Source organism: Balaenoptera acutorostrata, chromosome X, assembly GCF_949987535.1.
Source record: "Balaenoptera acutorostrata chromosome X, mBalAcu1.1, whole genome shotgun sequence".
In the NCBI taxonomy this organism is placed as follows: Eukaryota; Metazoa; Chordata; class Mammalia; order Artiodactyla; family Balaenopteridae; genus Balaenoptera; species Balaenoptera acutorostrata.
In genome coordinates this window covers 43,286,188-43,569,812 of record NC_080085.1, presented here as the reverse complement: position 1 = coordinate 43,569,812, position 283,625 = coordinate 43,286,188, and the positions used below count along the sequence as shown (strand labels likewise).

General features: G+C 40.9%; 5 protein-coding genes, 1 non-coding gene and 2 pseudogenes across 11 annotated transcripts in view; 4 read left to right on the top strand and 4 right to left on the bottom strand.

The window, feature by feature from the left end:
* AKAP4 (A-kinase anchoring protein 4) overlaps positions 1–854 on the top strand; it is a 7,204-nt gene extending 6,350 nt beyond the window's left edge. The window contains exon 5 of the mRNA XM_057537636.1: positions 723–854. Within this exon, the coding sequence (XP_057393619.1) occupies positions 723–854 (132 nt within the window). The remainder of the gene's footprint in view (positions 1–722) is intronic.
* CCNB3 (cyclin B3) overlaps positions 1–21,607 on the bottom strand; it is a 113,328-nt gene extending 91,721 nt beyond the window's left edge. Inside the window, exon 1 of the mRNA XM_057539067.1 lies at positions 21,465–21,607. The gene's annotated coding sequence lies outside the window, so the exon portion shown is untranslated. The remainder of the gene's footprint in view (positions 1–21,464) is intronic.
* Positions 21,608–24,081: 2,474 nt separating this feature from the next.
* LOC103019855 (glycylpeptide N-tetradecanoyltransferase 1-like) lies at positions 24,082–25,674 on the top strand (annotated as a pseudogene).
* A 14,480-nt stretch (positions 25,675–40,154) lies between these two features.
* LOC103000935 (peroxiredoxin-1-like) lies at positions 40,155–40,816 on the top strand. The gene has a single exon (XM_057538295.1). The coding sequence runs from the start codon at positions 40,171–40,173 to the stop codon at positions 40,768–40,770; it is 600 nt and encodes a 199-aa protein (XP_057394278.1). The 5' UTR covers positions 40,155–40,170; the 3' UTR covers positions 40,771–40,816.
* Positions 40,817–72,988: 32,172 nt separating this feature from the next.
* On the bottom strand, positions 72,989–228,001 carry CLCN5 (chloride voltage-gated channel 5). 6 transcript variants are annotated; one of them, XR_451029.2, is made up of 14 exons: positions 184,092–184,204; positions 119,419–119,565; positions 99,755–99,906; positions 97,288–97,387; positions 93,354–93,541; positions 90,264–90,386; positions 88,838–89,044; positions 85,921–86,001; positions 85,148–85,690; positions 83,179–83,365; positions 81,784–82,182; positions 81,110–81,326; positions 77,261–79,764; positions 72,989–73,993 (listed from the first exon to the last, which is right to left on the bottom strand). XR_451029.2 is itself a non-coding variant. In XM_057538113.1 (14 exons), the coding sequence occupies exons 2-14, from the start codon at positions 225,575–225,577 to the stop codon at positions 79,674–79,676; spliced, it is 2,451 nt and encodes an 816-aa protein (XP_057394096.1). In that variant the 5' UTR covers positions 225,578–225,718; positions 227,804–228,001; the 3' UTR covers positions 72,989–79,673. The 6 variants fall into 6 exon arrangements, 5 of the variants coding, with proteins under 5 accessions (XP_057394096.1, XP_057394097.1, XP_007182707.2 ...); XM_057538113.1 differs by lacking the exon at positions 184,092–184,204 and adding exons at positions 225,562–225,718; positions 227,804–228,001 and having other exon boundaries at positions 72,989–79,764; XM_057538114.1 differs by lacking the exon at positions 184,092–184,204 and adding exons at positions 225,562–225,718; positions 227,075–227,092 and having other exon boundaries at positions 72,989–79,764.
* TRNAD-GUC (transfer RNA aspartic acid (anticodon GUC)) lies at positions 118,172–118,244 on the bottom strand. Its single transcript has one exon. It is a non-coding gene; the product is annotated as a tRNA-Asp (tRNA).
* Positions 228,002–238,367: 10,366 nt separating the features above from the next.
* On the top strand, positions 238,368–238,993 carry LOC114238011 (cleavage and polyadenylation specificity factor subunit 1-like; annotated as a pseudogene).
* Positions 238,994–275,500: 36,507 nt separating this feature from the next.
* USP27X (ubiquitin specific peptidase 27 X-linked) lies at positions 275,501–282,654 on the bottom strand. The gene is made up of 4 exons (XM_057537635.1): positions 282,522–282,654; positions 279,346–281,634; positions 276,441–277,504; positions 275,501–275,713 (listed from the first exon to the last, which is right to left on the bottom strand). Exons 1-2 carry the CDS (start codon positions 282,652–282,654, stop codon positions 279,452–279,454), a joined length of 2,316 nt encoding a protein of 771 aa, XP_057393618.1. The 3' UTR covers positions 275,501–275,713; positions 276,441–277,504; positions 279,346–279,451.
* Between the last annotated feature and the right edge of the window lie 971 nt (positions 282,655–283,625).

Sequence of the window (283,625 nt, the reverse complement as noted above, 5' to 3'; positions counted from 1 at the left end):
GGGGCAGGGAGGAGGTATTGTACTTAGAGCCCAAGAAGCAGTCCATTTTTTTGAGTCTGTTCTTTATCATGTGACTCATGAATTACTCTCACCTCATAAAGACACAAAAGTGATGAACCATTAATTACGTGGGGCTCTGGACACCTCAAGGCCTGTGTACTTCCAAGAGGAGGAGAGTGAGATTAGCTCATTTTATCAGTGATCCTTTCAACAAACTATTTGGTAAAACATCAGGGAGCAATTTTTAAGTCTTATGTTTTGCACACATGCACACACACACACACCCCACGGCTGTGTTTCCTACATTAGATGGATTCCAGAGAAATAAAATACTAAACCAAATTATCCTCCCTATTTCCAATCTCATGTACTTTTTTTTAGGGAGGCAGGGGAATGGCAACCCCTAACCTTGACCTAGAAATCAGTACAGATTAACTGAAGGATCCCAGTACCTGATGAGAAGTATTAGTGAACACAACTGATTCCAGAGTTTGTTTTTTGAAGCTCAAAAAGAAAGGACCTTTGGCATTTTAATCTATGCCATTAGAGGAGGGTCCAGAAAAAAGGAAAGCCATGTCAGCAGCCTCCAGTCCTGGACCTGTGGCAGCCTTTAATCCTAGAATCATAGGCAGGAAGGTGGGTGGGGTGTAGTTGACTTTCTCCGTCTGGGCCCTGGCTCCAAAAGCATCACGTGACTCAAGCTATCTCTGCTCTCTCCACAGCTTCCTGAAGTTTCAGCTAAAGCAGCAGAGAAGGGGTACAGTGTAGGAGATCTTCCTCAAGAGGTCATGAAGTTCACCAAGGAACAACCACGGGATGAAGCCGTGGGAAACGGGCTAGAAAACAACTGCTAGACTGGCTGCTCACTAATCTGCGAGCCAACAATTCCTTCTCCTCCTCTCCGTTTACTCCCCACCCTCAGCAGCATTCTATCCCCCACCCTCAGCAGCATTCTATCCCAGCTGGAGCACCCTCTACCATCAGGCCAGTGAACTGCACGCTGCACGACTGTATTTTCCAATACATCAGAGCAGTTGGACTGCGCAAATACAGAGTGTCCAACAAACTGGGCAAGAATGTGAATAAAAACCCTTCTTTTTAATTGTGTCATTGTTTTCTTGGTCAGATATATCCGAGGCAAGGAAGGGGAATGCGTCCAATTTCAAGGACTGGTGATACAGTGTTGGACTTGTGTCCGGATCTCACCCTGGGTTATTTTCTAAGCACCCAAGACACAGGGATATAACCCATGTCCAAGTTCCTAAGTCATCTGGTTTATCCAAATCTCAGTTCACAAGCTATTTAGAGTTTTGCCACCTGTGGTCTCCCTGTTTCTCCCAGAATTGCACAGTTAACTTGATAATCCCCCTTCTAATCCCAAGGATGCAGCTTTCTTGGTCACTTTTAAGAGTTTGTAGATGGGCTAGCTTAGATGAAAAACAAACCGAAGAAAGTATATTACCCACGGACACACATACACTCCCAGTGTTCACTGCACATGGCTAAACACTATCCAAAACTACAATGGGATCTGATCCTCCCCCACACATAATAAAGCTTCCTTATAGGTCATTTCCTTCAATTGATGAGATTTCCTTGTTTTCCAGCAGTCTGAGAGAAAAATTTGCAGAGAACAGAGCTACAGAATGGTAAATTCTTCACAGCCACCTTATGTGAATCCCAATGTCTCCTTTGAGACTAGCACTGAATTCCTAGATTTGTTATATGCTTTTCAGAAGTCTATCACAATGCTATAATTCATTACAAATCAGATCAAGACAGTGGTTTCAGCCCTGTGGTCCTCTGTTAGCTAGTTTGCTGTGGCATACCTTGGCACCTTTGAGGTGCTTGTGGCTCAGTAGAACAAGCACAGGATGTGGTTTCCTTCTCGACTCAAAAGTTAAAGCTTTGGCCTCTTACTAGTTGCATGGCCTTAGAGTCACCTAGGTAGACTCTGAGCCTTTTCCTTTATCTGTAAAATGTAGACAAAAATTACCCTCCCTGTTTAGAGGTTAAACTAGAGGAATAGATGTAATGATGCTTTGCAAGGAGAATCTCGTTACAAATTAGATATGGGATTGAAGTTGCACCTCTCAAAGCCCATCCTAACACAGTTGCAAGTGCCCTTGATATATTTCCAAACTGAAAGCAAGATTCTCTGAGTGTGGGACCCAGAAAGGCACATTTTGGGGGAGGTAAGAAGCATAGAGACAAACTTTGACAACTTCTCCACAATGCCTGGACCAGTCAGATAGAAGTAAAGGTAGGCTCCTTCAAAGCCAGGATTTTAAAACTCCCCAGCCCTGATAAAGCTAATCACACCTTTTCTAGTCGCACCCCGACCGCATGAAAAGCTTTGGAGTTAAGCCGCCACAGAACCTTCTCTTTGTCCTTGAAGAAAATCCTTAATAAACAAATCCCGGGACCAGGTCTGCATTTCTGATGACTCAGGACTCCCTGAGCACAGCTGGGTCCCATAGTAGTTTACTTCCTTGATTAACTCGGCTCTTGACTTACTCCTGATTTTTATTATGAGGTGGCCTTGGGGATTCTTTGGAACGTGGAAATAGAGCAAAGGAAGTTATATGTTCTGTTAAATGAGGGCCATTGGGGCAAAATGGTCTCTAAGGGCCCTTCCAGCTCTGACATTTGAGGATTCTAAGAGTTTCTCTTCCATAATTTCTCAGGGAAACTTGTGTGGATGAGGTAAGATCAGGGTGAGGAAACTTGATTTTTGCCAGAGCTAACTGACAGACTCCAGCAGAGAAAGGAATGCTTTGGGCCAGACAGGGCCCTGACAAGGGTCTGGAGGAGCTCAACAGTCCTTGGGGTTTATTCCTGGAGGGTGAGACCCTGACCTTTCACCCCTCTAAATGGGGAAGTGATCCCAGGCATCCTATTAGCAATGTGGCCATGCTCACTGCCAGCAGCTAGGAATGGACAAGGGCTTCTGCTGAGCTGAAAGCCCCACATACAGTAGGAAAGGGACGACAGGAGCAGAAGGAGAAGGAAAACAGGATTATCTCCTGGCAGGCAGTGTCACTGGTTTGATATCGCTGACAATTTTAGTCTTTCTGAACATCAGGCCTCCATTTCACAAGAAAGTTGTGAGCAAAACTCATCTGGGAGGTTACCACAGGGCCAGGCCTAGGCTGAGGTGAGGCAAAAGAGACAGTTTCCTCAGGGGCAAAATTTAAGGGGGCAGCAGAAAAAACTTGGTAATCAAAATCAATAGTTTTTTTTTAATTGAAGTATAGTTGATTGTGTTAGATGTTGTGTTAATTTTTGCTGTACGTCAGTGACTCTGTTATACATATATACTTTTTCATATTCTTTTCCATTATGGTTTATCACAGGATAATGAATATAGTTCCCTGTGCTATACAATAGGACCTTGTTGTTTATTCATCCTATATCTATAATAGTTTGCATCTGCTAATCCCAAACTCCCCAAATCAATAGCTTTAATGTACCATTTAAGAAATCAAAATTAATGCAGAGTATCAAAATGTCAAATATTGTGATACAGAGGATTAGTAATAGTGCCAGGCCAAAACATAATGGAGCATGAGGTAAAAGGAAAAATTGGTAAGACATTTTATGGGAGGACCACTTTATGGGAGATTGCCAAGGCAGTACTTAGAGAATGTATTGCCCTGAAAGCCTTCATCAGTACAAAAAAGCAACAATGAATTAAATCCCTGCCTAGAGAACTTCGGGAAGGAACAAATAACAAATCAAACAAGGTTAGGAAAGGGGAAATAAAATTTGGAGCAAGGAAACAAAAGACAGAGAAAGCAAAGTTTCACTTAAACCTTAAAAAACAATCAGGGGTGAGGAGAGGGGTATTGCAGTGTTCTCTCTCTTGCTTAACTTAAGAGTATATCTTTCCAAAGAAAGCTCAGATTAATTCTGGTTGAAGACAGGAACCACACAAGGTTGCCCCGGTTAAAATTCTACTTTACAACAGTTCTAATAATGGAAGAAGAAAAGTAAAAAGTAGAAATCTAGGAGTAGTAAAAATAAAAATGCCACCTTTGCAAATGATATATTTGTACATCCATGAAAATCAAATCCCCAAGTATGAGAGGTAGTGAATGAGCTTTGCAAAGGTATAGGATAGAATTTACTTGTGAGCTGTAAGAATTTGCCATCAACTATAAAACAATTGCAGCTGCTTTCTCCTCACTGACTCAGAGACATGTAAAAAGTCCAGCAGTTCCACTGCACTAAGGTCTCTGTGGTATCAGAACATGAAAAAAATCTGGAAGAATTGATTGAATTTCTGTATCCTAGAGCCACCCAGCCAGAAAGAGGAGAGTCTAATTACCACAGTGACAATAATATTAAACACCTAGGTATTAAGGAAGGCAAGAAATGACATTTACAGAGAACTTACTGAGTGCCAGACACTACCAGGTGCTTTAGTTCTTTTAAAAACCTTGTGAGGTGGTTTGTTATTAGCTGCTTTTTACAGCTGTGAAATTAGAGGGTCAGGTTTAAAGGCCTTTTTTAAAAGTTATACAGCAGTAAGTGGGAGAGTTGGGATTCAAATCCAGGTTTGCCTCATGCCAAACAGTATTCTTTTTCCATTCTATCACACTGTCTTCCCATTAATTCAGAATCCGTGTTTATTAAACAACTATAATACATGAATGAGAAAAAGAAAAACAGGTAAATAGAAAAATAGACCACGCTCCTAACTAGTAAAACTAAGTAAAATAAAACACTTTCTAATTCAACATATAGGTTTCATATAAAGCCAATTTAAATCTTTATGGGGTAGTCTCAAAGTATCTCCCCCAAGATAGTAATTACTTACCAAGGGGAAAGAGTAACTTTACAATGGATGAGCCCACCAGTAACACCTTAATTATGTGATCAAGGTTAACACCATCAGTAAAGACACATTGGTATCATGTACCTCCTGATATAATGTCAACAGAAGGGCATTCTTGCCCAAAACCCATAATCCCAGTCTAATCATGAGAAACTACCAGACAAACCTAAATTGAGGGACATTCTACAAAATAGCTGACCAGAATTGATTCCAAAGGGTCATGAAGGGAACATTTTAGAGTTGTGGAAATGTGAACTATGTATCTTGATAGGGGATATGTATACATTTAACATAGGTGTATACATTTCTCAAGAGTGATCAAACTGTATACTTAAAATTAGTTAACATTATTCTATCTAAATTAGATCAATAAAGTTTACTTTTAAATGTATTTAAACTTAATACCTGTAGGAAAAAAAAATCCCCTTCCACTGTTCACAAGTTTCTTTGCTCCTCTGCCTCTTTCCAGAAAGTCTCCAATTCAGCAAGTCTTTCTGACTTCAGGCTCTCGGCCACCTTTAACTTGCAGCCCTCCCTCCTGCCCCTTCCACTTGTTTGTGGTGGCCCAGAGCAGGCCCTTGGGAGCTCCTTCTTTATGAGAACTTCCCTCCCAGATCCCGGCTACGTATCCAAGGGGAAAAGGTTTTCAGCTCACCCCCCTTCCTGTCATAAAAGTCTCCTTCTCAGAAAAAACTTCCTTCATCACCCTATCTGCCACACTTACTCTTTATTACATGACCCTGCTCTATTTTCATCACACTAACTGATACATCTTCTTTATCATAATTTACTTGCCTATTGACCGTCTCTTCCCTCTAGAATGGTAACTCCAGGAGCACAGGGACCTGCCTGTCTTGTTCACTACTGTATCCTCAGTGCCCAGCACTGTGCCTGGTACATGGTAGCCATTCAATAAATATTTATTGAATGAATAACTATCCACCTATTTCAGTGTTCCCTGACGGGGACAAATAACATTAAATGGGGAATCAGAAAATTTGTCTTTAACCATGGCCACTTAATATCACTTCATCACTTGATATAGTAGCCAAGTATGTTTCCTCACCTCAAAAATCAGGATGCTAATCAATATCTTTCAATATCTACCTCTCTGGAGGTGTTGTGCAAAGAGGCAACAAGCAAGGTGAAAATGTTTAAAAATATACCTAAATGTGCCCATTAAAGCTTCAATGCAAAATAATAATAATAAATCTCTAACATTTACTGAGCTTTTACTATATGCCAGACATTCATCTAAGTGCTTTCCACGATTTTGCCCTTTAATCCTCCCAACAACTCTATGAGGTAGGTACTCCTATTGTCCCACTTTGCAGATGAAGCAACTGAGGCCCAGAGAAGCTGAGGAACTTGCACAGTTAGAAGTGGTAGAGTTGGTATTCAAACCCAGATAATCCTGGCTCCAAAGCTCCCACTCTGTACTGCTTCATAGAATACCGGGGCCTTGTCCATAAAGTCACTTGTCAGGATAAGTCCTGGTGTAGTGCAGAATGGAGTAGACACATCTAGGAGGCGACAGGAACCTCTGGAGTGGGATGGATGGTTGGCTGGAAGGAATCCAGGCTGGTGGAAAAGCAGAGATTTCCAAAGGGTACTGCAGGCGTAGGCCAGGGCCCAGAAGAAGGCCAAAAGCTACCCCCAAAGCAGCAGTCATCTCAACAAACAAGCAGACACAGCTCCTGGGACTCATGGAACAGGGAGTATCCCCGAGTTCAAGTAGAGGTGATGCTCAGAATGCATCCTCAGGGGACAAACTGGTAATTCACATTTGCTCACACTCCCCAGGGCCACGACTGATGGAGGGTGGGTCCTGGGGGTTAGGGGGGAGGGGAACCAGCGTGAAAAAAAACCTCCGGACAAGCTGGCAGGCATGTGCCCTGGGGGGAATAAGGGTGGTCCCTGATGGTGTCCATTCAGTGTTCCCCAGAGCCAGGCTGCACGAGGCAGAGGGGAAGGAGGCATTATGGAACTCTTGGGGTACTTAGGGCCTTTGTCAATGAGTATGAAAGTTATTTCAATATTTTAACAGCCAGTAGGGTTGTACTGGTGCCTAAAGTCTGAATGCCAGCCCTAGGTTGGAAATTCTTTACTTTCTCCTATCTTTCTCAAGCCTCAGGGCCTGGCTGAAAACTGAATTTGAGGTGTCATCTGAGGTGAATCCAGCTGAGGAAAGGGTGGAAGGGAGGGAACCCACAAGTTGCTCCTTCTGGCTCACACAGCTCCATCCTCACTTTGATCACGCTGTATTATAACGTCCTGTTTACATGTCTGCCTTTCCTCTAGACTGGAAGTAGCATGTAATAAATGGATGCGACGTATCTATGGAATCTAAAAAAAAAAAATGGTTCTGATGAACCTAGGGGCAGGACAGGAATAAAGACGCAGATGTAGAGAATGGACTTAAGGACATGGGGAGGGGGAAGTGTAAGCTGGGACGAAGTGAGAGAGTGGCATGGACATATATACACTACCAAATGCAAAATAGATAGCTAGTGGGAAGCAGCCTCATAGAACAGGGAGATCAGCTAGGTGTTTTGTGACCACCTAGAGGGGTGGGATAGGGAGGGTGGGAGGGAGGCGCAAGAGGGAGGAGATATGGGGGATATATGCATACATATGGGGATATATGAATACATACAGCTGATTCACTTTGTTATACAGCAGAAACTAACACACCATTGTAAAGCAATTATACTCCAATAAAGATGTTAAATAAATAAATACATGTTTATTTATTTATTTATTTGGATGGATGGATGGATGGATGGATGGATGCGAAAGGCCTCCCACCTACTGGGCAGCCAGCCAACCGATGTTTGTTGAGCAACAGCTAACGGGGATTGTGTGCTGATTCTGTGCCATGTCTCTCATCTGATCCTCACAGCACCCCTCTTGGTAGCCCCACTTTGCAACTGAAAAAAATGAAAGCAAAAAAGGTCAGAAATTTGCCCACAACTGGGATTAAGCCCAAGCAGCCTGATTCTGGAGTCTGTACTCTTAACTACTGTGCTTGATTTAAGTGGCTGGTGGGTGGCCATACGTGTGCAAAAGTTCAGAGATGAATAAAGCGTGGCTTGCTTAGGAAGTGGGGAGACATGTGTAGCTGGAATGCAGAGTGTGTGAAGGGGAGGTGATGGGCGACAAAGCTAGAAAAGTCAGCTGGCATCTGATTGCAAAGGGCCTTGTATATCATGTTTAAAATTTTGGACTCACTTCTAAGGTCAATGAAAAACCATTTGAAAGGTTGGAAGCCCGGCAGGTTCAGGGTGAGATTTACGTTCTGGAATGTTCACTCGATCTGCTGTGAGACGGATAGATTGGAGGGAGTGCTGCTCAACTGTTATTTACTTCCTTTGTTTATTTCTGGTTTTTTCCTCCCTTTCATTTTTCATTTTTAAAATGCCAACCTCACTGGACTTTACTGACAGGTAAAAGGATTTATCCACATCAGGGCCAGCACATCTCTTGGAGGGCAGGTGGGGGAGGTAAAGGATGACTGTCAGGAAAACCCCAGCTGTGATGGAGCCAATTGGTAAAGGGGAGAGTGGTAGGTTTCCTCTTGCCTTCCCTATGGCTGCACTTTGTCTCACCGCCTGTATTTCACACTCTCACTCACCAGATGCTAAGAACAGTCGACTCCAGATTCCATGCTCCCCCCAACCCCCAAATGACAAATGGGTGTATTTTTTCTGACCCTGAAGGGGTTTCACACAACACCTCCCAGGAAATATAAATCCTTTTCCAGAACCCGGCAGGAGGCAGAAGCAAAGTCAAACAGCCTGACCTGCTAACCTTCCTCTTGGGGTTTGATAGCATCTGTCTCCCAGAAACCTTGCTTTTGAAAAAGAGGTTTCTCCTGTCTGAGATTTCAGGTGCCTGTCAGCCAGCCCTGTGGCACAGACTGTCTGCTGGAGGGAAGAGGGGGCTTGCCAGGGAAATCTCCTCTGGCAACGAAGGGCCCACTTCTGAACTGATATAGCAACTTACTTCTCATCGTGATGCAGCTTCTAGACCAGGCACACCTAGAATGATTTGTCATATGTCTTTATCTGCCTTTGAGTATACTCTTGGGGTTTCCATCCTACTTCCCTGGCCCTTCCTTCTCAGTCCCTCATGGAATCCTCTTTCTCTGCCCATCTGATAAATGTTGGAGTACCCCCAGATTCACCCTCATTCTCACCACTCCCACTCCCTAGCTGCACCTGCTTTACAAAGGAAGGCCTAGCTGCAACATTGCCAAAGAGAACTAGTGCCGAGGTTTGGGTCCTGAAGGAAACCAAGAACCAGAGGAGGTAGAGCTGGGTCTGAGACGAAGTTCCACAGTGGTGCTTCTTTACTGGGGAGGGGGGTGGCCCAGAACTTTTAAAATGCAGATCCCTAGGTCCTGCCCAGGGAAGGTCTTCGTTCGTTAGTTTGAGGGAGCAACACAGGCATGTGTATTTTGAAAAATCTTCAAGAGACGGTCTGTCACTCCTTTTTATTTTGAAAATAATTAAAACCTACAGAAAGTTATAAGATTAGCACAATGAGTACCCATATACCCTTTATCCAGTTTCACCAACTATTAATATTTTGCAATCTTGCTTTATCTATCTATCTAGCACACAACTGACTAAAATGGTGAAACATGTGGGGATATATGTTTATGTATTTTTAAAAAATGGTGAAAGTATAATTATTATTCTATAACATAATAATTATTATTTTGCTGAACCATTTGAAAGTTAGCTGCAGACATCAGGATATTCAAGTACCTCAGTGTGTATCTCCTAGGATCAAGGACATTCTTCCACATATAATTCATACTCATTTTCCTTACATATCCCAATAATGACTTCTGTAGACATTCCCCTCCATCCCATCCAAAAGCCACTTATTGCATGGAGTTATCCTTTAGTCTCCTGTCATCTAGAACAGTTCCCCGGCCTTTTTGCTGGTCTTTTATGACACTGACATTTTTCTAGTCCAGGCCAATAGTTCTGAAGAATGTCTGAGAGATTCTGATCTACAGCCAAGGTAGAGAACAACTTAGAGAATACTTTAGTTTAGAGAGATCATAACCAGTCAATGAACTGAAGGGCAGGCCTAGGGCCAAAAACAGAGACTCAGGAACTGTGTGAAAACTGGAAGGAGGTCAGGAGGGAAGTGAAGAAGTGTGGTGGCTGGGCAGATTGGGTGGCTTAAAAGTAAAAGGTCACAGCAGCTATTCTTCCCAGGGTTACAAATACTGAAATACACCCAGCAGTGATTCACCTGGTGATTTCTTCAGTCCTCTCACCTGTCTCCTGTGCCCCAAGCCCTTATGATGATCTGTCATGTCATTTATTGAACATATACTCTGTGTCAGGCACTGTTCTAAACACATTATATGTATTACCACATTGAACCTTTACCACCACAATCTCTCTAGGAGGCAAGAACCGTGATTGTCCTTATTTTTTTAAATTTTTAAAATGAAGTATAGTTGATTTACAATATTGTGTTAGTTTCAGGTGTACAGCAAAGTGATTCAGATATATATAGATATATAGATATATATCTATATAGATATATAGATATATATATCTATATAGATATATATAGATAGATAGATAGATATCAGATCCTTTTTTCCCTGACCAGGGATTGAACCCAGGCCCTGTGCAGTGAAAGAGTGGAGTCCTAACCACTGAACCACCAGGGAATTCCCACAGATCCTTTTCTGTTATAGGTTATTACAAGATATTGAATATAGTTCCCCGTGCTGTACAGTAAATCTGTTGTTTATCTACTTTATATATAGTGGTGTGGATCTGTTAATCCCAAACTCCTAATTTATTAAATTAGGAGTGATTGTCCCTATTTAATGGATGAGGGAACTGAAGCCCAGCGGGGTGGTAACTTGTTCAGGGTCACACAGCTAGTAAGTAGGGTCCCAGAATTTGAATCCAGGCAGTCCTGTCTCTAGAGCCTTCACTTTTTTTTTTCATTTTATTTTTAAAACTATTATTCAATAAAATTGACTTTTTCTTCGTTTGATTTTCAGTTCTAGGATACAGAACAGTTCCATCATGCCCCAAAACCGCCCTGGCGCTATCCCTTTATAGTCACCCCTCACCCCCTCCTATGAAGAATGTTGTCATTTTTTGTTTTGTTCCTTCTGGAGGCTGTGTTGCCAATGTCAGCGTCTTTTAAATTGTGCACCGTTAAGCAGGTCTTTCCTATGCATTCGCCAACCAGTAGTCAGTTGGGTCCTGACGAAGAACCGTTAGTTCAGTTTTCCATCTGCGTTATGCTAATTAGGAGCAGTTTAATGCGCCCAGGGGTCAAGAGGAAACAGCTCTATCGGGCGGCTTTCCTGAGCTCCTCATACTTCGTTATCTTTCCAGTACTTCCTCGTTCCCCAGGCTTCCATGTTTGGTTCTCTGGGCTAGAAAGAACCCATGTCCAGGATTGCGCTGGGACTGGGAGGGGACAAGTGGGAGGGGACAAGGAAGGGGGTGACAGAGACAAAAAGAAAGCCCCGGGTTTGGGCCTCTCCCTCTTAGAGCTTCAGGTGCATTGAAGAGAGAGGAAGGGTCTTCTCCTTCAGAGTTTTTGGCTTCTGCCATTTCCCATACCCGGCCGTGGGACTACCTGGTGACCGGGGCGTGAGGGAACAGAAAAAAGAGGAGGAAGAAGAAAGCACCCGTGTATTTTCTGCACTCTATCTGGGGCTTAGGACTTCCCTTTGCTGCTCCTCCATCCAGAACTAGAGGCTTCCTCCTGGATCTCCTTTCGCACCACTCTGCTCACTTGCAGTTTTCAGAATGTGTTGAGTTTGTGGTGGGAGATGCTGGAGGAACAAAAGTGGTAAACTTACCACCAGTTCGGTGTTACTTTTATTTCTAGTGTTCTCTGATTTGTCTGCTGATATATGCCGAGTTCTGAAAGAGTTGCTCATGCTTTCTGTACAAGTTTTAGAGTCAAGTTCCGTAGTTGATAAAGAGACGTGTGTGTTTGCTCGATCATATCCAGAATCAAAAATTAACCCTCACTTTTAAACCCCATGCCACACTGCCTCTCCACATAAATGTCCCATAGACACTATGAGCTCATCATGTGCCAACCGGATTTCATTACCCATTCATTCACCTAGTCTTACCTCTTCCAATGATCCCTATCTCAACCATCACACCATCATTTGCCCAGTTGTCCAAGCCCAAATCCCAGGCATTGTCTTTGACCCCTCCCCCTCTATACTGTCCACATCCAATCATTCATTGATCCTTGCTTCTCCCTCCTTAGTTCCACGATCTTAAATTACTCAGGTCTTTATTCTTTACCACCTGGATTATTGCTACAGTCAGCTAATTGGTGTGACAGGCTGATATTTTTATTTTTTTATTCAACTTTCTACTTTGTATTGGCTATATACACAAAAACACACAAAATTATAAGCCCAATATATTATTATTTTTATGCATTTTTATGGGAAGTATAGTTAATTTACAATGTGTTCGTTTCGAGTGTACAGCAAAGTTATAAATATATATATAAATATATATATATATATATATATATATATATATATATATATATATATTATTTTTCAGGTTCTTTTCCATTATAGTTTATTACAAGATATTGACTATAGTTCCCTATGCTATATAGTAGGTCTTTATTGTTTAACTATTTTATATATAGTAGTGTGTATATGTTAATCTCAAACTCCTGATTTATCTCTCCCCCTCCCTGCTATCCCCATTGGTAACCATAAGTTTGTTTTCTATGTCTGTGAATCTATTTCTGTTTTGTAACTAAGTTCATTTGTATCATTTTTTTTAGATTCCACATATAAGTGATATCATATGATATTTGTCTTCTCTGTCTGACTTACTTCACTTAATATATGATAATCTCTAGGTCCACCAATGTTGCTGCAAATGGCATTATTTCATTCTTTTTTATGGCTGAGTAACATTCCATTGTATATATGTACCACATCTTTATCCATTCATCTGTTGATGGACATTTAGGTTGCTTCCATGTCTTAAGCCCAATATATTATTGATAAATTACTACAAGCTGAACTTACCCTGGTCAAGAAACAGAACATTACCAGCATGCAAAAGGCCCTCTTTCGTGCTTCTTCTCAAATACTACCCCTTCCCTTCTCCCTGTAGGTGACCGCTATACTGGCTCTCAACACCACAGCTAGGCTCTGCCATTTAAAAAACTTTATGTATAAATAGAATCATACTGTATGATTTTCTTGTGCCTAATTTCCTTAGCTCAACATTATGTTTGTGAGAATCAATCATGTTGTTGTGTGTTGTTTTATTCTCACTGCTGTATAATATTCCATTGTATGTTAAATCATACATTTTATGGTTGATGGATATTTGGGTTATTTCCAGTTTGGGCCTATTAAGAATAGTGCTGCTACGAATACTCTTATACATGTCTTTTGGTGGCCATAAGCACTCATTTGTACTTGATGTATACCTATAGATTATATTTCTGACATGCATATGTTCATCTTTAACAGATACTGCTAAATTATTTTCCAGAGAGGTTGTACCAATTTATACCTCCGCTAGTGGTGTACGAGAGTTCCTGTTGCTCTATAGTTGGATAATATTTTAGGAGATTAATATGCTTATATATATATTTTTTCACCCCATATATTCCTCCTTTTATTTCCTTCCATTAAGCAGGTTCTGGCCCTCTTGGTCACCAGGAGGTTTGTAGAAGGGCAGAAAACTGACATTTCCCACAGTACTGGCTGGCTTTTGTTCACAAGAGCCTTGAGCCCCAGAGGGAGGAAAAAATCTGCAGTAAAGAAAAAACATCTTGGAATAAATAGTAAGGGAAGAGGATTTTCCCAGATTAAAAAAGAGATTTCTCCAATATAAAGGAAGGAGAGAAAGAGCTCTGTGGATTCCAGAGTGGCAGAGCCTGGCCTGGCTTCTGGGCAGCGTATGGGGAAGGCCTTAGTGAGAAGTGGTGAGGTACGGAATCTAGGAAGTTGGGACCGGAAGCAAAAGTTTTTCACAAAAGCATCACAGTGCTGCGGACCTGAAGGGCCCTGCACAGGGGTCAATGTGTATGTCAACATTTACCAGTGTGAGCAGACGGCTTGATGACTAGAGGGCCATACTGCCATGTGCTGGTGCATATAGACTTCCAGAACCTAGGCACAAATCAGAGTCAGGGGTCCCGAGAATAACTTAGGCTGAGTTTCCCTCCAGACTTATGGGATTGGGAGCTCAAAATGGAATTAACTCTGATTTATAAAGAGCAGTGATACTTCTTATCCATTGGAGTTGTGGAACGAGGTTTGTGCCTCCAACACTGGTCTGGTATTCCCCAGGGCTACTGCTAGCACATACAGCATCTTTGTGAAAATTAGGAAACAGGCCTTGCCTCTGGGCTAACCAGTTAAGGAAAGGCTCACTTTCCTCTGAGCTGGCAGTGTTGGGCCAGTACTTGGCATGATAAGTGGAATGTGGACTAGATTTCAGCCCCCTTTCATGCTTCCTGTACCATACAACCTGCGCAATTATACATAGCAATCCTGAGGAGTCCCCGTCGCGATCCACCCTTCCCATCATCACCAGAGTTCTTGCTCTGAAGCGCACGTCAGACCATGGCACTCCCTAGCTTGAAACCTGTCAGTGGCTCCCCATCACTTAGATCTGAACTGACAAATACACTAGCCACTAGTCACATGTGGCTCTTAAGCATTTGAAGTGTGGCTAGTTCAAATTGAGATGCACTATAAATGTAAAATACATGCCAGATTTCAATGATTCAGTACTAAAAAAGAATTTAAAATATGTCATTAATAATTGTTTATATTGATTACATGTTGAAATGATATTTTTATATATTTGCTTAAATAAAATATAATATTAAAGTTGATATTGTCTGTTGCTTTTTTCTTTTTTTAATGTGGTTAACAGACAATTTAAAACTGCGTATGTGGCTCACATTATTTTTTTTCCTTCTAGTTTTATTGAGATATATTGGCATACAGCACTGTATAACTTTAAGGTGACAGCATAGTGCTTTGACTTACATACAGCATGAAATGATTACCACGGTAAGTTTAGTGAACGTCCATCATCTCATATAGATGCAAAATAAAAGAAAAAGAAAAAATTTTCCCTTGTGGTGAGAACTCTTAGGATTTACTCGCTTAACATACAGCAGTGTGAATTATCTTTATCATGTTGTACATTACATCCCTAGTACTTACTCATCTTATAACTGAAAGTTCGTACATTTGACCACCTTCATCCAATTCCCCCTACCCCCACCTCCCTCCTCTGGTAACCACAAATCTGATCTCTTTTTCTCTGAGTTTGTTTGCTTGTTTGTTTTTGAAATATAATTGACCTACAACACTGTGTTAGTTCCTGGTACACAACATAGTGATTTGGTATTTCTATACATTTGAAAATGATCACCACTCACATTATATTTTTAATAGACAGTACTGGTCTAGGTAAAGTCCAAACTCCTGACTTTGACACAAAAGCACATCATATTCTTGTCTTTGCTTCCTCTATAGCCTTATATACCCTCCAGTCTTCCTCCTTTCTCCCCACCCCTCCAACACATGCATACACACACTCATTCGTCTGGCTTACAGCCACTTTAAATCCGTTTTCATTCCTTTTCCTACCTTTTGCTTTTGCACAAGCTTTTCCCTTTTCCTCAGATGCACTTGTCTCCCCTGGGTCTTAGGTTCCTCGTGTCTCAAATTTTAAAAGAGCAATAGATAATCTCTAGCATTCCTTCCAGGCCAGTGGTTCTGTAACTTGGCCTCAAAGTAGTACACAGTGGTATAGATCATTCAATAGTCATTGACATTTGCATTCAATGTAAGAAATAATAATATATACTGTGCACTAGTGGCCCACTGTGTTCCAGGCTCAGTTCCAATTGCTTTCCATACCACTTAACCTCATTAGCAATCCTATGAGATGAGTACCATCATTATTCCTGTTTTACACATGGGGAAAACCAGGTTCAGAGAAGTTAAGAGATTTGCCAAGGATACTGGAGACTTCAGAGTTTCTGCTCTTAACATCTATACTGTGTTTGAGAAGCTGGGAATCGATAGCAATTTCAGTTGAAGGAATCCACACAGTGAAAGAATGGATCAGGAAAAGATGACAAGCTGCCCAGATCTCTCATCCTGTTCTTGCTCTTTCAGCATTCAGCTGTCTCGTCCTTCTCTGACACTGGAAGACTGGTGTCTCTACCTCTGTCACTGTCTGACTTTCCTTCCAGGTTTATATTCCCATAGAACCTCAATCATGAAGGCCCAGCCTACAGCTCAGGATGGCTGCCCATGGACACCATTGGACGCTTCCTCTCTGCCCTTGCTCAGCTGTCCCAAGAGTCCAAACGGTCTGGTCAGAAGGGGATTCTCAATATTTTTCAGGCCCCTCTCTTCAGGTTCAGGGATTTCCCCAAATCCTCTGGAATTAGGTTGCCTCATCAGCAAGAAATGCATTTATCGAATAATCCCACGAAGTCATAGGTAAACACAGAGGAAATGTGCAAATAAAAGAGCAGAAGCACATTCATCTAATCGGGTCTCTCTTCAACACACACTCACACTCTTCTCACCCACACACACTTTTAAAAAAAAAATCATTCTAAAAACAACCTAACAGCAACATTAAAGAGGAGTTGTGGGAGAAATCATCTGAAGTGATTTAATAGAAAAGCTGTGGAATGTGTCAGACCTGGGTTCTGCTCCTGGCTTTGCTATGTGACCTTGAGCAAGATAACCTCTGTCTGAGTCTTCTGATAAACTGTTGAGCCCCCTCCATCCCTTCAATCCCCCACCATGTATCCAACCATCTAGCCCTCCTGCTTTGGATTCTTCCACAAACACAGGCATTCAGCTTGCTTTTCTCTCCTTCAGGAGCTGTCAGCCTTTGCCCTTTGTCTTGAGGTTCAGCTTTCGCAGGATTGACTGAGATGTGGAATCCAGGCCTGCAGTCCCCCCTTCTTTGCTGCCCCCCAGAGACAAGGGGCCATGGCCTGGCACCCGGGAAGCTTTTACTAATCTGATACTCATGATTTTCATTCAAAGGTTTTGCTGTCAGCCCCTTCAGGGAAACAGAGAGGGGTTAACAAAAATCACTAAAACTGGAATATTGACAAAATTTCCAGAATCTTAGAAAGTACGCCGGGTCCCTGTCCCTGTTGTTTAGTCCCTAGGTCTCTTGCTAGATGCTTCCTTGAAGCCCCAGAAGCCTTCTGTTCAGTTTTATCTCTCGGGGTAGAGCTCAGCGATCCTCTCATTTGTCGCTGACTAGCTGTGTGATATTGAGCAGGTCATTTACCCTGAGCCTCAGGGGATGTACTATCTCCTACTAATATTTCCCCTTATGCTTTCTTCTTCTTTTTAATCTTCCTCTCTCTCATTGCTCCCCTCACCTGGAGCACTCTCCCCAACTCCCACCCAGGCTCTGTACTGCTGGCAGCTTAATCTTTAGGTCTCAGCTGAGGTAATGCCTCCTGAGAGAGGCCTTCTCTGTATACCAAATCTAAAGCAGGCCCTCTGCTCATTACTTTCTCTTGATACTTCTTCTTCCTGTTAGCTATCACAATTTGAAATTATGTATTTACTTTTCTGCTTATTTATTATCTGTCTCATCCCTAGACTGGGAGCCTTAGGAAGGCTGGCACTGTGTGCCTTGTTCCCTGTCTGGGTACCTGTATAGAGATGGTAGTTATTCACGCAAAACTCCTGTGGCTGAACTCTGGGAGGGCACTTTCATTTTGTATTGCCTGTGCTTTCTCTGGTTCTCACAAGCAATCCAGTTGCATCAAGGCTTTTATTTTTAAAAAATTAGAGGCGGAGAACAGAATCTACTGAAGAGGCGGAGAGACTAAGGGAAGGGTCATATTTTCCTATCTCTCCCCTGCTTCTCTCCCAAGCCCTGTCCTCTGTTTTCCCCACACTCCAAATTCCTCTCTGTCTCCTATCAGAATTGCCCTCTCTCCTCCACCTTTGCCTCAGTTTGATGCCCTCAGGAGACTTGCTTTTTCTGCAGGTAATTAAATTATGTATAAAAGGACATTACTGAGAAGGTTAAACAAAGCCTCCTTTGTTGCTTCCCCCGCCCCCCATCCCATTTTTCCCAACACTCACCAGAAGCTAATGGTAGTATGAATTTAACGTGTAAAGTTTTGATTCAAGACTGTGGCCTTCCTGAGGACAATGACCACTCTTTCATCCTCCAGGTCCTCTGCCCCAAGCACAGGGCTCAGTAAGTATTTGAGGAATGAAAGGAGGAGTGGACTTTCTGTTCTGTCTTGAACACTAATTATTGACTGACTTCCCAAGGAGGGGGAAGCTGTCCTGTGAGGGACACAAGGGCAGTGCCTACCCTTCAGGTACTTATGATCTGAATGAGGAGAGAAAAGAATGCATAAGATAGCATATTCTCCAGGTCAAATGAAGGAACCAACTAGCATTGTTGGAGTTCAGAGAAAAGACTACCCTGGAGGCCTCAGAGCTAAGGTAGGATTTAAGTTGGGTGTTAAAGAAAAGAAGGTCTTAATTAATCAGAGAGTGAGTGGGGAGAACATTAGGAGAAGAAAGCAACCCAAGTGAATCTGTGGGGTAAGGAATATAAATACCTCCCTGGGCACACCAGTGTCTAGTAGGTTTCTTCCTGACATACCATCATCTACCATTAGCTGCCAGTCTGCAGCTGAAGTCCCCAAGGCAGCCTGTTATTCTAAAGCAGCTTCTCTGGTCACCTTTTGGGGATTTGTGAACGCCATCTTACAGGTTACTAGTTTCATAAATAGCCCTAAATTATATTCTGGATATGTTATATGAATCCAATGGGTGTGCACTGAGGTATAAGATGGGCTGCTGCACTGGTAGGGCCTATACAGAAGTTTTCGTAAGTATTACTTTATATTTTATTTAACAAACATTTATATAGCATTTACTAGTGCTAGGCATTGTGCTAAGCACTTTAAAATATTAACTCATCAACAGATACCAACCTCATATTGACCTATGAGGTAAGTGCTATTATTATCCTCATTTCAGAGATGAGTAAACTGAGGCACAGAGAGGTTAAGTCACTTACTCATGGTCACACAGCTGATAAGCAGCAGAGCTGGGGTTCAATCCTTTTTTTTATTTTGGTTTTTATAACAGCTTTTTTGAGATATAACTCATGTGACATACAATTCACCCCTTTCCAGTGAATAATTCAGTGGTTTTCAGTTCATTCACCAGGTTGTGCAACCACCACCTAACTTCTTCACCACCTCAAAAAGAGACCCTGTCCCCGTTAGCAATCACTCCCCATTCCCCCACCCCAGCCCCTGGTAACTGCTGATCTCTTTCTACCTCTTCTGGACATTTCACATAAGTGGAACCACACACTATTGTGGACTTTTGTGTCTGGCTTCTTTCACTCAGCATAAAGTGGTTTTTTTTTTTTTAATTGAAGTACAGTTGACTTGCAATGTTTCAGGTGTACAGCAAGGTGATTCGGTTATGTATATATGTATTCTTTTTTCAGATTTTTTTCCATTATAGGTTATTACAAGATATTGAATATAGTTCCCTGACAGTAGGGCCTTGTTGTTAGCATAAAGTTTTTAAGGTTCATCCATACTGTAGCTTGTGCCATGCAACTTCATTCCTTTTTATGGCTGAACAACAGTCCATTGTACATAGGGACTACATTGTGTTTCTCTAGTCATCATGGACATTAGATTTTTTTTTCATAATCCTTGATTTGTCTGTTTTTCTATACTAATCCACCTGTCTGTCCAATAGAACTTTCCAATGAGGGAACGTTCTAGATCTGCACTGTCTAATGTGGGAGCCACCAGCTACACGTGGCTACTGAGCACTTGAGATGTGGCTAGTGTGGCTGAAAAGCGCCTTATTTAATTATACTTGAGTTTAATTACTTCAAATGTAAATCGCTCCTGTGGGACGGACCACAGTCTATAGCTGCAGAGGAGCTATGATAGGTTGATCAGAATCAGAGGCTCGATTCACGAGTCACTCTGAGACTGTGCGGCCAAGAAAGGACACTCCAAGCAACCTGAAAAATAACCACCACCCCCCCAGCTCTAGGAGATCTGCTCCCTGCACGGTCACGATGAAATACTGCACAGGGGTCTCGGCCCCTGGTTCAGCCAATCACAAAAGGGATTCAAATTCTGGAAGAAGTCACACATTGGCCCTAACCAGAAGGCTGAAGCTACCTATCATGATGTTGCAATTGCTACAGACCCGAGTGGCTGAGGAGGAAGGGAAACAGAGGTAAAAAACTGCTGGATTACATATGCCTGACTCCCGGCCAGGCCCAGGAACAGGGGTGAGGAAGTAGGAGGGCGTTCCCTTGTGTGATGAGTTATTTACATCCACTCCCCCAACAGCAGCTGCCTGGGCTCCCACAGCACAGCAAGGGCTCCTTGGCCTGAGAACAAGGTTGGTGGAGCTGGGACTTCTTGTTCCTCAGAGACAAAGCGAACCCAGAACTGACCAAAGTGAGGCACAGATGTGCACCTGAGGCCAGCACAGGGGACAGTCACGGCTCAGAGAAGACAGAACAAGCCCCTCGGTATGAAGTGCCCAGGGAGCCTGGCAGCTCTTCAAGGGGATACTCATCTGCAATCTAAGATCCAAAGGTTTTTACGCAAGTTGGCACTCAAGTTCATTTGGAGGCAAACCTGACCCACACCAGCGTGTGTGACTGTTACCGCTCTGACGCTAAAAGTCACTGAACGCAGGCTCTGCCTCAGCCCTTGTCAACACCACATACCTAAAACCCACAGTTCTGAGTTCTGTAATGCACCCAGCCCCAAGGTTTTCAGGAAAGGGACTAGGCCAGTATCGGGTCCTCCCAGCTACATTCAAAGCTCTCCAAAAAGGGTTTATGTGTTTTCCTCAGGATAGCTCCTCCAGATACCAAGAAGGACTGCTGTTTCAATGGAAGGATTCGGGAAGGGGGTGTACTCCTAGTGTATCCTTGGCCTTCAGGGACGGCTGCAGGCAGACACCGCAGAGAAGAGCACAGGCGGAGTGCCTGCATACCAACCCTGGAAGATGCACCTGCGTGCCTCCCACAGGCCGGAGGAGGCATGGGAAGGCAATTCTTGGAACTCATAGGGTAGTGCTTCCAGGAACGTCCGCCAACGCTAGGTTTACATGCAGGGTGGCTTTCTTTTCAGGATGATATGAATGATAAGCCTTGTGTTCTAAGTCAGGCCCCAGACGCTCAATCTTCCTGAACTCCCGTAAGGTGTACAGGATAAAAAGGATTTCACCTAAACGGTATCAGTCACTAGAAACAGTTCTTCATTAAACAAAAATATAAGGTGTGTACACCATGCGCCAGGTACCAGGGCAGTCCTAGGACACGGTGAGTCCTAGACCCTGCACTCACAGGGAGAGACAGATGGCAGAGGCCAGGAGCCATCATGGGTGCAGTGAGAGCAGCAGACAGTGCGGCCCCGGGCCTGTGGCTGCAGGGTTTCCTCCCTGAGCCAAGACAGGGTGTGGAGGGGCAGCGTGGAGCCTGGCTGCGGGTTACTGGCTAGCAGTCCTCTCTCTCCGGAGCTTTACTCTGCTCACCTGTCTTCCTTGATCTCACAGAGCACACTGAAGTGAGCAGGCTTCATCCCATGGCAATTCAGAGCATGCTTTCTGGCCCGCGCCTCCTCCAGGCTCCGGTCGGTGATGGCCATGATCTGCTGCAGGACGTCGCCCGTATCGGGGCGCGGCGGGGTCCCGGGCGCGCGGCGCGGGGCGGGGTCCCGGGCGCGCGGGGCGTGGCGGCGCGGGGCGCGGCGGGCGGCGGGCGCTTAACCAGGAGCCGCCGAGCCTGGAGAGCTCGAGCGGACGTCATAGCCAACTGCCGCCATCTGTGCGGCGCGCGCGCCCTCAATCAATTCTTAACCATTATGCTCTAGTGCCTCTCTCTACAAAAATCCTGGACGGATGGTGGAATTAAGATCCTTTAAATCTTGTTAAAGGAATCTTGAGACTATTCCTTTTGTTTCTTTTTAATAAACTTTATTTTAGAATAATTTTAGATTTACAGAGAAGCTGCAAAGATAGTACCGAAAATTCACCCTGTTTCCCCTTATAGTAGCATGTTACATAACTGTGGCCCTTGTGTCAAAATTAAGAAACCAACATTGTTACATTACTGTAAACTAAACTACAGAATTTATTTGTATTATACCAGTTTTTCCACTTATGTTCTTTTCTGTTCCAGGCTTCAATCCAGGCTACCATTTTGTATTTAGTTATCATGTCCCCTTAGGCCCCTCTGGTCTGTCAGTTTGTCATTCTCCTTGGTTCTCATGACCTTGACAGTTTTGAAGAGTACTGGACAGGTATTTTTGTAGAACGTCCCTCAATTTGGGTTTGCCTGATGTTTTCCTTATAACTAGACTGGGGGTGACTGGTTTGGGGGAAGAACACACTGAGGTGAAGTGCCCTTCTCATCTCATGGTATCAGGGAGGGCATGACATCCTCATGACATCACTGGTGGTGTGAACTTTCATCACCTTTCTAAGTCAGTGTCTACCAGATTTCTCCATCAGAAAGTTACTACGTTTCCATTTCTATACACATCTCTATTCTGTACACATACTGGTTGGAAGTGAGTTATTAAGTCCAGCCCATACTCGAGGGGGAGGGTGTTAAGCTCCACCACCTAGAGGAAGGGAATACATATATTATTTGGAATCATTCTGTATGAAAGATTTTTTCCCTTCTCCTCTATTTATTTGTTTGTTCAATCATTTATTTTTATCAGTATGGACTCGTGTGTTTCATACATTGGGTTATTATTTGGATTATTATTGACTATTTTAAAAATATATATCCTTCCTGTACCTTTAAAAGGTTATTGGCTTGGAAATCCAGAATTCCTTATTGTGGATTTGTTTGAAGTAGGGACTATCCGAATTAAGTTTGAGGGAGTGTATGTGTGCATGCAGATGAGGAAATTGAAATTAAGTGATGTTACGTAAATTGACCATTCTTATATAGTATGTGATGGAATCTCATACAGGAATGGTGTCTACAGAATCCTAATAGTAGGTCTCCATCCTCTGCTTAAGCATCTCTTGTGACATGAAGCTCATTACCTCATAAGACAGCTCTTTTGATGTTGAGTCTGCTCTACTCCTAGTGGGACTGCAGTCATCCAGGTAGTGGGATTGCAAGAGAGGAAGGAAAATGGTGGCCATGGGAAGAGCAGAATATGATAGAGCAGTTGGCAAGAAAAGGGATTTGAATAGAGGAAGTGGTGACTGAGTCTAGGATGAAGCAGCTAAACACTGATGTGTCTCGGGACTTCCCTGGTGGCACAGTGGTTAAGAATCCACCTGCCAATGCAGGGGACATGGGTTTGATCCCTGGGCCAGGAGGATCCCACATGCTGTGGAGCAACTAAGCCCGTGCATCACAGCTACTGAGCCTGTGCTCTAGAGCCCGTGAGCCACAACTACTGAGCCTGCATGCCACAACTACTGAAGCCTGTGCACCTAGAGCCCGTGCTCTGCAACAAGAGAAGCCACCTCAATGAGAAGCCCACGCACCGCAACGAGAGTAGCCCCCACTTGCCGCAACTAGAGAAAGCCTGCATGCAGCAACGAGGACCCAATGCAGCCAAAAATTAATTAATTAATTAATTAATTTTTAAAAATACTGATGTGTCTCCCTGGATTTCAGGGAAGTATTGGGTTGGCAAAAAAGTTCGTTTGGGTTTTTCGATAATATCTTACTTTTTGGCCAACCAATAGTTGTCTACCAGGCTGACAAAATATATACAGAGAGAACTTGTAGTGACTACCGCCCCACACCCCATGCCCATCTAGACCCTGTTCTTCTCCCCCAGTGGACAACCTTCAGTTATTGTATTACTCCTTTGCCCATCCCCAATACATCCATTCTTAGATATAAACTAAATTCGTTAATTCAACAAATATTTCTTGAGCACCTACTATATATGCCACAAGAACTATTCTAAGTACCACAGATGAGTTGGAAGGGTAGTGTGTGTGTGCATGTGTGTAGGAGGTGAAGCAAGCCCTTCTATTGCTCTCTTTTATTTGGATTAAATTATTTCTCATTCCTTTTATCCCTGATATGTTTTTTAAAAATCTTTGAGATGTAATTCACATGTCACATATCATACAGTTCACCCATTTAAAGTGTATGTACAGGCAACTCAAGATGGCGGACAAGAGTGATACAGCAGTGAAGCCCCGGGCACCTCCAATGCATTCCGGAAATGCAGCTGGAAATGCAATGGAAATGGCCATGAGCACTGCAGCGATTGCAAGAACGAGGAGGACAACAGCTACAACCGAGGTGATTTGAGTCCAGCCAATGACACTGGAGCCAAAAAGAAGAAAAAGAAACAAAAAAAGAAGAAAGAAAAAGGCCATGAGACAGATTCAGCCCAGGATCAGCCTGTTAGGATGAACTCTTTGCCAGCAGAGAGGATCCAGGAAATACAGAAGGCCACTGAACTTTTTTCGGTGGCTCAAGGGACCTGCAAAAACCATGGAGGAGGCTAGCAAGTGAAGCTACCAGTTCTGGGACATGCAGCCCATCCCCAAACTGGGAGAAGTTGTGAACATGCACGGTCCTGTGGAGCCTGACGAAGACAATATCCGCCAGGAGCCCTACACCCTGCCCCAGGGCTTCACCTGGGACACCTTGGACCAGGGGGACCATGGTGTGCTGAAAGAACTATACATCCTCCTGAATGAGAATTATGTGGAAGATGATGACAACGTGTTCCGATTTTTCTCCAGAATTTCTTCTGTGGGCTCTCTGGCCGCCTGGCTGGCTCCCCCAGTGGCACTGTGGGGTTTTAGTGGTCTCAGGTCAGAAACTGGTTGGATTCATCATCGCCATCCCAGCAAACATCCATATCTATGACACAGAGAAGAAGATGGTAGAGATCAACTTCCTGTGTGTCCATAAGAAGCTGCACTCCAGGAGGGTGTCTCCAGTCCTGATCCGTGAGATAACCCAGAGGGTTCACCTGGAGGGCATCTTCCAAGCTGTTTACACTGCTGGGATGGTATTACCAAAGCCTGTTGGCACCTGCAGGTACTAGCATCGGTCCCTAAACCCACGGAAGTTGATTGAAGTGAAGTTCTCCCACTTGAGCAGAAATATGACCATGCAACGCACCATGAAGTTCTACCAACTGCCAGAGATTCCCAAGACAGCTGGGCCGCAACCAATGGGAAAAAAGGACATTCCAATAGTGCACCAGCTCCTCACCTGGTACCTGAAGCAGTTTCACCTCATGCCAGTCAGGAGCCAGGAGGAGGTGAACATTGGTTCTACCCCCAGGAGAATATCACCGACACTTTTGTGGTGGAGAAGGCAAACGGTGAGGTGACAGATGTGCTGAGCTTTTATACACTTCTGTCTCCCATCATAAACCACCCAACCCACAAGAGTCTAAAGGCTGCTTATTCTTTCTACAATATTCATACCCAGACCCCTCTTCTAGACCTCATGAGCAATGCCCTCGTTCTCACCAAAATGAAAGGGTTTGACATGTTCAATGCAGTGGATCTCATGGAGGACAAAACCTTCCTGAAGAAGCTCAAGTTCAGCATAGGGGACAGCAACCTACAGTATTATCTTAACAATTGGAAGTGCCCAGCATGGGCGCAGAGAAGGTTGGGCTGGTGTTACAGTAACCAGTTGCCAGTGAGATTCTGGATAAAGCCACTGAGAATTCAAACCAGGAAATAGAGCCCCACCACTTGTTGGTCCAATTTTCACAAACGTGAGAATCTCTGGCAAGGGGAGCAGAACTGAACTGGCTTTACAAACCGCCACTGAATTTGACGATTGTTTTGCAGTGGCATAGGCTGTGTGATGTCACCTCTGGCCGTATCTCTGGTCTCCCTGTTTTCCAATTAATCACATCATTATGCAGCCATGATCAAGGGAATGTAACTGCTGAAAACTAGCTCGTGATTGGCATATTATGCAGTTAATGGGTGAATAATAAAAGTATATATATATATATATATATATATATATATATATATAAAGTGTATGTATAGTTCAATGGTTTTTAGCATATTCACAGATATGTGTAAACATCACAGTTAATTTTAGAACATTTTCATCACATCAAGAAGAAACCATTTAGCTATCACCCCTCTATTTCCTCAGTCCCTCCTCCCAGCCCTAAGCGTCTACTAATCTACTTTCTGTCTCTATATGTTTCCCTTTTCTGAACTTTCATATGAGTGGAATCATATAGTATATAGTCTTTTGTGACTGGCTTCCTTTACTTAGCATAAGGTTTTCAAGATTCATCCATGTTGTAGCATATGTATTAGTACTTCATTCCTTTTTATAGCTGAATAATATTCCATTGTATGGATGCCATATTTTGTTTATCCATTTGTCTGTTGATGGACATTTGGGTTGTTTCCACCTTTTGGTTATCGTGAATAATGCTGTTGTAAATATTCACGTACAAGTTTCTGTGTGGGCATATGTTTTCATTTCTTTTGGGTAGATACCTAGAAGTGGGATTGCTGGCTCATATGGTAACTCTATGTTTAATCATTTAAGGAACCACCAGACTATTTTTCAAAGTGGCTGCACCATTTTATATGTTCCCGCCAGCAGTGTATGAGGGTTTCTACTTCTCCACATCCTCCACGTCAACACTTGTTATCTGACCTTTTTTGTTCTAGTCATCCTAGTAGATGTGAAGTAGTATCTCATTGTGATTTTGATTTGCAGCATTTCCTTGATGACTAATGATGTCTGAGCATCTTTTAATTTCCTTTTTGGCCATTCATATATCTCATTTAGAGAATTGTATATTCAAATTCTTTGCCCATGTTTTAATTGGGTTAGTTATCTTTTTATTATTGAGTTGTAAGGGTTCTTTATATACTCTAGACACAAATCCCTTATTCTTTTTCCCATCACTTGGCTGAGGTCCATGTCTGGTAGGAAAGTGCCCAAGGCAGACCTTGTAGTCAAGATGATGGTGTAATAAGGCAGGAAAGAGCCTCAAACAGAAAAAGCTGTACATGTGGAGAAAGGGCCCAGCCTGCTTCTGGATTTTCTAGAAGTCTGGCAGCCCGTGGAGGGGATCCTAGGCCAAGGGGAGCTGGCTACATCTAGCTAGCAGGCTAGCAATGCTATTCCAGGTAGTTGTTAAAAATTATTTGACCATACACAAACTTCACTAAATGATGCCCTTTCCGAGGAAAGCCTCACTCTGTGCTTGGTAATTTCAGCTCCTTGTCTTGGAACAATCATGCCAGTGTTCATAAAAAAATTATTCATGACACTTGTTAAAGACAGCAAGGCAGACTTTATTTCGGGGAGTACTACAATGGGGTTTACTATGGGGAAAGAGATGGGGTTTAACTTGGAATACAACAAGGAAGGGTAAGGATTTGTAATCAAGGAACAGGTTTAGGGCGGGTATATCCGTGTATGAAAGACTACTAAGAGGAAGCAACAGGGGTAAGGGGGGATTCTGGCTAAACTGACCTAACAGGATTCTAACTGAAGGCAGTCAGGGTGATCAGACATCACCTGGGGGATGGTAAAAGATGAGGAATTTGATCAAATATTGAGGGTGATCAGATGGGGGGCATTCTGGTTAAAGAGACTTAGGATTCTTGCTAAAATTGGACAATGCAGAGAGGAACACAGAAGCTCAAAAGTCAGGGCCTAGTTGAGAAGATAGTTGGAGCCTGACTAAAGTTTGGTCAAGGAGAGACTCTTTGATACTAGTCCCCCACCCCAACTCCCATACATTTTCCCTGTCTGCTTCCCTATGAGTAGACAGTCAAAGGAGACAAACACTCCTCAAGGCTATTGTGTGGTCTGATGGCTGCTAGGCAACCCCCAGGGCCCCTTTCAAACTGTAGCCTGCCCCACCTTATGGCGGCTGGCTGCTAGCAGTATTATGGGTCCCACAGCAAAGACTCATCTGCCTGCAGGCTGCACTGCCAAGGGCCAGGAAGAGGCAGCTCAGGCCTGGTGGGGGAGGGGGGCAAAGTCGTGTAAGTCCTTAGGATTCACCAGAGCAACCAAAGCCCATTTGGTGCTGCAGGATGCCTCCACCACTCACCTCTTTGTCTCTTTTGCCATGCCCATTTCCCAGGTGAGGGAAGCTGGGAGCCCTAGAGGGTGGACCACTGGCACCCCTGGGGAGGGTCTGGCGCCAGCAGGGGTTAATCTCCACATTCTTGGGGCTCATTAGCCCCAGCCATAACCTCACTCCCTCTGTACTTCACTCCTAAAGGACCTGGGTTTCTGAGGTTCCTTCCCTATCACCCAAATGCAAATTTGGGCAGGTCTGAGGTCCAAATCTTGGCTTAATTGTGGTCTCATGGATAGACAGTGGTGAGAGTGGGGCTAAGCTTGTTTGTTTTGCTCAGAAAGGACCAGAGCAGGCAAAGTGGGACCTTCGGGCGGTCTGTATGCTCCCATCCCTGAGGTGGGAACAGCAGGTACTGTCACATCCTGGGAATGAACTCTGCAGATATGGGCAAGAGCAGAAGGAACTTCCAGCCGGGGAGCCTCCCAGGGAACAGACACTGCAGCCAGACTACCTGGGTCCAAATAGCGACTCCATCACTTACTAGTTGTGTGACTCTAAGAAAGTTACTTCACCTCTCTGAGTCTCGAGTTCCATAAATGAGGAGAATAGTTCCTAACTCATAAGGTTGTTGGGGGGACTAACATGTGTTAATATATGTAAAGTGATGTGTTTACTGTTATTTTCATTGTGGATGGAAAGAGGGCAAATGCCTTGGCTTTCAAGGGCCTAGGCCTGGCAACTCTTGATTCCCATAGAGCTGATAGGCACTGAGAATCTGGGGTGTAGGCACTTCACCTACACTCGTGGTTAATCCTCTCAACAACCCAGTAATGTATCATCAGTCCCATTTTGCAGATATATCTCTTAGCAAGGCAAGGAAATGGGTAGGGTTGAAGTAAGAGGGAGTGAGTGAGTGCGTGAAAAGCTCAGTCTCCTGACTTCTCCTCCAGTGCCCTCTTCACTTCACAGTCTGCAACAGACAGCTGAGGAAAAAACAATTCCTGGACAGCAGGATAGAAAAGCTGTTCTATGGAATCAGGGTACAATGGCTTAGAGGGAAGAACTGCCAACAGAGAAGGGCTTCCTGCTTGGACCCTGAGCCATGTTTTGACTCCTGGTTCCTGGGGGTTGTTGGTTTCCTCTGAAGAGGGAACTTATTTCCCTCCTGTAGGCAGAACCCAGGAAACAAACCTACTTTCCTATAAGCTAACCTGAGTACTCTCCAAAGAAAGAAACTAGGTCTTCATTAATCACCAACTCCAGCTACCTCATCCCTCCCACCCCTTACAAATCAACAAACACAAACACTTGAAACACCTGGCTCCCTGCCCAATGAGAACTTTGACCTTTCTTTCTTTCTTTCTTTCTTTCTTTCTTTCTTTCTTTCTTTCTTTCTTTCTTTGGCTGTGCCGGGTCTTAGTTGAGGCATGCAGGATGTTTGTTGCTGCGTGTGGGATCTTTTAGTTGCGGCACGTGGAATCTAGTTCCCGGACTAGGGATCGAACCCAGGCCCCCTGCATTGGGAGCGTGGAGTCTTAGCCACTGGACTGCCAGGGAAGTCCCGAGAACTTTGATTTCTAAGGAGTGAAGAAACCTCTGACTCCGCTCCAGATTTGTTGAATAAATATCTAGTGATTCCCAAAGCAGAAGAAATAATTTTCAGAAGGAAGAGATCAAGAACAAGGGAGAACAGTGACCTTGTTTTCCCATCACCACATTCCTCTCCATTTCTGAGCCCTCTCTACTACTCTTAGAAGGAGGTAGGGAATCTGCCTTTGACTACTGTAAGAATGGAGTCAACCAAAGTTCAGAGGTTAGCTCAGATGGAGAGTAACAGAACCCAAGTCTATAACCACTGATTCCCATCTCCTGGTTTTTTCCCCCTCACAACTAGGACTCTCCCTAGACAGAGGTATAAACTTGCCTCCTGAGATTACCAGCCAGCCAAATTTTAGTACACACGTCACCCTCCACCCTCACACTCTAGGTCAAAGCTGAATTAAGACTTCTGGAGCATAAGGACTAAAAAAAAAATTATTTTTGGGAAATCAGCTATTTGTCAATCAAGTCTTTTGCATCTTTAAATTCATATATGGACTATTCATGTCTAACATGCCTATCATTTTTAAATCCTCTGAAACAAATTAGATGTCATAAACTTCTCTTTCTCAGGAAAAATGGTTCTAAAGCACGAGGTAATTTGAACTTGTGAAATTGAAGTTGGATTCCAGATAAGTTATAGTTTTATTAAAGAAATTGAGAAAGTCCTGTTTAATGTGGCTGCCCTTTTGGGGAACTTTTTTTAAAGTTATTTCCAAAAAATGAGTCTTTTTTTGCCATATGAATTTTTGTTGCAATGTACGCATAACATCAAACAGCTCGGGTGCAGGGAGTTTACCCTTTTCTAGGCTTCATATGACCTCTTCAAAGATCTTCAGACATTTTCAGAGAAACAGCAGATAAATTTATGTTTTATTATAATCCTTTTCTCCATTCACATTCTCAATGTCTTTCTAAATTAGAGAAGGACATAGTTCTTGTCCTACACTTTGAAATTATGATTTTATGACAGGCTGACATTTTAGCACCTTTTCTATGGCCAGCAATAATGATAGGCATCTTGTAGGCACGTGTCTAAGGATGCTGTCTCCTTCCATTTCTATAAACTAAGAAATCTCATTATGTGCTTCTGCATGTTTTGAAGAAAGTGAAAATGACCCCAAACTTTCATTATCAAAGCTCTAATTTCACAGGTAAGCAAGACACATTCCTTTTAAGCAGCGTTGTGTACAAGGTGTGCAGGACATTTAACGGGCAAAATATTTTCATTTTCTTTAGTACGTTTATAGACTGAATGGAATTTGCAAAATTTATGTGTGTACTGTCTGCTGAATATGCAGGTAGATGAGCAAAATCTAGTTTGTATTGTTCTGCTTTCTGTGGTTTCATTAACATCTTCATAGGTATCAAGAAAGCAATATGAAACGCTACCTTTTTAAAAAAAATTGAAGTACCTAATAACTAAGTTTTTTCTTGCTGAGATCAGACTCATCATTTGACATGGTAAAAAGCATGATCGGGCTTCCCTGGTGGTGCAGTGGTTAAGAATCCGCCTGCCAATGCAGGGGTCACGGGTTCGAGCCCTGGTCTGGGAAGATCCCACATGCCGCGGAGCAACTGGGCCCATGAGCCACAACTACTGAGCCTGCGCGTCTGGAGCCTGTGCTCCGCAACAAGAGCGGCCGTGATAGTGAGAGGCCCGCGCACCGCGATGAAGAGTGGCCCCCGCTTGCTGCAACTAGAGAAAGCCCTCGCACAGAAATGAAGACCCAACACAGCCAAAAATAAAAAAAAAATTAAAAAAAAAAGATAAAAAAAAGCATGATCATTGGTAAGATATGACACAATCAGATCTATGCTATAAGGGACCTACATATCTGTTATCAAAACTTCCCCCATTTGTTTGCCTAGATTTGCAACCTCTTAATCAGGATATGTAACTTTAGACAGTTTCATAGAGTAATCAAAGGAATAACATGATAATGCATGTTCATTTGTGTGGTATGCCCAAGCTAATTCAGTGGCTGTTATTTTCAACCAAGCAGTGGCGTCTTTTGTGGAGACTTTTTTTTTTTTTTTTTTTTTTTTTATTTATTTATTTATTTATTTATTTTTGGCTGTGTTGGGTCTTCGGTTCGTGCGAGGGCTTTCTCCAGTTGCGGCAAGCGGGGGCCACTCTTCATCGCGGTGCGGGGACCGCTCTTCATCGCGGTGCGCGGGCCTTTCTCTATCGCGGCCCCTCCCGTCGCGGGGCACAGGCTCCAGACGCGCAGGCTCAGCAATTGTGGCTCACGGGCCCAGCTGCTCCGTGGCATGTGGGATCTTCCCAGACCAGGGCTCGAACCCGTGTCCCCTGCATTAGCAGGCAGATTCTCAACCACTGCGCCACCAGGGAAGCCCGTGGAGACTTTTGATTGATTTAGAAGTACTTGCCAGTCTCATCCAGGACTTGTAAGATTCAGTCTCTATATGTGCTTTCACATACCGTTCTTCACCATGCCCAATCCCAAATTCTTTATATTGTGTAATAGGTCCTGTTTGGGTTATTTACCTCCCTAATCCAGTTGTATATGGTCTTCATCTGTCTAAAATAACACAGTAGTTTAGCCTTCTTTTTCGGTGATGCTAGCAGGTATTGTAATGGTTCTCATTTTCATTATCTGCATTCTTACAGAACATGGTGTTATGGGCTGAACTGTGTCCCTCCCAAGTTCATATGTTGAAGCCCCAACCCCCAGTATCAAAGAATGTGGCTCTATTTGGAGATAGGGCCTTTAAAGAGGTGATTTAAGGCTGTTAGGGTGGGCCCTGATCCAATCTGACTGTGTCCTTATAAGAAGAGGAAATTTGGACACACAGGGAAACACCAGGAGTGCACGCTACACAGTGGAAAGACCATGTGAGGACACAGGGAGAAGGCAGCAATCTACAAGCCAGGAGAGAGGGTTCCGAAGAAACTAAACTTGCCAACATCTTGATCTTGGACTTCCTAGGCTCCAGAATTGTGAGAAATAAATTTCTGTTGCTTAAGCCACCCAGTCTATGGTATTTTGTTACTGCTGCCTAAGCAGACAAAGACACATGGTGACAATATTTACAATGTTAAAGGTTAAACTAGCACTATTTCAATATGAATCACAACGAAGTACAGGCAAAGTCAAAGACTGTTAATGCTCATGATTACAATACACTTAAGTTGCACACTGAAGTGGCATCATTCAGAGCGATGCAACAATGAATCATCCATTATTCATTCGGAGTGATGCAATAATGAATGATCCATTACTGTGAACCAAAATCATGTTGTCAATATCAGTAGCCAGGGGAAAAAACAGCTACAACAACTGCAGAAGGCAGATAATCTATACCATATTTGTTTCGCACTAAAAACTGTGTTGTTTTCACCCCCTATTTTGGGGGCCACCATACAGGTTTTATACTCCCCCCCTCAACAATATTTAGCACCCACCAGTGAAAATTGAGACTTTTGATATCCCAGGAAGGGGTTTCCTGGGATTCAGGACTTTCAGTGCTAAAACTGTAATAGTTCAAGGCAAACAAAGACAGTTGGCCATTCTAAGTGGTGCTCCTGGGATGCCACTGGCTATGTTCTATTTCTTGCCTGGGTGATGGTCACATGATGTACTTTATAATAACTTTTAGCTGTACAGTTACGTTTTATGCATTTTTATGTTAGTGTATTTGTTTTTCAATATATTTTAGAAAAAGTTACGCCCCCTCGCTTCCCACCCCATATGTAATTCAAAATAAAATGATACTAAATCATAAAACAGAACAAAATCTAACCAATTTCTGATTTTTCCATGGTTTATATATAATGTAAAATTGATTCCACTTTTTGTGATGCCCTGCTTTGCTGGTGCCTTAGGTACCTGTTTATTTAAACAACCTGGTATTGCCCTCAATGAATGACATCACATTACCAGACACAACATTGGCAGGCCTTCCGACCCTAGCCCCATGTGACCTTTTGCTTTTTATCACTCTTTCAGGTAGAGTTAATGGTTCCTTTCCACTGCACTTTGTGAGTGTCAGTGCTGATCACAATGAATTGAAATTAGGTGTTTATTATGTGTCTCCCAACATTGCACTGAACTCCTTGAGAGGAGAATGGTGCCTTGTACATTTCTGCATCATCAGTGCTTTGTGATTGGTACTTGGTGACATTTTTTGAATGAATGATGGGATTTTATTAGGGCCAGCTATCAAAGTCTTCCCTCCCTGGTGTCCTTGTGCTACAACTGCATTATAAGCCTGCCTGTGTTGGCTAAATCCCAGACTGGCTCTGTCCAACTGACAGCATTTATTTTCTGAGCACCCCCATTACCCTAGAATATAGAGCTGGTAAAAAATTCATTTATATAGGATACATTTATTGACTGTATCAATAAATACAGTCAATAAATGTACCCTGCCCTGTGCCTGCAGTACAAAGAGGCAAAATCTAAATTGAAAGGATACAAAAAAAATTAAAATAAAATAAATTGAAAGCGTGATCAAATGCTGAATTATGGCAGGGAAACCCGGTCTACATGAATCATTTACTGAGCCTTCTACATTGATGGCTCCTGGAAATAACTGTTTGGCATCATCTTCTAGAGGTGCCAAACAGTTACTTCCAAAAACCCAAGGGGTTTTTGATCATTTTTCTAAGTTTTATTATTGATTTTTTTGGGGGGAGTGTGTCTTCCAAGCTCCTCACTCAGCCATTCTGAAAATCCCCACAATTACTTATTAACTGTTGTACAACATTCTCTATCCATGAGAATAGATGCTATAAATAGCCCAAGATAAAGAGGCATTGCTGTCTTGAAACATAAAGCAAAGATAGCTTCTTCATTGCCCAAAAGCACAAAACAAAGAAAAATCTGTCAAAATCATTTTTAATATTCAACTCATAAAATAACAAATATTAGGCAATTTGATGGCCCTTGACCATTATGAGGTACTTTTGTTTTCCTGTTTTGTCTTAGAGGTGTTTTGTGCTTTTGATGCAATCAAATTTATTTACCTGTATCTCTATGTTTTACGTCTACCCTACCCTATATTTCCTTCTTTAATTTTATATTTTATGTTCAGGCCTTTAATCTATATGAAATTTACTTTTATGAAAGTTGTGATGTAAAGATCTAACTTTATTCTTCCTAAGTGGATAACCAGTGTTCCTAAGACCATTTAGTGAGTACTTTATCCTTTCTCCTTTGTCAAAAACTGAATTCCCTTATACAGTTGGATCTGTTTTGGACTCTTTATTCTGATCCATTGATTCATTTGTCAGTGTTTCTTCCATTACCACGTCATTTTAATTACTCCACCTCTATGTGTGATTTGATATTTGATAGGGCAAGTAAGTCTCAACCCACTATTCTTTTTCAAAATTGTCTCAGCTATTTTTGCACTTTTTCTCTTCCAAGTGATTTTTAGAATCAATTTGTTGAGTTCTGTAAAACTTTTCACTAGGATTTTGATTGGGATTAAATTTATAGACTTTTATAGGTCATTGACATCTTTACAATATTGAGTTTTACCATAGTGAAATACAACATATCTATCACTTTACTCAGATATTCTTCCATTTCCGTCTGTAAAGTTTTGTTTTTTTTCATCTAGATTTTGTACATTTATTATAGATTTTTTTTCCCCTGGGCAATTTATAGTTCTGGGAGTTGTTGTGACTGGGATCTTTTTAAAATCTATTACAATGTCCAGTAGATTATTGTTGGTGTATAAAAATATTATTGCTTTTTGTATGTTGCTCTTGTATTTTGCCACTTTGCTAAATTATTTTTATTGGTTCTAATGGTTTCTCGATTGACTGTCTTGGATTTTTTATGTAGACAATTATATTGCTTACAAATAATGATAGTCATATTTCCCTTTTTATTATTTATATCTCTTTTGCCAAAGTTAATTCATTCATTCAATTAATATTTGGCAGCTGCTTATGTGCCAGGGCAGCTGCCATGTGCCAGGCATTGTTCTACACTTGGGGGATACAGTAATGGACAAAACAGACAAGGTTTATGCCCTCCAGTGCTTATATTCTATTCAGGAGACAATGACAATTTAGGAAAGGCATAAAAAGGTCAGTCACCTAGCTGCATGTAAATCAATGAAGTTAGAACACTCCCTAACACCATACACAAAAATAAACTCAAAATGGCTTAAAGATTTAAATATACGACATGACACCATAAAACTCCTAGAAGAGAACATAGGCAAAACATTCTTTGACATAAATCATAGCAATGTTTTCTTAGATCAGTCTCCCAAGGCAAAATAAATAAAATCAAAAATAAACAAATGAGACCTAATGAAACTTATAAGCTTTGCACAGCAAAGGAAACCATAAACAGAATGAAAAGAAAACCTACAGACTGGGAGAAAATATTCACAAATGTTGCGACCAACAAGGGCTTAATTTCCAAAATATACAAACAGCTCATACAACTCAATATTAAAAAAACAAACAACCCAATCAAAAAATGGGCAGAAGATCTAAATAGCCATTTCTCCAAAGAAGACATACAGATGGGCAATGGGCACATGAAATGATGCTCACCATTGTAATTATTAGAGAAAGGCAAATCAAAACTACAATGAGGTATCACCTCACACTGGTCAGAATGGCTATCATTAAAAAGTCTACAAATAACAAATGCTGGAGAGGGTGTGGAGAAAAGGGAACCCTCCTACACTGTTGGTAGGAATGTAAACTGGTGCAGCCACTATGGAGAAAACTAAAAAGAGAGTTGCCATACAATCCAGCAATCCCACTCCTGGGCATATATCCAGACAAAACTATAATTCAAAAAGATACATGCACCCCTATATTCATAGCAGCACTATTTACAATAGCCAAGACATGGAAACAACCTAAATGTACACTGACAGACAAATGGATAAAGAAGATGTGGTTTATGTATACAATGTATTATTACTCGGCCATAAAAAGAATGAAATAAAGCCATTTGCAGCTACATGGATTATCTAGATTATCATACTAAGCGAAGTCAGTCGGAAAGAGAAAGACAAATATCATATGATATCACTTATTTGTGGAACCTAAAAAAAGAATACAAACGAACTTATTTACAAAACAGAAACAGACTCATTGACATAGAAAACAATCTTATGGTTACCAAAGGGGAAGGGGGAGGAGGGATAAATTAAGAGTTTGGAATTAACAGATACACACTACTATATATAAAATAGATAAACAACAAGGACCTACTGTATAGCACAGGGAAGTATATTCAGTAACTTATAATAACCTATAATGGAAAATAATATGAAAAAGAATGAATATATATGTATATAAATACACATATATATATATATATATATCTGAATAACTTTGCTGCACACCTGAAACTAACACAACATTGTAAATCAACTACACTTCAATAAAAAAAAAAAGGTCAGTCATCACTGGCAAAATATCCTCAAACTTAGTGGCTTAAAATAACAATAAAGGGGGAGGGATAATTTAAGAGGTTGGAATTAGCAGATACACACTACTATATATAAAATAAATAACAACTATATATAAAATAAGATAAACAATAAGGACCTACTATATAGCACAGGGAACTATATTCAATATTTTGTAATAAACTATAAGGGAAAGGAATCTGAAAAAGAATATATATATAACTAATATTATATATATATATATATATATATATATATATGAATCACTGTGCTGTACACCTGAAACTAACACAACAATGTAAATCAACTATACTCCAATTTTTTTAAAAGAGGCATAGGCTCTGAAATCAGAAAAAAAAACAATAAATATTTATCTCACACAGTTGATACTGGTCGTGAATCTGGAAATAGCTTGTTGATGACTCGGGGTCTTTCTTGAGATTGTAGTCAAGATGTCAGCTGGGCTTGCCATCATCTGAAGACTTGGCTGGGGCTGGAGGATTCATTACCAAGATAGCTTGCTTACACGGCTGGCAAGGTTCTGGTTGTTGGCAGGAGGCCTCAGTTCCTCATCTCCATAGGGCCGCTTAAGTGTCCTCATCACGTGGCAGCAGGCTGTCCCCAGGAAGAGTGATCCAAGAGGGAGAGACAGGCAGAAGCTGTAAAGTCGTTTATGACCTAGCCTTAACAGTATTCCATCATTTTCACAATATACTATTGATTACACAGGTCAACCTTATTCAGTGTGGGAGGGGACTACACAAAGGTATGAATACCAGCAGGCAGGGATCACTGGGGGCCATCTCTTTTTTTAAATTTTTATTGGAGTATAGTTGATTTACAATATTGTGTTAGTTTCAGGTATACAGCAAAGTGAATCAGTTATACATATACATATATCAACTTTTTTTTTAGATTCTTTCCCCATATAGGTCATTACAGAATATTGATTCTTTTCCCATATAGGCCATTACAGAGTACTGAGTAGAGTTCCTTGTGCTGTACAGTAGGTCCCTATTAGTTTTCTGTTTTATATATAGTAGTGTGTACATGTCAATCCCAATCTCCCAATTCACCCCTCCCCCCCTTACCTCATCAGGGGCCATCTTGAAGGTTGGATACCACAAACTATACATGAATTCTGAGGGAATTGTAAAGCGTGAAAGCAGAGGATGTCAGCTGTGAAGCATAGACAACTTGAAGCCAGGAGACAGGCTCATGAACAAGAATTGAGGATTATTAAAAAAGGAATCTCTAAGATAGTTATTCTCAACCGTCAAACTCAATAATGACTTTATAACAAATATTTTGTAATACCCTTTTATTTTCCTGAAATGGAAACTTACCTATATACCTAATTTGAAAAGATGAGCATAATGTCCTAACTGTAATGTTAAGGACATAAAGTTATATTTTTTTAACAAAATAAAACATATTTCGATATCTAAATGCTTAATCATGATTATACTGGAAGACATAATGAAGTCAGTGGCCTCCACCTGAAAATGCTAACTGATACAGGTGTGTTGTATTGGTCACTCAAATACCACAAATGGCATTGCCATAGTGATGTTGAAATGGAGCAGGACCCTATGGTCCTCCCCACAATGTCCTCTGCCTGCCTTTTGTCTGTGGAAAAACTTTTATTAAAGAATAAATTTAATCAGAGAGTGAGAAAATTCAGAAACAAAGGAAAACAGCCCAAGACTAAATAATAATAGTCACCAAGCATAATCAAGGACCTTTAGTTCCTCTTCATGGGCCATAGATAATATTCTGAGCCATATCCTGTGAGCTATGTTGTAGATACTGAAACCCCCACCAGGTAGAAGAAGTGAACTACAGGATGACCAGACTGTAACCATGACATAAGCTGCAACAATTCTGAGAATTGGGCTCAAGGAAATGGGAGCAAACTGACCCTGGAACTGAAGATTAACTGTACTTAAAACGATCAAGATGATGCTGGTCAGACCACCGCATGACCAATTTCAAGAGGACCGCCAGAGCTGACTGTTGTTTCTGCATGTAGCCCCCTCCCTCTGTCTATAAAAGCTCTTGCGCACTGGTTGTTGGGGGTCGGGGGTAGCCGGCCTTTGGACAGGAGTTCGCCCTCCTCCCGGGTTGCCGGCATCCAAAATAAAGCAAACTTTCCTTTCCACCAACTTGCCTCTTTATTGGCTTTTGAGCGGCGAGCAGCTGGACCTTACTTTTGGTTCCAATGTGGTTTTCCAAATGATGAACAACTCTTGGTAAAATTCTGAATAAAACAACGCACAATCTTCCCTTGATTTACATGATTGCTGCATTTTTGAAAACTTCAGTGTTAAACTGTATAAAAATACTTGGTGTTTTTGTTTAATATGGAGTTGGGTTATAAGCTCGGATAATCGTAAACAGTCTTTTCACCTACATGAGCAGACATTCAAAAGTCACATGAGATAAGACTGTCATGTGCACTGCAGGACTTTAGCAACCCTGAACCCTGCCCACCCCCCTGTTATTGTGACAACCAAAAGTACCACAGTATATTTCCCAAAATGCCTTCTAGAGAGCAATATGGACCCCCACCCTCACTCCCGCCCCCACTGAAGACCACTTACCGAAGAGAGGGCACGTAAGAGTAGGCAGTGGAAGGAAATGAGAAGTGGAGGGGTATAGTTGTGAGGGGTACTTGAGAACAGGAAATGAGGCAATCTGAATCTTGGGGCTTCCATCGCCATACATATTCACTGATGGAATGAAGGTCTCAGAACCAAACACAACCTTACACCAGGGACAAGAGGGAAGATGGAGAGGCGGGTAGAAGAAAAGGCCAGGACTTGTGGACTCTGAACTAACAGGACTTAGGACTACTATTGCACTTTTGCTGAAGTCACCTTAGCATTTTAGACACTACCTCATACCTTTCTTTCTTTCATTTTCTTTGAGCCCAGACTAACTGGAGCTTCTAAAATGCTGGTTACTGCTGAAGGACATCTCTATTTTACATATGAGAAGACTGAGGCCCAGAGAGATGAAATGCCTTACAGGAGGTCCCCACAGCAAGTTGATGGCTGAGCCGGGGGAAGTGAGGATCTTTCCACTAGAGTACTTTTTTTTTTTTTTTTGAGGATACAAAGAATTTATTTTGGCATGTCTCTTTCCTGACTGTCCTCTGTGGTTTGTCTGTGAGAACTGCTGATAGCAATATGTCTTCAGGAAATGCCAAAATTGGGCACCATGCCCCCCAGTTCAAAGCAACTGCTGTAATGCCAGATGGTCAGTTCAAAGATATCAGCCTGTCTGACTACAAAGGAAAATATGTTGTGTTCTTCTTTTACCCTCTTGACTTCACCTTTGTGTGCCCCACAGAGATCATTGCTATCAGAGATAGGGCAGAAGAATTTAAGAAACTCAACTGCCAAGTGATTGGTGCTTCTGTGGATTCTCACTTCTGTCTCCTGGCATGGATCAACACACCCAAGAAACAAGGAGGACTGGGACGCATGAACATTCCCTTGATATCAGACCCCAAGTGCACATTTGCTCAGGACTGTGGGGTCTTAAAGGCCCATGAAGGCATCTCATTCATGGGCCTTTTTATTATTGATGATAAAGGTATCCTTCGACAGATCACCATAAATGACCTTCCTGTTGGCCGTTCTGTGGATGAGACACTGAGACTAGTTCAGGCCTTCCAGTTTACTGACAAACATGGGGAAGTGTGCCCAGCTGGCTGGAAGCCTGGCAGTGATACCATCGAGCCTGATGTCCAGAAGAGCAAAGAATATTTCTCTAAGCAGAGGTGAGCACTGGGCCATTTTAGGGCCAGGCTGCAGTAGGTGGCCATGAGAACAAAACTATTGTATTTTGTGCTATTGTAATGCTTAAAACACAAGACCTTACACTCAGCCGAGATGTGCTGTGGGACAGGACAGCCTTTCCTGCAGGGGTTGGGGAGGCCAGCCTTTCTTCCTCTGGAGGGAATGGCCTGAGTTGTATTATGGGGCAGGCAAACTGATGTGTACAGTAGTAGGGTATCGCTTTTGGCCTTTTGTAGTTTTATTAAACTTGAGCTGAGACCTTGTTGATTCTTCATTTTAGGGGGGCATTAGCCTTTGAGTGTAAGAGAAATTTACTTTTTGCTTTCCCTCTTTAGGGGAAAATGAGGTGTGAGAGCTGCCTCAGAATCAGGAAATTATATTGAGGGGAAATGCAAGTAGATACAGGGAATGGACCTGAAGCAAGGTGTTTCATTTCACCATATCTGGAGAAGAGCAAGACCTACTACAGTATTGGCCAAGGCACTGCAATTTATGCTATAGGCTGGGTTGCAGGTTAAGAACCCAATGAGATTACTGACATTTACTTTTACACTACTGGGAGGGCTGTATGAAAACCTGAAGCTTGGCCTCTTTTGATTAAATGCTTGGTACTGGTTCTGTAAAAGATCAGAGATATAGGCTTCAGTAGCTTTGGAACTAAAAGGGGGAGGGGGAGACAAACACAAGCGCTGGTGTTCATAGGGTAGGGCTTTCTGTGTCAAAAGCACAGTGCTCAGCACCTCGTGGCTTCCCTGGGTTTCTATCCTTGATTTAAGGGTAGTTCTTTCTTGTCCTCATATCATTGCCCTGAGGGAGGGTTGTCAGTGGGGCAAAGGTGGATTCCTCCTGGGCTTTTGAGGCTAGGGCAGATTCAGGACTCAGAATCCTTCTGTATATCATGTGGTGCCCTTCTAGACACCTTCCAGACACGGCTACCCCAGCCTACCTACCCCTCCAGTCTTCAGACAAGCAAGAGCTATGAGCAGCAGTATAGGATTCCCGGGGCCTTCAATAATAGCTTATTCTATGCCAGGCACTATTTCATATTTATTCAGTCTCCATAATAACCCTCTGAGGCAGGTACCATTATTTAGGGGACAGTTGCTTCTTAAGCCCTGTAACAAGTAGCATCTTGAAGCACTGCAGAGAAATGGTAACAGGTAATAATCCCGTATTCCAAGGCAGGTGGCAAGTCTGGATCAGCTTTGGTCTTTTGACCAAACTTCTTTGAGCTTTGTTATCTTCATTTAAGATCTCTACTATAATTCTTTATCAAAAATGATCATCTTGTACCCAATAAAAGTCTTGCCCAGCCAAATTTTAAAAAAAAAGAATTTATTTTAATAATAGGCATCTGGTCAGTTTCTAGTGCTGGACCAAGGACTCTAGGCCTGGACCTACTTCAAATTGATCTGGTTTAAATGGATCACACTCTACATTCCGGATTATAACTGCCACTTGGTGAGCAGACATAAGGTTCGCCTCAAAGCTAACAAGGAAATGTAAAAATATATTTATTTATCAGTAATAAATAAATGTTATACATATAACCTTTTTTTTCAGGTTAAAGCTTGAAATACGCCCAAGGATGTTAAGCACTGATTTTTTTTTCTCTTTCTTTTTTTAATTGAAGTAAAATTGACCTATAACACTATGCTAGTTCCAGGTACACAATATGGTGATTCAATATTTCTACATATTACAAAATGATCATCATGATGAATCTTCCACTTTTAAAAGGGAATTAGACCTGACTAGAAAGTGTAACTAGTGAACGGGCCTCTCTTTCCTCTTCAGGTTCCTTTGGAACAAGGTCAGGGACAGATAACACTGTTGTAATTCAGGCTCAGCTTCCTACCATCTGGAAGGTTAAGTCATGGGTTTGTTATGTTTTTTCTTAAAGAGCCACTTGGAAGTCCTGAAGAATTGAAATACTTACAGTTGCTCAAGGGCCTGCCAGTGTCCCCTGACTTCTGACCAGATGTGCCTCAAGCTGGCGGACAGTATTAAGAAATATGTGTCCTCAGTGAGCAAGTGACCTGAGAAAGTTGACAGGCTGTCCAGTGACGACAGCCTCCCCCTTCTAGCCTGTGTCCTCTGCCCCTAATGTGGGGATGGGTGGGGGGGCGTACCAGAAGTTGGTCTTAGAGTTGTCTAGCTTTCCTTCAAGGGACTGATAATATTCTCTAGCACAGTATCCAGAAACATGAGTTGCTTCCTGAGGCACCCAGGAAGGGCTTTTGAGAAAGATAGCTTCATATTTCCTGGGGGTCCTAATTATCTATGGCTGTGTAACAAGCCGCCCCAGAACTTAATGCCTGACATAAAAAAGAATGAAATATGGACATCCCTGGTGGCGCAGTGGTTAAGAATCCGCCTGCCAATGCAGGGGACATGGGTTTGATCCCTGGTCCAGGAAGATACCACATGCCGTGGAGCAACTAAGCCCATGCACCACAGCTACTGAGCCTGCGCTCTAGAGCCCACGAGCCACAACTACTGAGCCCGCGTGCTACAACTACTGAAGCCTGGTCGCCTAGAGCCCATGCTCCGCAACAAGAGAAGCCACCACGATGAGAAGCCCACATACCGCAGTGAAGAGTAGCCCCTGCTCACCGTAACTAGAGAAAGCCCATGCACAGCAACGAAGACCCAATGCAGCCAAAAAATTAAATACATAAATAAATAAGAAGAATGAAATAATGCCATTTGCAGCAACATGGATGGGCCTAGAGATTATCATACTAAGAAAGTCAGACAGAGAAAGACAGATACCATGTGATATCGTTTATATGTGGAATCAAAAAAGTGATACAAATGAACTTACTTACAAAACAGAAATAGAGTCATAGATGTAGAAAACAAACTTATGGTTACCAGGGGGGAAAGGGAGGGAAGGATAAAATTGGGAGATTGGGATTGACATATACACACTACTGTATATAAAATAGATAACCAATAAGAACCTGCTGTATAGCACAGGGAACTCTAGTCAGTACTCTTTAATGACCTATATGGGAAAAGAATCTAAAAAAGAGTGGGTATATGTATATGTATAACTGATTCACTCTGCTGTACACCTGAAACTAACACAACATTGTAAATCAACTATACTCCAATAAAAATTTAAAAAAGAACTCAGTGGATTAAAACAACCATTTTCTTATATCTCATAATTGCGTGAGTCAGGAATTCCATCAGGGTTTGGCTGGATGATTCTTCTGTCCCACATGACTGAGGTTGCTCTCAGCTGGTGGATTGGGATGGTCTGGAGGGTCCAAGATGGTTTCACTCAATATCTGGCACCTTAGTAGGGATGACTGGAAGGCTGGGCTCAGATGACACTGTTGTGCAAGGTGCCTACATGGGAACTCTGTGGCGTGACAGTCTCAGGGTAGTTGGATTTCTCACATGGCAGCTTAAGGCTTCCAGAGTGAGTGTTATAAGAAACCTGTGTGAAAGCTACAAGTCTTATGACGTAACTTCAGAAGTTCCAGCATGTCAGTTTTGCTGCATTCTTTTGGCCAAGCAAATCACTAAGTCTAGTCCAGATTTAAGGCAAGGGGAATTAGACTACCTCTCAGGGAGAAGGGTAGCAAAAGATTTGCTACTAACCTTAATCTGCCATACCAGTCTTATAGAAACATTCATTCATTCACTCAACAAATATTTATTGAACGTCTACTACATGCATACCCTAGTCACTAAAGACAATAGTGGGAAATAAAGCAGACACAAAAATTCTTGCACTTGTGGAGCTTACATCTTCCCAGGGGAGGTAAACAACAAATAAGAAATTAGTAAAATATACAGTATATATATTCTTGCAAGTTTTAAGGAGAGAAATAAAACAGGGTAGGGGAATAAGAAGCATTGGAATGGAGATAGCATGGCTAGAGAAAGCCTCATTAAGATGAAGACTTCTGGGACTTCCCTGGTGGCACAGTGGTTAAGAATCTGCCTGCCAATGCAGGGGACACGGGTTCGAGCCCTGCTCTGAGAAGACCCTACATGCCCCGGAGCAGCTAAGCCCGTGCGCCACAACTACTGAGCCTGCGCTCTAGAGCCCACGTGCCACAACTACTGAGCCCACGTGCCACAACTACTGAAGCCTGCGTGCCTAGAGCCCGTGCTCCGTAATGAGAGAAGCCACCACAATGAGAAGCCCACGCACTGCAACAAAGAGTAGCCCCCGCTCGCCACAACTAGAGAAAGCTCATGCACAGCAACGAAGACCCAACACAGCCAAATTAATCAATTAATTAAATTTTTTTAAAAACAGCAGCTGTTATTATTTTAAAAAAGAAGAAGAAAAAGACTTTGGGGTAAAGAGCTGAAGAAAGTGAGGGAAATAACCATTCACCTCTCTGGGGGCAAACACTCCAGGCAAAGAAAAAAGCAAGTGAGAAGGGCCTGGGAAGAGAGGGTGCCTGGAATACTTGAGGAACAGTGAGGAGGCCAATGAGGCTGGAGGGGAGCGAATGAACAGAAAGAGTAATAAAGTAAGACTAACTATGGAGATTGGTGGGTGAGCGGAGCACCAGCTCCCCTGTGTTCTTGGGAGCCATGGTTAGCAGTTTGGCTTTTCTTCTGAATGAGACAGGAAGCCATTGGAGGGTTTTGAGCAGAGAAGTGATATGACCTGACTTATGTGATGTCTATCTTAAAAGGAACATTCTGGCTGCTCTATGGAGAAAGAAAGACTTAAGGGAGTCTAAGGCAGAACAGGAAGTCCAGTTGGCAGACTCTTGCAATCATGTTAAAGGTGATTCCTGGCGGCTTGCACCAGAATGATGGCAGTGGGCATGGTGAAAAGTGGTTGCATTCTGGATAAATATCTCCAAGGTCAAACCATCAGCATTTGCTGACAGACCAGATGTAGAGTATAAGGGAGAGAATAAGCAGGCACAAAAATATGGCCTCTTCTATAAGTTCACTAAAATTTCAGATCCCTTTAGATTCCCTGTTAGTGCTTTTCATGGGACATCGTTTTGTTGTGGGTTTTTTCCCCAGAGGTTCTATTTTATTTTGGTAATTGTGTGTGTATGTGTGTTTTACTTGCTTCCAGTATGAAAAAGAAAATTCACATCCTACTTATCTTAATTGAAAAAGTTATCTCTGTGTTTACTGTTTTAATTTTTGTCAACCTTGACTTTCAACATTTTTGGTTAGATCTGAGAAAAAGAATTTAATATAAATGTAAATGAATGTATCATGCTGATGATTGTTGGTTTTGAAAAGATGGGCCAGTAATATTCAGCCCATATTGAACACAGTAGGCATTTAGAAAATGTTGATTGACCTGAATTGGTACCTTCATCTAAGAGACTAGAGAAACTGAGAATCTGTAGTCTTTAAGAAAATTCTGTTCAACTGAGTTTCAGGATCATGTGTTATTTCATGCAGACACTTAGGATGATGGAGACTAAGAGTTTCCCTTCTGTTGTGTGGTGTTCATAGAAAATAAGCTACTTCTAACAGGTGTTTCCAGAGGCAGTGTCGCCAATTCCAAGGGGTAACTCACCTGTAAGGTCAGACTTAAGACTGGTTTGCTTTCTCATTCAACAAATATTCTCAAGGTATGCTACATGCCAGATTGTGTCCTGGACACTGGAGCTACATCAGTGAACAAAACAGCTGTGAATATCCTGGAATGTACTGATGGCTTGGATCTTGAGGACTATGGGCAGGAAGTTGTTTGTGGTCGTCATATGTTGTTTCCTTTGTGGAAGCGCTGCTATCTGTGGGCAACGTGGTGAGATGCTGCTGGCTGCTGTTGCTTCTCCTCCCAGCAAGGCACCAGTTCATATACAGGGAAGAAGGTGGCTGCAAGAAAAGAGTTCTAGAGGCTGAAAGTCCAAGATCAAGGTGCTAACAGATTCAGTGTCTGGTGAGGACTGCTTCCTGGTTCATAGACAGCTGTCTTTTTGCTGTGTCCTCCTGTAGCAGAAGGAGGCAAAGGACCATGTGACATCTTTTAATGGTAGGATTCAGGTGACAAATGCTGCAGTAAGCCTCAGAACACTGGACCAGTTGGAACTTGCAAGCCTAGAGGCACCATTCCACAGGAATTATGCTACTGGGCTGGCTAAATTCTTGTAGCCTGTACATAAGAGGTGGGAGAGCCTGTGTATTTCTAGCCAGTCTACATGTCTTGAGCAGCATTCATTTCACCAGTGAAAAAATCATTTCTAATTTGCATTATGCTATTTCACAATCTCTGGCATCAACTGGAGAAAACTTAAGTATTGGTGCCAGCCCTCTGGAGTGTGGGCTTCTTCAAATGAAAACTAACACATGGCTTGTGCATTTCTAATTAAGATACTTCAGATGTTAACCAAAAGCTCCTAGGATGTTGATCAACACTAACCAGATACACACACATGGATCCCACTCTCTTTGTTAAAGTATTTAAAAGTAAATTTCCAGAAAATTTAACTCTAATTGGTCTCAGCTCTGCGGCCCAGAAGCACTTGGTCTATGGACCTTGAGAACTTAGATTCTTGTTGGGAGGGTGTGGGCTAATTAACTGGAGTGGCCTGCAATCCCTTCCTTCTGTGTCAATCTAAGGACACAGAGGTCTCAGAAAGAATTTTCAAATGGTGTTTTTCTGCACCACTGTCCCACCTCTGTCCCGTGCTCTTTACCAATGAGGCTTATTTTTCCACTTCCCCAACAAAAGCCAGGAGGGACACTGCCACTGCATCTGAGGGGCAGCTGGCCACCCCTTCCTCACTCACCTCTGCTCACCTCACTCTGTTGCCCTGCAGCTCTGCCTCCTGGATGGATGGGAATGTGAAGGATGGGCTGGATTTGCTTAGGCAGAGAGGAGAGTGATGACCATCTGAGCTGGGGAAGAGCGTGATCAAAGACATAGAAGTGGAAGCACACATGGACAGGACGAGGAGACAGGAATTTATCCCACGCAATTGGAGCTGAAAGCCACAATAGAGAAGCAGTAGGAGACCAAGTCTGAAACACAGGTTAGGGCCATGTAATAGAGGGGCTTGAAAATTCAGCTAATTCATTTGGCCTTCCTTTCAGTAATGAGTAATAACTTCTGTTTGTTGAACGTCCCCTATGTGCCAAACTGTCCCAGGTACTTTTCCTACATTGTCTAATATAATCTCCACATTAAAGTAGAAATTATTTACCCTGTTTTACGTTTTGAGGAAGTGGAGTCTTAGAGAAGTTAAAATCCCTTGCTCAAGGTTACCTGGCTAGTGAGTGGAACAGCCCAGCTGCAAACCTAGGTCTGTGGTTCTTGAGACAATTTAAACAAGTTGCTCTCCCGTTTAAAAAACCTTCAGGTCCTTTGGAAGGCTGGGATAGAGGTGAGTTGAGTCCGAAGAGCTGATGGAACTCTAGGCTGAAGGTCTCCTTCATCCTTAACAGCCACCCACTACTTTTTTCCTTCCAGAAACTCCAATCCATCCTGAGGAGCTGCCCCAGTCATCACTCCTACACAACTGGAAGCCCCGAGATCTGCTGTCTTCCCTGCACAACCTCACCTACCAGGCAGAGGCACTTTGGCTCAGTCAGGGTGGCAAGTACCATGTGTACACCTAGGTCTACCTTTGCTTCAGTAACAGGGCTAAAGACAAGGAGCCCTTCCTCACAATCCAGTAGATGATACAAGGTATCAACTGCTACACTGATTACCGCCATCCCATTCTGCTCCTCAAGGGTATGGTCACCAAGTGCTGGTCACTCAAGATCAAGTGTAGCCTACAGGCTCTATTCTAGCTGGGCATCTTTGAGTTGAGGAGTAGGGAGAGCTCTTTGGGTCTTATCATCCCTCTCTGTAGATTACACTGACAGGACACCCAATTATTTGGGGGCTTTCCATCTGGCCATGTGACCAAGCTCGTCGCCTGGAGTTAGGGAGTAGCCAGACTAGACCACACATTTTTCTTGACTTGTGAACCCTCAGCATGAGAACTAAAAGATAACCAGATACTCAGGTGCCAGTACTGTGGCCAAGCAGCTAGGGCTGGCCTTTTGGATCCCCTTCTCCCTCTCCTTCTCAAGAACCTAGTCCATGAGATGCCTGAAGGCCTGACATCATCCCCTCTGCCTATGTAGAGCCTGATGGCCAAAGTGAACAAGGCTGAGGAGAGAGCTGAGGATGAAGAGAAGCAGGAGACCTGTTCAGAGGAAAACAGCAGTTGCCCACCTCCGTGCCATCACCCTTGGGGCTGGCAGAGTGTAGCCAGGGACTGAGAGCTGAATTCTCTGGGAGTGGCTTATGAGACAGTGACTCCACTGAGCACTTCCTGTTGGCTCTTGTTAGGACAAGCAGCACCTACTTTTTCTTCAGAGCATGAAGGAAGTGGGGAAGGCTAACCTATTGGATAAAAATGCTGTTGCTGAAGGAAGGAGAGAAGTAGGTTCTTGCTGCCTCTGAACTTGAGAATTGTGCAGTCCCTTGTGTTTATATCTGTTCTGTTGATTATTTCTATTAAATAAATATGTAAGGCTACTAAAAAGGCTTTTTGTCATCCATCACCTCCTTCTCCTTATTCTAGTCTTTCCTAGTAGACCCGAGGCTGGCCTCCAAGTTGTAACCATTCCTATTTCTTTCCTTTCTTTCTTCTGTAATTCTCTCCAGGCTCCAGGTATCAACTAGCTACAAAGGCCCAGTCTTTTGCCTCAGTTTCTCCACTCAAAACTCTAGCAATTTGTTGGGACTGGGGTCTTCTTGGAACTTCACACAGGCCTTTGAGTTTGTCCTTGACCCTCTGCCTGGCTCTGATCAAATTCTGCCCTAATGGGAAGACTCCTGCTTGTATTTTCCCAGGGCTCTCCTGTGAATGGACCAATTATTCAAAATCCCAAGTCCACCAGGATAGTTGCTTCATGGGATTTTCATGTAAGAAAACCATGGTAAGAGGCATCTAAGAGTAAAAGAATGAAAAGATGGTTGATGACTTGAGCACAAGGTCTGAAGGACATACTCCAATGATAGGATGTCTCTCTGAAATTTGTAGTATGGACTACGCTGGGGAACTTTGAGACCATCTGGAAGAGAACAGGGGTACCATGAACTTTTCCTCCCTCTGCTACAGAAAAGGGAGTGAAATCAGAGTGTTGTGCAGTGTCCTAGTATGACATTACCATAGATCCTAAGCCCTGTGGTTTGGGCAGGTTCACATGGAGATTCTCCAGTGGGTCCTGGATTATGGAGTCAAACAGACCTGTGTTGAAGCCCTGCCTCTACTACTTACTAGCTTTGGACCCTTAGGCAAGTCACTTGTCCTTCTGTACCTGCTTCTTCATCTTTAAATTGGGACTAATGATAGACTTGTGAGGATTAAATGAGAATTCAAAAATGGTAGCTCTTACTCATAACAAGAAGACAAAGCTGAACTGAGTCTGTTGATCAAGGGAGAAAGCATATAAGTTATGCTGCATTTCAAGGAAGACAGAGGGACCAGAGAGTGAACCCCTCTGACCTGGTTGTCCCCCATTGCTGTTCCCCATTGGTAAGGTAACCATACAATGTATCATCCAAGCTGGGACACTTTTGAAAGTAAAAAGAGGCTATTCATTATTACACCATGAATACAGGTATAAACTGGGACTGGCCCAGGGCAAACCAAGGTGTATGGTCACTCTACCCACAAGGAACATGGTATAACATAAGATAAAGGCCCCAACATTGTAAAGATAAAATCCATATGGTTTGAATCCATAAATCCATGCTCTTGTCTCCTGGGACCTTGGGAAAATCATTTTGCCTTTCTGAGATTCAATTCACACATCTTTAATTGGAGACCGAAAAATCCACTTCACATAGTTGTGGGTGACGATTAAGTTCCTTGAAATTTTATGTAAAGTAACTGACAGTTCCAGGTGGCTAACAAATGCTAGTTCCCTTCCTCCTATTGTCCCTATGCCCTCAGGACAGGCCCCCAGTACCACTGTCTCTCCAAGCCCCAGTCTCAACTCAAAATGCCCAACTGGCCTCCAGCCTTATAACTCTGGGCCCAAGTCCTGCCCATTCAGAAAGCTCAGCTGTTAGCAACCCAGTCTCCTTTTGCCTGGCCAAACTCAAAGGATTTGAGGCTAATTATCATGATCCTATCTGCCCATATGTGCTTCCAGTCTTGCAAAATATTTTCTCATCCAACATTTCATCACTATATGTCCATGCCACTCTCTCACTTCGTCCCAGCTCGGTGCTTTGTGACCATCTAGAGGGGTAGAGAGGGAGGGTAGGAGGGAGATGCAAGAAAGGAGATATGGGGATATATGTATATGTATCACTGATTCACTTTGTTACAAAGCAGAAACTAACACACCATTGTAAAGCAATTATACTCCAATAAAGATGTTAAAATATTTTCATTAAAATTATATCAGTATTCCTACCCTTAACTCACCATGAAACTCAAGAATGGTCTTAAATGGGGACATTTGAAACCATCAGAAAGAATACATGTTACTGGCTATCAGCATGACTACAAAATCCTGGGCCAGTATTTCACAGGATTCCTGGGAGAAAGTGATGAAATGTTGGATGAGAAAATATTTTGCAAGACTGGAAGCACATATGGGCAGATAGGATCATGATAATTAGCCTCAGATCCTTTGAGTTTGGCCAGGCAAAAGGAGCCTGGGTTGCCTTTTCTCCACACCCTCTCCAGCATTTATTGTTTGTAGATTTTTTGATGATGGCCATTCTGACTGGTGTGAGGTGATACCTCATTGTAGTTTTGATTTGCATTTCTCTAATGATTAGTGATGTTGAACATCCTTTCATGTGTTTGTTGGCGATCTGTATATCTTCTTTGGAGAAATGTCTAGTTAGGTCTTCTGCCCATTTTTGGATTGGGTTTTTTGTTTTTTTGATATGGAGCTGCATGAGCTGCTTGTAAATTTTGGAGATTAATCCTTTGTCAGTTACTTCGCTTGCAAATATTTTCTCCATTCTGAGGGTTGTCATTTCGTCTTGTTTATGGTTTCCTTTGCTGTGCAGAAGCTTTTACGTTTCATTAGGTCCCATTTGTTTATTTTTGTTTTTATTTCCATTTCTCTAGGGGGTGGGTCAAAAAGGATCTTGCTGTGATTTAGGTCATAGAGTGTTCTGCCTATGTTTTCCATTAAGAGTTTGATAGTGTCTGGCCTTACATTTAGGTCTTTAATCCATTTGGAGTTTATTTTTGTGTATGGTGTTAGGAAGTGTTCTAATTTCATTCTTTTACATGTAGCTGTCCAGTTTTCCCAGCACCACTTATTGAAGAGGCTGTCTTTTCTCCATTGTATATCCTTGCCTCCTTTATCAAAGATAAGGTGACTGTACATGCGTGGGTTTATCTCTGGGCTTTCTATCCTGTTCCATTGATCTCTATTTCTGTTTTTGTGCCAGTACCATACTGTCTTGATTACTGTAGCTTTGTAGTAGAGTCTAAAGTCAGGGAGCCTGATTCCTCCAGCTCCATTTTTCTTTCTCAAGACTGCTTTGGCTATTCGGGGTCTTTTGTGTTTCCATGCAAATTGTGAAAATTTTTTGTTCTAGTTCTGTGAAAAATGCCATTGGTAATTTGATAGGGATTGCATTGAATCTGTAGGTTGCTTTGGGTAGTATAGTCATTTTCACAATGTTGATTCTTCCAATCCAGGAACATGGTATATCTCTCCATCTGTTTGTATCATATTTAATTTCTTTCATCAGTGTCTTATAGTTTTCTGCATACAGGTCTTTTGTCTCCTTAGGTAGGTTTATTTTTTTTTTTATAAATTTATTTATTTATTTATTTTTGGATGTGTTGGGTCTTAGTTTCTGTGCAAGGGCTTTCTCCAGTTGCAGCGAGCGGGGGCCACTCTTCATTGCGGTGCGCAGGCCTCTCACTGTCGTGGCCTCTCCCGTTGCGGAGCACAGGCTACAGACGTGCAGGCTCAGTAGTTGTGGCTCACGGGCCTAGCCGCTCCGCGGCATGTGGGATCTTCCCGGACCGGGGCACGAACCCGTGTCCCCTGCATTGGCAGGCAGATTCCCAACCACTGCACCACCAGGGAAGCCCAGGTAGGTTTATTAATTTTAATGAAATTTGATGTGTCATATTCTGATTGTCAAAGCCATACATGCTTCATTGTAGGATACTTGGAAAATACAGAACAGTGTAAGAAAGAAAATTAAAAATCCCCTGAAAGCCACCATTCAGACACAGCACTGTTTCCTTCCAGACTTTTCTAGTAGTGTGAATAATAGTTAGAGTAATAACTAGTAATATTTAGTGAGTACTTACTATGTGCAAGCACTATACTAAGGGTTTTGTATTTATTATCTCATTTCAGTGTTCACAACAACCCTATGAGGTACCTAATAAACTGAGGCACAGAGAGTTTAGTTACTTGGCCAAAGTTACCACAACTATTAACTATTGACACTGGAGTTTGAATGCAGAAAATCTGCCTCTGGAGTCCAGCTCCTACCCCTATGCTATGTGGCCTTATATGTTAGATATATCCTACCTAATGCTTCCTGCAAGAAGGCAGACAGAACATGCAAAAAGTGACTTGAAACTGTTCACTCACCTTTCTTTGCCACATCTGTTCCTTTTCACCAGAGCTGTTCCCCTTCTAGGAGATGGGCTAGAAGCCACAAACTGGTCCAATACCATGCAACAGGAGGAAAACAGAGGAAGAAAATGAAGGTCGGGATGAGGTGGCCTGCAAGTTGAAGGAAGCCAGGATCAGACAGAGTAAACCACAAGAAGCCTATCCTCTGTGAGCTCACACTCTGTGACAGATACTTTTGGCAGGCATTCTCCTATCTTCTTGCTAACAGAACTCCAACACTGATCAAGTCTCCAACAGAGAACTCTTGACCTCAGGGAGGGTGGGCCAGCACTAGGAGATGAGCCCGTGATTGGTTTATGACAGTTACAGCAACACTCTTTTCCTTGACCAGTGATTGGTGCCAGTTCTGGCCAGTGAAGTATAAAAGGAGGTCAGCTAGGAGACTTCTGGGAAAAGTTTACATCCCTTTCCTAGTGACCCAGATGCCTCCCTAAAGACTTCCCTGTGTATAGCATTAGGGACAAGAGTGAAAAGTCAGCAGAGAACATGAAATCCGTGCAACTCTGCAGGACAGAATATAAACACTACTAAAGCCCAAGGTAAAGCCTAAAAGGATGGGAGGGGTTGAATGGCCAAATCACGGAGGGAAGAAGGATTCCAGAAAGATGATAAATGGCAGGGCTGAGCACAGTGAGTTTAGCCAGGGGATGAGGTACCATGATCTATTCAGCTTGGATCATGTGTCCATCATCCTTATGGTCCAAGAAATAGAATCTATTACCAGAAATAAATAGAGATAAAAGGTAGTAGACAGAAACAATCGATGGCCATTATTGGGATCATCCACTATTTATATTTTTTCAATAATTTCTCATACATTATCTGCTTTGAGAAGTCTGCCAAACCCACCATCCCCATTCTCTGACAACTGGATCCTTCCCCTCATAGGGGTAAGGTCCTGGCATCCATGTTGTAATCCTGACTTCTGGGCCAAGCTGATTGAACCATACAGGATCCCTGATCCAAGCTGGGACAACCAGATTCCATCCTGAGAATTTGGAACTGGAATACAGAGATGCTAGTCAGTCTCTGCTGGTCACTTAAACCTAGGACTTGTAAACCCAATAGGGAAGCTCTATTTAGTCAAGTTCATGGAAAAACAGAGAAGTCAGGATTGACTTCTGACTGTGAAGTGAAGACTGAAGCAGATATGGAAAGACAAAGACCACATGGACTGAGAGGGTTATTAAAAGAAACAGTGAATTACCTTGATTCCTGATAACTTTCTAGTTCACAGCTTTAGTCCCTCCTGAAACATGGCTGCACTTAATGACTTTGTGTTCCATGACACTCCCTATACCCTACAATCAATAAGTCCCCCTTTTAACTAAGCTAACTTAAGTAGGTTTCTCTTGCTAGCAACTGGAGGAGCCTTGATGAAGGTATATTGTTTGCTCTTCAGACCAAATGAAGTAAGGGCAGTTAGTCATCATCCTCATTTCACACATAAGGAAACTGAGGACTCTCAGAGGTCAGCCATATAGTTTCCACTGAGGCAACTCACAGAACCTTTCTGAACGTAAGTTTGTGAAAAATGTCTGTGAGTAATGTCTGTATCTCTTGAGTTCCTTCAATTAAAGACCCATTGGGTGCGTATATATATCACAATTTCTTTATCCATTCATCCATCAATGGACATTTTTGTTGTTTTTGTATCTTGGCTGTTGTGAATAATGCCGCAATGAACATAGGGGTGCATGTATCTTTTCAGATTAGTGCTTTTGTTTTCTTTGGATGAATACCCAGAAGTGAAATTGCTGGATCATATGGTAGTTCTATTTTCAGTTTTTTGAGGAACCTCCATACTGCTTTCCATAGTGGCTGTAGCAATTTACATTCCCACCAACTTTTTGAAGAGAACATAGGAGAAAATCTTTGTGACCTTGGGTTAGAGGAAGAGTTCTTAGATATGACATCAACAGCACAATCCATTAAAAAATAGATACATTAAACTTTTTTATTTTTTAAAAAAAAATTTAAAGTCTCCTATTGTATGCCATCATTTTAAAACTTTTTTTTTAATTAAAAGCTTTTTCTCAGTGGGAAAACCTTGTTAAAAGAATGACAAGACAAACCATCAACTGGGAGAAAATATTTGCAAATCCCAGATCCAACAAAAAACTTTTACATGGACTATATAAAGAACGCTCTAAAATTGAACAATAAGAAAACAAAGAATCTGATTCAAAACTTGGCAAAAGACTTGAACAGACACTTCACCAAAGAAGACGATATGGATCTAAAAACACATGAAAACATGTTCAACATCACTAGCCATTAGTGAAATGCAAAGTAAAATCATAATGAAATATCACTACACACCTCTTAGAATGGCTAACATGAAGAATACTGACAATACTAAGTGCTGACCAGAATGGAGTAATTGGAACTCTCATAACATTCCTGGTGGGAACAAAAACTGGTAAAGCTACTCTGGAAAACACTCTGGCAATTTTGTACTATAGGACTCAACAATTGCACTCCTGGGTATTTGTCCTAGAGAAATGTAAACTTATGTTCACACAAAAAAATATGTACATGAATATTCAAAGCAGCTTTATGTGTAATTACACAAAACCGGAAACAACCCAACATCCTTCAGTGGGTGAACGATTAAACAAATTGTAATACATCCACCCAATGAATTACAACTCAGTAATAAAGAGAAACAAGCTGCTGATACAGACAGCAACAGGGATGGATCCCCAGGGGCTTATGCTGAGTGAAAGAAAACTAATCCCTTTGTGATTCCATTCCCTTTTGAGAATATAAAATTCTCAAAAATGACAGTATTATATATAGAGATGGAGAACAGCTAAGAACATATAGGGAATGACAGGAAATGTATAATTATAAAGTAGCAACACTGGGAGTTCCTTTGTTGTGACAGAACACTTCTGTCTCTTGATTGTGGTGAGGGTTATATCCATCTGCACATGTGATGAAACGTAATAGAATTTTACACAAAGACATACCCCAAAAATGAGTGCATGCAAAAACCAGTAAAATCTGAGTAAGAGCTAAGTCTAGATAATTTTATTGAACCAGTTAATTTCCTGTTTTTGATATGCACTTCAATTATGTGAGATGTTACTGCTAGGGGAAACTCGGTAAGGGGACACAGGACTTCTCTGTGCTAAAATTGCAATTTCTTGTGAGTTTATAATAATTAAGAAATGAAAAGTTTTTTAAAAAGAAAGAAACCTAGAGTTGGTAGTTAAAGCTATGCCCTAATTTTCTAACACTCACATGGCCCTTGTTTGCTAAAGACTATTTGTCCAGGGGTGACTTTCCAGGACATAAACCTTGCCACCAGTGTGTCTATAGAGCCCTTGATCTTGGGGAACTACCAGACTGAAGAGATGGAACATTAAATATTTGGGCAGGCTCTTTCCTCTAAAACAAATGTTCTTAACCTGGAGTCCATGGACCAAGCTTTTCAAGTCTGTCAGTGCCCTCTTTGATATTTTAGAATGGTATTTTTGTTTCTTTAGAAGCTATACACACATGATAAAATATTTGTAATGTACAAGTAGTTAAAATTTTAGATTAAAAGCCCTCCAGGGGACTTCCCTGGTAGTCCTGTGGTTAAGACTCCACGCTTACAATGCAGCGGGCACGGGTTCGATCCCTGGTCAGGGAACTAAGATCCTGCATGCCATGGGGCACGGCCAAAAAAACAGAACTCTCCAGCCTCAGAACCTTAGTCCTTCTATCCAAATGTAATTTTACTTTTGACAATTTTGTGTATTCTTCCAGGAAAAAGAAAGACACAAGTGGTAGCATACTATAGTCACAGTTCCTACTTTTCACACTTAAGAACACATCACTGAGATCATTCCACATCACTGTAAACTGGTACAGCCACTATGGAACCAGTATGGAGTTTCCTCAAAAAACTAAAAGCAGAGTTGCCATATGATCCTGCAATCACACTCTTGGGCATATATCCAGACAAAACTCTGATACGAAAAGATACATGCACCACTATGTTCATAACAGCACTATTTACAATAGCCAAGACATGGAAGCAACCTAAATGTCCATCAACAGATAACAAATAAAGAAGATGTGGTACATATATACAATGGAATACTACTCAGCCATAAAAAAGAATGAAATAATGCCATTTGCAGCAACATGGATGGACCTAGAGATTATCATCCTAAGTGAAGCAAGTCAGACAGAGAAAGACAAACACCATATGATGCCACTTATATGTGGAATCTAATGAACACAAATGAATTTATCTATGAAACAGAAACAGACTTGTGGTTGCCAAGGGGGGAGTGGGGAAGGGATGGATTGGGAGTTTGGGATTAGCAGGTGCAAACTATTATATAGAGAAAGAATAAACAATAAGGTCCTACTGTATAGCACAGGGAACTATATTCAATATCCTGTGATAAACCATAATGGAAAAGAATGTGAAAAAAGAATATGAAAAGGAATTAATATATATGTATAACTGAATCACTTTGCTGTACAGTAGGAATTAACACAACATTGTAAATAAACTATACTTCAAAAAAATAAATTTTTCAAAAAGATCATTCCATATCAGCACTACAGCTCTACCTCTTGGTTTTAAATAGCTGCTTAATGTTCTCAGTATTAATAGATGAACCACAGTTTATTTAACCAAACATCAATGATGGACATTTAGTGTTTTGCCATTATGAAAAATTCTGCAGTATCTTTATATGCTTACACCATGACATGCTTTTGAGTATATATCCATATGGTAAATTCTTAGCGGTAGTCTTGCTGGGTCAAAGATACATAAGTGGTAAATGCTGATGCACGCTGCAAAATTGCCTCCAGAGAACCTGTACCAATCATCCATCAACAGTGGAGGGTAGCACCTATTTCCCCTTATGCTTGCCAACCATGAGCATTATCAAACTTTAAAATATTTCTTGTCATTCTGATAGACCACAAATGGCATCACTTGTTTATTCCTGGAGATAACTAGCTTTGGATGATTATGATTCTTCTGCAGTCTTTCTCCGAACTTCCCTCTTTGTCTGTTGTCCTTTATTTTTAATTAAATAATTGTATCTCTTTTTGTTAGACAAGTACTAAATAACATTCATTGTATAAAGACAAATCAAACAATAAAGAAGTATAGAGAGTAAAAGGGAAAATCCCTTTTCTCCTCCCCAACCCCATCAGTCCCACTCCGTCCTCAGAGCTGCAGAGACACTGCTGTGTGCCCATGAGTTTCACTCTGCTAGATGCCAATGCACCAGCACTCATTCTGAGTCCTCTCATTTGGGACTGGAATGCTTGTGCCGGGGCATGGCTGAGGTTCAGCTTTATAATATCCAGAAAGAAGGGGTTTGCTGAGCACTTCAACACTAATAAAGACTGCAGAGAATGGCTAAACAATGTATGTGAACAAAATGGCTTAAAAGTCCTTCAAAAGCTTTAGAGGCACCATTTCCCTACAGCAAACCACAAACAATGTGTTTGTGAAAGCAGAATCCAGAAGCACTTCAAGGAACCAAAGCTTAGTTAATTTATTTCCTATATGCTTTGAAAGTAGTGAGATGGTTATTTAAACAGAGAGGGAGAGTGAGGGGGAATTAGTAAGAAAAGACAAAGGCGTAGTCTACATGTATAGAGACAGACTGGGGTAAATTATTTGACCCTTAATTTCCTCACATCAGATGGGAATAATTAGAAAATATCTAGCTCATAGGGCTATTATAGTAAATAATAATCTACGTAAAGTGCCTAGCACAGAGTTAGGCATAGAGTAAGTACTCAATAAATGGTAGCTACTCTTAGCTATTCCTAAAACCTTTCCTGGAAGGGGGAAGGTGTCGTGGATAGGAAGCACGGAATGAATCAAAGCTTGGATTCTGTAATGGGGATAATGTTCTTAGGACAATGATGAGACCTGACCAGAAGTGGAAGATCTGTGCAGGAAAGGAATGATTGGGAAGGAAAAGTACTGAAGCAGTGGGGAAAATGGAGACATTTTAGGCAAAAATCACTGTGAGAAGTGGGCAGAACAGTTTGGGATGGGGACGTCAGTGGAGTGGGGGTGCAGTAGGAGGCTGTGGCAGTACAGGAGACGGGTCAGGGATATACTAACACAGGAGGAACCAGATGGCAAAAATGTTGTGAATTAAGATGAATGGACAAAGAAAATGTGGTATATACATACAACAGAATACTATTCAGCCTTAAAAAAAGAAGAGAATCCTGTCACTTGCAACAACATGGATGAAACTTGAGGACATTATGCTAAATGAAATTAGCCACTCACAGAAAGACAAATATAAGTGCATGATTCCACTTATATGAGGTATCTAAAATAGTCAAATTCATAAAGAGCGGAATGGTGGTTGTCAGGGGCTGGGGGGATGAGGAAATGGGGAGCTATTAATCAGGCACAAAATTTCAGTTAAGTAAGATGAATAGGCTGTAGAGATCTGCTGTACAACATTGTACCTATAGTCAACAATACATACATACAGTACAACAATATCATACACTTGAAAATTTATAAGAGTAGCTATCATGTTATGTGCTATCACAGTAAGTTTTTTTTTTTTTAGTTATACAATTTTTATTTATTTATTTATTTATTTATGGCTGTGTTGGGTCTTTGTTTCTGTGCGAGGCCTTTCTCTAGTTGCGGCAAGTGGGGGCCACTCTTCATCGCAGTGCGTGGGCCTTTCATTATTGCGGCCTCTCTTGTTGCGGAGCACAGGCTCCAGACGCGCAGGCTCAGTAATTGTGGCTCACGGGCCTAGTTGCTCCGCGGCATGTGGGATCTTCCCAGACCAGGGCTCGAACCCGTGTCCCCTGCACCGGCAGGCAGATTCTCAACCACTGCGCCACCAGGGAAGCCCCCACAATAAGTTTTTAAAAGTAAGATTTTAAAAAAGAAAGAATCCCCAGACCCTGATGCCTAACTATGTAAGGTATTAGGAAAGAAGGGAGAAGAGAAAACTATAGTTGTTTGCTGAATGGCTAGAGGGCTGGTTTTAATTTAGGTGGAGAACTGAGGCCAGCAGTCTGTTCCCTACATATTGGGTATGTGTGCAGTGACTGCAGAAGACTCCAATTAGTAAGGTTTGCCTAGAGGTAAAGTCAACAAGGCCAAGGTCTTCGGGTCTCCTTTCCAGAATTTCTGGCCTCTAAACAGTTCGGATTCAGAATGGCTGACACGACTATTACATGTAACCAAGGTTGCTAATTTAGAAACACTCACTATCCTCCTCAGACATTGTTTTTCACCTACAGATTTCAGCACTGTTCCAAAACCTCAGTCCCAGGCCTGGTGGACCAGGGGTTTGCTACATCAAGAAGGCTGCTTTGAGGCCTGACTCCAAAATGGTGCCCATTCCAACCTACGGTTTCTCTGGCCTCAGACTGATTATGGTCCAGAGATCTAGACCCTTGCTATTTCAAGTGTGATCCAAGGACCAGCAGTACTGGTATTACCTGGGAGCTCATTCGAACTGTAGAATCTCAGGCTCCACCCCAGGCCTGCTGAATCAGAATCTGCATTTTAACAAGGTCCCCACATGAAAGTCTGAGAAACACTGACCTAGAGCATGGTTTTGGGAGTCAGACAGGTTTTGGATTCTTTTGAAGGAGGACGGGGAGAAAATGACTTTGAATGCAAATGTAAAATAATGGTGTGATGAGTCCCAATTTCAGAAATTTGAAAAAGATACCAAATCATAGAATTGAGGAAATGTGGTAGTTATATATTCAATAAATATATTATTACTTCTGTAACCCAGCTAGATGATGATATTAACAGTTAACATTAACTTTCATTGAGCACTTACCTTGTTTCAGGTACTATTCTAAGTACTTTCCAGATAGGTTCTCATTTAACCTTCAAAATAATTTTATGCCTCACAACAAACCTATGAGACAGGTACTGTTATCATCCCCATTTAACAGATGAGGAAACTGAAGTACAGGGTATTTAATTGACTTGCCCGAGTTCACATAGCTAATAAGTACTGGAGCCACATTTTCAAACCAGTATGTCTGACTCCAGAGGCCACAGGCTTAAATTCCATATGTCAGTTGACAAATTTTCTCCTATCCCAGACCTGGGAAGTTCGACTGTCTCTCCAAGATGTCTATATTCTCAATGTCACTTGATCACTTTTGGCTCGAAGAACCCGCTGTTACTGAAGTACTCTGCATCTCACTTGTATCTTACCTCCTGTGGCTGATCTCTTCTCCTTTCTCTGAAGCAACCCCTCCATGAGACTCAGTCCCTTTTCCTTAATTTCCTCCAAAATCACTCACAAAAGACATCTGTGTATGTAGCAGACTTTACTGAAAGCTCCGTTCTTCACTTTTGGCATTGATCACTGGATCATTATTAACCTTGGGTCTTTCTTATCACCCAATGCCCGTTTGCATTCTCTTGCTCCCACGCCACAAATCATAGCCTATGGCTCTCGTGCTATTGCTGTGCTTTAGTAAAAAAGGGCTTGAATCTGTGACTTAAGGGAGTCACAGATTCTGGTTCACTCCTTCTACCTGTTCCCAGAGCTGCCATTTCCTCTCATCTTCCCCAGTGAGGTTGCAGGTGAAAACATAGTTATTGAACAGTCATATGACCTGAGGCAAGTCCACAGGGGGCAAACCTCCTTTGGGCTTGGAGCCAGGGCCTGAAACAGGCTGAAGCTGGCTCAGAATAGGCTGGAGAACAGGAAGTCAAAAGCCCAGGAGAGAAATCATTCCGGAGGAAAAGACATCTGTGGAAAGCAATCTGCTCTAATAAATATTAAACAGGAGAAAAAAGAATATAAGGCACTATGAATCAGCATCACTCTAATTCTGTGTGTGTATGTACAAACTGTCATATATAGAAAAATACTAAAAATAAATTCACCAAAACCTTAACAGTGGTATCTCAGAGAGAAGGAATTATAGATAATTTTACTTTCTTCACTATGATTTTCTATATTTTTTGACAATGATCCTACATTTTATAATCAGAGAAAACTGAACATTATAGTTTTAAAAAGCAGACTGTTGCTTTTCACATGTCCCAGTGTCATCTGTTGAGCAGTTGGGAACTGAGGGAGGGTGGGTTCTGATCGCTAGAGTCTAAGAACTTTACCCAAGGAAGGTGTATTAGTCAGCTCAGGCAGCCATAACAAAAAATACCATAGAATGGGTGGCTTAAACAACAGAAATTTATTTTCTCATTGTTCTAGAGGCTGGAAGTATGAGATCAGGGTATCAACATGGTCAGTTTCTGATGAAAGCTCCCTTCCTGGTTTGTAGACAACCACCTTCTCATTGTGTCCTCACATGGATGGCCTTTCCTCAGTGAGTACACACAGAGGGAGCAAGAGAGGGTGAGCTCTCTGGTGTCTTTTCTTAAAGGGACACTAATCCTATTGGGTTGGGTCCGGGCCCCACCCTTACAACCTTATTTAACTCATTACTTCCTTATTCCAATTACAGCCACACTGGGGGGGGGTCTAGGGTTTCAGCATATGAATTTTAGGGGGACACAAATAGTCAGTCCATAACAGAAGTAAAGGGAAGGGATCTACATAACTACTAAAGACCAGGCAGTTGAACACATAATCTTATGAAATTCTCACAACAATTTTGGAAGACAAGTGTTGCTTTTCCTCTTGTATATGTAATAATAGCAACAGTAAAATTTATTAAGCATTTACCATGTGGCAGGCACAGGGTTATGGGGGAATCCCTGTTAAGTAGTGGAAAAAAAGCTTATTGAAATTGTTGCCTGAAGTTAATGTGGAAAGTAGAACACGAAAGTGATAAATTTGCGTATTTACTCAACAAGACTTCCAAGCAAAGTGTTGAAGGTGTGGCCTGGTATTTTCTTGCTGCCCATAGTAAAATGTGAGAGGGGAGAAATAAATTAAGAAAAGAACTGTCAAAACTAGAAGGAACCAGTACATGATTGATTCTCAGCCTCTCCAGATGGCAGAAGATGCAAAAATTAAGAAATGGCAGGCTTCCCTAGTGGTCCAGGGGTTAGGACTCAGCACTTTCACTGCTGTGGCCCCAGGTTCAGTCCCTGGTCGGGGAAGATCCACAAACCACGAGGTGTGGCAAAAAAAAAAAGAAAGAAAGAAAGAAAGAAAGAAATGGCTTCCAAGCACTCTTAAGAAAGCATGGCATTGAGAAAAGGCTGAGAGAGTGGCTGTACAACCTTTTGTTAAAACCTCAGAAAGATCAAAGGATCAGAGTGGTATTCACTCACACAATGGGCCCTTTCAAGAGATTAAGGGTATACCTCCTGGAACCTTACAAAATAGGGCCCCTAGGAAGCTTAAGAGCTATGTACCTAGCCATCTCAGGAGTCCAAGGTAGAAAAGAGCTTATCTTGAACAGATTTGTGTGTATGTATCTTTTCTAATGGAGTGAACCCCAATTAAATCCACTGAAGACTCCTAAAGTTTTTGAGAAAGTTATTTCAGCAGAAACACTGTTAGCTTGGACTGAGACAGAGAGTACAAAATTAAAGAAATTTTGGACCCCCCAAAATTCTATTGGCAGGAAGCAGGCTGATAAAACTACTCAGCTGCAAACTTGTGCCACCTTTCATGAAAAAGGAAGGATAATTCAGAAGGCAGAACCAAGTGATTCAGAACTAATCAGGGAATATTTAACATTTGCCCAGCTGGATTTCAAAATTGCCATGGACTCTTTGATGCCTCCCAAGACCCCCTGCACCCTTTTCAAATGGAAATGTCTATAGTGGGTATTCTATGCCTCCCCACCATTTTCTGTTGGTTGTATAGGGGTAGATTATTTGTCTCTTTAGTTTTATAGATCATCATATTGAGAGGAATTATACTTAAAGGACCACATCCACACCTGGACCTGATTTAAATGATGAAACTTTAAGTAGATACTATAATGGGATGAGACTTCGGGGAATTTTGGGAGGGAGTGAATGTATTCTGAATGTGTGAGGGATGTGAATCATTGGAAGTCAAGAGGTGGACTATGGCAGAAAGGCTCTAACATGGCCCCCAGAACCCCCATCATCACCATCACTTTGAGTGTGGGCAGGACCTGTGACTTTCTTCTAACCAACAGAATATGGCACTAGTAGCAGGATAGCAATTCTGTGGTTATGTTGCATAATCTTGTAAGGAACCTCCTGCTAGGACAGTCTCTTTCTTACTGGCTTTGATGAAGCAAGTGGTCATGTTGGGGAGGCCCACAATGGCAAGTGTAATGGTTAGTTTTAAGTGTCAACTTGGCTGGACCACGGTGCCCAGATATTTAGTCAAACATTATTCTGGATGTTTCTGGTGCTTTTGTATGAGATTAACATTTAAATTGATGCCTTTTGAGCAAGGCAGATTGCCCTCCATACTGTGGGTGGGCTCCACCCAATCAGCTGAAGGCCTGAGTAGAACAAACGACTGACCTCCCCAGAGCAAGAGGGAATTCCTGGACTTAAACTACAACATTGGCTCTTCCCTGGGTCTTCAGCCTGCTGGCCCACCCTGTGGACTTTGAATTTGCCACCTCATCACATGAGCAAATTCCTCATAACCTCCTCTCTCTCTCTCTCCCCACCCCCACTCTCCATATCTGTACACACACACACACACACACACACACACACACACACACACTATTGGTTTTGTTTCTGTGGCGAACCCTAACTAATTCAGCAAAGAAGCAAGAGTGACCTCTGGCTGACAGTAAGCTAGGAACTGACGCCTTCAGTGTGGCAGCCCACAAGGAATTGAATGTTACCAATAATCATGTGAGCTTGGATGTGGATTCTTCCCCAGTTGAGCCTCAGATGAGAGCCCAGCCTTGGCCAATACCTTGATTTCAGCCTTGCAAACAACCCAGCTAAGCTTTGCCAAGACTCTTGATCCACAGAAACTGTGAGATAATAAATGTGTATTGTTTGAAGCCACTAAGTCTGTGGTAATAGTGTTACACAGCAATAGACAACTAATAAAAGAAGGTATGGAAACTGGGAGATTCCTTTCTATTTAATGAGTCCTACTTTTTCTTTCAAGAGCTCTCCTAGCTTTCAGTAAGTCAGTCCTGTGTAATGCTTCCTTAGCAAAAATAGCCTATGGAAATATTGAAGCATTGTGGTATTATAGAAAGAGGCTCGGGAGTCATACAGACCTGGACTTGAATTCCACCTCCACCACTTCCTATCTGTATAACCTAGGACGAGTCACTTCATCCTCCCACCAGCATGACATCCCTTTCCTCAGCTGACATAGGGTATAATAACAGTATCTGTTTCTCAAGGTTGTTGTGGGGATTAAACAAAATAATAGATGTAAAGCATGGAATCTACCACTTCAAACAAAGCAAGCACTCAACACGTGGAAATTTTTTAAATGCTAATCTGTGGAGGGTTCCTAAGCCTGCAAAACCCCAAGGATGAACACCATTGCCTACGGCTGCCCCAGATCCAGGGCTACTTGGTCATCTCGGGTAACAACTGGTAGTGGCATGATGCCACCATTCTCTCTAGATAGCAAAAGCCTGGAAGTACCAGGCCCAATAAATATTTGCTGAAAGAGTACAAGGAAAAGAAACAAAAAGCCTCTACTAGACTGTAAGCCCTGTGAAGACAAGGACCATGTCTGTGTTGTTTGCCGCTGTACATCCAGCACTCAACACAGTGCTTGGGACAGAATTGATGTTCAATAAATAGTTGCTGAATGAATGAACGAACGAATGAATGAATGACTACCTCATGATGAGGCATGAAGGGAAGTAGGTTGGGTGTTTATTTCCAATGTGTGTCTTCTCCACCTGAATGGCTCCCCAGAGATCCCTGATACAAGTACTGGGGCCGTCCAGGGACTCCCTTTAGACCAAATTATTTCTACTACTGTCTTGGGGAATGGTTAATTTCCCCCAAAGGGAGGCAAATAACTGTGAGCAGAAGGGCCCTGGCTATTTAATTAGAGCGAAATAGAAGTAGAATGCCATTTTTTTAAGCATTTACTGGGTACCAGGCACTGCTGAGCTTTTTACACACATTATCTGTCTCATTTATTTCTTACCGCAACCCTCTAGGTTAGGTATTAACATTATCCCCCTTTGGCAGAAAAGATTACCGAGGTACAGAGAGGTTAGGTGCCTTGCCTAGGATCACACAGCTAGTAACTGAGAGCTAGGACATGAACTTAGGCCTGTCAGACTCCAAAGCCTATGCTCTTTCTACTACAGCAGTATTGGGATCTGGCAGTAGCCACAGACTTCTAGAAAGACAGCGGGTAGGGACCCTATCTTATTTGCCTTTGTGCCTCGAGTTCTGTCAGAGTGGCTGTCAAGTAGTAGAGATTCAATAAATGCTTAATAAACAAATCTATCAGTGAAGAACTCTTCCCATTCATTCGATCATTCATTCAATAAATATTTACTGAGTGCCTATAGTGTGCCAGGTATGTCTAGGTAGAAGCTGGGCATATAGTGGTGGACAAAAATCCCTATGGAACTTACATTCTAATTGGGGGAAATAAACTACAAACACATAACTAAGAAAACCTCAGATGACGATGACTACTCTGAAGAAAAAAGAGCATGAATTAATTAAGAATGACTGGGAGGTGAGGGAAGGCTTCTATAAGAGAGGTCATTTAAACTGAATAATAAGAAGGTACTAATCATGCAAAAGTCTGAGGGAGGTACATTTGAGGAAAATGAAACAGCTAGTGCAAAGATCCTGAGGCAGGAATAAACTGGGTGCGTGAGGAACTGAAGAAAAAAAAAAGGTAGTGTGCTGGTAGCAAGTGAGAGAGAGGCTGAACACTAAGAGATGAGGTGTATTAGGTTGTTGGGGCTGCCATAACAAAGTGCCACAAACCAGGTGGTTTAAACAACAGAAATGTTTATTGCCTCAGTTCTGGAGGCTAGAAGTCCAAGATTAAGGTTTTGGCAGGGTTGGTTCCTTCTATGGCTGTGAGGGAGAATCTGTTTGTGCCTCTCTCCTAGATTCTGGTGGTTTGCTGGCAAACTTTGGTGTTCCTTGGCTTGTAGATACATCACCCCAATCTCCACCTTCATCTTTACCTGGCATTCTGGGTGTGTGCGCGCGTGCACGCGTGTGTATGCGCGTGCACTTGCTTCCAAATTTCTCCTTCTTATAAGGACGCCAGTCATATTGGATTAGGGCCTGACCTACTCCAGTATGACCTCATCCTAATTTAACTAATCACATCTGCAAGGGCCCTATTTCCAAATAAGGCCACATTCTGAGGTACTGGGGGTTAGGACTTTAACACATGAATTTTAGGTGGACACAATTCAACGCATAACATGAAGTTAGCAAGATAGGCCAGATGAAGGTCATGGAAGGCCTCAGAGGCCAGGGTAAGGGGTTTGGATTTGCTCTGGATGTAATGGGAAGCTACCAAAGGGTTTCAAATCAGGCAACTGACATGGTCTGATTTATCTTTGAAAAGGATCATTTTGTCTGCTGTGTTAGAATATGAAAGAAAACAGTCCCTGTGCCTGCATGAGTCATATGGCTCCCCTGCTGGGGATGGGAATTCTCATCATAACAACCACTTACTGGACCTGAGGCTTTAGTTTTCTTTATTTATCATTAGTTTGCAAGAAAAACAAATTTAGCTTCCAACTGATGAGATGAACACATATTTATAGCCACATATAAAAATACTGTTTTCTTTCCTGGCTGTTTACTTTTAAAAAATTATAAAAGTGACATATGCTCCCGGTAAAAACTTCAAATAATACTTCAAATAATACGAAGGGAAGTCAATTAGTAAATACAGGCCCCCAGACACTGCTCCCCAACCCCAATCCATCCCCACTTCTCACTTTTCTACACAAGCACATTTTTTAAAAAAACCTCTTTGGAGATCCCCTTCCTAGGATTGCTTCTCATCACCCCTACACGCCTCTATACAGATTCTTACCCACAGTATATTCTTAACACTAGGCCAACTGTCCAACCAGGCAGGCTCCTGTTACTCTCTTCGCATAAACTGGCCTAGAAACAGTCAGGATGAACAGGAGCACGTAGCCATAAGATTAGTTTGGACCTGGGGTCAAAAACACTGAGTTCCAGCTTCTGTTACAACACTTCCTGCCTCTGAGATACTGAGCAAATCACAAACAAGTCTTAGTCTTAGTATCCTCGTATTTTGCCTATCTCACGGGGTTGATGTGAAGTTCAAGGGTATTTGTGCAACAGAATATTTCTAAGTATATTGCTGCTAGTGTAGACAACCCTCCTCTCCACTCCCCATATTCACACAGCCGCATCTGTTGGTATTCACCCATATACGAGGGAGTAACTAGAACTAGAAAGAGAAGTTATGCTGGAGGAAAGGCAAGGAAGGAAAGGGTACAATCGACTTTCTCAGGCTGGGTGATATCTGGGGTAGGGAAGGGTTCTCTGAGTGGCTTTGCAGGCTTCAGCTGTGGTCAAGTGGGGTTTGGTGCTAGAGGGAAAAAATGTAGGTGCATCCCTCTTGACAACCGTAGCTGACAGATTGGTTTGAGTGTAGCTGGGATGCCCTGATTCCAGAGTCTCAGAGGCAGAAATAATTGGAAAACATTTTGGTGGGAGAGGAGATGCCAAGATTCTGCTAATACTCAGCAGAGGCTGCTAAGCCCACAGATATCGGACTTGGAAAAAAATTTCTTTGTCATTAGAATAGACTGCTGGTTGATGCCACTCTTAACTGACTGTGTTTTGGATTGTCATCTCGGGAATGGGCCTATTTTTTCCTTTCATTGAATCTCCATTGCCTAGTGGTGCTCAATAAATACTGGTTGAGCGAACTGACTATTCTCATACATTACCTCCTTTAGCCCTCAGGACCAAATGAATAACAATGATGTTTGTATAGCCAACTTGTAAAACCCAGTTTTCTTACCTAGTTTCATTCATTTCAACAGTCCAAAGAGGCAGGTTTTATCATCATTACTCCTTTACAGATGAGGTTACTGAGGTCACAGAGGTCGAATCACATGGTGAATAAGTAGCAGAGCCTGAAATAAACATGCTCTTCGTCACTTACAAAGGGTTGTATGAGACGGTGATTATCAGGTTGTGACTTGTAGTATAAATTATAAGAACTGCTTGGGGGTCGGTAAGCCTGGTGTCCCTGGAAGGTGGTATACATCTAGGGAAGAGATACATCTTCAGGCAGGAAACAGGAACTAAGAAGGCAAGTTTTACACAGGCTGCTATTCTACCAGTACTGCATTTTCAGAGGTCTTGCTCTGTGCTGGGCACTCTATCTTGCACTTGGGATACAAGAGTGAACAAGAGGTGGGACAATGAATTCTCCCAGGTAGTACTAAGTTGATGCCCACCACGCAGAAGTCTGATAAAGCTTCAGGGCAGGGTGAAGCCTGTAATATCCCCCATATGGTTTTTCAAATACTAGTCCAAGACCTGGCACCAAACCTCCAGGAATCTATATTTTAATACCCATTTCAGATGATTCTGCTGCACAGTCAGGGTCAGCCCGATGAGCTCATTGCACATCACGATGGCTTCATTTTCCCCGAACTTTTAAATTAAAAGTTCTACCTCCGTCTCAGCTGTGCTATAGAGGCACTTTCAGACTAGAATATTAAAAAGGAGTGATCTCCACTACATCCCAAGGCCAGTGAGGTAACCAGAAACATTGTCTCAACAGGAAGGAGAATCTTATGGAACACACAGCTACACTGTGTGGTCCAGGAGCCCCTTTTCAAGAGAAGACTCTTCCTCCAAGGCCAATCTCAGAGATCCTGAATTTTGTTTGATGGAGAAAGGTAGCTATTCCTTTATAGGAAGCCTCAAGTCCAGGTCCCCTGGCTCCAAATTCTATGCTTTTTCCATTCTCTCCGTCTTCTATTCTAACTGCAGCCTCCTGAATCAAGATCCTAAAATGTCTACTTAGAGACACTAGCAGTGGGCAATGTATAGACACAGAACTTCGTCAACCCAACAGCTTGAGGAGGCCTAAGGGAACCCAAAAGCCATAAGTGTCTTTCTCTTACCCTGAATGTTGCTCTCTGCTCAGAGTCCTATTATTATTTTTGAGAATAAAATTTTATTTTTTACTTGTGGTTGTTTGAACACCTCTCTACCCCATGTCCCAGTAGCAGTTAAGATGAGATTGCTTGGGCTTCCCTGGTGGCGCAGTGGTTAAGAATCCGCCTGCCAATGCAGGGGACACGGGTTCAAGACCTGGTCCGGGAAGATCCCACATGCCGCGGAGCAACTAAGCCCATGCACCACAGCTACTGAGCCTGCACTCTAGAGCCCGCGAGCCACAACTACTGAGCCCACGTGCCATAACTACTGAAGCCCATGCGCCTAGAGCCCGTGCTCCACAAGAGAACCCACCACAATGAGAAGCCCGCGCACAGCAACGAAGAGTAGCCCCTCCGCTCGCCGCAACTAGAGAAAGCCCGCGCACATCAGTGAAGACCTAACGCAACCAAAAATAAATAAATAAAATAAATTTATTAAAAAAAAAAGATGAGATTGCTTATTACGAAGGAGGGAAGAGAGACCAGGAGAGGGGCTTTGGGACCTCAAGGGAAGGGCAGAACCTTTGATCCTAGGGAAGGAGCTTAGGAGCCCTGGAGCTAGAGTCCAAAGGACAGGAGCTGGAGATCACTCAGGAAGAGGGGGCGACCACACTTCTTGGTTTGCCAGTGTTGTCGACTGGATGTTTGTGTCGCCCCCAAATTCACACGTTGAAATCCTAACTCTCAATGTATTTGGAGGTAGGGCCTTTGGGAGGTGATGAAGTCAGGAAGGTGGAGCCTGAACATGAACAGGGTTAGTGCCCTGATAAAAAGGACCCCAGAGAGCGCTCTAGCTCTCTTTCTGCCATGTGAGGATACAACACTTCTGTAGTCTGCAACCTGGGAGAGGGGCCCTCACCAGAACCCCACCACGCTGGCACCCTGATCTCAGACTTGCAGCCTCCAGAACTGTGAGAAATCAATTTCTTTTGTTTATAAGCCACTCCGTCTATGGTCACTTGTTATAGCAGCCTGAGCTGACTAACACACCTGGGATAGTCCCAGTTTGTCCCTGGGTAATTATTACCACCACCATCCCACTGTCAGAAGTGTCTTAGTCACACAATACATTATATGGCGATCCTAATGAAGGAAGAACTGGAGTCCTTTCCCCATTGTTTTTATCTGAGGCACTGCTTCTAAAAAGAAACTACAACTTTCAGACACCAGGACGATAGGCTCCTTAAAGGCAGGGACTGCCATGCGATTGACTTGTTTTAACAATAAGAAAAACACAGTTTATTATATACGTGAAAAAGAGAATATCTGATCAACTAAGAAATACCTTGTGATTGAATTTTGTATTCCCAGCATCTAGCTGTATGTATGAATTAACGCTTTTTGCCCTGCCTACCCTCAGACACAGTTTTTTTCTGACCAAACCAGAGCTATACCAGTATTTTAATGATTGCACTGACATCTGGTGGTCATTTCCAGGTTCTTCTCTGGGCAGCTCCTGTACTAGATGATGGATTAATCTGTACCTCATACTCCATCAAAGCCATTTTTATCTGAGCCCTACAGCAACTAGACATGATACTCTAATTCATCGCAAGTTGTTGAGAGCTGGTAACAGCTAGATGCAGTGTTTTTTTTCTTAGAAGGTATTTAGATTAGAGGCAGGGATGATGATAAGTGTGGAAGGGGTCCAGTAAAATGATAAAAAACATCAAAAACTGAAGTTTCCTTGTGGAATTTCAGGCTTATGAGGGAGTTATTTATACATAGAAGTGTCCTTCCTGAAATGATACAAAGTAGGCCAAAGTCATTAAAGTTCTTGGTAGCAACAAGGTATCAAGTCAACACCAGTGCAGATGTAATCAAATGTCAACGGGAGAAACTCTTAAATGAAAACTTGGACACACAGTAAACTGCCTTCCTGGTGGTCTGGCTAACAGAGAGAGGGAGGGAGAGGGGAGGAGGAATCAGATGCAGGAAAAATAGAGCGAGAAAGTAGGAAAACCATACTTCAAAGTATAGCTTTCCTTTGTTTTCTGGGTTCCAGAGAGATGTGAAAAGGAAATGTTTGCATATTCAACCACTTCCCCGAAAAGCCCCACTCCTCAGTCACTTCAAAGGGTTTCCCACAGAAAACATTTTAACCCCAACCCACCATAACGAGGATACTACTGGCCCTACTATTCATTGGAGGAACATTTCCATCACCCATCCTACTCCTTGTAATAACTGACTATAGGCAAGAGGCCTGTCAAAGCCCATAATCTTACATCATTGAAAGCTTAAAAAGAGAGAGAGAAAACACAGCTCCAGCTAATCCTCATTTCATCAGGAAAGGATCACCAATGTATGAGACAGGAACATTTAAGTAGCCATAATGAATGAGGTATCTGGAATCTCTCAGAAAATACAAGGTGCTCCTCATTTGTCTCCTTATGGTAAAAAGTATTACTCGATCTGTAAAACTAATTAAGTCTTTAATAAATCATTTTAAGAAGTGAGCCTACTAGCAGGAGTTTGCAGGTGCCTTTTACACTACCCTCCCCCAACCTCCACACCGAGCTTTTATGATCAGAAATCAATAGCTACAAAATTGAGGGTCTTCAGAAACACACCAGACACCAAATTGGATAAGGCTGTGCTTTATTACATGCATAATTACAAATCTGTGCTAAGTGAAAAATGTATAAAGCAATGGTGACCTGGGTTTAAGCCACACAGAGAAAGGGCTGGACAATCCCATTAACCTTTCTGCCAAAGTCCATTCCATTGCCTTTAATGTGATTGTTTCCTTTTCTTACAATTTGCATAGCACTTACTTGTCAAAGTACTTTCCTTTCATTGTCTCAGTTTATCCTCACAACAACCCTGTGAGGTAGGTAGGGCAATTAACACTATCCCCATTTTGCAGATGGGAACACTGAGGCACAGAGCGGTTAAGATCTCGAGGCTAGTTAGTAGAAGCATAGGGAATAGAAACCAGGTCTTCTAACTCCCCAGCCCACATCTTCCTTTTTAGACTATGTTGCTATGCTTGACCAGGGAGCAGAATGAACTGTGCAGTGAGCCACAGCTTTGGTACAGGCTGTGCCTATGAACAGGGACCAATGTCTCTAAAAGTTAGAATAAAGCTAAGAAAGCGTGACTAAAGGGTTGGCAACACTCAGATAAATAATTGCTCTGAACAGCTCAGCACCAAGTTTCCTGTGGAAACTCTATTAGCTTTAGTTGACTCTAGTTTCTGGAAGCCTAGCTACTGCTAATGTCTATACCTTAGCTTCAGTTGAACTTTTACCAACTCTCAGGAACTAAAATGTCGAGTCAGACAGGTTTTCTTTGGCTACTGCAGTTGGAGCCGGCCCTACAAATGAGCTTATTACAGAGACATTCATATAGTGGCCCATGGGCTGGAACCGGCCTCTCTGATCCTCCTGGCCTCACTGGCTCACCCAACAGGTGGTATTTTTCCCACAGCCAGAAATGAATGGACAGAGGTAAGAGCAGGAGGCTGGCCTTGGTCAAATGAAGAAGAGTCACCATCATTACATCAATGGCATCCTTAGGTGACATGACCAGGGTGCTGTCCGTCAAGCCCAACTCCTTTCTGGCCTGTACCTGGTTAGCAGCATAGCTTCAAAAGACAGTTTAAAAGAACAAAATATTAAACACATCATTTTTTACCTAGAATGAAATTCTTAGTCATTACATAGTCCCAAGGGACCAAATATATAATAAAAAGTAAATATTTATTAAAATCTGAGTGCTAAAAAGGCAGGACAATGGGAAAGAGAGAGAAGGGATAAAGTGAAATGGAGGAGGGAAAAGGAGCACTCTTGAAGGACCATATATTTGAGGTACACTCAATAAGCTAATGAGGCTAAACATTCCTACCCTGACAAAACCATCTCAGGCCATTCCCTCATCTCCATTCTGCCAGGTGGCATTTCACTCATCAAACCCTAGACCGCCTCTCACTTTCGACAGATTTGGACTAGTAGATGATAACAAGGTTTAGCAATGAATACTTCACATGTCTGCATTGAGATGCTAAAGCCCTGGACACTGCCAACAGATACCATTGGCTTTAGCCCCTACAGTGGAGCAAAGCCCCACTGGCCCCATCAACTCAGAATTATCTTCCATTCTCTACTCTCAGAATGATCCTCTCCCTCCCCAAGGTCCACATTCAAAACAATACACTTAGAGTAACTGAGAAAATTTTGAATTCAGGGTATTGGGGTGAGGAGAGAGAGACAGACAGAGAGACAGGGGTGGGGAGGAAAGAGGAGGAGAGGCAGAGATCATTTATTTAAACCCTCATATTTTTATACCATCACACGCTTTTTTCCCCTTAAAAGGCCAAACTTTAGGCAAGGCGTTCATTCAACGAGTGTGCACCCAGAGGCTGAAGGCCCTTTGGCAGGAACTTAGAGGTAGGAATTTATGACTGTGGGATTGGGCTGGATGACCTGATAGGTCCCATCCAAGAAACGCAAACTCTGCACATCATAGACCTTCTTTCTTTCTTGGGTGATTTGGCAAAATCAGACTACAAGGTGGAAAAACCGATTTTGCTCCCTATGTCACTTCAAAACTTTGCCGAGATGCAGATGTTTAGAAATGAGACTGTGACCAGCAAACATTTAGGGAGTATAACTTGAAGTTGCTAACACCTACTAGTCCAGGAACTCCTCCCCTTGGGGCAAGCAACCAAAATCGAGGCAGAGCACAGCTCAGTGGTTACCACAGGTCCACCAGACCAATTTCACTTCAAATTTACACAGCTCCCTGAGCTCTGAGAAAGCCTCACCTTTTTCTTTGTAATCTACAATAAGTACATACCAGGGAGGCTAACAATATAGATTTTTAAAATATTTTGCTATCAGAATTCAAGATAAGCTACCTAAAGCTTATCACTTAGGCAATGGCAGTAGACGCTGCCCTCCTCCGCGAGATGTCTGGTCTTGGGTCAGCCCTCTCCACAAAAGTAGACTGCCTCCACCAAATGCTGCTTTGAGCCTCTTGGTTGCTTGGAAAGCCTGGTCTTTGGGAGACTACTAATTTTTTCTCTCCTTGAGGCACATGATCAAGCAGTTTATAAATGTCGGGGTGTCTGGCTTGGGGCATGGAATGGCCTTCCTCCCACCATCTTACAAGAACTCGTATACTTGCTTACTAGGGTTTTTCCACTGCCATAACTTTCCATTTTCTCTCCAAAGGGAATCCAGGTTATCCCAGAGGTGGTTAAAAATAAAATCAAGGTCGTAGGATATTGAAGTTCAGACCACATATTTAGACATCTTTTTTTTTAAGGACTCAATATTTCACCTCCCCTTTACTTTCTGAACTCCTAATTTTTCTCAGAGTTTTTAAGAGCTCAATAATCTATGCACCACCATGAAAGATGCTCTCCTGCTTTCTCTGAACAGATGAGTGGCCTGCGTTTGGCTCTGATCCAGTGAAAGTAAACCGATTCCTCACAACACACTGTGGTCAGTCATCAGTAAGTACTCTGGCAATATAAAACACACTGGTCATGTCAAATTTTCAATTGTCTTCACTATCATTTATTAAAAACTCAACTTCAAAAACTGTACTCCTTGTGATTTATTAAAAAACAAAACCAAAAGATACTGTGGGGTAACAAGTACACCTTCCTACTCATCACCTAACTAAACAAATCAAGGTCAGGATCCAACTGGGACAGGTGATCCAAATACTTAAAACATACAGCAGTGATTACTTTCCCTGATGGACTCTCTTGCACACTGTTTTAAAAAACATATTTGCTCCCCCGACACCTGAATGGGTTCATAAATTCATAGTTAAGAATTACTTCACAGCCTTAGACCACACAAAGTCCCCATTACTTTATCATTCTCGTGTTCATGCACAATTGAAGACTTGCTAGAGACATTTATGCTTCTTCTCTGCTCTTCCTGTAAACGGTTCAGATTCAGCCTCTGGTGCCAAAACAACGGAACTGCTTTGCAGTTCCATCAGCAAATTAATCGACTGCTCTGCCAGCTGGCAAATACAAAGTACCATCAATGTCAGATTATCCACCAGAGGATATCTGCTCTGTGGATTATACCACCTCTACTCCACAGCTGGGCTGAGCCTGAAGGACACCAGAGCCAGAAAAGAGGGGGAGTGTCTGAACGTACATCCAAATAGAAGTGATCTTAAAAGTGGCCATTATTTTGCTTGTTCAGTCCCCTGCTTCTGCCAATGGCATAACTAATCATGCCTTAACTATTTCGGCTTCTTTAATTCTTTACGTCACAGATCTGAAGATACAAAATATAGCAGTTAGACTTTTACAAATCCATAGACTCTCATTCCTTTCGTGGCCTGGATGTCTACCAGATATTTTGCCTTGGAAAGCCCTAACTCTCTCAAAGCACTTATTGGCATTCTTTTGTAAATCCTTTCCGTGTGTCGGGAAACTTTCTTTCTTAATACCAGAATCGACTGGTCTCGGCTCATACTAATTTTTAAATCACAGATTATCCAGTCTTTTGCCATTGAGGTATGTGGCCATTTGAGACTACTGACAGACCCCCCCCATATCAGCTTTGTTGGTTTAAGTATGTCCAACTGCTGAATTGGCAATGGCAGAAAGAACATTTTCCTTTGCCTCAAGACAAGAAACTCTGAGTGTTAAGGTGCTGAGCTAGCAGTCTAGCAGAGAGCTCTACCACAATTAGTCAAACTTGGAGCCAAACCATAGGACTGGACATATAATGGATACCATACACTACAGCTACTTCTAGCATATGAGTTACAAGGATTCCTGAGAAGCTGAGGTTAATGAATGAGATTTATCAGGAGTGAGGTATCAAAGGGATATTATTCTCTGGAGGGCCAATCGGTGCTTAGTATCTAGAAAGTATACCTTGGCACAGTGTTATCTGATTTCTTGAATTTATTCTCTGAAGTAGCACCTGAACACTGGCTCATCTGTCTCAAATCAAAAACAGAGCCTAGAAGAAACACAAAGGCAAACTTAGACACCCTCCATATCACTGCTGTACTATGAAATGCGACCAAACCTTTCACCATCATCAAATACCAGAAATACTAACATTTCCTGTTTTGAAAACTTTAGTTGGACGGCTGATAAGAAAAGACAGGTAGTGAACCAGAAGTACACACATAAGAACTTTGATTTGTGCACAACAGACGTGGTGGTCAGGCAAATAGCCTCATCTCGTGTGAGGGAATCAGTGGTACAGGAGGGACAAAAGACGTGAAGTTACTGAGTCGTGACTATAATATAATATAACCTAGGGAGGTTTTTGTCTTTTTCATTAAAATGCTAGAGTGATATACTTAAAAGGAGAAACTCTGGTGACTGCCTTGATATTTTAAAGATAAAAATCAAAATAAGCCTTGGCTCCCCAGTTCTAGGCAATAAAAGAATTTCAGATTTTGGAAAGATAAGAAACTAGGGGTAAAAAATCCTAGAATCAGAGATCGGCAACTTTTAAAATGAGGTACGCTGAGGTGCTTGGAGTGGGAGGAGAGGCTATGCCGAGTGACTGCTGATTCTAGGCTAGAAGGATGGTGGGAAGCGCTGGGAACAGACTTGTAAAATGGGAAAGGCTCAACTCCCACCCTTAGCATTTGAGTCTCACTGCTGTGGGCGTCAGCGTGGAAATGGAGCTACTGGGCTATAGAGCAAAGCAAATGGTTGTGCGTCACCTCTGGTCCATGGGCTGTAAGACTGTAGAGGCTGGGTTTACAATTTAACTAGCCCTGGGAGTTATTTTTTTGTAACAGGAATGATTAACCGGGCACACTACTCAATCCCAAAGAGAGGACTCAGGACTGAGGCGTGGGAAAGGGAGAATGGAGGAGGAACAACAGCACGTGGGTAAAACTGTAGAAAACGAAACAGTAGTCGGAATGATGACGGTGGCTCTGTAACTCCACCAGGTGTCCTTAGAGTGTGATGTTTTCTACTGCAGTAAAGGTGGTAGGAAATTGAGACAGGCACCTTTTCAATTGTATACAAGCACCTTTGGTGTCACCAGGCCTTGTCCACACCCCTGGGTCTCAGGATGGTTCTGCATTTTATTTTCAATTCTAAGGAGCCTCAAGGGAGTCACAGCTGCCTATCCTGTTCCAATGCCTTGACTATACCTGAAAGTACCCCAAGCCTAAATTCACGATCACGGGGACAACACTGGCCTGTTATATATATGTACTTAACACTGGGAGGAGGCATGAGTGCCCAGTCATTTTACTACTGGTGGTTGTCATGAAGGAATGCATGAGAATGCAGATACAGCTCGGGATCTTCCCTGGTTTACCAGTATGCAGTCTAGACTTGGTTCCCTTTACTATTCTTACATATTCCAGAAGCCAAAAGCACCATCACTCATGGAGGTGGCATCTGGGTAAGAGTTGGGACCTCACAAAAATGTGAAAGTCCTGGTCATTGACTTTGCTTAGAACTTTACTAATCATTTGTTTCAAGGAAGATGGAGAAATCATTCCTTGCTACTAACAAATTCATGGCAAAGTCCTTGTCTACTAGCTAACAAAGGCCATCTGGAAAATTACCCTTTTTGCAGACAAGGAGAAAATTCTATAACTTATCTTTTGTGCACTTCAAAAGAGTACCAGGAACAAGCAAGCTATAAAAGTCAACCTCTCTACATCCATTTAGAGGAGATTAACCAAAGCAGCATTGTCTTATAATCAGATATTAAAATTAACATACACATACACACACATAAACTAATAATGCTAAATACTGTAACAAGAACAAGATAACATTTGAACTGAATTCACAGTCTGGAAAATACCATTACTATTTTTCTTCTGGCTTTCCTTTCTGTGGTTGGAAAAGCAAAGTCCCTGGTTTACACTTCATCTTCCACCAATGACAGAGTCCAAAAAAGTGACTTTTTCATGAGCTTCCTGCAGGCTATAGGTCAGGACGGTTGGAATTTTTCTTGCATAGTTTTCAGTGATTGCATATTGGCTAACACTTATGTTTTAAATTAAAAAAATCTTTAAAAAAAAGAAAAAAAAAGAATTAAACCATAGCAATCTTCTTTACTCTTTCATGAAATCTTCCTAATGCAATATCACAGAAGCCTAACTGAATTTTCTCCTAAAGAGAAGATTAATTTCCAGAGATTATGTAGTGCAACTGGTTAACTTGTAGGAAAGAGACAACACACTAATATAACTTCACCATCCAAATGTGGGAAATGTTTTTTGGGTACCCAGTTAATAAAATATATCCATGGTCTGCAATGTCCTTCCTGTTTTATATCCAGTACAGCCCTGTGATTCTAGTTGAAGAGAATGGAATCAGGATCTTGGTTCGCCATCTGTGCTATATGCTTTAGCACATCCTTTTTGGTAATGATTCCAAGCAATCGCCTAAAAGACAAAACAAGACAAAAATTAATCTGTAGTTAAAATAACATTCTCAAAGGTGACACTTTTTGTGGTCCTTTTCATCTTTGTCTTTGAATACTATCTGCACTTACAGAATGATGACAGGACTAGATTACATGTACCAGGCAAATGGGACAATGCATGGGTCGCTAAGCATGCTCTAAGCACTTCTTCCTCTAGGTCTTAAATCCTGCTATTTCCTGTGGTTTAAATACTCTTCTCTATATATACAGATCTTACCTTTTGCAACCCAGTTCAAATGTCCCTCTTCCAGAACACCTTCCCTGATCCTATGAGCCAGTAATAACTGTGCCCTCCTCCTGGGAACAGCATGTTCTGTGCACACCTCTTCCATAGCATTTGTCCAGTTTGCTGTGTTCTCAGCTTCCCTATAACACTGTATGCTTCTTGAGGGCAGAGAAGGGTCTCATTGCTTTTTGCCTCTCCCCGGAATCTAGTGGAATGCCTTCTTACATGAAGTACAGATTCAGTAAAGGTGAATGGATCAGTTAGGAAAAGTCCCCTTACTGATCTCAATCCTGCAAGACATCTGCTACGCTACGCAGAAATTTTAGAGGGCGAAATTCTTATATAATCACTAGATTAACATACCAGGGTCAAAAACAACAACAACAACAACAAAAAAACACCCACCCTTCTCCTCAACCTCCTTTCTTTTCCAATAAAAATAGCATGGCTTCGTTTACTGGATAAGAAATATCCCAGAAAGAAAGAGCCTTAGCCTTGGGAGTCAGAAGACTTGTGTTTAGGGAGTTCCCTGGTGGCCTAGTGGTTAGGATTCTGGGCTTCCATTGCGGTGGCCTGGGTTCAATCCCTGGTCCGGGAACTTAGATCCCGCAAGCTGCGTGGTGAGACCAAAACAGAAAAAATAAAGCCTACCACTACTAGACAGTAACTGGGGGTCCTTGTGCAAATCTTTAAACCTTACTGGAACTTGGTTTTCTAACCCTCAAATAATAACAACAAAGGTATCATAAGGACCAAATACTATACATATACTACCTAATACCATTATAATTTCAGTGCTGCCTGTTCATGAGAACATAGTTGTTTCCTTTGTGGGGGAGGAACTGAGTTATTTATAATGTGCAACCAGCAGTTCACATCTCTCAAACCCACTATCTTCCCCAAACTCCTTTTCTATTAATTATGACAAAAAAAAAGAAACACATTCATCTTTATCTCGGAGCTTCAAAAAGGTCTATAAATGCTACAAACGTTCATGTGAGTTGGGTTCTTCTTTCTTTATCTCTCTACATTCTCTTTTTCTCCCAAATCCAATTTGCCTTCACCAAAGAGCTCTCACCCATTGTGTGTAACCAGGCACTGCCGCAGTCCCAGCTTGCGGAAGATATCTACCACGATCTCCATGGGTGTAAGGTCAGTCACAGTGAAGGGGCTGAGATCCAGGATGTTCCAAAGCTTGAGGGTAGGTGGGGTGTATGGTGGCATTGGAGGAGAATGCTCGGTGAAATAAATGACAGAAGTGCTCACAACTCCATCCTGTTTTTTTCGAGCATTTTCTATTTGAAAAGTAGGAAAAAAAAGGTTGAAAAAGGAAGGACTACTTCTAAACTTCTGGCCCCTAACCAGTCCCCTCTCCGCTCTGTCCTTCCCCTTTTCACGCATGCATGCATGCTTAGTGATTGACTGACTGATTGTACAGTTGATTTACAATGTTGTGTTAGTTTCAGGTGTACAGCAAAGTGATTCAGTTTTATATATATGTATATATACATATAATTATATATATATCAATATATATAAACATTCTTTTTCAGATTCTTTTCCATTACAGGTTATTACAAGATACTGAATATAGTTCCCTGTGCCATACAGTAGGTCCTTGTTGCTTATCTATTTTATATACAGTAGTGTGTACCTGTTAATCCCAAACTCCTAATTTATCCCTCCCTTCCCCTCATGCATATTTCTTTATTTCCATAGTGGATTCCCTTATCCCATTTCTGAAATCCTTACCAACTGAAATAATGAGGTCTCTTCGGAGGACAAAACCCACAAGTCTTTGGGACTCCCGGGACACCACAACTGGGAAGCCACTGTAAGTGGTTTCACTGATTATGGTCTCTACGTCTTCCACGGTCATACTGTCCTGAGTAAGGACAGTCAACAAAGGATCATTTCTCCGGGGTTTCATCACATCCATTGCCAGGGTCTTGTGAGCAAACTCTTCTTTGGCTTCAAGAAAGGGGTATCCATTGAGACGGATGTGGGCATCATAGATGCCCTCCCGCCCAAGAGCATCTGCCACCCACTTGCTTGTCATGGCTGCGGCCATCAGAGGCACAATGTATTCCAAGCCACCAGTTAGTTCAAACATTATGACAACAAGAGAAACGGTCATCCGAGTCACCCCGCCTGCAAAAAACAGACACAGGCTACTTACTGAAGGGAGCAAAAGTATAGGATTCATTAGTTATGGGCCTGTCACAGGCCCCATCCAGAAAAAGCTACTTACCAGAAACATCACTAAAAGGAGGCCTCACCTACAGACCCCTGCAACTGCATTCAAGCAAGTTTACAATGAACATGAGTCAGACTTCTCAAAATAATCTCTACAAAAGTACAAGATACCTCCTTCATTCTTCTTCTTTTTTTCATTCGTCTGTTGCTCCCCACCCCCCAATTATACAAGTAATTGCATAAGATCTCTATGATTTGTGTAACACTACAGATACGAGAGGTTCTCTGGGATGTGCAGGCCCACTGTGGAAAGATCAGAAAATACATATATTTTTAAAGTATATAAAAGAAAGCCATTATCCATAAGCTCACTGCCTAGAAATATGCTGAGTAAAAATTTCAAATGACTTTTTTCATAAACGTATGTTTTTATATAAATGAACTCGTATTATACGTTTAAATTCCCCACCATGCTTTTTCTCCTAACTTTATATTAGGAATACTTTGTATATTAGTACAAATGTATTTAACATTGTATTTAAAGATATTAAACCTATTAGCATCACATTCAGTGGCTGCACGGTATGGCATTATATGGATGTACTATACCATAATTTATTTAACCAGTCCCTTATTGTGCTTTTAGGTTGATTCCAGTTACTTGCTATTACACATAATACCATGATGCACATTCTTGTGCAGATCATCTTTGTCCAAATTTCTGATTAGTTCCTCAATATGACAGAATTTGAGAGAAGAATTACTTTCAAACGGGAGGAATGGAGATATACGGTAAAGAATGTTTTCTTAAAGCACTTGAAAATGGCAAGCCCAACAAGAAACGGACAGTCATCTTTAAAAAAATCTACAGTCAATTGTGCTTAATATCACTCGTCTTTATAATGCCACCTGGGTAGCAATCTCTTTGAAATCAATGCAAACAGTACTCACCCAAGCAGGCTGCAGCCCCAACCATCGCATAAAGGCCAGGGGTGATACAATCCGCTCCTTGACTGCACCAGCTATTGAAGATGGCCCAGTCATGGTGGTAATAAGCCAGCTGTTCCATCCCTACTCCCAAGAGCCGACCCGCTATAGCACCAACAGCCATGCTAGGGATAAAGAGGCCAGAAGGGATCTGCAAAGAGAAAGCAAAAGATGGTCAGTGAGAAGTGACGTGATCGTCCGGCACATGATAAGGGCTAGAGGACTGACCCTCTGCGAAGCGAACAGGCCAATGACAATTTAACTATGCACTATGCTAGCAAGTGGCTGCAAAGATTTGTGTAATACTACAGGGACTAGAGGTTCTCTGGGACGTGCAGGCAAGGACGACTGCAAAGACGCTTACCCTGATTCGGGGTCCATCAGGCAAGAGCCTGAACTCTCCAGACCAACACAGAACTGGAGGCAGAAATTAAGCCTTTCCCAAAGAAAAAGGAAAATAGATGGAGTTTCTCATATATGCAGACATTTTCCCCAATTTTGAATTCTAATCAACAACAATTACCCTTTATTGACTATCTACAATGTTCTATGCTGGATGCTCTATGGACCAGATTTCGTGGGTTCTTTACAACCACCCCAGGAGGCAGGTGTTATAATTCCCAACTCGCAAAGGACCTAAGGTGCAGAGAGGTTAAGGAACTCACCCAAGGCCAAGATTTAGTGAACGCTGGTGCTGCGGTTTAAATGCAATGCTTGTAACCACGCTCATGTATTGAATCTTGACCCATTGCTCACACAAAAAGGATGGCACATGAGGTTTCAGTTTATTTTAACAGTATAAAGAAAGAATAAATGATTAAGTTTTCTTAATGAGATAGTGACTATGGTTGCATGACTATCCCAAAAAGGAACCCCCATCTGTCTCCCCACTCTTTTTTTGACTCCTAGGATACAATAGTGCATTCTCAATTTTCTGTGCTAAGAGAGGGAAAATGATGACAGAGATAATCCAAACAGCAGATTATTTTAAAATAGCTTGTATTCAATTCTGGAATATATTTGAATCAGGGTGGGTCTGATGGTCTGCAAATTCACTTTAGATGAAAGAATGAAGCCACGAGGTGAAAAGTAACTCAAGAAGCACTGCAAATCTGTCCAGGGTGTTGAAGAGGATGCATATCAATTCAGAGATTACAGTACTGCCTAAACCGACTTGCTGGCTCTTATTTTCTGGTTTGAATCTCCATTTCCCTAGAGAATAGAGGAACTACCTTGGTAGCTGAGTGCTAAAGAAAAGAAACAAACAAATGAAAACCAAGGAAGAGAAGGAAAATACTTTACAAATTTTCCTTCCTGGTTTCTTCTGACACATGGAAATGATAACGGGTGCTGAAAATAAAAGATGCTGGCCTAATATCAGCTTTTGATAATCTAAATATTAATTTAGGATCACCTGTGAAGTTCTTGATAATTGGACACTGATAACAACTGTAAAAAATACATTTAGCTACATATTGGGTTGAGCCATATGAAATTGCTATTTTAGTGGTCAAAATGGTCGGCAACTTCTTTTGGTTCAACCTACTATTTTGCTTTATTCGTAACTCTAAAGCCACTTTATAAGGACCAAAAATGTGTTGGTCAAATATTGTTTTGATACAAAATGCACTGGAATAAATACCTCAGCATCCTTTTTGAGAGGCAAAATATGTTTTCCACAGAAAAGGAGAAAATGTTTCTACTTGAAATCTCATCACTGAGGTTTGCATTTGGCCTAAAACTGGGCTTGCACAATTTTAGATAGAGGTACAATCGTCTAAGAAGTTATGAGAACACGTGGGGGTAAAAAGGGCTTTGGGTCTTCGAAGCTGGACATGCCACACGAACTATGAGAATTGTACAATATCTTGGCTTTGCCCTCCAAACTTACAGCCACACAAATATCCACCAAGGACCAAAAGAATCTCCTCACCTTCATGCCAAAGGTGAATATAGTGATGACAATTTTCAGTATGAGTGTCAAGGCTAGCTGCCACATTGCGCTGTAGACTCCCACACCAGCCGGTCTGTCGGGCAGCTCACCCGCCTTGCTTGTGTTGAAACGGTTCTCATAATCACAGAGCTTAGAGGAGTCCAGAAGGCCACAGTCATTGAACAGCTCAGAAATGAGCTCACTTGTGCTCATACGGGTGTACTCATTGGGGAAAGCCAGGATGGCAGTGATGGCCGTCACGACGAGTACCTCTATGACAGGATACTTGCCCAACTGAGTGGTCTTACGCTTCCGACACCAGGCGATGTTGGTGCGGATAAACAAAGCTCCCCACAGACCACCAAATATGCCCAACAGAATGAAGGGCACGAGCTCAAAGAGATGCCACGGGGTGTGAAACTCCACATAAAATAGAACCAGGCGGCTGTTCCCAAACGGATTGATGGAGCGTAGAGTGAATGCTGCCACTAAAGCAGCAAAAAACGAACGCCACAGTGTTTTGAGGGGAAAGTAGTAGCTGACCTGTAAGAGAGAAAATAAGAAAGTAAGCTCAGTCAACATGCGTAAACTGGGGTGAAAACTGGTGCTGCAGGAATTAGAGTTGAGGATGTAAATGGCCTGGAGATCTCCGGCCCCGTGGCAAAGCGCTGGAGTTGGGCAGAGCACTTTGGGACTGCAATGGACACAGACAATGGCCAGAATTCCTGGCACAAAATCATGTGCGTGGCTCTACAGACAGATAGAAGTATTACCTCTTCTAGGCTGAATAATACTCCGCCAATAGGTGCCCCAAAGGCTACAGATACACCGGCTGCAGCTGCAGCTGACAAGACCTACGATGCAAAACCCAAAATTAGTGATAGATCAAGGCCACTTTCCCACCTTCAATCACATTTTAAAAAGGAATGTTAGTGGTTACTAAACATAAAAAAACAATTTTATATGCTCCATATCCAGTTTATCAAAAATGAAGTTCAATGTATATTTACTTTTAGAGCAAACACTGTATGCTGAATTTTGAACACATGGTTCACATGCTGGAACATGTAGAGGGCCTTCCTTTGTAATTAATTTAGGCATGTACTTGATTCCAAATTATGCCCCCCCATCCCCAACACTCCCAATTCCGTAACTGATTTTGAGTCTGCAGACCTATTTACCACCTAAATGAAATACTTCCAGTGATGTATTTACATAGCACTTTCTTTATAAAGGAAAGCTTTTAAAATGAGATTTTAAAGGCTCTAATGATACAAAACTGAAGTAATGATTGGCTCCCAGCTAGTCAGAAGTTGAAAATATTCAGACAATAAGTATTTAGAGTTTCCTGTACTATGTGCCCTACTCCATGCCTAGTGACCTATGGAGACAGAAGTAGGGGGGGCGAATAGAGGCAAAATTGGGGATAGATTTTGAAAAGAAGAGAAGACCTAAATGTGTTTAGGTGTGGCAAGGAAAAGGGTGAGGAGGGAGAGGAAGAGGAAGAAGCTGTCAGAGAGAAATTAAAAGGGACAAGGAGATGGGGAAAGAGAGCAAGTGATATTTCGAGAGCACCATCTTTTTACGTCATAGGCATTGGCTTGTGTATGTAAAAGGTGCATGACAAACACACCAGAATTAATAGAAGGATAAAGTCCTTTCATTGGATTCTGGTTGCTGTGGAGTGGTATATAATTTGTGGTAGTGAGGAACTATTTTTAAAAGGAAGTTGAATAAAATTAAGAGTTTTTGAAGAAAAAATGGTTCTCGGCAAAAATAAATAGGCAGGTTTCTCTGGGAGTGCAGGATGGCCAAAGAAAATGAAGGGGGCTGGGGGGAAGAGTGATCTCTGGTGCTAGCTGGGGAGGACTTTGAAATTCAAGGCTAGAATGACTTTCATCTGAGAAGGATGAGGACATTCAACATGAAACTTGAGAAAGGGGATTTCAGTGACTTTGTTTAGGATGAATTATGAGGGAGAAGAAAGAATCGAAGTGGCCTGTTTGCTTTAATATTATGTTGTAGAGTAGGGTCTATCTACACCCTACCTTCTCAAATCTCTATTTTACTCTCAACCATCTGGCCACTTTGACAAGGCCCTGGGACATAAAAGGGTTACTGCTGATGGTGAGAACAACAGGAAAAAATAACTGCCAAGTCTGAATAAGCAATAGGAAGTGAATGACATATTCAAATATTCATGAGTTTAGTTAGAAATATATATGACACCTGTACAGAGAAACAGCCAAATCAAACTCCTCTCTTATTTTATAAAGAACTATTTGAACAAAAATGCCAATTTTTATGGAATGAAAATAACCAGCAATCTACAGTTTCAAAGCTACCTCTACCTATGCAAAACCAGCAACAATCAACACTTTACTCTTGACAGTTAAAATGGTTTTTTTTCCATGTCTTTAGCTTCTGTTATACATTATTCCTATCTAACAACCTCACTAATTTAATACTGCCTTTATGTCCCTCTACATTTGACAGATAGCTAAACAACCTACTCAGATTTCCCCCTCTCTCTCCTGCTAGCCTACCTCTCCTGCCAGGAACTTTCCCCCTTGAACTATCAAAATGTATTCCATATTTGAAATTTCAACATGTTTGAGTTTCCTTCTGAGTCTTACGGTGAATTTTGTTTTGTTTTGTTTTGAGAACAAATCATTAGGTTCCGATTTTGTGAAAAATCCTTTCTAATGAAATGACCTTGGTCTCGACCCATTCCATATGTGATTTCTTTGTAATTCAAGGAAAATAGAGCAAGAACCATTTTCTGAAATCCTTAATTATAGCAGGACAAAAGTAACCAATGACTTGGAACTTTTAGAAAAATGTTCTTCCTCCTCAAAATGACATACATTAACAACTGTATAAACACGAGAACAACTATAGAGATGCTGCAGCGGGGTTAATTTAGCGGGGTTGAGCCAGAAGACAGGGAGAGAGATATCCACTACAGAGAGAAACCAATGCAGCGTGCTGTTAGGTAGAAATAAAAGATGGAAAAGCTGGCATCTGAAACACATGCTGAATTTTATATTCTCTCACAGGGATAAACAACTTTCTTTTAAAATAATCTTCCATTAGTTTTGTACTTATTTTGTAATAGAAATAGCACATGCTTGTATAGAATTATACATAATGAAAAGTTGAAGTCCTTACTTCTCCCTCACTTTCCCCTTCACCAGAGGTAGACATTTTTTAACAGTTTGGGGTGAAACCACTTTCCAGCCATTTTCTTTCTAGGTGCATATATACATACTTTTCAAAAACATTAACTGATTTTTACTATACACATTATTCTGAGATTGGCTTCTAAAAGTTTAATGGTATTTTATAGCCATCATTCCATGTGAGTATACATAGCATTATCTCATTCTTTTTAACAGTTGCACAGTATTCTAGAGTATGGACAGAATATTGTTTATTTAATCAATCCCCCATTGATGGACATTTTGACTGCTTCAGTTTTTCACGATGTTGACAGATGCTTCACTGTCTATCCCTATACACCTTTGTGCACACATGGTAGGATGTCTGTAGGATAAATTTCTAGAAGTGGAACTGCTTGGTCAAAAGGCATTTGCATTAACACTGGTAGAATCCCCCAACTCTCATCTCTAAGGTTGTACCATTTATGCTCTCACCAAAAAAGAGACTATTAAGGCTGTTTGTTATTACCTCTCTGCGTTTGGCTTCATTCTTCCTGTATTTGTTGAAGCAGTGGCACAGGATGTTCCCACAGCAGCAAGCCACGTGCACTAGGGGGCCCTCTTTGCCCAAGCTCAGGCCAGATGACACTGCCAGCACCAGTGTTACGGTTTTGATAATCAGGGTCCACTTACCCAAATAGCCCCTAATAATGAAACCACTCAAGATAGTTTTTATCTGCAGGTCAAACACAGAGAGATTGAATACAGACTAAGTAAGGAAACAAGGCTAAGAAGCAATAAATCTGGTCCTCGTTATAGAAACTGCACCTTTTGAACAAGTGATATATAAATGCTTGACCCACAGTGATCCCAGTTTGGGAGGGAGCCCAGCAGCCCAAGAAAGTGAGAAATGTTCTTTAAACTTTCATGTTCCTTTTTTTTCTTTTTGGCCATGTGATAGCTGGGCAAGGTAGTATTGTAAGTATGAGAGTGCATTGTATGGAGAAGGGGCGGCAGAGAGGGAGGGTGTTTCCCTTACTTATATCCTTACAGGCTAGTATAGCCTTGACTCTCTACCAAGGAATCTGTAACTATGACTTGGTCAGGAAACAGAGAGGGGCAAGGTCATCCAGGTAACCTAAAATCTCTGTGGTTTCAGTCACTCAAGCAATCTAAACCAAAAGTACTTAGAAATAGGGTTTTAGTCACCCTCCTTCTAGCCCAAATCATATTGCAGGAAATGTAGCAAAACAGTTTTATTTCTTCTGCTCTAACAAAGTTGACAATACCACTATTTTTTCAGACCAGAATCCTGGGATCTACCTTAGGAGCTTCTTGGTTAGGGAGTCGAGGAGGTCTTCAGGGGCCTGGTTCACCAGGAACCCGGAGGAGGCTAGGAATCAACTCCCTTTATTTATTTATTTTTTAAATATTCATTTATTTATTTATGGCTGCATAGGGTCTTTGTTGCTGTGCACGGGCTTTCTCTAGTTGCGGCGAGCAGGGGCTACTCTTTGTTGCGGTGCACAGGCTTCTCATCGTGGTGGCTTCTCTTGTTGCAGAGCACGGGCTCTAGGCACGCGGGTTTCAGTAGTTGTGGTATGCGGGCTCAGTAGTTGTGGCTCTCAGGCTGTAAAGCGCAGGCTCAGTAGCTGTGGCACACGGGCTTAGTAGCTCAGTGGCATGTGGGATCTTCCCGGACCAGGGATCAAACCCGTGTCCCCTAGGCAGATTCTTAACCACTGCGCCACCAGGAAGTCCCTCAACTCCCTTTAATGTCCAGGTAGCCCAGCCTGGGAGGAGACTTAAGGGAAGATCTAGAGAGGCCCTAGATTGCCTCGTGATCTGATCCTGCTTGATATTCAACTGTGGTATATGCTGGAATACATATTAAATTGTTTTAACTAAAAGGGATTCATTATTGTTACCATTTACAAACCATTTTAGAGACTCACCTCAGGGATTCCAGAGCCACAGGCGTACGGTGCGAACACCTTGACAAGAGATACAGCAAGGAAGGCAAATAGGAGAGCCCAGAGGACATACATGAAGTAATTGACTATGTAGGCAAAGGCTCCCTGGAACAGGGGAAAAAGAAAGACGCTTGTTTTAGCCCAGACAGCCTTAGTGAGGCATGCAGCTCTTCTGAGGAATGGGTTTTCAGGAGAGGAGGTCAGAAAGAAAAAAAAAAACAATATTAAATTGCTCAAGATGTTCCTTCCCAGACTGTCAGCAAAGCAACTGTCAGCCCACTTGCTACTGAAAATGAGGGGCTTTGTTACACCCAGAGGACACTGACAATGCCTTCTAAGGATGGACAAGAACGAAGAAGCAAATTCACTTTCTATATGAGTGCTTTGATAGATTTTGTAGTCAAATATATATGATACTATGTCAATTTCATTAAGAGTCTTAACAGCCCTTTTATCGGAATGGCTGAACCTTGACTACATGTTTGAAGTGAAGACTGGCTCCAGAGTTCCATTAAATTCATCCTTGCCTACTACCTACCTTGGTGTCAAATTCTCATAGGAGGTTATAGTATCTAAAATTCTTTTTTTTTTAAAGATTTATTGACTGATTGATTGATTGATTGACTGCTATGTTGGGTCTTCGTTTCTGTGCGAGGGCTCTGTCTAATTGCGGCAAGCGGGGGCCACTCTTCATCGCGGTGCGCGGGCCTCTCACTATCGCGGCCTCTCTTGTTGCGGAGCACAGGCTCCAGACACGCAGGCTCAGTAGCTGTGGCTCACGGGCGTAGTCGCTCCGCAGCATGTGGGATCTTCCCAGACCAGGGCTCGAACCCGTGTCCCCTGCATTAGCAGGCAGATTCTCAACCACTGCGCCACCAGGGAAGCCCAGTATCTAAAATTCTTGGGTGTTTTTCTTAAAATAGCAATGACATTCTGTAGAGACGACCACATCTTTGAGAGAATTTTGCCACTGTCGTAGCAAAGGTGTAGTTGCTGAGTGGCAAACAAAATCAGTGAGATGCCAGATATCCCAAAGAATAAAACAGCAACAGCTATTTTTAAAAATGGAGAGAATATACTTATGAGACTATTCCCCTATTATAATGAAATCTGCCAGAAATCTAATTTTGACCACTAGCAAGCATTCACCAACATTAAAGGGCTTGCAAAATAGCTATGCCTTACAAAAAAAGATATTTTGAATACTACCAGATGATGCTTACTCATAGAAACATCTGAAGTTGAAACTCACTCAAATTACATGAAACACAAAACTCAAGGGACTTTCGACTTTTTAAAACCAAAAAAACTATAAAAATAATTCATTGACCTAGACAAGGAGAACCAAAATGCTCAGGTTTTTTCTGAGTTATAGTTTTGACACAGGTTTCCCATTATTTTAGTCCCTCAGAGGAACAAATAATTGCTCTCTCTTGGCCTTTAGAATGTAGCTAGGGAGGAAGAATACTCTAGAAGTAGGAGACAAAGAGGAAAAGGGAGGGAAAGGGGAAGTAGCTGAAACTGACTAGAGGCAGAGACCAGGAGGTCAAGTTCTTGGCAGGAGAACTCTTCTTAAAACCTAGAAGACTCTTTCCCCAGGCAAGAATTTCATTCATTAAAAGGAGGGCCAGAGAAAGTTGTCACTTGTGTAAATCTCCAGCTCCAGGTTGAAAGTTATGGTTGGAACACTTAAACACATGCACACAGCTCTCAAGGAGTAGCATGGGGGAGCCTTGTTGTGATGGAACAGTAGTTCTACATCTTGACTGTGGTGGTGGCTACACAAATCTACGCATGTGCTAAAACTGTGGAGAACTACACACACACACACACACACAGACTCACCCTAAATCCGGAGCTTCTCAAACTTTTCTACCCAAGTACATACTCCTAATCTAGGAGAGAGGATAGGGGATGGGGTACCCAGAGCAGAGCTGAAATAGATATTCTGTTTTATCTTAAACATAGGACTTTTGCATTCCTTTTTAATGATTGTGTACATTTAATTTTTGAAAACACTGTCTTCCAAATACTGATCAGGAAAAACTGATATTCTGGGAAAGCACATAGCATGTATCCTGAGGTTTCACATACCCTCTGGTACGCTGACCTAACCCCAGTCTGAGAAGCACAGACTTAAACCCTCTCACACGTGTAGTATGTAGCTAACCCAAGCCAATATGCACAGTCAGATATATGTACATAAACACTCTTATTTCTGACTTTATTATTTTCTTACCCTTCTTTTACCTTCACTGAGTCTGTGGGGGTGTGTGCCGTTTCAAATTGTTTGTGGACCAAAGTAGGTATGAAAATAAATTTTAAAAGTACAAACAAACATCCTAGTCTTATCCCCCTCACTTTACCAACAGAGTAGATGAGGAGTGAGCTGAGATAGTACCTGTTTTAGTTGGTGGAAGACAGAGTGGAATTGGGAGTTGAGAGTTGTTTTGTGTGTTTTCGTGTTTAGTAGGAGAGATCTAACATACAAACCAAATGGTAAGAGAAAGGTAAGGAACCAAAAAACAAAGTTACTTTTACATCCAAAAAGATATGCTAAAAGACAATGACAAATGAAAATTTTAATTTAATCTCAAAATGTATGGGCAATTTTATTCCTGAGTTTCTGTTATTTTGCTATGGCATGTATCATAATTTTTTTAATGTTCTAATGCAATGCTCAGGGGAAAATCGCTTAAACACATTTTTAACCCATTCCATCCTTTGTTAGAAATTATAGCTTACCTGTTGGCTGACTCTGACATTTCTACGGAAATAACTAGAGAAAGATTCAGTCACACGGTGTACTAACAACTAAGAAGAAACATCAGGCTTGTTTAAAACAAGAAAAACGTTTTAAGTTGTTGTGTAAGCATCAAACAACTCCACATGTCAGAAGAGATAGAAATAGGGCTGCACTTAAACCACAGAGAAAGGCAGCTGGCACTGGTTCCCCTTTTCATGAAAAGGAAAATAAAGGAAGATTCCACAATTGCCACGAGGACAGTATAAGAATGAAGTAAATGTAAGAATAATTAAATCAGTGGTTCAGAAATCTTCACTAGGTGTTACCTCATTCGTGCTGATGATCAGCTGGGACCAGCTATTCCATTCTGGGCATTTGTCTCTGTCTTCAAAGGTGACGTGCTGGGAGTTCCAGCAACAGTGTTCATGGTTAAACCAGATTCCCCCTGTGCATATACCTTCTTTTAAGTCTGTCATCCAGTGAGCAGAGATGTCTATCAAGCCAGCTAGGGAACCTGATTTGAGGGGAGGGAAAGAAAGGCCACAGTTGTCAGAGAAAATAAGGGAAAAGGAATCAAAATAATGGACAAGTATATACTTTCTCATTCCATCTGCAACCTCCTTCTGATTGTCTGTCTGCTTGCTTTTCACCTTTTATCTCTAATGGATTTTACCTGTTATTAAATGCCTGTTCAAGAGGGGAAAAAACAACAACAACAACATTGTCTGCGTTAAACACTGTTGTGTGCAGGATCTCTACTGTATATGGGAAACTTAGAGGAGAGCAAAGTGGTTGGGTGGGAGCAAGGGGCGAGTGGATTTGACTTTAGCTGCTTCCCCTGGCAAAGACTCTGCTTTGACTTAGAGTTGATGAATACTGATCCATAAAGACAGTCAAGTTTCTTGAAGTTTATTTTATTCTCACTTTATACATAAAACTGAGAAAATGTGAATTGCCCATGTTGAAGAATATTATATGATATTTATTTGAGGTGGCTTGCCAAGGGCAGTTGATGAAGACCATGAGGAGAAGGGCTCAGTCTCCATACCGATTTGGCTCCAGCAGTGAGGGAATTTGAGCGGTGGCAGGAAGGCATTCTAGGCTAAGGGAACTGAAGGTATAAAAGCACAAACTGTGATGTACATGCAAGATTAGATGAAGCTGTAGGTAGGCTGAAGCCTCCTGAGCCTAGGATGTCAACATTCTGAAGCTTTCTTAGTGAGAAGGAGCAAATAATATTTTATACAGAACGTTCCTCAAAGAAAATTATGAGAAAATGAATGGGGACTAATGCACTACAGCTAATAGACTGATAGGGTTAAGACAGCTGTAGTACTTTCAATTCTGGCCTTCTCATCATTTCTGCTGTCCAGATGAAGAAACGCTGGCATAAAGAAATTAAATGGTCTAGAATCGTGCTTTAGGGAAATAGCAAAGACATCATAAAATTCACAGCCCCTGAATTCCCAGACTGTTCCTGCATTCTGACACACTGCTTCTATTGCTGCTCTCCAATGCTTAAAAACAAAATACCCTGTGTGTATGAGGGAAAGAAAAATATTCACTGACCACCTAGTGACAAGACATACATTAAAAAGTTGAGGATATCACGCCTACGTTCCAACAGGCTGGAGGCCATGTCATGTGTGTGTTTTGGTAGGTGCTAAGTGTTAACACACTCTCTTAGTTATTTACATATTTGAATAACCTAGTCAGATCTAACAAATTGTTTGACACCTACTCTTGGCCACTCCAGTTCCCGCCGTCTCTTCCTCCTAACTCCTATTGCACTTACTGCCTGGATTCAGAAAACTAACACGATGTTAAAGAGTTTGGCTAATTCTCCGGTTGTTTCACGTGCGCATGTCTTATTCTACCTAACACTGGTACCCTCCATCCTATCTTCCCATCTACGTCTCCTTCTCCTTCTTTTCCCAATTGGCTCTTTCTTCCCTGGTTACAAATATTAGCAGGTTTCCCCTACCCTAAAGAATGAAATGCTTCCCCTTGTCCATGCTACCATTTCAAGCTTCTGTCCCTTCTCTCCTTCCAGTGACTACCCAGTATCCCCAAAACTTCTACAATGGTTGCCTTCCCTTGAAATCTGGCTCCTGGGTACTCCCTGGTGGTCCAGTGGTTAGGACTCGGCGCTTTCACTGCAGGGGCCTGGGTTCGATCCCTGGTAGGGGAACTAAGATTCTGTAAGCCGTGTGGTGCAGCCAAGAAAAAAAAAAAGAAATCTGGCTCCTAATATTTATCTGAGATGCTTTTTCAAGGTCACTGGTATCCTCCTAACTGCTAAACTACATAACCTTTTCTCAGCCCCCTTCCTTCTCATCAGCTTCTGTGCAATACTTGACATTACGGACCACTCAGTCTATTATGAGCCAGCTCTAAATTGTCCAGACCACGTCTCTCTTCTGTGCGAGCCAGAAAAGGGACAGCATTAACACCCTAGACCATGGGTTGGCAAACTATGGCCCGAGGGTCAAATCTGCCTCTGTGTTTTTAAATAGAGTTTTTCTTGGTCACATTCCAGCTCGTTTATTTTCCTACTTTCTATGGCTACGTTCTTGCTATACAGACCATTTGGCCCACAAATCCTAAAATATTTACTATCTGGCCTTTTACAGAAAAGGCTTGCTGACCCCTGGCCCAGATAATCTTTGAAAACTCTGCTATGGATGAACCATTTCTCATTTGCCGCGATCATTTTATACTCCATGGCTCATGAATTATCTCTAAGTAACAGCAGCATTGTGAACAACTGGGCACTGTGTTGAGTGCTGTATCGCTGTATTTCATTCAATTCTCGCAACAAACTTGTAATATAGGTACTCTGATTATCCCCATTTTACAAGTCAGTAAATTAAAGCTTCCAAGGGTTAAGAAACTTGCCTGAAGTCACAAAACTAGCAAGTGGTGGGGCTGGGATTCAAATCCAGGTAGCCATAAACTCGAGCCTGTGCTATTAACTACCATTCCAACCCAACCGCCATCCAATTTCCCACCTTTTATTTTAGCTCAATATTCTAAATCTTCCTAGGCCCATCTTCTAATGCCACAAGGATATAAGTCTCAGCATCTCTGCCTGGTATTCTTGGCTTTCTGCTTCCCCCATGGGAGGGGAAGCCTGCTTGGGAACCTGCTTTAAAGCTGTATTGCATAGCAAGTGTACTATTCCTGGTTAAGATTATATATATACATATATATTTTTTTTAAAGAGCTAAGGGTCTGGCTTTTTAAAATTTATTTATTTTTATTTATTTATTTATTTATGGTTGTGCTGGGTCTTCGTTTCTGTGTGAGGGCTTTCTCTAGTTGCGGCAAGCGGGGGCCACTCTTCGTCGCGGTGCGTGGACCTCTCACTATCGCGGCCTCTCTTGTTGCGGAGCACAGGCTCCAGACGCGCAGGCTCAGTAATTGTGGCTCACGGGCCCAGTTGCTCCGCGGCATGTGGGATCTTCCCAGACCAGGGCTCGAACCCGTGTCCCCTGCATTAGCAGGCAGATTCTCAACCACTGCGCCACCAGGGAAGCCCAAGATTATATATTATTTGGAGTGGCTTAGGAGGTTGATGGAGAAGATAGGAAAAGGTGGTACCATCCCAGTCCTCGGCCACCATGAAAGAGTAAGAATTTAGACCCCTTAAGGGTATGAGCCATATGTTACATGATTTTCTTTACTCCCAAATGAGAGAGTAGATATTTAAGAAATAGCTACAAAAATCTCTCAGGAAGTCCTCTTCTACATGTTCTTTCCTAAACCCCATGCTTACTAATATGTTTAAAAAAAAAAAAAAAGGGAATTCCCTGGCTGTCCAGTGGTTAGGACTCAGCGCTTTCACTGCTAGGGCACGGGTTCAATCCCTGGTCGGGGATCAGATCCTGCAAGCCACGCAGCACGGCAAAAAAACAAAAACAAAAAACAAAAAAAAACCCTGTCTCTAATAGAAAGGTTCTTCCTCAAGACAAGCACCAAAAGGCAGTACTAACAGCACCTTAAAATGGATACAATATTTTATAGCATACAAATGCACTTAAATGCATTTCCTCATTTAACCTCATTTATTTAAGGAAGGAGATGAGGTATTAGCACCTCTTTATAGACGGGGACATCAAGCTTCCCAAAGGTCCACGAGCAATTCCGTTCATGTAGAAAAACAGTAAAGCACAGCATTCAATTCAGTCCATGACTTGGGAGAGGGGAACACCACAATTTTAGGAGATTTGTTTAGAAAGCTAACATGGTTTACCATACCTGATAAAAGCCCAATAAGTAGCATCAACAACCAGCCAGAAAAAGCATCGCTCACACTGTGAATTAAGGCCCATGTTGACTCCTTGCTTTTATTGGTAATCTAGGGAGAAATGAGAAAACGTTGATACATTCTACACACACTCTTGCTTTTTTACCTCAAAATGTGCAATAAAGAAACATAAAGACAAACCTATTCATTGGGAATAGAGTCCAATTTAGAGTTACTACTCAAATCTTTGGCTGAACCAACGCCACTGCAAACTTTGAGCTTTATTGAACCCTGTTTTACTGAACCCCACCTTCATCTCCAGTATTGCAATGCCTGCAAGTACCTTCTTCAGGACTTCCCTATTAGCTGCTAAATTCTTATAACATCAGTCTGTTTTGCTTATTGCAGCGGTCTCTTTCTAGCCTGCACATCAGATAGTCCAAAGATGGTCTCTTGACTCACAGCAAATAGTCTGATTGTTTTTCAAAGAATAAACCAACATGGGCTTATTTGAGGGGCTAAAAGTACAATTTGTGGCTTTCTACCTGGGGCTGTGCTTCAGGTCAGGCAAACTCCAAGACCTGATACCACAAACCTCTTACTGTACAGCGATCACAGATGCTAAATGATATCAGGGATGATCTCTTCCATTTTCAAAAACCTGCTGGGAATATCTGCAGCTTTCAAGAGGTGCAGAAACTTTTACCTTTTAGGTCCTAGCCTTGTCAATTTAAGCCTTCAGTGCCCACACTTCAAAACCAAGCATTCTAACAGCTTTGTCATTAGTACTTACCCCTTCTCTGTACCTCTATTTCTTATCTTTGAAACTGTAAGTTAGCTACCCCATCTTGATCTGCAGCAACATCACAAGTTATAAATTATTATAAAATTTTAAAAGCAGTTTAAAATTACATTTTGACTTATGACTTTAAGTTTCCAATTTAAGTGCGGAAAGTAGATGAGGTGACACTTTTCCCTATGACAATGTTTCCATTCAGATGATGAACAGTTAATGCTAAAAAAAGGTCACTTTTGAACATTTGATAAACACATTTTAATTGATTTTGAATTATTATTAGCTGATATAATGTGTCTCAGATGCAACCATTTTGATATAATGGGAAATGTGCCCTTGTCATACCACAGGTGGCTTTCACAATCTGAGTAACATGTTGAATAAGCAAATGGTGACAAACCGAACTCTGAATACAGATAGCAAAAATTCTAAAGCCGTAAGATTCTATATTTTAAAGGCTGCCTGATGAATTGATATAACAGAAAGAATATGTGTGTATGTTCCCAAATAGCAGGAATCTTATAAAAAACAGAATGTTTTATAGAGATCACATTTTTGAGTTAGGAGAAGAAAACTCTATGGGATTATGACAAATCCAAGGACTACAAAGAAATTTCTCAAAACCTGTACCTGGGACAACCTGACTCCTGGGTTTAGGTGGCCTTGAGAAAGCCAGTCAGGAGCTGGGAAAGGAATGAAAAGTGATCTGAACCTGACTGCTCAGGAGATTCACTCAGGTCTGAGAGGAGGAAGTCATGAATTCAGGAGAGAATGGAGTCAACTTAAAAATTGAATTTTAAATTTGGAATCAAAGCAGAAATAGTAAGAAAGAAAAAATAATCATACTTACTGTTGGCTGAAGAAATGTTCCCTACTGAATCAGGATGACTGGGGTTGGGGCCCTACCTTTTGAATAAGCTCTCTATGTGCTCCTGACACAAACTAGAAATTGTGATTCCCTGATTTAAATGATACACAGCAATAAGTTAAAGGCAAATGACCTTGGCGGACTGCTCTGAGAAGTTTTCACAGTACTTTGAAAAGAGAAAAGCAGGGAGATTCTCTTGTCATATTCAAAACAAACTGGGCCATAGCTATAAGTACCATCTATCACCTATCATATTAATGTCGTTGATTTGAATTTGATTGGTCTTGTGGTTTTGTGTGAGTTGGATGCATAAATTTGCTTTGGTTTTATGGTTGTACAAGAGCTATAATCACAGGTTTACCCTGTAAGCTTCAGTAAACACTACAGCTCTGAGATTTTTTTTCTTTTATTCCTTTAAAAAGAGCCCATTTACTTTTCTTAGGTGTAAAAATCCTGCTTCAAGGGAAAACCATAAAAGAGAGATGAGATGGGGAAGGAAGATCTTTGAAATTTAATTTGGTTCCTCCCACCAACTTTGTTTTCACCTCTCTGCACAGTCATTTATACCCAAGGATCCTTTTCAACCACTTACTATCGGGAGATAAATCATCATTAAATATAAATTCTTTTCAAAATCATATACAAGATACCTTAAAAATAAAAATATATTAAAAATAAAACCCTACATGTCCAACAGAAAACAGATTCAGCCACATCCAGGGTTGAGGGAAAGAATACATCTAAAGAATCTATATCTTCAACTTCTTCTCCTGATGTTACCTAACACTCACTCACAAAGCATCTTTCATCTTACCTCTCGGTGCCTATCCCGGTCTCGAGACTTCTCTCTCACCCAATCAATTGTATTGAAATCATCATAGGTCCCCACACCAGGGATTGGCTCCTCCAAGAAGTCCATCATCCTATTTGAAGAACCTATTCCTCCACCATTGTATGACTTGTCCTCTGGATTGAATAGAAAACAGACATTAGTACTTCAGACACTCTGGACATTTTTTTTAAATTTTTTATTAATTAATTAATTTATTTATGGCTACTGTGTTTGGATCTTCGTTTCTGTGCGAGGGCTCTCTCTAGTTGCGGCAAGTGGGGGCCACTCTTCATCGCGGTGCGCGGGCCTCTCATTATCGCGGCCTCTCTTGTTGTGGAGCACAGGCTCCAGATGCGCAGACTCAGCAGTTGTGGCTCACAGGCCCAGCCGCTCCGTGGCATGTGGGATCTTCCCAGACCAGGGCTTGAACCCGTGTCCCCTGCATTGGCAGGCAGACTCTCAACCACTGCACCACCAGGGAAGCCCCACTCTGGACATTTTTAATACCTCTTTTCTGAGCACCAAGAGGTGAGCCCTTAAACTATCAGATGACTACTGTTAGGGTGTGCTGATAAAGCAGAATAATCACCTGGTAGGAACATCCATCACATTCAGAAGTTTCTGTGGCTTAGGCACAAAACGATGAGCATCTCGAGGCAGTGTGAATGGAAAGGGACGTATGAGAGCCACAGTACAAAGGGAGAATTGACAGGGGTTGAAGTTCAGTGGGAAAGGATTTGTGAAACAGAAAACAGGAGCTTGGAGCAGCTTAGGTATTTCAGTTTCTGTTCTAGGATGAAGACAAAAGGGTCAAAGGTCTTTGCAGACAAATCAAGTCAGAAACCATTTTACATTTATAAGGCAGTAATTCCATCCTCAGAGGTGGCTTTTGCCTGAGTGGGGACTCCAAAGAAAGCATGTAGGTCTCTTCTAGAGTTAAGCTGGCTGGAATGTACATATTTCCCTTCCATAGATATAAGACTTTGATTCCTGATGCCATGGGTTTGTGGAAACTTTTACTGAGTATGCCAGGACAGTCTAAGATTTCCAAGTAGAGATTTAAAGCAAAGTGCATGGCTCAGAGATGACATGTCCCTCCCTGATCCTTCAACTGGAAGAAACATATCCTTTTGGCCAACAATCACAGTCCTTCACCTGCTTCGTTTTTAGCACTTCTACTACAATTACTTAAGCAAATGCTTTACCTTCTTTTCTAGACTATAAGCTCTTTGAGGGTAGCCCTATTATCTGATTTACCATTGCCTTCTCCAGTGTCTAGCACATAGCCATGACCCAAAAGTATCAGCTGAACGCAAATTTGTTTGATGAACAGTTGGGATGAGGGAGGAGTATTCAAACTCAGAAGTTGCACTTACACAAGGTTCCTTAGTATTGCTTAACAAACTTCTTCAAAATATTTCCACAATCCTCTGGTGGAACAAGATTTCACTATTAAACACAAAATGTAAAACCGTATTCAGGAATGCATGCAAATGCACAATGAGGAAAAATGCAGAGTAATGCCATCAATGAACTCAACCAGCTACAGCTCACATTGGCAGCATCAACCTTGGCAGGGACAAAGTTCTATCGAGACTGTTTGGTGATGAATCCCTCTGCGGAGAAGGCCAAAGTGGGCCTGAGCTGACCCCCTCTTCCCCCATCCACACCCCCACCTTCACTCTAAACTCCTAATAGACAACTTGAGCACCCTCAAAGAATAAGTTTGAATTAACACCCAAGTTGCACCTGGTTTACAAAGTCTAAGTCTCCTGAATACCTAGTTCAGCATACCTTTCACAAGCAACACACACATATGAAAGGAAAAGCTCTGCAGAATCCAAATCATAGTAAGGGTGGGGGTGGGGTGGGGGTGGAGTGGAGGAGATGAACAAGTTAATCTTAAAACCCCTAACCAAAGTCCTTTCCATATCTTCAAGCATACCTGGCCGTAAAATGGTTGGCTGCTGAATCACCAGCCCAGCATTTCCTATCATGTCAGTGGCATACTGATAAAGATTAATGCTGGTGTGTGGTTTGAGAGCTTGGAGGGAAACAGCCAGCTGGGAAATGAGGGCAGAAAGAGACTAAAGTATGTGGGGCAGGGGGGAACCAAGCTGTTTCAATTCTCAAGACAAATGCTGACATGAACACAGGACACCAACCAACCAGAAACTGACTTTTTAAAGCAGGTTAATGCTTCAATTGAATTTGCTCTGGTTTAAGTGTGCTCCTTTCAGGAGAAATTTTCAAAGGATTTTGTGAAACTGATTTTTAGAAGCACCCAATAGTTACCTAACGTTACACTATATATCAAATGAGGCCCCCAGCTCGAAGAATATTAAGACGAAATGAAGATCTGCAACAAGCTTCCTAACAGGAAAGAAAAAATCCTATTACATCACTAGGTAACATGAGCACTGCATCACCCTTCTTTGTAGATAGTCTCCTATTATAAATGCAAATTGTCAGGCAGCTCTAAAAGAGCAGGCAGTGATTAGAATCCGACAACAGACTGCTTGTGATTCTCCAGATCCCCTTCTCCCTGGGGTCACGCTTCGGTCCTTGGCCAGGCTCAAGTCTGCTTACCTTCAATCACAGCTTTCTTTTTTTCTGCCTCAAGGAAGAAATAACCTTGGCAGCCCGCATTTGCTCATTTAGGTTGAGGAGCTTTTACAGAAGGAGCCCCGGTCTGAACTGCTTTAGAAGGGCACTTGCTGCATTCTCTGCCTTTCACAGGAACAAACGCCACCTAAAGAACCACCAGTGTTCCCTGGCGGTCAGAATGTGATGTCACTGCTGGAATCACGTGACCAGACCCTTGGACCAGCCTTGGAGAAAGGAAGATTTTTAACCGAGCACAGAAGCCTTAAAGATGTAGTCTCATCTAAACAAATGTCATCAAACTTGGGGCAGTCAGGTCAGTTCAGAAAACTGGGATCCAGAAAGTTTTAGTTTTCAGACCTCATTTAGCAGAAAATCTATGAAGGCAAAGTAGAAATATCGGAAAGCATTTAGAGTTACAGGGACCCTAAGTTTAAAAAAAAAAAAAAAACGAGGCAGGGGAGACAGGCAAATATAGAAAGGCTTTTTAAAACAAGGCACTGGATACCAATAACACAGATAAAATCTCACAAACGTAAGGAGCTAAATAAGTGAAATGAGTGACAGATGCCGGACACAAGAGAGCACATAACGTGATTCTATTCATGTAAGTTCAAAGTCAGCCAAACCTAAAGTATATCGTTTTAGGACACAAATGTAAGTGACTACATTACAAAGAGAAGCAAGAAAATGACAAAAGTAAAGACAATAAAGCTAGAAGTAAAACCAGAGGAGAGAGGGGGTCGCCATCTGGATGGAGCACATGGTGAGGGTGGGGCTTCTGGAAGGCTGGCAATTTTTCTTAATATGGGCAGGGGTTACCTGAGAATTCACATTATAATTATTCTTTAAACTGTACACACATGTTTTATGTCTTTCTATGCACACATCATAGAGAAAATTATGAAAAACTGAACCACATATGAACTTACTATACAAAGTCAGTTCTTTAATACCACCTAGTAACTTTGAAAACTCAGAAAGCAGTCAAGAAAATAAGGTGTGTTAGTGGTAGTGCTCTACCTAGAAAGCAACATCAAGTCTGATCTCATTAATCCAACCTGAGTAAAAGTAGCTATTTCAGCCATGAAAATTAATTCACTACTACAGTTGCATTGTTTCAAAGGCTTTCCCTTCTCCTGTCTTATTCCGAAGGCTATTTTTAAGCAGGTTTTAATAAATTGTGCAGTAAGGCCAGTCCAGTAAAGAAGAATGAAATTGCCATCTCTCACTATACCTACCACTGCTGTATGATATATGGGAAAGTTGTTAAGAGAGTAAATCCTAAGAGTTCTCATCACAAGAAGAAAACTTTTTTCCTTTTTTCTTTTCTTCTTTCTTTTCCTTTTATTGTATCTATATGAGAAGATGGATGTTAGCTGAACCTACTGTGGTAATCATTTCACAATATATGTAAATCAAAGCATTCTGCTGTATGCCTTAAACTTATACAGTGATGTATGTCAATTATTTCTCAATAGAACTGGAAACAAGAAAAGAAAAAAACTGCCACCTCCAAACTCCCTACGTGAATCCACAGGACAGCCACTGTTGAACATTAATCTAGTCAGTGTGCTCCAATAATCAGACCTGAATGTAGGGCTTTAAAATGTTGTGATTACTCTCATCAGTTCTTAAGGCCCAATGCATCCTGAAACGTCAGTACAACAAAACCTTAGGAAATGTGAGGCGCTTCATGGAACCTGTATGCTTTTGGTCCGTCCATCACTATGATGACATCTCAGTCTCTTGATGAACTAACCTAGCACTAATGAGAAGTAAAATGAAGTGGCAATGGAGAGTATTGTGGCAAAGAACTAAAAAGCTTAAAAAGCAAAACCTATGGCCCAAGTGTGACTGTCTTATACAATTACACTTTTAGAAAAGTATGTATATCTTACTTAGAGAGGATGACGGGGCCAACCTCACAAGCCTCCTTCAAAGTTATTCTTTACTCAATAGGATTCTGCCTATAGTATCTGAAGACCACTACAGAATTAACTTACTTTAATAAGATTTACATTATCTTTTTAGATTATTTTATACTTTAAGATACTATCTTTTTTGGTACTTAAAAAGTGTGTAGTTCTTCAATGTACAGTGATTGGATTGCATAACCAGTACCATGTCAATAACTTCTGATGAAAGTTCATGTGTTTTTCAAATACTCCATCAGTGCTTCTAGGGGAGGAACTTTTTTATTCCATGTAAATTTACCTCTTTTGAAAACTAGAGGGCTGATAGCCATGACACAGTCCTCATACTAAAATGAGATTTAATTACAATTCAGATTAAGAAATGAGGCACTGGATTTGTAGCAAGGTGGGTAGACCTAGAGATTATCATACTAAGTGAAGTAACTCAGAGAAAGACAAATAGCATATGATATCACTTATATGTGGAATCTAAAAAATGATACAAATGAATTTATTTACAAAATTAAAACAGACTCATAGACATAGAAAACAAACTTATGGTTACTAAAGGGGAAGGAGAGGGGGATAAATTAGGAGTTTGGGATTAGCAGATACATATTACTATGTATAAAATAGATAACCAACACGGACCTACTGTGTAGCACAGGGAACTATACTCAATATTTTGTAATAACCTATAAGGGAAAAGAATCTGAAAAGGAATACACACACACACACACACACACATATATATACACACACACACTAAAATTACAATGAGAATTGTTGTATTCAATTTTTTGGCTGTAATTTATGCAATTGCTTTTTGTGATTTTTTTAGAAAAGGAGGCACCTGTGTTACTTCATTACTGTAAAATTTTCTTCACCAAAATTTGGTGAATTTTAGTAGTCAGTCTACCTCACTTTTTGCTTATGATTCTAAATTGTTTTAAGTTGTGTCTACAGTATGTTCTTGTCCTTTAACTTGGTGAATGTAGTAAAATTCTCTCCCATCCCCCCCAAAATATATATGAATCACTTTGCTGTACACCAGAAACTAACACAACATTGTAAATCAACTATACTTCAATTTAAAAAAAAAAAAAAGAAATGAGGCACTGGTATTCAGAACTTGACATTATATTTCTTTTACTCTTTTCTACCCCTCTATTCCTTTCTCTGCCAAATTTGTAATCTCTAGCACATGTTTCTTTATACAGACTGCCAGGTCAACATATTATTATGGAAATAAGAGAAAGAAATGCTTACCAATTTTTAATGCATCCTATGATAAAACCGCAATGATTAAGTTAATATTTGGGGACAAACAGAGTTATCTTTGTGGAACACAGATCTGATCAGATCATTTTCTGTTTCTAACACGTTAATGGCTCGTACAACAATGTTTTTAAAACTTTCAACATAGGAAGACCACTTAATGAGCATTTGGCACAAGTGTGGACTAGGAATTATAAGATATTCATTGTAATTTTTAGAATTGGAAAAAAAATTTTATTTTTTTAAATAAGTAAAGTTTTAAAAAAGAGAGCAGTGTTGTTTTAAAAAAAAGATTTTGAAATATTTTTCCAACCACTTTGGAAAAAATATTTTTAAATGTATAATAAGGATGATGACAACGATACTACTAATTTTTTAAGGTTTTACCAATGAGAGGGATGAAACTGTTTGCACTCTTTCACAGAGGTATCTATATCTGACTTGATGACAAACAGCTTAAGCTGTGGGTCTTATTCCACATCCAATTGGTTTCTTTTCTTAGCATTTTTATTAGTTAGTAGAAAGAAATATTAACGTCATAAAACTAAGTTGTCAAGAATGGCAGTAGAGATTATTCCATTCAGGACCAACTACTGAGGTACAAAGAAAGTAGTAAAATGCAAAAGGCTTTTCAAAAAACAGTGTATTAATAGTTAAGCTTCTTTAGATAAACAAGGACCTACTGTATAGCACAGGGAACTACAGTCAATATCTTGTTATAACCTATAATGGGAAAAATCTGAAAAAGAATATATATATATTATATATATACACACACATATATATATGAATCACTTTGCTGTACAACCTGAAACACTATAAAACAACTATACTTCAATTTAAAAAATGGTAATTAAAATAAAAGATTTAAGCTTCTGGTGTGTAAATACTCTACCAAGGGAAGAAGAGTAAAATTAATCAACGACCCTAAATATCAGATTGGGGTGCTTATTAGGCAACTCTAGATTCTTGCCTCTATACAAAAAAAAAAAAGTAAAACTTAGGTAAGTTTTGAAGGCATAGTGTGCCCTTCAAAGTAAGTTATATTTAAAATGATTTAATGCTCTAGCAGGAAAATGATTCAGGTTAAAGTACATCTAGCTCTTAAATGAAAGAAGTCCCCCGAAAGCTAATCTGGATTGCTTGAGTCTGGGAAAAAATGTACAAAAAACAAGTCAGAAAGATAAGTCAACCTTGAAACAGCTTTCCCGGTAAGTTACACTTAGGTCTAAAAACTTAATTAATGGGTTTTTAAAAGCACACTGCTTGAATGAGGAGGCATATAAATGAATGTATTTTAGCTCATTTTCCTTTATGGAAACCATTTTCTAATTTTTTTCTAAAAATCACATGATGCCTAAAACTAGAAAACACCTTAAAATACAAGAAAAGAAACTCCAATTTGAGAATAATGTTTATTTCAATCCCTAACCAATATGCCATTAGACATTTCCCTGGGGAACTGAACAGTAACTGATTAAGTGAATTAGTTAAACACTAACAAAGACACAAGGGGAAAGAGGATAGAAGGAAACCTCGTGCACCCTGAAGTACTGCTTTAGTGATAACCACAGCTGCATGAGGGCTCACTTATTGGCAGCAGCCTAAAGAAAGAAATAAGCACTCAAAGAAATGGAGCAGGGCTATTGGCACATATCACAGGACTTGAAAATAGTTCCATTTTTAGAATGTATTTCAGTTTTTACAGGGATATACTGTATTTTTGCTAGGCTAAAAGCACGTATACAAAAAAGTCAACACTCGACCTAGCACACATCAGCAGATATTCATCCTGCAATCTTTTAAACTGTACCTTCATTCAACAGCAAGTACTAAGGGTCTATTATGAGCCACTTCTCACTTCCATACCTGCACCCTTTTCCCTTCTTGTATTGGTTCATCCATTCGAGATCTCCCAATAAGCCATGAACCCTTTCACATTCCATTCACCTCTACGTTTCAGAATACATTACAGTTGAAGCCCCAATAATTTGCCAACATTTTTAGGACCTTTCTATCAACTTGTGCCTCCATTTTGCTTCCCCACTTACCGAAACCCAGTGGCTGAAAAGCAAATGCTTTTTTTTTCCCCTGGCCACACCGCCCTGCGGCTTACAGGATTGAACCCAGGCCCACAGCAATGAAAGCATGGAGTCGGGACCACTGGACCGCCACGGAATTCCCCAGAAAAGCAAATGTCCTCCTATGTAAGCCCTGGAGAATGTCACAGGACCATGTTATGTTTTAATATACTATCTTAGTTTGGCCCCGGGACACTTATTCAGGGCGATTATTCCATTGATACGCATCTGTACAGCCATACTGGTTGTTAAATAGTGAAATACCTGTGGCTGTAGATAAATAACTACTCTTTCCCAAGGACTCTCCTCCCCCACCACCATCCCCCGGAGGCTCCTGAACTTTCCCATGATGCAGCAGCTGGAACACCAGGAGGCTCCAGAACAGTACCCATCTGACGGGTCAGTGCCTGTGTTGTTTTGACTGTCACCCTGCACCCATTTCATTTAAGGACTGACTGCTTGGTTCCTGCTCACAGCACGTTAAAATGTGAAGTTGTCTAAGAGGCAGGAAGGACAACAAAGAGGAAACTCTATCCCAGCTCTGCTGAGCTAGACAATAAGAGAGGTGGTGAGAGAGGTGCGTAATGGAACTGCAAAAACAATAATAAATCTATGATATGTACTATTAAAATGAAGTTTGAGGGCCATGAGAAGTATATAGGAAGGTGGGGCATGGGAGAAATGGATAGGGAAAAGGCTTTCGAGATAAGCGTGAATCTAGATTCTTATACCACCTTCAGACTCCTTGGTTCCCACTGGATACAGCTCTGCCCCCACTGGGTTGTAGACATTTGCTTGACTGTGTACCTTTTATGCCTTCTATTCCCAGCATCTGCTCTAATGTGGAAATTCCCCACCCAAATCACTTTCATTACCAGTGGAGCCAGGGTGCTAACTGCCAGAGTTACCAGTGTTAGGAAAAATAGCTTGAGGAGTATGGCTTGGTATCTGCAGACCCCCACCGTACAAAATCAATGTAGAAATAGAAGTAGAGGGGATAGGTATGACAATGTCGCTGAGAGGGTTGTCCATATAAAGAAAATAGCCCTCTGCTCCGTTACTTGCTCTTCATTCCTTCCTTCTCAAATTTATACATAAAAGGGACTGACAAGAAGACTGGTAAATGTAATGGGTAGGGAGACCCTGCTCTAAAATGCACATTCCATACCAGAGTATTGAGAAACCCTTTGGCTAGCAAGATCCTGTGTAACTACTTGTGCTTATTATTTTAGAAGCAGCATTTCTCCAGTTCTTCTATATTGAGTCTGCATTGGTTTCTCTCTATTAATCTCTAAAAGGAAGTTGGGGACAAAAGATTAGCAACTATTCTTTGGCAGGGAAAAAACTTCAAGAGAGGAAATACCAAGTAGGAGATTCTTCTTGGATTCATGGGAATAGTGTGATGTCATGAACAACAACAACAAAAAACAACAGTTAAACACACACACACACACACACACACACATATATATATAATCTAGGAATTGCTCTTAAGGAAACACTTGTACCTGTGCACACCAATGTATGTATGCTATTCACTGCAGCACTGGAAACAATGGAAGAGTCCAGTAATGGGGGAATAGCATAAGGAAAGAAGTAGACTGATGTGTACCAAAATAGAAAAATCTCCCAAACTTACTATGTGATAAAAGCAAGTTATAAAATAATAAGTAGATTTTTTAAAAAAATTAAAGTGTGTGTCTCTGTGTTAACTGGATAGAAAAAGAAGTGAAAGGGTCATAACTGAGTTATTTTGAAGGGTTATCTCTGGAGTGGGAAGTAGTGAGGGGACTTTCACATTTTATATACATGTGTATTGTTTGAATCTTTAACAGTGAGGTGTATCTATGTGTTATATAAATGTTTCTAAAAAGAAAAATAATGATAATGCAGCTAGAAGAGTAGAGACAAGACATTGCAAAGGGAAGACTTCCATTCTGAGAGGCAGACCACTGGGGTATTTAGAAACAAAGCAGGTGACAGTTTCTGTAGAACACTAGGAGGAAAGCACCAAGAGGAAGATGACTTACTAAATTTTTACATGAAAGTCAATGGGAGGACTTCCCTGGTGGCTCAGTGGTTAAGAATCCTCCTGCCAATGCAGGGGACACAGGTTCCATCCCTGGTCTGGGAAGATCCCACATGCCGTGGAGCAACTAAGCCCATGCACCACAACTACTGAGCCTGTGCTCTAGAGCCCGCATGCCACAACTACTGAGCCCACGTGCCGCAACTGCTGAAGCCCACGTGCCTAGAGCCCGTGCTCCGCAACAAGAGAAGCCACCACAATGAGAAGCCCGCGCACCGCAAGGAAGACCCAACGCAGCCATAAATAAATAAATAAATAAATAAATAAATAAATAAATAAAGTCAGTCTTTGTGATCACACCCATTGTCTAGCAGTGAGAAGATACAGATTCCAACCCTAGCTCCATAACTCACTAATTGTGTCACCCTGGGCAACTGCCTTAACCTCTGTAGGTTTCAGGTTCCCCATCTGTAAAAATGAGGGCATATCAGCATGTATGATTTTTACGGTCCTTTCCAGCTCTCATACTCTATAATTTTAGCAATGATTATTTGTGGGTCATTCGTACATTGTGTTGAATGACTTCTGAGAAGACATTAGCTTTGAGGAATTCCAAATGGTATTTTGATTGCATAGTTATCACAGAATACCCTTCTGGCAAGATCAATAAATGGTACTACCAATCCTTAGAAAAGTTAAGATTCAGCTGAGCAGTGAAGTAGAGCACAACCTGGGACCCCACACTTCCGGTCTGTGCCTAACTAGAGCTATACCAACATGGCCACGGTACCTCTGGAGTACCTGCTAGCCACAGACCCCGGAAACACCCAGCACACACTCCTGAAACATCACAGCAACCCTCTCCTCTACCACATAATGCCTTAAATTGGAACAAGGTGAGGTTCATAATAATCCACTCAGGATTTATTAGAGGCCAAACGCCCTCTAATTTTTTTCTCCCTTTGAGAGGGGACCAAAGTGGTCTCACTAATTAGAAAATAAATGGGGAGCTTCCAGATTCAGCTCTGGCAAGTAAAAAGCTCAGAAGTTGTCTTGCTGTACACTTGAAACTAATACAACATTATAAATTAACTATACTTCAATTAAAAAAACAAATAAAAAAGTTGTTGCTCCCATTCGTACAGCAAGAAAAAGCTAGACAAACTGAAAAATCATTAACTTTTCCTGGACCCACCGGAGAATTGCTGCAAGGGAAACTCTGACCCCCAAATCTGAAGAGACAGGCTTATCCAAAAAGACACAGAGAGATCTGCTTACCTGGAGTAGAAACCGCTAGAACCATAACTGGTAGGGCTACTTAAATGGCAACTTTGACGAACTGCTGAAGGCTGTGTGTGGACTTGTGTGAGAGTAAGGAACTCCTGAGCCTGTACTTCGGTGGGTTTTATCTCCAGGAACCCTACCAGGTTCTCAAAGTGAAGAGCTAAGAAACATGTCCTCCTAGCTCTGAGGAGGAGAAGTGAAGAGGTATCACTGTGAAATAGGCCAGACCTGTCTCTGTAACAAAGGCCTATGCTCCAGGGGAAAATACTTTGCCTGAGCCTTATCCCAGTTGGGGGAAGGGCATTCTTCCCTCTCCAGCCCCAACCCGACCCTTTTAGTCTCACCTAAGGGAAAAAAGCAAAGTCAGTAGGGGTCTGGGCTTCCTGGAAATGGGCTGGGAATGCGGAGGTCAGAGACAGGAGTAGGGGGCAGGGAGAACAAAAAGCTATACCACCGGATTACACTTTGTGAAGGTCAAAGACACAAGACACAGGTCCAACAGACACTGCAATTTAATCAGAAGATTATAAAATAACCTGCTCCCCCATACCATACAACCATACCAATGGGGCTCCCATATCTTAATAACAGTGGATTACAGCTGCAAGACACAGAATCTCTTTCAAGGAATTGTACTTAAGGAAACTCAAAATCAACAGGGGAGACAAAAACAAGGACACTACAGGAATTTAACCCCTGGCACCAATAATTACACCAAACATTAAACAAAGCCCAACTCCTAGCCAGTTTAACATAAATCCTAACACAAGGGAATTAAACTAGAAACCAGTAACAGAAAAATAGCTGGAAAATGACCAAATACCTGGAAATTAAGCAACATACTTCCAAATAACCCATGGGTCAAAGAAGTCTGAAGACAAATTTTAAAACATTTTGAAGTAAATGAAAATGAAAATACAACATAACAAAATTTGTGGGATACAGCAAAAAGCAGTACTTAGAAATTTATAATATTAAATGTATATATTAGAAAAGAAGAAAGAGCTAAAATCAAAAGATCTAAACATCACCAAAGAAGACATACAGATGGCAAATAGCAAATGAAAAGATGCTCAACATCATTTGTCATTAGGGTAATGCAAATTAACAACAAGATCCCACTACACACCTATTAGAATGGCTAAAACCTAAACACTGACAATACCAATTGCTCACAAGGATGTGGAATTACAGGAACTCTCATTCATTGCTGGTGGGAATACAAAATGGTACAGCCACTTTAGAAGACAGCTGGGCAATTTCTTATAAAACCAAACATAGTCTTACCATATAATCCAGAAATTGCATCTATATATTTACCCAACTGACTTGAAAACTTACGCCCACAGGAAAACCTACACACAGATGTTTATAGCAGCTTTAGTCGTAATTGCCAAAAGTTGGAAGAAACCAAGATGTCCTATAGTAGGTAGGTGAATGAATAGACAAACTGTGGTATAGCCAGACAATGGAATATTATTTAGGGATGAAAAGGAATGAGCTATCAATCCACACAAAGACATGGAAGAACCTTAAATGCATACTGCTAAGTGAAGGAAGCCAATTTGAAAAGTCTATGTACTGTATGATTCCATTTATAAAGACATTCTGGAAAAGACAAATTTATAAAGATGAAAACAGATCAATGGTTGCCAGGGGCTCAGAAGAAAGGATGCTGAATAGGTAAGACACAGGGGATTTCTTAGGGCAGTGAAACTATTCTGCATGATACTATAATAGTGGATACAGGTCACTATGCATTGGCCAAAATCCATAGAGCTTTACAGCACAAAGAGTGAACCTTGGTCTTCCCTGGTGGCGCAGTGGTTGAGAGTCTGCCTGCTGGTGCGGGGGACACGGGTTAGAGCCCTGGTCTGGGAAGATCCCACATGCCGCGGAGCAACTAGGCCCGTGAGCCACAATTACTGAGCCTGCGCGTCTGGAGCCTGTGCTCCGCAACAAGAGAGGCCACGATAGTGAGAGGCCCGCGCACCGTGATGAAGAGTGGCCCCCGCTTGCCGCAACTAGAGAAAGCCCTCACACAGAAATGAAGACCCAACACAGCCAAAAATAAATAAATTAATTAATTTATTTATTTATTTATTTATTTTTTTAAAAAAAGAGTGAACCTTAATGTATGCAATTAAAAAAAAAATCCCAGGATGGAATGCAGAATGTGGCAAAAGAATCCAATTATATTACAAATTTGTGAAACAGCCTCACTAAAGGGGTAAAGGAAAAAGATGCTGACCCAAGTAACTGGAAATGAGTGGAGTTTGTAAGACTAAAGGCAAAAGAATTTTGTATAAGCACTTTACTGGAGTTGATAAAGTCGTTTCCCACGGAGGGTACGGGTTAACAATTTGAAACCATGCACGTACACTGGAAATGAACAGTTAAATATTGGATGGTGAATGGTGGGAGCCACATTTCTCACTACCTGGAGGGGCAGGTTACAGACAAGCAAGGGGAGGAGGCAAGAATGATCCATGTGGTAATGGATTACAATTAGAGACACCAGTATGATCTCATGTTTAGCTTAATATAGAGGCAGATAGTTACATACAGATAATCTATCTATTTACAGATATGTGTAAATACGTGGGTCAGTATACACATATATTTATATTTCCTTACTGAGAGGGCCTAGAAGCAACAACGCCCCAATAGAAAAAAGCGCACCTCGTGCCCAGATCTTGGTTTCTAATACCAATCTCCACTGAAAGGAACTAGGGCTCCTTGGAGAAATGGCTGATTCTAGGACTGAGGCAGGAAATATATAACATGGGCCGGGAGCATACTGTAGTACCAGAAAGTAAATAAGTGCTCAAGAAACCTGCACAGTGACAGGGGTATGTCAAAGGGAGACGGAGCCAATTGAAAGAGCTCCAAATGCAAAGTTAGAAAAATTTGAATAAAATAAAGTAATAATGGATTATAGCCCAAAGTATTAAACAGATGAGTCCCTACTGATATAAATAAGTGATTGAATAAATAACTGAGAGAGAATAGAGAAATCTCCGATGAAGAACAATTCCAAATAGTGTCTGTAGATACTTCACCCTCAAGGAGGTAGAGAATAACTTCCTTAATCTTAAGTGTCAGCTACGCAGTGACTTCCTTCCAAAGAACACATTATGGAAAGGATGAAAAAAGAGTAACTTCACAGTGGAGAAAACTGACAAACACTACCTCAGCCAGGTGATCAAGGTGAATCAGCAGTGATAAGTCATATTGATGGTATATACCTTTGATATGATGTGGTAAGAATGACACTTTACCTCTAGTCTTCTTCCCCCAAGCCCCAGTCCAATTATGAGAAAAACATCAAACAAATCCCAACTTAGCAACATTCTACAAATACCTGGCCAATAATCCTCAAAACTGTCAAGGTCACCAAATACAAAGAAAGTCTAAGAAACCATCACAGCCAAGAGGAGCCCGAGGAGACATGACGACTAAATGTAATGCGGTGTCCTGGATGGGACATTAGGTAAAAACTCAGTAGACCTGAATAAAACATATACTTAAGACAAAAATATAAATATATAAATGGGGGAGAGATTAGAGGGCATACATTCTGAAATCTGACCAGGTATTTTCCCATTAAGGAACCTAAAGGAAGCCTTTAAAGCCTGTGGACCATCATCATAGGCCTCATTTTATGGGGTCAGCATATTAAAACAGGTGAGGTTTATGGCCCCACAGAGCTTTTGATAAGGGCTACTTTTTCTTTTTTTCAAGCTCAAAAAGCAGCGATAACAATTGCCATTCTCCTAGGCTAAGCGTTATAGGGAAGTTTGAATATTATGAGGGTGACGGTTCCCAAATGCCCTTTCCTTCTCCTCCTGGCACCATCCACACAAATGAGTCCGTTTGGGAGAGCCTAACTGAGATGATGAAGGGAGGATTCTCCATGAGCTGAAGCCCAAGGTGTTTTCTGCTTCTCTCTGAAGGAATACTATGATCTTTTTTTACAGCGGGGCAGAACAAACAGAACTGTTTCACAGCTTCCATGGTGGATTTCATGTACCGTCATGTTTTTCATTTTAAAAGTTTTTCCCTTCCCTGGGACATCAGGAGGTTATGCTGAGGCTGGCAGGGGTGGTCTGGGCACGTTCTCACACGTGAGGGGGAAATGGCCTGCTCATACTGCACCTGGGCTTTGAAGTCATCTGTGACTCTTCTGGTTTATTCTCCATGTCTAATTGGTCCTATTGATCCCCACTCTGAAACTTCTCCAGAACTTATTCTTTCCCCCTCTCCATTTCCTGCTGCCTTAATTCAGGCCTTTGCTCTTTTGTCTAGATTGTTCAAAAATAACAGTTTAACTGGTCTTCCAGTCTCCAGCATACTCTTCCCCTGAATCCATCTTCCAGATTGCCATAAATTCTCTAAAACACCAATCTGATCACATCATTCCTCTGCTTTTCAATCATTTGGTGACTCCTTGGTTACAAGATAAGGTCCAAAAGCGTAGACAATCTGGACCCCACCTAGATTTCTAACTAGATCTCCCAACCTATATCCTGCTCCAACTGTCACCATCCCCACCCTTGGAGTCTCAGGCCTCAGACACACAGACTCTGTTTCTTGAGCAGAAGACGCTCTCTCATGCTGCTGTGTGCCTTTACCTGTGCTGCTCTCTCTGCCAGGAATGTCTCCTCATTCTACAGTCAGGGAGTAGCAGCAAGGCATGCTGGGTAGAAAGACAAGGAAGCGAGGGGGAAAAGAGAATCGAAGAACATCACCAAAACAACACAGTTCGTATCTGGGTGTTCCAGAAATGAATGAATTGCTGAATTGCTGACCAGGAGTTCCAGGCTGCGGAGGCAGGCAAGTGAGAACAGATGGACTATGAGAATAGCTCTGAAATTTTTCCTGTTACTCAAACCCTTTTTCTATTTGCCTCCTCCTCCCCTTCTTTCAGATCTCTGTGTTTATGTTTCTTCTAATTTACAGACTACTATAACACTACCTCAGATGCATTTAACCATGCCATGCATAATTTATTTATTCATTACTCATAAATCAATCCCTCCAGCCATCTGGAAAACAAGGACCACTTCTACTGCCTTTCAAGCTCCTTTTAACTAATCTTTTTAGTACGTGCCATTGTGCTTGGTACAAAATGTAATATTTTATGCACAGTTTCACCACCAAATATCAAGGACTTTATGACCTTTTTTTTCTGTTGTTGTTGTTGTGTTCACTAGGAAATCCCATGTGAAAACATTAAATAAAATAAGAACAATTAAAAAGCAAAGCAAGAAAATTATATCACTACGGAGTATTTTAAGTGGACTGATTTTTGTGTGTGGCTCATGGAAAACAGCCTCATTATTATATGGTCAGATCTTGGAAACCACAAGTAGTAATTCTCCTGTAAAGGCTAGTGAAAAGTGGTGAAGGACTACTCACGTAAAACTATATTCCACAGTCATAAGCAATGTCAAAATCTTGTCTGCCTCAGTTTTCTAGTTTATTAAATAGGAATAATGGATACTTGCCCCAATCACCTACCGAGAGCAACGTGAACACAGAAAAACTACTTTGGTCATACAGATGCCATATGAAATCATTTTTCATTAGAAGCAATGACGATAACTAAGCTAAACCACTCTGGTTTAGCCAGAAGGCTTAAGTAGAGGTAGACAGTTTAAGCTAATGGATACCCTAACTGACCACTTCACTAGAGCCAGTAATTGGTATGACTGACTCACTATGGTTGTAAGTACTCATAAATGGACATGATACACACATGTCCCTTTTATATTAGTAGGCAAATAGGAAAACCCACTAAATACCAAACTATGAATACCTTTCTTTTATGAACTTTCAATTCAGGGGTTCTCTTCTACTGTCACGGCCCTGAGGTACCTTTACCAGGCAAATTTCTTGTTATCCTTTTGAACCTGTGGTTTTCTTACCTGTATATTCATCCCAAGTTGGGCACCTCCCCTCAGAGGAGCCTTCCCTGACCTTTCCAACTACTGTGGTGTTCCCCAGTTATCATCTATTGTCATTCAGTTTATTTCCATCCTTGTACTTATCACAATGTGTAATTAACTAGGGAATCTGCTTATTTACCCAACTAGATCTAAATTCCAGATCAGCTTGGATCTTATCTATGTTAATCCTGCCACTGTATTCCCAGTGCCTTATAGCAGTACCTGGTTCATACCAGGTGCTTGAAAAGTATTTGTTGAATGAGTATGTGAAGGAGTTTTGTCCTCACAGTGACAATAAGGTTAATTCAAACTTCTTAGCATGACATTCAGGCCCCAATTTACTTATTTGGGCTTATATTATTCTGCCTTTTTATACCTCTGTATATTATGCCTGTTGCTACCTCTGTAAAAGCTTGCTTTCTGCCTCAAATGTTCTTCCTCCTACCAAATAACTTACCTTTCAAGGCCCCTCTCAAACACACCTTTTCTGTGAAATTTTTTCCAATCCTACACACACACACACACAGAATGCGTCCTCTGCTACGTCCTTATAATATAGGGTTATAATAGACATAATAATAATGATGATTATGATAGCTAACATTTTATTGAGCATTAACTCTATGCCGGGTACATAAGCACTTGATATGTTATTATCTCATTTAATCCTGAAAACAACTCTTAAGAGGTAGGTACTATCATAAGTACTTATGTGTCTGTTAGGCTAGCTAGAATCAACTTCATGAAGGCAGGGATGGTGCCTTAGAGCCTTGCTAATTCCCAGAACCTAGCAAAGTATCTGTAATGTCATAGGCCCTTAATACAAATTTGCTAAATAATGAATTCTGATAGTAGTTTCTTGTCCCCTGATTTCACTTTGAGAATGGCAATCCCAATCACTTAAAGAACCGGACAATAAAGTATATAAATTTAATCTTAAAGTGATACAGTCCTTTCTAATAACAACAAGAAACTCAGAAGTCATAAAAGAAGAGGGTTATATACCTAGCTATACAAAAATTTTAAAATATTTGTAGATTAAAAACACAAAGTTAACAAAGGCAAACCAGAAATAGAAAATATACATATTCAACCTACATTAGACAAAAGATTAATAGTAATAATATAAAGGGCTCTTATAAAAAAATAAGAAAAGATAATCAGCCCATTAGAAAAACAGGAACATCATATGAACAGGAAACTTCCAGAAAAAGAAATTTTTTTTTGGCCACACCGTGCAGCTTGTGGGATTTTAGTTCCCTGACCGGGGATTGAACTCGAGCCCTCGGCAGTGACAGTGCAAAGTCCTAACCACTGGACCACCAGGGAATTCCCCAGAAAAAGAAATTTAAATGGTTAATAAGCATGAAAATATGCTCAAGCTCATTAATTTTAAAAAGTGAAAATTAAAACAATAATAGGGATGTATTTATTTATTTATCATATTGCAAAGATGAAAAAAGAATTATAATGTTTAGCACCAGCAAGGCTGGTGAAAGGGGAAATAAGCACTCTTACACGCTCATGCTACAGAAATGCTCTCATACACTTAAAAGATAGATACACACACACACACACACACACACACACGCACATGGTTGTCCATTGTGGCACTGTTCGTAATAGCAAGAGATTGGAAGCAATTGAAATGTGCATCAATAGAAGCTTGGTTAAGTAAACTATGGTACAGCTATACCATGAAATTGTATGCAGCCAATGAAGAGAATGACGTTACTACATAACCAAATAATAGATAAGGGGAATTCTCATTTTATAAATATATTCCAGATAATAAGAAAACAATTATAAAAAGGGGAAAGGATTTGAACAGACACTTCATCGAAGAGGATATAAGGTTGGCAAATTAAGCACATGAAATGATGTTCAACATCATAAACCATTAGGGAAATGAAATTAAAACCATGATGAGATAACACTACATAGCTGTTAGAATGGTTAAAATTAAAATTACTGAAAATACTAAGAGCAGAACAAGTGGAAGAACTACCATACATGGCTAGTTCAGATGCAAAATGGTACAGCCACTCTGGAAAATGGTTTGGCAGTTACTTACAAAGTTCAGCATACATTTATCACACAATCCAGTGATCCCACTCCGGGGTATACAACTCAGCAAGAGAAAGGAATGAACAACTTAAATGAACCTCCAAGGCATTAAGCTCAGTGAATGAAGTCAGTCTCAGAAGTTGAAACTATGTGATTCCATGTATATGACATTCTCAAAAAGGAAAAACTATGGGACAGAGAACAAATCAGTGGTTACCAGGGCTTGGGGGTGGGGGAGGTCTGACTGCCAAGGGTAATAAGAAGGAATTCTTTGGGGGTGTTGAACTGTTCTGTATCCTGTCGGTGGTGGTTATTACAAGTATCTATGCATGTGTTAAAATTCACAGGACTGTGTGCCAGGAGATAGATAAATGTTATTGTATGTACATTGGAAATAATTTTTAAAAAGATAAATTGTCATCAGCAGTAATGATACCTTCTATTTCTCCATCTAAGGGAGGAACATCATCTCTCATGGAGAAATCCATAGCTGTCCCTGGTATGTCCATCAAGTCCTCATCACTGGAGCTGCTCTGGAAGCTATTGAAACTCCCCTGCTGAAAGCCTCTGTTATCCATGGCTCCTGCACAGAAAAAAAAAAAAAAAACAGGAGGCTTATTACAATGACTTCCAAGCCCCTTACCACTTATTCTTTTTTTATTGTGGTAAATACACATAACATAAAATTTACCATTTAAACCGTTTTAAACTGGCAATTCAGTAGCATTTAGCACATTTACAATGATGTGCAATCATCACTATCCATTTCCAGAAATTTTTCATCATCTCAAACAGAAACTCACTACCCAGTAAACATAACTTCCCATCTCCCTCCCACCCCAGACCCTTATAACCTCTATTCTCTTTCTGTGTCTGTGATTTGCTGATTCTGGATATTTCATATAAATGTAATCATATAAGATGTGGGCTTTTGTGTCTGGCTTATTTCACTTCTCATAATTTTTTCAAGGCTCATCCATGCTGTAGCATGTATCAGTACTACATTCCTTTTTAGAACTGAATAATACCCATTGTATGGATATACCACATTTTATTTACCCATTTATCAGTTGATGGACATTTGGGTAGTTTTCACCTTTTGGGTTACCACTTATTCGTATGTCCTCTTTCGTGCTCTTATTTTGACAGTATAGACATACAAACTACTTAGCACAGTCAGTTACCCTCCAGATATAACATACCACTACCCTTATCATGTAGTTGATATTGGTTTTTTGAGAACCATTGCAAATAAGCAAATCAAATGAGGACATGCATACAAAACTCATGGGAGTTCACAAGTAAATAAAAACTTGAAATAAGAACTAGACAGCAGTATTGAGAAATGTGCTAGCCATCTGGGAGTGGAAAAATATTATTTTATGCCTCTGGCTCTCCCAGAGTTCTTAACGCAATATAGATGCACAGAAATACTGGGAAAAAGAGGCATACTGTGCTGTTCAATGTTGTTCTCTGCTCAAGAATTTAATATTAAAGATGAAACACTTTCCACATCCCAAGTGGGAATCTTCAGATCATAAAATTTTATTCAAAAAAACTTAGTATATTGATCTTCTTTTAAAAAAAAACAAACAGCATTACAGCCAACTTTATCTAGCCCTGCAGCTCCCCACCCCAGTTTTTGATGAAATCTTCATCAAGTTTCATAGTCAACAAAGTTCTATTCGATTAGGCAAATAATACTCTTTTTTAAAAATTTCATTCATTCATTCATTTTACTTTTGGCTGCGTTGGGTCTTCGTTGCTGCGTGCGGGCTTTCTCTAGTTGCAGCGAGCGGGGGCGCCTCTTTGTTGTGGTGCGCGGGCTTCTCATTGCGGTGGCTTCTCTTGTTGTGGAGCATGGGCTTCAGGTGCGTGGGCTTCAGTAGTTGTGGCAAGCAGGCTCGGTAGTTGTGGCTCACGGGCTCTAGAGCACAGGCTCAGTAGTTGTGGCGCACAGGCTTAGTTGCTCCACGGCACGTGGGATCTTCCCGGACCAGGGCTTGAACCCGTGTCCCCTGCATTGGCAGGCGGATTCTTAACCGCTGCGCCACCAGGGAAGCCCTAAATAATACTCTTTTAAGAAACTTCTTACTCTGGGTTATCAGAATTATGTGTGAGAATGTGGTAAAGACCAAATACGTTAAATTAAACTTTAGGGGGACTTCCCTGGTGGTCCAGTGGTTAAGACTCCGTGCTCCCAATGCAGGGGGCCCGGGTTTGATCCCTGGTCGGGGAACTAAGATCCCACATACTGCAACTGGAGAGCCTGTGCGCCACAACTAGAGAAGCCCGTGCACTGCAACGATAACCCCGCACAGCCATAGTTAATTAATTAATTAATTAAATGTTAGGCCTAAAAAATTGCAATCACAGCAGTTAAATTAAATATTTTAAACATTGAGCATAAAGGAGAAAGAACCAACATTTACCAGGACTTCAATTAATTTTCAGGCCCTGCGCCATGTGCTTAAAGTGAACTCTTTCACTTAATTTTTCCAGCGTTCCTAAGCTGTGGCATTAGCACTCCTAGTGCAGATGAGGAAACCAAAGCTCAGAGAGACTAAGTAACTTGCCCAGTTAGTGTTTTAAAAAACAGTAAGCTCCAAATCATGTGTTCAATTTCACAACATCTCACTTATGATAAAGAGGTCAGCCTGATGGAGAAGGTCAGCATGAGTGACATTTATGAACCACCTATTATGTATGAAGCATTGTGGGATAGTGGAACAGATACAGAAATGATGCTGGGTAGGCCAGATGAGATGAAGATTGAGAGGCAAAGACTTGGGAGTTATCAACATCAAGGTGATGACTGAAATCAAGAGAACAGATATTCCAAGGGAAATCTGCCATTCACTTATGGATAAGGATGAATATAAATAAAAGAAACACATTCTCAACAACCTTCTTTAGTATACACCAATAGCTTGAACTCTGTGCAGACATGAATCTAAACAACAGGTTCTCCAGGAACATTACCATGCTTCCATGGTGACATAATGGTCAGGTGGAGAAGGTAGGGTCATTTACCCAGAGGTACTAATAATTTAGAAAATTATCTATCATAAAACCATTCCCTCAGCTACAAAATCTCTAACCTTCCTATGTGGATCAAATGTTTCCTAGGATACTAAGAATCCATGCTTTGCATCTTCAGCCCAGCTCCCTCGCTGCCAGCCAATCCTTCATCCTCACTAGACTTCCTCCTGCTCTATCCTGCTTCCTTCATGCCCCTTCTCTGAGCACACCTGCAAAAATGCATTTACACGAATTCCTCTGAATTATGATTCTAAGCAAGAAGGTGACAAAAGCGGCTTCTGTCGCCGCTTCCGAGTCTAACCTGACTACCACAGGATCCTTAGCAGGTTTTTCCTATTACCAACGACACACAGGAAATTCTGAATCTCTCAGTCTTCCCTCCTGTCATCCAGGAAGAAGTGTCTTTAATCTTTATTTAAGAAAAAAATTAGTCTCTCTACTTTGCTCTGGATCTGACTGAGATAACAGATCCTTACCTGTCTTACTCTGAGTTACTTTATCTTATCCTTTAAGGAAATCTACTATCTCTAGCCCTCATCTCTATCTCAAGCTCCAGTCCTTAATTCCCAAGAATTCCATTTGACACTTCTGTTGCTTCTTCAAACTCAACAGGATGAAAATGAAAAACAAGCAGAAATAACATTAGCCTAAACACAAATAACAAAATCCAAACAAGGCATGTTTCCTGCCCTCACCCCTCACATCAACTTTCCCTTTTAAATATAGGTGGCATCAGAGTCAATAGTTACACTTAATATTTGTCTAACTCTGGGATTTACTACGTTCAACAAACCTATAAAAGCAATCTCAAAAGTAGGTATTCCAGGTTTCTAGAAATCTTAACAGAAAATGAGCACCATTTGAGCTGATGAGAAGAACTTGAGAGATTTTCTTTCTGTTTAAATTCATCCAACGCCCGTGAATTCCAGTGACTAGCACTGAAAGTAGGCAAGAAAATTTGCAAAACGATGCAGAATCCTTTCCCTCTCTCTTCACTGGTTATGTGCTTCATTCAGGAAATGATTTAAAATACACAGTTCCAGCAACTCTACATTAGCCACACAAATCATAGGAAGAAAAAGTATGGGGAGTCCAAAAATAATTTATATTTCGCTTTGGAATACGTCCTGTAGTCATATTTTCAGAAGGTGTACCTATTGTTCTGGGAATTCATTAAAACAAAATAATGACGCTACAAGATGAAGACTCAACAAAGGAGAAGCTGGAAATCTCTTCCGTTTCCCCATTAGGACCTTACAAACTCCTTCCTGCAACCCACTGACACAGAACAATCCAGCTAAATTGAGCTGGCTCATTTCAAACATTTCATGGAACAGCTATCTGGTTCAGTGTTTGGGTTATAAAGTGCTTCTTTAATAAGTACATAGAAATAAAGGGTCAACAAAAGAAAATTAGAAGCAGCAAGCAGATCAAGCAAAACATGCAACAAACTGGAGTTCAACAAAGAAAAAAAACATAATCAGTAAAACTCAAAGTGATATTTTGCCCGCGGATAATCCATTCTGGTAGTCTTTGGTTTTATTTTGCAGATATAAAAAAGTTCCAGACAAAAAGTTAAAGCAGCAGAATAATGAGGAAATAATTTAAAGTTCCTCAAAGTTGAGACTTGATCCTGCATTTAGTTGAACTCCAAGCCTATTGCTCTTTCCATAACACTCTGGGGCTTCCCTATGACGTGTCAGTCCAGAGAACGGCACACCTGGAATAAATCAAACCTCTAGATGGTCACAAGCCTGAGGTCAGCCAGAATTTAGGGTAGACCAGGAACAAAGTAACAGGATTTGATTTATTATCCCAACTAGTGGATTACTATAGGGCTTGTCATACAGTGAAGGGTTATGGGGGGAGGGCAAACAGGGAAAAATGTTTGGTTGATATCTGCACTACATAGCTGACACTTTCAGTGCCTTTTATCACCTTCTTGCTTAAAATCATAAGCTGGTTCCCCATTGCCTTTTGGGTCAAGTTTACATTTCTTTGTATGGTATTCAGAGCCCTATCAAATCTAGATCCCATCTACCCAGACAGACTTATCTCCTGCCATAGATTTGCTATACTCCACATAGGCCATGTACTTTTACACCTCCATACCTTTGCTCAGGCCATATATTCTCTCTGAAATCCCATCCAGCCCCCATCCTCTTTTTGGCCTGGTGAAATCCCCTTCAATCCATCTAGGGCCAGCTCAAACAGGCTTTCCCTCAACACCCCCTTTGTTCAGACATCTATGCTGATTGCATAATCTTTTCCACTTGAGTCTTGTGACTACACCATATCCTTCTCATTTTTGTGGTCTCATTTTGTGGTCTCATTTTTGTGTGAGCTTTTATTTATATGGGTTCTATCTATAGATATTTACTGAATTAGAAATCAAAACCCAGAAATATTCAAAATGAATATTTGTTAATGTAGTTGTTGTGGAACAACAACTCTAGTGTTGTTCCAGAGAAGGTATTCAATAAATGCTTATTGAGGAGGATTCTAGTTGGGGAGGAATGGTTAATAGCCAGTCAACATATTTATATAGCCAGTACTCAATAAATCTATGCCTTGCACTATGAGGGTAGAGGATTAAGGATACAAAAAGCGTTTGTTACCCTGTCACTGCTTTCAAGGAATTTATGATCTAGTTGGGGAGGAAACTTCCACATAATGTAATTATACAACAGCTAAGTGTTAAACTGTTAGAATAAAAGTGAAATTGGCATTTAGAAAATGGAAGGGAGATTGTAAGCCAGAGAAGGCTTCATGGAGGAAAGAAGGTATTCGAGGACCAGGAAGCAAAATGGCCAAAGGCTTGAGATGAGAATGAGGCTGGCATCTGTGCTTGACTAGAGGACGGGGTAGCTGTATGTGAGCAAATGGTTGGGAAGCCAATGGAGTCACTGTAGTTTTTGAGGAGCAACATGATAAAAACATAGTTTTAGGAGGTAAGTGTGGCCGCAGTGGACTGGAAGAGAGGATGAAAAGGCTAGGAAGGCAGTTCACCACTTCCAGTTTCAATGTAGGTCATTTAGGATGGAGGAAGAAGGGGGAAAAGGGGAGGAGGAGGAGTGCATATTCCCAACAGTTGTACTGAAAGAGCCAGGTGGGGATGGGGTGGGATGGTGCTAATTTGTGGTATGGCATACTAGCATCTTGTTTAACTAGTGACAGCAACACATGTTGGTACAAACAAATTAATACCTCCATCTCAACTAGCCCATTTGGCAAAAGCAAATGTATAAACCAATGGGCAGGCTGATACACATGACCCTTCACATAAAAGTATAAAGTATATCACATATTCCAATGCTAACAAGCACAAAGAAGCAATAAACTTTTCTATTTCTTATTTTGGTTCAAGAACGATAACTGTTGACCTGCACATGGCATTCCGTGTACGTAACATATGCCAGATACCACAAATGTGGAAAAGGGAGGATGCAAAAGGAAAAAAGGGTAAGAGAGGCATTATACGACCTACCAAGATACGAGTATTGTCTTATCATTTAAAAGAAAGAACATTAAGTCAATCCTAAGTATAACATTGAAGGTGATAAGAACTGGCACATACATAAAATCACCCTTTTTCTACCCACTATACTTTGAGCTACTTGAGGACAGGGTGCCTTAAATCTGTGTTCCTAAATGCCTGACACAAAGAGAGAGCTCAGTAAATAATCTAGTTTATACTCCAACTCCAGTTTTAGTTACTTTATTTTGAGATGCAGAAATGAAATGCAAATCATGGACAATAGTCTCTGAGGTGCCTTATTTCAGAGGTTTGGGCCCATCCTTAGCCCAAGGCACCTTCTCTACCTGTCAAAATTTCAAGTAAAAAGTCCCAGGAGGAAATAACAGTGCTTCTTCTCACAGTGTGGTCTTCATCTGGGAGTCATCCTCACAGATAAGTAGGGGTTATGAGAAAAAACAGAACTCAGAGCAGGCAGTACGAGAACAGCAGTTCTCAAACTTTTTGGTCTCAGGATCCCTTTAGTCTTCAAAATTATTGAGGGACCTAAAGAGCTTTTATTTATATGGGTTCTATCTATAGATATTTACTGAATTAGAAATCGAAACCCAGAAATATTCAAAATGAATATTTGTTAATGTATTTAAATATAATAATACTCATCCCATTATATGTTAACATTAACTTTGGGGAAAAAAAATCTACATTTTCCAAAAAAAAATTAGTGAGAGGCATTTTGCAAATCTTTTTTTAAATTTTTTAGATTTTTAAATTTTTTATTCTTACTTTTATTTATTTATTTATTTATTGGCCTCACCACGCTGCTTGCGAGATCTTAGTTACCTGACCAGGATTCGAACCCGGGCCCCCTGCAGTGGAAGCTCAAGAGTCCTAACCACTGGACACCAGAGAATTCCCACAAATCTTTTCAATGTCTACCTTAAGAGGACACATATTCCATTAGCCACCAGAGCAATGACATCAGCACCTGTCATACAGCCTCTAGAAAACTCCACTGCATATTCATGAGAAAATGAGAATGAAAAAGGCAAAGAAAGTCTTAATACTAATATGAAAATAGTTTTGACTTTGCAGACCCCGTGAAAGGGTCTCAGGAAGCACAGACCACTCTTTGAGAATTGTTAAAGGAGAGAAAGAACACAGAATGGAGAAACCATACTTGGGCAACACTCATGACTGGTAAGAAGGAGGAAGAGGACAAACCAGTCAGATGAGACCATGTTGACAGATGAAGGAAGTGGAAGTGAAGCAAACCACAAACTAATATTTCCTATAAATACTTTTCCAAAGGAGAAATAGCCTTGATATATAAAGAGATTGTTCAAATCATTAAAATTGAATCCCAACAGATGAAAGGGCAAAAGATATTGGTAAGTAGATAATTTATTAAAGAAAAGGGGGAAAGGGGTTTTAAAAATTCAGCGAAATTAAAATTGAAACAATAATATGCTATTGTCCCTTAGCATTTCTTCGGTTTTATCTCAGAGATTCTTTCTTTCTTTCTTTTTTTCTTTTTGGCCGTGCCACATAGATCGCGGGATCTTAGTTCCCCGACCAGGGATCGAACCCAGGCCCCTGAAGTGAAAGTGCCAAGTCCTAACCACTAGACCACCAGGGAATTCCCTCAGAGATTCTTCAAATATGATAACACTCTGATAGAAAGGCTTTCAAGAGTGACAAATAAGATGGCTAGAGAAGCACCCTGAAGTTCAAGGACAAGAGCCTGCCAGGCCTGACAAAGACACCACTCATATTTTATAGATCACTTTCACTTTGGAATATATGAGTAAAACACCAAAATAAACTTTAAGAAACTGAAATATAGCATTACATTGAAAGATTTGCCTACTATAAATAAGGAGAGTTTATTCCAAGAACACAAGACTGATATCACAAGGGAAATTGTCAACATCATTTATCAGACTAACAGATAAAATTTTAAAAGCCATAATTATCTCAACAGATGTCAAGAACAGATTTTTAAAATTTATATTTATTCCAGATTAAAATATTTTAAAAATATTCCAGGTGGAAAATTTGTTTCTTGACATGATACAGAAAATTTAAATTAAAACCAAGAAGCAAAATCTCATTCCCCTTAATACAGGAAGATAATGATGCCTCCTGTTGCCTATTATATTTAACATGGTAAAAGAAAACTTTAAGAGGAAAAAAGTGAAGAATGCATATAGGAAAGGAAGAAATATATTTTGATGTTTGGATTGCATGAATACATATCTATACAACTCCAAGAATATTAACTAAAAATAACTAAAGGTAATAAATGAATTCAGAAATTATAAGGCAAATAGACAAAAAACAACTGCATTCCCATGTACTATCATAGAACTAGAAAATACAATAATTTATTTATGACAGAGACATACACTTCAAACACAATATTACTGTAAAATTTATAAAATCCAAGTAGGAGGAAAAAAAGAATGACATAAATCAACAAAGAAGTATCATGCTCTTGGATAGAAAGTCTAAATACAGCAAGAACAAAACAGACACTAATCTGAATTGTATTACAACTATATATTAATCTAGAGTCCCTATGGCATCCTTTAGATAACTTGAAAGATTGATAGTGAACTTCACCTGGAAGAATAAGTAGGCAAGGATACTAGTGTATATATTTTCTTAAGTAAATATGGCAAACATAACCTGTCAGATTTTAATCTTCTACAAAGAAACAATCATCAAAACCTTATGGCACTGGATTAAGAATAGAGATTCTAGCAGTGGACACACACTATTTTAAGAACTTAATAGCTGATAAACCAGAAGCAACAAAACTATAAGGAAAGAATCAACCACTTTTTAGTAAATAGTTGAGGGACTGCTAGATATCAAAATGGAAAACATCACGATGAAGAGTAGCCCCCGCCTGCCGCAACTAGAGAAAGCCCTCGCACAGAAACAAAGACCCAACACTCGGGGGCTTCCCTGGTGGTGCAGTGGTTGAGAATCTGCCTGCCAATGCAGGGAGCGCGGGTTCGAGTCCTGGTCTGGGAGGATCCCACATGCCGCGGAGCAACTAGACCCGTGGGCCACAAGTACTGAGCCTGCGCGTTTGGAGCCTGTGCTCCGCAACAAGAGAGGCCGCGATGAGGGGCCCGCGCACCGCGATGAAGAGTGGCCCCCACTTGCCGCAACTGGAGAAGGCCCTCGCATGAAAACGAAGACCCAACACAGCCAAAAAAAATAAATAAATTAAAAAAAAATCCTTCCCTCTACTTTAAAAAAAAAAAAAAGACCCAACACAGCCAAAAATAAATAATAAATAAATAATAAATTTTAAAAAAAAGGAAAACAATGTACAATTACAACATATACCATATTGTGATAAGTTCCAAATGGGTTTTTTTAGGGTTGATTTTAAAAATAACACAGAATAGTATATTCATTCCAGATGTGGTGAACAGGCAAAGTTATTTCTGACCATGGACAGATACAAAATGGATTAATTAATATGTACTAAAATAAATAACTTTTTGCATCAGGGAATGTATGCAATAAAATGAAGTGAAAAGAACAGAGGAACAAATCTGTGTCATCATTGATAAAGGTAATAAAAAAGGTGGATGCACATATTCAAGTAAAGATTAAAGGAGGATTTCTGGTTTCTGGCTAAGCATGTAATAAGGAGCTTGGAAGTTCTCATTCCCATCCTCACAATGAGAAAAAATTGAACAAACTGAAAATCAACAACTCTCCTTAGATCCATCAGAGAACTCAGATTACAGGACAAACTACTGTCCCCAAACTTAGGGAGACAGACAGGCGGATACAGAGAATCATAGCTTACACCATGGAACCCTCTTTGAGAACCAGTGCCAGGGTAGGAGAACCTAAACTGTAATTGAAGAATAGCTAGAGGCTTAGTGTGGACAAATTTGAGAGTTAAGAACTCCAAAAGGCCCAGTGAAGACCAGAGAAAAATCTCCTCGTGCTTCCAGTAGGGGCAGGAAAATGAACAGGGCATTCTCTTCTTTTTAACAAGGCTGGCCCTCAAGAGAAACTATTTTACCAACGCCTAACCAACTTAGCGGAAAGGAAAACTGAAGTCTAGCTCCCTCCAGCCTTCCTGTCTCACGTAAAGGAGAAAAAAACAAAAGAAAATAAAACTGAGAAGCACTTGTGAAGTTCACAACCAAGGGGGCACAGGCTTAATAAAAGACTGAAACCTAATCATAGGACTATAGAACACATCCCTTCCTCCATGCCTTACTAACACATCAACAGGGCTCATGAATAACAATAGGAGAATACAACTATAAGAACTGCAAAACCCAAATACATATGAGAGACAAAAACAAAGACATTAGAGAAAATTTTAGCCTCTGACACATACAGATACAGCAAACAGTAAACATATCGTAACCCCCATCCAGATAAACATAAAATCTCACACTAAAGGCCTATTTACTTTAGTTATTTTTACTCAGTATATCATTGTCCAGCTTTCAAAAAAAATTCCAAGGCATATTAAAAGACCAGGAGAAAAAAAAAAAACAAAACACAGCATGTAGAGACAGAGCAAGCATCAGAACCAGAGTCAGATGTGGAAGGAATGTTGGAATTTTCAGAAGAGCAATTTAAAATAACTATGATTAATATGCTAAGGGCCTTGGAAAAGGTGGACAACATGCAAGAACAGATGGCTACTAAAGGAAAAACTCAAAAGGAAATACTAGAAATGAAAAATGCTGTAAAAAAAAGGTGAAGAATGCCTTTGATAGATGCATCAATAGACTGAACACAGCAGAGGAAAAGGATCAGCAAGCTTGAAGAAATGTCAATAGAAACTTCTAAAACTGAAATGCCAAGAGAAAAGAAGAATGAAAAAAATGAAAAGAATATCAAGAGCTGTGGGACAATTACAAAAGGTGTAACATACGCATAACGGGAATAACAAGAAGAAAAGCTGCAAAAGAAATATTTGAAGCAATAATAATGAAGCAATAATGAAGCAATAAAAACCACAGGTCCAGAAGCTCAGAGAACATGAAAGAGGATAAATATATACATACATACATACTACAACTAGCCATATAATACCCAAACTGCAGAAAATCAAAGACAAAGTCCTGAAAGTAGCCAGAGGAAAAAACACCTTACCTATAGAAGAGCAAAGATAAGAAATACATCAGACTTCTCTTCAGAAACCATGCAATCAAGAAGAGAGAAGAGTGAAAAATATGAAGTATTGAAAAGAACCACCAATCAAGAATTCTGAATCCAGAGAAATTATCCTTCAAAACTGAATAAGAAATAAAGACTTTTCTCAGAAAAGCAAAAATTGAGGGAATTTGTCAGCAGTAGACCTGCCTTGCAGGAAATGTTAAAAGATATTCTTCAGAAAAAAGAAAAACGATAGAAGTCAGAAACTCATATGTATGTAAAGAAAGGAAGAGTGCGGGCTTCCCTGGTGGCGCAGTGGTTGAGAATCTGCCTGCCAATGCAGGGGACACGGGTTCGAGTCCTGGTCTGGGAAGATCCCACATGCCATGGAGCAACTAGGCCCATGAGCCACAACTACTGAGCCTGCGCGTCTGGAGCCTGTGCTCTGCAACAAGAGAGGCCGCGACAGTGAGAGGCCTGCGCACCGCGATGAAGAGTGGCCCCCACTCACCGCGACTAGAGAAAGCCCTTGCACAGAAACGAAGACCCAACACAGCCAAAAATAAATAAATAAATAAATAAATTTTAAAAAAATAAAAGGAAGAGTGGTAGAGAAAGAATAAATTAAAGTAAAATAAAATATTTTTTAATTCTTAATTGATCTACAGACAACAGTTTGTGCAAAATAATAACAGCAACAACATTCAGTGATGATATTTTATGGATAAGTGAAATGAAAGACAGGAATGTTATAAGGGACAGAGGGAGGAAGTAGGAATACTCTGAAAATAAGGTACTTGCATTATTACTCATGAAGTAGAATTGTGTTATTTGAAAGGAGACTTAGATTAGTTGTAAATGTATATTGCAAACATAAGGGCAACCACTAAAAACAGTAAAAAGATAAAAAGGAAAGGAAAGAAGTATGATTAATATGCTAAGAAAGGAGGAAAAATGGACTCATACAAAATGGTCAATTAAAACTAGAAGGCAAAGAAAGAGTGGAAGATAAAATAAGAAAACAACAAGGGCAACAAATAGGAAACAGTAACAAATATGGCAGATAATGTGGACGCAACATATCAGTAATCACTTTAAACAACAATAGTCTATTAAATATACCAATTAAAAGGCAGAGACTGCCATAGTGGATAAAAATACAACACCCAACTATGTTGTCTATAAGAAACCATGCTAACACTAATTAAAAGGAAGCTAGAGTAGCTATATTAATTTCAGAAAAAGCTAACTTCAGAGCAAGGCAAATTATCAGGGATAAAGAGGTATATTACAAAATGATAAAGGGGTCAATTCTCTAAGAAGCCATAGGAATCCTTAAGGTGTATGTGCCTAACAACAGAGCATAAAAATACATGAGGCGAAAACTGACAGAATGGCAAAGAGAAATAGATGAACCCACCATTATAGTTGGAGACTTCAACAGCCCTCTACTGGAAATGGACAGATCCAGAACCAGAAAATCAGTAAACACATAGCTGAACTAAATAGCATCAACCAACTGAATCAAGTTGGCAAATATAGAATCCTTCATCTAACAGCAGCAGCAGAATACACTTTCTTCTTTTTTTACACTTTCTTCTTAAGCTCACATGGATCATTCACAAAGACAGATGACATTCTGGGCCCTGAAATACACCTTAACAATTAAAAAAAAAACAGAAATCATGCAAAGTTTGCTCTCAGATCGTAATGGAATTAAACTAGAAATCAACAACAGAAAGGTAGCTGGAAAAACCGAAAATACTTAGAGATTAAAGGACACACTTCTAAATAACACATGGGTCAAAGAATAAGTCACAAGAGAAATTAACAAACATTTTGAAGTAAACGAAAATTTAAAATCAAAATTTGTGAGAAGCAGCAAAACCAGCACTTAGAGATAAATTTATAGCATTCAATGCATATATTAGAAAAGAAGAAAGGTCTAAAATCAACCCTCTAAGTTTCCACCTTAGGAAACTAGGAAAAGAAGGGCAAATTAATCCCAAAGTAAGCACAAGAAAATAAATAATAAAAATCAGAGCAGAAATCAATGAAACTGAAGACAGGAAATCAATAAAATAAATCAACAAAACCAAGAGTTGGTTCTTTTAACAGATCAATAAAATTAGTAAACCTCTAGCCAGGTTAACTAAGAAAAAGAGAGAGAAGATACAAATTAATAATGTCAAAAAAGAAACAGGAACCATCACTATTCATCTTATGGACATTAAAAAGATAATAAAGGAATATTGTTAGAAAATCTATGCTCACAAATTTGATAACCTAGATGAAATGGACTAATACCTTGAAAAATACAATCTACCAAAACTCACACAAAGAGAAATAGATCAGTGAATATGCTTATATCTATTTAATAAGTTGAATCACTAATAACCTTCCAAAACAGAAAGCGCCAGACCCAGATGGAATCACTAGTGAATACTACCAAACACTTAAAGAAGAAATTATATCAATTCTCCACAATCTCTTTCAAAAATAGAAGCAGAGAGAATACTTCCTAACTCATTTTACGAGACTAGCATTATCTTAATACCAAAACAAGACAAAGACAAGAATAGAAAACTACAATATCTCTCATGAGCACAGTTGCAAAAAGCCTCAACAAAATATTAGCAGATCGAATCCAACAATGTATAAAAAGAGTTATATGCCATAACCAAGTATGATTTATTTCAGGCATGCAAGGCAGGTCCACCATTAAAAAAATCAATTAGTATAATGCATTACATCAACAAGGCTAAAGAAGAAAAATCGTAAGAACATATCAATCGATGCAAAAAAAAAAAAAGCATTTGACAAAAATCCAACATCCATTCATGATAAAATCTCTCAGCAAACCAGGAATGAAGGGGAACTTCCTCAACTAGAGCTAACATTTTAAACTTAATGGTAAGAATCTAGATGCTTTCCTGCTAAGACCAGGAATAAGACAAGGATGTCTGTGCTCACCACTCCTATTCAGCATCATACTAGAAGTCCCAACTAATGCAATAACAATTAGAGGAAACAAAAGGTATACAGTTTGGGAAGGAAGCAATAAAACTGTCTTTGTTCACAGATGACATGATTGTCTACATAGAAAAAAACTCCTGGAACTGATGAGCAACTCTAGCAAGGTTGCAGGATACAAGGTTAATATACAAAAGTCAACTACTTTCTTGTATATCAGCAATGAACAACTGGAATTTCAAATTAAAAGCACAATGCCATTAGAGCTGTAAAATGTGCTGCTGTGGGGAGGACCAAATGAACCAGAAATCATTACTCCTTCTAGCCTGGAAAATCTCCAACATTAGTTTACACCATAGGAAACGATCTTTTTTGCCTGTATCATGAACAGCCACCCTGGGGTAGTTGAAAGAGTTTATAATAAAGCTTTTCAATTGGAGATTGTGGCTATAGAGATACTCATCAGAGAACTATAACAACGTTAGTGATTCCCAGAAAGTCATCGGGCTAGGAGGGCAGGAAGCCTCTCCACGATGCATGTCATCTAGGAATAGATCATGTCATGAAGTCTCTTTCTACACCACTCTTATAGAGAACCTGGCAGTGTTTTCCTAAACAGATGCCCTAGTATCAAAAGCTCAACTGATGGAGTGAGATGTAAACCCCTAGCATAGTAGGAAAATACACATAAAGGACTGGAGAGAAGGAAAGAGTTCAGGACTGGTTGTCAGGAAACCCGGTCCTACTGTGTCCCTTCCTCCTCTGCCTCTCTAAATATCAGTTTTCACATTTGTAAAATGTGAGGATCAAGCTGCTCCCTCACCCCACCCACCAAGGATTACAAACTCTTTGAGGGCAGTGCTAAGTCTTAGCTCCAGAATCACACATCTAGGTTTGGCCAAGAATAAAATTGTAAAATAAAAAAAAAAAAACTAAACACAGTGCCATTTACATTAGCATCAAAAATATGAAATAATTAGGTATAAATCTAATAAAATGTGTACAAGATCCTAATCAAAATACCAGAAAGTTATTTTGTGGATATCAACAAACTGATTCTAAAGTTTATATGAAAGGGCAAAAAAAGTCAGAATACCTCACACAATACTGAAGGAGAAGAACAAAGTCGGAGCACTGACATTACCCAACTTCAAGACTTATTAAAAAGCTACAGTAATTAAGACAATGTGGTATTGGTGGAAGAATAGACAAATTGATCAATAAAACAGCCTAGAGAGCCCAGAAATAAACCCACACAAACAGAGTCAACTGATCTTTGACAAAGAACAAGAGGTAATTCAATGGAGAAAGGACAGTCTTTTCAACAAACGGTACTGGAACTGGACATCTACATGCAAAAGAGAAAATGAATCTAGACACAGATCTGCAACTTTCACAAAAATTAACTCAAAATGGATCATAGACCTAAATATAAAATGCAAAACTATAAAACTCCTGCAAGAAAACCTAGGTGACACCTAGGTGACCTTGGGTTTGGAGATAACGTTTTAGCTACAACACCAAAAGTATGATCTATGAAAGAAAAAAGTTGGTAAATTGGACTTTATTAAAATTAAAAACTTCTGCTATGCAAAAGCCACTGCTAAAAGAATGAAAAAAACAAGGCACATATGGGAGAAAATATTTGCAAAAGACACACCTGATAAGGGACTGGTACCCAAAACATACAAATAACTCTTAAAACAGTTTTTTTTTTTTTCTTTTGGCCACGCTGCGCAGCTTATGGGATCTTAGTTCCCCGGCCAGATATTGAACCCGGGCCCTCAGCAGTGAGAGTGCGCAGTCCTAACCACTGGACCACCAGGGAATTCCCAAGAACTCTTAAAATTCAATAAGAAAACAAACAATGCAATTAAAAAATGGGCAAAAGATCTGAACCTAACTAAAGAAAATAAACAGATGGTAAATAAGCATATGAAAAGATGTTCAACATCAGGTTAAAATGGCTAAAATCCAAAATATTGACATCAAATGCTGAGGAGGACGTGGAGCAACAGGAACTCTCATTCATCGTTGGTGGGAATGCAAAATAGTACACTCACTTTGGAAGGCCTACAATTTCTTACAAAACTAAACATACTCTTACTATACAATTCAGCAATCACGCTCCTTGGTATTTACCCAAATGATTTGAAAATTTACATCCACACAAAAACCTGCACACAGATGCCTATAGCAGCTTTACTCATAAATGCCAAAACTGGGAAAAACCAAGATGTTCTTCAGTAGGTGAATGAATAGACAAACCATAGTCCATCCAGACAATGGAATATTATTCAGTGATAAAAATAAATGAGCTATCAAGCCACGAAAAGATATGGAGGCATTCTAAAAGAAGTAAAAGAAGCCATTCTGAAAAGGCTACATACTGTATGATTCCAACTGTATGACATTCTGGAAAAGGCAAAACTGTGGAGATAGTAAAATGATCAGTGTTTGCCAGGGGTGTGGGAGGAGGGAGTAATGAACAGGCGAGCACGGAGGATTTTTAGGGCAATGAAGATACTCTGTATGATATTCTAATAGTGGATACATGTCATTATACATTTGTCCAAACCCATGGAATATAAAACACAAAGAGGGAACCCTAATATAAACTATGGACTCTAGTTAATAATAATGTATCAATATTGGCCCATCAATTGTAACAAGTATACTATATTAACTGCAAGATGTTAGTAATAGAGGAAACTGGGGTGGGGGGAGTATATGATAACTCTCTGTACTTTCTACTCAATTTTTCTGTAAACCTAAAACTGCTCCAAAAAAAAAGTCTATTAAGTTAAAAAAAATCAAAGGAGACTAAAAGGGCAGTTTACACATAAGGAAATGTTGACTCTTAAAAATCATCCTGTGGAACACAGAAATCTGTATTAAAGTTATTTAAGCCAATGGTTCTCCAAGCGCACCGTGCATCAGAATCCCCTGGAGGGCTTATTACACAGACTGCTGGGCCGCCTACCCGAGCCCACCCTGGATTTTCTGATTCCCTAAGTCTGAGGTGGGACCTGACCATTTGATTTTCTAACAAGGTCCCAGGGAATCCTGATGCTGCTGGCCCTGTGCATCAAGAAAGACGTAAAGTCTGAGAAAAATAAGAGCAAGGCCGAGCAGCCACCAAAATGGGGTTTTAGAGTACACAAAAAGTTACAGGGCACATATTAAACAAGTTGAGTCTTTTTTTGCAGAGTATATTAGGCGAAATTGGGAAAGAACAAGTCGCACCTATTTAAGAACTTGAGAAAGAAGCTTGAAATGTTGTGTTTGTCTTTTTCTATCACACTCTTTCTCTCTCTGTGTCTCTCTCACCATCTGTAATACTGTATTGCTATGCTGACCTGAAATTATAAATCTGTAATGGGCAATGGGCAAAGGCACTAAGAAAGGTAGGAATGAATAGATCAGCCTAGCTGAAATGAAGAGTGCACTGGAGAATACTGCTAAGGCCACTGAAAAATGCTAGACTAAATCTGCATTCTCCATCCCCTCCCTCTTTTCTCTTAAAGATTGATCCTAGATAGCATAACTCATTGGACTATCCCTCATTTCCAGGAGACAAAACAGGCTGCTGATAAGCAACTCTGAACTCTGGCACAATACCCTCTGCCTCCCTCTACACCCAAACATGTACGTAGTCAAAAGGTGGATGGAGAACATAAGGAGAGTTTCTAAGAAACTCCTAAATGTGCCCACAAAGCCAAACATCCAATGCTGTCTATTACGTTCACCTCAGTTTTTCTAGCAACCAGCATAGTGGCTGGCGCATAGTAAATGCTCCCTAAATAATTGCTGGAAGAGTGACCAAATCTGAGGGAAGTGATGTAAAGCTGAACGGTCCTCCTATATGATCACAATGCACACTTTCCTTAGACCCAGGCATATAGATGACGGGTTCAGAAAGCCCAGCACCTACATGCAATGAATATGAGGAAGAGCCAATCAGAAGGCTCAGGTATGGGAACAGTGTGTATACATACACGTGCAAGCACCTCCACCCACCTGCAATGACAAGGCCCGTCCCGACACACTACACGTGTACATAACAGATAATGATGAAATCTACTCTTCCATATGCTTCCAATGGTCTGCTAAAAAGAAGATTCACCTTTCTGTGCACTGAGAGGGTGAAACACAAGGCTTATTTCCTTGCACATTGAGCATGCAGACACAATGATAATAAAGATGTTTATTCTCACACAAATCCCCTAGACAGTAAGGCCACTGCATCCCCCCCAGAAGCCACTCAATAAATATTTATCAAAGAAATAAATGAATGGGAGAGACAGGTAATCTAAGGGCACTCTGCACTTGTCCCTGTCAGGCAAGGCTCACCCTCTTAGAATCCTTGTACTGGGGCACTGCACTGAGAGTACTTGGGCCCAGGTACCAAGGACAGGAGAGACGGAGTAAATCCGAACATGCACCTGCATGCCCTAGGTGAGCCAGACAGGGACACACAGACAGAGACAGAGATGGAAATAGACAGATAGTATGGTAACATAAAAATCTAGGCCGTTCTCATCTCCATACTGTGTGGTATGCATATAAGATGAGCAATAAGAAGGGCCCCTGCCCTTATCCCCCACCCAATTCAAGAAGAGTCTGTGGTAGGCATCTTAAGGAAGCTCACAGTCCTGTCTGCAGGTCCTGGGAGATAAGGGACAGCTTAGGAGTGCAAACTCCTACACATCCTATAGGCAGGAAGCTTCTCCACAATTGTGCGCACCTCTCCATCCTCAGAGGAGAGGGGGCGAGGGTGCCCTCCATGAGTTGGGGGAATATCAAGACTCACTCTTTGGCACCCCCAACATTCGTGCCCATCTGCACTGTGGATCTGAAGTTCACTCTCCTGAAGGTGCTCACCAGAGGGCAAGTCCAGTGATTCCACCTGTCTCATTCCTTACTGTATCCTTAACACTCAACACAGTGCCTGACACGTGGCAGAAACTCTGTACATATTCAGGAAGGCAAAAAGGGACACAGAATGCACTCAGTCCTGCCCTATGTAGGCAAAGCTCCATCTATTTGAAGCCCTGACTGGAGACAACACTTGAGATAGCGCTCACTTCTGGGCTGAAAGGGAGGGAAGGAGGGAGGGAGCGGGTGGGAAGGCCCTGGTCCCCGCCCGCCACCCGGGGTGCAGAAGGCAGGAAGGGAGTAAAAGGGAAGCTCACTCTCTAGCACTCTGCACATCTGAGCACATAGACATTATTTAATAGGACATTTCTTCTAGAACACTGGCAAGCCCACTAGACAGAGAGCCCCAAATCCCTGACTATTCTGTTTTCCTGTGCTTTCCCAATATCCACCAGTCACTCAAAAACTCTTACTGGGAAGGAAGAGGGGAGGGAAGGAGGGAAGAAGGGAAGGAGAGAAGGAGGGAGGGAAGGAAGGAGGGAGGGAAGGAAGGAGGGAGGGGAGGAGGAGCGGAGAAGGGGAAGAGGGATGGGAGAAGAGAGGGGAGGAAGGAGGGAAGGAGGGAGGGAGGGGTGATTTATAGACTGTCCTTCTTGGTGCAGTTCAGCCCACCCTCTCTGAATCCTTGCTCAGGTGCATTGCATCAAGACAGCACTAGCACCCAGATAGCAAGGATTAGAGAGGGGGAGCAGGGCAGAAGGCTCAAGCACCTGAGCGCTCAACACAGAGAAGGCTCTCTATTCCTAAGTCTGTGCAAGAGCAGGAAGCAGAAGTCTGCACATTGTGTGCCCTGGGAGGGGGATTACTAAGAAGCCCCATTCCGCAGCTCACCCAAACTCAGCACATGCAGGATATTAGGTGGCACAGAAGTCCACTCACCTACACATAGCCTTTGAGACAAGGACTACATCAATCTTCTCAGCCCATTGCTCAGCCCAGTATCAGCACACTTGCTCAATAAGTACTTGAGGAAGGGAGGGGGAGGGGAAAGGGAGGAGAGGTGATTCACAGGCGCTTTGTCCTTCCACCTGTAGAAAAGGGCCCCGCCTGGGGTCCTGGAGTAGGTGCTAGCGCTCACATCTGGGGCTCAAGGGAAGTGGGAGCAGAGCAGAAGGCTTGGAGCGTGCACACCACAGGCGCATCTGTGTGAGGGGATACAGAGAAGCCCAGTCCCCGCACGCTGAGCCTGCGTATCCACAGGCACTGTCGTGAGAAAACCAACTGTCCCAGGGCCCTCTAGACAGTGAGGCTGGCGTCCCTGACCAGCTAGCTCACCGTGGCACCCCCAAATAGCAGGAGCTCAGTAAATGCGTTAAATGGATGAAAAAAAAATGCACACACAAATAACTGACTGAAAGAGCATCAAGCACAGGAAAGCAAGTGCTGTACAGGCTTCATCCTACACGGAGACCAGGCTCCCCATCTTGCATCCTTGCGCAAGCTCACGGCACAAAGCCGGCACTCAGCCTAGGTTGCGAGGAGAGGGGAGCGGAAGTGAAAATCATGGTCCAGGCACTCTCACACCATACGTGCTTCTGAGTGTGTGCACAACAAGGAAGTTCGAGCTTCTGCAGACAGGTGTAAATACTAACAAAGTCTCTCTCCTGCCTTTCAGTTTTGGGCAGAAATGTGTCTCTATTTAGGTGTGTCTGTGTGCATGTGCACGGGGGCACATGGGTACGCACGGCACAACGAGAGGCCTCAATTCCAGGCACACCCTGCGTGCCTGTGTTCTAGGCTTGGGGAAGTTCATTCCCCACACACCTCCACCTGACAGGAAGTCCCGTAAAGAGAGAAGCTATCCCGTATTCAGCAGGATGCTCCCAGCCCAGTTCATGGAACATAGAAAGGGATCAGTACACACGTAATGACTGGATTGTTCAGCAGAAGGTGCACGATGACGGGGCTCGCCCTCCTGTAATCCATGCACACAGGAGGTGCTTTGAGAATTCACAACTCCAATATGCAATGGGTATGGGAGAAGGAGCAGTTCGTTCTTCTGCACACTGTGTGTGTGTGTGTGTGTGTGTGTCTAGTGTTAAGTGCATACCCTGAAAAGTAATGATAAGGCTCTTCCCTGATAGAGTCTTGGCTGTGAGTTCACATAATCTCCTCTGCTCGCCAAGTGTGTGGCTCTAGTCATGAGTACATGTACCCTCTGCCACAGCTCGCGGGGACACAGCACTGGGCATGTACATGAGAAATGGGGAAACGTGTTCCCTTCCACCCTCTACAGGCTAAGTCACTCGGAGGCTGATTTGCTTGTCACTGCGTCCCCAGCACTTCCACTAAATCAGTGACTCTCAAACTTGAGCGAACATCAGAGTCAGTGGGAAGGCTTGTTAGAATGCAGATGGCTGTGGTCCATAGTTTACTAGGTCAGGGGTGGGGCCCAAGAATTTGCATTTCTAACAGCTTCCCAGGTGATACTAATGCTGCTAGTCCAGTGACCATGCTTTGAGAGCCACCATTCTTAAAGGTTTTTTTTTTTGATGTGAATCATTTTTAAAGTCTTTATTGAATTTGTTAACAATACTGCTTCTGTTTTATGTTTTGGTTTTTTGGCCATGAGGCATGTGGGATCTTAGCTCCCCGACCAGGGATCGAACCTGCACCCCCTGCATTGGAAGGTGAAGTCTTAACCACTGGACTGCCAGGGAAGTCCCAAGAGCCACCACTCTACATGGACGTGAAAGAAATGAAAGAATGGGACGGGTGATGTAAAGACTCTACTATTTTAAACATGGATGAGATTCACTTTCTATGAAATTTTGTACAACGGCAATGGACTGGGACAGTATTTGTCTCCAAGTACCAAGAATGAGAGAGGGACCTGAATAGAAGGCTCAGGGTTCTTCAGATGTAGTCTATCACTCGTGTGTCTGTGTGTGTGTGCGTGTGTGTGTGTGCAGGTACAAGAAACATCACTCTCCTGCTCACAGGTGATTTTCCTATGACTGTGCGAAGATGACATGCCCTTTCTGCATATGCATGTGTGGGATAAGCAATAAATAAGGGCGACTTCCACCCAGGCTCTGGCTGTGGAAGAAGCGTGCAGAAAGCTCACTGTCTTGCACACCGGATACGGGCCAGAGCACACTGCCAGTGACACTTAGTATCCTGCACACTCCGTGGATGCAGCTCTGGGTACAGGGGACACACCTTCTGTGTTTCTATGCCTGAGTGCTCTGTGTGTGTGTGTGTTTACAGGGAAGGCTCACTTTTCTGCAACCAGTGTGTTCACATGTAATCGTACAGAAAGGGAAAGACAAGGCTCTCTCCTGCACACAGCAGCATGAATGGGAGCAGCAGTGAGAAGGCCTCGCTCACTGAGTCCCTATCTACGGGAGGGTAAGGCAAGCTGACAGGTCTGCACGCTGGGGTGGCAGTGGGAAGGCACAACAGGCTCCATCTGCTGCCCTTGCTGTAAGCGGGAGTCTCTGCACACAGGTCCACACCGCTGAGCATTTCTGGAGGCCGGGGTGTTGAGAAATCTCGCTCTGGCATATCCTGCACATGTTCGTGTCTGCAGAATGGGCAGCAGGGAACACAGGGATCTCCTTCATGCCTCTGAACCGTGGCCTATTAGTGCACAGCATCCATGTGTCATAGTGTGTTTATTAGTCCCCCCACCAGAATGTAAGGGTAGCAAACATGTCCGTTTTGATCCCTGCTACATCCTCTGTGATGACATAGTAACTGGCATTTAGTAGACACTCAAATATCTGCGGAAGGAAGGGAAAGAAGGAAGGAAAGTTGCTGCACAGGAGCTTTGTCCTTCTAAATGTAGACATGGCTCCTTCCTTTGGAGTCCTAAACAGGGGCAGTGACTCAAGACAGCATGGGCTCCTAGACTGAACGAGGGAGGGTGGTGCACCCAGGCGGGGCACATGTCTGTGTGTCTGCACCCAGTCGGGCCCTTCTCCTGTACACAGCGCATTTATGTAGGACTGTACTGAGGCTTAGAAGATTCTCCTACACACATCTGGCCGCGACCAGGATGGGGGTGGGGGATGGCCCTGTCAAGTCCCAGTGTGCAGCCTGCCCACCCTCAGGACGTGTGGGCATGATGAACGAAAAGGGGTCCATCCTCCAACCTGCAGGGAGGGACCAGACGCAGCTCATTCTCCCGTGGGCCGGTTGCCCAGCACAGCACCTGAGCTAGAGCAGGTACTCAGTAGGTAGTTGCAGAAAGGAGGGGAGGAGGAGACACAGAGATGCTCTGTCTTATGCGAAGATGGTGCTCCCTCTCTCAGAATCCTTGCCCAGGTGCATTGCATTCAGAAAGCACTCTCACCCAGGTAGCAAGGATTAGAGAGGGGGAGCCAGAACAGAAGATTCCAGCACCTGCATGCCTTGCATGTGTGTTTAACAAGGAGGCTTACCATTCTTGCCCAGTGCATTTATGTAGGATTGAACTAAAGTTAAGAGAAGGTTCTCCTACACAGATCAGCGTGAAAGCGGCAACGAGAAGTGTCATACTTGTCTGTATGTTGGGGGCTGGGGTAGATAAGTCCCTGACGTGGCCCACTCACCCTGGGTACATGCAGGGGTGATGGGTGATGACAAAGTCCACTCTCCTCCCTGGACTGTAAGATCCAGGAGGGCAGGGGCCAAGTCTGTCTTGTCCATCTTCTGTGTCCCATGCCCAGCACGGTGCCTAATACATATTATTTGTAAAATGAAAGAATGAATGAGGGACAGACGGCAGGCAAGCATGCAGCAAGCAGCAGAGAGGTGATGTCCATATCCTCTGTCCCGCTCCATGCAGAGCAGGCTCGCCCTCAAGAATCTCTGCCCCGGTGCACCGCATTCAGAAAGCGCTCTCACCCACGGACAAAAGAGAAGAGGGGGGAACAGAGCAGAAAGTGCTGGTGCTGGCACCCTGTATGTGTGCAGATGTACACAGTTAACTCTCACGGTCCCATTCCCACAAAGTATCACTATGTGCATGTAATGGGATTGATCCCTTTCCCCAGCGTGTGCATGTGTACTCATCTCCATGCACGAGGTCCCATGGCCATTCTCTCTCACACAGAGCCTCTGAATACAGACCGTGAGCAGCATCTTTTTCAGATCGTACGTGAGAGTTTACGCGTGTCGGCTGTGTGTTTGGGGGTTAACAAGAAGGCTGGGATGATCTGGCGGGGGCACCAATGTACATGCACATGCTGTAGGACGGTACAGTAAAGGAGCTATTTTGCCCCCTTCCATTCCTCTGCTAAACTATAAGCTCAGGGAGGGCAACAACTGGTTGTGGGAATCTCGTCACCCACTGTATGTTTCTCCGTTACAGTGTCTGAACGTAGGAAGCCAGAATAAAGAGAAAGCTCACGCCCTGACGGAGGTGTAAGCCTGCCCACAGGGAGTGATGCCCATTCTCCCACATGTGCCCTCCAGAGCGCCCAGGGACGAGGACTCTGGGCCCGTCCATCTTATTCACCAGTGAATCTCTAACACCCAGTGCAGCGCACCTCATAGCAAATGCAAATATTATAAAGACGGTGGGACGGTGATACAGAGGTGCTCGGTCCTTCTCCATGCAGACCAGGCTCAGCCTCTTTGAATCCTTGAATAGGTGTGTTGCACTACAGCAGCACTCACACCTAGGTTCCAAGGATTCGAGAGGGGGAGCAGACCAGAAGGCTCAGGCACCTGCAGAGAGAGAGAGAGAGAGAGAGAGAGAGAGAGAGAGAGAGAGAGAGAGAGAGAGAGAGAGTGTGTGTGTGTGTGTGTGTGTGTGTGTGTGTGTAGCTATGACAAAGAGTCTTGGTCTCATGTATATCCATTTATGAGTGACGGTATAGAGAGGCAGAGAATGTTCCATGTGAGATCAGAGAAGGTTCCTGATTTTGTGTACTTGTGGGTGACAGCAGCAATGAGAAGGCCACTCTGTGACCACCCACTCTCGGGGCAGGTAGGGGTAATGGCTGATGAGGAACTCCATTCTCCTCCCTCAACTGTAAGCAACATGAGGGTAGGAAAGCGGTGTGCCTTGTTGACGACTGTAGGCTCACTGCCCAGCTTAGTACCATGTATAGAGGAGGTGATCAATAAACATTGGTGGGATAGCTGGAAAGAGGCTGGAAAGGTGCTCTGTCCTGTATGAAGATGAAGCTCTCACTCTCAGAATCCTTGCCCAGGTGCATTGCATTCAGACAGCACTCTCACCCAGGTAGCAAGGATTAGAGAGGGGAACCAGAACAGAAGGCCCCGCGTGGACTTAACCAGAGGACTCACTCTTCTTCACAGAAGCTGCTCACTTGTGGCACAGAAGTAAAGACAAGGTTCTGGAGCTTCACACTGAAGATGTCCAGTTGAACAGATATTTTGTCTGTTCTCTCAGATAACAACAACAAAACAACAACAAAGAAGTATAAACCCGTTAGGACAAAGAGACCAGGAGGAGAGGAGAGTGTGAGAGGAAATAGAAAACAAATGAGCATCACTGAGGCTCATTATCCCCCAAATCCTTTGTGTGAACGTGTGACCACATACAGTCGAGCACAGCTGTTCTCAAACTCCAACATGCATCAGGATCACCTGGAAAGCTTGGTAATACACAGGTTATAGGGGTTTCTGACTCCATAGGCCTGGGGAAGGGCCCAAGAATTTGCATTTTTAACAGGTTCCCAGGAGCTGCTGCCACTGCTGGTGTCTGGGACTATAGTGGTGTGCTGGGAAAACCATGGACTCAGGGTATTCACATTACCCTGGTTCAAATCCAAGCTCCACCACGAATGAGCTTAGAGAATCAACACTTTCTGAAAAATGGGGTCAATAAAGCCTACCTCCTAACGGTGCCAAGAAAATGAAATAGGATGACAAGTAAACGCAGAGTGGAGCGCAGCGCCTGTCACGCGGCTGTCGTCACTTGTACTTCTTACCCTCCACTTATACGTGTCTGTGTATTTGAATGAGTGTGCATTTTTAAGGGTGGGGGTCACACTCCTGCACGCAAGGGACACATGAGAGGGAAGAGGCCTGAATACCTGTGAGACTGAGTACCTGCAGGGGTGGGGGATGAACAGATTCATTCTCTTTTGAATTCCTTGTGTGTGCGTGAGTTGACGAGTCTGCCTCTCCCTCAATCTCCCTTATCAACAAAGTTCACACCCCATCATATATGAAGAATATGAAGGAAAACATCAGAAGTCTCCTCTACTCTGCGTGCGTGTGTGTGGGGGGGGGGCACAGTGAGGAACCACTGCAACAAGAAGATGCACCCTGGCACCCTTGTGCAAACGCAGCATAGAGCAATGGGGTTTAGAGAGCTCATTGTTCAACTGCAAGAACAGTGGAAGCAGAGGGCCTGTGCCTTTGTACTGGGGATGCATTATGCATGAAGTTCTGCATGCAGGCGTGGGGGGCGGGGGCAGCACATACGCCCACACACCAGAATGGGGCAGCTGAGGCTTGCCCTCCTGAAAACCCTGCATGTTGGAGGGCGTTTTGGAAAGCTCACCCTCCCAGGCAAGGGATGTGAGAAGCAGCAGGTGAGGAGGCTCACCCTCCTGAATGTCTCCCATGCATGTATGTAGCAGAGGAGAAGAAGCCAGAAAGTGAACTCTTTGAGTGAGAGTCCGTATGTGCCTGTGGTGAGGGGTGGGGAGGGAAGGGGTAGGGGGGAGAGAGAGAGAAAAATAGAGAAAAAATACAAGTGGATGAATGAGAAAGGGACATCTGCCCCTGTGAGTAGAAAACCAAAGGCACCAGTGTCTCCCGTCTCTGAAAGCTCACCTGCCTGTCTATGCTGGAAACTTGGCCATGTGTGGGCCTCCCGTCTATCTTGCCGGTGTGTATGAGCATGCTGGTATCTGTGTATCTGTGAACGTGAGAGCAAGCACTAACAAGCGAGTGCACCTTCATTCAGTAACTTCTCAAGGGAAGAACCCTGAGACAGCTCCCTGCTCTTCCTGGGAAGTATGAGAGAGCAGGGTCAGGGCAGGAAGGCCCCATCCCTGCTCACCTCGCCAGTGGGACTCTGTGCGTGCAGGTCCACACCCCTACGTAGATGCCCGGCCGTCCTGGGGGTGAGGCAGGGTGCTTGGCAAGTGGAGACTAAAGAGTAAAAACTCATTCACTAGCATGTGTGCACACCTGCACAGTGGGTACAAATGAGGTTCATCCTCCTTTATGTGCCCACTAGCCAGTATACTCAGGGGAATATAAGTGTCCTGTTTGCTGCTGGCTCCCTACAGCCAGTGGACTGTCTGGCACATAGTAGGAGGTTATGAAATAATGGCAGGCAGGAAGGAGAGAGAGGTGACATACAGGCATTCTGTGCTTCCATCTGCAGATTAGGCTCAGCCTGCTCTAAATTCCTGCCCAGGTGCATTGCGTGTAGAAAGCACTAGCAACCAGCTACCAAGGATTACAGAGAAGGAGCAAGTGAGAGGGCTCCCAAGGGTGGAGCGGGAAGAAGGACAGAAAAATCTCACTTTTCCCAGCCCCTTGAACACGTGAAGGCAGGCTTAACGGGAGTGAGGAATTTTATTCTGTGGCACAAGCTCACAGGACAGTAAGCCCAGGGCCCCTGATGCTTTGCTTAGATTCCCAAATCCAAGAGATGTTCAAAAAGATCTGTGAAAGGAATGAGGAGAGGTGATAGATAGGCGCTGTTCTTCTCTGTGTAGAAGACACTCACCCTCTGAATCCTTGTTCAGGTACACTGCACCAAGACAGTACCTCCATCTGGGTATTAAGATTAGACAGGGGGGAACAGAGCAGAAAACTCAGGCACTCACACAAGCAGTGTCAGCACAGGTGCCCAACTGATACATGAAAAAGAGGAAAAAGAACACTTAATCTCTGACCCCTCTTTCTCTCATACCTCACATCCAATATATTGGTAAATACAATTGGCCCTAACTTTAAAATAGATCCGTATCTGACCAGTTTTCACCACCTTCACCACTACCACCAATACCACCATGTCTCCATCAATCTGTCACCTGAATTATTTCAATCATTCTCCCTGTTTCTGCACTTGCTCCCTCTTATAGTCTGTTCACCGCACAACAGTCAGCATGATACTTTTGAAACAAAGGCATGTAAAACCCGTTACCTGATTTTGAATTGGAAGTGTAAGAATGATCTCATGTTTTTGTTTTTGTTTTTCGCCGTACCACGTGGCTTACAGGATCTTAGTTCCCTGACCAGGAATTGAATCCGCACCCTTGGCAGTGAAAGCACGGAGTCCTAACCACTGCACGGCCAGGGAACTCCCTGATCTCATGTTTTATCTAGAAACAAGACAAAGCAACAACAACAAAACCTTTTTTTTGTTCTGGTCATTAAAGAAGCCTGAAAACAATGACCAATCCAGAGGCAATGAGCACCCCTAGGGCCTAGAATGTGGTCTCCAAATACCACGTCTAATAAAAGGAACCAAGGCTTACTGAAGACATGGCAGATTCCAGGTCTGGGGAAGGAGATGTCTGAGATAAGCCTGGAACAATTTTTCAGTCCAGAAAGCAGAGAAGCTATTGAATCAATACTGGGGCCACGTCAAAAGAACTCAGGAACCAAGTTGAAGGTCTCCTGGCTAAACATGGGACATCTGAGCTTTACTGAGGACAAGAACTGCAATGGAAAGATCAAATATATTTAAATCCATGAGTTTATCATAATAATTTTTTAAAGATTCTCTTTGGAGTAAGCTAGTGAGGCAACTCATTATTTTGAGTACTGATAAAGAGAATCAAGCAGTTATCCTGCCTTTTCTATAAAAACTGTACCACTGGGTAATCAAACAGTAGTTGAGGGGAAGTTTTTCTTTACAGAAGTATTCCAGCTAATAAATGAAGAGAGAGTATATCATCATTTTGCAAACCTAATGAAATAATGGCTCTAGGAATTGAGCATCAATGGCAACTAACATCACAAAAGGAGGGACAACCAATCATTATGTGCCTCTTGATAGACGTACTTCTGCCCCCTTCCCCAAAATTAAACCTGAATCTGATCAGGCTTCTAGATACAACTATCAATTTACAGGAAACACAAACAGGGAAAAGCAACATGTAAACTACACCACAGGGATGCAATCAGAAAAATCCAGCCTGTGGGAAACTGCAGAACAAATAGCCCACTTTCTTCCAACAAATAAATTACAATCAGAGAAAAAAGAAAAATGGTGGGAAAAGGTATAATTCAGAGACTTCAGATACCTATCAACCAAATGCAATGTATGGACTTTATTTGGATCCTAATTTTTTTTTTTTTTTTTTTGCCACTCCGCGCAGCTTGTGGGATCTTAGTTCCCCAACCAGGGATCGAACCCAGGCCCTTGGCAGTGAGAGTGCGGAGTTCCAACCACTGGACCACCAGGGAATTCCCTGGATCCTAATTTATGATATTCTTGAGAAAACTAGAAATTTGAACAATGAGTATTTGATGATATTAAGAACTTATTAACTATTATTGTGTGATAATGGTATTATGGTTATGATTTTTTAAACAAGAGTTCTCATCTTCCAGAGATACATACTAATCATCAGCTTTCCATTTCCGCCATCAGATCTTACTACTTCCTATGCCACAATGGCCTCTTTGTTGTTCCTAGAACACAGTAGCCCTCTCTTTTTTTTTTTAATTTTTACTGGAGTATAGTTGATTTACAATGTTGTTACTTTCTGCTGTACAGCAAAGTGAATCAGTTATACATATACATATATCCACTCTTTTTTAGATTCTTTTCCCATATAGGTCATTACACAGTCTTGAGTAGAGTTCCCTGTGCTATACAGTAGGTCTTTATTGATTATCTATTTTATATATAGTAGTGCATATATGTCAATCCCAATCTCCCAATTTATCCCTCCCCCTCCCTTACACCCTGGTAACCATAAGTTTGTTTTCTATATCTGTGATTCTATTTCTGTTTTGTAGATAAGTTCATTTGTACCACTTTTCTAGATGCCATATATAAGCAATATTATATGAGATTTGTCCTTCTCAGTCTGACTTACTTCACTCAGTATAACAGTCCATCCATGTTGCTGCATATGGTATTTCGTTTGGCACTTATCACTAATTGACACACTATGCGTTTTCCTTGCTCACTTTGTTCACTGCCTGTCTCCCTCCCACTAGGGAAGGAATTCTTTTCTTTCTATCACTGATGTTTCCCTAGTGCGTAGGAGACTGCCTGATACATACTAGATGTTCAATAAATATTTGTTGAATGAATGAATGAATGGCTCACTGAATAAGCTGCAAATCCTGCATCTGGGAAGAGAATAGAGAAGGCTCACACTCTGATTCATGTCTATGGAAACGTCTAAGAAAACAGACCTTCACACGCCCTCTTGTGCAAATAAGTGTGCATTGGGGAAGGCATGGGATAGTGAGGGAACCCCACTTCCTGCACCCTATATGGATGTGTGCGTGTATGCACACATCCATATGTGTTAAGGAACAGATACTTCTTAATTTCCCTCACACCTTGGGTTTGTGAGAATGAGCTAGAAGGCTCCCTTTCCATCACACCCCATGTATGGGAATCCTGAAAAGGCTCTCTCTCCTCCCCGCTAGGTGCTGACAAGGAAGGAACAGGTCAAAAGACTCACCCTCCTTCTAAGTTGTCCTCATCCCTGAGTATGAGGACCTGCACTTTGTACAAGATAAAGGTAAGAGAAAACTCCCTCTCCTGCAAGATCTACGTATGACTGAGATGGGAGAAAGGACATAGGGCAGAGGGTCGTCCTCCTTCCCACTGCTGGTGGACATGTCCGTCTTTTCTAAAGGTGTGTGTTTGTGTATGCGTAAAGGCACAAGAGAGCAAGGAAAGCCAAGGCTCACCATCCTGCAAACCCTGCATGTGGGAGGGGTTTTCAGAAAGCTCACCCTCCACCATGCAAGGGATGTGAGAGAGGGAGCAGGGAAAGGCTCACTCTCTTGGCACAAGGTGTGGGTACCCTCTAGAAAGTGAGATACAGCAGCCTGGGGGTTGCCCATGGGCAGCAAAGGAGCGAGGGAGGAGTGCTGGGGGGGTAAGCCAGGAGGGGCACACGTGGAGCGGGACAGCCATGGTGGGGGGTTGGTGTAGCGCACACACAGCTTAGGAGGGAGGGGTACATCAAGACCCGGATCACCTACAGTGTCTATGTGTTTGTACACTGCAGAGGGAGGAGAAGGCTGGCCCTCCTGCAAGCCTTGGGTGTGGGAGGGTAGTTAAGATGCCAACGGTCCTACACTCAAGGCATGTAAGAGAGAAAGCAAGTCAGGAGATTCGCTCTCCTGTACACTGTGTGTGTGTGTGTGTGTGTGTGTGTGTGTGTGTGTGTGTGCCCCAGATACTTTGGACAGGTATGTATGTGACTGTGCCCCATATATAAAATGTGTTTCCCATTTTAACGAGAGTGTGTGTCTGTGTGTCCATGCACAATATGTACCTTCAAGAATGTTCACTATTGCCTATTTTTTCCATTTTCCTTCTTTCTTTCTCTTTCTTTTTATTCCAAACACCAATATGGTATTTATTATTTAGAGGGCACTGTTCCAAGTGCTTTTCATATATTAACTCATTATATCTCCATAAAACATCTACAAGGTAATCATCACTCTATTTCATGTATGAAACAACACTGGACCGTTCAGAGAGGACACGTGATAAGAAAGCTCAGAATATTAGATGCTGTTGTTTAGAAAGAGGCCCCACAAAGGCGGTGCAACCTGCTAACAATTGCATGCATATGAGGGAGTGAGATGGCAGGAATCCTAGGCTGTGCAAGGCATAGGCGAGCGTCTCATTCCCCTTGTGCTGCATGGAGGGAAGGACGTGTGAGTGTGAGAAAATGAAGTGGAGGAGATCTGTGTTCCGTGTGTGCTGTATGCAACAGGGAGGCTCATTCTCCTGCTTATAGTAGGTGTTAAAGTCCACAACCCTACACATATGGCATGAAAAATGATAGGGTCTGGGTGTGGGAAAACAAAGCACAAGAGTGTCAGAGGGAGAGACAAGGTGATCAATTTGCTAAGAAGGTTCCCTTTGGTGCCAGATCATAAGAGGGAGATTCAAAAAGTACAGCTTTTGGTATATCTCAGAAATAACTAATTTTCTTGTCAACTGCATTATTATGAACTTTCATCAAATCTTTAACCGTGGTCATTTTTAAGTCTTTTGTCATTTACAGACAGTTCTCGGTGTACTCTGATGCTTTTGCAAATATGTTCCTATAAAAGGCTTTCATCTTCAAGAAATTCATGGAAGACTCTGACAAGTACAGGTTTCTGGTAACTGACTGTACTGCTGAACTGAATGAATAAGCATTTTCAGAACTCTAATGAAAAACTGATGAACTCATAAAAGTGCTAACAAAAGATCAAGATGAAAAAAAAATTAATTACATGGGACTGAGTGAACTGATGAGGATGAGTATAATTTTTGTGACTTTCTGTCTGAATTAAAAAAAAATCCCACAAGGACTCAGAGGCAAAGAATATACAAATCAATTTTCACTGCAAAGTAAAGGAGCTGTTAAAGTGGAGGATTACTGGACTGAATGTCAATATTATGACACAGTATGAGTGTGTTTCATGTTTGGTAATTGCAATCATTGTTGCTTTTGTTGTGGTCATCCATGTACAATGCTTGGTGTCAGTCTATTTATCTCTTGTAAAAATAAAATACAGTGTGTGTGTGTGTGTGTGTGTGTGTGTGTGTGTGTGTGGAAAAAAAATAAATAAATAAATTTGTGATTACGTACTCCAAAAAAAAAAAAAAAAAAGTACAGCTTTTGGGACTTCCCTGGTGGGGCAGTGGTTAAGAATCCGCCTGCCAATGGAGGGGACACGGGTTTGAGTCCTGGTCCGGGAAGATCCCATATGCCACGGAGCAACTAAGCCCATGCACCACAACTACTGAGCCCACGCTCTAGAGCCCGCAAGCCACAACTACTGAGCCCGCATGCCACAACTACTGAAGCCCACGTGCCTAGAGCCCGTGCTCCACAACAAGAGAAGCCACCGCAATGAGAAGCCCATGCACCGCACCGAAGGGTAGCCCCCGCTCTCCGCAACTAGAGAAAGCCCGCATGCAGCAACGAAGACCCAACACAGCCAAAAAATAATTAATTAATTAATTTTTTTAAAAAGGTACCGCTTTCTGCAGGCAAAGGATGTGAGATGGAAAGAGAACAGAAGAAAAGCCTTATTTACTGGCATGAGAGCAAGGTAAGCCAAGGTTCCCTCTCCTGCATATCGGCAGTGGTTCCAGAAAGCTCACCCTCCACCGGGCAAAAGATGCAAGCAAAGGAGGTGAGATGATTCACTCTCCTGAATACCTGTATGTATGTATGTGTGTGTGTGCATGCCCCAAACAAGACGCAGAAAGAATGTGGAGTGCGTAAGCCATGGGTAGGCAGGTAGAAAAGCAAAGCCAGGGCCTGGGCCAAATAAGGTGGCTCATTTTCCTGCAGGCCTGTGTCCCTGCACTATGCATGTGTGGTGGTGGCTGGAAGGCAGGGGAGGGGCTGCAATAAGCCTCCCTTTTGCTCAAACTGCATATGGGGGCAGGGTCAGAGGAAAGCTGAGTGTGGGAAAAGGGAACAGTGAGAGGAAAAAGATAGAACCAGACAAAATGGGAGAGGGGGAGTGGGGAGGGGGAGGGATGAAGGAGGGGGAGAAAGGGAGAGAGGCCCAGCCTGGAAATACCAATATGGAACTCATCCACATAGGATGGTGTTAAGAACCACAGGACAACATGACAACTGCTGAGGACTAATGAGAAGTAGGAAGAAGTCACCCAAAGACTAAGCCCTGTGTCTGTCTAAGGTTTAGAATTCAGGAAGAAGAAGAGGAGCCATCAAAAGAGACTGAGAAAGAGAGGCTGCTGAGGTAAGAGGACAATAAACTGAGAGACAATGGAGTCCTGCAAACCAGAGAGAGGCAATGAGCAACTGTGTGTGGATCTGTCAAAAAAGATGACGAGATTGTCCAATGAACTGGGGGGTGCGAAAGGCATCAGGGACCTTGACAAGAGTAATTTTAGTGGTGTGGTGAGGATTAAAGCCTTAATTGGAGGGCGCTCAAGAGACAATGGGAGAAGCATAAATGGAGTTAGCTCCTTGAAGGAGTTTTTCTGTAAAGTGGAACAACAAAATGGGGAGAAACTGGAGGAGCTTTTAGGGTCAAGGAAGGAGGTAGTGCCTTTTAGTTCTTTAATGTTTTTCAATTTAATTTTTTTCAGTTTTTAATATATATGTTGTGGAAATTGAGACAACAAGAGGAAAAGTCGCTTGTCCAGGATCACGAAGCTGGTAAGGGATCATACCAGGATTCCACCACAGGTAATCTGACTGCCGAGACAGCACACCCAACCACCAAACCCCAAGCTGTGTGTGCCCATGCGCGTACGAGAACCACACGTAATAAGGACTCACTTTCTGTGCCTCCTGGGCACACATGTATGGGAGAGGGAGCGGGGAAATAGAAGGGAGAAAGATGAAGGATGTATCCTAAGAAGGCTCAAGCTGCTGTCATAGATGTGTGGGGGTGGGCACAGAGAAAGGAGTAATAGGGAGACTGACACTGTAGCACAAGCAATGCGTGCATTGGGAGGCTGTAAAAACAAGGTTAATTTTGTCAGTTTAAGCCATGCATGGGGTGGGAGGTGGGCAGCACTAGAAGGCCCCCAGTCCTACAACGCTGGATGAAATGAGACAGCTCACGTGTCTCTCCTATACGCAGACTACGCACGTGTGCATGTGAAAGAAAGAAAGAGGACTGCGGGATAAGAGAGAGAGGCTAGTGGGACGGGGGTGGGAAAACACACACCAACAGACAGGACACGTAAGAGAGAGAATACCTTGTCAGCAGGGTCACTCGGTGTGTCTGTGTGTGTTTGGGTAAGCATGCTTAAAGAAAAAACAAGCTCACAGTTCTGCATGCTCAAGGTAGAAAAGATGGGACAATTCAAGAGGCTTGCACTCTTGCATTGACAGTTGGGGGGGCTGAGGGGGAAGAAGAGGCAGAGATGGGACAGGTAGAAGAAGAATGCTTACTGATGAATCTTATAAAAATGTTAAAACAGAAATATTCACACTATTTTTGTGATGTAAATACTTATCATTTGAACAAAGTTCCAAAACCTTTGAAACAACTAAAAGATAAAGGGCTTTTAATGTATAGACTAAGCAAGCAAACTTATCAGCTGTAGGATGATTCTCATATTCTTTTCCTTACGTGTCAGTTGCTCGACAACGCTAACTATAGTGTAAAAAGCCCAATGTATATTCACCTTGACGCTTTTTCTTTAGTCTTCAATCTTGTTGGCCAACAAATGAAAGCTTAGAAGTTCCATGACATCCTTGAAGGATAAACTCCAGTTTCTGATCCTTTCGTTTTCCCCACTAAGTTAAGAGGGGCAGATAGTTTTTATTCTTCCACACACTCCACCGTCCAACACAAATACTAACAGGCAGAAGGATTCTTCTCCCTCACTTCGTGTGTGTGTGTCTGTGTACACATCTGAATACATATGTGCCTGTGAGTCTGAGGCAATTTTTTTTTAAGTTCACTGCTGTTCTACAAAGCATGCTTGTAAGAAGGGAACTTTAAGGCATGCTGGGTGTAAGAGACAGGGCACAGCTCAGAAAGCATGTATACCTATAAAGCTTGTGTGTGGGAGGGGACCTGAGGCAGCTCACACCCAACATGTGAGGCAGTAGAGCCCGAACAGGTCAGGAGGCTGCTGCTTCTCACAGACAGAGGACGCGCACCGACACAGGTACAGGGAGGCGGAGGGGGGGGGTGGTAATCAGGAGCCTCCTTCTCTCACCCACCAGTGTGCATTACCTCTGTGTGTGTATTGGGGCAGGGAGGGTGTCACTAATAAAGCTCAGTCCTGTGCAGCGTGCCTATGAGAAGGGCATGAAGAAATCTCCGTCCTGCCTGCTGGGCGAAGGCTCACTTCTGCAAACTCCGCAGCTGGGGGTGGAATTCGGAAAGTTCACTCTCCTCGGGTTAAGCCATATAAAAGGGTGATGGGGTCAGAAGGCTCTTCTCTTGGGCTCTCTTTGTGAGGAGACATGGAAAGGCTCGTTTGCCTGCAAACCTTTGGTGTGGGAGGCGGACTGAGAAAGTTCACACCGTTAAAATTTTTTTTTAATTTTTGGTTAATTAAAAACATTTTTTTAATTCACACTCTGACATATATAAGGCCTGTGAGGTAGCAAGCAGGTCAGAGAGTGCATGTGCTTATACATCTGAGGTGAGAAGCCTTGTTTCTCTGCACGTTTTTTGTGGGGCTGCTCATGAGACGGTCCATCCCTCTGTGCAGGGATGTGCGGGTGCCCGCTCAGTGGCAGGCGGTAGGAGGGTAAGTGATAAGGGCCACCCCAACCGTTCACCTCCTCCCTTGTCTGGGGCCAGAAAGGAGCTGCTAAAGGAGGGGAGGCCCAGACTCCACTCTGTGCTCAACAACCTGGGGCTCAGAGAGAGGGAGAAAGAGAGAACTAAGAAGATAGACCCAGGGGTGGAATCTGCCATAAAAATGTTCACTGTTATAATTTTGAAGTAAAGGAGCTGGCAAAATGGACTGGAGACCGAAATGGTTGTATGTATGTGTTCTGGAGGAGAGGGAGGGGCTACTGACGTAAGGGGTGAAGGGCGGACACTGTACAATGGGGACACGACACATGGGAGGCAAGATAATAAAGTGGTGACTCTGATGGCTCTGCGGGAAACACTGGTGATCAACAGGATAGGCTAGATAATGAGCTCCTGAAAAATCATGAGATAATGGCCCATTTAATGGCATCCAGAGTGCAGAAAACCCTAAAAAGGAGCCATATGTTTGAGGCTTGATATGTATAATGTGACTGCTTTCCTCAAGGAGCTTCGAGTCTTTACACCAAGTAAGAAAGTCCTAGGCAAAGTTCTTTAAGCGCCATCCCAGCTCTGAGACTTTGTGATGCCCTAAGGACAGACTTAAGCCAGATAAAATGAAATGCTGAACTAGTGACACAAGGCAGTAGGTGTAAAATGCAGGAGTTTAGAGAGGAGAGACACTGCTGTAGACCACATGGGTTGGCGTGAAGAGTGACCAAAGAGGATGGGAAAGATACTGACAGGTCAAGAGGAAGAGGAGGTGGAGGAGGGTATTCCAGAAGGTGGAGGAGAATATGTTAAGGTGCTACTTAAGAGGCCACAAATAAACCAGTTTAGCTGGAGTGGAAAGTTCTGCCAGGAAGATGAGGGTGGATAAGGCCAAGGCCATGCTGTGGTCCTTAAATGCTGCAAGAATAATAATGAGTTGGACTATCCATGTGGTGAGCAACCACTCTGGAGAGGGAACTCTTAACGCGTCCACTTTAGTGTCAAAGAGGAATAAACTAAAACTAACTCCAACTTGCATTTCTATGGAGTTTATTGCTTGAGATGAGACTAAAAGAGAGATTTAATTTTTAAAATGAGCTGATTCAAAGGAAGATAACAAGTCCGGATGGACATGAAGATTGTGAAGGCACGATGCAAATGACTAGGAGGATGCCTGCGAAACACAGCTATAGGCAATGGGCAGTTCCCAACGTTTTATAAGTTGGAGAACAAAATGCTCCTTCAGGAAGTTTAGTCTAGCAGCAAGTGGAAATATGGATTGGCACGAGGGGGATCAATTTAAAAGCTCAGCTCTCATGACTGACAGTTGTGAGAGGAAGTGATGCTGGGCAGGGTGGTGAGGAGAGATCCGGTAGACTTCAAGAGCAGGAACTGGCAACACACTATGCGGTGTTTTTTTTTTGTTTGTTTGTTTGTTTGTTTTATTTATTTATTTATTTTTGCTGTGTTGGGTCTTCGTTTCTGTGCGAGGGCTTTCTCTAGTTGCGGCGAGCGGGGGCCACTCTTCATCACGGTGCGCGGGCCTCTCACTATCACGGCCTCTCTTATTGCGGAGCACAGGCTCCAGACGCACAGGCTCAGTAGTTGTGGCTCACGGGCTTAGTTGCTCCGCGGCATGTGGGATCTTCCCAGACCAGGGCTCGAACCCGTGTCCCCCTGCATTAGCAGGCAGATTCTCAACCACTGCGCCACCAGGGAAGCCCCTATGCGGTGTTTTATGAACATGAGTCTTGTGACAATGTTCGAAACAAGGCTTGATGAGGGTGGTAGCTGAGTCAGTATAAATGCGATGGGCATGAAGGATGCTTTAAACAATCTACAGAACTTGGATGATTAAGCTGGGGCATGATTACATCAGAAAATGCCAAGGATTCCAGCGTTAACACACAGATAATGGCTTTGGGCTAAGCATTAGGTATTTGGGGTCTTAGCATCCTTCACTGAAATGGTCATGTTGTATTGCAAAGCACTAAACAACAGAATGCCGTTTGCTGCACAGATACCGATGCATTTAATATACTTTTGCTACTCTGAATTCTGGGCAAGCTACCTATCTGTGACGGTGTTCCCAAGGTGAAACACTAATTTTTCCTCTCATTTCCCAACCCCTGTAGCTTGAAAGCCAAGATATAGCACGTGATAAAACTGGCAGTTGAGTGGATTTTATTTTATTGCTCAAGGGAAATTTAAACAAAAAATGACAACTTGGAAGGACTTGACTCATGAGCTGAAGTCCCCTCTAAAAATAGACACAGTTACACCATTCATTTGGTACATAAACTTATTACGTCTTACAACTTGGAGGACTGGCAGGATGAATAGAGTCATTATGTCTTCATTTATGCTTTTCTTAGTAGCTGTCAGGCCTTTGCACCGTCTCTCCTCTGACTGGCTCCCATAGCACGTACACACACTCGGCCTTGCATTCCAGTTATTTGCACTGTGCCTTATCTCCCCCGAAGGGAAGAGACTGACCTCGACTTCACTTGGAGGCCTCAGATACAGGGTAGAAGCTCCATAACTATCTGTGAGATGAATCCCTTTGCTTTTAAGCTAAGTACAGCTGCCCCGATTCTTTTTGAAGTACTGCCATTACAAGGCCCCACAAAGGTCTTATCAGCGGCTCTTCAAATTACTTCCCCTTCCCCATTATTGTGCAAGAAGATATGGATAAAATGATTTACTCATTCAGGAAGATTTCAGGGCGTGTCAGGTTTGGGGACACACACATACTCCATCCTTCAGTCACTGTTCTGCCTCACCACCCACGCAAGGCCTGGCAACTACTAGCCTGACAAATTATCGCCTACACCTCACTCTGTAATTCTAAAATGTAAGCTTATGAATAAGTCTTGATCTGAATTTAGTTCCAAGAGATAAGATATACAGAGCTGAAGGTTAATCCTTATTTTCTCAATGGGCTAGAGGAACAAAAAACATATTAACCAATCTGGGGAACTGGATTCTAGTTCCAACCCTGTCACCGATGTCTCCATCTCAGCTACTCATGGTGATATGACTAAACATTTGTTTTGGGGAGAAAATAGTCTGCTGAAACTTTGTGGAAAAATTCACCCAATCTTGTTTAACTTTTGTGACCTATCGTATATATTTGAAGATAACACGCATAAGCCTGTGTTTTATGCTGTCCCTCAGGTTTATGCAGCAGAATGGAGTCATGGGTAAGATTCTTCTAGGAATATCTACCTTCTTAGAATGGAGTCCAAGACTGTATCAAACTCTGCACTATTAAAAGCTGTGTTACAGTGAGATTCTAACTTTACCAGGTCAAAAGGGCTTAATATCCTCCAGAATCCAACACAGCTAAAGGGAATTTTTTACACTTCCTACTCTTCTCGCTTTTTTCTTTTAAGCCTCTGACATAAGGTGACTCCCCAATCCTTGAAATGCCCTCATCTTCGTTTGTGTTATCCTGTACCGTAGTATGGTTCTCCTACTGCTTCTCTGAGCTTTCCTTCTTTTCAATCTTTGTTGCCACCTCTTCCTTCTTCAAGGTTCCTACTGTTTGTCTTCCCTCCTCCCCCACCCCTCCTACCCCCTGGCAAAAATACATCCTTGGCTTTCTAATCATCTCTCTGAGTTCTGTTTCGGGTTTCAGACGTCATTATTCTCAAACAAATTCTAAGTATCTATTTCTGCTCTCCCATTCAAGCCACAGGATATTTCAAAGCATTTATCACAAAATAAAAAGGCTGACACCTAAAAAACATACCTAAAGCTAAACTCACTACTTTTCCCCAAAGCAAATTTCCTTACCCCCAAGTTGCCTGCAGTCGCTATTGCTATTTTGAGCTTACCAATTTAGAATGTTAATTATCTTTTGCTCCCTCCTACTGTCATCTCTATATTTAATTAGTTACCAAGTCCGAACTTTCTGGTTTGCAATGTTTCATATTTGTTCCTTTACTTTCTATCCCCACCTTTCTCACAGGAGTCTGGCCCTGGCTGCTTTACACCCTTCATGATCTGTTATTCCTCTCCAAGACTGTCCCCACTGCCACATTCAACCTCAGACTCCCCTGCCCTCCTACTCAGAATCTCTACAATCTTCTTGCGCAGTCAAGACAATTTCCTCATGGTCAACCCCCAGCCACCCCCAACCAAACTTGTGTTACTGGGCCAGACTGGACTGTCACCTCCCCTTTCTGCATGTCCAAATGCTAACTGTTTTAAAGGCCCAGCTCAAGACTCACTTTCAAGACACTCTGCTTTTCCTAAACTCCCACTGGACAATGCTACTCACTTGTTGACAATATTCTCATCCTCCACCCCCCTTGTTGTTTCTTGAATAATAAGCCCAAGAGAAGCTGGGTTGGGGGCATTTTTCTCTTATATCCTCTTCCACAGTGCTAGACACATAACGAGTACTCAAGAAGTGCTTTTTGGTTATGCAATGATTAACATTCAAACTATATTATTTAATTTGAAAGCCTCTGCTCTAATTTCTCTCCTCAGTGATCACATATTGAATCTAGAAGGGCCCAAGAGAGTCATGACACTCTGGTCCACCTCCCTACTCCTCTCCTTGCCTTTAACACATGAAACATAACACACGAAAAACATACATATGGTACTAAAAGTCTGTAATTTGAGAACTTTAGTAACAAAGGACGACAAAATACAGCTAGATACTTCCCTTAAATGTGAAAAACTGCTTTCCCTCCCACAGGAGTCAGGTTAAACAAAGCCCTTAAATTAAAAAGCAAGGACAACCGGAAACCTTTCCTCTTCAGGTCCCTGGGGAAATGCTGCTCTGAAGCTGACATTGGTAGTGGAGAAGGTGGGTGTGGGGAAGAAACTAGAATCTAGGGCTCAAGCCAAGGGAGGAAGAGACCCAAATCCACTGGGGCCCAGCACATCTTTCTCTAACACCAGAAGTTCAAGGGCGGGGGTCTCATTTCCTAATTTGTCTTGCCGTACGCTTAAATCTTTTTAAGTTATTGTATTGCTTATCGCATCACCCACCAGCCACCAAGTAACAAGCCCTTTCTAGTTAGCTGAAGGAAACAACAGCACACCAGTCACACACCCTTCTGTACTCTGCCTCAGAGTAACTGCAACAATTAGGTTTTTGTGGGCCAGCAGAACTTACTTAACTACGTTATAAACCAAGGAAAAATTATAGCTCCACGTATATGCAAACCTTTAGATTCTCAATATGTTCCTCAATTAACCATAAGGGCAAGCAAATTACTTGCATTAAAAACAATCTTTTAAAAAAGTTGCTGGCTTGCTGCAAAATTAATATATCATTGAGTAAAGAAATTATTGTTGGGGGAAAATGAAGAAAACAACGTGCAGAACACTTAGCATACTGTAGTAGCAAAGTGCGAGTTTTGTTGCAATAGATTTTAGGAGTGTGGCCCTTTTTTTTCCTTGACACAAACCGCAATATTTAAGTATTTCTTCTCTTTGTTCCTTTCTTATTCCTAAACAGAGGTCTTGGAGATTCTGCCAGTGACGCACCTGGATGGTCACTGGGTATTTTAATGCGGGTACTGATTAAAATGCCAACCCCACAAACAACATAGGACCTCGAAGAAGAAAACAGACAGGTTTCCCAGTGCAGGTACTTTATGAGCGTTGTGTCTAATCCCACAGTAGGACACGTAAAATACTGGCTTGGCCAAAACGTTCATTCAGTTTTTTCTGTAAGATGACTCTAGTAGCACTTAGTTGTCTTTAACTACATTCAAAACAATTGTTACATTGTACTGTGACAGCTGTCACGTCAGCGTGCATTTGTTAAAAACGTATCAAAATTGGTGAATTTTTGTGTAGCCATTTTAATATTGAAGATGGAAGAAAAAGCAATATTTTCAGCATATTATGCATTATTATTTCAAGAAAGGTAAAAACGCAGCCAAAACGCAGAAAAAAAGATTTGTGCAGTGTATGGAGAAGGTTCTGTGACTGATCGAACGTGTCAAAAGTGGTTTGCGATGTTTCGTGCTGGAGATTTCTCGCTGGATGATGCTCCACAGTCAGGCAGACCAGTTGAAGTTGACAGCGATCAAATCAAGATATTAATTGAGAACAACCAAAGTTATACCACGCGGGAGATAGCCAACACACTCAAAATATTCAAGTCAAGCACTGAAAGTCATCTGCACCAGCTTGGTTATGTGAATCGCTTTGATGTTTGGGTTCCACATAAGGTAAGCGAGAAAAACCTTCTTGGCCATATTTCAGCATGCGATTCTCTACTTAGACGTAACAAAACCATTCCATTTTTAAAACAAATTGTGACGGGTGATGAAAAGTGGATATTGTACAATAATGTGGGATGGAAGAGATCGTGGGGCAAGAGAAATGAACCACCACCAACCACACCAAAGGCTGGTCTTCATCCAAAGAAGGTGATGTTGTGTATATGGTGGGATTGGAAGGGAGTCCTCTATTATGAGCTCTTTCCAGAAAACCAAACGATTAATTCCAAAAAATACTACTCCCAATTAGACCAACTGAAAGCAGCACTCAATGAAAAGCATCCGGAATTAGTCAACAGAAAACCCATAATCTTCCATCAGGGTAACGCAAGACTGCATGTTTCTTTGATGACCAGGAAAAAACTGTTACAGCTTGGCTGGGAAGTTCTGATTTATCCACTGTATTCACCAGACATTGCACCTTCGGATTTCCATTTATTTCGGTCTTTACAAAATTCTCTTAATGGAAAAAATTTCTATTCCTTGGAAGACTGTAAAAGGCATCTGGAACAGTTCTTTGCTCAAAAAGATAAAAAGTTTTAGGAAAATGGAATTACGAAGCTGCCTGAAAAATGGTAGAAGGTAGTGGAACAAAATGGTGAATACACTGTTCAATAAAGTTTTTGGTGAAAATGGGTCTTTTTACTTTAAAACCGAAGGAACTTTTTGACCAACCCAGCAGTATGTCAGAATTCATCGTTTGAAAGCCCAAAGAAAATAGTAACCATGGAAAGATAAGGATGTGGGAACCTTTTTATAATTTTTCCAAGCTGAAATGCAGAAGGCAAAAGAGAAAAAAAAATAGACTGGGGTGGGGCAGGGTGTAGAGACCAACCCCAATATCTTTTTGCACCTTTTGCAGATTCTACAGCACAAGTCAAGAAGATGTAGCCAGCCAGCGCATAAATTTGCCACTAACCACAACTAAATATAATTCAAAACACCTGGAAAGCTTTTTTTTTTTTTTTTTAAAGAAGTGAACTGAAAGACCCTATAGATTTGGGCAGTTGTCAGAATTTGTGCTGCCAGACAGATGGCATCAATACTCTCAGGACAATGATACAAGTCAAAGGCTTAATTCAGTCAACTGAGCAGCACCTCTGCACATGGATTACAATTTACATTTCATAACGTACACTCCCACTAACACCACATGTTTAAGAAACCATCATTGGGTTTGTGAAAGGAAGTTCCCAGTCAAATTCTCACCACCCTTGGTTACAAAGGTGTGTTCACTTTGTGATAAATCTCTAAGCTGTACCTTTGGATTTGCATGCTATTTTGTAGGTGTGTTATAATATAAAAGTTGAAAAAACAAAAAAACCCTTCCCAGCATCCTCTGACTAAACTAGCAGCATCATTAAACACCTTGCTGCAGAAACACTTAAATGGCATGGCTTTCCAGTCATTTGGAACAGACTCACTGGTTGAGATAGAAACATAACCACTTGTGGACTACTGGCACATGGACAATAAGAACCAACCCTGCATCTAAATGCATAAGGGAGGACTTCCCTGGTGGCACAGTGGTTAAGAATCTGCCTGCCAATGCAGGGGACACGGGTTCGAGCCCTGGCCTGGTTAGATCCCACATGCCGCGGAGCAACTAGGCCCGTGAGCCACAACTGCTGAGCCTGCGTGTCTGGAGCCCGTGCTCCACAACAAGAGAGGCCATGACAGAGAATGTGAATGAGATGTCCAAACAGATTTTTTTTTTTTAAAAAAAGGGCAGGCATAGGGCTTCCCTGGTGGCGCAGTGGTTAAGAATCCGCCTGCCAATGCAGGGGACACAGGTTCGAGCCCTGGTCCGGGAAGATCCCACATGCCATGGAGCAACTAAGCCCGCACGCCACAACTACTGAGCCTGTGCTCTAGAGCCCGCGAGCCACAACCACTGAGCCTGCGTGCTACAACTACTGAAGCCCGCACGCCTAGAGCCTGTGCTCCACAACAAAGACAAGCCACCGCAATGAGAAGCCCGCGCACCACAACGAAGAGTAGCCCCCACTCGCCGCAACTAGAGAAAGCCTGTGCGCAGCGACGAGGACCCAACGCAGCCAAAATTAAATACATAAATAAATAAATTTATTAATAAATAAATAAATTAATAAATGCATAGGGGAGAAATTATTCATTGATTAAGGGGTGTGCAGACTGGGCCACTTAACCTAGAACAGGGCAATTCAACAATTTCCAAATTTGGGGCAACTGTAACACTCTCTCAGTTTAGTTTCCTCTAACTTCTAAAGGGAAAAAGCATTACATGGTGTGTGAATGTGCAACAAAAATTAATAGAAATTGGGTAAATAGGAATCAATATTTGAAGTTTCACAACATTCTTAACATGTGACAGTCCATGGAATCATCAAATCAGGGCTGAGAATAACTAGTCTGAATCAGCAGAAAATGCCTATGAGAGGCAGTACACCTAACCAAAACCTGTGCCATAGTCAACCCTATACAGTGGCCAACAGGTTATGTAACAGGGCAGTATTGGAAAGTGAGTACTCTGCAGGTACCCAGACTATAGTCAATTTAATATACTTTTAAAATACATGTTTTAATCAAGTGCCTACTCTGCATTGTGGAAGACACATTTTAGGGGGAGAAAATGTTATTTTTATTTGGATAAAAGAAGATTCATTCATTCGTTCAACCAATATATATTAAAGAACTTACATGGCTAGGTGCCAGGATACGATTTTTTTTTGGAAGACGCATTTTATACTCTTTAGCATCTCAGGCTACTTGGGAAGGCAGGAGGGTGGGCGGTATTAACAGAGATGGAACAATTGTAGAAAAATAAAATATGGTGTGTGATCAGGTGCTAAGCGGTGCAGTATTAACTGTTAAGTAGAGCAGCAGATCAAGGAAGGGGTATATTCAGTATGGCTTAGTATAGCTGCAGAAGCGGAGGAAGGAGGGGGCACACAGTCTGGATCTTCTAGCATGGGCAGGTAAGATTACTGAAAAATAGATAGGGCGTTCTGAGCCAGGGCAGGTATGTCTAAGCAAAGGGCAAGGCAGTGTAAATCAGCAGGAGGCAGAGCTGTGGTACTCAAAGTATAATTCAAAGCCTAGTGCCCGTCCCCAAACTTTATCACCAGTGTTCACCAAGGCAAGTCCAGAAATTAATAAGCATTTAGAAACTTTGTTTGACAGAGTCACTTTGTCTCATGACTCTAATAATAAATACGAAGCTTTGTATGTCTTCATAATTTGATTCTCTAAATGATTTTTATTGTATTATGCAAAAGTATCAATTCACGATGGGTTAGAAGCTAAAAAAAAAACAAGAAACAAAAAAATCAGTGGGCCTTTCAGCACAGCTCCTTGAGAAGCACTGGTTAAGATTGATGGTACGTCTGACTCAAGGGGCTGGGGTGTGGAGGAGAGGTAAAGGAAGACAAAGATGGATAAATGAGGTGAGGCAAGATAATAAAGACCTTGAAACCCAAACACATGGATGAGTTTACACTGGAGACAATAAGCATTGGAAAATCACCCTAGGTTCATCAGTAACGAAGTGACATGAAGAACGCAGTTACTTTGTAGGGCAGAGTCCATTGGTTGGGTTGGATTGGAAGGGAGCTCAATCTCTCGGGAAATAAAGGGATTGGAGTAATTTGGAAATCTGGTGGAGAAGCTGAATTTGATTCTCCGCTAGCTTGGGGTGATGGACAATCGCACTGTGGAACAAGGGGCAAAGTTTAGTACACTAGCTATCTGGGGGTGAAAAAGGTGAAACAGGACTCCAAGGTTTCTTGCTGGAGGCCAGACACAAAGGGACCTCACTTCTCTAAAAGGAGAAGCTAAGCCTTGAACAAGGATGACAGGCAAAGACAGACTAGTAAGGAATGCGGGGGACCCAAAACACTTACTTGGAAGATGGAGGGCTTTTTCTCGGAGTGGGGGAAGGCAAGGGGTATAACCATGGGAAGCAAGAAAGATCTAGAAAAGTAACACTATAAACACTGAGACTATGTATCTGTACCTCATCAAATCTGTATAATCTATAAACTAACCTATACAGTTTCTACTCTGAGATTCCTCCGCACTGGAGTTAGTGTATGTTAAAATGGCTGCACTATGGGGGAGGGGCCTTTCTGTAAAGCTCTAAATAGCAGACCTTCCCTGAGCTTCTTCTCACAGGCACAGGCAAGAGAATGTTACCTGAGATTTAACAGGAGTCTAATTAAGATGGCCTCTGCTTGAAGACTTCCAGGAAAAATGTTTTATAATGCCTTGAAAACATCTTCATACAAAGTTTACAATTATAACACCACTGGTCTGTTAACATTTGGTCTTATACAAAGGGCAGTGATTTTTTCCCCCCTTGCCATAAGTATCAACCCATGTACCTGTCAGGGGTTGATTCTAATGGATTTAATAAGCAATATTTAATAGACTACTTCTATATAAATATATTACTGTTAGTAACTTTCCAAAAGGATATACAGACAAATTGCTCCCAGAATCTGGCTGAGAGAGGTCTTATCAGATGTCACCTATCTTGTACAAGAAATGTGTTGTTTACACCACCCACCAAGGGGATAAGGGTAGGGTGGACCACAAACAACCTTGGACAGGTTCAGAAGATAAGAAAGCATTACAGGGCTACAGTCTCCTAAGGGGTCAAACTTCTTGAAACTTCAATAAACAGGCAATGTCAATGAACTTTTGCCAATGAAATATTTTAGAGACATAGGGTGGGGGGAGGATGAGAATATGTCATTTCAAAAATGTGTTGGTAACATAAGCTGGTTCTCCTGTCAGCACTCAAGCTTTTGACCTAGTCTACGCCTGTGTTAACTGTTGAGCATGTCTTGCATTTTTCCTTATTACATAATCTTCTGTTTCTGAAGATTATCAAGTCCAGCAGCTTCTTTTGAATGAGTGCAAGTATATATTCCTTAGACCAGCATTTTCTAAACTGTGAATTATGGAACACCTGGTTACATGAGATGTTACCTCAAAAAATTTTTTTAAGTATGATTGCTCTATGGTCTTTAAAAACCTTTTCTCCCCCTCTTAGAATGCTTCTGAACCTCTTGGAAAACATTGTTTTGTGTAGGAAGTGCTGCCTTGCCTAAGCACAGTATTTTAAAATCAGTATTTAAAAGTCATTTAGACTAGGTATTAGAATTCATTTCATATTTTTAAAGTATATTTACTTTCCCAGCTGTACTTTCCATACTTTTCATTTTTATTCCTGACACTGGGGGAGAGCATTTGCCAAAATATCAGACAGGCGGCAGGAGGAAGGCAGGTGGGATGTAAATTTAGCCACACACTGTTCATTCACAGAAAGGCGTGACTGAGGATATATTTTTAAAGCTTATAAATATATATATATTTATGATATTAGTATTACATATATATTACATAATTGTATTTTTAAATGTTAAGATACAGTGTAAGCAAGCTAGAAGACAATAGAGTCACTTTGCTTTTCGGAAAAAAAACTGCTGTATTCTGCTAAATTTTTTTTTAACATCTTTATTGGAGTATAATTGCTTTACAATGGTGTGTTAGTTTCTGCTTTATAACAAAGTGAATCAGTTATACATATACATATGTCCCCATATCTCTTCCCTCTTGTGTCTCCCTCCCTCCCACTCTCCCTATCCCACCCCTCTAGGTGGTCACAAAGCACCGAGCTGATCTCCCTGTGCTATGCGGCTGCTTCCCACTAGCTATCTATTTTAAGTTTGGTAGTGTATATATGTCCATGCCACTCTCTCACTTTGTCACAGCTTACCCTTCCCCCTCCCCATATCCTCAAGTCCATTCTCTAGTAGGTCTGTGTCTTTATTTCCGTCTTACCCCTAGGTTCTTCATGACCTTTTTTTTTCTTCTTAGATTCCATATATATGTGTTAGCATACGGTATTTGTTTTTCTCTTTCTGACTTACTTCACTCTGTATGACAGACTCTAGGTCCATCCACCTCACTACAAATATCTCAATTTCGTTTCTTTTTATGGCTGAGTAATATTCCATTGTATATATGTGCCACATCTTCTTTATCCATTCATCCGATGATGGACACTTAGGTTGCTTCCATGTCCTGGCTATTGTAAATAGAGCTGCAATGAACATTTTGGTACATGACCCTTTCTGAATTATGGTTTTCTCAGGGTATATGCCCAGTAGTGGGATTGCTGGGTCATATGGTAATTCTACTTTTAGTTTTTTAAGGAATCTCCATACTGTTCTCTATAGTGGCTGTATCAATTTACATTCCCACTGACAGTGCAACAGGGTTCCCTTTTCTCCACACCCTCTCCAGCATTTATTGTTTCTAGATTTTTTAATGATGGCCATTCTGACCAGTGTGAGATGATATCTCATTGTAGTTTTGATTTGCATTTCTCTAATGATTAATGATGTTGAGCATTCTCTCATGTGTTTGTTGGCAATCTGTATATCTTCTTTGGAGAAATGTCTATTTAGGTCTTCTGCCCATTTTTGGATTGGGTTGTTTGTTTTTTTGTTATTGAGCTGCATGAGCTGTTTGTAAATTTTGGAGATTAATCCTTTGTCAGTTGCTTCATTTGCAAATATTTTCTCCCATTCTGAGGGTTGTCATTTCATCTTGTTTATGTTTTCCTTTGCTGTGCAAAAGCTTTTAAGTTTCATTAGGTCCTATTTGTTTATTTTTGTTTTTATTTCCATTTCTCTAGGGGGTGGGTCAAAAAGGATCTTGCTGTGATTTATGTCATAGAGTGTTCTGCCTATGTTTTCCTCTAAGAGTTTGAGAGTGTCTGGCCTTACATTTAGGTCTTTAATCCACTGTGAGTTTATTTTTGTGTATGGTGTTAGGGAGTGTTCTAATTTCATACTTTTACATGTACCTGTCCAGTTTTCCCAGCACCACTTATTGAAGAGGTTGTCTTTTCTCCACTGTATATTCTTGCCTCCTTTATCAAAGATAAGGTGACCAACCTCTTCCAAAATATAACAGAGGGAGGGACACTCCCAAACTCATTCTACGAGGCCACCATCACCCTGATACCAAAACCAGACAAAGATGTCACAAAGAAAGAAAACTACAGGCCAATATCACTGATGAACATAGATGCAAAAATCCTCAACAAAATACTAGCAAACAGAATCCAACAGCACATTAAAAGGATCATACACCATGATCAAGTGGGGTTTATTCCAGGAATGCAAGGATTCTTCAATATACCCAAATCAATCAACATGATACACCATATTAACAAATTGAAGGAGAAAAACCATATGATCATCTCAATAGAGGCAGAGAAAGCTTTCGACAAAATTCAACACCCACTTATGATAAAAGCCCTGCAGAAAGTAGGCATAGAGGGAACTTTCCTCAACATAATAAAGGCCATATATGACAAACCCACAGCCAACATCGTCCTCAATGGTGAAAAACTGAAACCATTTCCACTAAGATCAGGAACAAGACAAGGTTGCCCACTCTCACCACTATTATTCAACATAGTTTTGGAAGTTTTAGCCACAGCAATCAGAGAAGAAATAAAAGGAATCCCAATTGGAAAAGAAGAAGTAAAGCTGTCACTGTTTGCAGATGACATGATACTATACATATAGAATGCTAAAGATGCTACCAGAAAACTACTAGAGCTAATCAATGAATTTGGTAAAGTAGCAGGATACAAAATTAATGCACAGAAATCTCTGGCATTCCTATACACTAATGATGAAAAATCTGAAACTGAAATTAAGAAAACACTCCCATTTACCATTGCAACAAAAAGAATAAAATATCTAGGAATAAACCTACCTAAGGAGACAAAAGACCTGTATGCAGAAAACTATAAGACACTGATGAAAGAAATTAAAGATTATACAAATAGATGGAGAGATATACCATGTTCTTGGATTGGAAGAATCAACATTGTGAAAATGACTATACTACCCAAAGCAATCTACAGATTCAGTGTAATCCCTATCAAACTACCAAGGGCATTTTTCACAGAACTAGAACAAAAAATTTCACAATTTGTATGGAAACACGAAAGACCCGGAATAGCCAAAGCAATCTTGAGAACGAAAAATGAAGCTGGAGGAATCAGGCTCCCTGACTTCAGACTATACTACAAAGCTACAGTAATCAAGACAGTATGGTACTGGCAAAAAACCCAAAATATAGATCAATGGAACAGGATAGAAAGCCCAGAGATAAATCTGCTAAATTTTAAGACAGTTTATTAGAGCTGCTAGTGCAGAGAGGAAGGTAGATTTCTAATGTTTTCTTCAATAACTGCCATTTTTCTAAATTAAAAATGATGAGAAAAGATGGAAAATTAAACCATGAATGCAAAGGGAAACAACCATCTTTAAAGGTTTGCCACATATGAATGTGCTAAATATCACACCTAAGATAAATATATTTTTTTTAAATTTAAACAAACAAATCCTTACATACATTTGACTTAAGGAAAAAGCAATTTATTTTCATGTCCTAGAAAAAGATTCCACAGATGCTTTAAAAACATAATACTAATTATTAATAGTAGAGAAAATGAATAACTAAAGCTGTACAAGAAGCCAGACATCTCAGCAGATACGGCGAAACAACAGCTCCTTTGAAATTAAACACATTAAATTTTTTTTCAAATCTCAAAGAATAATATTAGTAATTAAAAAATAATCAAGGGGCTTCCCTGGTGGCGCGGTGGTTGGGAGTCTGCCTGCCGGTGCAGGGGACGCGGGTTCGGGCCCTGGTCTGGGAGGATCCCACGTGCCGTGGAGTAACTGGGCCCGTGAGCCACAATTGCTGAGCCTGCGCGTCTGGAGCCTGTGCTCCGCAACGGGAGGGGCCGCGATGGTGGGGGGCCCGCGCACCGCGATGAAGAGTGGCCCCCGCTTGCCACGGCTAGAGAGGGCCCTCACACAGAAATGAAGACCCAACACAGCCATAAATAAATAAAATTAAAAAAAATAATACCTAGCATATATATTTAAAAAATAAATAAATAATAATCAAGATAGGATGCAATTACTATGATATCTTTTCTCCTCATCTATAAAATGGAGATAATAATAGTATTTATTTCTTGGGTTGAGGGGGGGATAACATGTAAACCTCTTAGCACCACACCTAATAAAGCTCAAAAGTACAATGTTCAATACATATTATTTTTAATTATTTTTATTCATTTAAACTAAAACAAACCCAAAAAGCAGTTCACTGATTTTTCCCACCTCACACCTCCTGCCTCTAGCAACCACCAATCTATTCTCTGTATCTATAAGCTATAATATATATATATTATATATATTAGATTCCACATATAACAAAGACCATATGATATCTGTCTTTCTCTGTCTGACTTATTTCACTTAGCATAATACCTTTGAGATCCATCCATGTTGTTGCAAATGGCAAGATTTCATTTTTTTTTATGGCTGAACAATATTCTATCATGTGTATGTATGTATATATGTATACACACACACATACACACACACAATTTCTTTATCCATTCATCCACCAATGGACGCTTAAATTGTTTCTGTATCTTGGCTATTGTAAATAATGCTGCAATGAATATGAAGGTGCAAATATCTTTTCAAGCTAGTGTTTTCATTTTCTTTGGATAAATACCCAGAAGTGGGATTGCTGGATCATATGGTAGCTCTATTTTTACTTTTCTGAGGAATCTGCATACCGTTTTCCATAATGGCTGCACCAATTTACATTCCCACCAACAGTGTAGGAGGGTTCCCTTTTCTCTACATCCTCCCCTACACTTGTTATTTCTAGTCTTTTCGATAATAGCCATTCTAACAGGTGTGAGATATCTCACTGTGTTTTCTTTTTTTGAAGTATAGTTGATTTACAATGTTGTGTTAGTTTCAGGTGTACAGCACAGTGATTCAGATATATAAATATAAATATTTTTTTTTCAGATTCTTCCGCTTATAGGTTATTATAAAATATTGAGTAGAGTTCCCTGTGCTATACAGTAGGCCTTTGTTGGTTATCTATTTTATATATAGTAGTGTGTACACGTTGATCCCAAGCTCCTAATTTATCCCTCACCCCCCTTTCCCCTTTGGTAACCATAAGTTTGCTTTCTATGTCTGTGGGTCTAACTCTGTTTTGTATATAAGTTCATTTGTACCTTTTTTTTTTGGATTCCACATATAAGCGATATCATATGATATTTGTCTTTCTCTGTCTGGCTTAGTTCATTTAGTATGATAATCTCTAGGTCCATTCATGTGCTGCAAATGGCATTATTCCATTCTTTTTTATGGCTGAGTAATATTCCATTGTATATATATACCACATCTTCTTTATTGATTCATCTGTTGATGGACATTTGGGTTGCTTCCATGCCTTGGCTACTGTAAATAGTGCTACAATGAACACTGGGGTGCACGTATCTTTTCGAATTAGAGTTTTATCCAGATATATGCCCAGGAGTGGGATTGAAGGATCATATGACAACTCTATTTTTAGTTTTCTAAGGAACCTCCATACTGTTCTCCATAGTGGCTGTACCAATTTACATTCCCACCAACAGTGTAGGAGGGTTCCTTTCTCTCCACACCCTCTCCAGCATTTACTATTTGTAGACTTTTTGATGATGGACATTCTGACCAGAATGAGGCAATACCTCATTGTGGTTTTGATTTGCATTTCCCTGATGATTAATGATGTAGAGCATCTTTTCATGTACCTGTTGGCGATCTGTATGACTTCTTTGCAAAAATGTCTATTCAGATCTTCTGCCCATTTTTAAATTTTTTTTAGTTTTTGCTATTGAGTTGTATGAGTTCTTAATATATTTTGGATATTAACCCATTATCAGATATATGATTTGCAAATACTTTCTCCCAAGCAGTACGTTGCCTTTTCATTTTGTTGGTGGTTTTCTTTGCTGAACTGAAGCTTTTTAGTTTGGTGTAGTCCCATATGTTTAGTTTTGCTTCTGTTGCTTTTCCTTTTGGTGTCAGGTTCAAAAAATCACTACTACGACCTATGTCAAGAAGCTTACTGCGTATGTTTTCTTCTAGAAGTTTTATGGTTTCGGGTCATATGTACAAGTCTTTAATCCATTTTGGGTTAATTTTTGTGTATGGTATAAGATGGTGGTCCAGTTTCATTCTTTTGCATGTGCCTATCCAATTTTCCCAATACCACTTATTGAAGAGGCCATCCTTTCCCCATTGAATATTCTTGGTTCCTTTGTCATAAATTGACCGTGTATGCATGAGTTTACCTCCAGGCTCTCTATTAGGTTCCACTGATCTACGTGTGTGTTTTTATGCCAATACCATACTGTTATTATTTCTCTAGCCTTGTAATATAGTGTGAAATCAGCAAGCCTGATGCCTCCAGCTTTGTTCTTCTTTCTCAAGACTGCTCTGGCTATTGGGGGTCTTTCATAGTTCCATACAAATTTTAGGATTGTTTGTTCTATTTATTTGAAAAATGCCATTGGTATTTTGATAGGGATTGTATTGAATCTGTGGATCACTTTGGGTAATATGGACATTTTAACAATATTAAGTCTTCCAATCCACGAGCATGGAATATCTTTCCATTTATTTGTGTGTCATCTTCCATTTCTTTCATTAATGTCTTAACAGTTTTCAATATACAGGTCTCTCACCACCTTGTTTAAGTTTATTCCTAGGTGTTTTATTCTTTTTGATGCAATTGTAAATGGGATTGTTTTAATTTCTCTTCCTGATAGTTCATTATTAATTTATAGAAAAGCAACAGATTTTTGAGTGTTGATTTTGTTCCCTGCAACTTTACTGAATTTGTTTATTAGTTCTAACAGTTTTTTGATGGAGACGTTAGGGTTTTCTATATATAATACGTCATTTGAAAATAGTGACAGTTTTACGTCTTCCTTTCCAATTTGGATGCTTCTATTTCTTTTTCTTGCCTAACTGCTCTGGCGAGGACTTCCAATACAAGCATACCTCGGAGATATTGCGAGTTCAGTTCCAGACCACAGCAATACAGCAAATATCACAATAAAGCAAGTCACATGAATCTTTTGCTTTCCCAACGCATAAGAAAGTTACATTTATACTGTACTGTAGTCTATTAAGTATGCAATAACCTTATATCTAAAAAAATGTACATACCTTAATTTAAAAAATACTTTATTGTTAAAAATCGCTCACCATCGTGTGAGCCCTCAGCGAGTCATAATCCTTTTGCCAGTGGAGGGTCCTGCCTCGATGTTGATGGCTGTTGACTGATCAGGGTGGTGGTTGCTGAAGGTTGGGGTGGCTGTGGCAATTTCTTAAAACAAAACAACAGTGAAGTTTGCCCCGTCGATTGACTTTTCCTTTTGAACACCTAGAGGCTATTGTAGGGTTATTAATTGGCCTAATTTCAGTACTGTTATGTCTCAGGGAATAGGGAGGCCAAGGAAAAGGAGAGAGACAGGGGAACAGCTGGTCAGTGGAGCAGTCAGAACATACACAACATTTATCAATTAAGTTCGCTGTCTTATATGGGCACGATTCATGACATCCCCCCAAATTACAATAGTAACATCAAAGATCACTGATCACAGATCACCATGACAAATAATAATTAAAAAGTTTGAAATATCGTGAGAATTACCAATATGTGACAGAGACATGAAGTGAGCAAATGCTGTTAGAAAAATGGCACCGAGAGGCTTGCTTGATGCAGGGTTGCCACAAACCTTCAATCTGTAAAAATCACAATATCTGTGAAGCACAATAAAGCAAAGTGCAATAAAACAAGGTATGCCTGTACTATGCTGAATAAAAATGGTGAGACTGGGCATCGTTATCTTGTCCTTGATCTTAGAAGAGGTTTTCAATTTTTCACTGTTGAGTATGATGTTAGCTGTGGTCTTGTCATATATGGCCTTTATTATGTGGAGGTACATTCCCTCTATATCTGCTTTGTTGAGAGTTTTTATCATAAATGGATGTTGAATTTTGCCAAATGCTTTTTCTCCATCTATTGAGATGATTATATGATTTCTATCCTTCATTTTGTTAATGTGGTACATCACATTGACTGATTTGTTGATGATGAACCATCCTTGTGTCCCTGGAATAAAGCCTATCATGATGCTTTTAATATAAGTGTTGAATTCAGTTTGCTAATATCTTGCTGAGGATTTTTGCATCTACGTTCATCAGGAATATTGGCTGGCCTCTCATTTTCTTTTCTTGTGGCATCCTTATCTGGTTTTGGTATCAGGATCATGCTGGCCTTGTAAAATGCGCTTGAAAGAGTTCCCTCCTCTCCTATTTTTTGGAAGAATTTGACAAGGATTGGTATTAATTCTTCTTTGAATGAAATGAAGCTGTCTTCTTTGAATGACCAGTGAAGCCTCTGGTCCTGGACTTTCATTTGTTGGGAGGTTTTTGATTACTAAGTCAATCTCCTTGCTAAGTAATAGGTCTGTTCAGATTTTCTCTTTCATCAGTCTTGGTAGGCTGTACTTTTCTAGGGATGTATCCATTTCTTCCAGGTTGTCCAATTTATTAGCATGTAATTGGTTCACCAGTTGTAACATCTCCTCTTTCATTTGTTTTTATTTGACCTCTCTCTCTCTTTTTTTGTTGGTGAGTCTAGCTAAAGGTTTGTTAATTTCATTTATCTTTTCAATGAATAAGCTCTTAGTTTCACTGATCTTTTCTACTGTCTTTTTAGTCTCGATTTCCTTTATTTCTGTTTTAATTTTTGGTATTTCCTTCCTTCTATTAAATTTGGGCTTTGTTTTTCTTTTTCTAGATGCTCCAGCTTTCTTTTGGTTTCCATTTGCATGGAATATCTTTTTTCATCCCCTCATTTTCAGTCTGTGTGAGTCCTTATATTTACAGTGAGTCTCCTGTAGGCAACATATAGATGGGTCGTGGGTTTCTTTGGTTTGTTTTTGTTCTTTTTAATCCATTCAGCCACTCTCTCTCTTTGGATTAGAGAATTTAGTCCATTTAAAGTAATTATTGATACGTATGTGTGTGTTGCCATTTTGTAGTTGTTTTTTGTCTGTTTTTGTAGTTCCTCTCTGTTCCTTCTTTTCTTGCTCTCTTCCTTTGTGGTTTGATGACTTTCTTTAGTGGTATGCTTATATTCCTTTCTCTTTATCTTTTGTGTATTTACTATAGGTTTTTGCTTTATGGTTACCATAAGGCTTACATATAACAACTTCTATCTATAACAGTCTATTTTAACTTGATAACAACTTAAGTTTGATCCCATTTTAAAACTCAACATTGTTACTCTCCCCCCACTATGTTTTATGTTTTTGATGTCACATTTTACATCTTTTACCTTCTATATCCCTTAACTAATTGTTGTAATCATAGTTATTTTTACTACTTTGGTTTTTTTTAAGCTTCATACTAGCTTTATAAGTGATTAAACCACTACCTTTATTATATATTTACCTTTCCAGTGAGATTTAGTCTTTCATATGTGTTACTAATTAACACCCTTTCTTTTCAGCTTAAAGAAGTCCCTTTAACATTTCTTATAAGGCCAGTTTAGTGGTGATGAACTCCTTTATCGTTTGCTTTTCTGGAAAATTCTCTCTCTCCTTCACTTCTGAATGATAACTTTTCTGGGTAGTATTCTGGGTTGGAAGTTTTTTTCTTTCAGAACTTTGAACATATTGCACCACTCCCTCCTTGCCTTCAAAGTTTCTGCTGAAAAATCTGCAGATAGTCTTTTGCGGGTTCCCTTCTACGTAACAAGTTGTTTTTCTCTTGCTTTTAATATTATTTGTCTTTAACTTTTAACATTTTAATTATGTGTCTTGGTGTGGGTCTCTTTAGGTTCCTCTTATTTGGAACTCTCTGGACTTCCTGGATATGGATGTCTGTTTCCTTCCCCAGGTTAGGGAAATTTTCAGTCATTATTTAAAAAGCAAGCCAGGTCCAAGTAAAAAGTTTCACAACACTAAAAGCAAATATGCAAAGTCACAAGGATAGGGTGAAAACAGTAGCAATTAAGATAGTATAAGAAAAACAAATATAAGATAGATGGACTAACAAGTATATAAGAAAGACTACCATTCGATGGCAAATAACTGTTAGATTATTAAAAATAAAAGAATCACTGAGCACATCTATAAGAAACTGAGGCAATATTATAAATTAAGGAATTAAGGCTATCCTTCCACATCATTGAACCATCTCTTAAATCTATTAGAGCATGAATTTAAAAAGAAAAAAAGTTCATTGCTAAGTGAAAAATATAGGATAATTACAATGCTAAATTTTATGCAGTAAATACAATACAAATAATTATAGATTAGATTAAATAAAATCTGACCCTAACTGATTACAAAAATACATTTTTTTTAGACTGCGCCATGCAGCATGCGGGATCTTAGCTCCCCGACCAGGGATAAAACCCGTACCCCCTGCATTGGGAGTGCAGAGTCTTAACCACTGGACCACCAGGGAAGTCCCTATAAAAATACATTTAAAAAACGTCTACTCCTGCAAATGGCAACAGAAACAGACTCATGGATATAGAAAACAAACTTGTGGTTACCAAAGGGAGAAGGGAAGGGAGGAGGGACAGATTAAGGGTATGGAATTAACAGATACAAATGACTGTGTATAAAATAGATAAGCAACAAGGATACAATGTATAACACAGGGAATTACAGCCATCATCTTGTAACAGCCTAAAATGGAGTATAATCTGCAAAAATACTGAATCACTATGCTGTACACCTGAAACTAATACAATATTGTAAATCAACTATACTTCATTTTTTTAAAAAAGGCTACTCCTTTTAGGTTTGCTAATGTAAATTAAAAGACATTAGTCACAGAATTTTTTTTCAAAAAAAGCAAATTTTAAACCAAAAACAGACATTATAAAATGATCTTTTAAAGCTCTAGATAATGATTTTTTAAATATCCTGGAAATAAAAGAAAATCTAATGATTTTTTTACAAAACAAAAAACTGATCAATTTAACATGACAAACACAATTCTAGTTGGAGAACTGTTCCATTATTTGAATGTGAGAAATCAAACTAGCAACAAAAACAATGAAAGAATTCAATATATCTAAACAAAACAATCAATACAATTATCAGGTTTATCATAATATTCAAGTGGAAAATTTTGAGAAATTTTTTTTCACAAAAAATTTATCATATACTCAGACACAAAAACATTCTCAATAAAAATGAAGTGGCAGGATTGTTACACAGCACAAAGCAGTAAGATAAAATTGGCATAAAAGAACACAAACCACATGGAAATTGTAAAATATATCTTTCTTAAATGACAACTAAATCAAGAAAGTAAGGGACTATTTAAAATTCAAATATGAATCAAAATATATCCATAGCTCTACATGCCTCTCTTAAGAAAAGGGCGGTTTAAAATAACTAATAAAATTGATAAATTGGTAGTACAATTCAACGAAAGAGAAAAGCACACAAATTACTGACTTTAAAGATATATAATTCATGCAAAGATGATTTACATTATTAGGGCATTCCATATGCAAATATGTTTTTTAAAAAAAGAAAAGGAATAACTTTCTACAAAAGAAAAGCCCAAGTACCCAGAGTGAAATAAGGAATCTAAATAGACCAAAGAAATAAGCAACATTATCAAGAAACTTCAAAAGAAACAAAAATGGCACTTAAATGTCTAAGTAGTAAATGAATAATAATCCTATTAAACAAATGTTTCCTAAAAGTGTTCTATCAAATTCATTTTCATGAGGTGAACATCAGCTTGATTACTAAACCTGACTTATGGCTAAACTCTGAAAAGGAAAATTATAGTTTTGTCTTATCTGTGAATGTAGATGCAAAATTCTAAATGAAATTTTAGCAAACCATATACCAGCACTTTAAAAGAATTGATCTTCATGGGCATTCAGATTTTAGCCTGAGGTTGCAAGGCTGATTTCTAAATAAGACCAGCGATTCACGAGAAAAATAGTAAACACAAAATTAAGTGAATAAATATGGTTTAAATAATCTGAAAATTCCATATTCATTTCTGATTTTAAACAAAGGATTTTCTTTTAACTATAAATATGATATGTCTGAAAGAAGTCAACACTATTCTTAAAGCAGACACACTGGAGGTATTCATCCCCCCAAAAAGCAGAAAAACACAAAGATATCTAGTCACCATTCCTAATTAATCATGTTAGACAACTGGACCATTGTAACGACGCATGAAAAATGAGCAAGTAGTATAAGGAGATAAAATTAAAACAGCACTATTTGCACATTATGTAGTTATATAACCTGAAAGACCAAGATGTTCAAGAAACAAAATTAAAAGTAATGACTTCAACAAAGGGGCAAATTATAAGATAAAATCTCAAAAATCTATTGCATGCCAATAATAAACATCTACAGAAATTTGTTTTACCACAGCAACAGCCACCAAAAAAAGTTAACCCAAGAGTTACCCTAACTGGGCCACATATACTTTGTGGGGACTAACTATGGCAAAGATGACAACAGTTTAATACAATACAGAAACGTTTAGGCCTTCATTTCTGCCTAGACGTTCGCTGAATCCTGTCAAGTTTACTTCTGTAATGTGACAGTATGATGTACAAACCACAAGTAAATGATTACTTAGTACCATATTCACCCACTGTGTTAGTAAAATAATAAAGCCAAATGACTGTGGGTTATTGGGATAATGAAGACACACTCAAGATGCTATTGACTATACTACCCCATAAACCAACTGTCTGACCCAGTACTCTCAGTTCAGGAACAGGTCGCCCCCCTCCCCAAAGTAAATCTCTCCTCTCCCATTTATAAAGGGTGCTTTGTACAAAAGATAATTGTCACAACTGCATTCATAATCTTTTTTAAAAATCCCAGAGATGTGATTAAACCAACTCCAATATAGCACTTATTCCCCTCACTCATTGATTGTTCATTTCAAGTGATACACACATGAACGAAACATGCACTCTCTAATATCAAGGAACTTGGGTGATATTATTTAATTCAACCATTTAAATAAGTGTTTATATCATGCTACGTGATACATGGAAGTGTAAAAACTAATGTTAGCTGAAAAGGTCTATCAATGACAAAAACAAAAAACTGCATAACCAATGGTAAAAGCAATGTGGAAAGATTTTCTCTCTATACACACAAATAGAAACAAAGGAGCGAGACAAGAATGTGTAAGAAATGGACAATAATATAAACAGTTGGTGTTTTAAATCTGTGGAATACTTTTCCACACATGCATACAAACTTGCACTGCAACTTCTATAATGCTTTCAATAGCAAAGTTTGGCATTATCTAGCTGCTCCTGTTTCTATTTTTTACAGGGAGACCAGCCTTTATGTAAATGTAACTCAGTATACCCCTCTTTTTCCTTCTCCTCTGTTTCTCTTCTAACTGCCAATAATGTAAAACCCAAGTACTTCTTGTAAATTATTGTACTTGCTGCATTTACTGAACAGGGCGTTTTATGTTCCCTTTTTCTAATTTTAAAAACAGATGAATGGAACATGTTATATTTCTTTCCTTTTAAAAAGTTGCTTTTTTAAACTTGTGATCTTTAAATGAAATCTTTCAGTGGGTCAGTGACCCTTGATAGAAAAAATAAAATACAAGTTTTCCCATCCTGTTTTATATAATGCTACTTGTTGGAATGTAAAAAGGAATCCTGAAAGTCGACATTACAAGTTTCCCACCAGGGGGCAAGGGGCTCCTCTACATTTAGGCTCCCCCTGGCCCTTCAAGACATTTAAAGGGATTTTATATTTAGTCTTAAAACTTCCAACTTATTTTGTTCCTAAATGTCACCTGCATTAAAAACAATGTTTTGTCTCTGTTGCCACTTTGAAAAACAGCTCAAAATTAGGAGATCAAAAACAGAGAAAGAAATGAGCACGGGTGATAACGGAAGTCACAGGGAAAAGAGGAACGGCAGCAAAAGCCAAGATAATTCCCCCCGATTCCCGCACACGTATGGCAACTGGCTCCAGTTAGAAGCATCACAAAGCCTTCAGGCTCAGAGGCAAAGAACACAGGACCCGAGGACTCAGACTAATTTCCTTAATGATGCCACTGAGAGTTTGGTGAATTTAATCTTTAGAAGGTTTATTCTACTGGTTTCAGCTTCGTATTTTAGCTCGAACACAATTAACGGTAGTCCAAATACATTCTCTGTGTTCTTTGCTATTCTCTCAAAAGCTCAACAGCTGCTGCTCTCTGGCTACTAGTAATAGAAAGAAATGAATTTAGTAATATTTGGATTTAAATCCTGAATCTTGAAAGGCCTGACTTCTGTACTTAAAAACTTCACTTAAGAAATAAGTAAATAAATAGAATAAAAATCTGCTAAAACTGAGACACTAAGGCTGAGGCATGGAAAAATAAAATAAAATACCTATGGTATCTTTCCATGCAATTTCAAGATGCGGTTTTTTGTTTGTTTTATCACTGTTTTTCTTTTGGTTAGGGTGTAGCATAAGGTTGAGTTTCCAGAATAAAAAGTAGGGAAATATTTTTTTTAAGTAGGGAAAGATATGTATAAGGCTCAGAGATGGAGGAATGCATTTACCATGAAATCTGAAATTAGAATAGGATTCAAGCAACTTCAACTATGTGGGAGAATGGATAGCAGAAAAAGAATTCACACAATGTCTTTGAATTATAGTGTGAGAAATGATGGTTCATTGGGGAAAGGAACTTTCGATAAATGCTTTTGGGAAAACAGTTAAAATTCATTCCAGATGAGTCAAGGATTCAGTTTTTTTTTTTAATTATGAGACACTGTAAGAAAATGGAAAGGTGCATTTATAATCAATGTGTGAAAGAATTTTATTAATACCAAAGCAAAAGAAGAAATTATCACCTATGGGTGATGAATGTGACTAAATAAAAATAAAGCTTTTCGTACATTAAAAAAATTACAAAGTTTAAAAAGAAAGCAATACAGATAAAAGCAGACATGATTTTGATGGAAAAAGAACTTAATACAGAAAATAATAAAGATCTGATACAACCTGATAGTTAATACTACTTTCCTTTGGGTAAGTAGCTAAAAAATATAAAAATCTTACATCAGTCACCAAGAAAGGAACACTGAAAATTGTTTAGCCTCATCAGCAATTAAAGCACTACCTATTAACTCTGTAATAAAATTCAATGCTACAGCCACATTTTATTCTCCTGACAAATTATACTAGTTTTTAAGGATACAGTACTCTATTGGCTCCAGGTGAATTAATTAAAGCAACAAACAGAAGAAAAATCCATATTTTTTGGTCACTGGCATTTTTTATACTGACTATTTCCATGCACCACTAGGATAGTTCTGTAACCTTTAGGGCATGTTTTTAGCATTTCAGTTCCTTTCAGATTTTTTTTAAATTTCAGATTTTTAGTCATTTATGCCTAAATTTGTTTGGCAATCTTTCATAAATATTTCTCCATTTTATTTCTTCCATTAAGTGAAACTGCTTTTGGAAATTTGGTTGAAAATATTTCCAGTCACAAGCTTCTTTATCAATAAATAACTTTTATACACTTTCTGGTGATTTTACAACATTTAAAACATACTTCTAAAAAGGCATTTTGGGCTATTTTAATCATTTTGTTTCATTAAAGCCTATATTATAAAGAGAAACAAAGCTTTCAACAGTGCTGAAGGACTGGCTGAATTTATTCTAAAAGTGGCATTAGATGTTAAATATTATTTTATGATAGAGGTGTTAGCTAACACTACCGTGGTAACCATATTGCAATATATAAATGTATCAAACCAACATGCTATACATCTTAATGTTATATGTTAATTATATCAATAAAAATAAATGTTATTTTAACTCTGTAATATAAAACTAAGAGATACATACAGACATATAATTAATTCAGCATCCCAATAATCATAAGAATATTTATATCTTTAATCCTAAATACATTAGACAGTACTAGACCTTTAATGTAACTAATTAGAATTTATAAAAGTAAAGTTGCTTCAATACAAAAAAATTATAGGGAACAAAAAGTAGAGAAAGCATAGCCAAAGAAGTGAAGCAAGCAGAGGAGCTAAAAAGTCACCTAACGCTTACCTAATAATGGAGGACATTTTTTAAATTCACAAAGACACGGCCAAACGAGTAGATATGTATGATGGGCTGAAAGTGAATTATATTTTGTTGAGTCTGAAGAATGGACAGAAATAATTCAAGGCAGATGAAAAGCTTCAGAACTATCCTGTGATACACAGAAACGAGCAATGTGAGAAAACTGTGGACAAGTTCATTCTTTCAAACAAATCATCTGCTTCCCAGAAGTTTTAAAATCGGTAAATGGTTAAATAAACTGTGGTATATTAGTGACGGACTAAAATCTAGCCATCAAAAATGAAAAATGATAAATGTGTGGCCCGTGGTGGAGGGTGTGAAGAAGTGGGCTGTAGGCAAGACTTTAAAATAAAATGAAGACAGAACACAAAACATCTGTCTTTCACTAAAAATCACAAGGACACAAAGAGGTAAGAGTTGTGGGGAAGATATTGCCCTCTTTTCAGGTATATTAGTATAAAGAAAAACATATCATATTCAACCTATTTTTGCTTGTTTCAGAGGATGAAATTCCCCCCATCCTCTGCAAAGTTGGCTCCCTAACCTGCATTTTGACTATCTTCTTCCTCACCTTTGTGCAGGCCTTTGGTTCAACTGCCTCCAAGGGACCCCTATATCTCCAGTGACACGTGGTCCACTCCTTCCATTTAAAACAGAACCACAAACACTCCTTCAATATTGCTGTCCCCTCAAGTAATATACACCCCACTCCATCCACAGATACTTTGCTCCTACCTTTATCTTCCACCTTGGTTGGAAAAAATGTCCATCCTTTTGGGAGAGTCTACAGACCAAACCTACCCAACCACTACTTTACCCTGTCTCCTGGTCTTCTACGCAAAATAACTGCTTAAAAAAAAAAAGTAGTTAAGGGATCAGCTTACCCAATGTCACACCGTTGATTTGCAACAGAGAGAAAACTGGAATCCAGAAAGCTTGACGCCAGTTGCCCATGGCCACAAAAGACCCTTTTGCTCCCTGCCCCTCTTCCAGGTGATTGAGATCTGCTAGTTATGGGCAACTGGAGAGGAGCAGCTGTCACCATCACAGCTGAATTGGCTTGAGGCTGGCTGGCCCAGCCCTGCCCGCCACCTGCTCCACACTCTAAAATCAGCCTTTGTACAGCCTGGCTTCTGGGAAAGAGGAGGCACTAGGAGGAAATGGGGGTGGGAGGAAAGTGGTTCTTTTTTTTTTTTTTTCTTTCTGTCTCCCTCCATAGATCCTCTTTGGGGGAAGTCTAGACACACATATTCTGAAAACTCCCCTTGTGGTCCTGATGTTCAACCTTGGGTACTGACTGTAGTCCAATAAGGAGAGGTATGAAGATATATCAGATACCTCTAGGAAACTGATCACTATAGCAACTCTGTTGCTATGTTAATTACAGTAGACTTGCAGAAAAACATACCAGGGTTTAGAATTCTAGCCCTGACACTTAATTGCTGTCTGACTCTAGGCCCATCATTTTACTTCTTATAGCCTCAATTTCCTCATCCTACAAACTGGGGATACCACCATTAATTTCCCTGGCTTATGAAGTGTGCTTAAAGATTCACTGCACTGTGCCTGACACACATATAGTCACGAAGTTTCTTTTTAAAGAGAAATTTTTTAAAGCCTTCTATGGAAAATAACTGCTTTACAAAAATTATATTCAATGTCAGCATTTCTCTAACATACTCAACTTGTTAGGGAAACAAATCCCTAATACCAGCACCTATTTTAACTCTCCCTCCCCCAACACAGACAAGGCTCTAAAATTCTTTTCTACCCTCACGCCCACTCAATAAAAAGCTTCTTTAGAAAACTATCCAATCCGAATCGCTCTGAGTATCTACTATTTATGATACAAGCTTTTCCCCTGAAGGAGACTTTTCCTCTCCCATTGTCTTATCTATATCCTTGACTTCCTTAATGAGGCTTGAGAAAAATTTCTGTTCTGAAGTTGGCTTTTTTATTGGTTTCTTCCCAGAGAACCAAAATTAGCCTAAGGCACCTGCTTAGCTTTTCCTAGGACCTCCAAGTCCACCAAACCACCCTTCCCCCAAGCAGAACAAACTGGCCATGGGATCCAGTTTACCTTTGCTGCCTACCGCTCTGGCATAACCTTTGAAAACACCTTTTTATGTACTGTTACAGCAACACTCCACTGTAAAAATACTTATGTACATAGACAAAGCCTGAAAGAAAACACAAAAAGAATAAGAGCTGCTGTGTTAGAAGGATGAGAGTCCTGGCAAGTTATTTCCAGAAGCCTAACATTAAATACAAATTTTAACAAGCAGTTCTTTTGCATTGATGACTGCAAACTGAAAGCTTTCAGGTCCCCCCTACTCAAACCTGTCACTGCTGAATGACATTATCCTCGCCTCCCTCCATTTCAGGAGTCTTAACTATTAGCAGCAGTCTCACCTCCCTTTGCCTGTTCTCATATTTAGCAGTTCTTCAGGAATATCTGATACCAAGGACCACTTCACCCTGGAAACCATTACCTCCTGTGGATTGTTCTACCATTATTCCTTAACCACCACTCCCGCCCTGGGAGTCTCTTGGGGTTTTGGCTCTGGCTCTGTTACCAACCCGCTCCCGGCCCCACCTCCCCACCCCCCACCCACAGTGAAAGCGCAGAGTCCTAACCACTGGACCATCAGGGGATTCCTGCCAACCCACTTTTTGACTTTAGAAGTGGTTCTTAAATGTCAGCCCGTACCAGAACCCCCTGGAGGGCTTGTTCAAACAGTGGGCCCATCCCTGGAGTTCCTCCTTCAGTGGCTTTGGGGTGGCACCCTAGAATTTGCCTTTCTATCGGTTCCCAGGTAGATGTTGCCTCTGCCGGGGGTGGGGGCCACACTTTGAGCACCACTGCTTTACGTAGAAGAGAGCTAAACTTGGTTAGACCAGGGTTTCTCAACCTCAGCACTACTGACATTTGGGGCTGGGTAACTGTTGTGGTGGGTTGCCTTGTACACTACAGAATGCTTAGCAGCATCCTTGGCCTCTACTCGATGCCAGTAGACACCTGCCCCCTCCCCTCAGTCAACTGTCACAACCAAAAATGTCCCCATACATTTTCAAGTGTTCTGGGCTGGGGGGGCGGGAGTAGGCAAAACCACCCCAGGTTAAGAACTACTGAGTTAGACTGACAGCCAAGCTCCCTTTTTAATGAAGTGATGAAGCCTCCTCCTCTTGTTCATAAAATGCAGATTTTTCTCCAGATGTGATCATTTTTGTTTAATTCATCCATGCATCTATCCTACTATGTGTCAAGCACTGGGGGGCTACTCAGGTCGATGATCAGGTCCCTGCTCTTAAGGCACTTACAATTAATAGAAGAGCCAGTGTGATCAGTAGACCCAGGAAACTGTGGGGACATGGAACAAGGGGTCACAGCAGACTTTCTGAAAGATTATGATAAAGATGGGCAGGAGTTGGCTAGACAAAAGGGATGGGGGAGGAAAATTCCAGGCAGAGGTCATGGCGCACTCAAAAGGCATGGAGGCAACAAAGCATGAGAGTCAGGGAACTACCAGTTGTTCCTTGTAGCTATAGGCAATCATCTTTTTTCCCCTGTGTAGGAAGGGGTTAGTTAGGGGAAAACAACATTATCAACCCTTCAATCTTTTTATCTCCTATATCCGTCTCTGGTAATTCTCTGTCCTTCCCCCATTTGTACCTTAAGCTATAGCCATTTTATTTTTTTAAATTTGTTTTATTGAAGTATAGTCGATTCACAATGTTGTGTTAATTTCTACTGTACAGCAAAGTGATTCAGTTATACATATATATATATATACACACACACACACACACACATATACACACACACACACATTCTTTTTCATATTCTTTTCCATTATGGTTTATCACAGGATATTGAATATAGTTCCCTGTGCTATACAGTAGGACCTTATTGTTTATCCAAGATATAGCCATTTTAAACTTCTTTCTACTAACCCCGGAGCCTCATAGAATCACTTTCTCCAGGCGCCTGAATTAAATCCTTCTCCTCACTTCTATCATGACACCCATTACACTTAGTTATAACTGTTTTTGTCTGTCTGACCTACTAAGCCCACAATCTCCATTAGGGCAGGAACCATGGCTAGGCCTTTTTTCAATGTATCTCCAGCATCCTGATCTATGCCAGGCACAGACAAGCCACTCAAATTAAATATCACCTGAATGAATGATGCCCTCAAATTCCGTATGTCCCAAACTGAACACTCACCAACACCTTCCTTCCACAAACTAGGTTCTACTTCTATATTCCTCTACCATCCCTCCCACCTCCCAATACCCCATTCATGTATTCTCATCAAAATCTTGGCATAATCTCTCACTTCTTATTTTTCTCACTCCATACATCCATTTTGGTGTCTTCAGTGAGAAGCAAGATCTGTCCTCTAAACCTCAATAAATATTCATCTGGTAGACAATCTATGGAAAGAGCATGGGCTTTGGAATCAAATAGAAGTGGGCTCATCTCACATCTGCCTCTTAATCGCTAGGTGATTTTGAACAAGTTATAATCTCAGAGACTTAGTTTCCTTATCCTTAAATGGGTTTAACAGCACCAACCTTACATAGGTTTTTATGAAGTTAAACGCGAAGTACTTAGCACTTCGATGTTACTCAATAATAAATGTTTAATTTCTCCTCACAGCATCCCTGACAGGAGTAAGCAGCGGTCAGGAAGACATGTAAAGAGCTAAATAAAAGGTCAATAAAATGGGAGAGAGTGAGAGGGAATAACATGGAAAGCCAAAGAAGAAATAAAAATTTAATTCCCTTAAAGAATCATGTTTACTTTTCTATTGTTTTCTTTTCTCAAAATTTAACACATAACATTTATATTGATCAAGGAACACAGTAATAACGAAGAGAAATGAAATATATGTCCACCAAGAAACTTGTATGCAACTGTTCATAGCAGCATTATTCATAATAGTATACAAGTGGAAACAATGCTAATGTCCATGAACTGGTGAATGGATAGACAAAACATGGTACATCCATACGATGGAATATTATTAGGTAATAAAAGGAATGGAGTACAGTTACATGGATGGACCTTGAAAACATTATGCTGAGTGAAAGAAGCCAGATGCAAAAGACCACATATTGTATGATTCCATGTATATGAGATGCCTAGAATAGGCAAATCTATAGAGACAGAAATTAGAGTAGTGGTCTCCTAGGGTTGGGGGTGAATATAATTAAAACCATTGAATCATATACTCTAAATGGGTGAGCTGATGGTGTGTGAATTATATCTTAATAAAGCTGCTAAAAAAGAAGATAGAAGAACAGCTGGAGAAATGTCCAAAAATTGTTTCCTAATTATTTCCTTCCTACATCCTAGTAGATTATCTTATATATCCCACTCTGAAGACTGCCACCTTTGACTAAAGAGAAATTGTCTGGCTATAGAGAAAGTTTCTCTGGCACTGGCCATGGCAAGGCCATGCATGACAAGGCACTGCCAGAGAGGTTGGTGAGAGCCAGGCTTGAGTAGAAGTGAAGGGTCAGCGCCCTAGACCAGTGCTTCTCAGACTTGAAGGTACACAGGCATCACCTGGGGACTTGTTTTCCCAGGGTTGGTGTGGATCTAAAATGAAAGAATGTATTAAAATGCATTATAATTGGTAAAGCACCATATAAATGTTGCTGTTAGTCAAGTCAAACATTTCTGAGGATGTGTGGGGGTCATTGTGAGAGAAGGAAGGGAAATGGCAGTAAGGTTTCCTTTTTCCTACTTTGCTTAAGGAAGTAACAGCCACTTAACCTCACTGAGCCACAATGTCTTCAAATCTGTATGTTGCAAGCATCCGGCACAGGCTGTAGAATCATATGATTTTAAATGGCTTTAAAATTCCTAAGTAGAAAAGTCACATGTAGACAGCTGAGAGCTTATTCAGCAAGGTCACTTGGTGTGGAAAGATATGAACTCTGGGGTCAGAAATCCTGGGGTTGAGGCCCAGGTCTAACACTCGCTAAGCTTTATATCTTTAGTAAATTCCTCAGTGTTTCTCCATATTTGATAGGGGTGGGAAAATACATCTTGCTTGCGTCACAGGGTGGTGGTAGGATCAGCTGAGCTGATAGTGAAAGCATTTTGTCAAACTCTGGATGGGTTGCTTCACAAATATTTTTATTGCACATGTCTATCAGTAGAAAAACATTCAGAAAAGAATCTGAAAAAGAATATATGTATGTATAACTGAATCACTTTGCTGTCACCTGAAACTAACACAACATTGTAAATCAACTACACTTCAATTAAAAATTAAATAAATAGGGACTTCCCTGGTGGGGCAGTGGTTAAGGATCCGCCTGCCAATGCAGGAGACACGGGTTCCATCCCTGGTCCGGGAAGATCCCACATGCCGCGAAGCAACTAAGCCCTTGTGCCAGAACTACTGAGCCTGCGCTCTAGAGGCCACGAGCCACAACTACTGAGCCCGCGGGCTGCAACTACTGAAGCCCACACATGCCTAGAGCCCATGCTCCACAACGAGAAGCCACCACAATGAGAAGCCCACGCACCACAACAAAGAGTAGCCCCCGCTCGCCGCAACTAGAGAAAGCCCACGCACAGCAATGAAGACCCAACGCAGCCAAAAATAAATAAATAAATAAATAAATTTATTTTAAAAAATATATACATGTAATGACACAAATGAGTTAAAAGTAAGAGACAATTTAAGGCTACAATGAGATACCACTATGCACCTACTAGAATGGCCAAAGTCAAATACGCTGACCATATCAAGTATTGGGACAGACGCAGAGCATCTGAAACTCACTGACTCTACCATTTTACATTACCATCAGCAACCACTGTGGATAACAAGTTGGCAGTTTCTTAGAAGTTAAACATACACCTACCATATGACGCAGTCATTCCAATCTTAGCTATTTACTCAAGAGAAATGAAAGCATATGTCCATAGAAAGATTTGCTCACAAATGTTCATAGCAGCATTATTCACAGTAGCTAAAAACCATAAATAACTCCAATGTCCACCAGCAGGGGAACGGATAAATAAACTGTAGTATGTCCACACAACAGGATAATAAAAAGCAATGGGCTGTTGGTATGTACAACATGGCTGAACCTCAAAATAATTATGCTGAACAAAAGGAGCCAAACAAAAGAGACTACATACTGTATGATTCCATTTACATAAAACTCTAGGAAATGCAAATTAACACATAGTGATAGAAAGCAGATTGGGGGGGGGGGTGGCGGTGGCGGGGCGGTGTCCCCGCTGGCTGAGAAGGGGGAAATTAACAAAGGGAAACTTTTGGAGATAATGGATATTTTCATTGTCTTGGTTGTGGTGATGGCTTCATAGGTGTATACATATTTCAAAACTTATCACATTGTACACTTTAAATATGTGCCATTTACTGCGTGTCATTATGTCTCAATAAAGCTGATAAAAATAGATAAAAATCACATGTTCTCAAGGCCGAACAGAATCTTACAAATCATTAAACCAATCCTGGGCAGATCCTTCGGCCCCTCTGTCACTTTGATGTTCCTGGTTTAAGCTGAGGAGTATGAGCCCGTGTGTTCAACTTCCACATGGAATGAGCAGCACAAGACAACACAAGACAGACCTATTTCAATCCCCCTGCTGGCTGCCCTGGAAGCACATATGCTTTGTTGTATGTGACACAATTTTCAGTCATGTACATATTGATGAAGTTCAAGAAAGGTGTTTCCTTGAACTTGGGACACTCGGTCACTAACAGACAGGCAGGATAAAAATCGTCCCATGTGGGGTCTGCAGGAATCTGTTGTTGAGGGAGCAATGGAAGAGACGGCTTGTGGAACTGAACACTCTGATGGCTGAAAGAATGAGCCTTGGAGACAAGTGCCCGGCACATAGTAGATGCTCAAAAAATAAGCAAAAAATAATATAATAAAAATAACAAAATTAAAAAATAAATACTATTAATTCAGAATCTGTCATAATATGGATTATAGCTAGATAGAAAAATATCTTCAAAAAGGGAGAAAGGAGTTCAATAAACAGATCAATAGCATAAGCAGGATTTCGGGGGCATGACAAATTCAATTAAGCAAATTAAACTTACACGTCCTTCAGAAAGAATCTACTTGCAGCTTAATACAGGTAGCACAAACTGCCTGTATTTCAAATCCTAACATCATGACTTAATATCTTGTAACCTTGAACAAGATGCCAAACCTCCATGTTTCTTCACTTATAAAATGGAGGTGAAAATAGTATTTACCTCACAGGGTTGTTGGGGATTAATGAGTTCTTATTTGTAAGGTGCTTAGAAAAAGCCTGGCACTAAACTGCTACTTGTTCAGTAAAGCTGTAACTGGCAAAAGTTTGTTTCAAGCTACACTTTTTGCTAAAATACAGTGACTTTACCTACAATTGGATGGAATTAATGAAGTTTTTTTCAAGAAGTAATCTCTCACCTACTCCTCCTGTAACAGTTCTTTCAAAAGAACATACCTTGTTTGCTGCTCTAATTGCAACAAAAACAGCTCAATTATTCAAAACATTGCTTGATATTTTCTGGCACACAGTTGGTGCTCAATAAATGGTTGCTGAACAAATATTCTTCCAGACCAAAGCAAATGTACCATAATTAACATTACTGTTTTTATAGTCAGAGTTAAAAATGCAACATGCATCCCATCCAAATAGGAAATAACCCAAAAGAGGTAGAGTTACCACCTAACCGGTTAACCAACTTCAATGAAGTTGTCCAAGATAAGAAAGGTGCTAGTATTAAGGCTTTGGTTTAAGCCAAAATGATGATGCAATGCAGGCATTCCTTAGCACTTTTTGGTGAGAACAAGAAAAAAAGACAGACTTAATGGTCCACAGACAGGAAGAACATGGACTGTACCCTAAATGGCCTCACTGGGAAACAGCACAGGTCTTCAAAGTAACTGACATGGGGACGTCCCTGGTGGTCCAGTGGCTAAGACTCCACGTTACCAATGCAGGGGGTCCGGGTTCAATCCCTGGAACTAGATCTCGCATGCCGCAACTAAAAGATCCCACATGCCGCAACTAAAGATCCCTCACACTGCAACAAAGATCCCGCGCACAGCAACGAAGATCTCGCGTGCCGCAACTAAGACCCGGTGCAGCCAAATCAATAAATAAATATGTTTTTTAAAAAAACAAAAAACAAAGTAACTGACATGGAATTCACCTGTCATCCCTCTTTTGCAGGGAATACTGAGCTGGTTTGTAATGTTTGTCCTGAGATACCTTCTAAGGTGGGAAATCAAATTCCCTTTTTCCTAATGAAAGGTTGGAATCAAGCAGGAAGAAATATTTCCTTGCTTTGAGTGGCCCAGGTGAGCGGAAGTTGAAAGCATCATCTCCACAGGTAGCAAGTAAAGTGTCCTCAAAGAAGCAGCCAAGTGGTTACCACTTTGTCCTGGGTACTGCCAGACATTTCTGTTCCTCCTCCTTTCTAGACTACTTTTACATTACTGTGATGGCCACCTGTTGCAATAGTCTCTTCTTAAATCCTAATCAGCCTCTCCCCAGTCCTTAAACCATGTACTTCACTGGGAAGAGAGATCAATAAACACAGCTTTCTTGTTCTTTGCCTCTACAGTCTCAAGGGAAGGGCTATTGCTCCAACATGACTTGTTCATTTCCGCTTCCATCCTCTTACACAAGTCCTTCTGCTCTACCCAGAATCACTTGCTCTTGCCCCTCAACCCCACCTCAAGTCAAACACTTCCTTAAAACAATTTTTTTAAACCAACGTATGTCCCTCACTTTTTTCACCACCCACCTCTTTCTGGAGTCACTGGCTGGCTGTTCATTAAGTCTGCACCCCTTTTACCATCACTTGTAGTACTGGCCCAGGTATGTCAGGTCCCTAATCTCGTTCCAATACTGGATTTTCAGCTCATGCTATTGCCTCTAGGCTAAGATGGCACCCTATCAATCTGTTATCGGCACTATAGCTGGTTGGGCCAGGAAGAGGGTGGGGACCTTCATTCTCAAGGCAGAAAATATGGAACTGGGCCAGGCTTGAACTTAATTCAATAGGCCAAGCTCTCATCTGGGGGAAGCTCAAGGTGAGAATGACGTTTCAAGCTTAATCACCTAGAGATCACCAAGGACAAGCCTATAGTCTGACAAAGTCAGATTTATTCATGCATCATAAGAGAGGGCACTCCAGAGGAACCATGGGATGCTGCTCAATGAGAAGAAGAAGGGAAACATCTTTTAGGGATGTTTCTGAATGATTCTGAGGAGGGCGGGCCTAAGGAAAGTGGGGATCAGTTGTGGATTGGTTATTATTTTTGAGGCAGGATTAGGAGAAGTGGGGATAAACTAAGGGTTGGGTGCTCTTCTGAGGCAAGGGCAGCTCAGCAATTGGGAATCCCCAGTAACAGATGGGAACAGCAAAGTGGGTCTGGGGCACCATTAACAAGAAAGCAGTATTCACTGAAAGAGTGTATCTTCATGGCTTTTTACAGCTGCTGCCTGACTTTGGGAGAAACAATGTTTCCTGTTAACTTTGCAGTTGTCTTCTGTTCTGGTGTCTGTCCTCCCAGCCCAATTAACAGAAAGAGCTGACTTTTTTTTTTCAGTCCCAGCTAATTCTCCCATCCTGGACTTTTTTGACTCTTTCAGTGAGATAGACATGGATGCCGTGCATCTTCCAGTTTATTTTTAGTCCTGAAAATGTCTAGATCTGGCAACAAATTATGCAACCAAGAAGAACCTGGACTATATCTACTGACTTTGTAAGTTTAGGCAGAAAACTGAAGACTTTAGGGGCATGTGGGAGCTTTCTACCTCTTCTTCCTTGTTGAAGGTCACGACTCTTGACCAGAAGGGAAGATACGGGAAATGAATATTGCTACTTAGATGACGTCAAAGAATAGGATGTAGTTTTCTGGATAACCACTTACGATCTCAGAATGATGAACTTCTGGCAAGGGAGGGGGAAATTTCACACAGACAAGGAAGAAATGATTTTGCTGGAGATTCATTAACATGATGAATATGGACTTAAAAGAAAATGTTAAGGAAAAGAAAAAAACACCACCAAAAATGTGACATAGAAAGAAAAACCACAGTGGAAGAGACACCCTCTGCTCTTCAAGAGAAAACCAGACAAAAGAGCTAGAATCGAAACTGACACACCATTGTAGAGCAGTTATGCTCTAATAAAGATGTTAAAAAAAAAAGAGGTAGAATCATGCCTAGGGCTTTAGAAGTCCTCAGACTGATTTAAAGAGTAGTAGTAATACACAAAGTCACTGCGGCACTTCAAACACCAGAAAGCAATGATCTCACGGTTACCATCATCAAGAGCGAGTGAGATGGCATCTGGCACTAGATCATAGAAGGCAGTAAAGTATAATGGTTAAGGAGAGGTTTGAAGTCAGGCCGACCAGGGTGCTGGCTCTTGCTTGTCACGTAATCTTGGTTAAAACACTTACCCTCTCTGAACCATCACTGGCCCATCCATAAAATGGGTATTAGAATACTTACTTCACTAAGCTCTTATGAAAACCAAAGGCTATAATACATTCAAATATCTATCACAGTATGTGGCACAGAGTAAGCACCCCAAAGGTGGCCATTATCATCATCATCACCATCATCATCATCATCACCATCCTCATCATCATTTGTAGCAAAAAGGCAGTAGTACTTTCTTATGGAATTTAATAAACCAGGTGGTGGAAACACAGTGAACAACAGTTTAGAATAAAGCAAAGAGAAAGAAGTGATGTTATTACATCATGTTATTTATGAACTTTTCTGGAACAGAAGAAAGGTATAGTATTGAATTCTATCCCCTCTCCCTGATACTTCTTTTCCCCTCTAAACAAGCATGGGCAATCTTGTATGTACACACACACACACTCCTTCCTTCCCTCCTCTGTTTTCTGTACCTTGGGACATCGAATCCACACAATCTGAATTTCAAAGCCAATGCTGACCTATGAGAGGTCAGTTTTTACTAGAGGGAAGGGTGCACAAGCCAGATTTTATGAGTTGAAGGCTAAAAAATGAGGAAGCATAGATGGCTCTTTCAAGAAATTTTCAGATAAAATAAAGGAAAAAGATTTCCCATTAGTCTGTAGGGATGGAATTTGGGGGAAGTAAGTGAAAGAGGGATTCTTGGATATGTGCAAGTAGAAGAGAAAGAGTTCTTTGAGGAAAATACTAAAGATACAAGAGACAGAAGGAAGAGATAAATGGAACAGAGAATATCATTAAGGAGGCATCGGGGGATAAGTAAAAAGCCTTGGAAAAGATGATACGAGAAGAATGAAGATAAAAGTAGCCATGGAAATAAATGTTTCAAGGGAAAGAGAGTCTGTGACCAGTGGGCTCTATCTTTTCAGGGAAGTATGTAACTAGATTATCTGCTGAAAGGAATTGGGGATAGGGAAGGCTAAATTAGGGCACTGGAGGGGTGCGGTAAGAAAATGGAACAGATGCTGTGGGAAATTGGAAAAGGAACCAACTAGGAATGTGTAAAAAAGGATTAGTGAGCAGCCGTTGAGGATCCAGCTGTGGTCAGAAATCACAGTTTGGTCATGGATATAATCAGCATGGTGAGGTGATTTTCCCGAGGACGACTCAGCAGCCTGGGAACAGGACAGAAGAAAACATATGCTAAAGTCCATCGAGGTTCGAGGATTGGCAGGGCAGGTGCAGGGGAACAAGAGGGACGTGAGGTAATTGAGGATACTGGTGGGAATTGATATCAAATGACTGGCAGGGTTGAGCAGGGGTGGGAAATGGCTGACTGAGTGGGAAAGACCGTAGAAACAGGAGAGGACTGAAAGTCAGGAAGAAAAGAAAAGGGACCAGAAGTGTTGATGAGGTCAGAAAGGTTCTGTGAGAGGAAAAGAATATGGGATGTGGAAGGCTAAAGGTACTAGTCAAAAAACTTAACTTCAGAGTTTGAAATATCAGAGGTAGGACAGTTCCAGTTGGTGACAAGGCCCAAAGTGTGGCCATAAGATGAAGTTACTGGGGCTTCCCTGTTGGCGCAGTGGTTGAGAATCTGCCTGCCAATGCAGGGGACACGGGTTCGAGCCCTGGTCTGGGAAGATCCCACATGCCGCGGAGCAACTGGACCCGTGAGCCACAACTACTGAGCCTGCGCGTCTGGAGCCTGTGCTCTGCAACAAGAGAGGCCGTGACAGCGAGAGGCCCGCGCACCGTGATGAAGAGTGGCCCCCACTCACCGCAACTAGAGAAAGCCATCGCACAGAAACAAAGACCCAACACAGCCAAAAAAAATAATAAATAAATAAATAAAATTTAAAAAAAAATGATGAAGTTACTGAAGCAGACCAAAAATGAAGGTCATAGTATTGGAGGTCAAGGAAGTGTTATGCTGGAGCATTTGATGATGCATCAGTGTGGCCACTGACATGGTCTAGGATTATGCCAGGAGTCAGGATGGCACAGAACACTAAGCTAGGTGCCAGAGGTCTCGAAGAATTTGAGCAAGTAAGCCAGGGATCAGATTATGCCAATGAAGAGAGTTGGTACACTACCCAATGGCATGTGCATTCAAGAATAAGGAAAAGGAAGGTGTTGAACAACATCCTGGCAGCAGAAGTCAGCTTTGAGATTGAGGAACTATGAGAGAATGAGCAGCTTCCGTTTAAGAGGGTAGTGAAGAAAATAGTGTCATCAAGGCAAAGAGTTCCAGAAAAATGGTTGAGAATATACGGACATTTCCTGACCAAAGAACAGGAGTTCTGGAGGCCACAAGGGACCTGAGAAGGGAGTGTCAGCCAGGGAACAATATGCCTATGAAAGGAGAAGGGCTGTACTGAACTTACAAGAGGGAAATTTCATCCTTTAGGATGCTGAGGAAGCAGCAAGAGGAACTACAACTCTGTGTAAGTTTGACCAAGAAAGAAGAACTGATTGGTAAAAGTAGAAGTTAAAGAAACCTTAGGAGATACAGCCATGTCATCTTAAGTACTGTTGGGTAATGACCAAGAACAAAAAAATGTGATAGGTACCAAGATATTCCCCAGATATTGAGGATGGACATTTCTACAAGAGACCATAGTGACTCTTAAGTGGACTACTGTTTAAGAGGAATAAAAGATTTCAAGGGGAAAGTTCTCATAATATCATCAATCACCCATGATCCTGAAAGGAAAAAAGGAGAAATGACTAAAGAACACAATGTAGCTACACAGGAAACATGCTGGTAGACTACAGGAACTAACGTAGCTATAGCAAGCTCAGATGTTTCGAGGTAAGATCATCGACCCTAAATAGAAGATATATGTGAACAGGTGACAAAGAGAGCAAGTGAGGGGGCAAGAACACCAGTGGGAAGACTCAGGTCCTATTTTGATTCCGTCTTAAATGATAAGGATCATTTTCAAATTGAAAATGGTGGCACAAATGTGAATAATAGTTTGTCAGAGCCCAACAGATATTGAAATATTGAGGCAAGCAAACAGTTTCAAATCAGTGTGGGTCTGTTGGCCCACATCAAGAATACCGCATGCTACTGAGATACCCAACATTCCTGATTGAGAAGCCACTACTGGTATCTCTGAAAAATCACAGCCAACTACAAAAATGAAGGAAGACTATAAATGGACAACTAACAGTCCAATTTTCAAAAGTCAGATATTTCTAAAACAGCTCAGAAATCAAAGATTGCTGATCTTGATGAAAAATAGTCTACAAATGGGGTATTAAACTTATGGTTATGAGCAATGATCAGGTAGTGAGACTGGTAGATTGAGGTAATGCCAGTAAGTGTTTTCCCCTGTAGAATACATTCACATGAGACAGCGAGATGTGCTCTGCACTGTTATACAGATAGGTTGATTTATGATTGATTGAATAACCTTACTCAAAAATACTAATGAATACTCAAAAAGAATGCTAATGGGATGTTATTCAGCAACAAAAAGGAACAAACTATTGATACATGCAACAACTTGGATGAACCACAAGGAAATTGCACTGAGTAAAAAAAAACAATCTCAAAAGGATACATACTGCACAATTCCATTTATGTGACATTCGTGAAACAACATAATTATAGAGAGGGAGAACAGTTGCCAAGGGGGTAGACATGCGGGAGGGGGAAGAGATGTGGCCATAAAGGAGTAGAACAAGGGAGTCTTGCACTGATGGCAGAGTTAAGTATCTTGATCATGGTGGTGGTTACACAAAGCCACACGTATAATAAAATTTCATAGGGCTAAACACACATACACACACACCCCCAATCTGAACTAAGCTCTATGGATTGTACCAAGTTCAATTTCTTGATTTTGATATTGTACTATAGTTGGGTGAGATGTTAACACTGGGAGAAGCTGGGAGGAAGTGTGCACGGGACTTCTCTATACATTTCTTTGCAACATCCTCTGAATCCATAATTATTTCAAAATAAAAAGTTTTTTTTATGGGAATTCCCTGGTGATCCAGTGGTTAGGACTCGGCACTTTCACTGCTGGGTCCCAGGCTCGATCCCTGGTTGGGGAACTAAGATCCCGCAAGCCACACAGTGCAGGCAGAAAAAAAAAAAAAGGTCTTTTTTTTGGTTTGTTTTTATAAATTTACTTATTTATTTATTTTTGGCTGTGTTAGGTCTTCGTTGCTGTGCGTGGGCTTTCTCTAGTTGCTGCGAGCGGGGGCTACTCCTCGTTGCCGTGCACGGGCTTCTCATTGCGGTGGCTTCTCTTGTTGCAGAGCACGGGCTCTAGGCGCGCACGCTTCAGTAGTTGTGGCACGCAGGCTCAGCAGTTGTGTCTCACAGGCTCTAGAGCACAGGCTCAGTATTTGTGGCGCACGGGCTTAGTTGCTCCGCGGCATGTGGGATCTTCCCAGATCAGGGCTCGAACCCGTGTCCCCTACATTGGCAGGCGGATTCTTAACCACTGTACCACCAGGGAAGTCCCAAGGTTTTTTTCTTAAAGAGCACTAATTAACAAATCAACATCCACCTCACAAAAGGAGATCTAGCTGCTCATCTCAGGGCTCTGTACTGACACAACTGAGACACCATTTTTAACCCAACTAGTTAGGGAACACAGAGAAAGCATGTTGATCAAGTTTATGAATGACATAAAACATAGAGACTCAGCTAATCTGGTTTCAAACAAAACTAGAACCCAAAAATATCAACAGGCTGTGCTAGGGACCGAAATACAATAGAGACAAAGGTGGACCCCACCATACTGTATCCCAAGCACACAGCACCATGCCTGGCACAAAGAAAAGGGCTCAAAAAATGGTGAAAAAATAAGTGAAGGCAAGTTTAAAAATATTCAACAGGTTTAATGGGAGTTCACTTGAAAACTCCCTTAGGGACTTCCCTGGTGGTCCAGTGGTTAAGAATCCACCTTCCAGTGCAGGTGGCGTGGGTTCAATCCCTGGTCAGGGAACTAAGATCCCACATGCATGGGGCAACTAAGCCCACGCATCGCAACTACTGAGCCCGCGCGCTCTAGAGCCCACGTGCCGCGATGAAAGATCCTGCGTGCTCTGAAGCCCGCGTGTCACAACTAAAAGATCTCGCATGCCACAATGAAGATCCAGCATGCTGCAACTAAGACCCGACACAACCAAATTAATTAATTAATTAATTAATTTAAAAAGGTCCTTTAGCCAACACAATGATAATATTCCCTCAAACCAACACAATTTTCCAGTTCATAACGAAGTATATATTTTTTAAGGGAAGGTGGAAGTAAATATTATCATTGTGCTCTGCACTAATCTGACTGCATACAGAGGACCAAGTTCAAGTCCTAGGGGCCATGTTTTAAAGGACACATGAATAAACTAAAGTATATCCCAAGTAAGGCAACTCAGATAATTAAATATCTAGAAATCTTGTTATATGAACAACACTAGAAGGAGCACACAATATTTAGCCTGGAAAACATACTATGTGGCAGGTGCAAGCGACACGTTAGATAATAATTATAGTGTAGGGACTTCCCTGGTGGCACGGTGGTTAAGAATCCGCCTGCCAATGCAGGGGACACGGGTTCGAGCCCTGGTCCGGGAAGACCCCACATGACACGGAGCAACTAAGCCCATGTGCTACAACTACTGAGCTTGCGTTCCACAGCCCGTGAGCCACAACTACTGAACCCACGTGCCATAACTACTGAAGCCCGCGCGCCTAGAGCCAGTGCTCCGCAACAAAGACAAGCCACCATAATGAGAAGCCCGCGCACCGCAAAGAAGAGTAGCCCCCGCTCGCCACAACTAGAGGAATCCCCCGCACATCAATGAAGACCCAACGGAGCCATAAATAAATAAATAAATAAATAAATAAATATTTAAAAAAATAATAATTATAGTATAGACCATGATATAATGATAATATTAAATACTCCTTTGGAGGTAGCATAGCATTTTACAATTTACAACGTGCTTTCACACTGTGTCCCTACCTGTCCAATATCTGAATGGCTGGCAAGTAGGGAAAGGGTGAGATTTTTTTCTTTCTGTGCAGCACAGTGGTTAGAGATTACAAAGATAGATATTTCAGATCAAAATAAAGAAGGATTTTCAAACATTTCAATCTTCACGACAGTGAAATACCAAGAGCGGTAAGAGCAACAAGAAAGTGCTAGAAGATATAATAAGTACTATACGTTATCTGATTTAATCATCACAACAGTCCTGTGAGGTAGGTACCATTATCCCCATGTCACAGATGAGAGAAGTAATGTACACAGGGGTTAAATAATCTGCCCAAGGCTATAACCACAGCTAGTGAAGTATCAAAACTAGAATTCAAATTCAGGCAGCCCCACTCCAGAACCACTACATGTGGGGTATTTGGAACGATCACCCGCTGAGGTCACTGCAGGGTGAGTGGACTGCTAGCCTGAGTCAGAGGCTGGACTAAATCAAATGTAAGCCAACAGGATTCTAGGAATCTTAGATGACAGGCTAATTTGGACTGGAAATACAAAGTGGTGCCCTTCTGAAAGTGGTATGGCTCTACTACAAAAAAAAAGTAACTTTTTTTTTTAAAGCAATAGCTATTACTAGATCTTTTTTTTTAATTAATTAATTTATTTATTTTTATGGCTGTGTTGGGTCTTTGTTTCTGTGCGAGGGCTTTCTCTAGTTGCGGCGAGCGGGGGCCACTCCTCATCGCGGTGCGCGGGCCTGTCACTATCGCGGCCTCTCTTGTTGCGGAGCACAGGCTCCAGACGCGCAGGCCCAGTAGTTGTGGCTCACGGGCCCAGTTGCTCCGCGGCATGTGGGATCTTCCCAGGCCAGGGCTCGAACCTGTGTCCCCTGCATTGGCAGGCAGATTCTCAACCACTGCGCCACCAGGGACGCCCAAAAGTAACATTTTTAAAAGAAATATATAGTTTACTAGGAAGGTAAGGGACATTGCTGTCAAAATATTTCTTACACATATTTTTTAAATCTTGTAATGGCTGTTTATGTTATTTCCTTATACATCTGCTCTCCTTTGTTTTCGTGCAGAGTATTTTGACCATAATTCTATAATTTCAGTCTTATCCTAGATTTATGAGTGAGGAAAACAGCATAATGCAATGTGCATAGTAACTAAAAGAGCTATGCTATTGTGTGTTATGTCCACATTGCCCCTAAACTGAAAACAAACAAAAACACAGCAAAACAAGAGGGAAGGGATATGGGGATATATGTATACTTATAGCTGATTCACTTTGTTGTACAACAGAAACTAACACAACATTGTAAAGCAATTATACTCCAATAAAGATATTTTAAAAAAAGCAAAACAAGCAAACAAAAAAATACTAGCTCTAAAGCAGGTTGTTTGAGAGTGAAGGCAACAGGATAAGGCCCAAAGAGCTAAGACACCTTGGAGGTAGTGGTACAGTTCTCTACACATTCAGATCAGTTTTGGTTTCATCAAAATTTGCAGTTTGAAGATCTAACAGAAGATTAGTGTCATCATAACTGAATCACAAAAGTACCTGGGAATTATTTCCTATTTCAACCCCTGCCCCCATCAACTGATGCAACATGTATTAAACTCGCAAAGCTCACTCCACTTTGACAGTTTTAATTAACAAGTTTTCTCTGCTTGAACATAAATTGAGATTTCTATCTCTGGGGAAATAAAAGTAGGGTTTTCCTTCATTAAAGATTAAAAAAAGAAAGAAACCTGCTGTGTTGAAAGTCAGTTTAATAGTTGGTAGGCTGAACTGTCTTTGGGGTATGCAGTATATGATTAAAAGTAGAGAAAGAAGATAAAAAGTTGAGTCAAATCCAGATGTATTTCTGAAAAATAAGTTAGATAGAGAAAAATAAACCAAGGTCGTCACAATAAGCAACCTGTATTCAGAAGCAGCCAAATTATCTCAGACTTTTACCAATGGCTATGCTTACAGCATCTCAAGGGAATTGAGGGCTGGGTTGACTGAATAGCTCATTAGAAGCCTTAAGAAAAACAAAACCACGCCAATTCTGTAAAATAAAAGTATTCATCAGTGAAGGACATGACAACGATTTAACTCTCAGGATGTTCATGGTGACACTGGTAATGACAGACAACAACTGGAAACAAATGTACAACAAGGGATTGGTTAAATCAATCATGGTACAACAATACAATGGGGCATTCAGAAGTGTTATTGTAAATGAAGAGATGACAATAGAGAAATAGGTCCATGATGTAAAGATGAAAAAAGGTGGTTTATAAAGTGGTACAATTCATTTTATTGTTAAAGTTACACACACAGCCTAGAAGCCTACACACATGGGTGTTAAAAATGTTCTCTCTTTTTAAAATTTGGGATGTTAAATTTTTCTTTGTCCCTTATTTGTATTTTCTAGTTTTTAAAAACTGGTTACAATAAAAAGGAATGACATTATTTTTTTTAAGAGAAGAGATGGATTATCATTTCCAAGGGACTTAGTTACACTAACATTCTACATTCCCTTTGTAGCTTTACCATTTTAGGACTCTATGAAAGGAAAAACCAATGAACTGTATGGTATCCACTGGAGAGCAGGAAGGAGTCACTGCAGCATCTTGTACATTAATGGGGCAAAACTCTATTAGCATAAAACAAACAAACAAACAAAACCTTCCTAGAAGACAAAGGCCCTGCAAGTATAGGGTGGAGACTCCCCACCACTTAAAGCTATAGAGTTCTTTCCTTTCAGGATTTTATCTTGAAAGCAATATTCTTCACACACACCCCACCACCGCCCCACAGTCCTTTTTTTTTTTAATAAATTCTATCTATTTATTTATTTGGCTGCGTCGGGTCTTAGTTGCGGTATGCGGGATCTTTCGTTGTGGCACGCGGGCTTAGTTGCCCCACGGCATGTGGGATCTTAGTTCCCCGACCAGGGATCGAACCCTCATCTCCTGCATTGCAAGGCGGATTCTCAACCACTGGACCACCAGGGAAGTCCCCGCCCCACAGTCTTTTAATGCCAAATGACTTCCACACAAAACCAAACCAGTCAATTTGATGCACAATTGGTAGGTGGAAGGACAGGAGAGAATTAAACACAGTGGTATTGGTGGGGGGAGAGGGGATGATTTTATTTTCTACTTCTTCCATTTCAAGGTAGAGAAGCTTCTGTTAGAATAACATTTCTGGCCTCTTTCTACCCCCTTACTTACTCCTCCCCATGGAAAGAGCTACAATTATTTTCTTGAGAGATTAGACAACAATTTATAAGAACAAATTGGTGTTAAATGTAAATTTCAAGGTTGGTCCATTGTAACCACAGTTTAAAAACAATTTATCTGCCTGCCCATCCATCTATACATACTTAAAAACATATGCACAGGCACGAGATACGTGCTTAAGCAACACTTGCTCTCTGGCTAATCCAGGAGATTAGAAATCAAAAGACTTAGATAAGTAGCCTGTTCCGTAAGTGGAAGTTTCCATGTCTGTGCAAGAAAAGGATCTGCCAAAGGAAGGCACAGCAACACAAACGGGTCCTTAACAAATCCCCATTTCAATGTACAGGACCTCTCTCCATCTTGTGCCACACAGAGCTTCCGTCTGGTGAGCAGAAAACCATGCCAGCTCAATGAACTGTCACCAATTTCTGCATGTCATTTGGAGTACAGAGGGGACATCTATTAAAATCCTATCCATCTTTCTCCAACCAGCTCAAATGTCACCTCCTTCCTGAGCCTTCCCTCTTCCTCACCACAGCTGCAAATTACTTCTTGTCCTCTTAAGATTCTAAGCCCTTTGTTTCTACCACTCATTACATATGACTTTATGTAGAGTCGCGGGGGTACAGGTTCTTTCACTATCAGTAGATAATAAGCTTCTTGGTGGCAAGGTCCAAGTCACTGATTTTTATCTGAGCCATACTGTCAACACAGTGTCTTCCACAGTTATTCATTAGATGTGCACAGGACTAAAACTTTAGAACTTACATAAGTTTAAAAGCATCTTCCCTCCCCACCCCCTTAATGCAAGCATTAGAGAATAGCCCTGAAGTTCCCCCTTAGAGACTTACCGGTGACAGCAGCAAACTTTAGCCCAAGGTATTTAATATTTTTGCCTTCCTCAGCTTTTAGCTTCATGTACATAATAGGGTGAGATATCACCCACCCACAGGAGCTAGCCTGATAAAACTCTCTAGAGCAGTGTCATCTAACAGAAATATAAAAACATGTTAACTTCATGTCAACTTTAAATTTTAACTTTATGCCAGCCACATATGTTAACTTTAAATTTTCTAGAAGCCACGTTAAGAAAAGTAAAAAGAAATAGGATGAAATTAATTTTAATAATAGATTTTATTTAACCTAATATATCCAAAATATTATCACTTCAACACGTAATCAATATTAAAAATTATTGAAATACTTTATTTTTTTTATCATACTAATTCTTTGAAATCCAGTGGGTATTTTCCACTTAGAGCGTATCTCGATCCATATCAGGCACTTCTTATTAGCTATAAAAGCTAGTTATTTAACCTCTCTTTACCTCAGGTTCCTCAATTTTAAAACGGGAATAAAAATATTCACCTTATAGCACTGTACTGAAGTTTAATAGTATGTGTAAAGGGCTCAGAACAGTATCCGGCAAATTGTAAGGACTCAATAAATATTAACTACCTGTAGGAAGTTAAATAAATAGTTCTACGTTCCACCCAAAATAGCTCTGTGAGTTTCATTTTTCTCATCTGTAAAATAACATAACATGGCCCACTTTGTAAGGTAATTATGATAATTTGAGATAATGTGTGTAAAGAACTTCTTATGTTGTTGTTGTTATGACAATTTACAAACCTCATACCCTTCCAACCTCTGTGGTTCTATCAATAGCATTGTACCTTTGGATGTTCTTAATCCTCAGTAAAAGATATCTATAATATTTTTAAAAATTAACTACTTTTATCATTAACATCCTCCATTTACTTTATGAAGGAACTGAGCATATGAAGAAACTAAGTATATTTCCTAAGTTCATAATGCAAACCAATGCTGGTTCTATTCCCTTTTAAATACTCGTCTATTAAATCATGCAGGGCAGCTGGGAGCAACGGAAAATCATATTTTTTTTACCCATTTAAAATTCCAAAGTGCTAGCCAAATGGAGCTTGGGAGTCAGTCCAAAAGGCAACATTCTTCAAAATGGTAGCTTAGAGAAATGCCATCCAGCTGTATTATACTAACGGTCCTTTTACCCTACCACTTCCTTTAAGCTCCACCCCCCATTTGTGTAATATTGCATCCATGTTAACTGGTGGAGAAGTATAACTCCTTGAGTTTTACTCTGCAGTATTTTAGGTTATTTTTGTTGCTTTTTTTTTAGATAACTGGTGAGGTTGAATATTCTTGCAAAAATTTGCAAAATGCCCAGCACCTAAGACTATCCAATCTTGACATACTTGATTGTGCTCTTCAGGAAAAGCAGCAACACAGAGGAGATGGCAGAACTGAAGGAACAATAGCCTAGAAATCAAGAGACCTGATTTCTGGCCCAGGGTTTATGATTAAATCACTATGTGACCTTGGGCAACGCACTTAAACTCCTGAGCTATATCTCAGTTTAAGATAAGGTCACCTGCAGTATTTAGGATTAAGAATTAGAACACCAGAGCAATAACTGAAAACTGCATCAGGTTTTAGCATTCTTGTTTATCTATCTTTAAGTGTTCTGGCAATAAGTTTCCCTTGAAAAAATTAGTATTGACAAAGTTTGGGAATAATTTCCTTTAGTATCCAAATAATTAGAATAGCTAGAAAAGCAAGTAAGGGTCATTTATCTGATATTTATGCTGCTATCACTGGAATCCAAACAATCGTCATTATCTTCCAAGGTTAAGAATTACAGGACATCAGCATAAATACAAAGGGGCATCAATGACCACCTCCATGGATCTCTCTCAACCCCAAATTCCCTGGTTTCTCAACTTCAGCACTGCTGACATCTTGGGTCAGATCATTCTTTGTTGTAGGGGGCTGACGTTTGCTGTGGGGGGCATTATAGGATATTTAGCAGTTTCCCTGACTTCAACCCACTAGGTGCCAGTAACATCCCCCACAGTTGTGAAAACCAGAAATGCCTCCAGACATTGAGGTGACCCTCAATTCCTTTGTAATTAAGCTTATACAGAGACCTGCAATTTTCAGTGTGTCATCTGCTTATGACACAGCTTCATTAATATGACATGGAGTAATCAACGTCCACTGGCAATCTGGATTCTCAAAAGGCATGACCTTATCAGTAAATTTGCGTTTAATACACATACAGCGGAAAATACTTTTGTAAAGTGACCCATTACACTGCAGAGCTTATATATATATCTTTTTCAGAGCCAAAACAATGTTTTCACACAAATAGTGATTCTGGTAGCTAATATTTTAGATTAAGATATTTAAGTTTTAGAGCCCATGATATTTTTCTTTAACGTTAGAACCCTGGCTTTAATTTACTGATCAAAGTTTCCAATAAACTATCCATCACTTTATTCTCCTCCAACAAATCCCCTTGCTTCCTCTTACTCACTTAACTGCTCACAAGTTCTGGTTCCCAGTGACTGGGCCCTATACCCTGTCATCCACCTTTTCATCTAAAGTTTTGACAGAGGGTTATTCTACTTCTTTGGGATTAGAACTGGGAAGGAGTACTAATGAGAGCTTATCAGCCATAAAATAATAGGATCAACCAAACATATAAGGAATATCTTTAATGCGATGGGGACACAAAAACAAATACATATTAGACAATGAAAGAACCACAGAATAGAAACAACCACAGAAAGAATCACATCAACCACATGCCCAAAGTCATTCAGCGAACTCATTTGATAGGCTGATAGTAGAACGTTCAAGTTAAGGGTATTCAGATTGCAGTTATAGATGAAAAAGTAGAGTTTAGAGCTAAGTTTATGGGTTTGGGACTCAACACCTGGAAGGTAGGACACCAACATGATGATGGTGGTTACCACTGAGGAGGAGGTTGAAAGGGAACTTTCACTTTTTACTCAAGATGCTTCTATATTATGTTTTTTAAGATAAACATGTAATCATGTGTTACTTCTATAATTAAAAACCAAAAGAGGTGAAGCCAGAAGAGAAGACAAAATTTCACAGGGAGAGAATATAAAGGGAGAAAAGGCAAAGAACACTCCCAAATACGGATATAATTAGGGGGCAGAAGGAAGCAACAGCAGGAGAGGCAGGCAGAAAGAGAACTAGCAGAGTACAACAACTCTGTGGGCAAGGGAGGGAAGTTTCAAAAAGGAACTGAACTGTCAACAGAACCAAAAAGGAAAAGGGGGAGAAAAATAAGATGGCAGAACAGAATTTAGATCTGAAAGAGGCTTCTTAAAAATCATAACCTTCTCCCTATATTTTGCCACTCAATCTTTGAGAAAATTGAGGCCCAGAAAGGTTAGGCTGCTAGCTAGATAGGTATTAGTAGCTAGAGGGCACAGCAAAGGGAGACCACAACATGTTTATGGATAGCCTAGCGAATGGGTCCAGTGGAAAGAAATAAAAGATACCAGAAGAAAAGGGGGGATAATTGGATACGTGCTACCTGGAATAGACAGGAAGAGATGGGACTGAAGACAGAAGCAAACAAAAATAATACAACTTTTCCTCTGAAGCGGGATAACTTGTTTCCTTTTTCATTTGGGTTGTTAGATTGGGAGCTCAGGGGACTCACTCAAAGTACTTGGGTTTCCCCAGAACTTCACCCTTGGCACCTTTCCCCTCTCAAACTATACACACACCCTAGACTCCATTTACCATCTTTACATGAAAGACTCCCAAATCTCTATTACACAGCCCAAACCCTCTCGTAAGCCCCAGACCTGGGGGAGATGAATCTCTGCTTGGATATCTATAGGCATCCAAACTGAAATCTCCGTCTCCACAAGTCTACTCCTGCTCCAGTGCTCTTTGTCTCAGTGGAAGGCCCCACATGATGAATGATATTAGGCAAATTACTGAACATCACCTCTCATTATAGCTTTGTAAGCAAGATGAAAAAAAAAATTCACTGGATGACAATAAAGTTAGAGTCACAGCTGTTAGAGCAGCCTTACTCAGTAAGTGTCCCTTAATGTCTTAATGGTAAGTTGTACGTCTTCAATTAGCCTCGTTCAGCTCTATGCCAAGTGTAGCAGTCACTTGTAGACCACCTCCAATCATTCCTACCTCCTGGTGTCCATGCCTTTGCCTTGAGTGTGGGTGGACCTGTGAGTAGCTTCTAGCCAACAGAACACAGCAAGGATGATGGATGTCACTCCCATGATTATTATAATTCCTTCTTGCTGTGGTGACATAGAGACTTTATGGTTTGCTGGCCTTGAAGAAGTAAGCTGCTATGTTGTAAAGTGCCTTTGGAGACGGCCATGTAGCAGGGAACTACAGGTGGCCCCTAGGATCTGAGGGCCTCAATCCTACAACCAACTAAAGAACTAAATTCTGCCAACAGCCATGTAGGCTTGGAAGAAAACCCCAAGGCCTCAGATGAGACTTGTGGTCCCAACCAACACATTGATTGCAGCCTGAGAGACTGAGCAAAGGACCCAGCCAAGCCATGACAGACTTGACCCACAGAAACTGTGAGATAATAAATGGGTATTGTTTTGAGCCACGAAGCTTGTGGTAATTTATTATGCAGCAATAGAAAACTAATACACCAAGCAATATTTTATTAATTACTTGGATAAAGATATTCATAAAATATGTATAATAATAATGCAAAAACTAACAAGACGAACAAGAAATAAAAATTTAACTACATTAATGTTTAAGTAAAAGCCTAGATAGAAAGGTTTTTGTAAATAAAAATAATTAAAAAGAGAGAGAGAAAGAGACAGACAGAGACATACTTGGAGTAAGAAGTAGGCCTTGGGCTCATTACAAGCTCATAGTAAGATGTAGCTGCCAAAAACTCAATACTATTTGAGGCCATATTAATAAGTATAATGGACAAAACAAAAGGAGAGCAGTCATATCGTACCATATGAACTGGTCAAATCAAATCAATAACTATTTCCTGGGTGCTTCTATTTAAGGCATTAGGAACATGTATGTTCCTGTCCCTCAAGTGTTTTCCACTCTATCTGGGGAGCTAAACATTTCAATAAGTTAAACCATAATAAAGATTTTAAGAAGCAGCTTAAGACAATGATAGAAAAGATATTATACGGCGGGCATTAGAATTCATCTGGCAGTTAGTTAAAGGCAGTAACAGAAGCAGAAGTTCAGAAGAGGGAGACAACACGTCATTATCAATATTATGATTACTGTTTTGCTGATATAATATAAAAGTGAGTGTATTCAACACTGGGATTCAATTTCACATTACTGAGCACAAGCTCTCAAATTTTGAAAAGATGGAGGTAAAAAAAACCATTCAGACAAGCTGTGCTATTTCAGGGGTTTTTTAGTGACAGATAACACTACATTTTACAGATGAGTAAATATTGGCAAAGGAGGGTTAAATAATTTGTTGATTATAACCCAGCAAGTCAACTGTACTGAGAAGCAGATTTTCTCTTAGTCTAGAATGCTAATGAAAACTCACATTACCTTTCTACATTACAATGGCTACTTTTGGTTAACAATGTTTTCACTAAATAATTTGAAATCCTGAGTTGTCCTTTACTCTTCTTCTCCCTCCAAAGTTGACCGGTAATCAAGCTTTGTCATGTCGTCCTTTGTGGTGGCTCTCACATTTATCCCTTCCTTTAATTCCCCCAAATTAACATCTTATATCCAGGCCCTCACACTGTTCTGCCTGAATCTCTTTCAGCGATCTCCTAACTAATCTCTGCAATTCCAGTATCTCCTTCCCATCTGCCTTACATAGTTCTAACCATGACATTCTCTGCAAAAAGCCCTTCAATTGCCCCCCTCCCGCCCCCATTGCTTGCAGAATGAAGTATGGATCTCTTAGTTTGTGAGCCAGAGTTGGATTCAAGTCCTGGCTCTACCACTTCCTGCTATGTGACTTAGAGCCTCGTTTTTCTCGTTTGTTAAACGAGGATAATACCAACTGCCTCATATGTCTTGGTTTTCCTGGATCAGTCTCTGTCTAGACCAATGCCATTTGATTAAAAGTGTCCTGGTTTTGACATTAAATAATTTGGTCAATAAAGGGTTGTTATGAGGATTTAATGAGACAATGCATATAATGCATATAACAGGCCTGGCACGACACTTTCTTTTCTCATTCTCTCAAATGTACCTGGTACTATGCTGCCTGAAATCATATCTCTAACATCAACAACTATAGAAGAACCTACCCCATACTACCCGGTCTACCTCAGGTGCCACCTCCTCACCTTTGCCTAACTCCTATGGTATTCTAAACCTCTCTTATCATGTGTATCTAACACTAGCTTGGGTCACGGTTATTTCTACACGTTTTAACTTACTCAGAGATGAGCTGTGGGGAGGACGGTGTTTACTTCTGATTCCTCTTAGTCCCACTTGTGACACCTAGCAGTGTCTTTCACACAAAAGATACTCACTAAATTACTTAAATTTAGGAAGAATCCAGAATTTTGGCCACAAAATTCCATTTCACTTATCCATCGACTGTTTATTAAAGCCTTCTGCTTTCTTACTGCCTTGAGATCGTTTCACTTCCTCATTAGTACCACAGCAAGGTCACTAGAGCCAGACTGCCTTGGATCTAGGCTCTATCAGTTACCAGTTAAAAATGCATGTAACAGGACTTCCCTGGTGGCACAGTGGTTAAGAATCCGCCTGCCGAGGCAGGGGACACAGGTTCGAGCCCTGGTCCAGGAAGATCCCACATGCCGTGGAGCAACTAAGCTCATGCGCCACAACTACTGAGCCTGCGTTCTAGAGCCCATGAGCACAACTACTGAGCCCACGTGACACAACTTCTGAAGCCCACGCGCCTAGAGCCCATGCTCTGCAACAAGAGAAGCCACCGCAATGAGAAGCCCACGCACCGCAACGAAGAGTAGCCCCCACTCGCCACAACTATAGGAAGCGCGTATGCAGCAACGAAGACCCAGTGCAGCCAAAAATAAATAAATAAAATAAATTTATTTTTAAAAATGCACGTAAGGCACTTGGAAGAAGCACACAGCAAGTATTGGATAAATGATAGCCGTTATTATGTGACCTCAGTCAAATCAGAACACTTTACTATGGAGTGAGGCCTCTCAGCAACATTTTCTACACAGGGCAGTCAACTTCTGGCTCTCAGCAGATACAAAGTCCAGCCCATTTGTCGCTCAGGACCTTCTCTGTCTTTCTAGGATTTCTGTTTCTTGTCCCAGTTTCCCCCTCCTTTATGCCTAGTCCAAGCTGGGGCTGTTTCTTACAGCTTCTCTGATCACCAGCAAAGACAAGAATCTTCCTGTCTGGTTCTCTAAGCATAACTTCCAGGTCCAGGTTCAGGTTCAGTCTAAAGCCACACTCCAGGCAACTCCTCATGCTCTATGGCTTCGCCAACCAGAAACATCTCTCAAAAGTTGCACTCTTTATGATTCCAGTCTTTCTACACCAATCTACAGCCTGAAATTGCTTAGCCTTTCTCACTCCAGCCTCTGCCACCTGCCCAATTACACATACAATTATACATCCTAGAGTAAAACATGTCTTGCTTCTTAACCCATTTTTAAGTCTTCTACCATCCATCACCTGGCTAAAATTCCAAATATTAGAGAACGAGGGTCAGTTAAGACTGGCTAGTGACTCGTCTCTACGTGCACACAATTGAGTGAAGGAAATATTCATTACACCAAACCAAGAGGACATTCAGCTAGAAATTCCGTTTCCCTCTTGTAGCTCAGGCAAAAGCCTTCTTTTGGTGGGGGGAGAGCGGGCTAAAATGAGCCTGAAGCGTTTGAGGATTTAATTTAATCAAAACTTTATTACGTAAATATAGTCAACTTAAATCTTCTCTGCTTCAAACTTAAGACTATACCTGCATTCCTCCTCGGGTCCTTAAGCAAAAAGCTCGAGAGATTGTAGCCTAGCATTCACTTACAATATTTAAACAAGTTGAACAAGAACAACTATTTATGCAGACACTGAGACACTTAATTGTTTAATTGTGGCCTAAAATACAATTACTATGCAACTTAGGTATTAAAATACCCACAGATCAAAACTAATGACATAATTAAAATGGCTTCATCAAAAAAAACAACCTAACGAAATCCTGATTTTTACCTAATTTTATCTCACTTTCTCAGCATTAAGCTTTAAACACAGCCACACCCACCCCACACCACCCCCCAAGCCTCCTGGTCATGATGATTCCCCGGTAGCTTTCCGAGGCCTTAGATTTGCCCAAACTCTGCCTCTGGTGCTTCAGACCTGACCTCTCACCTCAACCACTACTACACCTTTTATTTCTTAGTATAATAGTGTCAAGAAAAGAATTGTGTGGAATACAGGTTTTATTTAAAGTTTATTATTTAAAGGCATTATAGCTTGTTGTAAACAAGTCAAGCAGTATAGAAAAGTGTCAAGTGAACATGAAAAAACCCTAGCCATCCCTAATCCACAAGTAACAACTGATAATTGTTTCATGTGCATCATTCCAGAAAATGTCTATGCATATGTAAGTATACATATTTACAGAGTTAGATCTATCTACCCTATAACTCTCCCCTTCTTTTTGCTGTACAGATGGGATCATACAATACCATTCTGCACCTTTCTTTTCCCACTTAAAATGTATCTGGGACATCATTCTCTGTCATTATATAGAGAGGTACCTTACTCTTTTTAATGAAATACATTCCATAGTGCGTATACACCGTTATTAATATAACCAGTCTCTCATGATGGACATCATGATTATCGACAGTGAAAAAATGGCAACAATGAGGCAACTAACATCCTTGTAACATATACTTTTGTGCAGCTCCTTTTTAGACTATTCACCCGGACAAAAGGTGAATTTTACATTTTGATAAGGACTTCCAAGCTGCCCTCCAAATGGGCTCTAACAATTTATACTCCCACCAACACTGCACAGAGGGTGGGCTTTTTAAAATCAATCACCTGGTCTGAAGTTCCTGCAGCTCAAATAGGGAACTAAATATTTAACACAAAAATAGCAGCACACTGATGATTTTTTTACATCTTTTACTTTATTTAACACAGTCTAGAACACCAAGTACCATGGCTGGTGGCAGTCACACCTTGCTGTGATTAGCCTGATTAGCCTTGCCCCATCCAAATGCAAATTCAGAGGGTACTATTCCTCACAATTCATCCAGCTCTTCAATAACGAATTCTTTAGGCTCTTTAGGCGCAGAGATTTCATTGAGTGAATTCAGCATAGAAGGGAAACCTATACTGCTCCTGGCAACACAATTATCTCTAACACCAGAAGTACTACATAATGGTGTGATATAAGGTGGTTTCCACTCACCCATAATTAGTTAAAGGCATTGGCAATGGAGGCACACTTTGAATATCTAAGAAATAAGTACATTAGCGTATTCATGGCACGGGATGATCTGGCTGGGAGATTTTGCTAGTTTAACAGTTTGGGTTTTTTTCCCCCAGTGGTAGTGAACATCTGTAAGCATCACTGCACAGAATCTAGTGAATCGCATCTAGAATAACACTTGTTTAACATTTTACATTTTGCAAAGCACTTTAGCATATCTTACCTTCTTTCATCTTCATGGCAATCGTGGCAGGAAGGCCAGGCAAGTATTACTCATTAAACAAAGACTCAATGAACCCATAGTATGTGGCAGGCACTCTCTGCTAGACAGCTGGTATGCAAAGGTGAATGAGACACTACCCTCTCCTTCACTGATACCCTGCCCTGTCCAATCTATCTGCAAAGCCTCCACACTGCACTTAAGATACTTCGTTACATGGCCTACAAAACCCTGTGTACCAGCCCCTGCCCACCCTTCCAATTTCTTTCTTTCTTTTTTTTTTTTTTTCCTTTGGCTGTGCCACGCAGCTTGCAAGATCTTAGTTCCCTGACCAGGGATCAAACCTGTGCTCCCTGCAGTGGAATCGTGGAGTCTTAACCACTGGACCACCAAGGAAGTCCCCACTCTTCCAATTTCATCCCATGCCCCTTTATATCTCCTTCACTATGGTACAGCCCCCCTGGGCCATGCTAGGGAAGAATTCAGGTTCTTTCCACCTCAGGGATTTCCACTTTGTTTCCTCTGCCTGGGATGCTCTTCCCCCAACTCTTCACCTGGATAACTCCGGCTTATCTTTCAGTCTCAGCCGAACTTGTCACTTCTTCCCAGACCCTCCCTCCCAATAAATTATGTCTCATTTATTATTCTTTTCCAGAGGACATTATAGCACTCATGACACTTCACAATGAAATATTTGTGTATTTATTTGTTTGCATTCCAACTCCCCCATATGACTGTAAGACTTAGGAGGACAAGAATCATGACTTTTGGGGCCACTACTATACCCCCAGCACCCACCTAACGCAGTGCCTGGCACATGGCAGACGCAAAATCAAAAGTACTAAACAAAAATAGTCAATGCCTTCAAGGGATATACAGTATAGTGGGGAAACACACAAAGAGAGGAAAGGCGGATTTTACCAGAGGATGGGCAAGGTTTCAGGAAAGGCTATAGAGAAGAGATGACCTCTGAGCTGATGGCTGAAAGATAAGTAGACGTTTGCCAGGAATGTGACCTACTGAAATGCTCTAAGGCCACCAAAGGTGGACTGCACGTGGGGAAGAGAAAGGACCATGTGATGCCACACAGAATTTTGGCTTTGATGTCTGGGTAGATGGTAGTTCAATTAATACAGCGAATGTAAGAAGAAGAGGTTCTACTATTATTATTTATTACCAGGGTCCAGAACCCAAGGAAAACAAGCCCTTGGCAGAGTTGGGCATTTGGATGGTGGTCATTCCCCTGCCAACCTGCTTCTCATCACTCTCAAGCTAAACAGGAAAGATCATGATTTCAACCTGGGAACATTCAGTGCTTAGTCATAGGTGGCCAGACGGCAGGCCAGGCCAAGGAAAGTCAGAGGAAGGACCACTGACCTTAGTACAGACAGGGCCAGGGGGTTCCTATACATCTGAACACTTTTTATGGCCAGGAGATGTCAATGATGTAATTTAGTGTGCTTATCTTTTTGTGTGGGGGCCAGAAGAAGAAAAGAAGAGGTGGGGAAAAAAGGAAAAAAAAAATTTTCAGTGCCCAGAATATCTCACACGCCTGATAACATCTATTTCATTGCCACTAGATCGTCCCTGTCCCGGATTTATTTCTATGTTGCAATTTCTGTGATGCTCTTCATGGAAGTAGTCAGGGCAGAAATCCTAAATAAACACAGTAAAATGCTACCTCACCCCTGAATGGTATTGGGTTGAAAAGCATGAAAATATGTCATTACTAAGGGGGTTACCTCATCCTATTAACTCCTCAACAGCTTCTCTGGTCTGACCGCAGGGCTATAAATACCTGCGTGTTAACAGAAGGTAGGAAGAAGAAGAATCTGGCATTTGTTGCCACCCGTAGTGAAACTTTCTAGACCCCCCTCCCCCTGCCCCGCCACACAGAGAACAGCGTTACATGAAACAGGAAGCTTTGAATCATAATTCTGGTTAAAACCTAAGGAACCTATAGTTTATTTCAAAAATGCTAACAGAGGCACAGGAAAAAGAAAAACACATCCTGGAAATCTCAATGACGAAACAATGCTTTGGGGGAAAAAACCCTAAACTTTCCAAAGCAGCAATAAAGTAGGAAAAGCAATAGTAGGGAAAGACTAACACTTAGCAGAAAATTATAAAATAGCCAAGCCTGGGGGAATGGGGGCAGTGTAATGCAGTAGGGCTAACAGACTGGCATTCCCATGTGACAGCTGTATGATCCAGAATGAGTCTCCCTGGGCCTCAGTTTCTTCCTTTGCAAGATGAGACACTGGAAACAGATCACCTCAAAAGATACTTTCCAGTTGAAAGATGAAAACTCTAATTCAAAAAGATACATGCACCCCAACGTTCACAGCAGCACTATTTACAATAGCCAAGACACGCAAGTAACCTAAGTGTGCATCAACAGATGCATGGATAAAGAAATACACACACACACACACACACACACACACACACACGAATATTACTCAGCCATAAAAAAGAATGAAATAAAGTCATTTGCAGCAACATGGATGGACCTAGAGATTATCATACTAAGTGAAGTAAGTCAAAGACAAATATTATATGATATCACTTATTTGTGGAATCTAAAAAATAATACAAATCAACTTATTTACAAAACAGACTCACAGACACAGAAAACAAACTTATGGTTACCAAAGGGGGGGGAATAAATTAGGAGTATGGGATTAATAGATATATGCTACATATATAAAATAGATAAACAATAAGGATTTATCGTATGGTGCAGGGAACTATATTCAATATCTTATAATAACCTATAATGGAAAAGAATCTAAAGCTGTATACCTGAAACTAACACAATACTGTAAATCCACTATAGTTAAATGAAAAATAAAATAAAATGGGGGGAGGCTTCCCTGGTGGTGCAGTGGTTAAGAATCCGCCTGCCAATACAGGGGACACAGGTTCGAGCCCTGGCCCGGAAAGATCCCACATGCCGCGGAGCAACTAAGCCCGTGTGCCACAACTACCGAGCCTGCACTCTAAAGCCTGCATGCCACAGCTACTGAGCCCACGTGCCACAACTACTGAAGCCTGCGAATCCAGAGCCCATGCTCTGCAATAAGAGAAGCCACTGCAATGGAAGCCCGCGCACCGCAACGAAGAGTAGCCCCCCGCTCACCGCAACCAGAGAAAGCCCACGTGCAGCAACGAAGACCCAACACAACCAAAAATAAAAACAAATAAAATAAACTAATTTAAAAAAATAAAATAAAATAAAATGTGGGGGAACTCTTCATTATAAATGAATTCTAGCTTAAAAAAAACAGAGGGATGATAAAATTAGAAAAATTATCATTTTTCAACAATTCAGGTAAAGATCGCCAATTAATGCTAAAACTACTGGATGAATGATTTGGGAAACAGGATATTCACAAGGTCTTAAAGTACCATACCATAGATTTTTTAAATTAATTATCTATGAAAAACAGAACCTCAGCAATGAAGAGATATGGCAGACACCTCCTTAATAAGTGATTACCTTAGCATCACCAATAATGGTATAAACTGACATTACATGTCTTCAACCAAAATGTAATGCAGTGGGACACACACAACATCATCTATGTAATTTTCTTGCCAAAAGCACAGAACTGGAATCTAATCTCAAGAAAACAATCACACAAAGCCAGACTGAGGAATGTTTTACATGACAACTGTCCTGGACTCTTCAAAACTGTCAATGTATTGAAACAAACAAAGGAAAAGGAACAGGGGATTAAAGGGACAGATAATCAAATACTTCCTCCTTGATTGGATACTAAATGCCCCCTCAAGAAATGCTATAAAAGATATTTTAGGATAAATGAGAAAAATGTAATTATAGGCTATAAACTAGATAAAATTATTGTATAGATGATAATTCCCTGAGTGTGAACACTATTATTCTTGTGTAGGAGAAAGTCCTTGTTCCCCTGTTCTTTTTTTAATTAAAATTTTATACTGAGGTAAAAACTTTATTTGTAGATTCACATGCAATTGTAAATAGCACAGAGTAAGGCCATATACCCCTTGAAGTATGATTATTATTAACCCCATTCTACAGATGAAGAGGGTGAGGCCCAGAGATGAAATAACTTGCCCATAGCTATCAGTGACACAGCCAGGATACAAACCCAGGGAGTCTGTCTCCAGAGACTACACTTGACCCCAGAGGAGACAGTTGAGGCTTTTGGAGCTTAGGGAACTCTGGCTACCAACTGGCAGAGCTGGGTTCAGATCCAGGTGTATCGGATTCCAAGGCCCATGTTCCTTCCACACTGTATGCTTGGGAAGGAATGACTGGCTCTTACAGAAAAAATTTCTGAAAGATTGGTTTTAGTTACCCCCTATTCAACGTTTTCCATCATAATCCTTCTACCCCGCTCCCATTCTGCCCCACTGAGGAGTTGTGGAAGGGCAATAATGCAGAGAGACAAAGAAGTCATTTCTTGTACCTGCTGGAGATGAGACACACAGATACTAACGTTTTGATCAACAGAACAGAACCAGATGGCTTTTCCTAGGTGATGGTGGTCCAACTATCAAGCCACACAGCCATCTAGATTTCACACTGAAGTTCTGTTATCAACTCACTGACTGCTTTGTGATGCTCCCCTTGGCCCCCAAGTGTTAGCTAAATCACCAGAGTGTTTACAAATACACCGTGATGTGCTTAAAAAAAAAAAAAAACTGCAAAGTTGAAACTTACCTCCTTTGTATCTGAAGCCAACAGAACAGTTTCTCATTGCAACTGTTTTATTTTCACCCTTACCCTGACATATTTTGCCACTTCACCTTATTATGTAACTCCCACACTAAATTAAGTGTAATTTCTCCATTTTTGTACACTTTCCCTGTCCCCAATCTCACTCTCAAAAGAGTTTTTGGAGTCAATAGGAGAGACAGCCAAAAATTACAAGAGTACTTGAGGAAGTATTAGTAGCAAAAAACTGCTCTAACCAAATCCTCAGGAGTTTGGTTGGTTTTTTTTTTTCTTTAATTTGGAGGTAGAGGGGGCACAGAGAGGCTGAAACAGTTGTCCAGAAGCCCACACAATTCACTCCTTGTTGGAGGCACTGCTATTTTATACCTCACTTCCAAATTATTAAAAGTAATACATATTTATTACATAAAATTTGGAAAGTAAAAATAAAAGGGAAAAAATATAAATGCATCCTACTACCTGGGGATAGCCATGTCAACAACTTTGGATAATTCCCATCTATTCTGTATTTATTGTCACATTCATAGGTATTTTTTTTTGAAATATATTAGATTTGGTTTTTACTGCAGAGCACACATATCAGGGCAAAGTGCTACACACACAACTACAAATCATTTTTGGGAAAAAATGCTATAAAAAAATAAAACTGCAACTGCTTTAGTTACGCAGTCCCAACTTGAGAAATCCACACTGGCAAAGGTGGATATACACATTCATAGGTATATACGTAACATGTAAAGACAGAGATATACACAAACCTCCACTTAAATTGAAGACAGAAAAGGAATAATCCCATACTCTTCCATTATGTCCTGAAGATTTTCCTCAGCATTGGTCTTGATTTTTAATCTGTGGACCTGCCATAATTTACTAACATTCCCCTACTATGGAAATTGTCTTCAGTTTTTCACCATTTATAAATACCTTAGTATATAAAGCTGTGTACATATATCTGATATTTCCTTCAGAAATTATACCTTTAAAAATTAACAAGGAACCCATGTTATATACAGAAAAAATGGAAGATACAAAAAAGTAAAAATAAAGTCAACCGTAATTTATTTTTAAAATACTTGTGTGACTATCCTCTTAGACTTTTCTTTGTACGAAACATACATGGACACAACACATATATTAATATGGGACCATACTATTAGTAAGAAAAAGTAACAGTTACTAATAATAGTTATCATGTATTAAGTACTTAGCACATGCCAGGTACCGTGATTTTCTGATTTAATCCTTTCAACCGCACTATATATTAGCTCAGCAGTTCCCTAACTTGTCTGCACATTGGAATCACCAGGGGCTTCAAAATTCCCAGAGTGCTGCATCTCATTCCCAGAGATTCAGATTTAATCGGCCTGTGTGAGGCCTGGGCTTGGGTGGGCTTAAGAGATCCCCAGGTGATCCTAATGGACATACAAGTTGAGAACTGTTAGGTTCGCTGCTATTTTATCCCTCTTTCAACAGATGTGGAAGTTTGAGGAACACTAAGGTAAGTAACTTCCCAAAACCACGAAGCTCATAAAGCTGGGATTTCCATCCAGCTCTTAAGCCCAGAGGCCACACTGTTAACTACTGATAATTTGGGATGTGCTTCCCAACCCCACCATTTAACACCATATCATGAAACTATTTCTATGTTAATAAGTATAACAACTCCACAGTATCATCATTTTTAGTAACTATAGTATTGCATTGTATCAATGCATCAGAATGCAAGTGTTATCAATTTTCCCTAGTATAGAAAATGCTGCAATCGATATCCTTATTGATACGTCTTTGTGCACATCCTTCATTATTTCCTTAGGATGAGTTCCAAGAAAAGGAATTGCAGGGTGAAAAGGTGAACACGGTTTTTAAAGCTTTAGATGAATATTGCCAAATTGACATTCCCACCAGAAGTGTATGCAAATGCCTGCTCCCTCGTGTCCTTGCCAAAGCTGCGTTTTGTCATTCCTTTTTAATCACTGCAAATTATATTGGAGAAAAGAGCAGAATGCCATTTTAATTCCCCCTTTCTTTGACTACTACTGAGATAGAACATTTTTTCATGTTTATTGGCCATTTGGATTTCTGCATATGTATTTTCCTACTCCCATGCTTTGCACATTTTTTCTACTAAAATACTTGTATTTTTCTCATTGAGCTGTTAAGTCTTTATATATTAAGGATAATGAGTCTTTTTGCAACTGTTTCCAGTTTTCTCATTAACTTTATGGTTTTGTGCAGAAATTTTAAATTTTCACAGTTAAAACTTCATTATTCTACCTTTCATATTATGCATGCAAAGACCTTCCGTATCCCAAGATTATATGAGTATTCTGTATTTTTTGTTTCTTTATAATTTCTTTTTTTAACTTTTAATTCTTTAATGCAGCAGTTCCCAAACAGGATTACACATCAGAATTGCTTACAGCACTTCTTTAAATGCTCAGGTCTTAAGACTGAATCACAACTGGGGGGGATGAGAATTGAGCAGGAATTTTTTTTTTAACATCTTTATTGGAGTATAATTGCTTTATAATGGTGTGTTAGTTTCTGCTTTATAACAAAGTGAATCAGCTATACGTATACATATATCCCCATATCTCCTCCCTCTTGCGTCTCCCTCCCACCCTCCCTATCCCACCCCTCTAGGTGGTCACAAAGCACCGAGCTGATCTCCCTGTGCTATGCGGCTGCTTCCCACTAGCTATCTATTTTACGTTTGGTAGTGTATATATATCCATGCCACTCTCTCACTTTGTCCCAGCTTACCCTTCCCCCTCCCCGTGTCCTCAAGTCCATTCTCTACGTCTGTGTCTTTATTCCTGTCCTGCCCCTAGGTTCTTCAGAACCATATATATATATATATATATATATATATATATATATATGTATATTTAGATTCCATATATATGTGTTAGCATACGGTATTTATTTTTCTCTTTCTGACTTACTTCACTGTATGACAGACTCTAGGTCCATCCCCCTCGCTACAAATAACTCAATTTCGTTTCTTTTTACGGCTGAGTAATATTCCATTGTATATATGTGCCACATCTTCTTTATCCATTCATCTGTTGATGGACACTTAGGTTGCTTCCATGTCCTGGCTATTGTAAATAGAGCTGAGCAGGAATATTTTTAAAAGGCAATTCCGATGCACCAGCCTCCTTTATTAAGAAACCCTATTTTAATCCTTCAAAATTTACGTTGGTGTCATTTTTCCAAGTTACTTCAGCACATTTGTTAAATAAAGCATTTCATAAGCTTGAAATGCTACTTTTATCCTCGTTGGTAAGTTCCGTGAGAGCAGAGCCCATACCTGTTTTTACTGACCACTGCATCTCTAAAGCTCAGCATAGTACCTGGTGCACAATTGGTGCTTGATGTTAATTGAATAAATAAATGACACCTGACAACACAAGTCTCCACTCTCATCCCGCCCTAAACTGGCTAGTATTCTCTTCAATATTTCCTTGACCATTAGACCAATGAAACTGATGTTATTAATGATGACCCTGAGTTATCAAAGATATTAAATTATGCTCAGTACACTCTGTTTAAAGTGGCCAGGAAATGTCTTAGAGGACACCATCAAACGAAGTCAAAAATAATAATGTTAGCCATGTTTAAGAGGCATGGGAATTCGGATCCAATTATCCATGAAGGAACTAGACAGGACTGACCCAAGAGACTAACGACACTTGGTTTCCTCTAGCTTTTAGAGTTCCTCTACTAGATCCAGAGATTGACTCAGAGCTCCCTTGAGCTGGGGACAGACCCACACATTCTCTCTTCCACGAGTCCATGGAAAGAAAATTGGAATAGGGAATCAGGAGACCTGGGTTTTAGTCCTATCACTACTATTAACCTGTTTGACCGTGGGTATGTCACTTAACCTCTAGGGGTTTGGCTAGATGTTTTCTAAGGATCTCTTCATATCTAAACCTCTACATAAAGACCCAAACAGACTACTACAGGGCAGGCCTTCCAAGGACAACCTGAAATTCCCTCCACAGAACAGGGTGCCAGGCCCACTCCAGGCTATAGCAAATAATAATGATAGCAGTAGAAGTAGTAGTAGTAGTAATAGTAATGGGAGTAGTAGTAACAATAACAGCTATTGCTAAGTTTTACTAAGCACTTATATGATAGACAATATTCTAAATGTCTTACTCCTAATAATAATGGCACACATTTATATGACACTTACTATGTTCCAAGTGTTTTGTTTAATATTAACTAATCATCACAACAGCCTTATAAGGTGAGTTCTATTGTTATCCCCATTTTACAAAAGAGAAAACTGAGACACAGAGAGATTAAGGGACTTGCCCAAGGTCTCACAGCTACCAAGTGACAGAACCAACGGAGTTGAACCTAGACCCATACTTTTAACTACTCTACCATACCGCCACCCAAACTATCATTGTACTATGCTTGTCACTTCAGAGGTTGCAGAAAACAAGGAACGATTGCAGTTACTTCTGTGGAATACCCCCCTCTTCACTAATGCTAGAAAAATTGTTTTCCTCCAATGTAATCTTAAGCAGATCGGATTTCAGGGCCTGAGATAGCAAAATATATTACTTATTAAGAAATTATGACATTTTTATTAAGAATTGTTATCCATTAAAATGTTTTTATTATAAATCATTAACTACTGATGACATTTCCATTAAACAGAGAGAAAACACACAAGCTCTTTATGCATCATTAGGAACAAAACTTTAGCTCCCCACTTACACAAACTCTAATTCTATACTTTCAGGACTGTCTTTTAAACATTGACCTGACAGCTCACAGGTGTCTCAAACAAAACAGGCCAAGCCAAACGCGGCACACTAACTTCCCACAGTCCCCATGCCCCTCTCGCTACCCAAACTGGCTGTCAACCCAGGCTCGGTTCCTCCCTGCATCTAGCCACAGGACGTTTCTAGAATTCATCCCATTCTCTCTATCCTTGCTGCCCCTGCTTCTGCTCAGACCCTCACCATCTCTTCCCTAAACCACTATACCAGAAACCTCCCAACTGCCTCTTGGCTTTCATTCTCTCCGGCTCCAACCCCACCTCAACATTGCTGCCAAAGTAATCTTTCTAAAACAAAATCTGATTATGTTACTTCCCTGTTTAGAATCTTTGTCTTCGGGATAAAGTGTAAAATCCTTCCTAGGACATACAAGGTTCTTTGTTATCCAGTCTCCGACTACCTTCCCTGCTTCATCTGAGGTCGTGGCCCACACATCTCACACGAGGCCAACAGAGCAACTTGGAAGTTCCCAAACAGTGCTTCTCTGTCTGCCCAGAATGCAATTCTCTCAGTTGCCCATCTGGCAAACTCCCACTCATTTTTTTTTAGCCCAGCTCAAAACTCACAGCTCATCATGCTTTTCTCTGGACGTCCATCGCATTTTGCATCTCTCCCTATTATAACACTTATTCAACCTGACACAATTATTAGTTTGTATGTTTGTCTCCCCCATAAGAGGAGGAACCCTCTAGAGTTCTGCATCTTACTCGTCTCTGTATTCTACTTGTTGAATGAAAGAATGTCTCAGGATTTAAACAAGAATATGCAAACTCCTCCTGATAAATGCCCATTGTGTGAGTCAAAGCAGGGATACAGGCCGAATCTCACGTCAAAAAGTATCTTTAAATTGACAACCCTCACACGTCAAAAATTCTTGTTACGGCTGTAACCAACAGGAGACAGTTTTAAAAGATACATTAGACCACCAACAAACCTACCTATTGAATATTTATGGACATTCAAGCTCCTTTCATTCTACTGCATGTAAGTGGCCCTTAACCTTTTGTGGGTCACAGACCAATTTGGGTAGTGTTTGTCCACCATTTCTTAAACCCATATTCCCTTTTGATAAACATGAAAATCCCACACCCCCCCCCCAAAAAAAAGGAACTTTATATGTGGTAAGAATTCACAGGTTCACAAGAGATATAGTCTATCAGGCAAGACATCACTGAGCTTTGCTCTCAAGTCATTCCATAATATTAAAACAGGCATTTCCCTTCCATCACCAAATATAATCATTATAATGCTAAATATGCTTTAAAGTCTTTACTGGGAAGAGGAAGTCAAGGAGGTGCTGACATCTGTCTCCCCCACCTTTGAAAACCTTATGATAGAAATTTGCCGGAAACAAATAAAAAACAGAAATATGAAAAAATATCCTTCATCTCCTCACCTATAACCCCCACGAGCACATGTTCAAATGAAGGGAGTTCTTTGAAAATGCTCCCGGCACTACATTTTCCCGCTACTCCTACCCCCCCACACACACACACCCCTCCACCCCTACTTTAAAATAATCCGAACTTCCAGGTAGCGGCAACTCCTTTTAAACCAATATGCTTTGTCCTGGCAAAGACAAAGGGTTAAATTAAAGAAACAGCTGCCTGGCTGCCTGCCACTGGCTTGGAGGGTTGGGTTGGGATGGAGAATGAAGGAGGAAAAACCAGTTGGAGGCATAAGTGCTAACATCTTACCCTGCCACATGGCCATCTTGATCCTATTCTCTCCCACGCTGGGGTCACAGGCTCAGAGTTTCCCGGACCCCCCAGTTTTGTAGGGAGACTCCACTGGGATGTAGATGGAACAGCAGCTGTGTCGTCTTGTTTTCTGCAAGATGCTCAAGCCCAGAACCTGAAAATGTCAACAGGAAAACAAATACCTAAATGAAAAACATTCAAATCCTTGAAAATCATCTCCTGTCCCTCTCTGGACCTCTCTTTCAAAGATAAGCAGACATGGACAGTGTTAAGTTTCCACCTAAGCAACAAGGTATCACTGAAAAAAAAATGCGGAGATCTTGAGTCAGTTAATATTGCCCTTGAGTGCTGTCCAATTCTGCATGAATCACTGGATCTTCAGTAAGTGGGTTTCAGAATCTCAAAGGATGGGTGGTTGGATAAGATAACCATTAAGTGTCTCTCCTATCTCAAAGTTCCACACTTTGGGGAATGAAGAACAGCATAATATCCGATGCCCTCCCCACCCCCCCCAAAACACCCAACTCTACAACAAAAAATTTGTAGAAAGGAGAGGAAATTTTGTGACTAAAAGTTTTAAAACAAATCTCATATAGGAAAAGAAAAGAAGGCATAATAAAAACTGAAGAGCCATGCCCTCGAGGTCGTGGTGCTTCCTCTCCGCTTCATTATATTTTCCCACATTTTGCCAATGTCCTGTAGAGAGCATAGACTGCTTTTAAAATCAGGAAAGAAAAGAACCAAAGGAAAAGAAAAATGTAAAAAAAGAATGCTAATTTAAGTAAAACCAAATTAATTCAGATAATTCCTATTTTTAAAATGTCAAATTCAGTCTTAGGACAGTACTACTTGGAAGGATATGAAAGGTGCTAGGAATGGGAGAAAAAAATGAAAGGTCTGACTACTTCGTTTGATTCAGAAGGTGAATATATTAAACGCTTTGCTTGTCCATTTAAACAAGTTCTTCATTAAGTCTTCCTTATGTAGCATACAAGCCAATCTGCTTTTTCTAAGAAAAAGTCCTCACCTTTTTGACCTGGGGAACTTCAAAGCAGATTGCTATTTACATAGCTTTCACACAAGCAACACCTCCACCCCTTAAGTGAAAACGCTAACGTATACATACTGAAGACTAATACGAACTTGAGAGCCATCATTTTGGCCTTTTTTAAATACCTTTTTTTAAAGGACTAAAGTGTGAATGTGTACACTAATCCCAAAAAGCCGACAGAGAAAAGACAACGCTTTGGATAAGGAAAGGCTTGCGAAGTCCAAGAAAACTAGGAACTCACAAAGTCCCAGGATGAATTCACCAGGAAAAAGCGCTCCGATGACTTATCTGGAACCTAGGACAGTTTGTTTTGGTTTGCCTTTTTTTTCCCTCTTATTTAGCGCGCAGTTAAATAGTACTGATCCGCGCCTCGTGGGACCAGGAGAATTTAACATCTCCTTAGTCAAACCCGGGTAGTTGCCAATAAATGTATGAAGCGTTCGTACAGCAGATTCTTACTGGCTTTTTGTACTCCACACTTCTGGATTTCCCTCACTTATTCGGGGTAGCTTACACTGACGTTATCACACGGGCACACGTACAACTTCACTCGGCACTCCTGGAAACTGATTTGCTCTGAAATATTAATAAAGTACACGCGCATCAATGTAAAGGTAAAGTTTTCCCCTTGGGGTGGGTGAAGGCGCTCAAGCGCAAGCCTGTAAAGTCTGGAGAGAACCAGCTCCCCGCGTTAAGTGGGAAAAGGAAAACGCAGCAACTACTTTTCCGAGAGTCTGGACTCGGCTTCGCTACGACCCACACAAACCTGCCAGTCCAGAGCAGGATGGATAAGAACGGGGCCTCGACAGGGCTTTACCAGCCAAAGCCACCCTGCCCCAGTCCTGGAAAGGGGACGCCTGCAGCTAACCTCCCCCATTCAAAAGCGGGGCGGGCTTGGCGCGGCTCCGCGAGGAAACTTCGCTGGGACAGCGCAGGGACCCTGGCTCGGAGAATAGGGCTGGGCTCCCTGGAAGATGCCGCCCTGCACTGGCTAGAACTGGCCGGTCTAACTCCTCCGAGTGCCAAGCGGCAACGGCCAGGCACGGGGAACCCCCATCTCCCGGGGACGCAGCCAGCGGGGGAGCGCTTCCCCTGTGTCGCTGAGCCCAAGGGGGTGCTCGGGGGTGGGCCGGGGGCCAGCGGCCCGCCAAGGACCTGCTGGGGTAGGGACAGTCCATTTGTCTTTACCTGTCGCCGAGGTCCGGAGCGGCAGAGCCCGTGCCCGCCGCCGGCGGGCCGAGCGCTCAGTCGGCTCTGGCGTCCGGGACACTAAGTTGAGCTAGCGCCCCACGTAGCCTGCAGAGCTTCATTCACAGCCCAGCCGGGAGGAGGGGGAGCGGAGCGGGCGCGCGGCTCATGTGACAGACGCCTCGCAAGGATCGGCCAAGCACGGCGGCCGCCTGCGCATGCGCGCCCCGTCCAGCCCTCTCCCCACACCTCTGCCGAGGCGCGGAGGAGGTGATGCCCGCCCAGGAGGCAGCAGGGCGGGGAGAGCCGCGGAGAAGGCGGTGCTCAGAGGAGTTTCCGCGCGCGCAGCCGCAATAGGTCGGCCCTGCTCGCTGCCATATTTAATGAGGACTGGGCGGGTCCTAACCCAGTGCTGGGCGTGTCAATTGCTTTTGAAAAAAGAAATGCGCCTTTATGTTTCACTCTTTCGAGCCTACGGTATGGTTTTTTGGTTTTGTTCTTAAAACGAAACTGTTTATCCTGAGCTTCTGGCCCACAGAATAGTTAGTGGTAGAAATCTAATACTAATTACATTAGCTCACGTATTTTGAGCCTCTAATTATATGCCGGGCACTGTCCTAAGCCCTTTATTTTTTTCATCTCATTTAACGTGCACAATAACCCCACTGGGGTACGTACTATTATTTCTCCACTTTTTTTTTTTTTTTTTTTTTGGCTGCGCTGGGTCTTCGTTGCTGCGCGCGGGCTTTCTCTAGTTGCGGCGAGCGGGGGCTACTCTGTTGCAGTGCGCGGGCTTCTCATTGCGGTGGCTTCTGTTGTTTTGGAGCACTGGCTCTAGGCACGCGGGCTTCAGTAGTTGTGGCTCGCGGGCTCTAGGGCGCAGGCTCAGTACTTGTGGCGCACGGGCTTAGTTGCTCCGCGGCATATGGGATCTTCCTGGACCAGGGCTCGAACCACTGTCCCCTGCGTTGGCAGGCAGGTTCTTAACCACTGCGCTACCAGGGAAGCCCTCTCCGCTTTTATTCATAAGAAAACAGAGGCACAGAAAGGTTGTCCGAGCTCACATAATAGTGGTAGTATGAATAGTGATCAAATATAGTGATGCTTGTAACAGCCAACTCGATCCTCATAGTAACACTGGAAAATCTACACTGCGGTTTTTGGTATTGTCTCCATTTTAATAATTACAAAACAGAGGCTCAGGAAAGCAAAAATTACGGGACTGGTAAGGGGTAGAACTGGGATTCCAACCTAGGTCTACCTGACTCCAAAGCCCTTTGCCCTAGGTTTGGAAGAAACAGCCCCTCATTTTACAAAAGAGAAAACTGGCCCTTGGGGTTTGTTGACCTACTTAACATGATCCAGCGAATTATTTACTGGCAGAACTGAGACTAGAATTTATATAATCAATCCAGGTAATCTAAGTAGAACCCCAGTACGCTAATTCAGAGTCCACTGTAGTGAACAATTTTGAACGCCTGCTTTGGGCAAGCTAAGTGGTGTGGGATACAAAACCTGTATCCTAGACCAGTCAGCACTAGGCCACCAAGGACAAATCTATAATCAAAACAGTCCAGCTTTTGGACCTATTGCAACAAGGGAGACGGCACACCAGAGAAACCATGGGGCGTCTTACCAAACAAAGAAAAAGTCATTATGGTGTTGGGGGGAAGGGTGGAGTTTAAATGAATTTTAAACGAAGCATTGCTTTAGTAAGCTCAAAGCAGGGCTGTGTGAAGGGGTCAACATCAGGTCTGGACTTCGAAGTGAACCCAGAGTCCTGTTTCCTTGGGAACCACAAAGTAAAGATAGATGTGGAATGTTGTGTCCAGATACCCCTTATCTGAAGCTCTGCACCTGGATTGGAAATTGAGGCTGCTTCTCTGAATCCAAGAAACGTATGTACTCCAGACAAATGTGGGATGTTTTATTCTCACTGATATGATTTCAAGCAGCAAAGTTCCTGATAGTCTATGATTGTAGAAAACAAAGTTTCTCAGTGAGTAAAAAACCTGGTGGTCACTCAGATAAGGCGACTGTTATCCTCTTACAGCTGCAGCGTGTCTTTGGGAGAAATATTGTTCCCCATTAAATTTACAGCTGGTTTTGTCTGTGTCTGTTATTCCAGCCTGATGAAAGGCCAGGTTTTTGCTTTCTCAGTCCAAGCTAATTTTTACTTTCTCACCTGAGAACATTTAGTCTCTGCCTTCAGGCACTGGCAGTATATAGGTGGGTGGGTGCATGGGTGGGGGATAGCCACAAGCGACTAGGAAGAATCAGGGCAGGTTGTGCTGAGTCCTCTGATGATGGGAAATGCAAGTGGAGGTAACACCTTGTACAAAGGTGTGCAGGCAGGAAATCACATATGAGGACCTATGAGTAGTCCTCTATGGTTGAAGCTTAGGGTAAAGAAGTGTACGGAAGTGGTAGGCGATGTAACCAGAAGGTAAATTGAGGCCCAATTTTGGAGAATCCTGAATGTTGGACTGAGATTTGTACTTAATTCAGAAAGTGATTGAAAAAGAAGGTTTTTGAGCAAGGTAATCCCTTTATTGGGATGCTTCTTTTTTTGTAGTTGAGGTATAATTGACATATAACATTATATTAGTTTCAGGTGTGCTGACTCGCTATGATTACCACAATAAGTCTAGTTAATATCTGTCACTCTTCTTTAAGAAGGTGAATTTGGAGTAATTGTTCAAGGAGAGGTTGGTTGCTTGCTTGGTTTTGTCATTGCAGGATAGGAGAAACCAGAGCTTACCTGTAGGTTGAGCAGGAAGAGCCACTAGTGAAACAGAAATTGAAGAGGCAAGAAAAGGAGGGGATAAATAGTGTAGTAAAATACATGAAATAGAAATGAGATGCAAAATACAAGCTAAGCTTGGAAAAGATGCCTTTCCCTATGAGACAAGAAAAAGATGGTTGCAGGATGGCAATCTGGTTGGAAGCCACCACTGTAGAGCGAGCAAATATTGGCTTTACTTGGAATACGGGTTTATTTGGAAGAGCTTGGGCAGGAGTCATTTATGGAGAGTATGAGGGCTGCAGTACAGCCAGATGACCACGTGGTGTCGCCACTGACCGCTGACAGCTTGGAGGGCTCCTGTTTTAGGAGTACACTTCATAAAAGAACATTCTATCTTTTGCGAATTGCAAAACAAAACCAGTTACGTGAATGGACTCTGGAGCCGGACTGCCTGGGCTCAGAACCAACCAGACAGACACTTATTAGCTGTGTCACGTCGTTCAAGTTTCACTCTCCTTCAGGTTTCTTATCTGTAAAATGAATAATAGGATAAAATGTATTAATAGATTTTAAATAATTGGAAAAGGTTAAGTGCTCAGTAAATGTGAGCTAGTATTACTATTAATGGTGATGATGATTAATAAGGCTCCTTTGGATCCACAAGTTTTGCAGGAGTTATTTATGTGGTGAGTAATAAATGCCTATACAACAATACCTTCCCAAGTGAAATGGTTAGAGTGTGGTGCTAATGAGGCAAAGTTAATAATTTAATCAGGAGGTATGGATTCTGTTAACTCTGTTCTCTTCCCCATGAGAACCTTAGCCAGGTGCCCCACAAGTGTGTGTACACGGTCACAAGTGGATCTGGCCAAAAGAGTGTAGATAGATCAACATAAATGAGACCCTCTGTTCTCCTCCCCCATCCTTGGAAAAACTTGAAAAAATGTTCCCACCCAACCCCCCACAGTGGTCAGCAGACTTTTGGTCAAGAGCCATTTCAGGTCTTACAAAGTAAAGAGTAAACACAATGTGATCTTAAAAGTAAATTATAAAGATACAATAAAACAGTGGATTCCTCTGTATAATAAAAGGTAGCATTTTAGAGTTAATTTTGCAAAAGAAAAACCTTTAGAGCAATAGGTCACAGTGGCACCTAAACTGTCATATCTAAAGCAGCTTTATCTTTTTTTAACCATTTTTTAAAATTGAGGTACAGTTAATTTACAATGTTGTGTTAGTTTCAGGTGAACAGCAAAGTGATTCAGATATATATATATATATATATACATATATATATATATATATATATTCTGTTTCAGATTCTTTTCCATTAGGGATTATTACAAGATATTGAATATAGTTCCCTGTGCTATACAGTAGGTCCTTGTTGTTTGTTTTATATATAGTAGTGTGTATATGTTAATCCCAAACTCCTAATTTATCTCTCTCCCCCTTTCCCCTTTGTTAACCATGTTTGTTATCTATGTCTGTGAGTCTTTTTTCTGTTTTGTAAATAAGTTCATGTGTATCTTTTTTTAGATTCCACATATAAGTGGCATCATATAATATTTGTCTTTCTCTGCCTGACTTACTTCACTTAATATGATAACTCTAGGTCCATCCATGTTGCTGCAAATGGCGTTATTTTATTCTTTTTTATGGCTGAGTAATATTCCAGGGTGTGTGTGTGTGTATACACACATACCACATCCTCTTTATCCATTCATCTGTTGATGGACATTTAGGTTGCTTCCATGTTTTGGCTATTGTAAATAGTAAAGCAGCTTTATCTTTAATTTTGAAATTGTCATTGCAAATCCAGAGTGAAATAGTTACATGAGTACATAGCCATGTGAAGTAGTAAGTGAATGTTTCTGGTATTGTTCTTTATTTGTTCCACATTTTGTTCGAGTCTTTACTATTGTGCCAGGCACTGTGTTAGCCCCTAGGGATACTAGTTTTAAAATAAAATAAGTGGTACAGGCTACTATATATAAAATAGATAAACAACAAGGTCCTACTGCATAGCACAGGGAACTATATTCAATATCTTGTAATAACCTATAGTGGAAAAGAATATGAAATATATGTATGTATGTATAACTGAATCACTTTGCTGTACTCCAGAAACTAACACAACATTGTAAATCAACTATACTTCAATTAAAAAATAAAATAAAATACCATGCATAAATAAAATAAAATATCTGGGGTGCCCAAGGAATGCCTGGAATAGTTCTAGAAAAATGGGGCAGAATAAAAGGAAATGAACAAAGTTCTCTAGCTCAGGGGATCTATCAAGACAGTAGGTTAAGTCTGAAAATAGAGTGATCTAGGATCATTTGCAGTCACCTTGTACTGGACTTCCCTGGTGGTGCAGTGGTTAAGAATCTGTCTGCCAATGCAGGGGACACGGGTTCGAGCCCTGGTCCAGGAAGATCCCACATGCCACAGAGCAACTAAGCCCATGCACCACAACTACTGAGCCTGCGTGCCACAACTACTGAAGCCCACGCGCCTAGAGCCCATGCTCTGCAACACGAGAAGCCACCACAATGAGAAGCCCACACACCACAACGAAGAGTAGCCCCCACTCGCTGCAACTAGAGAAAGCCTGTGTGCAGCAGCGAAGACCCAACGCAGCCAAAAATAAATAAATAAATTAATTAATTAATTAAAAAATAAAAAACAAAAAAAAATCACCTTGTACCTACAGAGCTGAGTATCAAAATTAACAAATGGTTTCTAGGACATAATGGTAGCTAACCTCATGATTGGAGAAACACTAATGAAAACCACAGTGAGTTACCCTCAGTAAAGCATAAAAATGTTGGTAATATACTGTGTTGACAAAGCTGGAGGTGGGAGGAGTCCTCTCATAAATTGCTGGTGGGAGTGCAATTAGTCAATTGAGGGCAACTTTGCAATAGCAATAAAAATTTCAAATACATGAGACTTTGATCCCAAAATTCCATTTCTAAGAATCTCTCCTTCAATTATGTTTGCATAGGTGTAAACTATTGTGTGCAATTGTTTGTAATAATAAAAATAAGAAACGACAAGATCTCCATCAGAAGAGGATTGATCAAATAAATAACGTAAGTTTTAACTTTATTGAAGTATAGTTGGTTTACAATGTTGTGTTAGTTTCAGGTGTATAGCTGTATAGCACAGTGATTCAGTTTATATATATATATATATATATATATATATATATATATATATATATTCTTTTTCAGATTCTTTTCCTTTATAGGTTATTACAAAATATTGAGTATAGTTCCTTGTGCTATACAGTAGATCCTTGTTATCTATTTTATATATGCTCTTTATGTACTTATATGTAAAATACTATGAAAAAAAGGAAGGTGTGGAGCTGTGTACTTTCTCAATTTTGTGCCATGGAAGTGTATTACCTATTTAATTATGTATCTTAAAAAGTAATATATATATAAAAAAAGTAATATAGAAAAATTTTTGAATAGCCTGTCAAGGATGATATTTAGATTGAAGAGCGAGTTGGTCAGCTTCCTGCCTTAGTGTCAGCTAAAGAAAGATCCTGTTAGCCTGTGAGCATATACTAGAAAGTCTATGTTGTGTGAAAACTCAGTCTTTATAGTTCTCTAATTGGGCCCAGCAGAATTTTTGACAGATGGTTTTCATGAGAAATTTTACTTTGTAAAAATCCCATATCAGGTTGCCCTCTATTTGAGAGAAGTCCAATTCTATTTAGATTAGAGCTGCTAAGCTCTAAGGGTGCAAATAAGAGAGTTCATTTAGAGAGTGGTTTTGAGGATGTGCAGATCTCTACTCTGTATTCCATCCAGCTCTGTATTGCCTTCTTTTCCATGCAGCAGTGCAAGCCCACGGAGTAGTGGTGGTGTTTTCTCAGAACCACTGTGATGCCTTTTCACCTACTACCGTGGGAGCTCCTTGAGGACACAGTCCATGTCCTATACTTCCTTTATATTCATCACAGCAGAGCTTTTCAAACCATTTGTGGTGAAGGACCATTTTCCCCCAAATCCATTGTGTACCAATACTTTTATATAATACAATAAAAATGAATGACTAGAAAATGAAATCAAAACGAAAGAGAAATACAAGCCCAATTCTTTTCTGATTATATTCAACAGACGTAAAATTACTCTGTCAATTTTTTGTTAAGGTTTTGAAACATTTACTCTCAATTTCTTGTCATGGACCAGCAATAAACAGTTGAATACATCATTCTTCTAGTGTTTCCTATTTTGCAGAGTGTTTTCACATCTCTCTCCCGCTTCTACCATAACACCACCTTCGGAATTAAGTGGAGCAGATTTTATCATTCCCATTTGACAGAAGAGGAAGATGAGGCATGCAGATTAAGTGATTTGCCTGGTCTGAAACAGCCCAAGTTAGTCTGACTCCTATTGCATTTTGCGGCAGCTGCACTAAGAAAGCCCTCCAGTTAAAGAGAGCCTCCCAAGAATTCCACCAATTAGAAAAACTTGCCTTAGGCTTTCCAAAAGACCGCTTGGCGTGATGGTGTGATGGAAAGAACAGGGATTCTGGAATCAGAGAGCTAGTTTGGAATCCAGGCTTGAGCAAGAGATTTTACCTCTGAGCCTGACTCCTTATCTCTAAAGTGGGGATAATGATAGCTTCTCCACAACGCTGCGCTAAGAACTAAATGGTGAATGTAAATAGCCAGGTACATAGTTCAGAAAGAATGGTTATTATTAAAATCAGGCTCGGTTTAGAAGGGCCTCATTGAAGGACGCGCTCTGTAATCTAATCACGTGGAAATGTGCGCCATCTACTGGTGGAGTAAAGAACATGGCTCTGAGAAGAGAACGTTGCTCTCTGCTAAGAATGGGATCAGTAAACTGTGCCCTTCTTGTCTTTCTCTTTTTACTCCTTCCCAATAGTAACAGGTGCCTCTTCTGCCTCACAGTGAAAACAAGGTAGGAAATATGGTCTTCCACCTCTAACTGGTAGTAACAAGGCCGCACCCCCTTTCTGACATGGTAACAGAGGAGGTCAGCTCAACAGACGATTTAAGTAAGATCCAGAGTCCCATCACATAATGTCAAAAATGTCCAGGATATAAATGAAAATAACTTGTCATAACAAGAAACAGGAAAATCTCAAATAAGAAAAATCAACCAACAGATACCAAGACCTATGTCACACAGATGTTGGAATTATATGACAAGGATTTTAAAACATTCAACATAAAAGTGCTTCAAAGAGCAGTTCTGAACAGGTTTGAAGTGAATGAAAAAAGTCTCAGCAAAGAAATAGATGACATAAAGGAGAACCAAATGGAAATTTTATCCTTAGTACGGTTTGTTTAATTGAAATATAGTTGATTTACAATATTATATTAGTTTCATGTATACAGCATAGTGATTCAGTATTTTTGCAGATTATACCTCATTATAGGCTATTACAAGATAATGGCTATAACTCCCCATGCTATACAGTATATCCTTGTTGCTTATCTATTTTATAAATAGTAGTTTGTGTCTGTTAATCCCATACCCCTAATTTGTCACTCCCCTCGTCCCTCTTCCCTTTACTAGCCACAAGTTTGTTTTCTATATCTGTGAGTCTGTTCCTGTTTTGCATATACATGCATTTGTATTTTTTTTAGATTCCACATATAAATGATATTATACAGTATTTGTCGTTCTCTGTCTGACTTATTTCAGTAAGCATAATATTCTCTAGGTCCATTCACATTGCTGCACATGGCAGAATTTCATTCTTTCTTATGGCTGAGTAATATTACAGTACACGCACGTGCACACACACACACACACACACACACACACACACACCACATCTTCTTAATCCAATCGTCTGTTGATGGGCACTTGGGTTGCTTCCGTGTCTTGGCTATTGTAAACAGGGCTGCTATGAACATTGGGGTGCATGTATCCTTTCAAATTAGTATTTTCATTTTTTCCTGGATATATACCCAGGAATGGAATTGCTGGATCATATGGTAGTTCTATTTTTAATTTTTTGAGGAACCTCCATACTGTTTTCCATAGTGGCTACAACAATTTACATTCCCACCAACAGTATATAAGAGTTCCCTTTTCTCCATATCTTCTCCAACATTTCTTATTTGTAGACTTTTTGATGATAGCCATTCTGACAGGTGTGAGGTGACATCTAATTGTTGTTTCGATTTGCATTTCTCTAACAATTAGCAATTTTTCATGTGCCTGTTAGCCATCTGTATGTCTTCTTTGGAAAATTTCTATTCAGGTCTTCTGTCCATTTTTTTTATTGGATTGTTTGTTTTATATTGAGTTGTATGAGCTGTTCGTATATTTTGGATATTAACCCCTTGTCGGTCACATCATTTGCAAATATTTTCTCCCATTCAGTATGTTGTCTTTTTGTTTTGTTGATGGTTTCCTTTGCTGTGCAAAAGCTTTTAAGTTTAATTAGGTCCCATTTATTTATTTTTGCTCTTATTTCTTTTGCCCTAGTGGACTGATCTAAAAAAATATTGCTATGATTTATGTCAAAGAATGTTCTGCCTATGTTTTCTTCTAGGCATTTTATGGTTTCCATTCTTACATTTAGGTCTTTAAACCATTTTGAGTTTATTTTTGTATATAATGTGAGCATATGTTCTTGTTGTTTTACACGTAGCTGTCCAGTTTTCCCAGGGCCACTTGTTGAAGAGACTGTCTTTTCTCCATTGTATATTCTTGCCTCCTTTGTCATGAATTAGTTGACCATAGGTGTGTGGTTTTATTTCTGGGATCTCTATTCTGTTCCATCAAGCTATGTGTCTCTTTTTGTGCCAGTACCATGCTGTTTTGATTACTGTAGCTTTGTACTATAGTCTGAGGTCTGGGAGGGTTATACCTCCAGATTTGTACTTTTTTCTCAAGATTGACTTCTCAAAATGTCATGGGTATTTTGATAGGGACTGCCAAATGGAAATTTTAGAACTGGAAAATACAATGACTGAAATTTTCCAAAATTTGGGAAAAGACATGAACCTACAGATCCAATGGCTGAGCAAATCACAAACAGAATAAACACAAAGAAATCCACACCAGGATACATCATAATCAAACTTTTGAAAACTAAACGCAAAGAAAAAATCTTGAAAGCACCAAGTGAGAAATGACACCTTACTTAGGGGGAGGGGAACTATTTGAATGAAGGCATGGTTCTCATCAGAAACCATGGAAGCCAGAATGAAATGGCACAACATTTTTCAAGGGCTAAAAGAATTGAATATATAAAGAACACTTGAAATTGAACAGTAAAATAAAACAAATAATCCAACTAGAAAATGAGCAAAAAACATGAAGAAGCATTTCACTGAAGAGGATAAACAGAAGGAAATAAACACCTAAAAAGATGCTCAATGTCACTAGCGTTTAAGGAAATGCAAATTAAGACTATGGTGAGATATCACTAGACACTTCCTAGAACTGCTAAGCTAAAAAAAAAACAGTGATAATACTAAATGCTGGCAAGGATGTGGAGAAACTGGCTGTTTCATAAATTTCTGGTGGGGGTGTAAAATGGTACAGCCACTCTGGAAAACAGTTTAGCATTTTCTTAATAAACTAAACATATACTTAGCATATAACCAAGAACAAGCTCAAGGTGCTATATGAGATGGAACAGAAGAGGCCTGTGACCACCCTGTGTCACTGCAACTGCCATCTGGTATCAGCCATCAGCCAGAAGAGCTTCCTGTAGAGTCTGTGGGCCAGCAAGCTGAGGGGCACGGTCTTCATTAGCACCCAACTGTACTTCCACCAGGTAATCAGTGTGAAGCATTTCATCCTGGCCATGGCTGTCCCGAAGAGCATCTCACTGCTATGCTACCAGTAGGACAGCAAGACTCTAAGCCTCAGGTTCTCGCATGACAAGACCCCTCGAGGTGTACAACGTGGACCTCATGGTGGACAATGCTCAGCTGGGCTTCAGCGTGTCTGTCCAAGACCGCAAGTTCATGGTCTACCTGTACCTGCTGAAAGCCAAGGAGAGTTCTGGGGGCATATGCCTGCTGCAGTGGGCAGACGTCCACGTGGGCACCCAAGTGAACACAATCTGGAGGATCCCAGGTGGAGGGTCACATAGGGGCCCAGCCAAAAGTCAGTAGTGTGGGAGAACAAGCATTTCACGTGGTTTGTCACACTGGATAGTGGCATCGCGCTTCAGCAGCTGCTGAAGCTGCAAAACAGGCTGACCACTGTGCTGCCACACCTGCGCTGGCCACAAGTCCTGCAACGGGTGGATGCAGCGTGTGGACTATGTCCTACAGAACGTGGTGTTGACCTTCCTCGCCCCAGCTTCTCAACCACTGTCTTCACTTCAGAACCGTGGAGCACTGTGAGCTGGCCAAGATCAGCACCATGCCTGGCATAGTCATGGATGACCTGATTGAGACCTATGGCATCACCACCCACTTCTAGACCCAGGGACGCTGCCACCGTCCCCATGCACTGCTTTCTACCCCCTTTTTGTATAAAACACGGGGAAATGGGTAAGCGGGGAACGATTGATACATGCAATAACTTAAAAAGATCTCAAGGATGGTGAGTGTAAAAAAGCAATCTCAAAAGGTCACATATTATAGGATTCCATTTACTTCAGATTTTCAAAACGAGAAAATTGTAGAGATGGAGAATAAATTAGTGGTTGCCATGGATGAGGAATAGTGAAGGGAGGGGAGTGACTAGAAAGGAATAGCATGAAGGAGATCTCCATGGTGATGGAACAGTTCTGTATCTTGATTGCAGTGGTGGCTACACAAATCTACACATGTGATAAAAATGGCATAGAAGTATTCACACACTTGTACCATTGTCAATTTCCTGGACTGGATGTTATACTATAGTTTGTAACATGTAACTGGGGGGGAAATCTGGGTGAAGTTTACGAAGGACCTCCATAGTATTTTCACAACTTCCTGTGAATCTATAATTATTTCAAAATTAAAAGTTTTTTTTTAAAGAATGGGAAGAGAGGAATTGTAGACATCGAGTATAGACAATTCTAATGAGGAATTTTGCTGTAAAAGGGAACAGAGAAATCAAGTGGGTAGAGAGCAAGGGAAGGTGGCTCAACAGAAGACGTTTAAAATTTTTTAATGGGAGCAATAACAGCATGGTTGAAGCTAATGGGAAAGACCCTATAGAAGGAAAAAAAATTATGCTTGAGGGGCAAGAGAGGAGAAAATTGCCAAAAGAGGAGTGGAGGGGTTGGCCTCAGCTAAGAGCATGGAAAGTTCATCCATAGTCATAGGAGAAAGGGTAGAATATATACATAGATTTAGGTAGGTAAGTGGATGCAGTGGTAGAAATTTGTGAGCTTTGTTTTCTGATTGCCTCTGTTTTCTCAGTGAAATTGGAAGCAAGGTCATGAGCTGAGAGTGAGGACGGGTGCGGAGGTGTTAGAGGTTTAAAGGGAGAAGGTATGAAATAGTTGTCTAGGAAACAGGGAGAGTAAACGGACTAGGATAATATTATGTGATTTCCTGGCAACATTAAGTGCCCACTTGAGGTTCGTGGTCTTGAATTTAAAGCGAGAGTGTCATTTTGTGTTTTTCTCCAGCCATGTTCAGCTCCAGTGATATAGGAGAGGGATAGGAGTCATTGGTAATGACAAGATGGAGGCAAGAGACTGCAATTAGGTGGAGGAGAAAACTGGAAGAGAGGATTTCAAGGGACTGAGAGGCTAGGGTGTTAGAAGGATCAGGTATTGTGATATTGAAATCACAAAGAATTAAGACAGGATTAACTGCAGAGAGTTACAGTGAGACAGAAACTAAAATATTATATAGCATATATAATATATTTAACATATTCTGTGACAGAAATTCAAAGATGGGGATTTTTAGGGAGGAGAAAGGGAGAATGACTTGAAAATAGCAGTGAGGGACCTCAAGCTGTGGCAATAAAAATAACCACTGCTCGAGAGGGCTGTAAGGTCCTTGGGTAGATCTAGATTTCAGTCAGATTAAGAAGGTGAGGGAAGCATTCAGCAAACCGGGAAAGAATATAGAGGATTTTGCTGAAGACTTTGAGTACTAGTTAAGATGACTATATAATTTATCATCCAATCTGGGATACTTATGAGAATGACAAGTGTTAAACTGGGCAGGATGGTGGCACACCATGTATAAACTGGAATTGTCCTGGGCAAACCAGGACTATGATTCTAGAGGACAAAGTGGAAGGATTTCAGGGCTAAGAGATGGGGATAGAACATGAAATATTCAGATAGTGACCAAGGAGTCCCACGGTTTTTGTGATGACTGACATAAAGTTGAAAGGCATAAAGAGCTTAGTTCTGGTGATACTAGGCAAATTGTGGTGGCAAGTCTGTGAGTGTTTAGAGGGAGAAATGGGTGGGGTGTTCAGGGCCTGCCCTTCACTCCTACCAATGGAGATACAGCGTCCTGGATACAGGAGTTCTATTCCCAGCCAGACAGCAGCTGGATCCTAAGCCCCACTGAGGAATGCCTTGATATTTCTGAAACTCTTTGTGCTTCCAGTATGAATTATTTGGGGAACTGGGACTGGACTGACTGCAGCCAAGGAAATTAATAGACCTAGCTGTTAAAAGGTGAGGATGGGAGAGACAAGGGACTCAGTGGTATTTCCAACAGAAACTACAGGGAAAGACACTAACATTGACAAAAGTAGAAAATACCAAGCTGAATAGGAAAAAATAGAGAGTCCACCACTTAGATCTAAAAACCTAACTGCACAAGAACAGAATGGCTAATATGCTGCTGAATTACTCAAGGTCTCTTATTCCTCTTTTCTTTTCTATGTTCATTCCCTAGGTGAGTTCATCTAGTCTCATGGTTTTAATTACCATTAATATGCTGATGACTTCCCTACATATACCAAATGCTGGAGAGGATGTAGAGAAAAGGGAACCTCCTACACTGTTGGTGGAAATGTAGATTGGTGCAGCCACTATGGAAAACAGTATGGAGGTTCCTCAAAAACTAAAAATAAAGTTGCCATATGATCCAGCAATCCCACTCCTGGGCATATATCTGGACAAAACTATAATTCAAAATGATACATGCACCCCTATGTTCATAGCAGCACTATTTACAATAGCCAAGACATGGAAGCCACTTAAATGTCCATTGACAGATGAATGGATAAAGATGTGGTATATATATATATATATATATATATATATATATATATATATATACACACACACACAATGGAATACTACTCAGTCATAAAAAAGAATGAAATAATGCCATTTGCAGCAACATGGATACACCTAGAGGCTATCATAATAAGTGAAGTAAGTCAGAAAGAGAAAGACAAATACCATATGATATCACTTGTATGTGGAATCTAAAATATGGCACAAATAAATTTACCTACAAAACAGAAACAGACTCACAGATATAGAGAACAGACTTGTGGTTGCCAAGAGGAATGGGGGGTGGGGAGGATGGATTGGCAGTTTGGGATTAGCAGATGCAAACTACTATATATACATATAACTGAATAACTTTGCTGTAACCAGAAACTAACACAACATTGTAAATCAACTATACTTCAATAAAATAAAATTTTAAAAATATGCTTATGACTTTCAAACTTATCACTCTAGACCTAATATCTCCCCTGAATCTCAGATCATATAACTGCCTAATTGAAATCTCAACTTGGATGTTTAATAGGTGTCTCAAACTTAATATGTTCAACAATGAACCGCTGATTTTTCCTTAAAAATGTGTTCCACCCCCACCATGCCTCATCTCAGTTGATAGAAAACTATCCTTCCAGTTACTCAGGCCAAAATACATTGGCCATAGCTTTAACCCTAATTGTATCCCCAATTCTGTTTGGTTTGTCTCTTTTTCTCACACCCCGCATCCAATGTATTAGCAAATCCTTTTGGTTTTCTCTTCAAAATGTACCCAGAATTATACACTTCTCACCTTCTCCACCACTACCTCACCGTTCCTAAACACCATGATCTCTCACCTGAATTACCATAATATTCTCCTGAATGGTCTCCTTGATTCTACTCTTGCCACCCTATATTCTGTTCACAACACAGAAGTCAAAGTGATCCTTTCATAACACAAATCAAATTATGCTACTCCAGTGTTCAAAACCCTCCAATAGCTTCCCCATCTTACTCAAACAAAAATCCATACACCTTATCATGGCATGCAAGAAAGGCCCTATGATCTGTTCCCTGCTCAACTCTCCTCTAGACACACTAACTTTGTATTGCTGTTTTAGATCTGCCATACTCTTCAACCTCAGGGCCTTTGCACTTGCTGCTCTCTTTGCCTAGAAAGCTCTTCCTCACCCTCACCCTCACCCCTACCAGATATCCCCTTGGCAAGCTCCTCACTTCATTTGGGTCTCTAGTCACGTGTCTTATCCTTCCCTTCTACCACTCCTTCTAAAATGCCACCTCCTTTGTCATCAATTCCCTTGATTTATTTTTCTTCAAGCACTTTTTACAAGGCTATATATTTTACTCATTTCATTTATTATCACTTCCTCCCACTAGAATGTAAGTTTCATGAAGGCTAGAATTTTGTCTCATTCATCACTACACCTACGGCCCTAACAACAGTGCCCGGTACATAGTAGGTACTCAAAATTTTGATTGAATGGAGACAAAGGTATAAATAATTAAATAGATAGAAATAAATTTTAAATGGTATTATATGTATATAGGTTATTTTAAGTAAAATACTGGTTTTAGATTTATTCCTAGATACCTTATAAGTTTTTTTATATTGCAAATGAGATCCTTCTTTAAAATTATATTTTAACTGCTAATTGCTACCATACAGGAACTCTATTGACATTTATGAGAAATTCTTATATCTAGCAACCTTGTTGAATTCTCGTATTCTAATAGTTTTATAGATCCTCATAGCTGTTTTACATAGAGAGCCATATCATCTGTGAATTATATATTTTATCTTCTTTTTCAGTCTCTATTCTTGTTTTTTTTTCCTTTTATCATCTTAGTGCATTGTTAGAACCCCCAATTTAATGTTGGCTAATAATGGCGCTAGGTTTCATGTAGGTTTTGGGTAGGTAGCCTTTTTCAACTCTATATCTCTTATGTTTTGTTGTTTGTTTTAAAATAATGAATGGGTGCTCAATTTTAACAGTTACTTTTTCTACAACTAAGATGATCATATGGTTTTTCTCTTTTTTAACTATTAGCGTGGGGAATTACGTTAACAGTTTCTCTAATTAAATCACTTTTGAACTAATGGGATAAACCCTACTTGTTCATATTTTTAAAATATACATGAGGGAATAAATCTGCTTGTATTTTAGTTAGGAGTTTTCATTTATGTTTATAATCAAGATTGGCCTCCAAAATTTTTTTCATGCCCTGTCTTGGTCAGGTTTGGACATTAAGGTTATTCTAGCCTCAAAAAATGAGTGTCCTATTCACCAGGAAATTTGACGTTATATAATTGTTGAAGGTTGGCTTTAAAAAAAAAAAAAGCTATGGTAAAGTCATTTTGGCCTCATGCCTTTCCTTAAGTGGATTTTTTTACTACCATTTTGACTTATTTAATTGTTAAAGGTCTATTCAGCTTCTGAAAGTTCTGTATACACTTTGGATACAAGTCCTTTGTTAAGCATGGATTTTCATATATTTTATCCCAATCTGATGTTTGTCTTTTCATTCTCTTAACAACATCTTTCTAAGAACAGATTTCGATTTGATAAAGTTCAATTTACCAATTTATTATTTTATAGGCCATGCTTTCGGCATTATTTATGAGAAATATGTGCCTAACTCAAGGTTTAAAAAAAAGATTTTCTACTATGTTTTTTTCCAGAAGTTTTATAGCTTCAGTTTATGACCATTTTGAGTTAATTTTTATAAATGGGGAGAGGCATGCATCAAAGTTTACTTTTTTGCAGGTGGATATCTAATCATTTGAGCACCATTTGTTGAAAATGCTATCCTTTCCTAATGAATTGCCTTTGCATCTTTGTCAAAAATCAATCCTGTGGGCCTATTTTTGGACTCTCTATTCTGTTCCATTGATCTATTTACCAATATTCATGCTGATACTACACTGTCTTGATTACTGTACCTTTATAATAAGTCTTGAAGTCAGTTATTGTAAGTAGTCCAACATTATTCTCCTTTTTCAAAATTGTATTTGAATATGTGTATCAAATCATCACATTGTACACCTTAAACTTACACAATGTTATATGTCAATTGTATCTCAAAAAAGTTGGAAATAAATTTAAGCAGACACCAAGATAACTCAGTAATAAATAGTGGTTTATTGCAGTATTTTAAAAAATCAAAATTAATGTAAAAATCCATATTGAATAAAATATAAAATTTTTAATGAAGATACAATCTGACCCTGGAATCAATTGCATGCCCCTTAAAAAATTGTATTTGACTACTCTAACTTCTTGGAATTAACATGAATTTTAGAATTTGCTTGTCAGTTTGTACAAAATTCTTTTAGGATTTTTATTGAGAATACATTGAATCTTTAAATCAATTTGAGGACAACTGACATCATAACAATATTGAGTCTTCAGATCCACGATGAGGATATACCTCTTTATTTATTTACATCTTTTGTAATTTCTTTCAGCAATGTTTTCTAGTTTTCAATGCATAGATCTTGCACATATTTTGTTAGATTTTTATCTCCTAGTATTTTATGGCATAGATTTTTTTAATTCAACTTCCAATAGTATGCAACTTGTATATAAAAATGCAATTGAATCTTTGTATATTGATCTTGTATCCTACAGCGTTGCTAAACTCATTTATTAGTCCTAGTAGCTTCTTTTGTGAATTCCTTAGCATTCTCTATGTAGACTATCATGTCATCTGACTATAGAATTTTAACTCTTCCTTTCTACTCTGTATACCTTTTATTTCTTTGTCTTGCTCTATTGTATTGGCTAGGACCTCCAGTAGAATAACGAATATAAGCAGAGAGTAGATATTCTTCCCTTGTTCCTGACTGGCCTCAAAGCATTCCATCTTTCACCATAAATATGATGTTACATATAGGGGGTTTTTTGTGGATTTTCTTTAATGGATTGAAGAGATTCCTTTCTTTTCCTAGTTTGCTGAGAATTTTTATCATGAAAGGATCTTGGATTTTGTAAAGTATTTTTTCTGAATCTGCTGAAGTGATCATATGGTTTGTTATTTTTTCATCTTTTAATATTGTGAAATACATTGGTTGGTTTTCAGATATTAAATCCTCTTTGTAGTCTTGGAATAAGTCACTTGTTCATGATATTTTAGATTATTTTCTAAAATCTTAAGAATTTTTGCATCTATGTTTATTAGGGATATTGGTCTGTAGTTTTCTTTCAAATTTATTTGTCTCATTTGGGTATCAGAGTAATGCTGGCCACATAACATTAGTTAGAAAGTGTTCCTTCATCTTAAATGTTTGGTAGAATTTGTCAGTGAAGCTATCTTGCCACAAGTTTACTTTGTTGGAAGGTTTGTAAATAAAATTTTAATTTCTTTGTTAGTTATGGGCCTGTGTATTTTATCTATTTCTTCTAGAGTGAGCTATTGTCCATAATATTCCCTCATTATCCTTTTAATATGTCTACAATATTGTCCATAATATTCCCTCATTATCCTTTTAATATGTCTAGGATCTGTAGTGATGTTCCCTTGTGTTATATCTGATACAAGTAAATTGTATCTTCTCTTTTTTTCCCTACTCAGTCTGAGTGGATGTTTATTTATTATATTGATTTTTCTCAAGGAAACCGCTTTTGGTTTTATTGATTTTTTTTCCCATTTTATATTACAGTGATTTCTGATCTAGTATTTACTATTTTTATTCTTCTGTTTAATGTGTGTTTGATTTGCTTCTCTTTTTCCAGTTTCCTAAGATGGAAACTTGGGTCATTTATTTGAGACCTTTATTCTTTTATAATGTAAATGTTTAGTGCTATAAGTTTCCCTCTAAGCACTGCTTTGTTGTTGCCCTTACATTTGGTAAGTCATATTTTCATTTTCATTCAGCCCAAAATGCTTTCTAGTCCCCCCTGTGATTCCTATTCTCTGACCCATGCATTATTTATCGGTACATTAATTAGTTTCCAGATATCTTTCTGTTATTGATTTGTAATTTAATTATTTTATGGTCAGAGAACATACTTTGTATTACTTGAATCCATTTAAAATTATTGATACTTTTTTGTAGCTCAGAATTTGGTGTCTTGGTCATATTCTGTATGACCCTTAATAATGTATATTCTGCTGTTTTGGGTGAAGTGTTCTATAAATGTTAATTAGGTCATGTTGGTTGATAGTTTTGTTTGTCTTCTATACCTTTATTGATTTTCTGTCTCCTTGTTCTATCATTTTTTAAAATTAATTTATTTTTATTTATTTATTATTTTTGGCTGTGTTGGGTCTTCGTTGCGGTGTGCGGGCTATCTCTAGTTGCAGCATGCGGGGGCTACTCTTCGTTGTGGTGTGCGGGCTTCTCATTGCAGTGGCTTCTCTTGTTGTGGAGCACAGGCTCTAAGCACGTGGGCTTCAGTAGATGAGGTACGTGGGCTCAGTAGTTGTGGCTCGCGGCCTCTAGAGTGCAGGCTCAGTAGTTGTGGCACACAGGCTTTGTTGCTCCGCGGCATGTGGGGTCTTCCCGGACCAGGGCTCAAACCCGTGTCCCCTGCATTGGCAGGTGGATTCTTAACTACTGCACCACCAGGGAAGCCCTCTATCATTTATTGAGAGAGGGGTGTTGGAATCTCATACCTGTGAATTTATCTGTTTCTCCTTGAAGATCTCAGGTTTTATTTCATGCATTTTGAAGTTCAGTTATTTGATGAATTGACCATTTTATCATTATGAATGACACTCTATCTGTGGTAAAATTCTTTGCCCTGAAATCTATTTTGTCCTGCACTAATGTAGCCACTCCAGCTTCCTTCTGATTAGCACAGAATATCATATTCTATCCCTTTATTTTTAATATAGTTGTGTTTTTATATTTATATTTTTAAGTGTGCAGCAGTTTTATTTTTTTTATTTTTTTATTTTATTTTTTTAAAGGTATTCCCTCAACTAAATTTGGACTTTATTTTTTTCATCTCCCCTTGCCTGGAACAATCTATCATTGGTTTGGAGTATGTTGTTTCTTTTTTTTTTTAATTAATTAATTAATTTATTTTTGGCTGTGTTGGGTCTTCGTTTCTGTGTGAAGGCTTTCTCTAGTTGCAGCAAGCGGGGGCCACTCTTCATCGCGGTGCGCAGGCCTCTCACTATCGCGGCCTCTCTTGTTGCGGAGCACAGGCTCCAGACACGCAGGCTCAGTAGTTGTGGCTCACAGGCCTAGTTGCTCTGTGGCATGTGGGATCTTCCCAGACCAGGGCTCGAACCCGTGTCCCCTGCATTGGCAGGCAGATTCTCAACCACTGCACCACCAGGGAAGCCCTGTTTTTTTATTTTTTTAAGATTTATTTACTATTTATTTATTTATTTTATTTATATTTGGCTGCATCGGGTCTTAGTTGCAGAATGTGGGATCTTCATTGAGGCATGCGGGCTCTTCGTTGTGGTGCACGGGCTTCTCTGTAGTTGAGGCATGCAGGTTTTTCTCTTCTCTAGTTGTGGTGCGCAGGCTCCAGGGTGTATGGGCTCTATAGTTTGTGGCATGTGGGCTCTAGTTGAGGTGCGTGAGCTCAATAGTTGTGGCAAGTGGGCTCAGCTGCCCTGCAGCATGTGGGATCTTAGTTCCCTGACCAAGGATCGAACACCCTGTCCCCTGCATTGTAAGGCGGATTCTTTACCACTGGACCACCAGGGAAGTCCTGTCTTTTTATATTTAAAATGAGTATCTTGTAGGCAGCCTATATTTGGGTCATGCTTTTTCATCCAATCTGGCAATCTCTGCCTTTTAATTGGGGTATTTAAACCACACGCCTTTAATGTGATTGTTGATATAATCATATTTAATTCTGCCATCTTGCTATTGATTTTCTCTTTATCCCATCTGTTCTTGTTCCCATTTTATTCTTTTATTTATTTATTTATTTTGGCTCCGTTGGGTCTTCGTTGCTGCGCGCTGGCTTTCTCTAGTTGCGGTGAGTGGGGTCTGCTCTTCCTTGTGGTGCATGGGCCTCTCACTGCAGTGGCTTCTCTTGTTGCAGAGCATGGGCTCTAGGTGTGGGCTTCAGTAGTTGTGGCACATGGGCTCAGTAGTTGTGGCTCACAGGCTCAAGAGCGCAGGCTCAGTAGTTGTGGTGCATGGGCTTAGTTGCTCTGCAGCATGTGGAATCGTCCCGGACCAGGGATCGAACCCGTGTCCCCTGCATTGGCAGGCAGATTTTTAACCACTGTGCCACCAGGGAAGTCCCCCCCTTTTATTCTTTTATTGTCTTCTTTTTGGATTAATGAGGTTTTTTTTGATCCCACATTATCTCCTTTTTGGCTTATTAAATATAACTTTTTGTTGTGTTACTTTACTGATTGTATTAGGATTTACAGTATACTTTAACCTATCACAATCAACCTTGAGGTAATAACAGTTCATGTACAGTATAAGAACCTTACAACAACATCCTTCCACGTTCCCTCTCCTTGCCTTTGTGCAATTGTTTTCATACATTTTGTTTCTACATATGTTATAAGCCTCATAATACATTGTATCCTTTTTGCTTTAAGCTACCTATGATCTATTCAAGAAATTTGTAATATATGGACAAGAAACAGTGTTTACCCACATAGTTTCCTTTTTCAATCTCTTCATTTCTTTATGTAGATCCAGGTTTCCACTGGGTATTTTCTTTCTGCCTGAAAGATTTCCTTTAGCCTTTCTCGTAGTACTGGTCTGCTGGTGATTAATTCTTTCAGCTTCTATGTGTCAGCAGAGGTCTTCATTTTTCCTTCATTTTTAAAAATATTTTTACTGAGTATAGAATTCAATGTTGACAGCTTATTCTTTCAGTCCTTTAAAGATGTTGCTTCACTGTTTCCTGCCTTTCATGGTTTCTGGTGAAAAATATGTATAATTTTGATATTTGTTCTTCTGTATATAATGTGTCTTTTCTCTGGTCTGTTTTAGTATTTTTTTTCTTTATCACTATTTTTTGAGAAATTTGATTTTGACGTGCCTTAATATAGTTTTCTTTATGTTTCTTGTGCTCACAGTCTATTGAGTTTCTTAGATTTATAGGTTTATAGATTTATCATTTCTGGGAAATTTGGGGCCATTATTTCTCCTAATTATTTTTCTTTGCCCTCTTCCTTCTCCTCTCCTGGGAATCATATACATATTAGGCTACTTGCAGTCATCCCAGAGCTCACTAGTGTTCTGTTCATTTATTTTCAGACTTTTCTTTTTTGTGTTTCTTTTTTGAATCATTTTAAGTTCTATGTCCTCAAGTTCACTAGTCTTTTTTATTGACGTGTCTAATCTGCTCTTAATCCCATCCACTGTATTTTATATCATAGACGTATATTTTCATCTCTACAAATTCAATATGGATCTTTATTTATATCTTCCTTTTCTCTCCTTAACATACCCCTACTTTCCTCTACATATATGGAATGTATTTATAGCAGTTGTTCTAATGGCCTTATCTAGAAACTCTATCATCTGTGCCATTTCTGGGTCTGTTACTATTGATTATATTTTCCTTAATATGAGTCATATTTTCCTACATCTTTGCATACCTGGTAATTTCTTATTGGATGCCAAACATTGTGAATTTTATCTTGTTCGGTACTAAATTTTCTGTATTTCTCTTAATGATTTTTAGCTTTTTCTGGGATAGAGTTAACTTACTTGGAAAGAATTTGATCCTTTTGAGGGTTGCTTTTAATCTTTGTAAGGTAAAATCTGGAAGAGTAAATAAAAATAAAATTGAACTTTCCCTATTGCCAAAAAGGAAAGAGATCTTTTTTCTCTCCCTTTTCTTAGAGTTTTTTCCTTGAGAAACCTAGTATTTGTGAATTCATCCTCTGTTGTTTTGATATGTATGTAAATATTTTTTAAGGACTAAATAAGCTTCTTGCCAGCCTTATAATCCAGAAATGTTTTTCTGAAGGGACCAGGAGCCATCTCTTTGAAATGTAAACATCAAGGAAGGGGCTTCCCTGGTGGCACAGTGGTTGAGAATCCGCCTGCCAATGCAGGGGACATGGGTTCAAGCCCTGGTCCAGGAAGATCCCACATGCTGTGGAGCAATTAAGCCAGTGTGCCACAACTACTGAGCCTGCACTCTAGAGCCCACGAGCCACAACTACTGAAACCCACACCTAGAGCCCATGCTCTGTAACAAGAGAAGCCACCTCAATGAGAAGCCCACACACTGCAACGAAGAGTAGCCCCTGCACACCACAACTAAAGAAAGCCTGTGGGCAGCAATGAAGACCCAACGCAGCCAAAAATAAAAGATAAACAAATAAATTTATAATAAATAAATAAATAAACATCAAGGAAGATAGCACCCCTATATTTCTCTGGCATCCTGGGAGTTTAGCCTAGGTGCTTTGCCCTAAGCTGTAAGCACCTGCTTGTTACAGAGATATGAGAAGCTGTATTTTTCCTTCAGATAAAGACAATTAACTAGCACAGATGGCTACTCCAATTACCAGGTGAACTTAGGATGAACTATGAAAGAATGTGTAGCAAACAGTACTTTCAAGTCCTCTTACATAAGGACACGTTATAATTTAAAAACATGTATGTAATAGATACATGGCATACATAAGAATGGGATTTCTTTCTTTCTTTCCAATCTCATTAGCAGATTGCCTGTAATGCATCACAGTCTGGTTTAATGCCTATTCAATAATAAAACTGTTTTCTCTCTTGTCTAGATTCATGGAGAGGATTTCCTGGATTGGCAGAAAATTGTACTTTTAGTTTTTCTCCAACAGATCAGACAGCAGTTTAAGGCTAATATTGTCCTCTACTGTGGCACTATTCTTCTGAGTACTCTACCCAAAGCTCTATGTATTACAAGATCTCTCTACTCTGGATATTGGGGATATGAAATCTTCCCAATCCAGTTTGAACTCATAAACTTGTTCTCTATTCTCATTTCTTGTAATTCATTTTCTGGCCTTGGGTAGTTTCCTCACATACATGTGCTGAACAGTACTCAGCTGAAGACTCTAGGAGAACCCACTGCATATTTCCAGAGCACTCAAGTATGCTCTCTCTCTCACTCTTGGTCTCTCTCTCTGTGTCTCTGTCTGTCTCTCTCCCTCTCCCCTTCCCCCCCATCCCAATACTATGCCCTGTGAATCTAATCACCTTGTACTCTTTGAATTTTCAGCTCAGTCTTCTTGACTCAGGGAGACTGCCAGGCTCTGTTTAGATTCCCCCTGCCTGTGCTGTGACCTGAAAACTCTCCAGGCAGTAAGCTGAGGTAATCATAGGGCTCACTTTGTTTGTTTCCTTTCTCTCAAGGATCAGTGTCCTTTGCTGCCTGATGTCCAATGTCTGAAAAACATTGTTTTATTAATTTATCCATTCTTTTTAGTTGTTTAAGGCAAGAAGGTAAACCCAGTTCCTTTTACTCCATCATGATTGGAAGAGAAAGTCCCTGCGTTATCTTTGAATCATAGTTTCTTCTTTTTCCCCCTCTTTTCCTGCCTCTCTTGGATTAATCACTTTTTTAAAAATCCCTAATGATTTTGAAGTTATTCACTATATGCCCTTTCTTTTATAGGTGACCATTTTCCACCTATTGTCTTGGACAAATGATGAGCTTCTTTGCTGTATTTCAGGCCCTGTGGGTGAAATTTTACTAGTTCCCTTTGTGTGAAAGGGCTCAGGGCTTAATGGATAGAACTCAGTTTCTGCTTTGTGGCCACATCTTCCATCTCTGGAAGAGTATTATAACTCCAGTACCTAAAATGCAGCGATTCTCAAACTTTTTCATCTCAGAACCTATTTACACTTAAAAATTATTGTTCTGTTTTGCTGAGTTAGAGTAAACAAATTCCAAACTGTCTCTCCCACTAAATATAGCTGTAAAACCTGGACAGAAAGTAAATAATAGAGTAGATAGGGGAAGAAGACTAGATTTTGTAATATTACTGAATTATCAGTAAGTTTACCATTTTATTTCTTCTGGTGTAACCTGGTGTGAACTCATGGAAGTCCAAAACCCAAAAGTGTATGCTGAAAATTACTAAATGCTGATGGAAGAAATCAGAAAAGGCCTAAATAAATGGAGGGACATATCATGCTCATGGATTGGAAGACTCGACATAGTAAATATGCCAGTTCTCCCCAAATTAATCTATACGTTTAACACAACTCCAATCAAAGTCCCAGCAATATTTTTCTGTCAATATTGACAAGCTTTTTTTTTTTTTTTTTAGATTCCATATATATGTGTTAGCATACAGTATTTGTTTTTCTCTTTCTGACTTACTTCACTCTGTATGACAGACTCTAGGTCCATCCACCTCACTACAAATAACTCGATTTTGTTTCTTTTTATGGCTGAGTAATATTCCATTGTATACATGGGCCACATCTTCTTTATCCATTCATCTGTTGATGGACACTTAAGGTTGCTTCTATGTCCTGGTTATTGTAAATAGAGCTGCAATGAACATTGTGGTACATGACTCTCTTTGAATTATGGTTTTCTCAGGGTATATGCCCAGGTGTGGGATTGCTGGGTCGTATGGTAGTTCTATTTTTATGAAGAACCTAGGGGCAGGACAGCAATAAAGACGCAGACGTAGAGAATGGACTTGAGGACACGGGGAGGGGGAAGGGTAAGCTGGGACGAAGTGAGAGAGTGGCATGGACATATATACACTACCAAATGTAAAATAGATAGCTAGTGGGAAGCAGCCACATAGCACAGGGAGATCAGCTCGGTGCTTTGTGACCTAGAGGGGTGGGATAGGGAGGGTGGGAGGGAGACGCAAGAGGGAGGAGATATGGGGATATATGTATACGTATAACTGATTCACTTTGTTATAAAGCAGAAACTAACACACCATTGTAAAGCAATTATACTCCAATAAAGAAGTTAAAAAAATATTGACAAGCTGATACCAAAATTTCTATGAAAAAACAAAGGAATGAAAATAGTTTAAACAATTTTGAAAAGAATAAATTCAAAGTAATCACACTATCTGATTTTAAGACTAACTGTGAACTTTACTTTGAACTTACAGAAATCAAGGCAGTGTGGTATTGGTGAAGGGACACACACATAGATCAATGCAGGATAGAGAGTCCAGAAGGAGAACCACACCAATATGACCAATTGATTTTTGATAAAGGTGTAAAGGCACCTTCATACCTTCCTAAAATGGAGGAAAGGTAGTCTTTTCAATAAATGACATTGGAACAACTGGAATTAGATGTACAAAAAAAGATGAATTTCAACCTTAACCTTACACCTTACACAAAAATTAACTCAAAATCAAAATAGACAGAAAACTATGAAACCTTTAACAGAAAATGTAGGAAAACTAGCTTCATGACCTGAGGTTAGGTAAAGAGCTTTTTTCACATGACACCGAAACATGATCCATAAAAGAAAAAAATGCTAAATTGGACTTCGTCAAAACAGAAACTTTTTGTTCTGTGAAAGACACTGTTAAGGGAATGATAAGAGGAGCTACAGACTGGGAGAGAATATTTGCAATTCCCACATCTGACAAAGGACTTGTATCCAGCACACATAAAGAACTCTCGTAACTCAACAGATAGAAAATAAAAACTCCATTAAAAAAATGGCCATTGTATGGAAATATGTTAATATAAATGTTTCAGACATTACATGAAATTTCTAAAAATCTTATGTGTTCTGGTATAATGTTATAAGTCATAATTCTAGTTATTACTTTACAATGTATATCTCAGAAATAACTAAATTTCCTTGTCAATTGCATTATTATGAACTTTCATCAAATCTTTAACCGTGGTCATTTTTAAGTCTTTTGTCATTTACAGACAGTTCTGGGTGTACTCTGATGCTTTTGCAAATATGTTCCTATAAAAGGGTTTCATCTTCAAGGAATTCATGGAAAAGACTCTGACAAGTACAGGTTTCTGGTAACTGACTATACTGCTGAACTGAATGAATAAGCATTTTCAGAACTCTAATGGAAAACTGATGAATTCATAAAAGTGCTAACAAAAGATCAAGATGAAAAAAAATTAATTACATGGGACTGAGTGAACTGATGAGGATGATTATAATTTTTGTGACTTTCTGTTTGAATAAAAATAAATCCCCCCCCCAAAAATGGCCAAAAGGCTTGAACAATCACATCAACAAAGAGGATTTATGGATGAAAATAAACACATGAAAAGATTTTCAACATCATTAACCATTAGGAAAATATACATTAAAACCACTACATATCTATTAGAATGGCTAAAATGAAACACTGACAAAACCAATTGCTAGCAAAGATGCAGAGCACCTGGAATGCTTTTACATTGCTCTTCTAAATGCAAAATGTTACAGCCACTTTGGAAAACAGCTTAGAGTTTCTTTTAAACATACACTTACCATATGGTCCAGCAATCCCATTCCTGGGTATTTACCTTAGAGAAATGTTCACATGAAACCTGTACATGGAATGTTCACAGTAGCTTTATTTGTAACAGCCCCAAAGTGGAAATAACCCAAATGTTCTTCAGTGAGTGAATGGATAAATAAACTGTGGTACTACTCAGCAGTAAAAAGGAATGAACTATTGATTCGCCCAACAACTGGAATGGATCTCAAAGGCATTATGCTGAAGAAAAGAAGCGAGTCTCAAAAGGTTATATATTGTATGATTCATTTATATGACATTATCAGAAGGATGTAACTATAGTGACAGAGAACGGATCAGTGGTTGTCAGGGCTTAGGGGTGGGGGGATGGTATGATAAAGGGATAGCACAAGGGAGTTTGGGGGGTAATAGAACTTTTTTTTATTATTCTGTTTGTGGTGATGATTGAATGAGCCTATACAAGTGCTAAAATTCACCAAACTGTATGCAAACAAAATCAATTTTACTATATATTCATTTTAAAACAAAAATTAAAAATTATTGAACATCCTAAAGAGCTTTTGTTTATGTGGTTTATACCTATCAATATTTGCCATTATAGAAGTTACAAGTGATTTAAAAATTAAATATTAATTTGTTAATTCATTTAAAACAACAATACTGGATACATGCTACATGTTACATAAATAACATACTTGTAATGAAAAGTGACTATATATTCCAAAATATGCAAAAAATGTAATCTCATTGTTTTACATCTTTGCAATTCTCTTTCATGTCTGGCTGAATAGAAGACAGCTGGATTCTCATATCTGCTCTGCATCAATCTGTTGCAGTATCATAGGTCATGTAGCTTCGGGAAAACTGCTAAACACTTGATGGAGAGAGTGATAAATGAGAGTGATAAATGCAAAGAGAATCTCAGCATTCTTGTGAAAATACTTTTGACTTTGTGGACCCCTAAAAGGATCTTGAGGACCCCGAGATGTCCCTAGACGGCCCTTTCATTATCACTGCTAGTGTATGCCAAAATCTGATACCTGCTTAGGTCATTTTCAGCTTCAGCTCGCCGTCACTGATCTAACTTGGCCTTCCCTCTTTGTCTATGGTGCTTGGGAATTTCCTTTTCTTGATTCTAAACAAGGCTATATATATTCTGTTTCCATTACATGTATCCAGCATTTATGTATCTGAAGTGGGATACATATCACATCAGCTTCATCTTCTTTATCAGCTGTAGTTCTCTCTATATATAATCATTGTGCTATTGATCTTTTCTGTTTTGTTTGGTGTGATTTCCTTGTGCCTTTTCACAGTGTTTCTACCTTTTCAGTTGTGGGGTTTCTTTTCTTGTTTGCTTCTAATGTGGCTTTGTAATTTATTTTTCTTTTCTATTTTGTTTTGAGATTTAAAACTTGTTTTCTTAATTTCCTACTGTCTTCAATATCTTCTTTTGACCCTAGTATTTTTCAGTTGTTCTCTTTTTAAAGAGCCATCATGATACCTATAATAACTATATACCATCATGATAACCTATGGTATCTATATACCATCATGATATCTACAATACTTCCAGTGTTTCTTTGGTACCCTTTCTCACTGTGTATGCTGTTCATTTGCCTTTTGCTTATGTTCCTTTCTCTTTTCCTCATTTCCCCCTAGTTTCTATGCATAGGCCTTGAATTGGTTCCTTTTTGGTTACCACTCATATTTTGATGGGTCAGCTACCTGTTGCAAAATACTATAAAGCAGTCTACATCCTTGATATAGGTTTATTGTATCAAATACCTTGTCTCAAATCATATTAATTTATTTGTTCTAGGAGAACATCTCTATCTTTGTCATGCCTTACCAAGGGCAACGGTAGTGGGAACAGCTTTCTGCACTGGGTGGCAAGGCAATAAAGGAGTGTATTGTCTTTAGATAATTTAAAAATAATAATAAAAAACAACTAAAACTCAATCTGATTTTTATTATCACCAAACATCAGAAATTCTAAATAAATATCAGTGATAAAATACTCCTCCCCAACACCCCGGGAATGCTCCCATGGCCCTCCCCCCACTCCCCTCCCTGCCCATGCCTCTGATTCATCAGATCCATGTGAGTCAAGCCCTTTAGTGACACAATATCTTTACAAAGGGGCCTTCCAGTTTTTGCTGGGCTGCTTATGTTTATTTCCATTGCAGATCTATAATCCATTCCCCTGTTTTCAGTCCCACTTCTCATTCCTACCAACCTCCAAATCCTCTCTAGGACTCCACTGGCAAGATGGACTTCAACCTCCACTCCAGCCTCCTCATAAAAGTACTCTGGAGATAGGCTTCTTCTCCTCTTCCACTCGAATATAGGCTCCATGAAGTCAGGGTTTTTTTCTGTTTTGTTCACAGATAGCAGGGACACTGCTCTTTTCCCAGTGTCCAGTACAGTGCCTGACATGTAGTAGGTGATTATCTATCTATCTATCTATCATCTATCTATCTACTTGACCATGGTCATATGTTTATCTGTATTGCTGTGTGGTGCATCTCAGCAGATGGGACAATAAGCAGCATTATGAAAGACTTACATGTCCCACCGTGGCATGGACTCATCAGGTAGCCACCAGACTTCATGGGGCTGTAAGGCCCAAGATTTACTCGGCAGCCAACTATGGGGACAGATGACTGAGGACTAGCTGCCAATCTCTGCTATCCTGGCAGTGTCTAAAATATCAGGCAGGGAGGGATAAATTAGGAGGTTGGGGTTACCATATACACACTACTATATATAAAATGAGCATTCTCTATTATACAGTGTATTAATTATTAATTCTGTCTTTATTGGAAAAATGAGTATAAAGTAAAAATAGATCTTTTTGTTCTCTAAAAAATAGAATAATAATTCTAAATAAATAAACAAACAAACAAATAAAATATCAGGATTGTAGCACCGACTTGGTGGTAGATAGGGTTAGGTCTGAGATAGTATTACTGGTGAAATGGGGGCTCAGGGACAGAAATTAGGTTGAATTATTGAAATAAAGTTGTATTTATTTCACTCAAGTTTGTGGACAACAAGTTAATACTACATACACATATATATATAGCTAACATAATTGAAACCATATCTTTGGAATAGATAGTGCATTCACATGTGATGGTGGCATTTCATACTTACTGTTCTGTACTTCGCTTTTTTTCACTTAACATATCTTGACAATTATTCCATATGAGTACATAAAGAGTTTTCTTTTTAACATCTGCATTTTAGTCCATTGCCTAGAGATACCATAATTTATTTATCCAGTTCTCTATTGATAGACGTTTAGGTTGTCTCCAACATTGCAGTAAATAACCTTATATATCATTTTGCCTGTATGCAAGTATGTCTATAGGATAAATTCCTACAAGTGAAATTGCTTAGTATAAATATGTGCTTTTGTAATTTTGATTGATAGATTTTGACTAATTGCTCTACACAGAGGCTGTATCCATTTAATAGCTACCAACATATCTCTCTGTCATCCTTACCACTATGGTGAGTTAGTAGACTTTTTTAATCCTTGCCAATCTAATATAGAAAATATGGCAACTCAACTTAGTCTTAATTTGCCTTTCTCTTATTATGACTGAAGTTGAGAAACATTTACATGTAGGAGACTTTTATTTCTTTTTCTGTGAACTGTCAATATTCTTTGCCCACATTTTTTACTGTGGTCTTTTTCATATGGATTTTAGGAGTTCTTTGTATTTTAGGAAAATAAGCCCTGTGTGATATGAATTGTAACTATTTTTTATAGTTTGTTATCAGCCTTTTGGTGTTGCTTACGGTGGGTTAGAGCAATAAATCATACTTTTATTATAAAATATTACAAACATATGGAAAAGTGCACAGAATAATATATCAAATACTCATGTACCCTAAATTTTGTTATTTGGGCATGCTTACATACTTTTTTTTTTTTTTTTTTTTGGCCTCACTGCGCGGCATGTGGGATGTTAGTTCCCCAACCAGGGATCGAACCTGCATCCCCTGCATGGAGTCTTAACCACTGGACCGCCAGGGAAGTCCCTATTTGTCTTTTTAAAGAAATAAGATACTACAGATGAAGCCCCCTTTGTACTCCTTCCAGATCCACTCCCCTCTCTCCCTCCCCCAAGGTAATTACTATTCTGAAATTTATCTGTATTCTTCCCATCAATGTTTCTATACTTTCACTTATAGGTATGTGTCCATAAAAACAGTACTTAGTACTGTTTGGTGTATTTTTTAAATTCTATATAAATAATATCAAACTGTATGTATAACTTCCAAGTTTGTTTTTTACTCGATATTATGTTTGTAGGATTTATCCTTGTGGCTACGTATAGACCAAATTAACTGATTTTTATTTCTATAAAGCATTCCACATATTAATATACCAACATTTAGTCATCTCATCTCTCACTGGTGGAAATTTTACTATAAAAAGCAACACTCTGTGTGCAAGAGTTCTCTAGGGTTTACACCTAGAAGCCCAGTGGCTGGCTAGTACCACGTCCCTTTCAAAACCTGTGAGAAAACAAAATAAAACAACCAAACTCCAAACTGTTCTCTAAAGTGGTACCAATATATACTCCAGCCAGCAGTATATGAAAATCCCAGTTATTCTAACATCCTTGCCGATGCCAACTTGGTATTCTCAGACTTTAAAAATTTTCCAGTCTGATGAGTATGAAAATGGTGTCTCAATATTGTTTAATTTGCATTTCCTAATTGCTAGTCAAATTGAATATCATCCATCTGGGTTTCCTCTTCTGTGAATTGCCAGTTCATATCTGTTTGCTCATTTTTCCCATTGGCTTGTGTATACTTCTTATTGCTTTATCTATATTCTGGATAATAGAGGTACACGGAACACACATGAATGATGTCCATGTTCAGTCAAAGTCAAGGCCAAAGCTGAATATCATTATCATAGCATAAACTCCTGAATTACAAGAATAATTCTGAAATTTTATCAGTAAGGGTTTTTACAATTACAATTTTATTAACAAACTTTTAACAATTTGACATTATAATGCAGGAATATGAATTTCTCAGTGCTGTCAGTAGCTAGACTCCTCCTGTGCTTACTAGAGTGCACACTTTCAGTACTAAACACTACTCACCTTCCACTGAGATCAGTGGAAAAATAAGATATTTACACTTATATGTGGAATCTAAAATATGACACAAATGAACTTATCTACGAAACCGAAGCAGACTCACAGATGTAGGAACAGACTTGTGGTTGCTGGGGGCAGGGGGAGGGGAAGGGATGGATTGGGAGTTTGGGGTTAGCAGATGCAAACTATTTTATATAGGATGGATAAACAACAAGGTCCTACTCTACAGCACAGGGAACTATATTCAATATCCTGTGATAAAACATAATGGAAAAGAATATGAAAAAGAATGTATATATATATGTATAATATGAATATATGAATCACTTTGCTGTACAGTAGAAATTAATACAACATGCAAATTATATTTGAATAAAATAAATTTTTTAAAAATGAATAAGATATTTAGGGCGCTTCTCATTTTTCTCTAAAACTTTTTTCTTTTGAACTCTTTATAATCTTTATTAAGTCTGAACTAAAGGTGATTTATAATAAATGTTGTTATACATGATTTTGGAGTTTTTCTACCACATGAAATTTTGACATGGAAAAGATGGCATTTTGCTCTTAATCCATCTTTGCAAGCTATGAGGAATTCTCAAATAAGGCTTATAGTCTAAATGGAACTAAGCAACTAAAAATTAAATATAATTCTTAAATTTTATTTTGTTTAATGTTATGAATGCTCTGTGTAGAAACAACTCTTACAAACAATAAAATTATTGTATAATCAAATATCTATTACTCTGCCTTGGATTATTATATAAAATAACATAAACATCTGTTAGTTCAAAAAGCATATAATGCCTTTCCTAAAATTGTCTAGCTAACATACTCTCTCTTAATATTGGCATTAAAGGTCAACCTATGTCCCTATTTAACTATGAAATCTCTTAATTGCTTTTTGACATAAAATTAACAGCTTGCCCAATCATTAATTATTGCAGAATTTGCTCTTGCAATAATAAATAAAACTTTATTCTTCAAGGGACTGATAGAATTTCAATATATAAAACAATTTTTTTTGGCTTCAAGTTACATCTGGAATATTTTCCTTCATGCCTTTTGCTGTTTATGTTCTGTATAAGAAATCGTGAAGTTATAATATTCTCCTGTATTTTCTTATGAAGGTTTTAAAGTTCTGTTTTTCACATATAAGACTTTAACCTATCTGAATTTTTTTTTCAGGGTTACGATGTCAAGTACTGGCTTAATTTAATTTTTCCATGTGAGTAACCAATTGTCCCAGCAGATTTATTAAATTATCTATCTTTACCCACTAATTTGTAATGCTCTCTCTGTTGAATACAAAGTTTCCATATGCATGTGGATTTTTTTTTTCTGGATTCTCTATTCTGCTCCATTGATCTATTTATCTATACCTTCTTCTCCTTCAAAATTATTTTGGCTGTCCTTGGCCCTTTGTTTTTTCATATAAATTCTAAAATTTGTTTTCCCAGTTACATGAAAAAATCTTGGGGTATTTTAATTGGATTTGTGTTGAATTTTAAATTAGTGAGATTTTTTAAAATTCCATGAACATGCTCTATTTCTCCATTTATCTAGGTCATATTTATGTGTTACAATGAAATTTTTAACATATTCCATGTAAGTTTTGCATTGTTGGTTAGATATTCCTAGGAACATTATATGTTTAGTTGCTGTTGTGAAAGTCTTTTATTTTTATTTTTTTTTAATTAATTTATTTATTTTTGGCTGCGTTGGGTCTTCGTTGCTGCGCGCCGGCTTTCTCTAGATCAGGGGCTACTCTTCGTTGCCGTGCGTGGGCTTCTCATTGCTGTGGCTTCTCTTGTTGCAGAGCACGGGCTCTAGGCACACGGGCTTCAGTAGTTGTGGCACGCGGGCTCAGTAGTTGTGGCTCGCGGGCTCTAGAGCGCAGGCTCAGTAGTTGTGGCGCACGGGCTTACTTGCTCCACAGCATGTAGGATCTTTCCGGACCAGGGCTTGAACCCGTGTCCCCTGAATTGGCAGGCGGATTCTTAACCACTGTGCCACCAGGGAAGCCCCTGAAAGTTTTTTTAAAAAAACATTTTCTAATAGGTTGTTGCTGGCATATAGGAATGTTCAATTTCTGTACACTGATCTTGTCTCCAGCAACACAGCTGAACTCTCTTGTTGGTTCTAATAGTTTGTTGTAAACTCTCTCGAATGGGGTGCTGTTGATGCCCTGTCCCATACCCCTTGGCTCATCTCTGTGTTCATCTACAGCTGTGGTAGAAGGTATTTGTCAAGCTGACTACTCTCCTCCTAAAAGGCATGAGTGTCTCTGCTTCTTTCCTTGAGGGCTTTGTCCAGCAAAACAAGAGCTTGGAGACATCACCGGGAAGGCTGTGGGGGAGCTAACACCTCTGGGGTAATATTCAACCAATGGGGGTGGGGAGAGTCAGTGGATAAATGCTCCAATCTCCCTGTCCTTCAGCGGAGTGGTTCTGACACATGTGCCACATGTGTGGCACACAGAGGGTCCTAGTGAGGTTGATTCCCAGATACGCATAGTGCTAACCAGCTCATTAATACATCTTGTATTGCTTTTTCTCCCATTCCCATGTAACTTCCTCACTCCCTCACTTGTGCTTATTTGGATCACCTCTCAAATAAACTACCTGCCCCCAAATCCTACTATCTAAGGGTCTGCTTTTAGGAGAATCCTAACTAAAATAAGTGGTTTATCTAGTTAATCTTATCATCTTTAAATAATGAGTCTTTTCCAACTCCTATACCTTTTTCTCCTGGTCTTACAACACTGGTTAGGAACTCCCCCACCGCCAGTACAGAGTAAATATAAAATAGAATGTAAAATCAAGTGATAAAGGCATCCTAGTCTTATTTCTGAAATTAAAGGGAATGCTTCTAATATTTTATTTTCAAGTATGATGTCTGCTGTAGATTTTTGGTTCTCTATCAGGTTAAGAAAAATTTCTCTACTCTTTGTTTGAAATATTTTAAAAATCATGAATGGGTATTTTATTAAATGTTTTAAATGTACTTATTAATATCATTTTTCTTTAATTTGTTAATGTGATAAATTTTATAGATTTCCTTTAAATAATTTTAAAATTTAGATTTGCATCTTGTCAAAGTTATAAGCATTTAGAGTCAAAAAATTCTACAAGGCTTTTAATGAAAAACTACATTCCCCTCTAGCCTTCCCCCATTTCCCACTCCCCATAGGCAACAACTTCCAACTCATGTTATTTTATTTTGATATTATTTTAAAAAAAGAGTATTCTGACACTTGTTAAAATGGTAAGGAAGACTTTATTCAGGACTTTTTTTAAATAAATGTATTTATTTTATTTATTTTTGGCTGTGTTGGGTGTTCATTGCTGTGTGCGGGCTTTCTCTAGTTGCGGCGAGTGGGGGCTTCTCATTGCAGTGGCTTCTCTTGTTGCGGAGCACAGGCTCTAGGCACATGGGCTTCAGTAGTTGCGCACGCAGGTTCAGTAGTTGTGGCTCACGGGCTCTAGAGCACAGGCTCAGTAGTTGTGGGGCATTGGCTTAGTTGCTCCGCGACATGTGGGATCTTCCCGGACCAGGGATCGAACCCGTGTCCCCTGCATTGGCAGGCGGATTCTCAACCACTGCGCCACCAGGGAAGCCCTTTATTCAGGACTTTTGTGATAGGTGTCAAGACTATCACAATAGGGGAGAGAGACTGGACTCAACTCTGAATACAACAAGGATAAGTGGGGATTTATAGCCAGTGGGCAGAATGAGGGGGTCAGTGGATGAGAAATTACTAAGAGGAGACATCACAGTAGGGGGATTCTTGTTAAACTGACCTAACAGGATTCTTGCTGAAGGCAAGCCAGGGTGATCAGACATCAAAGTGGGGGATTCTCTCTAAAATAACTTAGCAGGATTCCTGGTAAAACTGGACTAGGCAGGCAGATGACAGGGCCCAAGGATGAGATCTAGTCCAAAAGAGGTCTCAGAGGAGCCTGACTAAAGTTTGGTCAAGGAGAAAATCTTTGTCAGTTTTTACCTTGTGGCAGAGATTGTTAGTTTTGCTCATCCAAATCTAGCTGGGCACACAGCATTTTTGCAGCTTCCCTTGCAATTAGGTGGGTCATTTGTTCTGTAAAATTTCACTTAACCCCCTGTTTTCAGGATATCACCCCCATCTTCAACTATGCTTTTTGTCCCCTGGTATGGAGATCCTTTTTTACCCTCTCCAAAGAATAAATCTCCTTCTCAGCTTAGATGGGAGAGAGGAAGTTATGTGGTTGAAGACAGGAAGAGGGGATAGGTTCTGGGGTATAACTAACGAAGCCGAATCCGGCCTCTGTACCCCGACACCGAATTAAATCTCAGACACAGAGTTTTGGATGAGGTAGAAAAGAATAGCTTTATTGCTTTGCCAGGCAAAGGGGGCCACGGCAGGCTAATGGCCTCAAAACTGTGTGTCCCAACCTGGAAAGGGTAGTGAGAAGTTTTATAGTAATGGTTCAAAGGGGGCATGATCAGCTCGTGGACAGTCTTATGATTGGTTGGTGGTGAGGTAAGTGGGAATCGGCATCATTAACCTTTTGGTTCCAACCTGTCGGGGGTCTACGTGCTTGTGGGCAGCTTTGGGCAGCATACCATCATTAACCGTTAACTTCTCTCACCTGGTGGAAGTTTCAGTATCTGCAAAACGGCTCAAACATATTGTTGTGTGTCTCCATTGGTGGGGAACCAAGACGTTGCCCCAAGCCTGCACTATTGTTTCTCTTGACTATTCCTCTTTGGTTTTGCATCCCCTCCCTTCCCTAATTAGCAACTGTTTGAACCTGCCCATTGGAACTCAGGGAAGGTCATGGAGGCTGAATGAAGCCTATTTCCTGTAATCAAAGAAATGGGGGACACAGGAAGGCTTTTGTGCCGAGGAGCCCCACAGGGTCCTGCTTGGTATCACTACTGCTTCTTCTTCTTTCTTTGAAATAATTGCACCTTTAATTTATTGAATACTTATGATAGTGTGATGGTGCCAGGAATTCTGCTGAAGACTAAACATGCATTATCTCTTTGCACCTTCACAACAACTCTTTGAGAAAGATCCTGTTATTATAACCTACATTTTAAATTTGAGGTACAATTCACAGGCTATAAAATTTACCCTTTTAAAGTGTACAGTTTGGTGGGGTTTAGTATATTCACAGGATTGTGTGCAACAATTACCATTATCTAATTCCAGAACATTTTCATCATCCCCAAAGGAAACCCTGCAACCACTAGCAGTTACTCCCACTCTCCCCTCCCCCAGCCCCCAGCAACCATTAATCTCTGTCTCTATGGATTTGCCTATTCTGTACATTTCACATAAATGGAATCATACAATAAGTGACCTTTTGTGTCTGGCTTCTTTCACTTAGCATAATGTTTTCAAGATTCATCCATGTTGTAACAGGTATTGGTACTTCATTCTTTTTATAGCTAAATAATATACTATTTTGTAGATATACCACATTTTGTTTTTCCATTCATCAGTTTAGGGTCATTTGGCTTGTTTCCAGATTTGGGCTATGAGGAATAATACTGCCTTGAACACTCATGTACACGTTTTTGTGTGAACATATGTTTTCACCTTTCTTGGGTATATTCCTAGGAGTGGAATTGCTGGGTCATATGATAACTCTGTGTTTAACTCTTTGAGGAACTGCCAAACTGTTTTCCAAGCAACTGCATCATTTTACATTCCCACCAGCAATGTACGAGGGTTCCAATTTCTCCACATCCTTGTCAACTCTTGTTATTGTCTGTTTTTTCTTGTCAAATCCTTTTTCTACATCTATTGAGAGAATCACCTGTTTTCCTTCATTCTATTAATAGGGTGTATTACATTGATTGATTTTCATATGTCAACCCAACTTTGCATCATGGGATAAATCCCACTTTGTCATGGTGTATACTCCTTTTTATATGCTGCTGGACTTGGTCTACTAGTATTTTGTTGAGGATTTTCACATCTACTTTCATAAAGTATATTACTGGTCTATAGTTTTGTAATATTTTTGTCTGGCTTTGGTATGAGTATAATACAGACCTCATAGAATGAGTTGGGAAGTGTTCCATCCTCCTGTATTTTGGGGGAGAGTTATGAAGGATTGTTGTTAATTCTACTGTAAACATTTGGTAGAATTTACCAGTGAAACCATTTGCTCCTGGGCTTTTCTTTGAGTACTAACTGCTTCTTAAATTTTCAACTAAGCCCTCTATTTTTGGTCTCACCATCACCCCTAATTTCAGAGGTTCTTGGTGACATCAATTCCTGAGTGTTTTGAGAATTTCTTGGCATAAATTGGGTTGGCTCTCTACTTGCTCCACTGCCATTTTAGGATTCAGCTTTCATTGGGGCTGCTAAGTCAGTTGTCATTCATCCATCTGCTTTCTCTGGCTTCTTTCAAGACTTTCTCTGCCTTTGGTTTTCTGAAGTTTGAATATGCCTAGGTGTGGGTTTTTTGTGTTTTATTTTGTTTTGTTTGGTGTTCTCTGAGCTTCCTGGATCTGTAGTTTTGTGTATGTAAATAATTTTGGACCATTTTTGGCCATTATTGCTTCAAATATTTCTTCTGCATACATATATATATATATATATATATATATATATATATATATATATATATTCTCTCTCCCTCTCCAAACTCAGTTTTCAGCAATATGTCAAAATTACTGGTCAAGTAAGTGGTCTTACTGCTATGGCTTCCACTGGCTTCTATTCCAGGTAAGCACATCTTGGGTGCTGAATCTCTTTGGATCTGCCTGTCTCTCTAGATTTCAAGATGGCAGTTTGCCCTGTGACTTCAGTTCTCTGACGGTCTAAGAAAATAATCTATTTTCAGTTCACCAGCTTTCTTGTTGTTAAGGATGGGAGTAATAAGTTCTAAGCTTTTTACATATTGGAGCTGAAACCAAAGCTACTTTCTAGATCTCCCAACTTTATTGCTCTTATATACTCTCTCATTCTCCCTTATCTTTGTGGATTTGTTGCTTTTTTAAATTCCTTTAGGGACTTCCCTGGTGGTCCAGTGGATAAGACTCCACACTCCCAATGCAGGGGTCCCGGGTTTGATCCCTGGTCAGGAGACTAGATCCTGCATGCATGCCGCAACTAAGAGTCCACATGCTGCAACTAAGAAGCCCATGTGCTGCAACTAAAAGATCCCACATGCCACAACTAAGACCCGGCGCAGCCAAAATAAATAAATATTAAACAAACAAACAAACAAATAAATAAAATTCCTTTACTATTAATTTAGTGGGGTCTTGGGAGAGAGGAAAAGCTAATGTGAGATTCAACCCTCCATCTTTAGCCAAATGTCTCAATAGATTTTCTAGTATTAACCCATCCTTGCATCCTTTGGACATGATATACCTTTTTCATATACATTGCTAATTCAGTTTGCTAGCATTTTGGGGATTTTTGTGTCTAGGTTTGTAAGTGAAGTTGGTTATTATCCATAAAGATTATATATTTGTTGCACATAATGATGTGGAAGTACTCCGTCCTTTTATATTTCCTCGAACGAACAGTTTGTATTAGGTAGATTTGGTAGATCTCACCTTAGAAACGTATTTTTTAATTTAGTTTAGGGGAGAGAAGATTTTTACTAACTATTGATTCAAATTTTTAGAATATTTATATAACTCTTAGGCTTTCTATTCTCCTTAAATAAGTTTTGCAAAGTTATATTTTTTTAGAAGATTGTTCGTTTCATCTACAATTTTACATTTATTGGTAGAAAGTTGTTTGTAGTATTTTAAAATTATTTTTAAAAATCCATTGTACCTGTAATTTTGTCACTCTATTCATTCTTTTTTTTTTAATAAATTTATTTATGTATTTATTTTTGGCTGCGTTTAGTCTTCGTTGCTGCTTGCAGGCTTTCTCTAGTTGTGGTGAGTGGGGGCTACTCTTTTTTTTTTCTTTTTTTTAACATCTTTATTGGAGTATAAATTGCTTTACAATGGTGTGTTAGTTTCTGCTGTATAACAAAGTGAATCAGCTATACATATACATACATCCCCATATCTCCTCCCTCTTGCATCTCCCTCCCACCCTTTGTTTCAGTGCGCGGGCTTCTCATTGCGGTAGCTTCTCTTGTTGTGGAGCACAGGCTCTAGGTGCACGGGCTTCAGTAGTTGTGGCACACAGGCTCAGTAGTTGTGGCTCGTGAGCTCTAGAGCACAGGCTCAGTAGTTGTGGCACACAGGCTTAGTTCCTCCGTGGCATGTGGGATCTTCCCAGACCAGGGCTCGAACCCATGTCCCCTGCATTGGCAGGTGGATTCTTAACCACTGTGCCACCAGGGAAGCCCCCTATTCATTCTTAATATTATTCACTTGTGCCTCTTGTTTTCTTGTTCAGTCTTGCTAGAGGTTTATCTTTTCTAAGAACCAGGTTTGGGTTTTATTGATCTTCTCTATTGCTTTCTTGTTTTCTGTTTCATTGATTTATGATCTTACATAGCTTATACCTTTGTTGTGCTTTCATTACATTTAATTTGTTGTCAGTTTTCTAACTTCCTGAATTAGATGATTAAGTCCTTAAAATTCAGCCTTCTTTCTAATAAAAAGTATTAAAGGCCATACAGTTCCCCCTAAGTTCTGCTTTAGCGGTCTCTCACAAGTTTTAATATCGATGTTATCATTCAGTTCTAAATACTTTCTAATTTACATTATGATTTTTCTTTAACCCATGAGCTAATTAAAAATATTTTTTAAGCATTCCAAACAATTTTTAAAGCTTGTTGTTGTTGTTTATTTCTAATTAAGTTAGTTCAGGGAAAGTGATCTGGATGAATCCAATTCTGTGGTATTTATTGAGACTTACTTTATAGCCAAGAACGTGGTCAATATCCCAAGTGTACTTGAAAACAAAGTGTATGTATTACCTCTTATGTGCATGGCAATATATTTGTGAGTGTGTGTGTGTTTGTGTATGTATATATATGTGTAATATATATTATTGTGTGTGTGTATATATATATATCCATCCACTAGATTGAACTTGATAATTGTACAGTTCAGATATATGTTCTTATTGGCTTTTTTGTCTGATTAATCTAACAGTCTCTAAGGAAGGTATGCTAAAATCTCCCACTATGATTATAGATTTGTCAGTTTATCCTTATAATTCTGACCATTTTTCCTTTATATATTTTGAAGCTATGTTACTAAATATATAAAATTTAGAATTTTTATATCTTCCTACTGAACTGTTCCTTTTATCATCACATAGTGATGCTCTCTATCACTAATAATGATTTTGGTCTTATAATCTATTTTGTATGTTATAAACAGAGCTACGCTAGCTTTCTTTCATTAAGGATTTTCCTGAATATCTTTTTTCATTCCTTAATACTTCCAACCTGTGACCTTTTGTTTTAGATTTGTCTCTTTTAAAGAGCACATGGCTAGATTTTTCAAAATCCAATCTGACACTATTAACTGGAGAATTTAATCCATGTGGATTATTGTTATCTTGTATTATTGTATTTGGATTTGTTACCACCATTTTTATTTGCGCTTTCTATTTACCCTAATTTTTCAGCACTTCTTTATTTTTCTTCTCCTTTCTTGCCTTCAGTTTGATTGATGGGGGTTTTCCCATTCAGTAGCTTGGAAGTTATATAGTCTTTTTTGTTGTTATTTGTTTTTGTTTCTGTTTTTGGCTGTGTTGGGTCTTTGTTGCTGTGCGCGGGCCTTCTCTAGTTGCAGCGAGTGGGGGCTACTCTTCGTTACAGTGCGCGGGCTTCTCATCATGGTGGCTTCTCTTGTTGCAGAGCATGGGCTCTAGGTGCGCGAGCTTCAGTAGTTGTGGCACATGGGCTCAGTAGTTGTGGCGTGCGGGCTTAGTTGCTCCACGGCATGTGGGATCTTCCTGGACCAGGGCTTGAACCCATGTCCCCTGCATTGGCAGATGGATTCTTAACCACTCCGCCACCAGGGAAGCCCTATATAGTCTTTTTTAAATTATTCCATTTTCTCCCTCTACTAGTGTGTAAATTAGGAAATTATGCACTGCACTCTGTTTCTAGTTTTTAATGGTTACCTCAGAAATAATGACATGCATAATTAACTTAAAAAAGTCTAAAATGAAAAAAAATTCCTTTACCTTCCTTCCAGATAATACAAGAGTTTAGAACATTTTAACTCCGTTGACTGTCCCAACTCACATGCTTATTATTGTCTAGTATTTCAAGTCTAGACTACCAATGATTATTGTTTAATACCTCATATTTATTTACATTTGTCCACATGTTTACCATCATCTTTACTTTTCATTCTTTCATTCATCCCATATCTTCCATCTGGGATAATTTTCCTTCTACTTTTTACTTACAATACACTCCTTTGAATTTCCTTCAGTGAGTATCTGCTGGTGAGGAACTATCTCAATGTTTGTGTGACAATGTCTTTATTTCACTCTCATTCTTTAAAAAAAATTTTGCTGAGCATAGAATACTAAGTTAACAATCAGCAAATTGAAGATCATTCCACTATCTTCTGATTGTTGAGACGTCAGCTGTCAGTCTAATGACTGTTCCTGTGACATGATCTGTCATCTTTCTCTGACTTCATTTTCTCTCTCTTTGGTTCTTTGCAGAGTCTGGGTTAGACCTCTTTCTATTTATCCTACCTAGGATGTGTTGGGCCTCTTGAATGCGTGGGTTGATTTCTTTCATTAGGATGAGAAACATTCTCAGCCATTATCTCTTCAAATATTGACTCTGCCCCATCAATATTCATATTCTCTTTCTCTCACACTATAATCAGATGTGTGCTAGATTTTCTCATTGCATCCTCCACGTCCCTTACTCTCTTTCCTGTATTTTCTACTTCGTTTCCTCTCCATACAACATTCTTGATCATGTCTTCAGGTTTATCTTCTAGTTCATTAATGCTCTCTTCACTTATGTCCACATTTCTGCCAGATACATTTACTGAGTTGGTATTTTTCACTTCTAGAAGTTACTTTTCATTTTTTCCCGATATGCGATATCACTTTTTATAGATTTCTCTTCCTTGTGGATATTTTCAAATTAACAATTTGTTTCTTTAAACATGTATACATAGTTGTTTTAAAATATGGGTCTGGTAATTCTCTTATCTGAAATCTGTGTGAGTCTGTTTCTGTTATTTCTCATTCCTGCTGTTTCTAACTCAAGTTGCCTCGTTTCCTTGTATGCCAATTTTAGTCTGTTTTCTGGTCATTGTGCCCTTGAAAACTTATTTGTGGGGGTTCCCTGAGGCCTGGAATGGATAAATTCTCCTCCAGAGGCTTTGTATTTGTTTCTACTGAGTACTGTGGAGTACTACCTGTCTGGAAGCCACTTAAATCCAAAGTAATAGTTTGGAGTTCCCTGGCTGATTCAGGCCATGGGTGATAGGGGTGCAAATCTGAGGACTGGAGTGTGGCCTCATTTTCTCAGGGATGATTTTTTTTTACCCACTCCCCCCTTTTTAAAGATTTTATCATCTATTTATTTAATTTTTATTGAAATATAGTTGATTTACAATGTTGTGTTAGTTACAGCAAAGTGTACAGCAAAGTGATTCAGTTATACATATATATATATGTAATATATTCTCTTTTTCGATTCTTTTCCATTATAGGTTACTACAAGATATTGAGTATAGTTCCCTGTGCTATACAGTAGGCCCTTGTTGGTTATCTATTTTATATATAGTAGTGTATATATTTTAATCCCAAACTCCTAATTTATCCTTCCCCTTCCCCCTTTGATAACTGTAAGTTTGTTTTCTACGTCTGTGAGTCTATATCTGTTTTGTAAATCAGTTCATTTGCATCATTATTTTTAGATTCCACATATAAACTATATCACATGATATTTGTCTTTCTCTGTTTGGCTTACTTCGCTTAGTATGATAATCTCTAGGTCATGTTGCTGCAAATGGCATCATTTCATTCTTTTTTATGGCTGAATAATATTCCATTGTATATATGTACTACATCTTCTTTATCCATTCCTCTGTTGATGGACATTTAGGTGCTTCCATGTCTTGGCTATTGTAAATAATGTTGCTATGAACATTGGGGTGCATGTATCTTTTCGAATTAGAGTTTTCCCCAGATATATGCCCAGGAGTGGGATCACTGAATCATGTGGTGACTCTATTTTTAGTTTTTTAAGGAAACTCCATACTGTTCTCCATCCCACTCCCCTTTTTTATACCCTTTATTTTTAGCAAGAGAGCTCTGCTTGGTGCCTAGACAGTCTTTTGTACAGTTCTCTGGGACTGTTGGGAACAGGGGCAGATTTAATTTTGGTTGGCCCTTACACAGCTGATATAGCTCTTTGAGGTCTCAGCTTAATGTGGAGAGGGTCTCCTATTAAACCCCTACCATGGGCTGGCCCTGAGCCTTAACTTCTCTCCCTCCAGCCCTGTGTGGCCACTGGTTCAAAGCTCAGGTGGGCAATGTAGGCAAATGCCCTCAGAGCAAATTGACTTTGGTGTGCCAATACTCTACTTAACCTGTCTGGTTACAAGCTTTCATCCAAAAATTGGCCTGAAAGTTTCCCTTTGTCCTCTCAGCTCTTCAGTGGTTTTGAACATTTTTATCCAGTGTATTTCATTACTTCAGTAGGAAAGTTGAATCAAATAACCAAGCCTGCCATTGCCAGAAACTAGAAGTCCACACTCTTAAATGTTTAAACATTCATACTTGACTTAACAAGGTCCAAACGCAGGCAATATCCCTACTCTCCTCCCAAACAACACAAGAGCCTTAGAATGCTTTAAATATTAATAGCTTCCTGCTGTTTTACATGTTTTTGTGCTCTAGTGCCAGTTTTTTTTATACCTCCATATGATTCAACATTATTGTTTTATGCACTTAATGCTTATTTAGATTGCCCCATGTTTACCAATTTTTGTTCACTGTTCCTTGCCTCCTATTCATTCCTCCTCTCCAATCAATTTCCTTCTTCCTGAAGTATATCTTTCAGTAGTTATTTTAGTTAAGTCTATTATTGCTAAACTTTCTTAGGTTTATTTCTTCTGAAAACGTCCTTATTCCACTCTCAAAAAAAAAAGAGTAGAAGTTCATCTCATCAGTATTTCTTGGGAGTACTAATTCTCCTCCTTGTGGCAGCTGGTGACTCACCTTCATGGCATGTCATTTCTTTGCAAGTACAATCTTTTTATTGTTTGTTTCTGAGTACATCTTGGGCAGATATTGTCTTTTTCTGTGGGATTCTATGTGCCCAGTATTGTAAAAATGTGTTTGCTTTTGCTGAGGTTCTAGAGGTTTGAATTGTTCTGCTCCAATTTTTGTTTTAATTTTTCAGCATGTGATTCCCATAATACACAGTAGGGTAAATTTAGACCCCATATCCACATATGACATAGGCCTGGGATTTTTATTTCTTCTTGTGGCTCCAGAGAGAGCATAAGACTTTTCATGGCTTACTCTCCAAACCCCTTTTTAATGAACAGAGAAGCTACTAAGGGCTTTATCCAGAGGCTTTAATTACAGCTTCTCTGCCTCTGGTGGACCTGAGGCTGTGTTGCCAGTACCTGCATGAGCACTAGATTCGCGGCTCTGAGCCCCTAGCCCCTACGGCCTGATATCTAGAACCAATACCACAAATAGGTTATTGCAGTGTCTGTTTACAGTTACTAGACTGGCTTTTTCTTTTTTCTCTGGAGATTTTACCTTTTGTTTTTTTAAGCTCAGCTATAAATTAAAATTTTTGTTACAGTTTATCTAGTGTTACTATGTGTTTGTAGTTGAGAGGGGGCGCTATTCATGTCGTCTTAGTGTGCTATATTGCCAGAAGAAAATCATACTTTATACACATGATTTTGCGCTGTAGTTATACTTAAGCATTTTCTCTTATCACATCCATCCTCATAATTATGCACTTCTCTGAGTTCCAAGGAAATTAAGTCCCCCTCAGGACCATCTAGATTAAGGGTACATATGAGGCCAGGTCTCTGTAGCATGTTGGATCATTCTCCGGATATACCACCTATGTAGTTTAAATACATCACTCCCCTGGGGTCTAAAGTTCCTTAGCAGAGTGATTTTCAACTTCACAAAATTTTAGTAGCAGAACTCTTTCTTCAGATATTACTTGGAACCCCCAAATATAAAATCAATAACGCCCTCTTATTGATTTTATATTTCAGAGTTCCTGATTCTCACCAATTTGCCCGTCCTCTAGCTCCCCAAGGTGTTCTCCAGGGCCATCTTCATAGATTCCTTGGGCACCAAGTACCACAGTATGAAAACAAATTGAATGTGGTCCTCAGAATGTGGTCCCAGAGCCAGAAGCATGAGCATCAACTGGGAATGTGTTTGAAATGCAAATTCTCAATGCTGCCCCCATCCCAGGACTACTGAAATCAGAAACTCTGGGGGTAGGACCCAGCAAGCTGCGTGTTAACAAGCCCTCTAGGTGATTCTGATGCACGTTTAAGTTTGAGGCCTCACTAGAATAGAGTATCGCATTCAGGAGCTATTGGAACAGGGTTGGAGTATTGCCCAAAATTAACATTTCTGGGTGCCTAAATAAGCCCAAACTTATCTGGCAGGCTGTTTTCCATCCACTGTTTTCTTGTACATGAAGGTGATTAAAGACCCTCTCAAGGTCCAACTTTGCAATGGCCTGGGTCCCTTTGAATTGGTTCAATAAGTGAGAAATCACTAGGAAGACTAGGGAATCCTTACTTTTAGTTCATTAGGCAGAAATAATGACACGCTACATAATTTTTCTTGACAACAAGACTTCAGATCTGAAGCTCATAAAATAATGTTGAGCAAAAGAGGCCAGACACAAAAGCGTACATACTGAACAGTTCCTTTTATAGATGGCACTTTAAAAGGCAACACTAATCTACAGTGAAGAAAGTCAGAATAGGGATTACCCTTTGGGGTTATTGACTATAAGGAAGCAGAAAGGGGGCCTGACTTATGGGTAACGTTCTATTTCTTGATCTGAGTGCTGTTTACAGAGGTGTGTTCATTTTGTAGAAATTCATGAAGTTGTACCCTGATGATATGTGTATTTCCTGTATATTTGATATGCTTCAATGCAAGAGTTTAAAAGTAGCATTAGGTCACCTGCAGGGGAAGGTCAGTGTGTAAATGACACACTACTGTGGGTGCTCGGCTACATACTCTCAGAGGACCAGGGCCTTTGCTTCTGGGTGTGAAATACACATTTGGTGCAAACATAGGTTCCTGGCACCAGGTCTATTGCATTATGACAATGAGTAGTATGGGGTCCATTTTTGTTTGTTTGTTTGTTTGTAATTTATCTTTATTTTTATAGCGGAGTAAAGCTGATTTACAATGCTGTGTCTTTCTGGTGTACATCCACTTGATTCACTTACAGAGAGACATATATATATTCTTTTCCATATTCTTACCAGTCTTATATATTCTCTTACAGTGATTACAATGTGTTGAGTCGAATTCTATGTGCTATACAGTGCTTTTTCTTGATTGGAAAAGACCTCTTGGTTGATGGCATCCCTGATCAGGATTCCCTGTGGATGGGGAAGAAGTGAGGCAGTTACCAAATGTGACCTGTAGGCCAGAGTAAGTTTCAGCACCTGGCTACTCCAGGAAATGGGAAGTGATAGGGTTCTGGATTTCCAAATCCAATTGGAAATTGGATTTCCGATTTCTTAGGCCAAGAAACTGTGGGAAGCATGTGTAGTGGGTAAAAGGTAAGTACCCCATTGTTTGGTCCTTCATCCTGAGCTCTATGGGTGGATAAGGCCCCCAGTTGTGAGCACCCATCTTTTGCCTGTACCCTTCTGGGCCCAGATCATAAATTTACATATGAACTGAGTTTCCCTGGCTTTATCAGCTTGTGGAAGTAAAGAGTCTCAGTTAAAGAATTAGCTTAAATTTCACCAGCTCTTGCCCACATCTGCTCACACAGGAATTCCAGCCCCCATGTAAAATAGCCCAATTGTGTCTGCAAGTCCCTAGTATGTCACAAACCAATCTGTTTTGGGCATCTCCCATGTTCTTCCTCACTTACTCTGGGCCCCATTTTTGTGTGCTTTGCCCATGAAGCTGCTTCAGGAGTATTTACACCCTCCCCGCCACCCCACCGCTGCTGTACCCACCATGGGAATATTGATGAAGGTGCCAAGGGTGCTACCTCCTGATCCCCCTAAAGGCCCCAACCATGGAGGTGCCCACCCATGTACCAGACATGCTCAAACATGCCTGAATGGCATTTGAGCTCAAGGTAACACATACCTGCCAAATACATGATGCCCTGGTTCCCACAGTGATGTGATCTGAAAGCAAGCCCTGCTGCTGTTACACTCCATGGCTCAATTTGGGGGTTGGTGATGGGTAGGGGCATAGGGCTGGGCTTGAATGGCTCCCCTGTTGCTGAGGGACAATGGTGTTTTCCAGACAGAGGTGAATGCTTCAATCAGGAACTGCCAGGTACAGCTGCTCCCTCTGGTGGTCTGTGCCTTCCACCAGTGGAGACAGGGAGATCAGCTTCAGCAGTCTCGCGCCATTCATATCTCTTAGAACTATTCCTGAGTACAGGGTATTTAAAAGACAGTTTCTGTATCAGACAAACCCAAAATGAAGAATATTCTATTAAAAATGCTAATGCCATACAAGATGCAGAAAGGCTGTGAAAATATTCCTGATTAAAGGAGGCTAAAGAGACATGACAGCTAAAAGCCATACCTCGTCCTGGACTAGATCCTGTGATGAAGAGGAAAAATGCTATAAAGGACATTATTGGGTCACCAGACAAAACTGGAGTACAAATGGTAAATAATAGTATTATACCAATGTTTAATTTACTGAAGCTGCTAACTATACTGTGATGTAGGGAACATGCCTATTCTTAGGAAGTGCACACTGAGGTACTCGGGCATAAAGGGCCATGATGTTATCTGTCCTCAGTCGGTCCAACACACACACACACACACACACACACACACACACACACACACACACGGGAGTGCATACATGCAAACGATAAAGCAAATGGGGTAAAATGTTAGCAATAGGTAAATCTGTTCTTTATACTATTTGTTTTTCTTTTTGAAACTTTCCTGTAACTATGAAATTATTTCCAAATAAAAACGTTTTACAAACGTAAAAGACAGCGTCTGTGCAAGCAGTCAGGATCTGGTGGCACATGCCCGACTGAACTCTTCCTGTGGCAGAGATGAGGAAGGAGGACATGGCGGTCTTCCCAGGCAGGGCTCCCACACATCCCAAAGGGGAGTCAGATACCTGCATGAAGGTGCCAAGTGGCATCTGAGGCCGCTTACCTCTTGCTCTCCCCCAGCCTACAAGATAGCAAAAATAACACTTTTTACATTTTCTCCTGAGGATTATGAGCCTTGGGGTGGGGGGATGATGAAAATTTGGTTATGAAAGGAAGGTGATTTGGTTAATTCATCCATCTGGAAAATATTTCAAATACTACGTGCCAGGGTCTGTGCTAGGGGCTGAGGACACAGCCCAGGGTACAAGAGGAGACACAACCCCTGTCCTAAAAACGCCTATGAGCTAGCTGGGGATGCATCCACAGCCACACAAATAAATATACATTTCCAAATGAGCTGACCATGAAGTAGACTTGGGGAGCCCTGGGGGAGCCCAGCCTCTTACCAGAGCCAGTGAATCCAAGCCCCATGGGTCTGAAACATTCAGTTCCCCTCCTCCCTCCTCAGGATTTTCTAGGTACTAGGTCCTTTTGTATCTGATGCTAAGGAGAAAAGAAGGAACCACCACCAGCGCTTAACCTGTCCTGGGCACATCCCATCTGTTTGAGCTTAGCCCTCCACAGGCCGCTCTGCCCTCCGTGCGAATCAGAGAGGAGGCCAACATGCCACTCCCCCACTACCCCTGGGCTGGTGGACCAGTGAGCTTTGGAAAACAGTCTTTCTCCTGATCTGTGCCTGTAGGTGAACATAGCTATGCCCATAATGCTTTTGGAGGGCAAAGACCACCAACAGCCTCACGTGGAAGCCTGTCAGCCTGCTGGCCCTGAGTCCCATCACTGGGGTGCTGAGTCATGATAACAACATGACAGTTTCCCAAATGGACAGAATAATGACTTTGGGGGGACAGCTGTGGTTCTCCCCCCAGTCCCAGGTGTGGAACCGACTGGGATGCCCTGTACCCAGGGAAAATAGTGGGATCCACTGCCTTGGGCCTCCAAGTAGACAGTACTGGGGAGGGAGTTATAAGAGTGTGTGTGTGTGTGTGACTACATGTGACACAATGTGTGTCCCTTCTGTCCATGGGTCTCAGGTAGGGCTGACCCTCACCTCTAATGCATTCTGGCCCTGGTCCAAAGAAGTTTCAGATCCAACGAACATTTACTGAGCCCCTACAAAGTTCCAAGCCTTTTTACTTTATACTTTGACACATTTTATATCCTTTAATCTTTAACAGTAACCCTTTAAGGTAGGAATTATCTGCATTGTACAGATGAGAAAACAATCGCAAAGAGGTTCATTGATTTGCTCAAGTATATCATACAGCTTTTTTTAAAAAAAAAAAAACACTCACACACTATACTCTTAGCTGAGGCCTGTCTGTGTTGGTTGCTTATCTTACAGTGTTTCTTGTCTTCTCTACCTTTGGAGCAATTGCTCCCCTTATACAAAAGCCCCCTTCTTTCTCGTTTCACAGGCCCACGTGGGCTTTTCTTTGTTTAATACTGCATTTAATAGCACAAAAAATCACGAATACAAAGAAACTGGCAAAGGTGTTTGTCAATGAGATATCCCTGCCTCCTCCACTTTTCCACTTTCATACCCATATATGTAATGGGCTACGTTTGTATGAACTTTTCCTTTTTCCCTCCAGACGTATAACTGTTATGTGATTGGTCAGTTGAAGCTGAAACACCCATGGAGAAAGATGTTTTACGGTTACAAGGGCACACACCCCCCCCACACCACCCCCCTCCCACCCCACACTTTCCCACACAATCTTTTGGAGGAATATAGGATATGTACCAGTGTCAGGATTTCCCTGCTCCTGCCTCCCCCACCCAGAGCATCCTGCCATTTAATCTTCCTTTAAATGACTGCTTAGACTAGAGCCTCTTCTCCCGCCCCTTCTATTTCTCTTCCAATCAGGACCTTTTAGACACTGGGAACTGTTCAATTCTTACTCTGTCAGGCCCGTGGGCCATGCAAGTAGGTCCTTTAAATCTCAATGCCAGTTGTAGTACGGGTGCTGTCATCTTCCATTACAGGTAGGTAGGTCTGTGTGTCACTTCAGTAGGCTTGTGTATTCACTTCTTTCACTTTTTCTGACTCATGTTCCAGGACCTGTTTGTGATAGAACAGTAAATACCCTTCACTGTCCAGAACGTCCTTAATACTGGCCTTGGTGATGACGGCATCATCACACTTGAACCACTGGTCCTTGTGGTGCCGGATGAAGCTGGTGTAGTGGCCACTCTCCAAGGTTCCTTGGTGATTAACCACAGCAAACAAGGAATACTTATTCTCGTCGTTTCCACTATTGGTTGGCAGCTGCAACTGTCCATTCATCCTGCTCTCTTTACTCGAGGCCATGAACGGTGTCATATCCAGCTCCAGCGGAAAGGATATGTATGTAGTGATCTTGCGCCTCTGTTTGGCTGAGTGTTCAAACCGTTTGAAATGAAAACAGGCAACGACAGGTAATTTATTCATTGTGAGCTGTTTGGTAGATTCCTGGTAGCTTTGGCAACTACCGCACTTGATTTTGGCACTGCTTCCTAAGTGCTCTGGCCTCGTAAACCTTCGCAGGCAGTCCGTGAGGGTGGTGATTCCTGGTATGTGGCTTTCCCCATTCACACTGCTCTCCCTCCCTGGGCTCATAGGCCAGAAGGAGGTGCAAGAGCCAGGCAAGTCCAAACTGATGTCCCAGCATGGGTCTATCGTGGTGGAGACACCATGGCAGGCCTGACAGGTAACATCAGATTGCAGGCCACCTGTGAAGATTTGGTCAATGATGCAGTTACAGTGGTTGGGATTGTTGGCTGCCTTCCCGGCATCATCACCTTTGCAGTGCCTGTGCAGGACATCTAACGCTGCGATGAGGAACTCATGGGCATCCTGTTGCCTGTACCCTGCTAAATGCCTTGCGTGTATCCACACCAGGTGCAGTAATTTATAGGGAACGTGAGGAGATGGATTTCCAGAATACAACTCCCGAAAAAGCGAAGACATCTCACAGACCAGACACAACTCGGGACTTGGCATTTCACATCTGTGCCTGTCGGAGAGGAAGAAATCTCTCAGGATCGGAGTGTGGGTAAGGGCCTGGACGATGCAGTTCATAAAGCACGTGTTGCCAAGATTGATTAGTCCTCTTAAACCGATGGTAAAGCTGGAGGTAATTCTTCTTCTCCTTGGGTTGTGGCCCAGCAGTTCTAACTCGGGTTTGGTTGTCTCCCAGGTTGGATATTTCTCACTGAGGCCTGGCATGGAACACTGCTGGTGAGAAACCTCGGTTGAGGTGGAAGCTTGTAATTTCAAAGCTTCCCCTTGCTCTTCTTTGGCAATTTGCTCAATGTCTTTGTCATATACATAATCCTTACACATAAAGCAGTATATACCTCCGTAATAAAGGTCTACAGCTAAGTTGTGTTGTTTTGTCTCGGCGTGCTCATGAATGTGTTTCTCTGTGAAACAGCCAAAGAAGACACAGGAAAGGCAAGAGTGGAGTCTGTTCAAATGGGTGCCGCACACATGGCAGATGCACGACTTTGCCTTGCTTTTCCTGGTCTCTGGGGTTCCACACCACACGAAGCACTGGTAGATCACCCGCAGTTCCTGCCTCCAGTTCTCTCCCACCTTAAAGCTGTTCACGTGGGAACAGCCTGGTGGACCCACAGCGAAATCCACATCCAGGCATCCGCCCCCAGGGCCGCGCCGGGGCCGGGGCCGGGGCGGGGGCCGTGGCCTAGGCTGCGGCGGGGTACGGAGCCGGGTCTGCGGCCGCGGCCGGGGTCGGCGGCGGGGGGCACGGCTGCGCCGCGGGGAGGGATCGGGGGGCCGCGAGGGGTCGGAGGGAAGGGTGGGGAGAGGAACCTCGTCGCTGCCGCCGCAACCGCCGCTCCGCGCCGGGTTCTCATCCTCGGGCTCCTGCTTCGGCTCCCCCTTCGGCCCCTGCTCCGCCTCCCGTGCCGGATCGGGTTCGGGTTCGGGCTCCAGCTTGAGCTCTACCCGGCGGCCCGGACCCTCCGCCGTCTCCACCTTCCCGGCAGCGTCCACCTTCCCTGCCGTCTCCACCTTCCCGGTGGCGTCCACCTTCCCCGCCGCCTCCACCTTCCCCGCCGCCTCCACCTTCCCCTCCACCTTCGCCTCCGCCTCCACCTTCCTCTCCGCCTTCTCCGCCGTCTCCGCCGTCTCCGCCTCCTCTGCTCCTCCGCCTCCACTGGCGGCGGCTCCTCCCCCTGCTCGCAGGGCTCAGGCGGCCACTGGGCGTGGCGGCGCGGGGGCCACGCAGACCTGGGGTGTCCCCCGCCCGGCCTGAGGGAGCGCGGTGGCTGTGGCAGCTGGACCCAAAAGGGACTTTCACTGAAGGAGGCGGCGGCGGAAGCAGGCGACGCCCCCGGGAATCCTCCCGCCGTAGCCCTCTAGCGGAGGCCGCTCTGCAGCCAGGCCCCGTTTCCTTTAATTCAATATTTCCCAAACTTGCTTGTTCACGAGAATCACGTGGGAGCGTGTTAAAATTACAGATTCCTTGGCTCCACCCGCAGCCCAACTGAATCAGAGTCTCGAAGGGACGTGCTCCGGAACCTGTATCTTTAACTAGGGCCCGAGAGGATTCTTATGATCAGGCAAGTTTGGGAAACACAGCTCTAATTCATTGAGGCTGGCGGGAAGGGGGGCGGGGACCGCGCAGTCTCTTTAAGGCGCTTCCAGTTCTCGGCTCCAATCGCTGCTCTGACCCCCTTCATCGTCTCCTCCCCTCTCCTCGTCCTTCCCTTCATCCATGTATCCTCCCCCAGCCTTGCGGGGCCAGGGACGGAAGGGTAGCCAAGTCCAGAAACGCCCCTGGGGCTGGGAAATGGCCCCCCAGAGGCCGGGTCCTGAGGAGCGCTGGCAGAAGCTGTGATAGGCCATCATCTCTGAGACTGAGCGTGTCCCCATCCCCGTCCCAGGCTCCCCGCCCACCCCAGCTTCTGCTCTGCCCCATAAGGATGAAGCCCCAGCTCCATTCTGGGACAGGCCTGGACCCCAGATGCAGAGGGGCAGAGCTCCCAAGGCCACCGGGCCCGAGGAGGCATGTCCCATGCCCATCTTATCGGCGCTCTGCACAGTCTGTGCCTGCTCCTCGCCTCCTCGTCACCTTTTCCTCGGGCTCCCAAGGCCAAGGGTGGGCTGAGGGTTTGGCAGCCGGCCTTTTGGCCCAGCAGACGCCGAGCCGCCCCGGGAGCAGTGGGAGGAACGAGGCACAACAAGGCCATGCCTACTGCTGCCATCTCCCCTACGGCTGAGAGAGGGGCCTGAACTACAGGACACCGTCCCAAGACCCTCAAGCCCTAGCAGAGACCCGGGGCGGGCAGCAGGTGGGAGGGGCGGGAAAGCAGCTTTTCCATCTGTGGAGCTACCGGTGGGGGCAGTGGGCGGCCACGCGTCTGGGAGGCGCTGCTGCGCTGGGAGCTGCTGGCAGTGGGCAGCGGCACCAAGGGGCCCACGAAGACTGAGCCCAGAACAAGCGGCTTAGGTCTTGGGCAGCTGGGGGATGTTGGGAAGCGACCGCAGGTGCTGGTCCCGGGGAGTGCAGCCCAGGGCAGGCGTCAGCACAAGGCTCAGGAGAAGCAGATAGCCCGTGCTCGAGAGTCAGGGAGACTGTGTTCCAGGAAGACTCTGGCCCCTGAGTCCTGGTGATAGCTGGCCTTGGCCCAGTACACGCTGCACTGCCCGGCCCGTGGGGCTGTGCTGCCTGATTACATCGTGGCAGAGTTCTCCCTGGTTAGCGGGGGATATCACCCCTCCACCTGGCCCCTTCCTCCAGGTAGGGGGAAGTGCCTAGACCTCCTGGGGTCAGCAGCAGGAGGTGGTTGTCAGGAATCAGGAGCCCCTAAGGAGGATAGGATGCTGGTTCCCATACACCTGAGGTCCCCAGAGCTGCCCTGGTGCCTCCTCTTTCAGCATCCTTCCAATAAATGCCTGCCCTTTTTGGCCTGCAACAAGAGGAACTGCAACTAGAGCACCCACTGAAGGAATCCTGCTCCTGCAAGGGTGGGGGCGGGGAAGCACAGGAGATACTCTCATCCCACCTCCACAGAGTAACAGACATCAAAGAGACCTAAGGATCTCAGTGCACCCAAGGCTATCTGCCACTGAAGACTAACCATGGCAACCTGACTGCTTTATGGATCATCTTCCTGCAGAAGCCCCCACGTCCAGCATGTTCTGGAATGGAAGGGGGCGGCTCTGCCATCATTCA

Excerpts from the sequence above, each read along its gene's own strand:
- LOC103000935 (XM_057538295.1), top strand. The coding sequence starts at position 40,171 with ATGTCTTCAGGAAATGCCAAAATTGGGCACCATGCCCCCCAGTTCAAA.
- CLCN5 (XM_007182645.2), bottom strand. The coding sequence starts at position 184,161 with ATGGGCAACTGGCGTCAAGCTTTCTGGATTCCAGTTTTCTCTCTGTTG. Across the intron at positions 97,388-99,754 it reads ACCGGGATAGGCACCGAGAG|ATTACCAATAAAAGCAAGGA; the intron begins GTAAGATGAAAG and ends ATTTCTCCCTAG. Across the intron at positions 90,387-93,353 it reads TGATCATCAGCACGAATGAG|GGAGCCTTTGCCTACATAGT; the intron begins GTAACACCTAGT and ends CCCCTGTTCCAG.
- USP27X (XM_057537635.1), bottom strand. The coding sequence starts at position 282,654 with ATGGCAGCAGTAGGCATGGCCTTGTTGTGCCTCGTTCCTCCCACTGCT. Across the intron at positions 281,635-282,521 it reads CTTGGGAGCCCGAGGAAAAG|CCCTGCGAGCAGGGGGAGGA; the intron begins GTGACGAGGAGG and ends TGGCCGCCTGAG.